The following is a 288,358-nucleotide window of genomic DNA, read 5'->3' on the forward strand; positions in this document are numbered from 1 at the left end:
CCGTGGTGCGACAAAAATGATCAAATTATGGTTTTCTAGAGTAATTACGTAAATTGGTAGACCATTGCTTTCAGCCAGTGCCGTCTTAACGCATGGGCACACCCAGACACGGCCCGGGGGCTTCAAGAGAAGAGGGGCCACACGAAAATGAGATCTGGTTGAAATTTTCTAGAATTCGCCAGGTGGGGAATCAGAAAAATTACTTGGTTCGGAAGCCCATGATGCTCTTAAGACGGCCCTGCTTTCAGCTAAAGTAAAATTCGTGTGAGGTATGTCTGAAAAGTTATGGAATGAGCATATATAGAGCCGCTCTTAGGAGTGTGCGGCAGGCACAGTTACTATGCGTTTGGGGCTATGCGTTTTGGGGGTACATTTTCCGAAACAATAGTTTCTATCATAAATTTTGAATTTTCATCAATTCTATAAATCTGCATTTTCATCTAGAAAGAAATCTGGAAATTTTTCTGCATTTTCCATCTAAAAAAAGAAATAATTTTGGAATTATTTCTTTCATGAATTCTGAATTTACATGTCTAGAATTGTTTTTATAATACATTCTGAATTTTCATCAGCTCTAAAAGTATTTCTTTTATTATGAACTTTGATCAATACTGGAATTATTTCTTTTATTCAGGATTTTTTTACCAATTCTGTGATTTCTTTCATTTATTCTGAACTTTCAACGGTGATGGAACTATTTTTTGCATTCGTTCTGAATGTTCAAGATTTCCCATTTTCTGAATATTTTCAATTTCCCTTTCCCACAGAAGAAGAAAAATCGGGGATAAGGGGCCCCGCGCACGCTATTATTTTAGCACCGGGCATCTGATAAGGGCGACCCGCGGTAGATATCTCGGGGCAACATGAGCTTGCTAAGTTGTAAACCTTTCAGGCCTCAAGTAGATTCTGGTCTGGGCTTTTTTCTCACTGGAACTTTTGTACCTCTAGATATACACGCACGAGGGGGTGCACTTCATATCCTTAGAAATGTGTTCCATGACCATATGTGTGCAGCTAGATATGCATTGGAAGGAGGACTGCTAATGCTGCTCATAGGCAGAGATCCAAAAAGGTCTATCCTCTCCTCTCTCTCCTCGTTCACCAAAAACGAGTATTAGTGGCACAGGTAGAAGGGCGGGGGTTGAATATCTCCTCCCCACCAAACACTACTCACCCTCGATGATTCGTTACCCCCATTTGAAAAATTTATGGGCATTCGTCTAAGTCAGTGGTTCTCAACTGGTGCTCCGTGTGCACTTCCCAGGGGTTCCGCAGCCGCTCGAGGAAACTAAAATAAATCAGTCAATTTGCTAATTTTAAAAAAAAACGAGGCATAAAGCGTTCCGCCATATAAATTATATACTAAAAAGGGCTGCTCGAACCAAACAGGGCTCAGCCACAGTAATTAGACGTTGAAAAGGGCTCCGCAACGGTTGGTCTGAGTGTTTTGGGATCGGGCATGATGCCGCAAAATATTTCACGAGCGCTACGAACTTAGAACATTTGGGAATCTATGACCCCCCCCCTCCGCCTTCCAGAGTCGGATCCTCTGTGGATGTCCCCCTTCTGAAGTGGCCCACCACATCAGTATGAATTTCTTATAAAATAACCTGGCATGAATACTTAGTCAGCCTTGACCCTGTATTTTAGCATTCCCTTGTAATGGTTATAGGTGCTTTACCATTCCCTTGTAATGGTTATAGGTGCTTTACCATTCCCTTGTAATGGTTATAGGTGCTTTACCATTCCCTTGTAATGGTTATAGGTGCTTTACCATTCCCTTGTAATGGTTATAGGTGCTTTACCATTCCCTTGTAATGGTTATAGGTGCTTTACCATTCCCTTATAATGGTGAAGCAGGAGGTCTTCAACATTTCGGACACCACTGGCCAAATTTAAATTGGCCACGAAAGCCCGCGGGCCACCAACTCATGCTGACGTATTTATAATTGTAAGAAGAATCCAGATTTTTTTTTTTACAAGGCCGGCTTATATGTAATTTTACAGTGAAATCCTAATAGAAGGAGGGGGTGGGAGGGGGGGACAATGGTGCCCCTGGTTGTATTGGGACAAAAATAATTGAAGACTCCTGCTGAAATTCTGAAATTATTTATTGTTATTTTATTACTTATCAATTTTGTTTAGTTCTGAAATAATTTTTCTCCCCAGTTCTGGAAAATTTTCTGATCAATTACTTTCTTTCAAACCGAGCACAACTCAGGTCTATCACCATCTATGGGCGATTTACTACCTAGTGAGTTGTGCCGGAAGTGTAACCGTGTGTGTGCGCCTAACAGTCTGAATGTGTATGTAGTGTTGTGTTTGATTTTTCAGTGCTGCCATCTATATCTCAGAAGTGGAGCGAGTGATGTGTTATGATTGAATTACATTTGTAGGTCTGTTTCTCTCTGTGACGAGACTTTTTAAAGGGGAGATCGGCTCGCATTCGCGCCTTGAAGCTGGGAACCACAGAAAACCAACTTCAGCTGACCACCACTGTGGCAACGGTGGGGGGGGGGGGTTCGAACCCGGGACCGAGTACGTCACCATGACCACTCGACCACTCTGATCAATTACTGATTTGTTTAATTGATTATGACTAATTTTAATCTGAAATCACTAAAAAATGATTCTTTAATTATAAATTTCAATAATTCGGAATTTCTATTTGCTTAATATATCTTGAAATCATTTCTTTCATTAATTATGCAATTATTCATTTATTAATTGTGAAATAATTTCTTTCTCTTGCTGATTCATGTAAGTTTGTTTTTCTTTCACCAAGTCTGAAATTACTTCTTCCGAAAATTCTAAATTTTCATCAATTTATTCCGAAATTATTTTTCATTAATTCTAGAATTGTTTCTCTTATCAATTCTGTAATTATTTCACTAATTCCGAAATTATTTCTTTCATTAATTCCAAAAAAAAAAATTTCATTAATTCCGAAAAAAAAATATTTCATTAATTCAGAAACTATTTCATCAATTCTAGAACTATTTCTTTCATTAATTCCGAAATTATTTTTCATTAATTCTAAAATTATTTCTCTCATCGATTCTAGAGTTTTTCTTTCATTAATTCTAGAATCACTTTTGTCAAAATTCTGGAATTCTTTCATTAATTCTAAAATTTTTCTTTAATTCTAAAATTATTTTTTCTTTAGTTCTAAAATTATTTTTTCTTTAGTTCTAAAATTATTTTTTCTTTAGTTCTAAAATTATTTTTTTTTTAGTTCTAAAATTATTTTTTCATTAATTCTAGAATTATATTCGTATTTCAATGTTTTCAACCATTTTCTAAAAATTGTCTCAGCGAGTCAAGAAAAAACATCTCGAAGGGGCAAATGTGACCCTCGGGCAGCGCGTTGAAGACCCCTTTGTTAAAGGATTGTATTGCGTGCCTCCCTTCTCACTGGTCAAGGGCATTAGACTTGCCTGCTCCGGCCCTGCTAAAAAATGCACCCGACTAGCTATCATTAAAAAAAAATTTGCTTGAAATTCAAGTTCCGTTCCTACTGACAGAAAATCGACTTTTGCAACATTCTTAACCGACAGAGTCCCGATTGTTACGTTTCTCCACACTGTTTGTTCATCGTGTATTGTTGACGAGAATGTATCGCGTTCATTGGCAGCGTGAACGCACAACTACACTGTCGTCTCACCGGATTCCTCGAAGTCGAAGGGTTTTGAGCAACACACACGACGCGCGCCCACTCGATCGAAGATTAATTGTCATCATCATCAGGAGTATCGGGTAAAGGAGACCAGACGAGGAATGGCCGACCCACAGATTGAGGTGGAAGTCCTGCAAGGAATATGCAGGTTCTGCAAGGCGCAGTCCGACGTCCAGAAGCTGCGACAGCCCTGCAAGTGCGTCGTCGATGACACAAAGTACGCGCACCGCACTTGCATCATGCACTACATACTGACGTTCAAGGAACGCAAGTGCGGCACCTGCCGGAAGAGGTTCTACTTCCCCTTCAGGAAAGGTAAGCCCAAGAAGTACAGGTTTGGAGAACAGGTCCAAATTTGAGAACTGTGGGACCAACCGCTCCCATAGAAGATGGACGAGGACGAGCACCCTTCCAAGGAAATTTTTCTTCGAACTTGAACGAGAGTAAAAAAAAAAATCTCAATGATTTGATGCTGGAACTGATGAGGGACGTTCGGACATTTTTCGCACCAGAGATTAATTTTTGGCTGTTGATACATCGTTTGGATTGTTATTTGGATTGAAATTAAATATCGTATTCAAATTCAGACATCTTGGACTGTTTCTAATAGCTCGATTGGCAAGATATCGCCAATGTTGGCAATCTCGTTTGAAATTAGGAAATCTCTAAAAAATAAGATACATATTGTTGGAGAATTGTATAGGGTTACTGCCACGCCGTTTTGGCCGAAATTGGTTTTCGTCGCCAAGTACCTTTGTCTTAGCGTAACCAGTGAATTTTATACGACGCCAAAATATCGTAATAGTGCCAAAAGAGGGGGAGATTTGATGTGTGTACAGCATAGTTTCCCAACCTTTTTTTGTCCCACACACACACATCGCCCCCTTCTTCAGAAATTTTTTTCTCCCAGCTCCCCCAACGCAATCTAACTCATAGAATCCTATGCTATCCTCGTAGCTTCTACCGCCCCCCTGGAACATATATTCCATCGCCCCCCAGGGGGCGTTAACGCCCACGCTGGGAATCACTGGTGTACAGCAGTGGTTCTCAACCTTATTTTGTCCATGGCCCCCTTTCAACCATTTCTTATTCCTATGGCCCCCCCCCCTCTTGCGAACATGAATAATTTTCTACCACCCCCCCCCCCACCCGTTTTTCCATTAGAAGATAGTTATTCAAAAATTGTCTAAAATATATAAATATGTTTGAATTTAATTTGATTAATTTTTAATTTATGAAAATTACGAAAGAGCAAAATAAACGTAATAGAATACAGTAAAAAAATTAGAATAAATTATTTTCAATCAATGTAAATTCTGCGCTTGAAGACGACACAATGTCATCAAGTTACTGTAAATACAGATACAACGCCACAACAGGCAAAATGCCCAACGAGGTGGCTGAGAAAAAGATGCCCATAAAAATATGGATGTCATATATTTCAAAAGTACAGCAACCCAATTAAAAATGCAATTAACGAAAATTATAAACAATATACTTATGCATGATAGAATATTATACAATGCCCATAAAGAATACTTATGGTTGTCTTAATCTAGGAATGGATAGAGCTTCTCGATTTACCCCAACATGTTTATCGTATTTCTTTTTAAACGTGTCAATTGTGTTACAATTTATTACCTCCGGGGGTAAGCTATTCCATTTATTAACAACCCTATTAGAGAAAAATTCCCTGCGACACCATAACCTTGCATTGTCCCTCACCAATCGATATTGGTGTCCCCTTGTAAAAAGCAGTCGATTGGCGGTGTACTAAAAGTTCATGGTCCATCCTATCCATCCCATTGAAAATTTTGAATACATCGATCATATCTCCTCGACACCTGTGTTCATCCAATGTAAACATATTCAAAAAATGAAGTCTCTCTTCATAACTCAAGCCCCGTGTGCCAATAAGGACACGCGTAGCTCTTCTCTGCACCCCTTCAACCAAGTCTATGTCCCTCTGTAGGTATGGTCCCCAAAACCTTACAGTATACTCAAGTCCATGACGAACTAAGCCTCGAAAAAGCGGAAGAATGACTAGGAGAACGCGAAGAGACCTTTTTGAAAGCGAAACCGAGCATTCTATTCTATTTTTTCACCACCGCTGAACAATGTTTAGAAAACCTATGCCGCTCGTCAATGAGAATTCCTTCTGGAAATCAAGGTAAACAACATCTACATTTTTGTTCTTACCCAAAGCCTTAGTCACGTGATCATAGAAGCAAAGGAGGTTAGTTACACATGACTTCCCCTTCCTGAACCCATGCTGATTATCCGACAATACATTATTCTCATCTATCCACTTCACAAACTGCCTTTTGATGATAATTTCCAAAATTTTAGAGATGGAGCTCGTCAAACTCACTGGACGATAATCGGACACCGCTTCTCTACTATCCTTCTTAAATATCGGAACAACTTTAGCAAGTTTCCAATCCCTTGGGACGATACCCTCAGCAACACTGCTCCTATATATCTGTGCGACTGGCCCCAACAATTTATTAGCACATTCCCTGAGGCCTCTGGGATAGATATCTCCTGGTGCTTTGCTTGCACATAACATTTCTTAGAAGATTTAGGACTTCCACGTCTTCTACTTGAATATCGTTGAGGGTTTTATTACCTCATGCAACACCCGTATATCGAATATCATTATCTCCATTAAAAACAGACGCGAAAAAGTCATTGAAAGCACTACACATGCCTACATTGCTCTCTAACCTAGAGCCTCCTATTAGGAGGGGGCCAACCGTCCCCTTACATCCATTATTGACGTATCGAAAAAATGATTTTGGGTCAGACATAATGTTATCTACCAACCTAGATTCAACTTCCTTTTTACTATCCCTTATCACTCTCTTCAACACTCTTCTTTTATCAGTAAACAATGATAGGTCACGTCGTTCACTTTTATACTCTCTGAATGCTCTTTTATTTTCAAGATAAAGGTTACGCTCGCTATCCGTGAACCATAGAGGGGTGCGATGTACAAATACGCTTTTTTCGAACAAAGGCTATGACGTCGTGCACAACAGAGGACAGCTTCGTACTAAATTCTTCCCATTGACTTACCACCCCTGCAGATTCCAACCGGTCTTTGAAAACTTCCGCTAACCTTCCTCTCAAAACATCAAAATTAGTTCTTCGAAAACAAGGAACCAGTCTTTTGTTATCGCCCTTACCCGAGGAAAAGTTACAGTGAAATCTGACGATACGATGATTACTGGAAGAAAACTCTATCCCTACCGAAACATGTTCAACAAGATCCTCAGAACTAGTAAGAACTAAATCCAAAATAGCAGTAGCCCTAGTGGCTTCTGATACATGCTGATACGAAACATTTTCGAACACCAACTTAAGAAAGTCTCTTTCATACTGATCTCTAGATGAAAGGTTCACCCAATCAATACCTGAGTAATTGAAATCCCCTAGTATGAGAACCCTCTTACGCTTACACATGTAGGAAATTTCATCATGGATGAAATTTGTATTATTTCAAATTAGTTTATTTTTGAGTAAATGATTATGGTTTCGTTGAGAAAATGTCAGTTGTAGCTTCCAAAATACGCGTTCTTGTAGTCATAAAAATCGCAAAAAGTGGTAACAAGCAGTTTTATTAATTTTATTCTCTTCGTGCGGATAAAAGTAGTAATGAGGGAGTAGCCACACAAATTAATCACAATTGAAAAGTTCAACGTTTCACATCGTTTTCAACAATAATACATGTATCAAGGATATAGGTTCATGTTGCAGCCCTACTATAAACTTAAAAAAAATGAACTAAAATACGTGTGAAAAATATTTAAATATTTGTTTGAAACATTCATTCCAGAAAAATCATGTGCGCAGTCACAGGGCCGGATTAACCATTAAGCAAAATAAGCACGTGCTTAGGGCATCAGTACTAAAGGGGCACCACCAAAAAGATATCATATGGTATTTTTTTTAACGCACGATTTTTTTTTGCAACATCGATCATCCGATAGATTCTAAAGCCGAGTTTTCCTAGGAGCAGGTTTCCTGTGCCACGCGCAAAGTGATTCACCCAGCGCGACACGCCGTCCACTCACCAGTAAGAAAAGCAGCATGACTGTTTTCCTACAGAGCGCAATACGCCTGACGACAGCGCTTTACGTCCGGCGTGATTGGCCGACTGCTTCTGGAGGAGTCAAATGCGTCGTGCGCCGCGGTTTTGCCGATACTCTCTTCACTCTTCTGTGTTTTCTTTCCCTTCCCTTCAAACCGGAGCATGCAGACTACAGAGTAGCTGATGCCAAAGCCATATACTTTATATAGCTGCCCTGATCTGATGCGTCTCGCTAGGAAAACACAAACGCGTGGCGTGATTATGTAACACGTTTCTGTCGGCGCGAAATAGTCTAATTCGGTTCACGCTGCGCAACAAACCTATTCCTAGGAAAACGTGGCTTGAAATTTTAAGAACACTTGATTGCAATAGTTGAAGATCATTATCACGAGGATGGCACAAAAGATGAGAAACTAATAATATTGCAAACTAGACCACATTATTTTGCTGAGTTTTTTGATTAGCTTTTCACAATTTTCATAAAGTACGCCCAGGGCTGTCTCTTAACATTATCACACGCCCACATACAAAGCGATTTTTCTGAGAGAGGCACTACTACCTAGCTAAAAATTCCTACCTACCTATTTGCACAACGGTGAATCATCAGAAATAATATACTTACTCGCAGGGCCACAACTGGATACTTAGTTAGCCGGGGCAACCACTCATTTAGGCACCCCCCCCCCCGTAATGCTGAAGGATAGGTTAAATGGTTAAATCTGCGCCCCCTTTTTAATACGCCGGGGGCACCAGATTCGCCTGCTCCCCCCAACTACTTGCGGCCCTGCCTATTGGTAATATTATGGCCATTCTAAGATTCAAAGGTTTCTCCTTGGAGTGTTGTTACAGTCTTTATCTCATCAACCGTTCGTCGTAGTGCTATGGCTCTAATTTTAAAAATTCTAAAAATGTGACCAGAAATTACCCTGTACGAGTTTTGAGGATGAAAATACAGTGTACACAAAATAAAAAATGAAATTTTTATACGATCCTTCCCCTCCTTCCGTCCTCTAACTTCCAATTAGACAGTTGTTGCTCTTTCTCTTCTGAGTCCAACAAACAAATCACATGTTTTTAACTCCATTATTCCCTGAGATATTAAAATTCAAAAATCGGAGACCAGTCCACGCTGAGGAGAATTTCACGGCCCAATGCAAAAAAAAAAAAAAAAAAAAAAAAATTGCGGCCCTCTCTAAATTTTTTTTATGTAGTTGCTCCCCGACTTACAAACTTTTCGAGTTACGAACATAAATCTTGAAATTTTGTTTTCACGAAAAGAACGAATTCTATCACACTCATTTTTTTTTCATTATTTCAGGAACGTGTTGATAGTCTGGATCGTAATCAAACACGATCCATTGAGAGGGAATGACATTTAAATTAATTTTACAAAATTCATACATTATTAATAATAATTGGCGCGTGGTCCACCTGGTGACACTTCATCGTGGCTCGAACCATATTGAACAGACATAAATTTTTTTCATACTTTCAAAGCGCTTCATCATCCCTTTATCAAATATACGTTGCGATTCGATAACTTTGATCATTTTTCGAATTTTTTATTGATGTTTTTGTTTAATTAATGTAAATTAATAGAAGTAAAAGAATCAAGTACTGAAATTCCATGACCCCCACAAAAGTGGGGCTGACAGGCAGGATCGTCGTAATAGCATCATAGGCCCCGAGATAAGGGATTTTTCGGAGGCCCTACCTGAAAAATTCAACTACGTCTCGTTTTTCTGAGGCACCTCTTCTCTTGAGGCTCTTCGGGCACGGCCCGGGGTGGGGAAGCATGCGTTAAGACGACACTGCCTAAGGTTCGCACCAGGCATCCTTCTTTTTCAGTTTTGAATCTGGTAACCCTATCTGAAGACCACATAATCCGTATTTTCACTTATTTGTTTGATCATCCATATTGTCCGAATGTTTTTGTGGAAAGAAATAATTATTTTTTCTACATAAAATCGATTCTTGCAAATGCACGAATTTTGTTGCCGAAATTTTCGTCTCATAAAAGAGTTTCATGCCAAAAAATGACAAAGAACTCTTCCTATCCCTCTTTCATCATCTCATGAGTTGCCTGAAATTTCGAGATTAAATGGCAGCACCAACAGTATATAAATCAAGCCTTTGGAGAGAGTAGGTGGTCTCCGCCTTGGCAGTGCTGAGAACTGTGTCCCCCAATATCTTTCGTCGGAACATCACGTGACTCGTGTGGAAACAAACACGACCCCCCCCCCCCGTTATTTTCTTATGGCATAAATAAGAATTTAAAACAATAAATAAAAGAATAATTTCACAGCATGGACGAGATAATTCCAAAATTAATGAAAGTTATAATTTCAGCATTAATGGAAGAATATATTCTATAATTAATGTAAGAGATAATTGCAGCATTGATAAAAGTGATAATTCCAAAATTAGTGAAAGAATTAATGAAAGAGATAATAATAAAATTAATGAAAGATAATTCCAAAATTAACGAAAGATAATTCCAAAATTAGTGAAAGAATTAATGAAAGAGATAATAATAAAATTAATGAAAGATAATTCCAAAATTAGTGAAAGAATTAATGAAAGAGATAATAAAATTAATGAAAGATAATTCCAAAATTAGTGAAAGAATTAATGAAAGAGATAATAAAATTAATGAAAGAGATAATAAAATTAATGAAAGAGATAACAAAATTAATGAAAGATAATTCCAAAATTAGTGAAAGAATTAATGAAAGAGATAATAATAAAATTAGTGAAAGATAATTCCAAAATTAGTGAAAGAATTAATGAAAGAGATAATAATAAAATTAATGAAAGATAATTCCAAAATTAGTGAAAGAATTAATGAAAGAGATAATAATAAAATTAATGAAAGATAATTCCAAAATTAATGAAAGATAATTCCAAAATTAATGAAAGATAATTCCAAAATTAATGAAAGAGATAATTCCAGAATTAATGAATTTATGAGATATAATTTGAGAATCAATGACAGAAATAATTCCAGCATTAATAAAAGAAATAATTTCAGCATTAATGAAATAAACAAATCCAGAATTGATGAAAGCAATTATTTCAGAAGTAATGAAAGAAATAAAATAGTTAATAAAGGAAATAATTCCAGAATTAATGAAAGAATATTCAAAAAATAATGAAGGAAAATTCAAGAAATGATGAAAGAAATGATTCCGGAATTAAATAAAAATAATTTAACCTCTCTCTTTAGATGAGTTCTTCTCTCTATCCATTTTTTAAATCTTTAAAACCCAATATTTAGAGACCGAACTGTACATTTCTATGGAAAAATTGCCAGGCGGGAAGTTTGTTTTCACCGAGTCCCGTAATTTCCTTGCATTTGATGTCGCTGCAGTCAATGGTGTTACGCGGTGGATGCTCCCGCCAGTAATATAATCTCTGTCGTCTGCTTCTCTCCAGGTTACTTGTTTTGGACGTCTCCTTGTGTCCTGAAAGAATTACTGAACTGGTAGTTCAAACTTCCAGTTCTGTTTGTGAGCATTAGCTTGTAGGGAACCGACTTCTTCTCTGTCGTCTGCTCATTAAGAGGCTCTTTGTTTTGGACGTCTCCTTATGCTCAAATAAAATAACCGAACTTATAGTTTAAATTTCCAGTTCAGTTCACGAGCTTTGTTTATAAGGAGCTCAGCGGAATAAAGAATATAGTTTTTTTTTCACTTTGAACTTCATCATCACCACATGAGTCACTTTTGAATTTGACATTAGATGGCAGCACATTACTATAAAGTGCAGTGTGAAAAAATTCACTTTTTACGATCTTACCTGTCGTCGAACGTGGAGGTCCTATGTTTTGGATGTCTCCTTGGGTCTTGAAAAAATTACTGAACTGGAATTTCGATCTTTCAGGTCAGTTTATAAGCTTTGTTTATAAGATGAGCCGTTAAAACCCAAAACGGCTCCGTGATATGATTGGCTGCCGATGATGTAACAAAAATGAATGGGTTACCGGCTGCGAGGGATTTGGTGAAGAAAGTGGCAGTACATGGGTTGGCGTCGAAATTTCATTTTGTTTATGCTTTCCTTCTTCGCTGATCGTACCGCCATTTTTCCCCTCCCCCGAAATGTGAGAAAATGACCGAAAAAATGGGAAAAGATGGCCAAATCCATTGTTCTGTCACTTTGGTTTCCCCCCCCCCCCTCCGAACGAAATTTCTGGCTACGCCCCTGGCTCAACATTCTTCATCTGATTGAAAGCTATTGACATGAAATTGAATGCGAGGAGCATGTATTCTCATCGATCCTGGGTGAGTTGATTCGTTTGTTAAAATTATTCGTAATAAAGTGTCGAACCTCGATTTAACGAATTGTGTAAAACCGGCATTTCCATACCTTAAATTGAGAAAATTGTTTTATCGGGAGGGGAGGGGGCGACATTAATGCAGATATATGCACAGAAACAAAAATAAAATTACTGGGCAGGGGCGTTCTAAGAGCATCACGGGCCCCAGAGGCGTACGCAGCGCTGGGGGGGGGGGGGGTAACGTTGAAGAATTGGGTAGTGATAAGAACGTGGTCGTTATAACGTTTGTTCACTGTATTTCCATTAATTCATTTAATCTACGTAAACAAATATCTTTAGTATCTGACACGTTTCTTAAATTAAATGTTTGCTGTGTGGAAAGCAAACACAAAGCTAAAACATTTTTTTTTTTGTTCACCCCACCATGAAATCGCCGGTGGCAACAACTTTAAAATTAACAACAACTGAAAAGGGAAATTATGCCAGAACCTGAACCCTTTAAGCAGTTTTTAAAGTTTTCCTGATGTGCATCGCAATTGCCACTTATGTTTATAAAAGTGTGCTAAAAGAACCCGAGATATTTCGGGGTGACCAAAATAAAGTAGATCAAGTTTAACGAGATATCTCAAGATTGCGGCTGTAAGGGTTTACTGTGATTTTTGTGGGGCCAAGTGTGATTTTGCTGCTCCCACCACTAGAATTTTATTAATGATTTTGTAACTGTGTTTTTTTCCCATGTAAAATTAGCGGCCCTTCTGAATTTTGTTGCCCCCCCCCCCCAGTTCTGGTCCGAGTTGTGTTTTTGAAATACGTGATTTTCTTTTTTTGTAGATCTTGATCTTTGGAAGGGCAGTCAAAATATTTCTATCAAAAGCAGCATCAGAATGATACAAAATGAACGTGGGAGACCTTTGTCTGTCATAGGTCAGGAAATTTCACCAGAAGATGCACTAGCCATAGAGGTTGCAAAAGTCAGGGTAGCGGAAAGATGAATGTCTAGTGTCCTGCTGAAATAATATTATTTGAAAGTTCAGGAATCAAAGTACAGCACTGGCAAAGTCACTTTGGGCAAACCTTTGGCTCTTACCAAAGCAGAGAGGTAAGAAATTGTGATTCTTCCCCCTTCCTTAATGTATCTTTTCTAGTTATTGAGCTTATACCTAATATTTAATGACATGTTGGTAGCAATGAAGTCATTAGCACGCTAACCTACATTTTTCTATATTCAATTGTGCCTTCTTTTTTTTTCAAAAATGTTATAGCCATGAAAAATACAGAAACAATTTAAAAATCAATGTTATATTAGAAATAGTACCATGGGCCCCCTCCACCAGGGGCAGCTCGAGCTTAACTGCGGCCTGGGCGCAAAGCCTTGTGTGCTGCCCCTAAAGAAAACTCTTGCGAGAGAGGCTGACATTAGGGTTTCTAAATTCCTGACATTTTTGAGCCTCCGGGAACAGGATATTGTATTTCCAGACAATTTGGGAAATCACTTATTTACAGTGGAACCCTGTTTATATAACTAATTTATAATACTTTCTCATTTATATTACGTTTAGGTTTAGCCTCAATTATTCTCTATACTTTTTTTAAAAAAGTTATATTTCATTTATGCATCATATAACTTCAACTACACTATGTTTTCACTCCGATTTGAATCCCAAATTTTGGCAAAAGTATCATTTCACTCAATTGATGTACATGGGAATTTTTTGAAATCTCACTTAACATACCGTGTATGTAAAACACTGCAATTAGACAAATACTTAGATTTTTATACACCTTAGGTTTTGGTTTATGACACTTAACAATAAATGGCAAAATATAATAAAATTTTGCAATGATACAGTCAATAGATTTTTAGAAATTGTGTTTTAAACCAAAGTAAAATGTCAGAAATAACATTCTTCATAAAACGCCATTAAAATTTTCATTCACAGATTACTTGATGTAAGAACCAGGGTTGGGTTTTTGGCATAAGTGTCAAAAACTGATTTGAACCGTCAAAATCATAAATGAATGCTTTTGGATAATGTTTTGAACACAATAAGTATATAACATTATGAAAAACACTTTCATATGTTTCATTTTATCTATACTACTGATTACCTGTGTTCAATTTACTTAGCAAAGTGGAGCTGTTTATTCAAAATATGTGTGATAGGAGATCAGGGATAGGTTTCTTACCTCAGAAATTAGCTCGGTATTAAAACAGTGAAAAACTTACTGATGTCAAATAGTTTTTGTTAACCTGATAGATAGGTTGAATAACAAAACACTTTTATGTAGATTAACATGTTTTTATATTTTGAATTATAATTACTGAGCACAAAATATCTATTTTGATATTTTAAATTTTCTGATCTACCCACAAAATTTTATTCCATATAAAAATTCTCGTATAGCATCTGTTAATACACTAATTGTGCTCATTTATTCTCACCTAAAAATTTCATATAAATCCAGAGTTTTAACAAGTATTTTTAATCAAAGAACTGGCAGGACATGATACCCATTGCATATTTAGATACAGCTTCAGTCAAAAAAACCATTGCATTATAAATGCTAGTAAATATACCATATCATAGTAAAAAAAAACTTATCCTTACTCATGCACTAAGCTACAAGAGTTTCTTAAGCATCATATACAAGCAAGCACTGCCAAATCAGAGAAAATTTTAGTCCTACAATTTATTATTTTGATTGCTAGATATATTCTAATGTTATGCACAATAAGGGTTTCGCTTTGAGTATCAGTGATTATTTAGATAATTTAATAACAGAAAACAACATTACATATATGATGTAAAAGAACTTTTTTAAATACCTCTCTGTTATGAAAAGAGTACAGCAGATGATTTATATCAATACACATATATAAGCAGTTAAAGAAATTTTGGAGGATCAAGAAGATCATCTTGGATTGAAGAATATTAAATCATTCCGTAGTTTTTTGTTCAGCATTTATGCTATGCTTTATTAAAAAGTGTATATTTATTAAAAGTGTATTTGCAAGAAAGAAAACATATATTGTCCAAAATAATTCTTTAGAGTAAAAAGTTATTTTACAATCATATTAAGTATTTATTCTTTGTATAACAGTCACTTTGAACATTACATGTAATTAACATGTGCATTTCCAATGAGAATTTTTATATTGAAAAGCAATATTTGAGGTTTTTGATGTGAATGTGTTTAAACCGTCAAAAACTTGCTAATCCTGGTAAAAATGCAACTCTAAAGTGGGCATAGCTTCGGTTCTAAGCGTCAAAGGCCTGGTTTGGAATCACAAAAAATGGGGTTTTCATAAAAAATGAAGAAAAAAACAAACCAATATTTTTTCTTCCAAAATGAGGACACTTATAGTTTCTGATAACAATAACCAATTGATAATTACAGCCGAAAGAAACCCAGAAGCCAAATGATGATCTTGAGTCCTACTTGGTCAAACAGGATACATGAAAACAGGGCAACTCCATTTTACATATAGCTCAGGGCTTGACAAATCTCAGTCGACGTGGTGATTATAAAATAGGTAAAATGGTCGCCTGAAATTCATGTGATTGTTAAAATGGAGCCTAAGGGTGGCACAGAATTTTCTGATTTTATTGCAGTGTGCCTTTCAACATCAGGAGGAGTCATTAAGTCTCTGAAAAGTCTAAAAACATTATTTAGGACTGTTTTGAGGAAAAATCATGCTGGGTTTTTCCCCTTTAAGCTAAAATCTTTTTTTTTTAATTCAGTCATGTGTTTAATTTATGTACTGTATGTGTTCCATAGATCCCTCGAGACAGTCTTTCAAGCAAAAACTGGATTTGGATAATTGACTGAGAATTTGAAGTTTTATGATCTTACCTTTTGTGTGCCTGCATTGCCGGAAGTTCATTACAAAAGCAGCTTCACACGTCCGTGGATTATAGCAGCTAATAATATTCAGATAGCCTATTGATGTCATGTGCAAGCAAAAATCATCATCCAGAATACAGAAATGTTTGTCAATGGGGGTGGGGGGTGTTACATTTTTTAATCTCCTACAAAAGTATGGTTAAACCTCAGCTTCTAAATGGAAAAAAAAAATAACAAAAGCCGTAAGTCCTGATAACTATCAATGAACTTTTGCCTATGTTACAATATTGGTCCATTCTATATTTTATATTAGTGATTGATAGCAATATCGAAATGATAGCATTATGCATGATTTCAATAAACCGCGTCTACTGTATTGTGTAAGAAGAATTTTGGCCTCCTCCGATATCGTCCACCTCCCTTGTCAGCAAAATTTTAAATATATTATAATAATGATTTCAAATATTTTACGAAAAAAATATTACAAAAGAAAACACCTTTTACGTGCTATTGTAATCATTTTCAATTAATTTAAATAATTTTTTTAAAGGTTGGTAACTCTTAAAGTTTTTCTGTAGGAAATTCCTTTCTCCCCCCCCCCAGAAGTCAATTCTGCTCAAGTATATTATAGCACGTTATTTGTTCCATGCATGATGCTTAGGTGAAAATGAGGTTTCATCTGTTCTGCCATCTTTTTAAAACTATCCCATCTCTTTCGGAACACCATCTGTTTGCTCACTGTCCTTGCTTGGGTTAAAAACCTATTCCCAGCATCAGTCCTCGCTTAGGAAATTTCCCTGTTGTGGTCTTTCAGTTTGTATTTGTATTATTAATTATTGCTAAATGAATGTTTTTTCATCATAACTGCTTGGCTAGTATTTTACAATTGTTTTCATTCTTTTTTCAGATAAAATGAAAGCTGGGGTCTTTCTCCACAAAACACTAGATGATATCAGAGATTCATTAGTTTCAGTTCTGGAAAGGAAACATTTAATCACCAAAAAGACAACATTCAAAAGGAGTTTGACACTTTTATGCTAAGAAAGTAGAAATGATCAAAAGTTTAGAAAGTCCTTTGCATGTGCATAGTGGTTGCAATCATACGTATTGTAAATGAACATTAGTTGATATTTTTTCATCAATAAATACTTCAATTTCAATTTATTTTGTGATTTATTTATAAAAATGATGTGAAATTTCCATTGAACTCTCAAGACTTGCTAGGATTTGGAGCGAAGGTGCTTTTGAACTTTTTCTAAACAAGTCTGATTCCTATCCTTTGTTACTGTATTAATTTATATTCACTAGCTTATGAATTTTGATATTCGAGAAGTGGAAAGATATTTTGAATAACATTGAATTTTGAAAATATAAAGGTATTTGGGTATTGCTTTTTTGGCAATAATGGTAGCCTATACAAAAAAAATGTTATTACCCTTTCAGACCTTGAATTCAATGATAACACACCTACAATCCTTGAAGTCAGGGCTGAACTCACTAAGTTAAAAAAAAAAAACTCTACAGTGAGAAAAAGTTTACCACATTTGTGCTTTCTGGGATCCAAGTCAATTAGCTCAAGAAAAACGCCAGTGACACAATATTTCTTGCACTGTCTTTACAGCAGGGGGCCACTAACTCTTTTCCCATAATATTTAGTGCAAAGCAATGTAAAAACAATAGGTTGCTTGCTTTCCCATCCAAGCCATCATTCCTCTAGTGATTAAAGCACAAAACTTGGGTGAAACCTGATAGTGTGAGCGCATACAAACAAACGAAATTTTGAATGGCTCAATTCATTTGTGCAATATTTACAATACTTCAAGTGTAAAACCAAAGCATAGAAAGACTGGCACCGAAGAATTTAATTTGATAGTTTGTTGTTCGAACAACATTTCATTTTGTGTCAACGTCTGTTTTCCAGCAATCAAAAAAATCTGCCAAATTACTGATCTCCCCGTTGGTCTCTGCTCAGTAGCGTACGCAGGATTTTCTTAAGGAGAGGTGCTCATTGTTTTTCACCGCAAAAAAAAAAAACCACTGATAGCTTGGGGAGGGCATATAGGTTCCCTGAGCAACCCCCCCCCCCCTTGCGTAGGCTTCTGCTTGGGGGTTTTGAACCCCATCTTGCGTACGTCAGCGGTTCTGCACTTCTTTTTTCAATATGTTGCACATTAGTACAGCATACTCAGTATATATATAATGATGAAAACTAATTAAAAATATGAACATATAATAAATAAAAAATTATGAAAACTTAGAATTGTAAGAGATACATTATTAAAATCTAATGTGAGAGTTAATTATAACCCCATTGTTGAAAATTTAGAATGAATGACAGAAATACGCAATTGAAAATTTATGACAAGTAGTTATAAAATTGTATTTTTGAAAAAATTTTGAGAATCGGTAAAAGCCTTCAATTGTCCATCAGTGCCGGGAGGGGGGTCCATCCCCTCAAAACCTAAGAAAATGACAGAGATATATGTTATAACATGGTATATTCGTTTGCTCTCTATTACTCTGTCCCCTCCCCTCAAAAATAAATTTCTGGACGGGGCCGCAACTATATAGATGCTTAGTTAGCCGATGCAAGCACGCATTTTGGTGCCTCGTCCTTCTAATATTGAAGGTGGGGTTAATAGATTATATTTGCGCCCCTCTGGTCCGGGGCACCAAATCTGTTTGCTGCCCTGGTCCTGGGGTCCATTTGATCTAGTGGCTCTCTTATTGTTAAAACACTATACTGATAAGAATCATGACGAAACTTTTTTCGCTTATAAGCTCGGAAGTGAAAAAAGTTTAGTCCGTGTGATTACACGGACCAACCGGAATCTTGCCATTGATCCTTCGCTTCAACATTACTTTAATGCAAGGATACTCAATCTTTAGGAGAGCGCGGGCCACTTCCTCGTTGATTTGAAAATGTGTCACGGGCCACTTAGTTCATGTGGAGATGTGCCGTGGACCACTTGAGTGATCTGGGGCTGGACCACGGGTAACGAGTGATATGTGGAACTGCACCGCAGGCCGCTTACGTGCTCTGGAACTGTGCCGCGCATCACTTAAGTGATCTGTAAATATGTCGTGGGTCACTTGACTGATTTGTAAATGTATCGCGGGCCACTTGAGCGATGTGAACTGTTCCAAAGGCCCCTTAAGTGATCTAAAATGTGCCGCGAATCACTAAAATGATCTGGAAATGTGTCGGGTTCGCTCAAGTGTTCTAGACCATGCCGCAGGTAAGTAATCTGTGTATATGTTGCGGGTCACTTGAGTGATGTTAAACTGTTCCAAGAGCCATTCAAGTTCTCTGTAAATGTGCCACGGACCGTTTAAGTGTGCTCTGGAACTGTGCGGCGGTCACTCAAGTGATCTGAAAATTTTTACAAAATTAAGTTTGAGGTCGCAGGAGACATCAGATAAGTCCGAGGACCACAGTTGGCCATGGTTTGAGCATGGTATGAAACAACAGCACAGTAGTATTCAATGCAACCAATATCTCGAAACGAGAAATTTCATGGATGGGAAATTTTCATTAGAATTTAAAAATTCACGGTTTGAAAAAAACTTTTTTCTCTCGAAGACGAAAATCCACAAAATGAGTATTTTTACTAGAAATGACGTGATAACGGGGGAAATTTTGCAATCTTCTGAGTTCTATGTAACTTTGTCCCGTAAAATACAGATTACATGGTCATAAGATTTCCAGATACAGTTCTGTTGTGAAAGATAGCAACATAAGGTCATCTTGGCGACTTGTTTCTAAGATGGAAAAGTATAATTTCTTGCCAAATATGATAAACTAATGAAACCACGTTAGTACGTTTATACTGACGTCACTCCTTCATCAGCCAATCATATCACTGAGCCGTTTTGGGTTTTAACGGCTCGTGTTTATAAGGAGCATAGCGGAATGAAGAATTTAGTTTTTTATACCTGAGCTTCTCGTCATCACCACATAAGGCACTTCTGATTTTGAAAGTAGGTAGCAGCACCAACAATATTTTTAAAAATAAATTTCTTAAAGTATTCTAGAGTATTAAATTAATTTTAATTCCCTTAAAATTGTTAGTGCCATTGTGAATTCGCTGCAAATGCTACAAGGCAAAAAAAAAAAAACTGCTTTGGCGGACGACGTAACATTTCGAGTCACCCGGTATATACGGATTTTGCCATTGCGTAACGCAGTGACAAAACTGTTCATGTGAACATAATAATGATTCATTATCAGGATTTCAAATCCATCGGAAAATATAAATAAGGGGCCATTCAAATATTACGTAAGCAGATTTTCAGCCATTTTTTTTTACCCCCCCCCCCCGTCAGCAGCTTAGAATATTTCATATCTTCAAAAAGGGGTGGTTGATGACGTAAGCCACCTTCAACCCCCCCCCCCCCCCGTCATCAAAAGTCAGCAAATCCGAAACCCCCTCTTATCAGTCAGTTTGTTGACTTTAATTTCGATACGGTGAAAATCTGATATTTCGTTGGATGACAAGCTACCTTCAAGTGGCTTTTTGGTTCATAATGTGGCCGCTCTCTCGAGGGCGAACGAAGCAACCAGCAAGTTGGCTTAAACACAACACAATATTTCACATAATAGTCTTTACTATATTTAATATACAAGGCGCATAGGTAACGGGGCATATGGCATTTTACTGGTGAACCATTGGTCTTAGAGGCATACTTCCAATTGGAAAAAGTACCCTAATAATGTGTAGTACTCAGATATTTGATTCATGTTGCCAGGGGTTATACAGTTATTAAAATAAAAATGTTAAGTTTTTATGTGGACACCCTGTGCCTCAAAACACAATGTGAAAGTTGTTTCCCGGTCTCCAACAAAAACATTCATCGTTTCTAAGTGCAATATTCACTGAGATATTCGAAGAAGGTTAGAAAAAAACATCATTAAATGCGAGGAAACCATTTTACCCGCATTTAATGCTGTTTTTTTTTCCCCCAAATTTCCTCAATTTTTCGAATTTGCATATCTCGGTGAATATTGCATTTAGAACGGAAAAAATAGCGTTTTAACGAAAACTTTTCCAATCCCCCCCGGATAAGTTTACATAGGAACAATATAAAAATCTGAAATTTAACGAAATTTCTTTATTATTCCGGTCTCTTGGAGTTCATTATAACGGGGTTGACTGTATTCCCACCAAAAAAATCTGATATTTTTGCAATTTTTGATGTGAAAGCAGCCCTTTTTATAATGATTATGTCATTTTACTTTTATAAATTTAAGAAGGAAACAAAAGAAAGAAAGGGTGGGGAGAAAAAAAGAAAAATGGCCAAGGGGGCTCGGTTGTGCGTAAATGCCTTGAAATTCCACTTGTGCGCAAGGGGATTCGGGCCTCACTTTCAGTTTTATGACAAAATTTCACATTTATGACACGTTTGACTACGGTCACGATTAACCTCTTTATATAGCTCTTTCAATATTAAAATATTTCATTTATACGAAGCACAATTTCAGTTATTTGACATTTTCATTTTGACTCGAACTCCAAATCTTTGGCATTTAGACATCATTTCCAACTATCAAATAAAACGAGGTTTTTGTAGATTGTGGAAAATGCGTCGCCAAATTGGTTTTGCATGCGTGTTATCAACACTAAAAACCACAAATTTTAGGTTGAGTTATACAAAGATACGCATTGAGCCGGTCGGTTGTGGACATTTCAAAGTGAAGACTTACGTGAGAATTTATCACACGTTTCTGAAAAATCAGCAGATGCCCTGACTGTCAAATAAACGGATTTAAATTGCTTTAAATGTGGTCATACGCCATTTTAGAATTTTCTTTTCTAATGTCCACAACATTGTTCTTGCAGTACAGGAAAGTTGCATTGAAATAATTTGGGATGTTGCAGGCCAGCAGCAGGCTTACGTAGTAGGGCAGTTAATAGGAAGCATTACAGTATAGATTAAAAAAAACTTTAAAGATGTGGTGTCAATCTTAGTCCTACTAAGTCCCAATACATTATCTGCTTGGATTGCATATAGAAACCAATCAGCAAATCAAATGACGTTAAGATAGTCTTAAATATGTTTAAAATCACGTTTTTCCTGTTAAATTGAAATGAATGGCACATGAACACTTGCGATTTTGAAACAACAGCAAATTTATGCAGTTACAGTTTCTTAAGTTATACAGCTATGTAGTTTTAAAAAATTGTAATTTCGTGGGTATTTTTCCTCATGTATGATTTGGTCTCTTGGAGTTCGTTATAACTGAATTCGACTTTATTTTTTTTCAGTGGAGGCAATGGGTGTTGGCCACCCCTCCCCAAAAATTCATTAAAAAAATACCCCAGAGCAATCGTTCTTTATTCAATTTTTATAAATATATTCCCCATCAGACCACTCAGGTTTAGAGGTGCCGCGAGTTCGATACCCGGTTCGTCCTTGTCAGAAAACTTTCCTGACATAGGGGTACAACAAAAAATGACGACTTGACCGCAGCACAAAATTGCTGAGTCCCCCATCGAGGGGTTAGCGCACCAACCTCTCGATGAGTATAAGAAACAAGCCTGCCGTTCGGAATCGGCCATAAATTGTAGATCCCGGTCTAATTAGCCCTTGTGTGCAGAAAATGACCGTGGTGCGACAAAAATGATCAATGATCAGACCACTCAGTGCCGGTTGAAGATAGCTTTGTGATAAACTAGATGGCTATCCGTCTGTAATTGCATGAAAACGATGGGGGTTTTTTAAAAGCTTTCACTTTTCACCCATTTACTTCTTCGATTGCATTTACTACCAGCACTCAAAAGAATGTCAACAATGAATAGTCAACAAATCTTTGTCTGATTTCTTTATGGCAGCCCTCTTTGAATGAAAATTTTTCGAACACGAACAACTTTCTGTCTTTACAGTTACTCCATTTTGCTTTAAACCTCTTCTATAGTTTGTGTCAGGGCCTACTGTCACCCCCAAGTCGTAAACCCACCGAGATTACATGCAACGCTTTTTTTATTTCCTTCCTCATGTTAATGTTACTTGAATAGCGGAAAAATTGCGAAAAATATATTCCATGCATTTTTTGTTTGAAATTAAATTTTTTTTAGTCAGAGTGGAGTGGCTAAAAAAATTTAATTCCACAAACTTCTTCGTGGCCCCCGTATCAGTAGCCGTGGCTCCCCTTTTGCCAGATTTTCATCCGTGGCCCCCCTGGAATATCCTAGGGCCCCCCCTGAGGCCATATGGCCCCCGGTTGAGAACCACTAGTGTACAGTATACTTTTTGTTAAGACCGTTTTAACCGGATAGGATAGAAAAAATTTCAAACGTCTATATCATGTGACGAGTTCAAGTCCATCTCGTCTTTGGGAAGGGTTGAAAGGGTCTGATCATAGAAAGGTCGTAGTCAAGAAGATCGTAAAGCAGAGGGGTTCTTAACCTTTTTCAACCGCGACCCAAAATTTACAGCAAGATCGGCTTCGCGACCCATGGATCTGTATGGTTTTTTGAAATTGGTGAAACCAGAGTGACGCAAAAAGTGCATTTATAACGGGATTGTAAATGGATTTTTATGACTCATCTAGGAAGTCCCTGAAAATCAAGTTTGGGTTGCGGTCCACATCTCTAGAATACCTAGCTGTAAGTGGATTTGTACGACCCTTCTCGGAAAAGCGAAGCAAGTTTGAGTCGTGACCCCATGGCTCAAAAACTTTTGGCTGTAAGTGAATTCATACGACCCATCGTGGAAGCCTCTTGCGACCGAAGTTTGGGTCGTGACCCATGGTTTAAGAATCCCTGTCGTAAAGCTTCCGCTAATATTCAAAGTTTTTCGAATGTCAATCTTTTGTCTTACTCCATACCAGAGCCACACCTTGGTCAGCCAGTTCACTGGCGTCGAAGCCGGGAAAGGAGGCTGCAGCCTGAAAGTGGGGCCGTCTCAAGAGCACCGTGAGCCCCCGCCCATAAGCCCCTCTTAGGCAAATTTACATGCATACTACTCGAAAATTTCAACTGTATCTCATTTTTGTGTGGGCATCCCCTTCTCTTGATCGTGCCTGGGTCGGCCCATGCGTTAAGACTGCACTGGATGCGGGCAGGGCCGTCTTAAGAGCATCATGGGCCCCCGGGCCAAATGATTTTTCTGAGGCCCTACCAGGCAAATTTTTGAAAAGCTCAACCAGATCCCATTTTTGTGAAGCCTTCTTTTCTCGTGAGGCCCCCGGGCCGTGCCCGGGTGGGCCCATGCCTTAAGATGACACTGGATGCGGGTGCTCGAGCTCCAACAGAAATTTGTGGTACTGATCGTAGCACCTCCAGAATTGATTCAAAAATTAAGATTTCTATATGAAACTCAAGATGAGTGCCCACGGAAGTGGGCCAGGGAAAGCGCGCATTTTGTTGCCCCTGCGAATAATGTTGAAGAAACGACAAAGGTGTGGATTTGGTACCCCCTTCCCCACCCGGTCCATCGTCTGGGGGCAGCCAGATCGGCCTTCTGCTCTCAGTTGTGGCCCTGCCTCACACAACTCGTCTATTAAAGATCACAAACAGTATCAGGTCCATCTTAACGAACGGGCTCACCAATGAATGAAAGCCCCCACGAGAGTACGCCTACCACGTTGTTTTAATAAACACAGACAATAATATTCACGACCACTTATAGCATATGAATTAATTTTTTAATCTCGGGCGGGAGAATGGGGGTTCAAATCTCGTGTAGACAGTGCCGTCTTAACGCATGGGCCTACCTGGGGTGGGGGCTTTCAAGACAAGGGTGGGGACTTCACCAAAATGAGATCTGGTTTAAATTTTTGAGAGTAAGCATGTAAATTTTCCAGTTTTCCAGGTAGGGCCTCAGGAAAATTATTTGGCCCGTGGGGGGGGGGGGGGTAGCATGATACTCTTAAGACGTTTCTGTGTGTAGATGGCGTAATGACCAGCTACTACGAGCGAAAAAAAGCGTGTATGCGCAAGACCGCTATAATAGTCTTGTGCATACACGCGACTTGTTTTCGCTCGTAGTAGCTTCCAGTACATGGCCGGCCTAACTGTTGTGAATAACGATTTAAAATCGTGTGAGGCAGGATCTGTTCCGCATAAATTCAAGCCCGAGGCAAATATGAATTTTTGAGGGGCCCCTTGTACATAGTGTTAAGGCAGAGACGTACGTGGGGGACATGTGAGCTGCACCTAAAATACAAAAGGCAACTAACTTAGGGGCTCTGAAAATTTTTAGTCCCTTGGCACTTGCCCCGTTTGCCTATGCGAGAAACAGGCTGGTGTGAGGTGCTCTATGACCGGACAGGAGGTACCGTGAGATCATCAACACAGCCACAAAATATCAAGTGAAAAACAGTGGCGTCTTAACAGGTTTCTCGATGGAACTCCAAGTTCAAACTGGAACCCCTTCTCCTTAAATTTTTGACGATTTTTATTATCAGAGTCTTAAAATCTCAAAAAATTAACTCGAGGGCAAGGTCGTCTCGCACGGGGATCATCCTACACTAGCGGAGGCCAGGGGCGTCTTAATAGCATCATGGGGCTCCTCGGACAAAGGGATTTTCTGAGGTCTTCATACCTGACTGGTAATACCTGCCTACTATACTTTACCATGGGCGCAAATGGACTTGAAGCTCTGGGGCCATGGCCGTCTTAAGAGCATCATGCCCCCCCCCGCCCTCGCTCAAAGTGGTTTTTCTGAGGTCCCTCTCACCAGGTTAGAAAAATATCCGCCTGCCAATTTATAAACTTACTCTTGAAAATTGTGATCTTATTATCAAGAGGCCACTTCTGTACTACTAAACCACATATGTACCCCGTCTATATTCTTCTGCGGAACTTCTAACGAATTGGTGAATATTGGAATGCGCGTGTATGTGTTGTGAACCCCTGTGAAGTTTATTTCTGTGTAATGATTGTTATATGTAGTGTGCTGCCCTCTGCCATCAAATTTTCGAACTATTAGTGAAGTGCAATGATTGAATAATTGTATCGTTGTAGGCCTCTTGGTTCTGTGTCGAGACATTTTAACGGAGAGATCGGCTCGCATTTGCGCCTTGAAGCTTTGAACCACAGAAAAGTAACTTCAACCGACCTCCACTGTGGTGACAGTGGGGTTCTAACCCGGGTTCTCGCAATTCGAGTCCCTCACTATGATCAATCGATCACCACAGTGGCGGACACTTCAGTACTTGAGCCCCTCCCCCCCGGGCTGAGCTGGGGGAGAGGCATGCAGAAGATGCCAATGCATATATGTACATATATACAGGGTGATTCAGAAAAAGATCGGAAAAACTTTAAGAGGTGATAGTGCACACCAATACAAACAATTGTCATAAAAAAATGCATGGGTCTAACATGAAACGCAAACGCGCTTGTGCGTTTCGAAACGGCCGCTCCGCAAACGTTAAAACGGCATTCCTGTTGAAATTTATAGGGAGAAAAAAAACACCATGCATGCAAATGTAACCTGGGGAAGAAACCGTATGAAAATCTGCGTCACAGCGAGTAGTTAGGCGCAGACTCAGTATCACTAAAGTGTGCCATTATACCGTACGTTACAACTGTTAGAACGGTTGCACGCTAGAATAACTTCACAGGGCTGGTGACGTTATATATTCAATATTCACTGTGACGCCCAAGACAAGAGCATTTATCACTGGCAATCGCTTTAAAGCAATGCAAGATTGCCGGGGAAAGGCCCATGACTGGTGACAAATATGAGCTCTTTCGACCAGCCCCTGCTCCTAGTAGGTCTATGCACCTTCTTTAGAACTTCATGAGTTCATCTTCCTGACGGCATATCCCAATTTGCTATCATGTCCCTCCAGAGGAGTGATTTGGCGTAAGAGGCTGGGTATGAGTTTATCGTAAGACTCCGCTATGTGTCGCTTCTTTGGCAGCCGCATCCACTAGCTCGTTTCTCCACTGGCCGTTGCGAGCTTTAACCCAGGAGATGCGTATTGATGGGATATGCATACTCCTGATCCCTCTTGCCATCGGGTTTTCAGAGAGTTGGATTTAGAATGGCGATCTTATTACAGTCTGCGTCATTTTTGTGGCTGCATCCAAAATTGCTGTAAATATAGGAAGCATCTCAGCGCTTGATATACTGAATTATTTTCTCTTAGTTGAGCAGTCCATTTATCTACGACCTCCGCTCCCACCGTTTTTGTACACGCAGCTTCGGTACCTGACTCCAGTTTAGAGCCATCAGTGTAGTACCAGCACCTCCTAGAGATAGAAGGCCTCCGCACGCCGCTTGTGACGTCAGTAAGTAGTCCGTTTTCCCTCCGAATATTCGGGGAAAAAAATTCCCTGCTTGTGCCAGTATAATCGTCGTGCGGAAAAGAAATGATCGGGCTCAGAATTGGCGATTTCTATGTCTCACATCCAATCACTATGCGGTATTTGTGAGCTAACCAGGAAGATTCTACACCAAAATAAGAAGAAACGAAATAGGATGCTGTTTCAAAATTTGGCAAATTTGCTAGGTAGTCTGAATGACGTTTATAGCACCCGTGCTGAGGCCTATCTCTAGGAGGTGCTGGTAGTATACGACGGTTTTCTCATCAGGTGAATGTAATCCTCTGGAGAGTATTTGAGAGAGAGATTCACCTTTTCTTTTTTCCAAACCGAGCACAACTCAAGTCTATCGCATAGGCAATTTACTACCTAGTGCCGGAATTGTAAGTGTGTGTACCCAACAGTCTGAGTGCGCATCTAGTGTTGCGTATGATTTTTCAGTGCTGCCATCTATATCTCAGAAGTGAAGTGAGTGATGTGTAGAATTTGATTCCCCTGTAGATTCTGAAGGATGTGAGGTCCAGCCAAGGGCGTAGCGAGGGTCTGGTCCCCCCCCCCCAAAAAAAGGGAAAAAGATGGCCAAATTCATTGTTCTGTCACTTTGGTCCCCCCCCAGAACGAAATTTCTGGCTACGCCCCTGGGTCTAGACTAGTTTCCTGCTCGAAGGCGTCCGGGACTGATGGACATGGCTTGTGAAGCTTTAGAAGACGACGTGACTTGCCAGGAATTCTATCTTGAGGGCATAACAACGGAAGCCCCAGGATTACCCAAAGACCATTCGTAGGTGTAATTTTGTGTACGCTTCAGAGTATATTGAAATTCATATTTAATGAAATCATTTCAGAATTAATGAGAATTCATTTAATGAAAGGAATAATTTTTGAAAATTCAAATTTAATTAAATAATTTGAGAATTCATGAAAAAACTCATATTTAATAAAATAATTTGAGAATTTATAAAAATTCAAATTTTTATAAATTTACTGGTAAATGAGCTTGTTTTCAGACTGCCTTACTCATATTATTCTGGAGTAAGCTGTGCCACTGTTAAAATAGCATCTGCTTTGCTTGGAGGCAACTTGGGTTCTTGTATTCTGGGAATTTTGACAGCTGCAAAAGAAGCTAATCTTCAGTTGCAAAAGGAGCAGAGCAGCATGGGCGGAGCACGGGAGGTGGGGGGCTTATCTTCCCCCCCCCCCCCCCAGCATCAAAGGTCGAGTCGACTGATCTAATGTATATATGCATATATGAATCGACATCATCATTGTGCTCCCCGACAATAATGACAGTGACCCCCCAGACTTCCAAGTCTATCTCTGCCTATGCAGAGCAGACATGTTCAGCTGTTAATGAAGTCGAAGCATGCATCTTTAGTTGAGAATAGAGCAAAGGCAGACATCTTCATATTCAAATGGAGTAAAAGAAGATATCTTCAGCTACAAATGAAGTGGAGCAGGTGGATAAAGGGCGTGTGTGTGTTGAGAAGTGTTGAAGTGACTTATTGTGTATGTGCGTTGGATCATCCTGCATTTTTTATATAAGGAACAGAAAAATTACTCCCATATTATCTGGCTCTTGGGAGGGGTGATCTCTCCCCTCCTCTAGCTCCGTATACACCTCTGTGTCAAAGAATGCTGTACATAAAAAGCTCTGAAAAATTGTATTTGCTCAGGGCCTGAACTTACGAGGAACCGGCTCCGTGAATACGTACATTGATTTTCATTATTCACATATTTATCAATAATCTCGAATCATAAAAATCAAACAAAATAGATTCGACAGAACACTTTATTATTATATATGAGATAAAGGAGAAGAAAGACACGAACATATATAAGTTAATGAACCAGAGAAGCATGTTCGTACAATACAATACACATCTACAGATGGAGATAAATCCTCTTTACACATAATGTCTCGGTTTAGATCTTACACAACATATTCTCATACAGATGAAAGTCCTTATCATCGAAATACATTTTTAAAGCAATATTGACACGATCAAATGAATGCACCATCTTAAGTAAAAGAGAAATAATGTGTTCATGCGATTCATAATATTATTATTAGAGTATTAATACTTACATTTATCAAAATGCATTGTGAAATGTACCGTAAAAAATAAATACATTTATATATATTGTACATAATGTATATAATTTAATAAATTCTGATTAACTATAAGCTCTTTTTTTAGTCACGATAGATGTCGCAGGTACATATGGAATATTTAGACTTTTTTGAGCAAAAAACGGTATTTACATACTTATTTACATCGATAATTGGCTGAGAAAAATTTTGAGTGTTTAACACAGTAGAAGTCCATCACAACGAAGAGAACTGCCACAGTAACAGACTTCTCCTTGAATGTTATCTCGGACAGTGCATTGGAAATCACTCGTTTCAGCGAGATACTCGTTATATCTTTTAGTCTAATTAGATTCAAGATTCGGTCCATGTCAAGTCGCTGACAATGTCATTTATCTATCATCAACGTGATGATTATGTCCTTTCAACAATAAAGCTGCGAATAAAATTGTTTGACAAATGAAATCGGGATACATCAATGATTCAACCATACCTGCATTGGGAAATGCTTAAGTTTTAAGTTAAAATTTGCGAGATAAGCAGTAGCTATCATCATTGGGCTTTCGTCTCACACATAATGTTCAATGTGTATTGATTTTTTACAAAGGAAAACTTTATTAATAGTAGAATAAGAATTTTTGTGAAAATGATGAATGACAAGGCCAAAGAGAGTTGAGCAGAATTTTTAATAGAGTGAAAATTGTAATAAAATTAAAATTCCCCATCTCATAGGCATAAACTTGTATTAAGCCCATGGACTCCAAATCCCAACTGCAATATATTTTCAACAATTCATCTCTGATGGCATTCCATAGCTGCCAACTTTGGAGAGTGAGTGAGAATTAGGGAGGTTTGCACGCGGCATCTGCCAAAATCTGCACAGAAATATATATAAAAGGGATTTTTGAAAAACAATGTACAGATTTTTCATTGATAAAAGTAAAATTTTAGGGATTTTTCCACTTAACAAAATTGTAGCATAATGCAAGCTATCATAGATTAATGCTAAGTCATCAATTATAGCCAACCCAGTAGGTTAAATCAAATCTCACCAAAAAAAAAAATCCCCCTCGGGCCCGAAATGGGACATACAGGCAAATGATTGAAGCATATACATGTCATCTCACCAATTGTTGAAAAGCCGAATTGACACTGTCTATTTGGCGAATCTTGTCTTTTCCTCCCCAAAAATAAAGTGTGTACTGTATTTTGTTGTGATTTGACGCAATGGCAACAATTTATATTATGCTGCGACTTCATTTTGGGGATTAAGAATGAAAGTAACAGTCTTTTTTTTTTGGGTTAATTCGTTAGGATTAATTTTTTTACCCTAAACATAGGGATTTTTTCGATCGAGGTCGAAATTCTAGAGATGTAAGAATTTTTTGGGAGTCCGGGAGATGGAATAGAAATTCGTGAGACTTGGCAGCTATGGTTAAAATGGCAAAATATTCAGACAACAGAAAGATGAAATTATGAGCCCCCCCCCAACTTCGATGAGCATAGAAAATGTGTAAGCTTTCCATCAAATTCGAACTAACATTAGAATCCGCTCAAAGAAGCATCATCGTTTTAAAAGTCTCCTCTAATTGGTCCCTCAGGCAAAAAAAAAATTAACATATATATGCGAAAAAACTACTAATATTCACCGAAACAAAAAAAAAAACAAAAACATGTAATATATTTACAACATGCAAAAAATGGACGGATGGTGGATGAAAATAAAAACTCTCATGGCTGCGATACTAGTACAAAACTGGTGGTTAAACAATAAAAACACAAAGATTGGTAAATCCCTGGTTTCATTCAGGAATCCTCGGCTTGTGGATGCTCTCTGAAGTAAAATCCATTGTTTACAGGTAAATCTAGCGCTTACTACAGAGAAAAGTTGGAAGTGTCAGAAAAATGCTGTTCATATCAGGTGCTTAAGATAAATGTCCCTATTCATACATCAATTATGATTATTTAATCATAGCATGCAACTAAACATAAAAAAAATTCAGCATTTACCAATCTTTGGTTTTACACACAAAGTTCTAGCGAGTGAAAAAAAAAATGTTTGGAGAATTCGTTGATTTCACAGAAATGTCAACATAAAATTTTAGTAGTGCAAACAGCAGTTTCCAGACTACGGTTAAGAATATGGGCTTATTTCCCTATGATTTTGGTACCAAATCAAGATCATTTGCTTAACAAGCCTGTTACTACAGACCATTGGTACAGCAGCCTGATGAAATACAATGTTCTCCTACTTTACAGAATGGTAAAAAAATACAGCATTTCTTGGCACTAAACACATGGAATGTGTAGCGGCGAATGGAATTTTCTGGTACTTCTCATCAAAAATATATATATAGCTCGCCATGCCCACTCTCACCTCAGATCATGAGAGAGCAGAAGCAAACCTTTATAACTAGACAAAGGCCATGATCAGAAAGTGGATGGGCAGCTAACTTCTTAGGGAATGAAGAGTTGGGCGCAAAGGCAATGATCCATCGACCCACATGTTCGGCCGTTCGAGCATAGCTTGCCACAGTGATGTTTCATCTCTCGATGAATCCATCCATTCCACGGGCACACCATGGTAGAGGCCTAAATAAATATAACACAAACATGATAGTAAATCTGATGTTAAAGAAAATACTATAACGTTTTCAATGGTTAATATATGTGGTGAAACATCAAGGAATAAATTCATCCCTCACAAATCAGTATCATCGCCATGTACCCAATCACTCAGGACCACCTTTACTAGACGTGGGGAGACCTGGTGCAAAAACAATTGTGGGGGCTAGAGGATTCTTAATAATTCTGCGGGCCACTTAGCCCCAATTTTATATATTTTATGGTAGAGAGGGTTCGGCATCCAAAAATTCATACACTATTACAAAATATACAAGAAATACTGATAAATATCCTTACAAAAAAGATGCAGACACAATTAAATGGAGAAAAAAATTAATGAAAATTTTAAATTTAAGAAAATTTAAATCGATGAAAGAAATAATTTTATAACAAATTAAAATTAGGACCTAATGATAGAAATTGCCTGAGAACTAATGAAAATTCAGAATCCATGGATTGAAAATAAGAAAAATAATTTACAGATAATTCAATCACCCATGAAAACTCAGAATAAATGAAAGAAGTAGTTTCACAATTGCAAAATTGATGAAAGTTTAGAATTTATGAAAGAATTAATTCTAGATGAAAATGCAGAATTCCAGAATTGATGAAAATGCAGAATTCCAGAATTGATGAAAATTCAGAATTACAGAATTGATGAAAATTCAGAATTACAGAATTGATGAAAATTCAGAATTGATAAAAATGCAGAATTAAAGAATTGACGAAAACTCAGAACATATGAAAGAAAAAATTCTAGATGAAAATGCAAAAAATTCCAGAATTATTTCTTTCTGGAGGAAAATGTAGAATCCTAGAACTGATGAAAATTCAGAATTCCAGAATTTGGATGGAAAATTCAGAACTTATAAAAGAAATAATTCCACAACTGATAACTCAGAATTCATTAAATTATTATCGCTGCACCTGCTGGGTCCAGTGTGATTACATCTGTCACACACCCCCTAAGGGTGGACTTGCAATAGCTATTACCTATCCTGTAGTTTTTAAAGGATCAGACATCACTTAGAGTGGCAGAACCAGTTTTTTTGTTCAAAGATGGAGGATGATTTTGCTTTCTTTTTTACAGGCACAAATCTATCTTTGCTTAAGCTCATAGGATAGTGGGTTTTTCAATTAGCACTGGACACCGGACCCCTTGATCGAGCACATAGCGAGCCACAGACAGTCTCAAGCTAAGTTTACATTATAGCAGAAATATAGAGAGCAGCTATGTCACAAAAAACATTTCTCGGAGCCCTTAGCAATCTCTTTTGAGCCCCCACATTTTAAAAACCCACTGTCGTAGGAGAATATGAAATGAATATTTTTCATTCACCTGAACCATTAATTTCTTGAAGACTATAGATTATTAACATATAAAGCGCAGTCAGTGATGATCACAAACAAAAACCAACCTGTCCCAATATTCAGCCTGATCCCGCCGATGAATTCATTGCTCGTAATGCGGTCATGGTCCCACAAAGTTAGCTCGAGGCTCCTTTCTTTGAGTTCTTCGATGCTGAGATCCTCGTAGATCATTGTGTAGTACCACTTGGGATGTTGGCTGCGTTTAACTATTGGAGTCTTCTGTTTACTGCTTTTACTTTTGTCTGGCAAAAGATAGCTGAAACAATATTAAAACATTAATATATGCCATAAATAATTGTGCATCAGTTGGCTTCAGACATTACTATCCCCCCCCCCCCCCCAATACCATGACCCAGTGTCATTACAAGCTGGTTTAGCTGTACAAATTGTGAATTCAAATTTACAAATTTGGTTTTTACCATTGGCGTAAAACAAAGATGTTCAACTTCTAGAAAAGAGTGAGGGCCACTTCATTAATTCGAAAATGTGCAGTGGGCAACTTAATTAAGTGATCTGGAACAGCAACGCAGGTTACTTGAGTGATTTGTAAATATGCCAATGGCCCTTTAAGTGATCTGTGAATGTGCAGTGGGTCGTTTATGCCATGGTCACTTAAGCGATTTAGGAATGTGCAGCGTCGATCTGTAAATATATACAGCAGCTCACTTTGTTCTGAAAATGTGCAAGGAACACTTAAATAATCTACAGCAGTGCTACGGGTCACTTAAGTTATCTAGAAATGTGCTGCTTTGTTCATTATTACAAAGTTAGGTTTGAGGTTGTGGGTCACATTAGATAACTCAGAGGGCCACATATGGCCCGCAGGTCATGAGTTGAGCTTGTATGGCATAAAATATGCCAATGTAAAAGAATCACACAATAAATGATTTCAATACCTTTTACAGAATGTATCAAATGCTCCACTATTTTTTCCCACTGCTATGTTCCTTGCTTCTTTGACAAGGACATGAAGCGCTCCTTTCAGAGATATCACAGGAGCAGGTCTGAATCTGGGCTCCAAACTCAGGTCTTTTGGAACGTACCTAAGCGCAAGGAAGAGCTCTCCTTTGTATGTTAGAGGAGCAGAGAGAGATTCTGCCTGCAAAACACCAGTTAAATATCGAATCAGTACAAACTACTAGAAAAATTTCAAGAGCAAACCTTTACTCTAATTAATAAATATTAGTCATAAGAAATCACAAAGCGTTATTATCATATTGTGTAAAAGCACTGCTATAACATATTTCCAGTTGTGCCAAATAATTAGTCAGTAGGATCTTGATAATCCAAGGTGAACAGGACCAAAACCACTTTGGATTACTTAAATTCTGAACTGATTTTTAGACCTAATTGTCTAACTTTAAGGAGTGACAGAACACATCTAAACAAGCAATTTTGTAATACAAGTACAATGCACGGTTGTAATGCTAGACGGCGCTGCCATTGAGAGAACATAAAGTGCTGGTTTTGCCATTTATTGTCATTTCTGGATTACAGAAGGCAGGCCATTTTATGATAAATTCAAACTAGAGGTTTACTTTGGAGAAAGGGCATTTAACAATGTTGTGGGTCATAATCCTTGACAGTAAAGGTCCTAGCCCATGTCTTCCCTCCACATCTTGGAGCAGTGTCCCCAGGCTGGGATATTTAGCGGGCCCCCTATAAAGTCAAACTTTCGACTAGCCTTTTTATAGTGAGTTTATAGCATGGAAAAAACAAAAAAATATAATTATCCCAGGCTTCAGCCCCACCCTTGCGGGGACCATAGGTGAACATTTTTTCTCTTTCCTGGTAGGCCAAAAAACTAAACCAATTAACATTTCTAAAAAAGGCTTAACAAAAGGGATGGCTGGCTTCATGAATTAGGAAAATTTCATGTATGGTGCTGAAGATGGGAGTGCTCTGGATGCCCAAAGACTGTGCTGGGAGTGTTTTTCGACAAGACACACATAACAGATTGAAGGCAGTAGCATTTGAGAATATTCATGACAAAAAAGAAAAGTAAATTACTCTTTCTTGAAGAGGATACCACCGAAGGGTTGGAGAATCCAGCAACCTTTGCCCCAAAGACAGCATGACTTCACCCAAGAAATCATTCCTTCCAAACAAATCACTGTTCCAGACAGAAAGCCATAAGGTCCTCGATTCCAGTTCATGCTTTTGGACAGGAAACTACAAGGAATTTTTTAAAAAAAGTGTTTCAATTAAAGTATACAATACATATTGACAAAAAAAACAACAAAAAACAATCTCATTAATCAGCGCTGAAATCATACGCAAATAAATTCAAATAGCATTAATTTATCCGCAACCATTCAGCATACCATATTCATCGTCCATTCACTATGAGAGTATTTTAAGAGTTAATTTATGGCCCATCTTTTAGGTTCAAATGCATGCAGAAACATCACATCCCGTTTTTAATTATAACTAAATGGGGCTAAGTCTTTATTCTGAAAAGAGTATACAGGACTTATTATAACCAAGATTTAAATGGGATGTAATTGTGATGTGTTCTCACAGGCTGATTAAACATCAAAATTACATCAAAACAATGTAATACTGAGAAGTGAAAATTATTCAACATAAACTTACTCGTAGAAGTTCATTAAAAACTGGGTTGAGAGTATTTTTCTTTGTTTTTGTCTTCCTCTTGCCGCTCTTCGATTTGTCTGGCATCAAATAAACTTTGACATACCTTCAACGGGTAAAAAATATATAAATTTTTTCAATTAATAATTCAGGACTGATGAATCATAAAGTGAAAATTAGGCATTGCATTATGGAAGAACCAAGGCAAAAAACTTTTTCTGTTTTGATTGTTGCTTTGGCTCTTTTTTATACAACATAAGAAGAGGAGAACATTTTTCCAAATTCTGAAACAAGAATATTGATAATTTTTTTCTTTAATTGTCCTGTTTGCACAGCAGTATTGGACCGCATTAGTTAGTCCAGTTACAGTATATGTTTTGTTTTGAAATGGTTCCCGTAAACTGCTACGTACTTAGTAAAGAATGTCTATCATTCTTGGAAGATATACTACTATCACCACACACCAACTCTGACCATATCTCTATATGCAATTTACCAATGTTAACCCGTTTGGTTAAAAATAAAGGAGCCATCTATCAGTGGTCGCCCCAAGCTTGTTAGGGAAAATATCTATATTCTTCCCTTCGATCAAACCTGGGACCTGACAGCAACCTTCATGGTGGTAGAATCTTACCACCATGCCACTTGGGTGCTTGGAAGACATACTGGAACCTGTTTTTTGAAATTGTTTTAAAAATTGTTTCCTTTATCATTTTAAGACTTCTTTCAAACTTTTGTTGATGAGCAAAATTATAGCACGACTTCACATTGTCATTGTTGTAGTGATGAATGAATGAACGCCAGGATGATGAATGAATGTCTGCCACAAGACTTATCCCTTTTTTGTGATCTCTTCCAGCTCAACTTCGTGGCAGAGTCTGGAACAAAGTGTGTGTGCCTAACAGTCTGAGTGAGTATCTAGTGTTGCGCCTGATTTTTCAGTGCTGCCATCCATCTGTATTGTGAATGAAGTGTAATGTAACAATTGAGTATTTATACCATTGTAGGCCTGTTGCTCTCTGTGGCGAGACTTTTCAATAGGGAAATCAGCTTGCATTTGCGCCTTGAAATAGGGAACCACAAAAAACAAACTTCAGCTGACCATCACTGTGTCGCTGGTGGAGTTCGAATCTAGGTCCTTGCGACGTGAGTCTGTCACTATGACCACTTGAACACCACAGTGGCTTCATTGTAGTACAAAATTTGATAATAAACAGAAGCATTTGTACTGTTCCTGTGATACATACTTGATCAAGCTCTGTGTAATTTATGTTATTCTGTTGATTTAATCAAAGCTGCTTGGTCAGTGATTGCACTCATCATTGCCAATTTTGAAGGATCAGGTATTTTAAGGGATTATGTTAAAAGGTGGGTTCCAGATCTTTTGCTCATGAATCAAGGCTACTGCTAATGATTTCACTCATCATCATCAAGGGTTTTGAATAAGTCTGAGGACAATGCTGAAAGACTGGATCTAACCCAGCTTTCTATAATGGCAGAACTGCATGCAAGTTGATGGGGACTATTTCAAAAAATACCATAAGTATGTCAGAATCCAATCATACTAGAGTAGCAAGAATTTTGGTATCCAGGCGCTCTAAGAGCTCTACTAAGAACGACAGTCCGATCATACCTCGGTCGTCTGCCAATGATTCTGCGCCTGCACGGTACACCTTCGAGGTTCCGATCGCATGGTCTAAGCGACTCCGCCAAAGCTGCCTCCGCTCCTGCGGCTTCGTCACCGAAACGGGTTCGGTTATCGCTGCCTTCCGATGGAAACGGTTGCACAAAAGTATCATTGCAGTGACTAGGCGGGATTCCGGCTTAGAGGCAGTACTCATGTGTGAGGAGGACCTTACAAGGTCTATATGGATAAATTTCATCACGCAACTAAAAGAATACAGCCCAGATATATTATTTAGTAATTGATACTATTTATTGAAGAGCTCTTACGGATCGGATCTGTTCTTTTTCATGTCAACAGCTGTCAGGTTCCTGCACTGTTTGATAAAAACTTCCATGGACTGTGATTTCTGGTTGTAGTTGAGGCCAAACAAAACATCTCCACTCACAGATACGCTACAGTAGTACCTGCCTCCTGCTGAACTGTAAACACTCACTGTACTTGCACTGTGAGCCTAGAATTATATTTCAGAAAAAAAACCCAGGTATGAACATTTACTAATACTCAAACTACTAATTTCAAAAAAGAGATTTGATGCAAACCATGCAAGAACTTGAAGGTATTTCTTAATAATTTTTTTTTCAACCACCTTATAAAAATACAGTGGGGCAGTGTTATCCAAAAAAAGTTAATTGAAAAGTAATTTCACTCCTGTCCAAAATTTTAAGTCAGAATTTTGTACAAAGTGGGGTATTTTTCCTGTGAAAAATAGATAAATAACTAATAAAAAAAAGAAAACCCAAAATTTGAGAAAGTATTCCCACTTTTCAATAAAATTTGGAGTAAAACTGAATTTTGATACATGAATGTAGTTTTCAACTACATATCATACTATTTTGATCTAACATACATTTTCTGGATTTTATGCAGAGGTGAACTCGGAAAGAAAAGTCATTTGATCTTTGGAGGGATTGGAACCCAGGCCCGCTTGCATTCTACCATCTACACCACTGGAAACATGACCTTGCCCTCCTTATTTCATGCACTGTGGAATGAGGCGCAGCAGTAAAGTCATTAGTAACCTCTTTTAACTTCAGCAAATAGCTCCTAAGTGGGACAGAGAAAGTCATTGAATGGATGAATGGCTTTTTTTTCTCAACCTTAATATATCAAGGGAACATATTTTCTGATTTTTATGTAAAGGTAACCTCAGCATAATTCCAGATAATAACTATCTTTACCATCCCACTTGAAGTTAAGAGAAGTTTTGCTGAAGTTAAGAGAGGCTACTAATGGCTATACTTCAGCGCCCCACAGTGCATGAGATAAGGAAGGCAGGGTCGTGTCTCCAATGGTGTAGGTTGTAGCATGCTTGCCCGGAATGCAAGAGGGCCTGGGTTCGAGTCCTGGAGGAGACCAGATGACTTTTCTTTATAAGTTCATCTTGGCATAAAATCTAGAAGATATTTTAGCTGGGCTCAAGTGGTAAGAATTTAATAAAGTGGTAAAGTTTTTCATAATATACACTTTCTTTCAATGACTCGATTTCGTCCATTTCTCTGATACAACAAACAGAATTATGGAAATGCATTAAAAAACCACATACCCCTAATGACAGAGCACTGTGATTACAGCTGAAATACGAATTCTTTCCATCATCGTCACCAGCAAGTGAACTTTCTCTATCGCAGTCGAAAATTGCTCCACTCGCAGAATACGACTGAAAAAAAAAAATTTATGCATTGAAAGATAATTTCATAAAGCTTTATTGGCAGTAAACAGCATAAAACATTGATTCCCATGAAAATAAAATTTGTTTAAATTGAAGTTGCCGAAGAAAAAACAAAAACATCAATATATAACATTCAATATATTTTCCCTGCATGTAATTTTCAATCAGACACATTTTTAGTAATGTTTGAGAGGGCATAGGAGTCTGTGCCTTTCCCCCCCCCCCCAAGATATAAAAGTTTAAATATTTTGTAAAAAAAATTAAAATATCGAAAGAAAATCCTTTATACGATAATTCAAAGCTTCTAATATATATTAATTGAGCTAATTTAATATGCTTAATAAATTTAAAACATATTTTGTAGGTGAGTAACACAAAATTTGCAAGGAAGAGATTCTTTTTGAACCAGTTGTGCTCGATATAAATTTTGATCCTGTGTACATCCCCGTGTAGTGTCAGATACAGGTTCAGTATGTTACTGCATCATTTTCAGGCACCTGTACAATTTGTTCCGCTGTCATAACAGCCATGCTTTTTCTCCTAACCCTAGTACAGGGTGTTTCACGAAGAACCCCCTAACTTTGAAAATAAATAACTCGGAAATGGTGATAGATAGAAGCATGAAACCAGTGGTATTTTTATTAAAAAAACCGTAAGAATCTGATACAGAAACCTCAAAATTTTTGTTACAAATTGAGCCGATAAATGGCGCCACAGGGGACATTACCATAAGTAGGCTGTACACAGGGGGTAATGCAAGCAGACCTCATTGCATTCACATCAAAAACGATTCAAAATGTGCATCTTTCACACAACAAACATGTCGCAAATGAAGAATGAAATTGTCAGTGACTCTTTATAGTGTGTCACCGGAAATCGACACACAAGCTTGACAAATAGCCTCCTCCAGCTTGTCGAGTGTTAAAGGATTGTTGCGGTAAACAATGACGTTCAGTGTGCCCCACAGAAAGTAGTCGCAGGGTGTGAGGTCGGGTGAATACGGAGGCCAGTCCATGCCTTTTCCCTTAACTGTGGAATAGTTCAACGCAATAACTTCATCATAGAAGTTTTCGTCCAGAAAGTCAAAAACGGCTTGTGTACAGTGTGGGTGAGCCCCATCTTGCATGAACCCCGCCGTGCATGGTTGATCGTCCAACACTTGTTGAGTGGCGACAAATTGTTTCAAAAGCACAATCGTCACCGTTTCTCACAAGAAAAGGGCCCAATAATGCCTTTGCGGGAGATTGCAGAGCAAGAGCTGCAAGTTTTGGGCAATGGAGTGGTCGTGCGTGAGGCAAATGTGGATTTTCGGTACCCCAAAATCGCCAATTATGTCTGTTAACGACACCATCCAGATGAAAATGCACCTCGTCGTTCGAGCGACATCAAAACCAGAACCATCAATCATGTTGAGCATCTCGTTAGCGAAATCCTCTCATTGTCGTTCACTTCAAGCTGGTATGGCGTGCTGTAATTGAATCTTGTATGGAAACATGTGTAATGTTTTCCGCACGTACTGGATGGTGTGATTTCGGATTCAGCTGCAAGTCTGCGGACAGATTTATTCGGATGACACTCAATAACTGCAGCAAGTACCGTTGCATTTTCAGGTGTAACGACGGAATGAGTGGGACCCACATTTTCGACTAACGCATCGGCCACGTTGCCTGTCTGTTGAAATTTTTTGAATAGCTCACAAATTGTTTTCCCATCTGGGCAGGGCTACAACTAGGGGGGTGCAGGCAGGTCTGGTGCCCCGAGCAATGTACTAGAGGGGGCGCAAATTTCACTCTTTAATCTCTCCTTAAACATTATGACCGGACGCCAAAATGCATGATTGCCCCGGCTGACAAGCATCTAGTTGCAGCCCTGCATCTGGGCCTTTTGCGACTTGAAATCACGTGTGAAAACTTCTCCTTGTGGCAGTAGGGCTGTGATTTAATCGATGGTACTCCAACACAATAAAAACACGTTCTTCCATAGAATACATCATTTCCGGAATTTATTTCACTATACGCTAATAGCGGTCACGTTTCAACGCGAAATCTTCACTCTCGGCGTCTGAGCCCTTTTTATAGGAATCTGCAATGCCGCCAGTGGCACCATCTATTGCCGCACAATTTGTAACTAAAATTTTGTGGTTTCTGCATCAGATTCTTACAGTTTTTTTAATAAACCATACCACTGGTTTCATGCTTCTATCTATCACCGTTTCCGAGTTGTTTATTTTCAAAGTTAGGGATCCTTCATGAAACACACTGTATAAAGTATGACAATTAACATAACAGAAACCAGAGAGCTGAACCTTGTGCTTAAATGACTTTCATCTGTAACCCATTCTGCTTCTCGCACAACTGCTGTCGGAGGTTAGGCCTCAGACTGATTGTGATTGGTTACATGATAGATGATTGCAGCCTATCAGTAACATTGTTTGTATTAAATATGTCTGAAATGTTAATATAAATACATTGTTTCGATAGCAGCAGGCCCAGGAATTCCTCACCTGGTGATGATATGCTGTTGTTGATACACTGATCATCATGCTATGGGCCTTGTTGATGTATTTCGGGGAAACCTGCCTAGTTTCTCTGGTATTGTTTTGTTTCATGTTGAAAGTGCAAAATATTGATATTTGATAATTCATTAATGTGTATGACTATGCAAATTAGATGTGAGTGACATAGTTTTTCCCATCTCTTGACAGAAGATGTGTGCAGTCTGGTTGGGTTGAAATCAAACCCATTCTTGTTGTGTATAAATACTGATCGTAAGAGGAGCATGATCACATTTCTTCACTTTAAGCTGTTCAGTACTGACATCATGCCACTGTGGTGGTCGAGTGGCCATACATAAGGACTCTTGTCGCAAGGTCCCGGGTTCGAACCCAACCATCACCACAGTGGTAGTCGGCTGAAGCTGGTTTTCTGTGGTTCCCAGCTTAAAGGTGCAAATGCGAGTTGATCTCCCCTGTAAAAAGTCTTGCCACAGAGAGCAACAGACCTACAAACAGTACAAATGTAATTACATCATAACACATCACTCACTTCACTTCTGAAATAAGTAATTCAGTTACGATAAATAATTGTTTTAGTGAATACACAAATATAAAAAAAAGGAGTTCCTCCGGGCTCTATTTTAGGTCCGATTCTTTTCATCATTTTCTTTAATGATTTTTGTACGTTGAAACTCTTCGGTAAAATAATAACATACTCGGATGATTCCGTGATTCTCTATTCCTGTACTGATGTACATTCACTTAAAAGACAGGTTGAACACGATCTTCTAATAATCAATGATTGGTTCAATAATAACGATATGAAATGGAATCTCCGAAAAACTAAATTTATTTATTATAGCTTGATTGGGGATAGCAATTCAGACATAGTATTCAAATCACATCTTACAGATCGCTCAAGAAATGATTGCAACTGTCCTAATGTAGAGTTTTTTCTTGGAAATATCTTGGAATCCAGTTAGACTCAAATTTGAAATGGAAATCTCATGTTGCTATACTAACCAAAAAACTTAGATATTTTCCCTACAGGTTCTATCATCTTCATAAAATTGTCCATCCTTCCTTTTTACGAACATTATACTATGCATGGATACAATCTTCATTACAATATGGAATAACAACCTGGGGATGTGATTACAAAACCAACCTACTTCCAATCATAACCTCTCAAAATAGATTTTTTAAAGTTGAAAATTATTCGGTTTTGACTTCTGGTGCTACCGTCAAAGACATCTTGGATTTACGACACTTAGTTGTCTACAAATCGATATTGACACTTCACAAAAATAAGCATATATGTTTTCCTAAAAAATTCATTTCTTTGGTAAAATATTTGAAATCTCTTTACATAGAAAAGAGAGAGAGAGAGAGAGAGATATTTAAAAACACTTCGTCTATTTAGCTCCCAAAATTTACAAAGCCTTGCCATTCGAATTAACAAATATAGCTTCGTATTCTAAATTTAAAAAGGAATTATTTAATTACATTGTTGCTATCACTAAGATTGAATACTATTTTTAAATGTATATCACGGGACTATGCGAATACGGTACTTGAATTAAAATTGATGCTTTATGTTTATGACTATTATTAACATGTACATTATATATGACTGTGAAAATTGTTTTGACTATGGTCATTAATTTTGTTGATTGGTTGTCAGTACGGGCATAATTACTCCTCAACAACTCATATATATCGATTCACTTGCATATGTTTAGATATATCACATTTTACATCATATTGTATTGTGTTTTTGAATGAATTTGATTGAATAAAGTTTGGTTCCTAAAAAAAAGGTTTGCATTCTCAAAAATGTAGATGGCCGCACTGAAAAATCAAACACAACACTATATACGCACTCAAAAGACTGTCAGGTACGCACACACACACAGTTACACTTCCAGCACAGCTCACTAGGTAGTAAATTGTCCATAGATGGTGATAGACCTGAGTTGTGCTCGGTTGAAAGTAAGTACTAACATCATGCTTACTAGTACGCACTGTTTTGTCACTGGTAAGAAGTTCTAACTTTTAATCTCTTCTGTGATTGTGCCGTACTCAAATGATCTAGTGCACAGTTTCCCAAGCTTTTCATTCTGTCATCTCCATCTGCTTTTTCCCAAAATTTTTCATTTCATCACTCCCAACTCAAATGAACCCATAGGATTCTATGTTAAATCCATAGCTTCTATCTCCTCCCCTTCCCCGGACCATTCCATCACCCACAAGGGGGCAATGTTGCCCACTTTGGGAAACACTGGCCTAGCCATTCGAACTTGAATGGTAAGGTGATTTCAACTAAAGACATGGACTACCCGACAGATTAGCGAGATCTTTAACTGAGGTTTGCTACAGATACCCCCTCCCCCATGGTTTATCATTTCCAAATCCTTTCGCTTTTAATGATTAAAATTGGTGATTATGAAGCTGCCATTTGGAAAATATTCATTTCGACAGACCTGGATTCAAATTATGTGAATTACTCATATGGGAGCATAGCTTTTGAAAATTGGTTTAAAACAGTCCAATCAGTTATCATATAAATGAAGAAGCTTTTCTAAATAGTTTGTGTCTCTAGAACCCAGGTTGCTTGTTTGATAAGCCTGGGTCATTACAGAGTAAAACTGTACCACGGGATAAGTGGGTTAAATTTCCATGTATTTTTTTCAATAATTTCAGGGTTTTTTTTACACATATGAGCATGAAAATGAAACAATGAACACAAACTTGAGGAAAAAAAATTTTCATACTTACATCACCTCGTACTAAATTCAGGTGTGGCATAGAGGCTGCCCCACACATACTCTCGTTTTCAAATGTCGATGACCTCCCATATTTTTTCAGGTATTTGGCAGGATATGAAATCTCAGAACTTGGGCTTCCTGTGTCTTCAAAATACAAAAAAAAAAAAGTGTCATAAGCTTGCATATGAAACTTGGAAACACATTCACGATTAAAAATGGAAAGAAAAGTATGAACAGTATATAAGCTAATGCATATTATCACAGTGCAATGGTATTATCTGAAAAAAAAAATAGTTTCATTTTCACCAGAAATACATATCATTAGCCGGTAATTTGAATGCTGGAATTTTTTACTGACTTCCTATGAAATCAACATGCCAATTCAATATGTTCAAGAAAGTATATTGTGTAGGTATAATGATTTAACCCTTAAATGCGTAGCTTTGCATATGTGCAAAGGGTTCTTTAAACATTCGTTAATACAGCCAGTTTGAAGATAAAAATTCAGAATTGACCTTGCACATAAGTTGGGGCAATTTTCTTTCCATTTTATATCTTGAATTTGCTGATAGATGTCCCAATCACGACGGTAACTCTTTGTTTGTTGCAAAGCATGCGTCTGTGATTTGTTTAAAAAAAATTCAAATAAAACATTTTATATCGAAGTTTGCAATCCACATTTTTTTCCTCACTATAGTTTGAATTTTAAAGAAGGTAGTTATGCATGAATGTAATATTACTTCAATACATTTATTTTATGGGTGATTTTGAAGGCTATATATGGTCTCTTAAAGGTTCTATTTGAGCAATACAATTCAAGATAGATATTTTAAAATGATTTTTCAGGCTTTCTATATAGCCTATAGGCCTACGTGACATTACAGGGGTGCAAGCGCCCCTCATCTATTTCGGAGCAGCAAATTTCATTTTTTGGAGCAGAAATTTGAAAATGGAGCAGAACTAAAAACGAACTATATCTGCAATATAAGGATTAATTTTTCTGTGAAATGCCAAAAGTTTTGCCAAAAATGGTTGAAACAAATAATTCTAAATAAATTTCCTTCACAAATTAAAATCCATTTAAATTTTTTCTGAATTATCTTATCTGTCACTACTAAAACATGCATTACTGAAATGACGAATAAAAATCATGAGACTCTTTTCAAATTAAGCAACATGCATACCAGGGGCGTAGCCAGAAATTTCGTTCGTGGGGGTGGGGGGACCAAATTGACAGAACAATGGATTTGGCCATCTTTTTCCCTTTTCTCGGTCATTTTCTCACATTTCGGGGGGGGGGAATGATTTTTTCCGTGTCTCGGAAAGAACGCGTCCAGTGAACAAAATTTTCATGCTTCTTTTTCCTAAATTCCTGGTATTTGACGCACTACAGTGCATTAGCGGTATCGCCGCGAACCAGAAACAAGAATTGGCGCAAATGCGCAGGGATTCCGCGCCTTGGCGCACCATGTAGCAAGAGAACCGTTTCGGCGCAGTTTGGCGCAGCTCTTGCACCCCTGCATTAACTATGATAAAAATTATCAACTTGAAAAAAAAAAGAGCATTTAAGGGGTAAGTCATGAGAGCCTACATAAAAGCTACGGTGAAAAATCCTATGGAACAATAAATCCTTTATAAAAATATATTTCTATGGTCCATTGAGTACCGTTATACAGGAGCTTCACTGCATTATGAATAGCAGTGGTTCTCAAAAAAGTGCCTGTCTTCTAGGGGGTGACAAGTTGGCGATATTGATGCATGCTTGTTCTGTGTTTTGAAGTGGGCACATTCTTCCTATTGATAAGTCCTCCATAAAACCACTTTACTGATCTCTACAAATGTCCCACTGATCCTTCAAGTGATCTGGAAATGTGTCTGGGCCGCTCAAATGTTCTAGAAATGTGCAGCAGGCCACTTAAGCGCTTTGGAACTGAGTCATGTGTCACTCAAATGATCTGAAAGTACGCTGTGGATCACTTAAATAATCTAGGAATGTCCTGTGGGTAACTTGAGTCATGTAGAACTGCAATGCGGTCCACTTAAGCGTTCCAAAACTGTGCCACATGCCACATATGGGATCTCAATGTGCAACAGACTGCTTACTAAATGTTCTGGAACTGTGCTGTGGGTCACTCAAGTGATCTATAAATGTGTGTCTCTCTCTCTCACGAGTCACTTAAGTCATCTGTAAATGTGCCACAGGCCTACTTGAGTGATCTGAAAATATACCATGGTCCTACTTGAGTGATCTGAAAACATGCCACAGGCCTACTTGAGTGATCTGAAAACGTGCCACGAGCCACTTAAGCGATCTGTAAATGTGGTGCTTAGTTCATTTTTATAAAATTAGATTTGAATTTTTTGCAGATTTTTTCTTATTTATGGTATTTCGAACATATTGGCAACCACACGTAAATGTACGGCCTAAAATAAAATTTTTTGCAGAAAAAGTAAAGAGAAATGTAATCATTGATTGTGTTACCTTAAATAGCAACAATGAGCAATTATTCAACAAATTGAATTTATTCACGAAAAAAAAAAGAGGCAAATGCTTTTATTAAATGTCTTTCTCCCAGTTACTTTTTTTTTAACAACATGTGATTGAAAATTATTTTCACTTCACATATTTCAGTTCAAAGGCTTCTATTATTTCTGAAAATCCCATGTTTTCAACATGCATAGTTTTTTTTATGAGTGTTGCAAAACGTTTAAAAACACGTCTTTCTCTTGGCATTAGGTAACCAGAAGGAAGGTTTAATCATAGGTTGTGGGGGATGGGAATTTAAAAAAAAAAAATCCAGATTTTTGGGTAGCGACATCAAGCTGCTTTAATCTATGAATGTTTCATTTAAGAAGCTTTGCTTTGTAAATGTCTCTTGTGCTCTAGCAAAACAAAGAACAAGTAGAAGTTTGTTGTCCCTATAAAATTGATGAAAAAAGGAACAAGAAACAAAAGAAAAAATTGAATTGACATATATAAAAAAAAAATTGTTCAGAGTATCAGTGTTTGTCCAAATGAAAATGAGCAACAAAAATAGACGGAACATGTTGCGTGTGTCAAGCATAAATATCAAGTTAGTGCTGAAATAGGCAAAATGCCACATCAGATTTGCCTAAATCTTAACATGGTCAAATCAATTTTTTTCGCTATGGATTTTTAACGAACTTTACTCTGCTGACTATATTTTATTTATCAGCATCTAAAGTGTCCCCAAGAATTTTTGTGATTTTTTTGGTTGATATATAATTTTGATAATTTTTTGGAGAATTACCCATCTATATGCCTGTTATCAGGGTTGGCAAGGTTTTACCGCAGTGGAAAAAACCATGGTGGAAAACTGCCCTGGCAAAAATTCATAGAGTTAAAAATATTAATTTAGGATTTATTAGAATTTATAATTATTTATTTATAGAATTGAAACAGATAAAGTCTTATAATTATAATTTTTGATAACAAATCTAGATACACTGTTGCTGTCCACTGCAATTTTTTCAAACTTGTTGGGAAATGAAAACATTAGTGTCTATGGACCAAAGCAACATTTCGCCGTTGTGGTGGTCAAGTGGTCATCATGGGCAGAGATAAGGCGTGGGAGGGGGCATTCCCCCCCAGCGTCACAGGTGGAGTCGACTGATCTAATGTATATATGAGCTGACATCATCATCATCGTACCCCCCCCCAGCAATAATGACCTTGCCCCCCCCCCCAGATTTCCAAGTCAATCTCCGCCTATGGTGGTCATAATGACGGACTCGCATCGCGAGGATCCGGGTTCGAACTCCACAGTCGCCATAGTGGTGGTCGGCTGAAATTGGTTTCCTGTGGTTCCAACTTCGAGGCGCAAATGCGAGCCGATCTCCTCATTAAAAAGTCTCTACACAGAGAGCAACAGGCCTACAACGATTAATTATTCAATCATTACACTTCACTCATAGTTAGAAAAACTGGTGGCAGATGGCAGCACTACACATAACAAGAATTACATGGAAACAAACTTAACGTCAGGTTTCACTACACATACATGCATATTCCCGCATGTACCAATTTGTTAAGAGATTCCACAGAGGAATATGGACGAGGTACGTGTGTGGTTTAGTAGTGCAAGATTTCCCTACAGGCTGCAGCCAAGGATCCCGAGGTCTGTGCAGTGAGCCTCAAAAATCTCTCAACTGTTTACTTACTTCTTTTTGAGAAATTGCTCAAAAATCAAATTTTAACATATTAAAGTAAGAAGTTTAGAATTTTATTATCTCACATTACAAATGTTTAAAATGTTTTAGGTAATTTTAAACATGTTTCCTATTAAGTACATAAAATACCATATAATTACCTATCAAAAAACAGTGACAACTCGAGTTAGACATATAACGGCCCCATTACCTTCAATAGCATAGGGCCTCATCAAACCTAAATCCAGCCCTACTTTAAATTTATGTGTCTCAACGTAATTAGTTAGTCAGAAATATAGCTTTGTGATAAAAAAAAACTTGTCTTTCTTAATTTCATTTCACAGCACTTTACAGTTAACCTTTGAGTGTTTTAAAACTTATGTCCAGTGTTTAATATTTCCTGTGATTATCTAAGTGAATTTTCAAGCATACCAAAATCGGCAAGTGATGTGGCAGGTACAAGCTGCAAAAAGAAATATTATGCTTTGAAGTCCTTCTACTGCGAGAAACAGATTGCCTACATCACAAAGGGCGATTCCATTATTTACCTTTGGGTAAAGTGACTGCGCATCAAGAATAGCACATTAGCAACTGTGTTTTCTTGTTCGGTGTCTTCAGAACTATTTAGGCCTCCTGAAAGCACTGTTACGGCACACTCAATGACATCGTCTCATAACAGAGTTTCTGTTACATAAACCATGGCCCTTGAAAAAAGTGGGGCTGACATGGCTCCTACCAGGTAAATTTTTTTTCACACAATAAATCCACTAAATAGCGGCCCATGAAAAATCTGGAGAGGGGCTCACTAAAGTTCCTGGCCTAGGGCCCGTGCTGCAAAATGTAGAAGCAGTGACATAAATATTGGGTGCTCAAGCAACCACAGTATTCTGCAGAAGGGATCGAGCACTCCAGAATTTATTCATGCATCAAGCTATAGCCAAAAATGCACAGGTATAAAACATTTCTGACAGCCTCAACTGGGAAGTATACTGTGATTCTGCAGGGTCTCAAGGCAGAATATAAATCTTTCGCCATGAAATTAAATTTGTTGCGCAAACTCAAATCCTTAATTTTCGCATTAATTTCAGTAATTTCAAGACATTTCATGAAATTACAAAAAATAAAAATTGTTGCCAAAGAAACACGAGTGTGTTCTCCGTGCTTAAAGAAAAGGTATCAAAAGTGCACTGCTTCCGCTACTTTCTGACAAACCTTCGTGATATTGTCTATGGTCTTCCTTTCCGAAGGATGAGGAGTCTGTCCTCTTGAAAAATTGTCTTGAAGTGTCATCAAAATGACAAATTTAAAAATGCATACAGAATTTTCCACACAATGAACTCAAGGTTCAAAGCACATGTTTGTTATTGATGAGACAGCGAAAATGACTACCAAACCACACCTTGTCTATATTCCTCTGTGGAACCTCTAATGAATTGGTGCATGTTCATGTTGGAATGACCATGTACATGTAGTGAATCTGACATGAAGTTTGTTTCTGTGTAATGCTTGCTACGTGTAGTGCTGCCATCTGATTTTCCTAACTATGAGTGAAGTGTAATGATTGTATCATTGTAGGCTTGTTGCTCTCTGTGGCGAGACTTTTAAACGGGGAGATCGGGCAGCATTTGCACCTCGAAGTTAGGAACCAACAGCAGAAATGACTTAGTGATGAGAAACTGATTTGCACCAGGACATCATACCAGCAACTCGGGAGAAAGTATTCTTTCCCCCCCCCCCCAATTGAAATGGACCCTCTTCAAAGGGGCGGGGGGCATTCCAAAACTCTTTTTGTGGTAGTACCATTATATATGTGACAATTTTTTACCAGTGTCAAGTTAAGGAGAAAAAATATTTTACTTTGTTCTATTTTTATCAGAAAAGAAATATATTTGGCTAGTCCCCAATTTTATTTTGATTTGTCAAGACCAGGACAACTTTCTTGAAAGCGAAGCGGTTTATCTACTTTTTTCAAAGATATTAAACATTTGGTAGACATATGACAAATCTATACTCACTTTTCTGTAATCTGAACTTTTTGAAAACGGTAGAGGGAGATAGGAAAGATGATATGTGCCGTGATTCTGGTACAGCATGATGAGGATTCATAGACACCTTAGACATCTGAGGCTTTGGCTGTAGGCTGCTGAATTTCAATCCTGGGTCCATTCCACTGGACAAGTTAGTTATGCTCTGAGACAAAGCTGTGGCTGATAACGTACTTCTGATTGAACTGCATCTTGAACTTGACTGGGAACCGCTGAAACCATTCGCCGGACGCAATTCCAACTCAAAACTCCGACTACCAAAATCTTCTGTTTCAGGTTGATCAATATGATCGCTATTGAATGAATGATGGTCTGATGTATTAGGCTCGTTAATGTGCTGCGAAAGCTTAGTCAAATCGTCGACTAGAGTCGGCTCGCTGATAGCTCTTGTCACTTTGTTTGGCACGTTGAACACAACTTCAGAATCTTTCTTTACAGTTACAGAATCTTTGACACTATTACATGTTTCTGGAACTACGTTATCACCATCGCTGACCCACAGGTGCACAGAAGAGCGATGTGAAGTCTCAGGAGATGAACTTTTATTTACATTCGAACGCTGTCGTTCTTTAACGCTGGTGGACTTATCATTTATTTCTATGTCAACATACAAAGAGAATTGGGAGGAAGAATCTTCTAAATTACTACTTGTTGGATTTATATCACAGATTTCTCTAGATGGACTGCCTTGCATACTATCCACGCTGTATGTATCTTCCATCGTTTCGTGGTTGGACGGCACGAAAGAAATGTTTGAAGAGAGCTGTCTATGGCTTGGGGTCTCGTTTGTCAAACCGCAACTGGGTTCAACATTTGGATCACACATGTAAAGGTTATCACAGTCCGAAGCTAAATTTTCTGTGCTTTCCACAGAGATTCCTTCATCAACAGGTAGGGTGTAAGTCTCGTTCATTAATGTAGGACTACTGTCACACTCATTATTATGACTTGAATCATTTGCCAGCTTCTCATTGTAATTTATGTTGATTTTCTCTAAACACAACATAACAGCTTGCACACTATTGGTACTATCGTATTCCATGAACGCTGCCAAACCTTGACCATTCATGATGCTTTTGAAGAGTGCTAGCACATGTTCCTTGGCATTTTGAGACAAATTACTGGATGACATGGCATCAAGAAGATCGGTCATGCCTTCTTTGTTGAGGTATTGGAGAAACCTTTTTATAACATCTATGTTTTCTTCTTTGTTAGACTGAAGATTCTTGACAACTTTGTCATGGGATACAGATTGACTAGCGTTTTTTCTGTTCTTTGATTCAACACAATTTTCATCTTCATCTGCAGTCAGGCAATCACCGGCATCAACAGTGTCACTGCCGTAGTCACTGTGACTGCTTCCATAAGTGCTACCGTTATTACTGTTGTTCCCATTGTTATCCACCTGAGTCGCTGATGGCATGTTCTTCATCAGTTGCTGCAGTTCGTTTTCTAAAATCTGCCATGCAGCGATGTAATTAATTTCGCTTTCCATATTATTTTTCTCCGCATCTAACGAAACTTCAGAAACTTCAGGAGCGTTCGTGTCAAGTGGAATGGATTTGGCGATTTCCGCGGGGGCAGATATATTACATTGATGTTCCTCGGCAGAATTCGAAATATTTGATTCTGCAGTCTTATTTTCATTGGAAAAGTCGAGATGATTGGATGAAGCCAAATCGTTCTTTAATTCTTTGCGGGCATCACTTTCATCAAGATTATCAGAATTCTCAGTGACTTGCGCACATCCAGCATCAGTTCTTTCCAGCAAAGGACTAGGTGCAACATCTATAGAGCTCAATAACGCAGCCCTACTGATTTTATGATATTTATCATCTTCATCAAAGTCACTGATTGATGTGTTGTCATACTGATCAACATCATCCGGATATCGAGACGGATCATTTCCAATAAGTCCTGAAGTGAAGTATTTTTCCAGACACGATGACTGCAACGGTGACGGCTCGATATTATCTCCCCCAAGTGAACCAGATGCTTCGGATAACGAATCACTATACAAAGTACTTTCATCATCATCATCGTCCACACCATCACGATCTTTCCCCTTCTTGAGATTTTTACTATTGTTCACGATATCCCAGCTGAAATATTTTTCTAGCTTTGATGCGGGACCCCGATTTGTTGGAGTAGCAGTCCTAGACTCTCTCTCACTCTCCTCACAGCTCTCTTCAATGATAGTATGCAATGCATATGGTTGAGCCAAACCATTATTAACAGGTGACCTCCGGCATTTCATTTCTTCATCCGACGAACCATCACTCAAAGCTGCATCTTCATCATCTAGATCATCGAAATACATCTCTTCATTATCACATCCATAGATATTACCATTCCCGAGATAATCGTTCAGTGTCAATAATTCGGGGCACGAATCTAAACCAACATCCGCACCATCCCTCGGATCATTACCACTACCACCGTTACGATACATCGATTCAGAACTTGAAAACTTATGTCTTGACGGCTGGCTATTTTCGAAAGCACTCTCAAAGTAAAATTCCAAATTGGACTTCTCAGGTCTATCATAACTTTCAGATGACTTGGAAAGTTCGGCTTTAGATGCCGCTATGAGACTGTTAAGCTCTTCTGTGGACACCGTCGGAGACTTGAAATCACTGAACGCATCTACACCATCCGAATCAACTAAAGTCACATCACGCATGTGCCACAGACCATCTTCCACATGATTCATGTTCAACTGGGCTTTCGGTTTAGATTTCACCACTGGTATATCCACTGCACCACTGGTATCACCATTCACTTTTACACCACTGGCCACATTATCACCGCACATCGATGACGACGGCGACGCCATCGAAACACTTTCACCACTGCTGTCACTTTTGTTGGCATCCATCCCATCCAAGGCACTGTTTACGCCACGGCTGTCACTGTCACCAGTGGCGTCACCAGCACCAGCAGCACCGGAATCGAAGAACTTCTTCAGCTTCGCAATCTTACCGCGATTATTGGATCTAGCGCCATCATCCAAAGACATTTCACCACCTCGGAGAAATAAATCTAATCCTCCATTACCTCCGGAAACGAAATCGCAACTCGCAGTCGTAAACAAAAGACCGAGACGGCTGTGACCGCTGCGAGAAGTTACGAGCGCCGACGGGGAGAAAAGGAGGAGGAAGTCGCCTCGAGAGCCGTAATAACCATCAAACAAATCCAAAAAAATCCGATAATTAGTCCGATTAACTGGTCTCGTTGATCCACCAGTAAGAAGCAGACCCGCGATCGAGGACCGATGATCAGAGCACCGCAACAGTCCGTGCTCGACTGAGCGTTGAACAGCTGCTGCAGCCCCGACGCTACCAGCAGCGTAGGAAAGGCGGGGAAGGCCGCATCTTTCTACGAATAACGCCGCTTCCCCGCAACCAGTTTTCGACGTAACGCATGCAGATTGTGTGTCAATAACTTCAGTTTCCGGAGCAGAGTCGGGAGCGTGGCGTTTTGTAAGGCCGAAGAACGCGCCCGACTTCGGCGGCGGTGGTGGTAAAAGCGATTGTAGTAGGTTTCCCCTCTTTCCTCTCAGAGCGTTATTAATTGTGTCAGAGGTTTCCTCTCTTCTCTCCTCCTCCTCCTTCCCCCGTGACATTGCAGTAGTGATAATGCGGTTCGGAATTCCATCGCTATTGTGCGATCCTTCGAAGGCTGGAGCGTAACTGGAGGAAGAGGCTCGGTTGAAGGTGAAACGTGCTGCCCGACACTTTCCTTTCGGTGTAGACGGGCCCTTGCTGATGATCTTCCTTCCGCTTAATTTTAGGTGTGAATCAACAGTCGATGACGTTGAACGGTTGGGATGAAACAAGCTGTTCGTGAAGTCACCGACGTCAATTTCCTCAGGGACTTGAGCGTATTTAGTAACCAGAGCGTTGTTGGAGTTAGTAATTCTCAGCAATGACGAAGAGCGTCGCTTCAAACGCTTCAGCCTTTTTTTAGACATTAACCGTATTGCAGATCCTCCTTCACCAATCATTGGGAATGCCCCGCTTACAAAATTACATCCAGCACCATGATCTATCATGTAAGATTCATTATCATTCCGACAGCCAATTTTTGAACTACATACAATGTCGGTTATTTTCATTTTCCCAACAAGAAATGTAGGCTCGTCAGACTCGCAAGAGGATTGGGATTCACCACTACTTTGGTCCATCACGTAAGATTCGTCATTCCGACAGCCCATCGTAGGAGAACCGCATACATTGTTGGTTACTTTCTTTCTCCCAACGAGATATGCAGACCCACAAGGGGATTGGGATTCACAACACCTAGCACCTTGGTCTATCACATAAGGTTCGTCATTCCGACTGGCTATGTTAGGAAAATCAGATATACCGTTGGTTACTTTCGTTTTCCCAACGAGAAATGCAGACTTGTCAGACTCACGAGTGGATTGGGATTCCCCACTTACGCCAGATTCGATAAGGATGTTATAATTACCGATTAACGATTCGAAACAAGGTCCATTTCCACGGTTATGAGTGAAATGTTCCGAGGAATCCCAATTTTCGCGTAAACTAGGCGATCCGATCGGATTACCAGAAGCAAAAACAAATGGATAAGGTACTTCAAACATCGAAGATGTTGTTTGCGGTAGGAAACCATTTCGAGATGGGACGTTGAATACGATTGTAGGCCCGAGGGTGTTCCCAGAATATGATGGGAATATTTTTATTTCCATATCAATGAGGCTGAAGTAAGGGAATCGTATACATTTCCTTTCGAGACTCTGATGCTCGGCTGAGCTGAACGGATTCCCAGGATTATTACTACTACTACTATCATTGTAATTAGATCGTTCTTCCGTTAATCCGAGCTCATCTCCAGGATCTTCAATGGAAACCGAACATTGGTCGTGTTTTCTGTTTGTTCTACCATTTGCATTTAATGCTTTAAAGCTCTTTGAGAGAGAATGTTTTCGACGACAAAAAAAATTGTCGATCACTGGGCCAGAAGAATGCAAAGTGCCGTCTTGCTCTAGTTGCTGACTCAAATTAAAAAATACACTACTACCACCACCACCACGTGCAGTGGATTCCTTTCGTGTGACGACGACGGGCTCCATTGTAACATGTTTCTGTTTTTCCTGAATGGTCGTATTTAGAATCATCGCTTTGGTGAGCGTTTCATCGTGCGGATCATTACCAGCGATCGTATTCTGGAAATGGAGCTCATTGCTGCTACTGCGACTCTGCTGAATACCAAATGCTTTCTCACGAGCTTTCGAAGCCGCCGATTCTTTATCTGGCGGTTCGATCGTTTTCGGGCATTCATAGAGTTTGGTGAACTCGTTTCTTTCCACAAAGCTCGATTGACCCGCCACTATACTACTAGATGAGTTTTCGGGCACTTTCCCCAACGCCGTTGTCCGTTTCCAATGACCGTCTCCAAATACCCCAGGCTCAAATGACAATAAAGATCGGCAATCTCCATAACGCTCGAGAAACCGATTTCCATTTGAGTAGTAGAAAATATGGGTTAATGCCCTCAGAGCCTCGACGAATTTGTCTAGTAAGCAGCCGCGATGAAATGTCATACCGGGAGGAATGGAGCAAACTAGTTTCGTATTTTTCAACGGTCCGGCATTCGTAATAAGGCTACCGACCTTGCTCAGTAGTAATGAATCAGACGTCGTCGTACTCGGATAATGATCTTCGTACAAGTCCTCGAAATAGCCAGATTCCGTATTGAAATTCGATTCTTCGACTCCGCTTATTTCTGGCAGCTGTCCAACGCAGGACGATTCGCTTTCTGTGCTTGTCTGGGAGAAATTCCATTTCCCGCTGTCCACCGAGATGTCTCGGGATTTCAACTGCTTCACTAGAGACTTATAATCCAATGATGTCGAAGAACTATCTAGACCTTGACAAGAATTCTCTAGACTGTCTATGTAAGAGTTTTCCGAACTGTGGGAACTGCTTAAGTAGACGAGCCTGTAATCATTTTTATCAGGGACTTTGATCTCGAGATCTAATGCACAAAGACTGTGAAGATCTATGTCTTCGTAGTAGAACCAACGATCCCTCATCATGTCTCTAGCTAGATCTTCCTCCAGTTTCCGGACCCGAAACTCTACGAAATCTCTGTGGAATCTATCCGGATCAGGATCGGAATCCAGGAGGATTTCGGGAAGGGAAACGCTTCGTGAACCGAAAGGAGCAAAGTCTCCAGTGTCTGCCAGAAACACATTCCTCTTAATATTCAAATGTAACCCTCTATCCTTGGCTACGCAACCGTCTCTTGTGGAGAACCTACTATGAGGGTCGTTGCGATGAAATCGCCAGTATTCATATTTTCTCAATGGACTTGTTCGTTGTTGTTGCACTGTAGATTCGGTGTTTTCGGTATTGGCATTCGGTGACATTTTGATCGATGGGGGTGGTTCATGTCCGTTTTCTTCGCGTTCGGATCTTTCTCGATGGTGCTCGGAGTAGTCTTTGGGATGCTCTCTTTTCTTCGATAAACTATCTCCTGAGACATCGTCTTCTATAAGTAAAAAATGATTTCTCGAAATACTGTTGGTAGATGAGTGTCTAAGGATGGTGTCATTATCATCTTCATGTTCTTCTTTGATCTGAGCCTTTGCCCGTCTCCAACTTCGTCTGTAAGTTCCTGCAATGGAAATGTTTTATCGTGAATTTATATCACTTTGAAGAGACAGTAATAAGTTTTTATATTTTCATTGAACATAACCATGATTCAACCCGCTAGTGAACATAGTGGTACAGTCCTGCAAGAACAAGATGAGACTTGGATTCGTCACGTCAGACGATCCTATTCACTTCTAGGAGAAACCAAATATGAAAGCTCAGATGCTGACGAGCGATTCTCGATGCACAACCGCTTCATCTAAAAGAAAAAAGAATAGAACTGTCCGACGCGACGCGTAGCCAAATCTCATCTAGAGGTTGGAGCACTATACTACCTCAAACACTGATGTTTGTGTCCGATTTCGTGTTAACGGGTTTCGATCTCCCTCAAATACCTCAGCTAAACCTCCCATTCAAGCTGTATTTAAGAATTTACATTACACCAGTCTGAGAATGAGCATATGTGATAGTTGCCAAGTGCGTGTTCATATTTTCATACTGGGCAGATGGTCCTCTACAAGATTAGTAAAAATAGCTTACGTTAGTGCTTCCCAAAGTGTGCTGCGTGGCTTTTAGAGCCCTCACCAACCTTTGTCAGCGTCGTCACGAGAAGCTGGCGGCATTGATTTGTGTCTGTTTATAAACTAGCTCTTTGTTAGACTATTCTGGGGAGCCGCGGATACACGTTGACTAGGGCAAGGGAGCCACGAGACACAAAAGATTGAGAATCACCGGTTTTTGTATTTAACTTTATATGAATTGTCTTAACTTTATATTTTCTTTGACTTTATATGAATGACACCCGCTTCTCATACATGGGAAGCGGCGTACATGGAGTTCGGAAAACTCCCAGTTTCTTTCAGTATGTTGTACGTACTCTCAAGCGGTTGGGTAGAGAAAAACATTCGCACAATCTTAAACTGAGTAAAAATTGGTGTCTCCATACCAAACAGGGCTGGGGCAACCGGCTTTGTAACTTTTTGTCAGAATTTTTGCCCAGCGAATTGCGTAACTGGGAACTGAATGGTACACTTTCTTCTTCTGGACTGCTTTCGGAATCCCTAATTGATATTTATGTGGAAAATTTTACCCAAAAAATTTCCGTTATCAACTCCGATCGTTTCTACAATTATATATATATATCTCGGTTCCTCTTTCTACCCTGAGCCTTATCTTACCAATGCTAATAACACGACTTACATATCAGCCCTTTTGCAGGCTAGTTGTAATTTTACACCTGGTTGCAGCCGTTTCAACCATTACTGCCCCCTCTGTGACGGGCAATGTCCCACAGATTTTTTACATTTCTTTTGCACCTGTCCTGTGTTAATTTCTTGCGCGATCACCTTTTCGTTATTTCTCACCTTTCCCTTTCCGATTTAATCGGTTTCTTGAATACCCAGCCAGGTCGGGTTTGCGATTTTATCAATTCTGTAAAAATACTCATTGGAGACTCACATGTAAATTATGTTTGTTTTATTATTCTAATTGTATATATTTGATGTTTTTTTGTCACCAATGTCTTTAACGTGTGTATATCTCACCTCTCCCCCCCCCCCCCCCGTTTCTGTTGTTTAATGTAGCTTTGTGTTGGTTTGCTCACGGGCTTCGGCTTAAAGCAGAAATAAAATACTACTACTAATATGAATGACACACTCCGCGGGGGCATCTTTCGCATCTAGGATTTAGACCAATATCTACATTTAAGAGAAATTACGAGCAGCTAAACAACGACATCAATACCTCGGCTTGGAAAAGGAAACCTTAAATTACAGTACCTGGCTTGGGTGTGCTGATGATTCCTGTACCGGGTGACCCCCATACATATGGGTACTAACCATTAAAATACAGTATCAAAGAATTACGAGCGGCTTTGTCATATCGAAATTTTTTCCAGAACATAAATTTTATTGCTAAAATTGCTATTTGACCTACGTCACAACATCGGTGAAAAACTAGGTACGTCGATGAACACCAGATCGTAAATATGCTTAGCAGGGTACTCGCGTGTTTGACGCACCACTATTTTTGGCCAAGCTCTGGGCCCGTTTTCAACATGAAGTGGCCCTGGGCAAAGCAGAAATTAGGAGGCCCTCACAAAAAGAGTCGAAGATATTTGGTTGGACAGTGGATATACTGTATGTTTAGAGAGATATAGATGGCTTCTTTCTCAGCCAGGGATATCAAAGAAACAGTTATTTTCCGGATATTATGCTGAGGTGAGCTCGGAAAGAAAAGTCATCACGTCTCCACCGGGACATGAACCCAGGCCCTCTTGCATACCGGGCAAGCATGCTACCATCTACACCACTGGAGACACATGACTCTGCCTTCCTAATTTCACGCACTGTGTCGTGAGGCGCTGAAGTAGAGGCAGAGAGAAGGCAGAGTCATGTGTCTCCAGTGGTGCAGATAATAGCATGCTTGCCCGGTATGCAAGAGGGCCTGGGTTCGTGTCCCGGTGGAGACGTGATGATTTTTCTTTCCGAGCTCACCTCAGCATAATATCCGGAAAATAACAGTTTCCTTGATACTGTACGTTGTTTGAATTTTGGGGGCCCCCCAAAGTAATAGGGCCTTGGGCAAATATCCCACTTGCTGGTGCAGATATAAATCCCCTGAGATCATACGATTATGTTTTCGATTCCCGATAGGAATGCACACAAATTGTCTAGTCGTAAAGAAATTGATTCTGAATATCGAGACATCGTAGTAACATTCATTAGTCATTTAGTCATTGAATGTACAGACCCTTCTGGCAAAGATGGGGATCTCAGCAACGTGTAGATATTTACATTGGTTGGTTTAGTGCGGTCTCGAGAACTTTTTGTTTTGAAGCTTTGAGGAACATAGTATGTAGTACGAAAGCCCCAAAGCGAGGAAAATAATAATATTGTTTTGTTTTTTGGTTGACCGAGCAGAGATATACGTCCATTAGAAGAGAGCAAAAAAACACTCAACCACAGATGTTCTTCGTACCAGCCACGCATGACTCGAACCAAGGGGGAAAAAGTAACTTTAAATATTATAATAATTCACGTACAAAATATCCCCCCCCCCTAATAGTAACTAATACGAAACTTAAGACATTTAAGATACAATATATTTTCAATTTCATGAAATATTAATTTTTTCTTCCACAGCCAAATTTCTCATGATGATGAAAACGTTTGTTTCTAACACTAGAAAGTTTTTCGACGTCTGCTGCTATTTTCTTTAGGGATCATTCAAGTATTACATCAGCATCGATGGGGCGGGGGTTCGGGTTTGCTGACTTGATGACGGCGGGGGGGGGGGGGGCTGTTGAATGTTGAATGACGTCATCAACCACCCTTTATAAAAAATATGAGATATTCTTAATGGCATCTCTAGCGAGTTTGAAAAAAACTTTTCCCTAGTTTGTTTGTGGGCACCTGAACTAATATTCCCTCCATCTTCATAAGTCCTCTATAGAGCCACTTTAGTGATCTCTAAATGTTCCGCGGATCCCTAAGTGACCTGAAAATGTGTCCGGGCTGTCAAATCCAAAGATACCCAGGCCACATCGCAATATGGCAATATCGGCTCATTGTCCTCACGGACTGGATACATCTGGCAATTTATTCATAAAAAGCATACATTACAAAATATGCATTACAATCGCAACAGCTATAAAATCATAATCTAAGTATAAAATCAGTTGCGAGATCACAATCTACGTATACAATCGGAAATCAAGCATATAATCCAATATATTCCATATTAAATCTTAATTCGAATATAAAATCCTAAATAGCATATTGAAATCAATAATAAATCAGATGAAATTCATAATCGATTTCATCCTCAATTTAAATCGTTCGATTTCCACGTCATTATACAGTTCTTGTGCCATCAGTCAGTCTTCTTTGTAGTTGATCAGTTTGTTTTTTCTTTGTGAACGGGTGAGGTGGTGCAGTTTGTACTTGTGCTATTGGCTTATATGGCGTCTGTGGGATCACTTGGTCTTTATTGTCCTCAATCCATCTAATTATTTTCTTGATTTTATTTTCTTTATTTAAGGCCGCTTAAGTGCTCTAAAACTGTGCCACATGTCACTTAAGGGATCTCTCAGCGTGCCACGGACCGCTCATGTGTTCTGGAACTTCGCGAGTCACTCAAGGGATCTGTAAATATGCCGCGGGTCACTTAAGTGATCTGTGAATGTACCACGGGACTACTTGATACTTGAGTGACATGGAAATGTGCCACGGGCCGCTTAAATGCTCCGAAATTGTGTCATGGGTGGTCACATAAGCGGTCGTAAATATGGTGCTTAGTTCATTTTTTACAAAATTATGTTTGATGTGGCTGGCTGGCCATATCAGATAACCCCCGAGAGGGGTCACATGCGGGCCATGGGTTGAGCATATATGGCTTAGGGGGCGTGTCACATTGAATTCCTTGAAGATAAATTTTGAGTTCTTAGCCTTCAAATAGCATTGAAATTGAAGAAATTTATTGTAATCAGGGCCGCAACTAGATGCTTGATCACCCGGGGCAAGCGCGCATTTTGACGCCCCCTTGTAATGTTTAAGGAGAGGTTTCAAAATGAAATTTGCGCCCCCTCGGGTCTAGCGTCCGGGGCACGAGACCCACCTGCAACCCCCCTAGTTCGGCCCCGATTGTAATAACATGTATAAAAGGCAATTCTCCGATATTTCAATTTTTTTTAAATATTTCTTGCATAAAAAAACAAATTCTTGATCGTCTGGGAGGGGGGGGGCATAGGGGGAGCTTAGTGTCCCTCCCTCCCTCGCGTATGTCTCTGATCTCAATGTGAGTTAGGAGGTAGGGCGACAGAGCTGAGAAATTTTGCTGGTAAGGGGGGGGGGCGTCAAAAATTGCTAAAAAATCTGCTGACGTAATATTTGGACGGTCCCTTATTTCCTTTAGAAAATCCAACTGATTCACATCCATTCGGAAACATAATCACAAACTTTTCCTCAAATCTCATATTCCGTGATAAATTATGGCGACTATACATGCACGTGACCATCAAATATGGCGGAAGAAGAATAGTATTACTCTTGCCTGTGTGTGTAGGAGATTCGTTTTTCCCCCCTTTTCCAGTCCATAAATTTGTCATTCTGAAATTATCTTATTTGTTACCTGTCAGCTTATGAATAACAAACGTTGAACGGGATGCTACTCTTCAGTTCTATTCGGTCTATATGTTGCTATTATTCCATGATATACAGGGTTCAACAGGAAGATATCTGTAAACAATAACCCTTGCAGACATGACCACGGCATCGATGGATGTAAGTACTTATGTAATGGATCGCGAAACACAATCCACGGCTCTACAAGTCTAGTCCTACTCCCGAGTTCCAGCTGTCCTGAATTTGGTAAGACAGTAATGTGATACAGAATCTTGGTTCCGCTGGCTCTAAATGGGAGCTGGCAGCGATATATGACCATGGTGCGGTCAGTTACAGAAGTGACGATCAGGACCGCCCTTACCAGACGCGGGGGCCCTTTGCGAAAATAATATCGGGCCTCTTAGCCCCGACATTTTTTTTCTGTGTGAGAGGGAGAAAATGGAAATTATGAAAATTTATAATAAATGAAAGAAATACTTTTTAAGAATTCATGAATTCTAGATGAAAATGCAGAAAAGTTGCAGAATTATTTCTTTCTATAAGTTAATCAAAAAAAATTACTCGATTAATCGAATTTCAATCGAATATCTTAAAATGTTATTCATTCAGAGCAAAACGTAATGTTGGTAATGTAATATTTATTTTGATGCTATAAAAACATATTCTATTTATTTTACGCATCTATCCACTCAATGGATGTAAATAAATGTAGAAACAGACTAACAAATAAAGGCTTGAAGCTATATAATATAGTTCCCCTTTGCCAGAAACGTGAATGTGCAAATTTCTAGTACTTGGAAAACGACTTATGAATGTTTACTACTACCCACGTTACTCTATGGAAGTTGTTATATTAAATTGTTTTGTAAAATGTGTTTCAATAGGGGGATACACATTTGCGCGTTTCTGACAAAACTTAGCAAAATAAGCGATCCAACCAGCTGAGAAACCCAAAAGTAAAAATTTGCATATTCAATGTTTTTGGCATAAGGGGGGGGGGGACAATATGGTTGTCATATCCAAAAATTTCTTAACTTGGATCGCGTCTTTTTTTTTTAATCAATAATTTTAGAAATCATTACTAGTTTTCGCTGAATCGATTTGTGTTTCCTCATGTCGAAACATTTGATCAAAACATTGATTCAAATATTTTTAAATACGGTCAATTATATGAAATGCTATCTATGTATAGGAATATAATTTAAGACATTTAATCAGTTTAGTCAAATAAATCAAGTAAAATTACAAACTGCTAATAAAAGTTTTAATTGAATATCGATCGGATTTGTGGAGTCGATTAACTCAACTAAAATTTTTAACTGCGATTAGCAAATGATCGATTAACCGACCCAATTAATTGGACCAGCCCTAATGAAAATGCAGCTTTACAAAATTATCAATAATTAGTATTGATGAAAATGAAGATTTGCAGGAGAGAATTTATGAAAAAATTCAGAGTTTATGAAAGAAGTTATTATTACCACAAATGCGGCGCTCGGTGCGACCTCACCTGTCGCACACCTTAAGAGCGGCTCTGGTCGCTTCTTTTGTTTAGTATAACGTAACCAAGGCCGTATCATGGTCTGTACTGCCACTACTTAACCATGAACCTTGTAAACATCCTCTGCGGAATTTCTATCGAATTGATACATGCCGGAACACGTGTGGTGTGTGGCCCTAACATATTTATTTATGTTAAAAAATTTCTGGCAAAATTGAAGTTAGTTAATGGTCAGAGGTCTTTCATGCACCAAGTGGATTCCCCCCCCCCTCCCGGATCGTACTTGGGTCAGCCTAAGCATTAAAAGAAGACGGTTCTGCTCTTCCATTCCTTGCAGGGGTTTCGGAAGTGTTTTACACTTGTGGTTGCTCGGCTTGAACTTTATGTAAGAATTTTTATTTCCGGATAAATTCTGTGGGTACTCAAATCCCAGCTACTAAATACTGAAGGTGCTTGAGCACCTACAGCACCCACGGCTCCGACGCCACTGATTCCTTGGATAATCACCTTTGTAAATGTACAATGAAGCAGACTTGCGGCAGATGCACACGGACTTGGCGTCCAAGATCCCCGTATTTCAAAACCAGGGTCTTGCTCAGCTAGGCCAAAGTTGCCGGTTGCCGATGAGGATTCCAGAAGTAACAGTACACACCTGCTGTATACCTTTTGTCTGCGTTCGATTTCTACTTGGTCAAGAGGGGCTCAGAACCCCCAAATTTAAACAATTAGTGTTTGCTAACCGACCAAACAACATTAACCCCAGTCGAGGGGGGTCTATAATGCTTTCTCTGCCTAGGGCCCCAAAATATAAACAGTCCATGTTTGCTAACCAACCAAACATCATTAACCCAAGTCATGGGGCTCAGGGCGCCCCTCAAGTCACAGTTGTTGTTTTGACGATCAAATATGGCAAGAACGTTTTTGGGGTTACTTCATGAAAACACTAGAGGACGGACGAATATAAAAATATCCTAGCATTAATAATACTTCCTTATTCTCTTATAAATCTCATTACTTCCATCAAATTCATTAAATTTCTCGACGAAACAATTGCAAGCGGTCGTAATAACGAAAAGAAATCGCGTGTAATGGGAAAAAACAACGCCTAAAGAAAAAAAGCACTTCGTTATAACGGAAGTCTCTCGGCGTGTAGGCATTTTTCCACAGGGTGGGTTCGAAACCGGTCTCTCTCTTTTACCACTGTTTCATTTTACATTTGCATCTCTCCGAGGATAGAAAATTAATGAAGGCAACAAGGACGAGAAGGTTATCTGATGATGATGATGACGCTCTTCCGCCATTATAATCCCGATAACTACATTAATGTCTCAATGTATGTGTATAATTGGGAAACTACAATGGTCTCTGTTCTCACCTGGTTTCGATCCCCTGGGAAGATACGCGATGATTCTTGCCGAGTAGAGCGAGTAGTGCCGGTCGTTCTCGTCCATCGAGTGCATTATCCTGCTCGTAGTGACCGATGACCAAGTCTTGCTGCTGGTGTACCTGCAATGGCCAAAAAACAATGATGTTATGATAGCTATCTTGTGACCCTCCGTATTGTGATAATTTGGTTTCAAATTGTCAATTTTAATATGGCTCGTAATGCATTTAAATTTTTGCTCATATGTTTCAAGCAGCGGTGTTTTAACGGGTGGGGCCAACTGGCTCCGAATAAAATAGGGACCCACAAAAGTCCAGCAGGTCCACGCACTTGACGTAACCGGTGACGTACATCAGAGTCTAGTAACTGACTTTATTCTTGAGGGTCTCGGACCAATTCTGCAAACTAATGTGGGTGCTCGAGCACGTATAGCACTTCTGGCTCCAAGGCCACTGCCTGAAATTTTTGTTTTTTTCTTCATTTTTGAATTTTCATCAGTTCTGAAAAGGGGACGTTACATGCGTGCTCGAGCACACCCACACATTTATTTAAAGAAGATCCAGGAGTAATATTCTGAATTTTCTTTAATTATAAAATTACTCCTGTCATTAGTTATGAATTTATATCAATTCGGGAAATATTTCATTAAAATTTGCAATTTTTTTTGTTTAATTTATTCAGCAATTACTCCTTTCATCAATGCTGAAATTATTTCTCCCGTTAATTCTGAAATAAATTGTTGTATTAATTTGAAACGTACTTCTTTCGAGTTCTAAATTTTCATCAATTTCGAAATTACTTCTTTTCCAATTCTGAAACGAAATCACTTCATTTTCAATTCTGAAATTACTTCTTTTCTAATTCTGAATTTTCCTTAATTCTGAAATTACTTATTTTTCAATTAAGAAATTACTTATTTTTCAATTAAGGAATTACTTATTTTTCAATTAAGGAATTAATTATTTTTCAATTAAGAAATTACTTATAGAAATTACTTATTTTTCAATTAAGAAGTTACTTATTTTTCAATTAAGGAATTACTTATTTTTCAATTAAGGAATTACTTATTTTTCAATTAAGGAATTACTTATTTTTCAATTAAGGAATTACTTATTTTTCAATTAAGAAGTTACTTATTTTTCAATTAAGGAATTACTTATTTTTCAATTAAGAAGTTACTTATTTTTCAATTAAGGAATTAATTATTTTTCAATTAAGGAATTAATTATTTTTCAATTAAGAAATTACTTATAGAAATTACTTATTTTTCAATTAAGAAGTTACTTATTTTTCAATTAAGGAATTAATTATTTTTCAATTAAGAAATTACTTATAGAAATTACTTATTTTTCAATTAAGAAGTTACTTATTTTTCAATTAAGGAATTAATTATTTTTCAATTAAGAAATTACTTATAGAAATTACTTATAGAAATTACTTATAGAAATTACTTATTTTTCAATTAAGGAATTAATTATTTTTCAATTAAGAAGTTACTTATTTTTCAATTAAGAAGTTACTTATTTTTCAATTAAGGAATTAATTATTTTTCAATTAAGGAATTAATTATTTTTCAATTAAGAAATTACTTATAGAAATTACTTATTTTTCAATTAAGAAGTTACTTATTTTTCAATTAAGAAGTTACTTATTTTTCAATTAAGAAGTTACTTATTTTTCAATTAAGAAGTTACTTATTTTTCAATTAAGGAATTAATTATTTTTCAATTAAGAAGTTACTTATTTTTCAATTAAGGAATTAATTATTTTTCAATTAAGGAATTACTTATTTTTAAATTAAGAAGTTACTTATTTTTCAATTAAGGAATTAATTATTTTTCAATTAAGAAATTACTTATAGAAATTACTTATTTTTCAATTAAGAAGTTACTTATAGAAATTACTTATTTTTCAATTAAGAAGTTACTTATAGAAATTACTTATTTTTCAATTAAGAAGTTACTTATTTTTCAATTAAGAAATTACTTATTTTTCAATTAAGAAATTACTTATTTTTCAATTAAGAAGTTACTTATTTTTCAATTAAGAAATTACTTCTTTTTTTTCAATTCTGAATTTATGAATTTTTATCATTTTTTTGGAATGGTGTGCGGTTCATGTATGCACATATGGATTTTCCCTATATTCTAAAATTACTTCTTTCATTAATTCTGAAATTATTTGAAACGTAAATTTTCAAAATACCCATTAGTTCTGAATTTTTATTCGTTTAGGTTCAAATTTCCTCATACTTTGGTACTATATAATATTTTTTTAGCGTTTCTATACATCCAACAATGTATTTCTATACTCTAACCATGTGGTTTTTGGATGGTAACCCCCTATTTTTTTTTTCAATGGGCACCAAAAAACGTTTTGGCCTCGGGATCCCAAACTCGCACAGGCGGCCCTGGTTCCGAGCACATTCGTATCTGAATATATCTTACTTATTTTTCTTTTTTTGCTAATGCATTTCTTCTCAATCGTTCCTACTGTTACTGGTTTTCAGTCCCGTCTTACCTACTCACCAAAATTAAAACCGATCAATAATGTTCCCTTTATTTATTTCGGTCGTGCCTATAGCTAGTGTTACATAAGAACCAAAAACTCGCACACACCGTGACAAGTCACCACTATTATGTGTCTTCACGTGCGTCAGGGTCGCAATGTCCTAGTTTCAACAGCCCACATCGCATTCTGCAGGTGTGCGTGCGCGTGTGTGTGGGGTTTGTTGACTTTCACGGGTTGACTCATCACCAGCAGTCCCATCGCTTGACTTTTATACATCACATTATACGAAAACGAATAAAATGGATTACTCGCTTGCGAGAAACTTGGATATTCGATCCTTTCAATTTTAGTGCAATTGCATCAACAGACCGTGAACGATGACTAGCGAGCACCCGTTCATTACCCAAGATTTTATTTATATATAACAACAGCATAAAAATCATGGTACTCTGTTATTATGTTTCTAATCGATACGAGTGCGGAATGAGTGAGGGGGGGGGGGAAGTGAAACTCAATCTATGAGATCCTCCTATGTACTTTGGGGTGGGGGGGGCGTTCACGGGTTCCCCCTTGCGTTAAGGCGTTAAGACGACACTAGCGAGGACTTGTATTGACTGAGCTCTTTGGAAACGCAACAACCGTAAACAATCGGGTCTTGTTGCGTGACATTGCAACGTCCGCATCGTGCCAAAGAACCGACATCCCATAACGTCGATTGCAGAAAGGGTTAAGTCCGCCCCCCACATGCCTCAGTTGTAACCGCTTCTCGAAAATTTTTACGGTGCTGGAACATCCATCCTAGTCTAGACCAGGCATCTTCAATGAGTGGTTGCTCACCGTTGTTGCTCGCGAGCACCCCGTTACTCTCTGGTGTACCCAGAGTGCTCGATGCTCGTACCGGATTTCGTGCTCACGAGCACTTGATCAATTTTCCAATTAAACACCATGTAGGAATTGCATTCAAGAACTGAAATCATCGAGATTTTTTTCATGCATTCGTATGGTAAACCTGCCGTAAGGGTGCTCTTCTTTTGATGATAGATACAGGCAGTGCTCGCGACAGGAAAAAGGCTGAGGACCTCTGGTCTAGACAAACCGACTTGTAAGAGGTACTTGCGGACCACTTTTTCTGCTCTAGGCCACTCTTTTCGTCACTCGCTGACCTACTTCACCACACACCGACCCTCGCTATATCGTAATACTGCAATTTACTGCCGTTAACGAGTTTGGTTGGAACTCTATAGGTCACTTTTTTGTCATTCACATATTTGCACTCGGTTTTGGTGTCAATCACATGCTCACGAACTGTCTAAGAGAGGTCGCTGCTATTTATTACATTTATTTACTTCCCTCGGCTCGCAACGCATTCAGAACAGAAGTTTATCTTTTGTGTTTCGTGGACCCTTTGCGTCAATAAGACGAAGGCCAGGGACCCGGCCAAGAAAGGCCACGGACTTCTTTACAGAAAAATATTCAGCAAAAATAATAACGAAAAAAACAATAAGTTAATTGTTTTCTCACCCGAACTCGCGGATCCGCTGAAACTCTGCAACGACCTTCAAGGGGGTCTGTCGACCCGATTAAGAACCACTGATCTAGAAGGACGGGGACACAGCTTTGAATGCTGAGGTGAGGGCAGAGCCACAAATAAGGGAGGGCGGGGAGGTCCAGTGCCCCGGGCGCTGACTTACCCTTTTTCCACTAAAAATTACGGTGGGGGGGGGGGAGGGAAGGGGGAGGTGCCAAAATCGGTATTGGTCCTTCTCCCATTCTATAGCTTAACTTTCTTGACCAATAATTCCACCTACTCTCCGTTGACCTCGCTTAATCCGTTTAGTCCCCCCAACCAATGTACTTCATTGTGATGTTGACGATGGTGGATAAAGCACTATTGGTGAAGTTAATTTACCTCAGCCACGAGTAACCGGTTGAAGTTTTACCATTCGTTACGAACAGTGGCGTATTTACAGTGGGGAGGCGAAGCGGGCTATATATAGCCCAGGGCGGTAAGTTCGGGGAGGGGCTGCGAATTTGGAAATGAGTGGCCAAGGAAATTAGTAAAATGAGAGAAGGGCGACGAAATTTATATAATCCCCAAAAAATCCACCTCCGTCCAGACAGCAAGGGACTGGGTCAGTGAGTGAGCAAAAGAGTGGCAACTGGAGAGTTTGCAAGCACGTGATTGAGCAAAAGAATGACACCTGGAGAGTTTGCAAGCACGTGAGTGACCTAGAGAGTTTGCAAGCACGTGAGTGAGCAAAAGAGCGATTTGGAGCGAGAGCAAGCATGTGAATAACCAAACGCGTGATCTACAGATCGAGGGACCAAGTCAGTGAGTAACCTTAGAGCCTGTGCAAGTGTGACAGTGATAAAAACAGTTTGCAAGCATGTGAACGACTAAAAGATTTACTTCAGAGGCGTATTGTTGTTATTGCGGGGGGGGGGGGGGGGGGTTGGAAGTGGGTTATAGCACAGGGTGGCGAATTCGAGGAAAGAGTAGTCAAGAAAATTAGGCTAGAATGTGGGAGAAGGGCGGCAAAGCCATAAATACGGATAGTTTTGAGAGAAAGAAAGAGAGAGGTTGGAGAAAGAAATAATTCTGTTATTTGTTTTAGTATACAATGCCCTTTATCGACAAATAATTTGTACTACATTTTTTTCTGCATCGAGAGAGAGAGAGAATATACCACAATTTTTGTGATATTTTTTCCTCAGTTTGGAATATCGTACTATCAGAATCGGAATCTATGAAAATACACACTGCAAAAAAAGAGAAGTCATTTGAGGAAAACAAATGTATATTATGTAAATCCCACTCGTGCCAGGAAATTGGCAATTTTCCTACTTCTTTTGAGGAAATTGCACGCGTGAGCAAGATAGAATTTTTCTTTTTTTTTTTTTGAGAAACGCGTTTATTGAAACTTATCCTCTAAAATGCATGTGTTTTAGAATTTTTTTACTGGAATGATTAAATTTTCTAATCTCGTTATATACATGTTAATTAATTAATCCAGCATGGAATGAGTTGTAAATCTACAATTGCAGATCAGTATAATAAGGATATTTGGTCTTTATATATTTTCTACTTATCAGTTAATGAATTCGAGAAGAGTTTTGAAATATTAGTGATATTTACACTCATGTCCATAAATTAAGAATAATTCAAAATCACACGGAAATCGAAATCTAAAGTAAAAATTTCACCTGTAGAATTATCACACACATCTGCCAGAATGATATGCAAATTTCAGGAAGCCACCAGATGATGCCGATAGTACGTCACAATGACGAGAGTGTAAGAGGGGGTATATAAGAAATGGTGGCAAAGAAATGAAATTGTTCACAAGAGTTATGTAAGGCGCTCAGTGCCATAAGCGAATAGTTATGACACAGAGGACGCATGTGGATGATTTTTTACGTGGTAGAATTATCGGCCGCCTGGAATGTGGGCGTACTCAGATGGAAGTATCCGAGGTTTAGCTTGCAGTCTGATTCACGTCGGACTTTCGTATGGAGAACGCCAGGTACCCGTTACCACCAAGACAACATCATTGAACGACACCGTTACGGTGGTGCAGCATTGCTCGTTTGGGGTGGAATTATACTGGGTTCCAGAACAGATGTGCATGTTCAAACCGGAACCATGGAAGCCCAAATTTATCGGGACATCATTCTGGAACAACATGTACGTTTGTTTAGGGGTGCCATGGGCGCAGAATTTGTGTTTATGGATGACAACGCCCGTCCTCACCGAGCAAACATCGTAAACGAATGCCTTGATTCTGAGGATATAACCCGTATGGAATGGCCAGCATTCTCACCTGACTTGAATCCGATAGAGCATGTGTGGGACATGCTTGGCCGACGAGTTGCAGCCCGTCAACCACCTGTTACACGTGTACCGGAACTTCGGAGAGCATTGCTTGCTGAGTGGAGTGATCTTCCCCAAGATCAGATCGATAATTTGATACTCAGCATGCCTAGGCGTTGTACGGACTGTATTTCATCGCATGGGAGACATACAATGTATTAACCATCATACCAACCATGTAATAGTAAGTTTTTGTAAAGGAGATATTTTTTACAATTGCTCCAGGGAGCAAAAATCGTAGTTTTTAGGAATGGTATCATGCATACACCATCGTTTTTGTTCTTTATCTTTTGTTTAATAAATGGGCTTTATGAATAAGTAACGTTTGTTTTGTTTCTGAACCTTTATTTGCCAGAGCTGGCATTATCCTCAATTTATGGATATGAGTGTAATTTTCGTATTTTACGAAATAGATGTGATGAAAGCGAAATTTTTGCAATTTTCGATGAAATAAATGCGAAAATTTTGATTTTTACCACTTTTCTGCGAAATCTTGATAATTTACACATTTTTGAAGCGAAAATAGGTATGTAGTAATTTTGTTGACTCATATAAGATAGAATTTCTAGAATTAAGTAGGGTACTTCAATATTTAAGTAATTAATTACTCGTAATTAACTACAAAAAAAATTGTATCGTTGATTTACTTCGTTTCTTGCGAATGAATGCAAAATTTTTGATAAGAAATGTTTTTTGGAAAACTTGGATTTTTTTTTACTGGCGAAATTTACGCGTCTCTAGTAATAACAGATTGGTTTTTGTGAGAAAGAATTGGGTCGGAAAAAAATTGCTTTATTTTGTCAATGGCGTTAGTGATTACTGTAAAGTACTACTATTACGAAGACCATTGGTGGGTAAAATTGTCACTAATAGTTATGATTCAAAATTGTAATTGAAAAAACGCTGAAACAAAAAGTTCGCCCCGCGAAAGGGTTTTTGGTAGAAAAGTACATAAAGTAGATAGTTTATATTTATAATATGGTAAATATTTTGTTCATATCAAATGCGGGAAATCTGAATTCATGCGGTGAGTTAAGTTGGCAACTATCGCTAAGATTGAAAATTGAATTAAAATATCTCCTAATAATATTAAAACACCCCAAAAGATGGGGGTGACATTAAGAGTGGTATGTGAGGATTTATAACGGGGCTGTGGGTGAGCTCGAGCCGCCCCTACCTGCACTTCAACATCTAGAGCAGCGTTTCCCAACCTTTTGAAGTTCGCAGCACCCTTTAGAAATAACATTAAAAACTTGAGGCACCCTTCTCTGAATACAGAATGCAGTTTACTGTAACAAAAATCACTGAGTAAAAAAAATAATACATCAGTAGAGTTTTGTTCGATTAATCATTAAAGTGAAACAATTTGTGATTTTATTCTTAGATAGCAAATACTTGAAATGAGGCCTTACAGTTGGCAACGAAACATGTAAATTGTCCTCGAGGTCTTGCAGTCTATTTCTTGAGAGATGACAGCACTACACATAATAAGCGTTACACAAAAACAAACATCACGTTAGGTTTACAAATTATACACTCACATTCCGGCATGTACCGATTCGTTAGAAATTCCATAGAGGAATGTGTACGAGGTGCATGTACGGTTGAGTAGTAGTCTATTTTTTTGCTTTGTATTTTATTGAAGCCATAGCAGAGAAGAAGGCTTGCTCGCATATATGATGTTGAAATGGGCAAAAGTGCATTAATTGCTTTCTTCCTTAAATTAGGGTACTCCTCTCTCAGTGAAGCCAACTTTCAACAGCAAGCTTTCACTGTTGTCACCAACACCTCACTCTTGGTGAACTCTCTGCGCAAAGATGAATGAATTCATCTCGTTCACAAGCAGTGAAATCTATTTCCTGCGCACTTTCTGTGAAATCAAGTTGTGAGACAACCCAGTAGAAATTCTCAGTGGAAAAAGATGGAAAGTACAGATCTATTGCATCTTGCAATCTTGATAAGTGTTGACAAATGAGATCTTTCGGGTTATCCGAAGGTGTGTGTGATATCACTCCCCGTTATTACTTTGAAGGTTTTGGCAGCAGGCTGATGCAAAGATAAAACCAAGAAAGAAAATTGGCCTTGCGGGGAATCGAACCCACGTTCTCTAACTTGCCGGGTGAGCAGCCTAGACCATTAAACTAGAAAGTCAACAAATCCTCTTTCCTCGCAGATCGTGTGCGCTGAACAGGTCCGTACATGGACAGCCATACCTAACTCAGGCCAAAGCTCACATTGCTGACACTGACACCAGATGGCGACTTATCCGATAAGTCTGTCGCGCATGAGAGTGATTAATTTGACTAAATTTATTTTAAAACCTAAAGTGGACCGTAATATTTTTTTGACACATGTCCATAATATATCGCGGCACCCCTTAGCTAATATCGCGGCACCCTCGCGTGCTGGGGCACACCGGTTGGGAAACACTGATCTAGAGCATAGTGTTCTGGATAATGTCTCACAAGTCCTTGAAATGGTCAGAGGATGAAGCAGTTTTCAGGACGTCACAGATTTATTCACAGAAAAAACAGCTATTTTATACGTATTTACAAGCAGACAGAACGCGATCAACGAATAAGAATTTCGCACTAAGCTTCAAGTCCAACAACACTGACTCTCCCCTTTTCTGTCTGTGCATCGTTTTTATAGACTCGTCGAACCTTCGAGAGACAGTATGGGGCCATTCAAGTATTACGTAAGCTGATTTTCAGCCATTTTTTTACCCCTACCCCCCTTGTCAGCAAAAGTCAGCAAAACACTGTCCCCCCCCCCCCCGTCAGCAAAATTTCGTCAGCAGCTTAGAATATTTCATATCTTCAAAAGGGGGGGGGGGTTGATGACGTAAGCAACCTTCAAATCCCCCCCCCCTGTCATCAAAAGTCAGCAAATCCGAAACCCCCCCGATGCTGACGTTATACTTGAATGACCCCTATCCAGAGAATTCTATTTCGTAGTACTAAGTTGGTGATGCCACTTCCCAAAGGTTAAAAGAGATTCTCTGTACAAAACTAGAAACTTCGAGCATATCTTGACATTTCCGGTGTGGCAACAGGAGATTATTGTCCCGAGGGTTTCTTCAAAAACTGCGGAAAGACCTAATTTTCATAACAATAGTTTCCTAAACTTTTGATTCCATCGCCCCTTCTTCAGAAATTTTTTTCTCTCATCGCCCCCTAACTCAAGCGAACAGATAGGATCCTACATTGAATCCGGAGCTTCTATGCCCCCCCCCCCCCGGGACCATTCCATCATCCACCAGGGACCGATATTGCCCACTTCGGAAAACACTGATCTAGAGCAAGGGATTCTTAACTTATGGGTACCCAGGGGCTTCCGAGATGGGTCGTCCAAATCCACTTACAGTGGATTAATAAATGCACTTACTGCGTCACTGGTTTCTCTAATTTCTATAAAAAAAAACAAACAGACCCATGAGTCACGAAGCTGACATTGTTGCTGATTGTAAATCGCGGCTGAAAAAGTTTAAGAACCTCTGATCTAGAGTAACATTTTGTCTGAATATCCAATGCATAATTCACCGAGTTCACGACGCGAATAGCTTCACCAACTGTTACATAGCATTTGGGTTCGAAACACTGATTGGCTAGACAGACTCCATACAGAATGGATTCCTTCAGAAAGAATACACGGATTTCTTTCCACAATGGAGATCGTACAAATGGTGAATTCCCCTTTTTTTCCTCGCAACTACATACGCTGCCCAGTAAAAATAAACATACGGCCTTCGAAATACTATGTACGTACATTCTTGTCCGTTCTGCTCAGACGCAGATATTCAATGACTCGCTCTCCCTCCAGATGTATTATACGGACTTTATTTATGGGTGGAAAAAGAAACAGAGTCATTGTCTTACCCTCGGCGCGCGAAAAATAGAAATTACTATTATCACCCATCATGGGAAACATAAGAAAAAATGAAAAGATGGCGATGACCCTCACGGAAAAAACAAAATAAAAACCATCTTTACGTCTTGAGAGTTTTTATACTCCTTGGAAGTTAACGATTGGTGACGCTGGAGCGTGAAGTTATTCCAATCTTTATACATACGCTTGCGTATATATGATGTATTTCTTTTCTCTCCCCCTTATTTCTCATTTTTCTGGAATGTTTTTGGCACTTCCGGGCTGGAATGGAATTAATAATACAAAGCTGAAGGGAGGGAAAAAAAAAATTATCACGTGACGTTCACTTCCGGTTTAGTGACAGTAGCGTATGGTCAGTTTGACGTACGGCGTAGAAAAATGTGGTCACTGCAATGTTGGAAGACTGCCGAAGACAAAATTTGCACTGTCACCCCAGGGAATTCATGGAAGAACTGCTTTTTTAATAAAGGGTTTTTTTTGTTGTTGTGAAAAACTGCTATAATAAAGATCATTATTGGAAAAAATTGCTTTAATAAAGAGCATTATTGGAAAAAATTGCTTTAATAAAGAGCATTATTGGAAAAAATTGCTTTAAAGGAGAGCATCATTAGAGAAATTTAACTAAGAGTATTGTTGGAAAATGGAAAAACTGCTTAACAAAGAGTATTATTGGAAAAAAAACTGTTCTAAGGGAGACCATGATTAGAGAAACTCCTTTAAAGGAGAGCATTATTGTGTGCGGAAAAAACTTTTGTCTGAAAAACTGCTCTAAACGCTGGAAACACTGCTTCAAAATGTTGGATGAACTGCTTCAAAATGTTGGATGAACTGCTTCAAAATGTTGGATGAACTGCTTCAAAATGTTGGATGAACTGCTTCAAAATGTTGGATGAACTGCTTCAAAATGTTGGATGAACTGCTTCAAAATGTTGGATGAACTGCTTCAAAATGTTGGATGAACTGCTTCAAAATGTTGGATGAACTGCTTGAACAGAAAGCATTGTTGGAGCAACTGGGTTGCCATACATGCTCATCTCGCTTGCCAAATGTGGCGGTCGAAGTCATCTGGTGTGGTGCGATGCTGAACCTAGTTTTGTAAAAAATGAACTAAGTGGCATATTTTCAGATCATTCAAGTGGTCCGTGGATCATTCACAGATTACTCAAGAAATCCGCGTCACATTTCCAGACCACTTAAGTGGGGCGCCGGACCGAGGGCACTCAGTTCTCTCCAGCGTGGTCTAACCCCTCGGGATAATGCGCTTATATCCTCCGCGGGACAGAGCCTGGGCCATGTCTGCACTACAGATCACTTAAGTGATCCACGGTGCAGTTCCACGTCACTTTTCTAGATCACTTGAGTGACCTGGGGCACAGTTCCAAAACAGGTCAGTGAGCGACTTAAAGAGTGATCTTAAGACTAAGCCTGTGTTTGAATGCATATTGTTTAAGGATCCTTGATACCCTAAAATAGGGGGCCCCCGAACTCATTGTATAATCTGGTTCTCTTCGTTGTATGTTTGACGCCCCCACACTTTTTTTTTTAATTGTATATGAAAGCACATATACATGACTAGGAGTCCTTATAGGGGGACCCAACTATGTATATATTTTTCTCCTCCTCAGAATTTTCTCCGACACGACCGCGCCCTTCGAGGCAATGAGCTTGCTTAAGGCAATGAGCAATATCGCGTAAGCGACAGAGCCTGGTCGTGGACAGTCCGTTATGTTATGTGTAAGCAAGAGAGTGTGTAAGAGTGTGGGTGTCACCATAAGAGTGACTTAGACAGCGTAGGACCGGGTCAGTGAACGGTAAAAGAATTACCGAGAAAGTGTGTAAGTGTATGAGGGACCAAAAAGGATCAACTTAAAAACAGCGATGTATTTACAGATGTGGACGTTCAGGGCGGCAAATTTGAGAAATGAGTACTCAGAAGAGTTAGACTAGAATAGAGGAACGGCGGCAAAATCTGCGCTGCTCACAAGCGGCAAAACCATAAATCCGCCTCTGGGGGTTCAACGCCATCTATTAAAGATCTAATAATTCACCAGGGCTCGACTAATCCCAGGTTGCCATGGCGATTATACAATCGGTACTGGTGCTTAAAAATTTCTGTATCTGATTGCTAAAATAGTCTATGACGAACGCAAAAGTTTCTAATTTCATGACAAAATCAACGCAAAAATTTTCTGATTTCATGACAAAATGCAAATTGTTCTGATTTTATGATAAAATTAACGCAAAAGTTTCTGATTTCACGACAAAATGCACGCAAAATTTTCTGATTTTGACAAAATTAACGCAAAATTTTCTGATTTTATGACAAAATTAACGCAAAATTTTCTGATTTTATGACAAAATGCAAAAGTTTCTAATTTCATGACAAAATGCAAAAGTTTCTAATTTCATGACAGAATTAACACAAAATTTTCTGATTTTATGACAAAATTAACGAAAAATTTTCTGATTTCATGACGAAATGCAAAATTTTCTGGACACCTTTTTTAATATAGGGTTACGGAAAAGTTGGAAAAAAAACATTATTTGGGACCGTTTTTCTTGAGATTAAAATCACTCTTGGGGCTCCTAAGAAATTTGGCCGGCGCCCGAGATTTCTTTCGATTCAAAACAGGGTTATAATGTATTATAAGGCCTTGCCAAGCCCTGTAATACATTGCATACAGCTCACGAATGGGTCAGTGATTCAAACCAATGTCTTCTACAAAGTTCTCAACCCTTTATTCAAACATTAAATGACCTTTTTTGAAGTCTGAAACCTCTTTCCCGAGTTGACACTCGTGATTGTTCGGAAATGATCTCTCTGAATCGACACTGTTGGACAATGGACCGGTAGATTATATGCAAATGTCCAAAACGCTTAACTAATCATTCATCTCTTTTCATTATTTGCTTGTTCAAATTCACACTGAGACCTTTTTGGCCTAGTAGTGTAAAAAAAAAAAAAAAAGCCTAGACATGATAAGACGGAAAAGATCAAGGAAATGGTACAATTTTCTGTTTTTTGGTCTCAGAGGGAACAAGGAAGGTTTCTAACAGGGAAAAAGAAATTTATGAAAATGGGTAGAAAAATTCATGAGAAATAACTTGATACAATAACAATCACTAGCAGGATAACTAGTAACGTTATATGGTAGGGAGGGAGAGAGAGATCGCGCGGGGCCAAGAATGAAAAATCCATCAGTCATGGGAAATGGCGATCTTTTTTACCACGAGAAATTGTCGATTCCCTTGTTATTTCGATGCCCGAATGGACAGCTATAATTCTTTACTTTATGAGAAAGAAATGCCTACTGCACAACATGATCATGTTATGATGTCGCTATCTTTTTTTTTTTTATGTATTTTAATTGTATCCTTTTCCGTTTTGGAATATGTCGATTTTCAGCGAGAATTTCTCACGAGATGCCTATAACGAAGTGAACGGAATATATTCGGTTTAGAGCGTTGGGTATTTATAAGTCGGTTCGCGGAAAATTGACGGAGAATGGTTTGTTATAAAGTGAATTCTTGATGGAGTGAGTGACCGACTAAGTGAGTGAGTGAGCAAGTGACCGGAGGAGGAAGAGGAGTGCGAGCGAGCAGGAGAGTGAGTGTGTTACAAAGCAAGTAAGTAATTAAGTGAGCGAGTGATCAACAAAGGGAATGGGTAAGCAAGCGAGTGAGCGAGGAAGCGAGCATGTGATAAATTTAGTGAGTGAGTGAGCAAATTACCAAAGGAGGAAAAGAGTAATGAGTAGAGTAGATATAAGGATATAGAGTGTGAGTATAAGAAGAGAGAATGTGAGTGAGTGATATCAAATGAGCGTTTTTTTTGAGAGAGTAATTGTCTCGGTTACTCACTCTCTCCATCATTCGCTGAGAAATGACCAAGGAAAGGGGAGAGCGAGTGTGAGAAAGCAAGTGTAAGCGAGGTGAGGTCCGAATTAAGTGAGTAAGCAAGAGAGTGAGAGTGAGTGGCCGAATAAGTGAGTGAACAATTTTCTCACTAGATGAGTAATTGACCGAATAATTGAGAAATGATCAAAAGGCAGAGGAAAAGAGCGACTGGGCAAGATAGCGAGTGAGGAGTGAGAGAATGAGTGATTGAAAGAGTGAGTGACCGAACGACAAAGTAGGTGAGCAAATGATCTAGCGCGGAAGAGGAAAGATCACCGCGCTCGGTCACAGTTGCTGAAAGAGCGAGAGAATGATCAAGTGAGTTCATGAGAGAATGACTGATTGAGAGAGTGAGTGATCGAAACAACGAGCGACCAAGTAAGTGAGGCAGTTGAACAGTGAGTGAGAGCAAATTACCGACCAAGTGAATGAGTGAGCAAATGAACAAGGTAGGAAGACTGGCTAAGCAAAAGCGCGAGTGAGCATAGGCGTACGCTGAATTTTCTCGGGGGAGGGGGGGGGTTACGTTTTTTCCTACATAATAACACTATAATCTCGGCTAGGGGGGGTGGTGGTTAGAACCCCCCCCCCCTTCCTTTGCGTACGCCAATGATAGTGAGTGAGAGAATAAGAGGTTGAAAGAGTGAGTGATCGAGACATGAAGTGAGTGAGCAACATAGTTGGTGAGCAAATGACCAAAAGAGACCAAGACCAATCGGAACGAGATCTCGAGATTCACACAAAGATACACCCACTTGTTACAGATGGGAAAATAAAATTCCACAAACTACCCACGGGTGCTGTAAAAATATTACACGTGAAAGACGAAACGGGCATTGATTGGCTTAAGGGCTGCAAAACAGAATCCATTACGCCTCGAGGTGTTTGACCTTCTCCCTGAATCACGAAGTCTGATTGATCAGCTTCGGAACGAACGAATATTACCATTTTTCCCTGTATACAGCAGGCGTTTTTTAAACCTACTGCTACCGTAGTTAGAGGTGGATTTATGATTTTGTTGCCTGGAGGGTGGAGTGGGGGGGACTCACAAATTTTTCCGTTCTTCTCCCTTTCTATAGTCCAATTTTCGTGACCACCACTTCTTCAAATTTTCCGCCTTAGGGTGCGAACATAGTGCACGCTGGTTTCCGATTCCGAGAGTCAGTGCCTTTACGGATTGGTTAAGAAACCTGAAATTCCGGTTTTTAACCAATCAGCAACGGTGCCGACTTGCAGAATCGGAAAAAAAAACCAGCGTGCACTATGTTCGTACCCGTACCCTATAGCCCGTCAGCCCCAGTCTCTATAAATACAGTATATCCCAGTCTCTCAGAGCCACTATTTTGGTTATTCCCATGCTTAAACACTTTCTCGGTCATTTTTATGGTCACTCTTTTGGTCGCTCACTGATCTGGTAGTACTCCAAGTCCCTCTTTTGATTACTCACATGCTTGCACTCTGTTTTGGTCAGTCACATGCTCGCAAACGCTCTAGAAACCACTTTCAGACATTTAAATGCTTGCACACTATGTTGGTCGTTTACAGAAGGCGTTTTTGTTGAATACATTGCTTTGGGAATCATTGTCGCTCAATATATTGCTTCAGTGAGCATAGTTGTTTATTTCATCGTTACTTTCAGAAAGTGTTGTCTTCAATAACATTACTCAAAAAGCTTTGTTGTCGAATAAATTGCCACAGAAATCATTTTTCATTACATAGTTACTTTACAAAATGTTGTTGACAAAAGTAATTGCTACTTTAAAGAATATTGATGTCAATAACATTGTTTCAAGAACTGTTGTTGTTGTATTTTCGAATATATTTATCAAGGAATCATTGTTGTTCATTACATTGTTACTTTCAGACAGCATTCTTGTCAGGTACATTGCGTCAGAATGTATATTTATGTGAACTAAATTGTTGCTTTCAGAATCATTGCTGTCGAATTCTTCTTTCAGGAAGCGTTATTGTTCATTACATTGTTGCGCTTGACATCGTGTTGTCAATCAGAGGGGCCGACATGAAGAAACCGTTGAGAAGGCTGAAATTTGTCATTTGTTCCGGAAATACAAGATTCGAGTATGCAGGAGGCGAAATGGTGCTTTTCATTGTATGCTCATTAATTTTTGTGGGAGGCACAAAATAAATTTATTGGGAGGACTCAAATAGCCTCAGCCTCCAGGTTCTGGCGCCAGTTACACTGAAATTAAGTTGACAATTACACTACTTGACACTAATTCAGAAAGCATTGTTGAACATTATTGTAAAACGCATTACTAGACAACAAAAACAACAGTCATTTCCCAGAGAACTTTTTATTTGTTCAGACCAAATAAATGTCGTCTCTGTTTATAAAACAACACATTGTCACATTACTCTTCAATTCACTAATATGGATACCTACATTTTCACAAAAAAATCTGGTTTTCACTTTCGATTCCGATCGCTGAGAAAAGCATTGTTGTCAATAACATTGTTACTTTTAGAAAGCTTTGTTGTCAATAACATTGTTTCAACAAGCATTGTTGTCTTGTCGAATACGTTGCTGCAGAAAGCATTGTAGTCTTGTCGAATAGGTTGCTGCAGAAAGCATTGTTGTCTTGTCGAATAGGTTGCTGCAGAAAGCATTGTTGTCTTGTCGAATAGGTTGCTGCAGAAAGCATTGTTGTCTTGTCGAATAGGTTGCTGCAGAAAGCATTGTTGTATTATCGAATACATTTCTTTCCAGTATATTGTTGTACTTTGTTCCTACAGTATATTGATGTAATTGCTGCTTTCATGAAGCATTGCTGTCAATTACACTGCTTCAGGAAGCATTGTTGATCATTTTTGTAGTAAGCTTTGTTGTCAGTCATGCTGTTTCAAGAAGCATCGTCAACAGTCATGCTGCTCCAAGAAGCATCGTTGAACATTTTTGTGCAAAACGTTGTCAGATATGCTGCTTCAAGAGAGAGAGAAAAAGATAAGCATTGCTAAAAACGTTTGTAGAAAGCATTCTAGTCAATTACAACACTTCAAGAAGCATTGCTGATCATTTTTGTAGAAAGCGTTGTTGTCAGTTATGCTGACTTCAAGAAGCATTTTTGTCAGTCCCGCTGCTTCAGAAAGAATCGAACACTTTTAAATACAGCAATGTTGTCAGTTATGCTGCTTTACGAAGCATTCCTGCCAATCAACAAATATGGAAACCCATTTCGAAAAAACCATTTTTCGACCGACGTAACTGACGTCACACATTACATCACGTGACCCCCCCTCACCAGCAGAATCTGATACATAAAAGAAGCGGAATAAATTGTACAAGGCCGTCAAAAAATCAGGTTTTCGCTTTCGATTCCGATCTCTGGGAAAAAGTTGTTTCTTCTTTCTCCGTTGGCTACCGTGGAGGATAAGAAAATAAAATGTAGGCTTTATTATGATTGCATTTATTTATTTATTGTATTGATTTTTGATCGTCCAAAGGGCGAAAGAGAGAGTTTCTCAAGTAATCATAGCCATAATAAGAGAGAGAAAACGCCCATCATCCTTTTTTTCGATACGTGACCACAGCAGGCTTTCGACCTTGTTTTTGTTTATCCAGAATATATATATATAAGAAAAGGGTTTATTGTCGACAACAACAACATGCTATTATTGTTATTACTCTTAACAATCTCTGGTGAGAACAATTTTGAAACAATTGAAAACTTTTCCTCGTCCCTCAGCACCTCTTTTATCTCTTTTTCTGGTGGCAAAAATGAAAAATTGAATTGGCCGCCATTTTTTTTTCCCTTTGTTAATCTGAGTGAGTCGGTTTTCTTTGGTTTCTTTCGATAATGGCGTATTACTCCTTTATCTTTTGTTCGGTAACGATGTCTAATTGCGATTGGACAAGGAATGGCCGTTGAAATGGTTGAATATTGCCAATTAATTTTGGTACGGTGCTTTATAATATCACACTAATCGGTTTTTGTCGCTGATAGTTTAAACTAGGATTAGTTGGACTATCGCTCCCATTGTCTCTACCTTGGTCTTTTTTCCTATTGTTGTGAGCAACAGTATAGCGCGTGGTTTGGTTCCAACATGGCAAGGCAACTGCAATTCCAACTTGGTTGACAGAAATTCTTGAATGAATATGTTTTTGAGTGGCTGAAAATTTCTTAAACGTGTTGGTTTTCGAGTTACTGAATACATTCTCACACACAGAGCGTTAACTGAATAATTTTTGAACTCTGATTGACTTCTGTTTATCAAAAGATTGGGGAATTATTCAGCTGTCAAAGAACCAAACGAGTTGGTTTCTGAGTGGCTGAATATATTATCAAAACGTTGGGTTTTCGGTAGCTGAAAAATTTCCTAAATGGGTTGATTTCTCGAAGGGTTGGTTCATTAAAAGCAGAATAATTTCTTAAATTTTAAGTAAATGAATGGGAATGTGTTTTTGGCTACTTAATAATCTCTTGAATCTGTTTGGTTCTAAGACAGCGCGATAATTTGTTAGATACTGTATCTGGTTACATTGACAGAAGCTCAATGATTTCTTACGCAGTTGGGTCCGCTGGACACTTGATAATCTCTCGTTGGTTTCATTCTCGGCCAGCTAAATAACTCTTCAAATGGATGGATTTTCAGCAGAGCAATAATTCTGGGGGCAGCTTAATAATTTCTTATAGGATCGAGTTTTTTTTTGGCAGCTGAATAATTTCCTGAACGGGCTGGTTCTTGGGAAGCTTGATAGTTTCCTGGTGAACATTGTCTCTATCAAAATTTGTTTGATTTTTTTTCCACATCATAAATGGAAACGAATTAAGTTGATTTGATCTGATTTGGATTCACTTGATTTTAGTGCAAGGGTTTAAATGCCAATATCGGTATTCAATCGATCATTTTATTTGTTTTAGGAAAAATGGATCCAGGAAATAAAACGATTAGAATCCTTTTCCAGGGGGGAAAAAAGTATAATTCTGTGGTGTTTGGTCAGAACATAACTGTAAAATCACATTTTTGAGACATAAGCATTTTCATTGTCATTTAAAAATAAAAAATAAAGCATACAAACAAATACAGTCAAACCTCGTTAATGAGTCACTCTTGGGAGAGCAAAAATATGACTTAGTAGGCGGAGTGACTCGTTAAACGGAGTAAGTCATAGCTGTGACAATTCCTGCCTGAGGACAATTGGGACTTCCAAAAAGTGACCCGGTAAGAGGAGTGACGTGTTAACCGGTTGACGCACTAACGAGGTTTGACTGTATCATACATCAGCATGTTGTTTAGCCGTGCGCAGGTATTTGTGCATTTATCTCACTTCTAATTAATTATAATTAGCAAAACTTGCTTTTAGATAAAAAAACCATTTTTGGAGACATCATGTTCTGACCAAAACATCACAGAATTTCAAACAAATATCCATCATCGTACTATTTCTGTCTTGTTTCAAGCATTTGTAGATCATTGGACTTCGTTTTATGCATTCAATCTATAATCCCTTTTTTGGAATTTTTACACTGTTTTTGTATTTCTTTGTTGTTTCTGAATTTTTTTTCCTTTTTTTCTGTGCTACATATTTCGTGTGTATGAAATTCTATGCATGTAAATTTAATAGCGTTTAATAAAGTTTTTTTCCGATACGGTCCCACCCCTTGACAAGGGCAATGGCTAAAATTTGCTAAAGCCGACAGAGCCTGGACCGAGTTCGATTTGAAAGAAAGATCATAGTCTGCGAAAATGAAAAATTTTCTCGCAAAAGAAATAGTTAAATTCAATGAATATCGAAAGCAACTGCGCCAAAAAGATCTTAGAGACCCTTCACCAAAAAGTCTTTGGCGCTTTTAATATTCTTCCAAATACAAATTGAGAATTTTTGCAATCTCTGTACCAAATAACCTTAAATTCTTTACATATTTATGATAATTTTAAAATAACTAATCGATACAATTTCTCAGTTTGCAACAACGGTTCATTCAACTATAACACACTTATATTAAGACACTATAATCCCGTATTTCGTATGGTAAGGTAAGTAACACGAAAACTCTTTAGGACACGAAAGTTCTGTCCTTGAACGAAAATAATGGAGATGGAATAGGTACGGGCTACACGCGAGGGCGTAATTTCAAACAAGCCGAGCATGACCGACCAGTTTCTAACAAGCGGGTTATTTCTCTTTCTTATTCGTGACTCTGAAGTAGAATCGCCGTAGAAAGTTGTGGAAAGCGATTAGAGGGAGAATTTCATTAGTTAAAATCAGTCAGAATTATTTAAAATGTTTCCAGAAAAATATTTCTATATCTGTTAGACATGGCTCCCCACATCCTGGAACTGGGATTTTGTCGGAGCTCCCAAGCCAGACTTTTGACGGGGCCTTATAGCATTAAAAAGCAAAAAAATGGTGATTGTCACAGGCCCTGTCAGAAATTCTATGGGGGTGGGGGGGGGGGAGAGGCCATGCTCTTAAGACTGGGCCAGAGGTCTCAAACTCAAATATAGCAAAGGGCCAGTGAAGCAGATGTATATAATATAAAACGTGGATCGTATTCGGCGAGCCAAAACATAAACTGGAAAAGAGGCTCTAAAGAACCCCTTAACCCCTTTTCTTATATATATATATATATATATAGGTCTACACGTAAACCATGGTCTCCCGCAATAATACGTAAACCAGTCTCAAACGCAATAATACGTAAACCAGTCTCAAACGCAATAATACGTAAACCAGTCTCAAACGCAATAATACGTAAACCAGTCTCAAACGCAATAATACGTAAACCAGTCTCAAACGCAATAATACGTAAACCAGTCTCAAACGCAATAATACGTAAACCAGTCTCAAACGCAATAATACGTAAACCAGTCTCAAACGCAATAATACGTAAACCAGTCTCAAACGCAATAATACGTAAACCAGTCTCAAACGCAATAATACGTAAACCAGTCTCAAACGCAATAATGAATCAACCTACCAGATAATGTGTATAATGTATATTCCAGACGTAACCGAACTGTGTTGCCAAAGCAAAACTGGAGAAGAAAGACTCCTGCTTGGTTTTATCTAAAACGGGGAAGGGGGAGAACCTCAAACGCAACAAAGGAATAGTCAACCAGATATGTCTTAACTATAATTAGACTTTAATATATATATCACAGACGCAACTTTACTACCAGAAGCCAGCTCCTCATATGAACACGAATTACAGACGAAACTTCAGTTTGTGAACCAAAACACACACGAGACTAGAAACAGATACCTATTTGATCTTATATTAAGCAAAAGTGGAGGTCTCAAGTGCAACAAAGGGCAGGGCTAGTAAGCTAAATGTAATCGCAGTAATTATCTAGATGTACTTATTGAACCAAAAAAACTGGGAAAAGAAAGATCCTTGAAGAGTCAGTGTATAAATAAGGCCGTAACTAAGGGAAGGCAAGGGGCTCTGGTGCTGACCGAGGAACATAGGCGGAGCTAGACTTGGGAGTCTGGGGGGGGGCACGATGATGATGTCAATTATATATACATATATACATTTGGGGGGGGCATGCCCTCCCGCCTCTCCCCCCCCCTGTATCTCCACCGATGCCGAGGAAGGATGCGGAGTTTCCTTTTTTCCCGTTAAAAATTACTGGGATGAAGGGGGTACCAAAATTGATGCTGGTTCCCGGGCGACAGAGTAAATTTTGTTTCTAGTTTAGTTGAAATTTCACGAGCTCACCATTAGTGGGTTATGCCCGGGGTTGGAAATGCACGGACTTGACATCAACGGCTACAATTGCACAGGGTAAATTGTGCCAAGGCACACACGCTTGTCATCAACGGCTACTTAAGCGTAGGATTGGAGTTGCACGTTGTTGGCATCAACGGCTACATATGCTTAGAATCGCACGTGCACGGCATCATTAGCTATTTACTGTTGCGGCCTACTTTCATCAGCTACTTTCTAGTAGCATGCCCTGTATGTAAAAAAATGGCCCCGTCTGGAAGTTAGACGCAGCAAATTACTGGTCAGCCAGATGTAATTATACCAGACGACGTTGGAAGCATTCGTGAACCAAACATAAACAATAAAAAGAAGTCCCCCATGTGGTCTTTTATATGTAAAGTAAAGGGTGGGGGGGGGGGGGGGTTCAAAATTAAACGCAGCAAAAGCAGCCAGTTGTATATCTGTATATCGATGGGGAGAGGACGCATTATAATGCACCAAAACATGGAACTGGAATTCAGAGCCCTTCTTAGATTTTTTGTGCAAAAGTGGGGGATCTCAAACTCAAACGCAGCCAAGTGCTAGTCAGCCAGATGTATATCAGACACGAGTGGCATTCGTGAACAGAAACAAAGGCTCCAATCAGGGCCGGGGCCAGGCATGAAGTGACGAGGCAACCGCCTAGGGTGGCATGTTTACAGGGGGGGGGCGGCATTTTTTATGACAGATTAGTTATGACAGTGTTTTCACTCTCGCAGATCGTTACACATCGAAATCATTTTGAGGGGAAACCACGAGTGGGTAAATAACGGCCAGTAAACATAATACTTTTGGAAAGCCATTCAACTCTTTGCTATTCAATGCTTAATTCATTTCAATACACGTCCTTTCCTGCACTTCCGAAAAAGTGCCGCCGGTCTCTACAAATATGCTGGACAGCCAAACTATATCTTTTCCAGTTACATCCATCCTTCGGGAAGGTTCGAAATCACATAAGTGATGGGAACCTGGGTGCATCTGTGGTTCTTTCGGTTCACGTCTCTACTGGTTTTTGAAATTAGGTTCCTTTTCTTCTTTGCAGAAGATCCTTTCACTCTTTATCAACATTTTTCAAGCTGACTTTCCTTTTGGCCGAATACCTCAGCAAGTTTGGATTCGTTGTTCATCTTCCGACAAATAGCCCTTGTGGCCAACACCATACTAAGAGATAGTCCTATCTGTAGCATGGTGCTGTTTCGGGTCAGGAATGTTTTGACTGCTCGTTTTTGTATACCAGTGCACCTCTAAGGGGCGCATTGCGGCTCCTAGCCAACCTTTGTCAGGAGGCGTCGTGGTGAGACAGCAATATTCATATGTTTCTGTTCATTGCTTCGAAGTCAGTCCTTGTTAGGCTGCTCTGGGGACCCGCGGATGAACATGGAGTAGGGAAGCCGTGGGTGAGGGACGTTTGAGATCCACAGCGGTATACCTATATCTGTTCTCCTTCAGTCTGTTATCTGAATCGTCTGACACACAGACTCCTCTTGTAAACAAGCGCCATAAAAAGCCGCTAGCTTTATGCCATTTTTCTGCAGCGGTCTTCATGATGCTTCAAAAATAATGTTATAATTTGCTTGTTTTGACTTGACTTATTCCCCTATTGCAATTTGACAGCCCAAAATATCGCCAACCCAACATTAGTGCCAAGTTTGTCTCCGACAAAGAACACCTTAAATTTTTGGGTTATTTATTGTCTGTGTCTTTCCTAAGGAAACATGTTTCCTATGGATTAGACCAGTGTTTCTCGAAGTGTGCAGCGCGGCTCCCAGGGGTGTCGCCAACCTTTGTCAAGGACATCGCAGCGAGCTGGTGACTTTCACGATTGTGATTCATTCACCTGTTAGTGTTTTGAAGTGGTTTGGTGATTTTTTTTATAGACTAATCTGGGGGGTCGCGGATAAACGTTGTCATGGCAAGGGAGCCACAGGAAGTGGTGTGAAGCCAAAGTGAAGCCACAGTGAAGCCAAAAGTTTCAGAATTACTGCTCTAAATCATGAGTGTGATCCGCCCCTCTCTCTAGCGGTCGTGGGCCCCTACTTTAGGAACCACTGTATTAGGGTTACGAACGTGAAAAAAAGATAACTCTTTTCAGATAGTCATTTGTCCAATTGGCGGCAACAAAATTTCTAGGACCAGCCCTGACTCCAACGAAAACCGTTCGTCTTTACGTAAAAACGGTCAGAGACTTGGATTAAGTTCGAATTTCAATATTGGAGTATATGGGGGGGGGGGGTTTCCGAATGTTCTCTCAATTAAGGCTAATATTGATAGTTATCCCGTTGGGTGAATCTCCTGAATGTGTTCTCGAAGCAGCACCACCACCAACACGCACGTGCCTTCATCCTCATTAATACGCGACATTTCATTTACCACTAATGACCCGAATGCTTGGTCATGCGTTAGTTAGTTGGCGAGACTTAAAAAGTGAGAAAGGAGTTAAAAAGAAAAAACGATTCTTTTCTATGGTGATGATGACGGTGAATGATCCTGTAGACCGTATACGATATTTTTTCTTTCAGTCCCTCACAATTTCTGTAGTCGCGTGGTATATCGTCAAAAGAACTAGGCAGTGATAGATATACAGTACAACTAGAACATGACCAACACCATCCGAACAACACAAGAAAGCAAACACACGATGTCCTTATTTCCCATAATGAACTCCGTAGCTACAACAACCTCGTTAAGAATCCAACTGAGTAGTGTTAGTGACGATGAGGTAATTGGTTTCGGGGGGGGGGGGAAAGGAAACAAACAAAGAACAGCATGAGAGACGTTATTAGTACGTACGTAACTCGGAATCGCTTGATCGAGATTAATCAACGAGCTCCAATTAGTCCAACTATTCTGGTGTATTTTTTGTTATAGCCCTATTTTGGACATCCCCGATTTTGTTTTCTTGTTTTAAATGGATGAATTTTTTGAATGCACTTTATTTGGGTAGAATAGCCATTGTTTGATGTAGTGTAGACCAGTGATGAGCAAACATTTCTAGAAGCGGGCTGGACATATTTGAGCACTGATTCATTCCGTGTGTGTCCCCCCCCCCTTCTCCCGCAAGAGTTACCACGCCGTAAAATTCAAGGGAACATCAGCTTTTTGAATGTTAGGGTCTACTTCACCGCACACACCAACTCCGGCCATATATAGCCATACGGCAATTCCCAACCAGTGGAGTTTAGTGGGAAATGAAGGCGTCATCTATCGGTGGTCGCCCCAGGCTCGGTAGGTAAATTTTGGGGTATGGTCCGTTCTCGGTATGCCGGGGAAAAGAGAGGTTTAACAAGGATCACAATATGTACAGCGGTGGGCAAAAAGTCCGTAGGAACTTCAGAAATGGAATTTTTTTTGCGACAGGAAAATAAAAATAACTAAACAAACAGCCGATAGGTGGCACTGGCGTACACAAGTCAAAGAAAAGATACGCAAATAACGAATAGAATGCCGTTTTAAGCCAATTAAAACGACCAATTTAATACATTTTAATGCCAATTTTAAGACGGGAAAAAAAAGAAATCTCTCAAAAACAGCCGATAGGTGGCGCTGGTACGAGTGACTTCGGTGGAAATATGCAAATGAGACGGCTATAAGAACTTGCGCTCGTAATCCACAATCAGTTCACCGTTTATAACAGCAGTATGTGTTCCACATGGGATAACACATTGCAGGCGAGTCACAAATCCAGCAACGACAGAGTACAGGTCCACATACACGGTTTACAACGGTGAACTGATTCTGGATTAGGAGCGCAAGTTCTTATAACCGTCTCGTTTGCATATTTCCACCTAAGTCAAGGCATCAACGGCTACTTATGACCAGGATTGGAATTGCGCTTGTCTCTCTCTCTCTCTCATCCACTGCTACGCATACCCATTACCCAGTTTTGGATTTTCACGTGCCCTGCATCAATATCGCCTTATGCCCGGAGGGGCGGGGGAATATCGGTTGAAATCACTCGGGCTAAAAAATAAACAAATATTCATTTCCTGGGGTATCACTGCACAACTTTCGTTTTAGGACTTGCGTATTTACATATCTATACCCAGGGCCGTCTTAAGAGCATCATGGGCCCTCGGGAGGCCCTACCAGGCAAATTCTCGGAAATTTCAACCTGATCTCATTTTTGTGAGGCCCCTTTTCTCTTGAGCCTTAAGACGCCCCTTCCCCTGTCTTAAGACGGCACTGTCTATACCTAGTTTGGATTTTTCAGCTTACATTGAGATCTACACGAATAAATCGTCGAAAACTAGCGGAATTCATATGCGTTCATTCAACAGACAGTTACATTCAATCAAAATGACTAAACGGTGAATAATGGCGAGCGATATTGACCTAATGAACTGACTTCCGAACGACCTTCGATCGTCGTCTCAACCTGTAATGTTCGATTCTGACTAGACACTCCTGTCTGACAGCTATTACCTCTGTCTGGTAACACTATAATCAGCCGGTTACAAAAATTTACACGCCCCTTGTTATTACATAATTGGGGGAAAAAAAAAAACAGTTCAAGGATCTGCTATAGCAGTCGGTACGAAGGAATGTTGTTCACAAACGAAACTGAATGCACCAAAGTGTTTGCTGATAAGTTAAATGTACGTAATTGGCTTGATGCTGCACGCAGATGTATTTGGCATAAGAAAAGTTGGTGCTAAATTTACAGCCTGTAATCATTTTGTCGTCACCAGCGAACACACAGATTCTTTTGCCAAGAATAAACTAATTCAAATGGAACTGCGAACAACGGGGGGAAGGTCCAAGGTCTGCTCCCGTTCTGTACTCCGATTATACGTTCATACAGAACATTATAATCGGAGGACATCTGAAGAACAAGGTACCGTCTCTGAAAATGAGTTTTTTAGTGTCGGACATGTTAGAGCAAGCATGCACTTAACCGCACATGCATCTCATACATATTCCTCTAAGGAATTTACGTTGAATTATGTTTTAAGTACTCCTGGAAATGCGAAAAGGGCGGGGGGGGGGGGGGTACCCCGTAGAAATTATCAGCGGGGGGGGGGGGTTCGTAGCCTTAGAAATACGTGGGAGATGTGCAGACTCCTAGAAATGTTGTTACCCCGTAATTTTAATTGCTGGCGTACCTATTGAAATGCAAATGGATGATGTCATGACTCTCAGGGGAACGCATACACCCAATGCGTAGAAAGCTTTTTTACTCCTCGAAATGCATAGGAGGTAATTTTTGCCATTAAAATACGCAGCAGGCTTGCTACCCATGGAAATGTGAATTTCCCCAAGACGATATGCCCCCCCCCCCGCCCTAGAAATGCGTAGGATTCTTGCGTGCGCTTTAGAAATGCGTATAATTCGTATAATTCTTTTATACGCCTGGAAACGCATTACTCCTTAGAATGTGTAGTAGAAGGCTTGTGTATCTCACGAAACTCGTAGGAGGCTTCCGTACCTCCAGAAACGCGTAGGATGTGTGTGGTTATATCCCTAGAAATACTGAGAGGTACGCACTCCTAGAAAAATGCACAGAAAGAAAGCACTCTCAGCAATAAGTAAAAGGATGCGTACCCTTGAAAAGTATGCTTGCGTATCATTGGAATGAACAGGAGGCGCTTCCATAACCCCCCCCCCCCCCACCCGCCGATTTTGCGGAAAAAAGCTTGCGCATCCATTGAAATGCGTACTCAACTACAGTATCCTCTAGAAATGTGTAGGAGGAGTTCATTATAAATGCGTGGGACACATTCAAGAAATATGTATAAGGACTGTTTACCACAGAAATGCGTAGTGTTTTCAGGAATGCGTAAGAATCTCGCGTACCTTCCTCGTATAAACTGTGCCATAACTAACGTTGTACATTTTTGTGTATTGCTTTATTCATTTTTCCTGCCATCGATGATCATTATTCACTCACATTTACTCATTATTAACTCACTGGACATTTAGTCCCTTGGGGGTTACAGAGTATCTCAAACATAATCATGTTTGTCATTTTAGTGTTTACTGTGTTTTGGTCTTTTGTCTTTCATTTTTGTGTTTATCTCGATTGTTTTGAATGAATGTTCTATGTGTTGTGTACTCTTAAATAGAGAGGGAGTAAAAAAACATGCTTTCAAACCTTCTAGGTCACTCTTCTGATCGCTCACGTGCTTTCGGACTCGACCTTTACCATGCTTACACACTCTCTAGGACATTCTTTTGGTCGCTCACTGATCGGGTCCTTTGCTGTATAGCTCACTCTTTTGATCATTCCCATGCTCACACTCTCTGCGCCACTCGGGAGCTACTCTCAAGGTCACTCGCCTGCTTGCACACGTTCTAGGTCTTCAACCTGTTACTCGTGAGTACCCTGCTCAATGGTCGTGTCCGATTTCATACTCCCAAGCACTTGAGTGCTCCCGCGACTCCCGAAACTCTCCCGATACTCTAGGTCACTCACATGCTGGTACACGCTCTACATCAGTCTTTTGATCAGTCACTGACCTTGTACCTTGCTCTCTACGTCGCTCTTTTGGTCAGTCACATGCGCATACACTCTTTAGGTCCCTTTTTTTGGTCACTCACCCTTGTCCTATAGGCCACTCTTTTGGTCAGTCTTATGTTTGAAAACTATCTAGGTCACTCGCTTAGTCACTCATTGACCTAGTCCGTCGTTCTCTGGGAGAGGAGCCAGGGTTGGATTCCTAGTGAATACGAATTTTCCGCCAACTGAGCCCCCCCCCCCCACCCCGTAAATACGCCTCACACTCCCATTCCTCTTCAGTCTAACCTCCTAAAACACGTGACTACCATCAACCATTTGTTGCAAACGGGAACGACGACAAGATAACCATATTCCAAATCGATATTCAGTTCCGGTATCTGTAACCGTGTCACCGGCGACATTTTTTCGTGTGTCGCCCGCTCACTGTACCTACGATTGTCCTCCGACATGGACGTGACACCAAGCTCCCGTATCGGATCTCGGATCGGAATCCCCCCCCCCCATTAAATCCAAACAATAAGCACGCATTAACTCGGTCCCAATCTGCGTGATTAATCCTAATAAGCATCCCGGAAAAAAGTGGTCTTATTTATGAGCGTTATCTAGCTATTCCAGCCGCTAATCACTCGATCTGCTCCAATTAGATAACTGATTACATTTTTATACGTTGAATAATTAATTGAGGTTAATTAATATCATTGGTGTCGACGTTAATTGTCGTCCTAGCGGCGTGTCTCGGAACTGCTTTAGGGGTTATAATAATCGTGATGATAATGTTATCACGCATTGCCCCTTTGAGGCGTCGGGTTTATGACGTATTGTAGTTTTTATCTTCATTTTTTCTGAACATTTAATTTCTATTATTTTCATTCAAGAATAAATGTGCAAATATCTCGTTTATTTTCACTATTAGTTGAATAATCTTTTCGCTTTGGAGCTTTGATATCTAATGCAATAAGATAAGAGCGCAAGTCACACGGGACTTTGCTTGAATTTAGAGCTTGACATGGTCCCGTTTTGAAGCTTAAAGAAAGAACTTTGATTATGACATGAACGATTATACAAAAGAAGTAAAATTTGAATGTACAGGGTTGCCGTTGTAACAGTTGGGTGCGAAGTAAAGAGCATTTGAGAGCTCGTTTTAGTTTCTCTAATATCACTGAACAACAAATTTTGAACAACAAAGTTTATGCGTCCGAAACAAAAATACAGTCGAATCCCGTTATAACGAACTCCAAGAGAGACCGGAGAAATCACTTCGTTACAACGAAATTTCGTTATAAAGGAATTCCACGTTGTTTCATTGTACGTAGGTAAACTTATCTGGATATTAGAAAAAAAAAAGTATTCGTTAAAACGAGATTTTCGCTGTAACGGTATTCGTTAAAACGGGATTCGACTGTAGTAATTTCTTATGTAAATTTGGTGTGTGCTGAACACGAATTCGACCATAAAAGAAAACTGGATTTGCTAAGGTTTTCTCTGAAACTGCACATTTAATACACATATAATAACATAATACAAAATGCATTGACCATAACAATATAAGTAGGTACAGTACATAGGAAACTGTTTAAATATACAGAAAAAAAATACACAAATAAAAATAGAAACTTTACCTATACAGACGAATACCGTTATAGCGAAAATCTCGTTTTATAACAAACACTTTCCTAATCCTCCAAATAAGTTCACATAGGAAAAATGCAAACATCCTGGAATTCCTTTACAACGAAATTTCATTATAACGAAGTGATTTCTCCGGTCTCTTGGTGTTCGTTATAACGGGATTCGACTGTATATAAAGGCACAGCATCAATATACATAAAAACAGAACACAAATACATAGTAAAGCAAATGTATAATAGCACAATAGTTCATTTACCGGTGCTTGCGACACGTTACTTCGTTTTGCATTGCGCTTGTACTGGACCTAAGGAGCAGCATCTCCCGCAATTGTTCAACAGTTGTCAGCCAGCATCGAGGTTGAGTTGAACAGTTTCCGTCAACTGACCAGTAACGTTATTTTATGGTCCTTAGCAATTTTTCACCATACAATAACGTTCGTAGCAGTCCCGTCTTAAGGCATGGGTCCACCACGGCCCGGGGCCTCAAGAGAAAAGGGGGGCCTCACAAAAATGAGATCTGGTTGAGATTTTCGAAAATTTTCTTGGTAGGGCCTCAGAAAAATCATTTGGCCCGGGGGCCCGTGATGGTCTTAAGACGGCCCTGGTTCGTAAAGCACTTTCTAATCGTTGGCAGGGTAAATATCTCAAAAATAAGAACCAATGAAACTTTTCCACGGAAATATTCGCGTTCATGGCATGTCGGACGCAATTTCTCGTTGTTGTGATTCCAGTGATTATTAGATTTACAAGGAGTGATAATAATTAAAGCTGTGAAATGATAGCCACTGGTCAGAATGATTTGAAAATTTGCACGATTATTCCTGAAGCTGCAGAATTTCATTTGGCAAAGGAATTGGTTCTCACTTTAAAGTGCTTCGAAACCGCAATTTTAATTATAATCACTAGAGCCCGGATTATATGCACTAAAAAAATAGCAAAAATATGGTCTAAAAATATGCAAATATGCACTTAAAATACAAAAATTTGCGCTTATAAATGCAAAAATATGCGCTTATAAATGCAAAAATATGCACTCCTAAATGCAAGATGTGCACTTAAAAGGCCAAAATATGCATTAGACACCTCAGAAAATATGCATATATGCATTTGCATATAATCCGGGCCTTAATAATCACCTTAAAAATATGCAAATATGCACTTAAAAATACAAAAATATGCAAATATGCACTTAAAAATACAAAAATATGCAAATATGCACTTAAAAATACAAAAATATGCAAATATGCACTTAAAAATACAAAAATATGCAAATATGCACTTAAAAATACAAAAATATGCAAATATGCACTTAAAAATACAAAAATATGCAAATATGCACTTAAAAATACAAAAATATGCGCTTATAAATGCAAAAATATGCACTTATAAATGCAAAAGGTGCACTTAAAAGGCCAAAATGTGCACTTAAAAGGCCAAAATGTGCACTTAAAAGGACAAAATATGCACTTAAAAGGCAAAAATATGCACTGAAAATTCCAAAATATGCATTAGACACCTCAGAAAATATGCACATATGCATTTGCATATAATCCGGGTCTTAATAATCACCTTATATGCACTGGACAGCAATAAAATTGTCTCCGACATGAAAATATTCAATGCCGAATGATTTTGACCTGCTGAATACGAATATAACCATGAAAGAGTTTTATTGGCTCTTGTTTTTGAGAGTTTAAAAAAGTCAAGAAACAGTCAAAAAGCTTAACAGTCAAGAAATGCTTTACAAGCGTTATTGTCCAGTGAAAAGGTAGTAAAAAACCACAGAACACAACGTTATCAGGGGAAAATGGTCAACCTCGATGCTGGCTAACTATTGTTGGTTGGACAATTGCAAGAGATCAAGAGATGATCCTTATGTCCAGTACAAGCGCAATGCAAAACGAAGTAAACTGTCAAGCACCGGTAAATGAACTATTGTGCTACAAATAGTACGTTTTGCTCTTTCTATGTGTATTTGTGTTGTGTTTTTACGTACATTAATGTTGGTGAAGTTTCTATTCACGTGTGTTGTTTTTTCTACATATTTCAATTGTTTTCTGTAAACCTACTTATGTTGTGTTTCGATGTTTTGTGTATTGTGTTTGCATTCTGTATATATGGGGGCCGTTCAAGTATTACGTAAGCAAATTTTTAGACATTTTTCACCCCCTCCCCCCCCCCCTTGTCAGCAAAAGTCAGTAAAACGCTGACCCCCTTCCACCCCCCTTGTCAGCAAAATTTCGTCATCAGCTCTGCCCCTCTGAATCCTAACTTATATTTTCATAAGGGATGGTTGATTACGTAAGCATTATCCAACCCCCCCCCCCTTCGATGATGACGTAATACTTGAACGGCCCCCATGCACTAAATATACAATTTCAGAGAAAGCCGTTGCCAATCCAGCTTCTTTTATGTTCGAACTCGTTCTTAGCACACCGAATTTACATAAGAAATGACTATTATCGTTTTAAACGCAGAAACTTTGTCAAAATTTGTTGTGCAGTGTCGTGTAACATAGCTCCCAACTTCGAGGTGAGAATGCGACCCGATCACCCGTTTAAAAAGTCTCCCCTCAGAGAGCAACAGGCCTACAAACGGTACAAATATTGAATCATTACGCTTCTGAATTACAGATGGCAGCACTGAAAAATCAAACACAAAACACTAGATACGCACTCAGACGGTTAGGTACACACACGCTTACACTTCCGGCACAACTCATCAGATAGTAAATTACCCACGGCGATAGACCCGAAGCTGTGCCCGGTGTGCAAGAAAGAAGTGTCGTGTAACAAATTTGTAAGATAGTCACTTATTCTACGAGACGGAGCAATTTTGCCCATATTACATAATCCTGCTGTGGGGAGGAGCAATCACAGCTCCCTCTGGATCTGCGCCTATCGTATATTAAAAGGATAAAATAACCTAATTAAAGCGAAATTCTCGGAATTCTTTTTTAAAACGAAGACCTGAATAAATTTCCATATTGTCTGACTGAGGAAACTGGTCCATGGAGTTCATGTTTTATGACGGACGCACACACACACACAAAAAGAGTGAATTTCAACCATAAAAAGAAAATGAAATCAGGGCGTTATACTTTTATTATTCACTCGGTGGTAAAAGTGATAAAATGAAATAAAGAGAGATTGACGTGTTATACATTACAATCAACAGGCGTGTTACGGTAATGACGCCCTCGCGTGACGAAACGCTCCTCCCACGTGACGTCATCACTTCCGTGAAAGAATAAAAAGTGTTTCGCGAATTATAACGGGAGAGACCGTGAATTCTCTATTCAGTTTCACGTGCAATCGATAATCCGCAGCCGTTTTCGTTTTCCCAGAAATAACGGACTCTCGAGGCTGATTCTGAACAGTCTGGAGGACCGTTTACACGTGTTAAGAGAGCCTTTCAAAAGTATTACGTCAGCAAAACTCTGACCGCCCCCCCCCCCTTGTCAGAAAAATTTCGTCATTAGCTCTGCCTCCTAACGCATATTGGTGGAATCAGAGACGTATGCAGTGGGGGGGGGGTCCCATAGTGGGGGATCGCGCCCCCTCCCCCCTCCCTGTCGACGTATTATTATGTATTATTGTAATAAATTTCAATGCTATTTGAACTACTCAAAATTTCTTTTTAGGAAATTCAATGCGACCCACTTTCTAAGCCATATAAGATAATTCGTTGACCCGCGCACCAAATGGGGCGCTAGGGGTCATCTGGTGTGCCTTGTACTCCTCAAACCTAATTTTGTGAAAATGAACTAAGCAGCACATTTAAAGATCGCTTAAATGACCCGTAGCACAATTCCAGAGCATTTAAGCGGCCCGTGGCACATTTAGAGATTCCTTGAGTGACGTGTGGCACAGTTTTAGATCACTTGAAGGATCCGCGGAACGTTTAGAGATCACTCAATTGGCTCTGTAGAGGACATCAATAGGGGGAATGCTAGTTCAGGTGCCCACAAACTACCGAAAGGTTTTTCTCGTTTTTTGCGCATTGCCCGCACCTGGATAAGTCTTTTACAGCAGTGTTTATCAACCGCCTGGCCCTGACATAATTCATGCCGGGCCGCGAAAGATCAGCCGTTTCATTTTTCCTCATTCATTTTCCGTTATTCTTGTTTTTGACTGGGCCTTCCACTGATAAAAATTAATGAAACCGGGCCGCGGGCTTGCCAAGGTTGAGAATCACTGCTCTACAGAGCCACTTGAGTGATCTCTCTAAACGTTCCGTTGGTGATTCCCTAAACGTTGATGACATGAGCATCAGCCAACCCCCCCCCCCCCACCACACCGTCCTCAAAAGTCAGCAAATCGGCCCCCCATCGATGCTGACGTTATACTTGAATGACCCCCTAAGTGATTTAGCAGTTGGCTGAATTTTTAATTTATGCATTAGTTACCGAAGAACGTCTGCGTCACGATGCAAATTCAAGTTGCCAAATGCTCAAAAAAGGCGTCTACGTGAATTTCGTAAACTCCGATTGGATGGCTTTCAGCCTACTGGAGCATGCGCATAGGTCTACTTAATCTAAAAAAATGTAGGATCGGGTTTATTTACTTACTAAATCACTTACCAAATGACATGTAAACGGTCCTTATCTATCGTCTGCATACATTTTAAAGTACTTGACAACTTAAGATTTAGTTAACTCCTAATCAACGCATGTAAACGAGCCTTTAGGCACAGTGGTGTATTTACGGAAGTGGGGGGGGGGGCTATGGATGGCGGTGAGTTCAGAAGAGCGGCAAATTGAGAAACGAGTGGCCAAGAAAATTAGTAGAATGGAGAAGCGGCACCTTAACCTGTATAAACCACAGTCGGTAAAACCATAAATCCGCCTCTACCTAGGAAGCGAGAGATCAGTGAATGACCAAACGAGTAACCTAGAGAGAGAGAGAGTGTGTGAGCAAAAGAGTGACTATAGAGAATGGGCAAGCGTGTGAATGACACACATGACCTGGCGAGCTACCAGGTCACTGAGTGGACTAAAGTGACCAAGAGTGTGTACAAGCGCATGCGAGAAACAAAAATACAGTCGAATCCCGTTACAACGAACTCCAAGAGACCGGAGAAATCACTTCGTTATAACGAAATTTCGTTATAAAGGAATTTAAGGTTGTCTTCATTGTTCCTATGTAAACTTATTTGAGAGTTTAGAAAAGTGTTCGTTAAAACGGGATTCGACTGTAGTGCCATGTAACGGTTCTTGTTCACTAGGGCAAGGAACACAAAAGTTTGAGAACCACTCAGGGCCGTCTTGAGGGGGGCCCCTCCCCCGGGCCAAGTGATTTTTCCGAGACCCCCACCTGGCAAATTCTCGAAAATTTTAACTGGTTTTAATTTTTGTGAGGCCCGCATTCTCTTGAGGCCCCCGAGCCGTGCCCGGGTGGTTCCATGCGTTAAGACGCCACTGGAACCACTGGCCAAGCGAGGCACCAGGTCTGTGAGTGATCAGAACAGTGGATTAGAGACAGGTGTATTTGTGCGGGGGGGGGGGACAGGGCTAAGTGTATAGCCCGCAAAACTATAAATCAACCTTGTCAGCCGAATGACACAGGTGATTCCAATATGGCTGCGTTAATCCAAGATGGCGTCTTTTTTTTTTTTTTTCCTTCACAAAATGAAATCGCGAGTGACTAGTCGAAATAGGGCAACTCACTGATATATACCAGTTTATTGTACAACACGTGGGGGAAAAAGGAAAATATGGACATGAATTTTTTCGCCTACCTGAACAGGTTTTCTTTTATTTTCGCTTTCATCTCCTGCCTCGAGGCAGTCGGCCATCTTTAATGCCATCGTTGCTCTTTTTTTTGTTGTCCTTCCATTGCATGATTTGCGACGATAATGAGCGTTTATCTTCATATTCGGCGTTTTGTAGAAGGTCGGAACTAATGACACTGAGTAATCAGTGTCAAACGTGGCTCACGGGATGTTCGTGGCCCGTGGACGGACGTGATGAGTATTTCGATTACCTCGGTTGACGATTTATTTCCCATCTGAGGGGCCGGGGAATTCCGAGGGGGCTACCAAATATCTCTGGAACATTTGGTCGTCTCAAATAGTCTTAAATCCGCGACTGAATGGGTGGCCTTCGCACTACTAAAAGTCATGCAACCGCTGTGACATGGGCCCACAGTAGCCCTCTTTATAATTCGCCGTTGGCGACAGAGGGACTGTATGGTCCCTTTATAACCCTGGCTCATCCAGCGGGAATGCGGGGGGGGGGGGGTTGCCCTTGCACCGAAAGCTCCATCTTCGGCTCTCTTGGAGGGAGACCCACGAGAGGGAGAGAGTGGTCTTGAGTGTGCTCTCCGGCACCCTCCAGATCCCTCTCGGCTCTCGAATGCCCCTTCCCCCCACAAGGGTGCTAGGCCTGGGGCCAGGGACGATTTGCATCATTTTTTTTTGTTTTTGTTTTTTCACGCTATAAATTAACTATGAAGGGGGCCCGTGAAAGGTCTGGTATGGGGAGGGGGTCCCCACAGTTACCCGTGGGGGCCATGCATTTACCCGTGGCTTCGTAATCCCAGTGTTTATTTTTTCCCACGGATTTCAATCGTGGAGAAAGCAATAGAAAAACATCAATATATTTCCTCTGCTTTTCCTTTCCTCAGCAATTATTTTCACCCATACAGCAAAACAGTGTACAATCATATGAGTGACCAAAACAGTGTGCAATCGTGAGTGACCAAAACAGTGTGTAATCGTGAGTGACCAAAACAGTATGCAAGCATGCGAGTGATCAAACTTGCCGGGGGGACCATGGCCCCCACAAGGGTGGGGCTGACAGCCAGCTCTGGGGCCCGGGACGATTCTCATTATTTCTTATTTTTTCACGCTATAATAAAGGGGCCCCGCAAAAATCACAGCCTAGGGGCCCTACTCCAGGATGTGGGGGGGGGGGAAACAGGCAAGCGGGTTATAGCACAGGGTGGTGAATTCGAGGGCCTAGGGTCCAAAAAATCTGAACATTTATGCAATGACTGACCAAACATCAGTGGTAGACACGAAAATTAGACTAGAATGGGAGAAGGGCGGGAAAAACCATAAATGGCGCCTCTGATGGCCACCCCACCCATGTTACACATGATACGATATTTTGCCGATAAATAAATCAGAACTGGTGGTACACGACGTGAAAAGTTTCCCGCCCAGTGGTCACCGGCCGAGGTTTCAGCTTGGATCCAAACCGACAAGATAATTGTCGTGATATTTACGATATTTTGATTCATAACAAGTTCCATACCAAACATAATTAGCGGTTAAGGTTCCAAAATATCCAAAGAATGTAATGAATCGTACATAAAGCAATGCGACATGGCAACAAAATATTGTGGTCGGGAACCCGTTGATGAGTCAAAAAGCTGGTTCCCCCTTTTTTTTCCTATCCAGAATCACGAGTCGATTCCGAATTAGTGCATCGAGATGGTAGTGGTGGTGCCTCTCTGGCCAGACCGGTGGCCAGTTAGTTTATTGTTGGCAGTCGCTTCGGCCCACGTACCGTCTCCATCGAATCTGTTCTCTTTCGGGTGGGGTGGAGCACCGACCTCCAAGGTGTCAGAGGTCCCGCACCCACGTAAAGCTACTTTATATGCGTGGACACGCTTTCCCACGAGCGGCTGGCGTACAATGTATCGCTCTTTTTATTTGGAGGGAACAAATTACAATGGGACCTCTCTGTAAGGACACCTTCAGATAGGGCAAATGTTTCTGGTCCGTAAATATATTATTCAATAAAGCGCATAGGCACCGAAACCTGGGGATGAGGCTAGTTGGGACCCCCTAACAAATTTTTTTTTTGGGGGGGGGGGGACTGAGATCCTCAAAAATTGAATATACAATGCAACGCACCATTCCGCCATATGTACGGGACGAAGGGTGAGATTTTCAGCCCCCCTCCCCCAATATTTTCTTCATGTCGGCGCCTCTGATGAAGGGACCACATCTCAAAAGGGCCTGTTTTAAGAAGTTTATCCTGCAGCGTCATCTATTAAAGATCGATGTCATCAGGGCCTAATTTCCGCATGAAAGAGCGGGACATTTGCCCCAGGATCCCAAAATCGGAACAACTTTTATTCAAGGACTGACCAAACAATCTTTCATGGCGGATAGTGTCGGGCCCTATTTCCATAAATATTTTTTTTCACACGAGCAGACAGAGACTGTGGTGCCGTAGGACTCCGGTCAGGATCCTGATTAATTTTAAACTATATTTAAATTTATTTAAAAAAAAAATTTCTTACCCCAATGTCAAAATATTTTACGTATTATTGGCAATGCAGTTCATCACTAAAAGACACTTATGAGAAGTAAGAAAGGGTCCCCACTCCCACAAACGTTTTTGCACTCTGCCCCCCCCCCCCCGCCTAACCATTGTAGGAACCATGCTCTGCTTTCTCGTGTGGCTAAACGTTCAAAGTGACTGAGCCAAACATTCCAAATTTGCACTAAATATCTCTTCCTTCAAAGAGCCCATCTTTCATTATCCCTCAGACTCATCTCATCCATCAAAGTCATCAGATAATGCATCAACGAGGCCATTTCTAATGTTCCCCCAAGCAGCTTTGTCTCAACTCACTATATCTACCTAGGTAGGACCCAGAAGCGGATTTTTAGTCAGTTGAGGACCCCGGGCGCAAGAGAAAATATTGGGCCCCTTAAATTAGAAAAAAGTGTAAAGTTTGGGGTTTTTCGGGGCTCTTCAGAAATTGGGACCCCCCGGGCACATGCCCGGTGCGCCCGCCGTTAAATCTGCCTCTGGCAGGACCTAAGAAAGAAATCCAGACTGTCAGTGTGTTGGGACGTGCGACCCGTGCGGCCGCCGATCTAGGAAGAGCATCAAATAGTATTATTATTAATTATTAGTATAGTATTATAGAAGTAGTATTATCATACTACTTCTATACATTGTGTGTTTGCAATTTTATACTGTAATGTCCGTCAAAAAAAAAAACCGTTTCTAAAATGTCCCGGTTTTTATTAATGGATTCCCCGTTTCGTTCCCGGTCCTTGATTAGGAATTCCGGGAATTTGGCCTTGTTTTTCTCAGGTACCGCATCTGGTCACCCTACTCGCAGGAGACAGAAAAATTATTTCAGACTAAGACCATTAATATGATAGATTTTTTTTTTTCCTGGGACGACTAAAAAAGTTTCTTTTGACACAGGCAGTGGCGTCGGAGCCGGGGGAGCTGTGGGTGCTCGAGCACCCACGGTAATTTGCGGCACGGGTCTGAGCACCCCCAGAATTGATAGAGAATTCGTAATTTCCAATATAAAGCTCAAGACGAGCAACCCACAGGTTCGAAACATTTCCGACGCCCCTGGACACAGGGACAAGTCTTTCAAACATGGACATCTGGCGACCGAAGTTTGGATAAAAATGACGATCGTTATAACGAAAAAAAGGCTTATTTTTGAATCAAATATTACGCTTTCTTTCTTCAAAAAGATAAGAAAACCCGTTTCTGATTGTTCTGTTCAACGTCTCAGCATGTCTTCAGTTGGAGATATATAACGCAGTGTCATCACCACTGATGGAAGAAAAGAAAGTAAATGAATGGGTTCCCACAACCACAAAGACCAACATTTTTCATTTTTATTATATTTATCTCTCGTACGAAAAAGACTTTTCGCCCACTTGAAAGAAGGAGAAGATCCGAATCTTTTACCAACCCTTCATGTCCTATTTCATTTGTGATTCTTCTTCTTCTTCGTCTCTGAGAAAACCCTTTTTCCCACTCGTGAAACCCCCGCAGAGATGGCGTGATACCTGTCCAACCTTAACTTTGCTTTGTCTCTAGTGTGTGTGATTTACAAAAGACTAGGTATAGATATCTCAAGATATAAAACTTTGAATATGTACAAAACGTAGAAGTTATAAAAGCTCGCCTATTGCTAACGACCACCGCGGGTGCTCATTGAAACTTAGAAGCAGTGCCGTCTTAAGGCATGGGCCCACCCGGGCACGGCCCGCGGGGGCCTCAAGCGAAAAGGGGCCTCACAAAAATGAGATCTGGTTGAAATTTTCGAGAATTTGTTTGGTAGGGCCTCTGAAAAATCAATTGGCCCGGGGGCCCATGAAGACGGCCCTGCTTAGAAGATGCGTAATTGCGCACCCATAATTGATCAACTCGCTCCTCAATGCAACGTCCCATTCAATAATTAGCATTATTTTTTTTAACAACTGTCTGTTGCGGAGATGAGTTTTTGGAAAGGGGCCGTTCAAGTATTACGGCAGCAAATTTTAAGCCATTTTTGATCCCCTCCCCTCGTCGGCAAAATTTCGTCAGCACTGCCCCCTACCTCCTAACGCATATTTTTGGGATCAGAAACGTACGCGGGAGGGGGCATAAGGGGCTCACATGTGGCCTTCCCCCCCCCCCAAACGAAAAAAAAATAATTTTTTAATGTAAAAAAATTAAATTTTCATATAGAAAATACCTTTATATGTTATTATAATCGATTTCTGTTAATTTCAATGCTATTTGAAGGGTAAGAACTCGAAATTTCTCTTTAAGAAATTCATTGTGACCCACAATTTAAGCCGTATATGGTAAACCCATGATTTGCGGACCAAATGTGGCCCTAAAGGTTATCTGATGTGACTTGCCCCTTCAAACCCAATTTTGTAAAAATGAACTAAGCGGCACTTTTATAGATCGCTGAAATGACCCGTGGCGTAATTCCAGAGCATTTAAGCGGCCCGTGGCACATTTTCAGATCACTGAAGTAGGCCCGTGGCACATTCAAAGATCACTTAAGTAACCCGCGATACAATTCCAGAACACTTAAACGATCCGTGGCACATTTAGAGATCCCTTGAGTGACATGTGACACAATTTTAGAGCACTTAAGCCCGCCCCCCCCCCCTAGTGCGGTTCTACATCACTCAAGTTACCCGCGAAACATTTCCAAATTACTTAAGTGATTCGTGGCATAATTACAGATCACTTGAGTGAGTCACAGTTCCAGAGCACTTAAGTGGTCCGGAAACATTTCCTGAGCATTTGAAGGATCCGTGAAACATTTAGAGATCGCTGAAGAGGCTCTGTAAAGGATTCGTAATTAGGGAGAATGTTAGTTCACGTGCCCACAAACTAGCGAAAGATTTTTCTCGTTTTTGGTGCACCGAGTAAGAATATTTCATATCTTCATAAAGGGTGGTTGATGACGTAAGCATCATCCAAACTCCTTCCCCCTTGTCATCAAAAGTCAGCAAATCGGAAACCCTCTCTCCCCCACCGATGCTGACGTAATACTTGAGTTTTCTCTCTTTGGGGTCATTCAACTGCCTTTGCGGGGAATCGAACCCACGTCTTTTCACTTTCGTGGTGAACGCCCGGAATCTTTTTTCTTGGAGCCCGTGTACTCTGAAAGGGACCGTACATGGATGGCCGGACCTGTTGCGAAGATGAGTTTTTGGAAAGAGCTCATCTTCGCGGCAAGTAGTTGTTAAAAAAACCTTCGTATGGTAGTGTAGAGTGACGTCATCCTTGCTTGAATTAGCATTGTGCTGATTTGTGTTCAAGCACGCGTCTGAATTTTCACATTGGTATTTGTTCATGTCTCCTCGAAACGAAGTGATCCATAACCAGCTAGAAACGCAACGACAATACAATTCCATTTCCCATTTTTTCAAGTCATCTGGAAATTCAAGCAAAGACACAACGTGGGGTCAAGTCAGTACCCATTCCCATCTTCAAACAATCCTTCAAAATCATCTCAAAATACACATCAATGCTTTTATTTTCAACCGGTCTCAAAACCATCTCGAAACGCAGCCAGTTTCTCCGCAGAGAGCAGGCAGATCTACAGCACGATACTGACATAACATGAAAAAATTCAAGTATTTCCATCTTTACTTCAGAAAATACAAGACAGATGGCGGCACGAACACGAAACAAGCGCCACTCGACAACATAAATACGTTAGGGCCACACGTACACTCGGAGCACACATTCCGGCATGCGCCGATTCTTAGAAATTCCGCAAGAGGAATGTGCACGAGATGCATGTACGACTAAGTAAGCCAGCGAATTAATCTTTGACATCTTTCGCTGCCATATTCGACATCGCTCGAAGACACTTCAATGACATCTTGAACATCCCTCAAAATGATCTTCAAAATGCAGCAATTTTGTCGATAATCTCTCAAAGACATCTGAAAATATAGCCATTGATGTAAAGTATAACACCCATGCAACGACACCCAATCACAGGCACCTCTATTCCATCTACAATTAAAATATATTATTATGTTTTATATTGGAGATTGCATTAAAAAAACTAAGTTCATTTTCAAAATTGCTATCTTCAACAGGTCTGAAAGCAATCTATTAACGCAGCTGACGATCTGGTGTCGTATTCAACAGGCTTCCAAGCCATCACGAAACGCAACTGAAAGTCACATGCCGTCTTCAAACATGTCTCAAAGTAATATCCAGTGCCGTCTTAAGGCATGGGCCCACCCGGGCACGGCCCGGGAGGCCTCAAGAGAAAAGGGGGCCTCACAAAAATGAGATCTGGTTGAAATTTCCAGAATTTGCCTGGTACGACCTAAGAAAAATCACTTGGCCCGAGGGCCCATGATGCTCTTAAGACGGCCCTGGTAATATCTAAACTCAGCTAACGATCTCATGTCATCTTCAACAGCTCTGAAAGCAGCTGAGGATTTCATGTCATTTTAAACATGTCTCAAAGTAATATTTAAACGCAGCTAACGATATCATCTCCTAATCACCAGGTCACACACATGGCCCGCCGCTTTGTCCCAATGAAGAGATATAAGAAGGTGGTCGAAGATGATCTGGGCCATGCTGGAAAAATGTGCTTTTATGTGTTATGAACCTGTCGTGAAGTTTGTTTCTGTGTAATGATTGCTATATATGATGCTGACATCTATTTTTCGAACTATGAGTGAAGTGTTATGATTGAATATTTGTATCGTTGTAGGCCTATTGCTCTCTGTGGCGATAAGTTTTCAACGGAGAGATTGACTTGCATTCGGATCGTGGACGGAGATACGGGGAGCGTGGGGAGGCATTGCCCCCCTCCCAGCGTCAAAGGTGGAGTCGACTGATCTAATGTGTAAATGTATATATGAATTGACATCATCATCATCGTGCCGCCCCCCCCCCCCAGCAATTCAAGACTTCCAAGTCTATCTCCGCTTATGATTCGCACCTCAAAGTTGTTAACCACAGAAAAGCCACCTTTAGCGCCGGTGGGGTTCGAACCCCTCACTATGACCACTCGACCACCACAGCGGCCATGTCATCTCCAATAAGTCTCAAAGTCATCCCTAAACGAAGAGTTAAAGATCTCCGGTCATCTTCAACAGATCTCGAAGGCATTTCGAAATACAGCTGACGATCTCACGCCATCTTCAGCATAGTCAAAGTGATCTGGAAAACGCAGCCGAGACGATTTTATATCTTTAACATCTTTCAAAGTCACCTCAAGGCTATCACAACGACACGCGGAAAACGTCAAATTCTTAAAACACTTCTCCACGGTCACGGGGTTTTCTCAATTCGAATCGATAACATTACTATCATGACAGCACCGACCTTCGAACCGCCATATTTGTTTTGTTTTTTTTCTCAGAAAAACGGAAGCTATCAAAACACACATACATAAAAAGGTACAGTACAACTTCCTTCGGGATAAACAGCAACTGAAAAACGCAGCTGCCATTCCTGAACAAGCAAATACAGTAATATAGCTATATATTATTATTATATCACGGTCGTGCGACATCTGTTGCAGACAAAGCGCGGGAATGGAGCCATTTTCTTTTTTTTACTTCTCGATTCGTGTATGTAGAGATTACACCGGTGCATATATAAATCAAGTGGGTAACCACGGAAAACATATTGTGTCTGTCCTTTACCTCTACCACCGCAGACGAAACTCTTCCCACAATGGCTGATGATGACTTGATCCCGACGCCAACCGAAAACAATGGCAGGCACCGTAATAATGATACAATAGAGAGAAAAAGTCAAATCCCGCATTCGATTGTTATTCCGGCAAAAAGGACAGAAAGTCAACCCTTTGTCTAAGCCGATATAACTTTCACTTTTTACGCGTTTAAATTACCGAGAATACCTGAACATGATCACGGTAATGTCTAAATGTTGAACAAAATATTAAGATATAGGGGGGAGATTGGAAAATAATGTCCCCGAGGTATAACAAACTTTTCTTTTCTCAGTCTTTCAATTTTTACCGTGAAACTTCACTAAATTCATTATTAGTAACTGTATATTGTACTAGCCAGGGGCAGTGCCGTCTTAACGACGCATGGGCCTACCCGGGGCGGGGGGTCTCAAGAGGAGAAGGGCCTCGCAAAAATTATAACTGCTTGAAATTTTCGAGAGTTTACTAGGTAGGGACTCAGAAAAATCAGTTGGCCCTGGGGCCTATGATGTTCTTAAGACGGCCCTGGACAGGGGAGCAGCCAGAAATTTGGTTCTGGAGAACCACTTTCATTTCGGGAAAGGGAGGGAGGACCAAAGTGGTAGAATAGATTTGGCCACCATCTTTCTCCCTTTTTTCGGTCATTTTGTCACATTTTGGGGGGGGGGGGGACCAAACCTCCCAAGTCCCCCCTCGCTACGCCCTTGGGGTACTAGTCGTACCCGCGGCTTTCCTGGCGTGGATTTGGTTATATGAAAATTGCTCGGCGATGATACCCCCCCCCCCCATAAAAAATTTGAACACCCCCTTATGAACACCCGTCCCCCTTCAAGGGTGTAACTTTGAGAAATCCCGTCTTAGTGTGTCCGTATTATAAAATATAATACTGACCAATGTGTATGGCTTTAGTGGTTTGCGCTCAGCGATGATTGCCCCAATAACCTTTGAACCACCCCACCCCATGACCCTCCTAGAGAAGTCGAAATTCAAAACACCCCTTTTTAGTGAGTCTTTACAAGTAAAACTACTGACTAAATTTCATATTTATAGCTTCAGCAGTTCTCCATATAACATTTGAAATCCCCCTTGTAAGTCTTGGAATAGAACCATGGGCGGAGATACAGGGAGGGGGGCACCAAGTATCTAGTTGGCGCCCTGCGGGAGGGGGCGTGGGGGCCCCCCAGTGTCAAAGGTGAAGTCGACTGATCTAATGTACATATGAATTGACATAATCTTGCCCCTCCTCCAAGACTTCCAAGTCTATCACCGCCTATGGATATAACTGTCCGAATTGCACATTTATAGCTTTAACGGTCTCGGCTCGGCGATGATGAATCAGTGAATCAGTCAGGGCATGTTATTTCATATACAGGGTGTCCTGTAAATGCTAATGTGGCCTCTATCTCATCAACCGTCCGTCTTAGATGTATAGTTTCAATTTGAAAAATTTTGGCGAATCAATTCAGTCTACATTTTAAAAGCATTAATTGTAATAATTCCGATCACACTAACGATGACGAATATAAAAGTTATTTAGGCTCAACCCTGAATTCTTTTCCTTTGTATGCTTTCCTTTAGTGCTGTAGTGGTGGGTTGGTAAGATACAGAGTTAGAGAAGGGAAGAGTTCAGGGTACATGGACATGGGTTCAAATCCACCCACCTCCAGATAATTAAACTTTGCCGCTGTGGTGGTCGAGTGGTTATAGTGACGGACTCGACGCGAGGATCCGGGTTCGAACCCCCACAGTGGTGGTCGGCTGAAGTTGGTTTTCTGTGGTTCCCAACTTCAAGGCGCAAATGCGAGCCGATCTCCCCGTTAAAAAGTCTCGCCACAGAGAGCAACAGTCCTACAACGATAAATCATTCAATCATAACACTTCACTCATAGTTAGAAAAACCAGTGGCATATGACAGCACTACACATAACAAGCATTACAGAGAAACATTAAAAAAACTTCACGTCAGGTTTCACTACACGTACACGCACATTCCCGCATGTACCGATTCGTTGGAGCCCAACAGAAAAAAAAATCCATGTTTTTAAGTATAATATTTGCCAAGACATTTTTGAATTCAAAAATTGGAGAAATTTATGAAAGAACAGCAAAAACTAAACGACACACAACGCTCCTTTCCTCCTCCTTTATGCTGTCTTTTTCCAAAGTTTCTCCACTTTTTGAATTCGAATATCTCAGCGGATATTGCATTTAGAAAGATGGATTTTTTTCTGTTGGCCTCAGGAGATACAGGACAAAACTTTCTAACTGGAAGTCGGGGAGGAGTTTTTGCTGGAGAGAAATATAGAACTAAAATTTAAAATATAAATTGTATGTAAAAACGAAAGAAGAAGAGTTAAAAATTGGTGTAAGTTGAGTACTCCAAGGTGAACTACGCAAATGTCAAGTTATATACTGTTTCAGGGTACACGATCATTTTTTTTTGTTTTGTTTCAAGGTATACGATATTCCACCCATAACCCCCCCCCCCTCCCCACGTCCTGGAGCAGGGTCCCTAGGCTGAGATCTTTGATCGGCCCCAAAAGCCAGCCTTTTCACGGGCCCTTCTAAAGTGAATTTATAGCGTGGGAAACAAGAACTGGTGGTAATTTTCCCAGGCCATGTCAGCTCCACACTTAGAGGGGGGGGGGGGCGCACGATTCCACCATTTGAGGAAAAACATTAATACCTTTATCCACAGTGCTTGGCATGATTGAGCACTTGGTATGGTGCATCAGTTGATTGCATAGATTATAGTTACTAAATATAGTTCACTAAACTTGCAATGTTGAGAAGAAACACGGCAACGGCACAATTTTTTTACTAAAACGTGCCTACTTGCTAAATCTCTTGTCAAGGTCACACACAAAGAGCTGAAATAACATTCAGTTGTGTGGTTATGCATTTCTAATCGCTTGTACTCCAAAAAACATCAGTTAGGACACTCAGTACTATTAAAACTATTTCACAAGGACAAGGCTTATTGCGTTCAACATCAGAGCCGCCCGAGGTGTGCGGCAAGTGCGGTCGCACCGGGCCCCGCGTTTTGGGGGCCCGGTGCGACCGCATTAAAAAATGAATGAAACCGGGCCGCGGGCTTCCAAAGGTTGAGAACCATTTTGGGCGTATAATTTCTATGGCGGAGCCCCGTAGACCTATTTTTTTACTTATTCAGCAAAACATTACTGATTTATTTTTATTATTCCAAAGTAATTATAATTATTTTTTTCAAATGACTGTTTTTTATTTTATTTTACTCGAGCGGCCGCGGAGCACCGGTTGCGAACCGCTGGTTTAGAGCGACACTAGCACGTCTTCTGAGAGAGTAAACCCCCCCCCCCTCCCCCCTTGGGTCCACGCATGATTCTTCGAAGGGCCTTCGATTTCCTGAAGCAGCTGCAAAGATTCAGCCCCTCTACCAGGATGTCACCCATCTGCTGTTTTCAAGAATTACATCTCAAGAAGCGTTTTCCACGACCCGGGTCTTGAGGTGCGGCACACGAACCATTGTACTCAACAAAGAAATGTACGTGTACGATCTTCCCTCCTTTGAGTCTTTGTGCAAGACTCTTTACGACACCAGCTATAGCAGATGCTATAGCTGGTGTTGCCCTTTCCTCCCCAACGGCAGGTGATAGACTCGTGCCTTGGAGAAAGCCTCAAAACGGCACGTGCACAACGTTCTGAAAAATCCGTGACTTGCTAGGCAATTTAAGCCAATATAGCCCATGCGTTTTTTTCTTATTTTCATCGTATGGCTGTTGAACCCAACCAATGAGAGGACACCCCCCCCCCCCCCACTGTTTGTGAGGTGCAGTACAGGAAATGGCTCCCATCCGATGCTATATATTAACAAATTCACTGCTGTATGCCCCGAGTGTGAGGGGAAATCCCTACTTTGACGTGAGGCCTCCAGGAAAACATGTATACAGGGCTCCTTTAGGGGGGAATCATTTCCAATTTAGCAATCCGTGAGCTTCAAATTCGAACTGAATTTATTGACTGATGATATCCACAGGCATACTGTTTAATGCATGCATGCTCTGAAGGCCCCCCCCCCCCACCCACGTGAACGTTGGTCTCTGTTACCATACGTTCCTCAGAGTCCAAAGGTAGTTCCTGGAACCTCAAGTGCATGAGGAGCCTCCTTATAATGACATTTCGCACGAGATTTTGGAGAGCAGATATGCAAATTGATTGATTTCCTGTTGGGCAGGAGCCCCAGAATGTAACTTTCCCGCGGGCTCAAATACCCCCCTCCTCTAGGCACATAATGGGGGGGGGGGGATACCCCCACTGCGGGGATAACCCACTCTTGCCGTATAGTGATACGGGACAATTCGGTCCCGTATTTCAAGGAAATACCCCCGACACAGGGGCGTCGGAAATGTTTCGAACCTGTGGGTGCTCATCTTGAGCTTTATATTGGAAATTACGATTTCTCAATCAATTCTGGGGGTGCCCAGACCCGAGCCACAAATTACCGTGGGTGCTCGAGCACCCACAGCACCCCTGGCTCCGACGCCACTGCCCCGACACTTAACTGATAGGTCTCTCAAAGCGACGCAGCTTACCTACCCCCTTCGGGGATAAAACGGATAGCCTAATTATGATCGGTAAAATGCAAAGTTTATGCATTACCGGTTAAATGGCCATTTTCTAGACTTGCCAAACTATAGATTAGTGCGTTAATAAATTGGCAAAACATTCCCCCCGAAGAACTTCTATTGATCTGTATGCGTGCATATCTGGAACCGCGTACGCGCTCATGAGTTCATTTCTGCCATCTATATTTCAAATCAGAAATTGCAGTATCACATGGCGCAGCTGTGGGTCGGCATCGAGCTGGACTCTCGAATGAATCCGTTTGATGGCCCACTGTTGGCTGAAGTTTCCAACTTTGTTAAGCGAATGCCTTATATTGAAGAAATGGAAAAATATTTCCGCAGAAAGCAGGCAGATCGACAGCAACACGATACTTACATGACGCAGAAATTCAAGTACTTTCACTTCAAAATATGAAAGGAAGATGGCGGCACCACACCCACAAAGCACTATTCCAACGCAACTCACCCCCTTCCCCCTGGGATAAAACGGTAGTAAAACGTCTCTTTGGCGATGGACATGGCCCCCGCAGACGTCTCCCTCAACACTAAACTACCCATAAAAATTCCTCTAAGGCACTTCTATCGAGCTATTCAGCGTGCGTGCCAAATGCATACGTGTATGTTTGGGTAGCATGAAATACATGCAGTTTGTGCGTTCAGTGCTGCCACCTATATTTTAAATCACATATTGGAAAGGCCGATGGAAGAATTTTTTTTTTGTCATGCTATTTTTGTGTTGTGTGTGTGATCCGCCATTTCTTTAAGGAAAGTTTTATCAAGCCATCTCGTCAGGCCCGTACATAGGCGGAGATACGGGGGGGGGGGCTCAGCTCGGGATCAGTAAGCCCACCTCCTCAAAACCCGGCACCAACTGGCACAGTGACTAGAAAAATACTAGCCCGTGATACCATTGCCACGACGATGTTGAAGTGTAAGTGGCTGAGCAACTGACCTCCAATGATGCGAGAGATATTCGAGAACACAAAGGGCTCTCGACTCAACCAGCCAGGAGATCAAGATACTCGGCACCTCGCTGATCCAGAGCTGACACCCCCATCTAACCGGGATGACAACAAACAACAAAGAAAACATCAAACTAAAGCACTGGGTTATCCCCCCAAAGCTGCCTAACCATGTCAATGCCCAAAACCGAACCCTAATAACTGTTATACTTACCCGAGTCTGAGTTAAGCCTCAAAGAAAGACCTTTCCTTTGGAGCAAGACGCAAACGCGTCTGGCCCGAACGAAATCTGCACCATGAATGAGAACTTCACACAACAAGTGTTTCAATACTTCCAAAGCGTATTGTTGAAGATCTATTTGGCGAATATTTGGTCAACAAATAAAGAAGTCGTCGCATGACATTGTTGCTGATGCTGCTTTAATATTATAGCAAGGCTGCCCTTACGAGAAGCTGGGTCCGATACGTGAGAAATAGCGGAATCAAGGCCCTTCTTTGATGGGGACGACGACATCTTTTCATAATCTCGGATGGAGAAGAGGGGGAATTTGACCCACGGGCATCAAAGCATGGGCGGAGATACGGGGGGGAGGGGTAGTGGGGGCATTGCCCTCCCCCCCAGTGTCAAAGGTGGAGTCGACTGATTTAATGTATATATGTATGTGAATTGACATCATCATCATCGTGTCCCCCAGCAATAATGACCTTGCCCCCCCCCCCCAGACTTCCAAGTCTATCTCCACCTATGAGCCCGTATAGTTGCTGGGCAACCGGCTCAATGCCCCAGGGTCCCCTAGACGTATCGGGGGGGGGGGGGATGGGCACAGAAAGAGTGCATACTTATTTTGCACGAGTCTCAGAAATTTTACGCGTTTCTTGCTTGAAATAATCTGACAAATAAGAGGAAAAGAAGGGGGGGGGGATAAACTGTTCCTTTTTGTGACTAAGCATCTAATTGAGACCCCCCCCCCCCTAACATTTAAAATATCATTTGGCTTTTCGGAAAAAATCAGAGTTTTCACTAACCCAAGAAGGTCCCGGACCGGTTCACCTTTCAAAGGGGGCCCCAAGATAATGTCTGCTCCGGGCCCCCCCCGAGAAGGCACGCTACTGCAATGCTACTCATACTCATGAATCGAAATGGGAAAACCACAGAAAGCCAACAAAGGAGTAGAAATCACGAGTTAGCAAGAAGCCAAATCAATGTTAAACCCGTAGCATGAAACGCAAAATAAAAAAAAAACCAATTCTCACATGCCATCATTTTCTTGCTCATACACAGGGGCGTCGGAAGTGTTTCGAACTTGTGGGTGCTCGTCTTGAGTCCCATGTAGGAAATTTCGATTTCTGAATCAATTCTGTGGGTGTTCGGACCCGTTTTACAAACTTCCGTGGGTGCTCGAGCACCCACAGCACCCCCGGCTCCGACGCCACTACACACACATACTGTGTTAGGGTAATTATTTCAGACCAAAGTGATAGCACAGTAGATTTTGCCATCTTTTTGCCTTTTTCGGTCATTTTCTCACTTTTCGGGGGTCTACAGCCCCCCCCCCCTACGCCCTTGTTGTGAATGAATAGTTAATTCAGCGATTTGATTGAGAATAGCGATTCCTCCACAAAACAGCTGTTCCTGTCTCTCCACCAATTACTGAACAGCAAAGAAAACACAAGAGAAGCTGTCGCCATCTATTGCCAGAGAAATAAAGCCTAAATAATTTTTTTTATTACTATTTGAAACTTACATCATCCATATCAGAGTATTTACAGATTTACAGGGAAATAGGTGTTGAAATTTACAATTGCACGTGTTGCACGTTAGACAGGGCTGCCCCCACCCCAAAAAAAGAATTCCAGGCATGCACCCATGCCCTACTTCCGGGGTTCCCAAACTGTGCTACACGGAGAACCAAGTGCTCCCCAAGGATTTCTTGGTGCTTCGCGAAGAGATCGGTGATTATATAAATTCAAAAATGAATGGGGTTTTTTTTTAAACCTCCATACGATTGAACGGAGCACAGGGTAAATGCAAAACGGCGAATGCGACCACGGGAATCATTATCTATCGCGGAGATGCACAGAGGGACCGCGAGAACCCCCCTCTCTATCGCGAGATGTAGCCTACATTGAGTGGGTTCGATTCCCATTTCCCAACACAGTCGATTCCCATTTTAAAAAATACCGTTGTGGTTCTTCTGCTGTCACGAGAGGTACATAGCAGAAGGGCGAGCACTACTACTACTACTTAACCGTACATGCACCTCGTACCAGAGGTGGATTTAACAGCGCCCGCCCGGGGGCCTCGAGTTCTGAAGGGGGCCCTGAAAAACCCGAACTTTACACTTTTTTCTAATTTAACGGGCAAAAATGTCTGCTCTTGCGCCCGGGGCCTCAACCGACTGAAATGAGGCTTCAGCTTCGTACACGAGCGAATTGGTACATGCCGGAATGTGTGTGTGAGCCTAATCATGAAGTTTGCTTCTGTGTAATGCTTGTTATGTGCAGCGCTGTCATCAATTTTTCCAACTATGAGTGAAGTGTAATGATTGAATATCTACGTTGTAGGCCTGTCGCTCTACAGCAGAAGAACCACACTATAGGGGCCGTTCAAGTATTACGTAAGCAAATCTTTAGCCATTTTTGACCCCCCCCCCTGTCAGCAAAATTTCGTCATCAGCTCTGCTCCTCTGAATCCAACTCGTATTTTCATAAAGGGTGGTTGATGACGTAAGCATTATCCAAACTCCCCTCCCCCCTTGTCATCGAAAATCAGCAAATCGGAAACCCCCTTCTCTCCCCCCATCGACGATGACGTAATACTTCAACTGACCCATATCGCGAAATGTACACAACAAAAGGACCACGGGAACCATACTCTGTCTATTACGAGATTTACACAGTCGATTCCCATTTTAACAAATACCGTTATAGCGAAAATTTCGTTTTAACGCGAAAAAAAGAACTTTTCTAATCCTCCGGATAAGTTTACATGGGAACAATGTAAAAATCTGGAATTCCTTTATAACGAAATTTTGTTATGATGAAGCGATTTCTACGGTCTCTTCGATTTCCAGTATCCAGTTCGTTACGGGATTCACACCTGTATATAACAGAAGAATGACGGGAAAAACCATACTCTAATTAAGTACACATCGTAGAAGGACCACGAGAAAGATTGCTACCGCAGGGAATCCCACACCAAGGCATACCCACATACCCCCCTCCCCCCGACTCGGTGAGTATAAAAAAAATGAAAAAATATCGAGCACTGCTGTTCGGAATTGGCAATAAATTGTGTCCCGGTCCAATTAGCCCTCTTGTGCTGAATGTAACCGTTGGCGCCACAAAAGTAATCAAATAATCGACCACGAAGAACAAACTATCACAAGATATACTTAGCAAAAGGACCACGGAAACCATGTTATATATACATGTCACTGCCAAAGCCCCGAAAATGGCCAATTCCGTTAAATATTGGCCGAATTGACTGGCCAATTCGCGGAATGGCCGGTGATCTCCTGATACAAGTCCGATAAAAAAAAACATGACGCGAGATCATCGTCAAGTAGGCGTATTTTTTCGTGGTACTTATGTCCACGTTAGTCAAGTAAGCCAATATAGATAGTGAGCCCAGACGTCTTTTTCCTATTTTCATCGTATGGCTGTCGAACCCAACCACAATGAGGCTCCCATCCGATGCTATAATGACAAATCCACTGCTGTACATTCCGAGTGGGGGGGGGGGGAGCCCTACTTTGACGTGATGCCTGTAATGTGTTTATATGTAATTATTTCTGTAGTTTTTCTCTCGTGACATGGAGCTAATCCAATATAGCTGCTATATATAGACATGGATGGATCACACGTTGGCGATTTAAAAAAAAATGGATTTGGCTCCTACCAGGCTTTCTTACATCAGCACATCGAGCTTTGGCTAGGGATCTCCGGCCACGTCGCGAAATGGCCGGCCAACATCTGAATCATTTCGGACTTGCAAAAACTCTTGGCCAATTTGCAAAGTGGCTGGCCCAGTCGCGAATTAACCGCAGTTCGGGCTTTGGCAGTAACATATATATATATATATATATATATATATATATATTTATATATATATATATATATATATATATATATATATATATATATATATATATATATATATATATATATATATACACTAGCTGTTACCCGCGGCTTCGCTCACGTGGATTTGTTCATCTCAAAACTACTTGGCGATGATTCTCCCCGGGCGCGGTAGCTCAGGACGATAAGATACTCCCCTAAAGTATCAAAGGAACCGTGGTGTGACAAAAATGATTATTCCTTTCCCATGTGAACCCCTCATGACCCCTTGGGGGTTGAATTTCGAAAAAAAAAACCCCCTTCTTAGATAGTCTTTAGGTCATGAAATAAAACTACTGACCCAAATTTCATAGTTAGTTCATCGGCAATGATGGACATGTTATTTGTACTGGGTGGGCAAAAAGTCCGTAGAAACTTTAACAATGAATAAAAACCGGAAAAATAACCGAAATAAAAACGATTTGCAGGTCACGGGAATTTTTTTGACGGAAAAAAAAATAACTGAAAAAACCAGCCGATAGGTGGTGCTGTGGTAAGAGAGACTTCGGTGGAAATATGCAAATATTATAAGAACTTGCGCTCCTAAAGGTCTGGACACACATATCCGCACCGTGCCCGACACGTGCGTCGGCCGAGTGTAGGTCATCACACGGTCAAAGAATAATTCTTTGCTAAGCAATGCAGCCGTTCACACACATCCGCACCGTCACCGCACCGCGTCCGCACCGTCACCAACTAGTTTATTTTATATTTTTACGGTGACGGTGCGGTCTCGGAAGAGAGAGAGAGAGCTCATTTATTTTATGTCGCTTCTCAATTTTCATCAATTGCTGAATTATTAATTCCATTTATTTCTTGATTTCAATCAATTTCTGCATTATTACTTTTATTAATTCTGAATTTTCAATAGTTCTGGAATTATTTCTTTCAATTATTTTTAATCCATCGATTCTAAAGTTTTCCTTAATTTCGGAAACGGTTTCTCACATTAGTTTAAAATTACCTCCATTAATTTTCGTGTTAATTCACATTTGTGTAGTTATTATTTTTTTTCGTACGGGGGTATTTCTTAGCGTTCGTGTATATTCAGTATGCCGATTCCCTCTTCCCACAAAATATATGAAATCTTGTTAAAGAGAGGGGGGTGTCCTAAACATTTTTCGTGCCCCGAAATTGTTTGGACGCACCTGGCCCCGCTTCTGTGGTACTAGCGTAATATGTAGAAAACATATGGATAAACATTTTTTTCACAACTTTGATGGGAAAACAAAGTTTAAAATTATGTTTCACATAGCATATAACGAAATTTTGCCGGGGAGATTTTTGTTAAAATAATAATGTAAACTTGGAAAACTAACTGGGTTTAATTTCCGATGCTCTATAAATGAATCATTTTTTTGGTTAATATTAACCAAATAAATTATATATATAAATAGAAAACGGTTCGAAAATTTTTGGGTTTTTTCTTATGGGAAAATATATGAGACATTTTAAATTTGGTACTCACATCAGATGCAACATGTTAAGCCATAAACGCTTAACCCATGTCCTGTGCTCCAAATGCGGCCCTCGGAAGCATTTGATGTGGCTCGTGACAACAAAAAACAAAACAAGGCTCTCGAGTGGTCTCAAGCACATTTCAAAATCACTTGAGCGACTAATGGCACACCTCCAGTTCACTTAAGTGGATCGTGATACATTTGCAGATTATCCTATTTGAGTGGTTAGTGGCACATTTCCAGATATCTCGAGTGGCCCGCGGCACGCTTGCAGATCACTTAAGCGGCACGTGCCACTTCTTTTTAGGTAATTTTGGAGGATCGAGACTCATTCATTTCTGGATAACTTAAGAAGCCCGCGAAATATTTCAAAACAATGAAGTGGCCCACACCTTTCAAAAAGTCGAGCACCTTTGTGCTAAATATCTGACAAAGGTGTTTCAGCGACTGGGACTTTGGCAATGAGTGCTTTAAATTACTATCGAATATTGGTGAGGCTTTATCATTGAATCAAGCCCCGGCAAACTAAACACCCCAATCGTTATTGATTTTAATATCCATTTGCCATCTGCAGAGGAGCCAATTTTCAGTTTAGAAGATTCCGCGAACACACACACACACACAGAGTAAAAGATATGCTCGCTCTTTCGTACAATATGCTCCTACTGAGCTGAGATACACTTCTCCGAGGTGTCATCGGAATTTGACACCACCTGCCCCTACAGATGATTATATTTATGATGGCCGTTGACTCTGAATGAAAAAAAAACGAGTGTGTAGGTGAGGAAGAGAGAGTACCCCTCTCCCCCACAGATTGTTTTAATTTCTACATGACTTTTTTTTCTCTCTCCCCTTTTATCACTCCGTAAATAATCTCCTCTCTCCAAACTATAAACAAGAATGTATGCAGTCAAACTAAGCAAATGGCCGTCTTTTTATTTTCAGCTGCATTAAATAGATCCTATCCTTTTTTTGCGGGTTTGTCACATACAAAAAATCTATCGGAGATCAATCCAAAATAAAAAATTTAAATACATGTGTAGATTATTTACAGAAATGTTTAGAACAATTGATTATTGTTAATTTACGCTAGGGTTATTATACCCAAATCACTCTTGTTAATTAATTTACTGAACATTTTGATTACACCAAACCGTCTGCGTTAAAGACTTGAAGCAATCGACACAGCTTCGTAGTCAGCATACGGCAGCGACACGGGCAACACACGGAAAGGTGTGGTCTGAAGAGGAACGAGCCGAGCCACGGCCAACTGACGCCCGAGCTGCGGTCCTGGCACGGTGCGGTTGTGTCCAGACCTTTGTCTGGACACCTCCATCTCTTTATCTATATGTTTTCTACATATTACGCTAGTACCACAGAAGCGAGGCCAGGTGCGTCTAAACAATTTCGGGGAACGAAAAATGTTTAGGACACCCCCTCTCTTTAACAAGATTTCATATATTTTGTGGGAAGAGGTAATCGGCATACTGAATATACACGAACGCTAAGAAATACCCCCATACAAAAAATAATAATAACTACAGAAATGTGAATTAACACAAAAATTAAGGAAAACTTTAGAATCGATGGATTAAAAATAATTGAAAGAAATTATTTCAGTACCAATGAAAATTCAGAATTAATGAAAGAAATAATTTCGGAATGGATTAAAATTTAGAATTAACGGAAGAAATAATTCCAGAACTATTGAAAATTCATAATTAATAAAAGTAATAATGCAGAAATTGATTAAAATCAAGAAATAAATGGAATTAATAATTCAGCAATTGATGAAAATTGAGAAGCGACATAAAATAAATGAGCGCTCTCCTCTTTTATAAAAAAAATCTGCGCTCTCTCTCTCTCCCGAGACCGCACCGTCACCGTAAAAATATAAAATAAACTAGTTGGTGACGGTGCGGACGCGGTGCGGTGACGGTGCTCGGCTACGGTGCGGATGTGTGTGAACGGCTGCATTGCTTAGCAAAGAATTATTCTTTGACCGTGTGATGACCTACACTCGGCCGACGCACGTGTCAGGCACGGTGCGGATATGTGTGTCCAAACCTTCAAGGTCTGGACACACATATCCGCACCGTGCCAGGACCGCAGCTCGGGCGTCAGTTGGCCGTGGCTCGGCTCGTTCCTCTTCAGACCACACCTTTCCGTGTGTTGTCCGTGTCGCTGCCGTATGCTGACTACGAAGCTGTGTCGATTGCTTCAAGTCTTTAACGCAGCCGGTTCGGTGTAATCAAAATGTTCAGTAAATTAATTAACAAGAGTGGTTTGGATATAATAACCCTAGCGTAAATTAACAATAATTAATTGTTCTAAACATTTCTGTAAATAATCTATACATGTATATAAATTTTTTATTTTGGATTGATCTCCGATAGATTTTTTGTATGTGACAAACCCGCAAAAAAGGATAGGATCTATTTAATGCAGCTGAAAATAAAAAGACGGCCATTTGCTTAGTTTGACTGCATACATTCTTGTTTATAGTTTGGAGAGAGGAGATTATTTACGGAGTGATAAAAGGGGAGAGAGAAAAAAAAGTCATATAGAAATTAAAACAATGTGTGGGGGAGAGGGGTACTCTCTTCCTCACCTACACACTCGGTTTTTTTTTATTCAGAGTCAACGGCCATCATAAATATAATCATCTGTAGGGGCAGGTGGTGTCAAATTCCGATAACACCTCGGAGAAGTGCATCTCAGCTCAGTAGGAGCATATTGTACGAAAGAGCGAGCATATCTTTTACTCTGTGTGTGTGTGTGTGTGTGTGTGTGTGTGTGTTCGTGGAATCTTCTAAACTGAAAATTGGCTCCTCTGCAGATCGCAAATGGATATTAAAATCAATAACAATTGGGATGTTTAGTCTGCTGCGGCTTGATTCAATGATAAAGCCTCACCAGTATTCGATAGTAATTGAAAGCACTCATTGCCAAAGTCCCAGTCGCTGAAACACCTTTGTCAGATATTTAGCACAAAGGTGCTCGACTTTTTGGAAGGTGTGGGCCACTTCATTGTTTTGAAATATTTCGCGAGCTTCTTAAGTTATCCAGAAATGAGTCTCGATCTTCCAAAATTATCTAAAAAGAAGTGGCACGTGCCACTTAAGTGATCTGCAAGCGTGCTGCGGGCCACTCGAGAGATATGGAAATGTGCCACTAACCACTCAAATAGGATAATCTGCAAATGTATCACGATCCACTTAAGTGAACTGGAGGTGTGCCATTAGTCGCTCAAGTGATTTTGAAATGTGCTTGAGACCACTCGAGAGCCTTGTTTTGTTTTTTGTTGTCACGGGCCACATCAAATGCTTCCGAGGGCCGCATTTGGAGCACAGGACATAGGTTAAGCATTTATGGCTTAACATGTTGCATCTGATGTGAGTACCAAATTTAAAATGTCTCCTATATTTTCCCATAAGAAAAACCCCAAAAATTTTCGAACCGTTTTCTATTTATATATATAATTTATGTTAAAACCAAAACAATGATTTATTTATAGAGCATCGGAAATTAAACCCAGTTAGTTTTCCAAGTTTACATTATTATTTTAACAAAAATCTCCCCGGCAAAATTTCGTTATATGCTATGTGAAACATAATTTTAAACTTTGTTTTTCCATCAAAGTTGTGAAAATGTTTATCTATATGTTTTCTACATATTACGCTAGTACCACAGAAGCGAGGCCAGGTGCGTCTAAACAATTTCGGGGAACGAAAAATGTTTAGGACACCCCCTCTCTTTAACAAGATTTCATATATTTTGTGGGAAGAGGGAATCGGCATACTGAATATACACGAACGCTAAGAAATACCCCCATACAAAAAAATAATAATAACTACACAAATGTGAATTAAACACAAAAATTAAGGAAAACTTTAGAATCGATGGATTAAAAATAATTGAAAGAAATTATTTCAGTACCAATGAAAATTCAGAATTAATGAAAGAAATAATTTCGGAATAGATTAAAATTTAGAATTAACGGAAGAAATAATTCCAGAACTATTGAAAATTCATAATTAATAAAAGTAATAATGCAGAAATTGATTAAAATCAAGAAATAAATGGAATTAATAATTCAGCATTTGATGAAAATTGAGAAGCGACATAAAATAAATGAGCTCTCTCCTCTTTTATAAAAAAAAATCTGCGCTCTCTCTCTCTCCCCCGAGACCGCACCGTCACCGTAAAAATATAAAATAAACTAGTTGGTGACGGTGCGGACGCGGTGCGGTGACGGTGCTCGGCTACGGTGCGGATGTGTGTGAACGGCTGCATTGCTTAGCAAAGAATTATTCTTTGACCGTGTGATGACCTACACTCGGCCGACGCACGTGTCGGGCACGGTGCGGATATGTGCGTCCAGACCTTTATGCGCACTCAGTTCACCGTAGTAAACCGTGTATGTGGACCTGCTGCACTCTACCGTTGCTGGATTTTGGGTCATTCAAGTATTACGTCAGTATCGGGGAGGAGGAGGGGTGGGGGTTGCTTACGTCATCAACCAACCCTTTTTGAAGATATGAAATATTCTAAGCTGCTGACGGGGGAGGGGGTCAATGTTTTGCTGACACGGGGGGAGGGGGGGTTTATAATGGCTGAAAATCTGCTTACGTAATACTTGAATGGCCCCTTTTCACCCTAACCCTACCTCTGTTCTTTCTTTCATTCTCCTAAGATACATAAATGGGGGAAAAAACAAAAGAAGAAAAGATTGTACGGTTAAATCAAAGCCTAGCGATGGCAAGTTGAGGGGAAAGAAAACAGAGTGAACTTATTTGAATTTATCCCACTGGCGTTTGGACGCAATATTACGTCCTTGATCATAGAGTGGTTAACGTAAATTGACGAGCACAAACTTACTGACGTAGGAACATTCCCTCAGTGCGTACTGCACCTTTAATTTTTCTCATCACTGCCCAGCCCGAATGGGCTGCCCTTGCTAAAAAAAATTCGTAATATATATATATATATATTTTTACCGTAAATGCTGGTCACCGGTGCGACTGCACCTGTCCCACACGCTTGAAAGGGTAGCTCTGAATTAGGATTAACGAGATTTTTTTCTGTAGATATCCAATATTGTTTTTTTAAGAAATGCTTTTAAACTGGATTTTTGGCGTGAACTGGGCGCTTTTTGATCCTTTTGTCAGTAGGATCCGTGTTTGGCTAAGAAGCCCATGGAGAACCACGTGTTTTTTATCCAGAACAGGTTTTCTGCTCGGAAATCCTGAAAAAAAAAGTGGGATAAGTAACAGCGATACGCGATTCCCCAGTTAACTATTCCATATTGGGGGGGGGGCATAACTGACCATTAACGGAAGTTCTGCTTCATGCATTACACGTATGAGGGGCATAAGGTGTTTTGTTTGCTTTAGTGAGTCATATTAGTTACCTTACATATTATTGTCATACTAAAAAAAAAGAAAAAGTATGTAGAATAAGTATAATCTCAAATATTTGATGACTAGCTGTCACCGCGGCTTCGCTAACGTGGATTTGGTCCTGATCTAAATCAGGACCTGATCTAAATCAGGACCTGATCCTAATCTGAAAAAACTACTCAATGATTCCCCCCATATAATATTTGAACCCCCTCATGACCCCCCTGGGAATGAATTTTAACAAATCCCGTTTTAGTGGATTATCTACATTATGAAAAAGAGTGACCTAGAGAGAGTTCGAGCATGGGAGTAAAAAAATTACCTTCGGCTATTTATTTTCATAGTGTGTGAGCATGAAACTGACCTAAAGTATGATCTAGAGTACGTGCAGGCATATGAATGACCAAAAGAGTGATCTAGATTGCATGACCATAAGAGTGATCTAGATTGCATGACCATAAGAGTGACAGAAAGGGTGTGTGGGCATGGGAGTGGCCAAAAAAAAGCGACTCTGATACACAGGCGCATTTATAGGGGTGGGGGCAAGTGAGTTATATAACACAGAACGATGAATTCGAAGAATGAGCAGTCAAGAAAACTAGACTAGGATGGGATGGGAGAGGGGGCGACAAAATCTGTGTCTGACCCTAGAGAATCGCTTTTGCCCGGACGCCCATGGTGCTATCAAGACCGCATGTCCTGCTCATCAAACGTGCTTTGTCTGGCGAGTGTGTGAAGCCATGTCACGCGTTAACCCGATCATGATTACGGCACCATCAGAAGGCAGAACGAAACAGAGTCATCGTCCCACGCCCTTCAAGCGACCTTCAAATCATCCATTAAAAGAGATTCTTGGATAAGCAAAGAATAGAGACCGTTATTATTATTATACAAGTTAGGCCCACCCCAAATTAAACCAAGCATGTCCCACGCTAACGATGACGATGCATGGTTAAGATGCCATCGCCACCTATAATGTTTGTTGTCGGAAACTGTTACGCACGCCGCTGGAACACAAAGGGCTTGTTGGACGCTGGCACATTATGTCGAGAATACGTGACGTAACTTCCAAATGGGTAAGACATTATTGACTAAACAATGATTTGGGACATTTGAAGAAACTTGGCCAAGGGCCCATCGTTTGTGACACAGAAAAAAAAGCTGTCTTTTAAGGCGTGTGTAGGCCCATGTTGGAGAATCTTTTTGCGTGTATTTAATTAGTTATGCATGATTTTGAGGTCACTGAAATGTTAATGTTTGAATATCGAACATGATTAATTAAGGAGCGATGGTGAATTGAGGATTCATAGCCGAATTCCATGCCCACGAGTCGAAAAATGCCTAATGTGCCAAGTCTTAAGTGGAAAATGAATTCAACTAATGGGAAAATCCCAGTTTTCAACTAAGAATTCTGCTGCCACCTGTTAGATGAAATCAAAACTATCTGTCTTAAATACTTAAATAAAATTGATTTTCAAGTTAAATCGGTATGCAGCACAAAGAGTGTCGTACCATAGTATGACATCGAAAAAAAACTATTTTTATACTGCGCATGGGTGTAAATTTTATGCTCCATAGTACCGGTTACTATGTTTTCAAGTTTTCTGCAGAATTTCATCAATTACTTTTTCTAGAGATTTTAACTTTAACAAACGGGCGGGCGCGCACACACACACTAGCATATTATGCGGTAGACAACCACTCTACGATGAGCAGTTTTTCTACATTTCTTCTGTATGACAACAGAAGTTCGTTCTATAGTGTAACAATATTATGTTTTTTACACAAGAGAAAAAAAGCTTCGCGCTGGGGCCCCTGTAGATAGTATCTGCAGAATAAAAACAAAACTATATCAGGTATCTCAGCGATGCACTCCTGTCCTACCCCTAAGGGTATGCAGGTGAACTTCGTAAATCGGACGCCACCATCCTGCTCAGTACTAACTATATATCAGGTATAACTCCTCAAATAAAATTAGTTGTCGGTTTTAAACCGATGTGCATCATGAAATGAGCAATATGTGGGTACTAGCTATAATACCCGACAAACCAGTCACGGCCCAGGCCTTTTACCCTTGCGGGTTGGGTCGCGCTGGGGAGAAACAGTAGCTATAATACCCGGCACTGCCCGGGTTTTTTTCAATGAGGCTTTTTTTTGATCACGTGATTTCCCCCTTTTTTCTTTGAGGGACATACAAACCATGTGTAAGTTAACCAATATGGCGACTTCCTGCGCGACTCATGAAATAAACAAATCTAGATTTAAAGAAACATAGAAACGAATATATTCTCCCCTTTTTTTAACGGGCGCTAGGTATTTCGATTCCCCCCTTGAACTTATCCATCTGCCTGTTTCTGCTTCAAAAAATGCTTAATTAAAGCTGTGGAATTTTTCGATGTGCTTTTTACGGGGCCCATAACTAATTTTAAAACATCCTAAACTATATGAATTGATGCAATTGAGAGGATATAAATAAGAAGTTAAAATCAATGTTATTCCACATGGATATCCAACTCAAAAGTATAGGTTTGGCTAATTACTTCATATTTAATCTCCTGGGCTTCGTATATCTCTAAGCGAACTCAATATTTCAAAAATCGAGAATTCAATTCAATTTTTAAAATTACTGATGTGACAGAAAACCCCACCAAATTTCAGCATTTCTACAGTAAAATCGGCAATTTTAACACTGATTTCTTTGGGGATCACCCCTTTCCTGACCCTCAAAGCAATGCTGATGATGGTGTCTATTCAAAAAGCTCTCATTACTGGGAGGATTGAAAAAAGTGGCAAACTATTGTACGTAAACTGGCAGCGTTAAAGAAGTCTCAAACCATTGTAAAGGCATACACACGTCTGAAACGCATTGCTAGGGAAACAACGGTAACCAAAGTAAACGTTCGGAAAGTGATTGGTAAGGCCCTAAAACCATTGTTGCCCGACAGCTTTTTGCCCATTTGGGCCATTTGCCCTGCTCTGACGAAATTTTAAAGTAGACTATCGTTCAAGTCGGGTCCCATTTGGTATATACGCAAAATTTGGCGACGATCGATCTAAAATTGTGGATTTGTATAGAGAACACACACAGAGAAAATCAGTTTCATATACAGTATATAGGTAGATAATACTACTGTATATATATTGTTAGTTTTCATGCTGCATACTGGTGTAAATTCTATGCGCCATAATAGCGGATACTGCGTTTTTTCATTTCTGAAATTACTTTCTCCCCCTGTTTTGTGTTTTCTCTACGCTTAAACATCTTAGGCCAGATGTTTCAAGCATGTAATCCATTTATCATGTTTTTGTATTTTTGCATTGTTTTTGTATTTTTGCATTGTTTTTGTATTTTTGCATTGTTTTTGTATTTTCGCATTTCTTTATTGTTTCTGTACTTTTGCATTCTTTTTTGTATTTTTAACCCGCCCCTTAACAGGAGTAATGACTGAACTTGGCTAAAGCCGATAGAGAATGGTTCGTGTTCGGTTTGAAACAAAAGGAAAGGTAGGGTTCTGATGTAACAATAATATGCTCTATTATTATACACAAGAGAAAAAGCTTTCACGCTGGGACACTTGTTGCCATCTATCGAATAGAAACGAAACTATTTATTATTCTTCAAGTAAAATTGGTTTTTGGTTTTAAATGGGTGTATAGCGTGAAAATTAATAATATATGGTATAATACCAAGAATTATTTATTTTTATGTTGTACTGAGGTGTGAATTATTTAATGCGTGATGATACCTCCTCTTCCTAACCAGATCAAGGCCCACCGCTCTGTCTCAAAGAAGAGATTTGACGGGACCCATGCTCAAAAATATGCGCGTATGCGTTGTGAACCTGACAAGGTTTGTTTCTGGGCATATATATATAAGCGGAGATAGACTTGGAAGTCTGGGGGGGGGGGCACGATGATGATGTCAATTCATACATACATATATGCATTAGATCAGTCGACTCCACCTTTGACGCTGGGGGGTCATCGCCCCCCCCCGTATCTCCGCCCATGTTTCTGTGTTACAGTGCTACTACTACTAAATCAGACATGCACCTCGTCCATATTCCTCATATTCCATATTGGTACATGTTGGAATGTGTGTGTGTGTGTGTATGTATACGTATAGCGAACCTTCAGTGAAGTTTGTTTCTGTGTAAAGCTTGTTATGTGTAGTGCTGCCATCTGCAATCAATTTTTTTAAGCTATGAGTTTTTTCTCAACTCATAGTGATTGAAGTGTAATGAATGAATAATTATGCCGTTGTGTGTGTAGGGCTGTTGCTCTCTGCAGCGAGACTTTTAATGGGAAGATCGTGTGTTATAGTGCTGCCATCTGCAATCAATTTTTTTTTTACCGCGAGTGAAATTTAATGATTGAATATTTGTATCGCTTTTTAATTGTGCTCGATGTTTCAGGTTTGCCGCAGAATTTCAGCAATTAATTTTTTGGTGTGCCAAATTTAGTTGAAATTTGTACCAACGAGCAAAATAATATTTTGCGGCAGACAGTCAATGCACTACGATGTGTATTTTTTTTATTTTTTGTAGATGACAGTAACAGTTCTACTGTAACATAATATACTCTTTTTCAATGTGAACAAAAACAACTTTTCACTGAGACCCCCTGCTGCCACCTATCGAATAAAAATAAAACTATTTGTTGAAATTCCTCCAGTAAAATTGGTTGTTGGCCTATAGTATGATATCATACATAATTTATTTTCATGCTTCAAACTGGTGTAAATTTCTTGCGCGATGATAGGATTTGTAGATACCTGCAGGGATTTTGGCGTAGCAATGATACACTTTTATAAATACATGAGAAAACAACTTTTCATAGGGACACTTGCTGCCACCTATCGAATAAAAATAAAGCTATTTTTTTATAATTCCTCTTGCAAAATAAAATTTGTTGTCAGTTTTGAACCGGCCTGCAGTAAGAAAATCAAAAAATATATTTTACGATATCATGTATTGTTTGTTTTTATGCTGCATACCAGCGTAAATTCTACGCACTATATAATAACAGTTACTATACTTTTGTGTTTGCTGCACACAATTTTGGAAATTACAGAAAGCACTAAAGGATGTTTAGAGGTGTCGTGAATTCGATACCCTGTTCGTCCTTGTCAGAAAAATTTCCTGACACAGGGGTACTACAAAAAAAAGGCGACATGACAGCAGGAAAAAGTTGCTACCGCAGGGAGTCCCCTATCGAGGGGTTGGTGTGCTAACCCGTCGATGAGTATAAAAAAACAAGCCTGCCGTTCGGAATCGGCAATAAATTATAGGTCCCTGTCTAATTAGCCCTCGTGTGCAGAAAATGACCGTGGTGCGACAAAAATTATCATGATCAGTGAGAAATAATTTGCGGACCGTCAAAAAATAAAGAAACTGGAGAAATAATTTACGGACAGGCATAAAATAAACATAAAACATTCGCATGTCTGAAGCCGGCTAAGACAGAAAGAAAAACCAATATGTGGAGACGGTACAATATTTAAAATAAATCTATAATTATGTATGTAACGACTATATAGATTAGTCGAAATGTTTTGCGGACCGGCCGCGTTTGAAGAACACTAGTATAGGATATTTTGCTGCAGACAACCCTCTAGGATGTGTAATTTTTTATTTATTTCTTCTACGTGACAGCAGCGTTTCCAGTGCCCGAGTGGCATGGTGGTAAGATGTTCGTCTACCATCGTGAAGGTTGTTGTCAGGGTCCCGGGTCCGAACCCAAGGGAGGATATAGGTAAGATATTTTCCCTAACGAACTCGAGGCGACCACCGATAGACAGCGCTTTCACTTCCAACCCATCTCACTAATGGCAGCAAATTGCAATATAGCGATATGGCCAGAGTTGGTGTTTGGTGAAGTAGCAGTGTTTCTAGCGTAACAATAATCTGCTCTCTATTATTATGCACAAGAGAAAAAGATTTCGCACTGGAATACTCGCGGCCATCTCCATCTATCGAATAAAAAAAAGCTAAACTATTTGTTATAATTCCTCAAGTAAAATTAATTGTTGGTTTCAACGCGGTGCGTAACATGATACCAGTTAATATGTTTTTATGTTTTGCCGCACAACTTCGAAAATGGTTTTTCCTTGACGACGAATATGCATATCGCTTAAATGGCCGCTGGTCCTGTTTTAGATCACTTAAGTATGCAGCGGCACATTTCAAGATCTTTTAAGTGACCTGTGGCACATTTAAAAACCCCTAAATAACTGCTGGTGTTATTTTAGTCTGGGGGGGGGGGTCTTTCACCTTTCAGACAACGCGGGCGAAATTAAAATTGCCCACGAACCCCGCGGGCCACTAACTCATACTTTAAATTATTTCATTCTGGAATTATTTCTTTCATTTATGTTGGAATTATATCTTTTATTAGTTCTGGAATTTTCTTCCATTTTTGAATAGATTGAAATGATTGAAAACATTTCAATCATTTTTTGAAACTGATCGGCGGGCCATGCGTTGGAAATTCCTGACTTGATTAAATATAGCGCGGCACATTTCCAGATCTTTTAAGTGACCTGAAGCACATTCCTAGATTACTTGAGTTAATCAATCGCGGCACAGTTCGAAAGCACTTGAATGACCCGTGTCACAGTTCCAGATCACATATCTGACCCGGTGTTCTGAATGACTCAATTAAGTGGCCCGCGACATGCTTCCAAATCAATAAAGTGGCCCGCACTGTCTTAAAGTTGAACAGCCTCACATTACTTCATGCCCTCCCCCACCACCATCAAACCCATCAAACCTCAGGGTTTTAACTGAATTGTAATTATAAACTTTTACTAAAATATCAATATCGGGGCCCACTAAAAATCAAAAATATTAGCATAGGGTCCCACTTAAAATATGGGGGTACCACGGACAGATTATAAATATAAATTAGAAAATCCTACCTGTTGACAGTAATCCTCAATAATCCGATATGAATCCTAATGGACTACTTTCAGTCCTTGACCCACACCGGCAATGGCGTATGTGACACGCATTGACCACAGCTTTTTGCCGTTATAAAAAAAAGGCTTACACGAAACGAGACCCCTCTTTTAATGAAGATATTATTTCTTGGAACGGGTTTGGCAACGGGGGGCTCCCCATCTATCAATGGTGCTATCGAGAAGTAGAAAAGAATGAGTGATGATATATTCTTTCATTCTGCTTCACTGCACGCGCGGGAGTGACGCCATCTCGTTTTTCTTTGTTATTCACTTAATGGAGGAGCATCACGTGATTTCATATTTTATTCTTGGCAATTTCGATTCAATTTTGACCCTTTTTTGGTGTGAATTTATTGGAAAAAAAGGTAGTAGGAAGTGTGAACGGAAAATGCGTGAAGACATTAACGCCATACTGGATGCCATTAACGCGTATGTAATCTTTCGGTTCAAGCTTGCATGAAGCTGTTGATGGATTTTTTTCGAGGGGGAAAAATTTCTGATTGATCACACGGAAGGGGATCGATAATTGATTCGTTGCCATCTTCAGTTTCTTTTTTCTTTTTTTAATATCGTATATGTGGAGTCTTGGAAAGTGTTATTAACCCTTTCGCTGTCAACGATCCTCTGCAGATGGCGAGAATGCAGCTTAAATAGTTAGAGCAGCGAGCAGCCATTGATTGAACGATACATATTTTTGGATCTCTGTGTTTGGCGACGGTTTTGCTATGATATCAGGGTCTTGGCGACATTAACCGCTTCATGTGCAAGCTTTTATCAAAAAATTTGGATTATCTATATTTAATGAATCGGCGATAAATCTGGTAACCCTGTCCTAACCGTAATCTTAGATCTAAAAAGAGCTTTTGATTACTAAATATCTTAACTGAGAAACTGTACTCCGCTGGCATGCGGGGCAATCTATTGAAATGGTTTGAAGCATATTATTATAATAGACAACAAGCAGTTAAAATAAATGAAAAAATTAGTACATTTTTGGAAGTAAAAAAGTGTGTACCACAGGGATCAGTTCTAGGACCTGTACTTTTCCTCATATACATAAACGAATTTTGGAAACTTAAACTAAATGGAAACTTAATATCTTCTGCTGACGATACAGTTCTGTATGTAGAAGAAATGGAAATGGAAAGTTTATTTAAAAAAAGTAGAAGAGAAGACCTTTTCATAATAAACATTTGGCTAGGTAAAAACAAACTGCAAATAAATATTCAGAAAACTAAATATATTTGTTTAAAGGGCAAGGAACATAAATAATTTTGATATTATACATATAAAAATTCATTCCCCTAGTCAGAGCATATCACACTGTAACTGCCAAGAAGTAAACAGAGTTTTCGACTATAACTATCTGGGCATAATAATACAGGACGACCTTGAATGGAATTTGCAGCAGTTTTATACAGACTCAAAAATACAATAGATGAAGATTTTTTTTAATGATATATTTTATACCGGGTGTTTTTCACGAAGGACCCCCTAACTTTGAAAATAAATAACTCGCAAACGGTGATAGATACAAGAATGAAACCAGTAGTATGTATATTAAAAAAACCGCAAGAATCTGATACAGAAACCTCTAAACTCTGGTTACAAATTACGCCGATAGACGGCACCGCATTCGGCATTACCATAAGTAAGCTATACATAGCGGGTAATGCAAGCAGCCCTCGTTGCATTTACATCAAAAGCTATTCAAAATGTGCAGCTTTCACACAACACACATGTCACAAACGAAGAATGAAATTGTCAGTGACTCTCTGTGGTCACCAGAAATCGACACACAAGCTTGACAAATAGTCTCCTCCAGCTCGTCGAGTGTGAAAGGATTGTTGCGGTAAACAATGTCTTTTAGTGTGCCCCACAGAAAGTAGTCGCAGGGTGTGAGGTCGGGTGAATACGGATGCTATATAGTTACGGTAATGCCGCCTGCGGCACTATCTATCGGCACAATTTGTAATTAAATTTGGAGGTTTCTGAATCAGATTCTTACGGTTCTTTTAATAAACATACCACTGGTTTCATGCTATTTCTATCTATCCGTTTCCGAGTTATTCATTTTCAAAGTTAGGGGGTTTATTCGTGAAAAGCCCAGTACATGGATATACTCAATTGTAACATGGAATCTATGCTTGGGGGGGGGGGGGAGTGCATACTATATTAACATAAATAAATTAGATAATATATATTATATAATTATATAATACATATTGTAATCAGATCAGCAATAAAAAATAACCCAACTAATCAAAACAAAACTGAGCGCCACGCTTTATCTCTAAGACAAAACTATATATACAATAACGAGATTTGTAATAACAAATGAAGAATGGTTGCTAAAGAATCGAAATAGGTCATCAACTAGATTAAGAATTGAATATCAAGTACTAAAAACGAATAAAACATTATTCATAAAAAGTGTTTTAGTTACACTGCTCCAGAAATATTGAATCAATATCAAGCTACTATTCATACTAATACGAGATTAAATTACGATATTTTTTGTTTCGCGAAGAGTATTGTTTCGATACACTAATACAGTGTTTCCCAAAGTGGGCGATGGAATGGTCCAAGGGGGCGATAGAACCTACTGATTTAACATTGGATCCTATGGGTTTACTTGAGTTGGGGGCGATGAGAGGAAAAAATTTCTGATGGAGGGGGCGATGGAACAAAAAGTTTGGGAGACTACGCACTAATACAATAAATATATTTTGCATTTAAATTTTTTTTTTTCTCTTTTATGATGCGCATGTTTCATTTTTGAAGATAGTGATATTTTTTTTCACAAAAATGTGTATTATTTTCAGAAATTTGTGTGATCAGAGATCACTAATCATCAGAGTTTGAAGAGATTATACTTAGAACCGAATATATAATTATTTTAATTTTCAATTTTTATGATAGGTTTTTGGGCGAGAGAGACATATAAAAATATTAAATTACTGTGCTTGTACACGCGTGCAAATCAATACAGTACATGATAATAGTATAGCATGACGGCTGCTTTGGCATTAATAGAAATTTAATATTATAAATTATTTTTGACCTTCTGGAAGGACAAGTAGTCCCTTGAAGGGGCATCGTGGCTGGACTCTCATCCTGAGGATCCAGGTTCGAACCCCGTTGACGGCACAATGGTGATTGGCTGAAGCTGGTTTTTCTGCGGTTTTCCAGCTTCGATGCACTAATGCGCGAGCGCGCGAGCCAGTCTCCCATTTGAAAAAGCCTCTCTCTGCAGAGAGCAGGCAGACCCACAACACGATATACAAATACAAATACAAATACAACGCCACAACAGGCAAAATGCCCAACGAGGTGGCTGATAAAAAGATGCCCATAAAAATATGGTTGTCATATGTTTCAAAAATACAGCAACCCAATTAAAAATGCAATTAACACAAATTACAAACAATATATACACATGATAAAATATTATACGATGCCCATAAAGATTACTTATGGTTGTCTTATTCTAAGAATGGATAGCTTCTCGATTTACCCCAACATGTTTATCGTATTTCTTTTTAAACGTGTCAATTGTGTTACAATTTACTACCTCCGGGGGTAAGCTATTCCATTTATTAACAACCCTATTGGAGAAAAATTCCCTGCGACACCATAACCTTGCATTGTCCCTCACCAATCGATACTGGTGTCCCCTTGTAAAAGCAGTCGATTGGCGGTGTACTAAAAGTTCATGGTCCATCCTATCCATCCCATTGAAAATTTTGAACACTTCGATCATATCTCCTCGACACCTGCGTTCATCCAATGTAAACATATTCAAAAAATGAAGTCTTTCTTCATAACTCAAGCCCTGTGTGCCAATAAGGACACGCGTAGCTCTTCTCTGCACCCCTTCAACCAAGTCTATGTCCCTCTGTAGGTATGGTCTCCAAAACCTTACAGCATACTCCAGTCCAGGACGAACTAAGCCTCGAAAAAGAGGAAGAATGACTTTAGGAGAACGCGAAGAGACCTTTTTGAAAATGAGACCAAGCATTCTATTCGATTTTTTGACAACCGCTGAACAATGTTCAGAAACGATACTGACATTACATTAAAAAAAAATTCTAGCATTTCCATCTTTACTTCAGAAAATGAAAGACAGATGGCAGCATGAACACAAAACAAGCGCAACTCTACAACATACATACGTTAGGGATACACTTTCACTCAGAACACATATTCCGACATGTGTCGATTCGTTAGAAATACCGAAGAGGAATGTGTACGAGGGGCGTGTACGGTAAAGTAGTAGTAGTCCCTTGAAGGTCACAAAGTGGTTGTTATGTATATGTCCATTTTTGTTTAGTTTTGTTTATTTATTGAGTATTTTTGTTTTGTCATCTGTCTTTCTTTTGTATTTTGTCCAAAAAAAACTTAACGGTTTCCAGTGTTAGCATCGCTAGGTCACGGAAATTGTTTTAAGATAGGAAAACAAATAACTTAAAAACAGCCGATAGGTGGCGCTGGTACGAGCGACTTCGGTGGAAATATGCAAATGAGACGGTTATAAGAACTTGCGCTCCTAATCCACAATCAATCCACCGTTGTTAACCATGTATGTGGACCTGCTGGTGGATTTGCGACTCGCTTGCAATGTGTTATCCCGTGGTGGTGGTGAGCACATACTGCTGTAATAAACGATTTGGAAACATTCTGTTCGTCGTTTGCCCTTCTTTTCTTTGACTTGTGTACGTCAGCGCCGCATATCGGCTGTATTTTTGTTATTTTTTTCCTGTCTTGAAAAAATTCCCGTGCCCTAGCGATGCTAACCCTGCAAACCGTTTTTTATTTAGGTTTTTTTTCCGGTTTTTATTCATTTTTAAAGTTTCTACGGACTTTTGCCCACCTTGCACAAATTCAAACAAAAAGGCCACAACCGGCAAATTGCCCAACGAGGTGGCTGAAAAAAAATGCCCATAACAAATATAGATGCCAAATATGTATAACTAAAATACAGCAACCCAATATAAGAGCATATCTCTCGAAAATAATTAATAACATAATACACTGCCCATGAAAAAAATTATGGTTGGCTTAATCTAAATATGGATATAGCTGCTCGATTTATCCCACTATGTATCGTACTTCTTTTTAAACGTATCAATTGTGTTAGAATTCACGAGCCCCCCCCCTCCCCCCCGGAGGTAAACTATTCCATTTATTAACAACCCTATTGGAGAAAAATTCCCTGCGACACCACAACCTGGAGTCAGTGCCGTCTTAAGGCATGGGCCCACCCGGGCACGGCCGGGGGGCCTTACAAAAATGAGATCTGGTTGAGATTTTCGAGAATTTGCCTGGTAGGGCCTAAGAAAAATCATTTGGCCCGGGGGGGGGGCCCATGATGCTCTTAAAACGACCCTGCCTTGAGTTGTCCGTTATTGAACGATACTAGTGTTCTTTTGTCGAAGTAGTTGATTGACGATGTATTAATAACTCATGGTCCATCCTATCCATCCTGTTGAAAATTTTAAACACTTCGATCATATCCCCCGACATTTGCGTTCGTCCAATTTAATCATATTCAAGATATAAAGTGTCTCTTCATAGATCAAATCTTGTGTACAAACAAAAGCAGGCTTAGCTTTTCTTTGTAAACCCTCCTCCACACCAAGTCTATGTCACTGTGTAGGTATGGTCTAAGATAAGCTAAGCCTCGGAAAAGCGAAAGAATGACTTCAGCAGAAGAGATCTTGTTGAGAATGAAACTGAGCATTCTATTAGAATAGTAATACCATTCGACTCGTAAACGAAACGTGGGTTGTTTGAACTAAAGTGAGCTACCATGCACTCATCAACACTGGAGGTCATATTCCATTAATTAATTAGCCCATGCTGCAATCATATTCAAGTTCATCTGAAGCATCTTCCTATATATCTTAGATTCCCTTCTATCTCCATTATCTCTTCACGTCACCCGCGAGTTTATTTTCTATCCCGTCGATACCCTGATCGAGTTTATCGATAAAAAGTGAGAAAAGTGTGAGCCCAAGGACACTTCCGTCAGGGACTCCACTTTTCACACCTGTTCAATCAGAAAATTCTCCGTTCACCATAACCCGTTGTGAACAATCTGTCAAACGCGATTCTATCCAATTCACCAAGTTGCCCCTTCCCCCAATCCCTGTCTGGTGTAAACGTTTCGAGAGTATACCATGTTGGACCCAATCGAATGGCTTCTGGAAATCAAGGTAAACAACAACATCGATGTTTTCGCCGTCATTTAAATGCTTTGACTTGGGGGGGGGGGACCAGTTTCGTTTAGTTAGGAATAATTCCAGGTTGTGTTCTGTCGCAGAGAGTTTTTTTTCCTTACAGGGTTGTAAATGCATGGAATAACTTATCTTCTGACGTGAATTCCCCCGTGATGGACACCTTCAATGGGAAATATTTAAATGTATGACAACCATACTTCTATGGGCAGAGAATTTTTAGTTTTGCTTACTTTTTTCTGACTTATTAATACCGGGTAGCCGTATTCAGGCTATAACAACCATATTTTTATCTAGGACTGTAATAAGGGCATGGCCCCCACAAGGGGTGGGCTGGCAAGGCTCCAGCCCTGGGGCCCGGAACGATTTTCATTATTCTTTGTTTTTTCACGCTGTAAATACATCATAAGAGGGCCCGTGAAAGTCTGGTCCGGGGGCCCGCAAAAGATCCCAGCCTAGGGCCCTACTCCATGATGTGGGAGCCATGAATAAGGGCTGATTCATGAAGCGCCAAAGTCGGTACCAGCTAACAGAACTGCGATGTTTGTCATGTTCTTTCCTGACAATTTCCACTTGATGTTAAGCACTTGCTGTCATTTCCGTTCAGTGCTTCCGTGTGCCAATATACATGTTTTCTTTCAGGTGGCAAAGGAGCTGAAGCGAGTGATTGGCAACCGAGATCCCACGGGTCCATCTGCGGATGGATTGGTAGGGATGGAGTGCGGTGTTGGCATGGACGGGCGCGGGCTGCCGGAGGGGGACGGACGTTTGGTTCCGTTCTGCTGCTCCTTTGAGCGATGAGTGGCGGACGGGGGTGTTCTCTCGTGGACTAGGGGAGCCGAGTGCCTCGGAATGTTTTTGCTGGGTCGGAGATCTGGCGGGCGGTCCACCTGTACTCCTTCTTGACCATCGGAGGAGCTTCCCGGAGTGTGGCTGCTTGGAATGGAGTGGGGTCTCGGCGGGACGGACCCGGTGGCTTGCGAGTCGGGGGATGTTCGCCGGGCCCGGATGTCAGGAGAGTTCTTCCAGCATGGCCCAGCCGCTAGGTAATCCGCTTATATCCCGCAAGGGACAGAGCGGGGGCCATGTTTGGTGTTATGGTACCAGCTAACGCCATTGCCCTGACAGAACTGATTTATAGCTATTGGCTGCGGTGGTATTTCGAAGTTTTAGTTAAAAAGTATCGGAGCAGTGACGACACGTGCCTGATCCGGGACCACGCCATTGAGCCAAGGCGGAAAAAGCAACTTCAAAGGGATGAGACAGCATTTACAAGAAAGAGAAAGATAGTAAGATAGTATTGTAAATCCTTTTTATACAATACTGCTATTTTACATTACTATTTGCTGGTAGGCGTCCCAATTTACGACAACAATTCTTTGTTCTGAAGATGATACTAACCTCGTAGCCACTCTCATCCGTTATAGTCACACGAAGGTTCTAACAACTGACTGATACGAAGATGAATTGAAAAAAGAAAATTCGACTGCGTCTGCGGGGAATCGAACCCACGTCCTCTCATATGCTGGGTGAGCACGCTAGACCACTACGCTGCAAAAGTAACCAATCTCTCTCCCCCTTTAGGGCAGATGCGTACGCAGGGGGAAGGGTGCTCAGGGGACCTGTGCCCCCCCCCAAGCCGACCAAAAATGAGAAAAAAATACAATAATTGCAGGGGGAGGGGGAAATTGAAATATCGAAAGAAAATACTCTTTATATTACTCTAAATACTTTGAATACTCTATATTAACCAATTTCTGTTAATTTTAATGCTTTTTGGAGGATGGTAACTCAAAATTTCTCTGGAAGAAAATTTTTGTGTCCCCTTCTTAAGCCGTTTGTGCTCCCTCCTATTGCCATGGACAGTTTACTACCGAATGCCGGAAGTGTGCAAGTGTACCTCAGGCCGGGATTACACTGTAAAAGTTTTGTAAAAGCTCTTTGATAAAACTCGAAAAATTCAACCAATAAGATCACCGGTTGCATTTGCGCGAATGTAACCGATGCGCTTATTGGTTGAATTTTTCCAGTTTTATAAAAGATCTTTTATCAAAATTTTATAGTGTAATCCCGGATTAACAATCTAAGTGAGTATCTAATTTTGTGATTTTTGCGCCAGAATTTTTTCGTGTTGCCATCTACTTTCCAAGCTATGAGTAAAGTGAAATGATTGAATATTTGTAACGTTGTAGGACTGATGCTCTCCGTGGCGAGACTTCTTAACAGGAAGAACGGCTCGCATTCGCTCTTCGAAGTTGAGAATCACGGGAAACCATCTTCAGTCGACCACTAACTGGGCCATCGTGGGGGTTCGAACCTGGATCCTCGTGACGAAAGTCCAGCAGGATCCCCACACGACCGCACGGTGGCAGGGGGATCAAGAATTTTCACCTCCGACATTTCGCCCTTGGTATGTTTCACCCTCGGTACATTTCGTCTCCGGAAATTTCGCCGCTGGCTGCATGAGTGACCTAGTGAGTGATCGATCGATGAGTAAGTGTGAGTGACTGTATGGTTGAGTAAATGATCATATGAATGATCAAGTGAGTGACTATGAGGGGGACCAAGTGCCTGATCGTATGAGTAATGGTATTAGTGATTAAGTCGGTGACCACATGAGTTACCAAGTGCGCGACCGTATGAGTGACTGAATAAATGATCAAGTTGATGACCGTATGAGTGACCACATTCACTTGGTCTACGGTCATATACTATCATTCACTCATACGGTCATATACTATCATTCACTCATACGGTCACTCACCCACTCACTTGTTGACTCATACGGTCAATCACCCACTCACTTGGTCAGAAGCCTACAGTTATTCAATCACTCATACGGTCACTCAGCTCTCACTTGGTGACTCATACAGTCACTTACTTAGTCCCTCACCCATTCACTTCATCACTCATCTCGGTCAAGGCATGTGAATGACGAAACGTGACAGGGGCGGAAAGTCGGAGGCGAAATTTCCGTAAACCCAGTGGCAGCGCCATCTACTGGGTGACTGTAATTACGTGTGATAATGTACAGGGGGCCATTCAAGTATTACGTAAGCAGATTTTCAGCCATTTTTGACCCCTTGTCAGCAAAAGTCAGCAAAACACTGACACCCACTTCCCCCTTGTCAGCAAAATTTCGTCAGCAGCTTAGAATATTTCATATCTTCAAAAAGGGGTGGTTGATGACGTAAGCAACCTTCAAACCCCCCTCCCCCCCCCCTGTCATCAAAAGTCAGCAAATCCGAACCTCCCCCCACCCCCTCGATGCTGACGTAATACTTGAATGACCCCCACAGTAATTATAGGACTGTTCTAAATCCGGTGAATGATCAACCACTTCAACGAAGATGTCTTCCACGAAGAAGAAGAGGTCTTCGCGACATTTTTTTTTTTTGTTATTCATAATCATCGTTCACGGACAGACACAAAAGAGGCCGTTTAATCACTTCAAGGAAAGACGTGCCTGCAATTGCTGATTTCCAACGAACGGCTTCGATTCCCAGCGAGAGAGAGAGAAGATGTGACCGTGAAAAAATAAATGATGGTCAGCGCTAGTTTTCTTTTTCTCCATTCTTTCCATTGTGTGGATTCATAATGGCGGACATTTATTTCAAACAAGGTTCGATTATGTAAACGATTCGAAAATAAAATTATTTCACAGACCTATTTTTGCAGCATCCGAGGCACATCCACTTGGTTGGGTCGCCCGCGCAGAGTCCGACCCTGCAGGACTTGCATACTTTCCTCTTGCACTCGGGACACTTCCTACCCCTGTTGGTGAAGCGCCCGAACTTGAGCCAACAGCCATTGCACTGTTTTGTCAGGTCGAAAGCGTATCCGTTCGGCAGGCTGCTGCGTTTCAGGCTCCTCAGCTCGACCTTTAGGTGGCTGTTAGGAAAGTAAACACCGAGTTAGTTAGGAACTGATTGAAACAAAAACGTTGTACACATACAATGAGTTATTACACAGGTGTTTATGCATTTGTACGACCCATCTCGGAAGTCCCCTGTGAATCAAGTTTGGGTAGTGACACACATGGCCGTCTTAAAGCATCATGGGCTCCCGAGCCAAGAGATTTTTCTGAGACCCTTACCCGGATATTTCTCGAAAATTTCAACCAGTTCTCATTTTTGTGAGGCCCCTTTTCTCTTGAGGTGCCCGGGTGGGCCATATGCGTTAAGACAGCAATGGTGACACATAGCTCAAGAATCACTGTACGACCTATCTCGGAAGTTCCTGTGAATCAAGTTTAGGTCGTGACCCATTGTATCAGAACTTTGGTTCGTCAGTAAATATGCAGTATGCCAGGGGTGGCCAACAGCTGGCCCACGTGAAGTGATTTTGTGCGGCCAGGCGACAAGGTAAAAGTACCGTGAAAAAGTCAAGTTTGTGATCATCATTTTGAACTATCGGTTCCAACAACAGATTTCTTGATTAACAAACTGCTTACAAACTTCTTATTTCTAGTGACGAAATTAATTTAGTAACTAACTAATTAATTAATTCAATTAATAATGGAGTGTATTATACACCGAAGTTGCACCACTGATGCGGCCCGCGACGCTATAGCTGACCATTATGTTGACCACCCCTATAGTATACCATACTGGCATAATTTTGAAGCCATTTGTAAATGCTTTCGGAAATTAATTCCTGAGGCATCTACCACCAAAAATGGGAAAAATATAACTGCGATAAAAAGTGCCACTTTTTCATCTGGTGGTCAAAAATTGAACTATTTATTTTTATTAAATCTTTCTTTTCCCCCCATGATCCGCATATACCATACATACCAAGTTTCGTCAAAATATCTCCATCAGAAAATGGGCGTTACTTATGTCTAAGGCTGGTATTACACTATAAAACTTTGATAAAAATTATTTTATAAAACTTGAAAAATGTCATCAATAAACACATCTGTTACATTCGAGCGAACTTAATTGATCCGCCTATTGGTTGCATTTTTCAAGTTTTATAAACGAACTTTTATCAAACTTTTATAGTGTAATACCGGCCTAAGTAGTGTCATTTTATTTGTGTAAACACTCTGTATAGCATTTATTTCTCAAAGATTCATGGCAGCGGTTCTCAACCGGTGCTTCGTGTACACTTCCCAGGGACTCCGCGACCGTTCGAGAAAAATAAGACAAATTAGAGAATAAAAATAAGGCCTACGGGGCTCCGCCATAGAAATTATACACTAAAAAGGGTCAATAAAGGTTGAGAGCCGCTGCTGTTTTGGTTATTCACATGCTTGCACACTTTTTTGGTCGCTCACCGAACTAGTTCCTCACTCTCTGGGTCACTCTTTTAATCAGCCACGTGCTTACACATTGTTTTCGTCACTCAAATGTTTGCAAACTCTCTAGGTCAGGGGTTCTCAACCCGTGGTCTGTGGGCTTTTCCGCGAGGGGGGGGGGGCTCCGCGGCAGCTCCAGGACAATAAAATAAATCAGTAGATCCGATAAATGAATTTAAAAAGATGCCAACGGAATTGGGTTCCATCATACAACTTATTGAGTAAAAAGGGCTCTCCGCGAGTTAAAAAAAAACGTTGAGAACCACTGATTTTTCATGGCAAAAACATAACTAAGAATTTACCGTACAATCAACGACATTTCTATAAAATTTTAGCGGTTCGAAATAAACAACACGGGAATAAAAACAAATGGTTAATGATAAGCACTCACCTCATGCTGGTTCCACAAGCAGGGCCACCATCGGGCACAAAAGATATTTGCTCATAGGGAGAGAGAGAGAGAGAGATTCCGTGTGTTTACGATATACTTGACACAGTAAAGACTAAAAAAATAAACTAACAATAGAAAAAAAAAACTTTCTCCTAATGAAGGCAAAAACAATAAACGCGAAACGACCAGGGGCGTAACTGTACTTTTCCTCGTCGGTGTATGTAACCTACGCGCGCACACGCGAAACGAGTAGTAACGTTATTTACTCCATTGAGGAAACACCTATATTATTCTCTTTCTCTTAAGGGTTCGTAATTTTTCCACTTGACTCATCCTTATGGGCGAGCAGTAAGTAATACTTGGTAGTAGTAGTGGTGGTGGTGGTAGCGCCGGCCATCTTTAATGAGGATTTCTATTCAAACTGAATGTATGTATTGCAAAAAAATTTTCAGTAAAATTTCTGTCACGAACGGCAAAGAGCTCCTCGCCATTTCCTTGTCCCGTCAGTCAATATTTAAGAAAGTTATTTAAAAAAAAAAAGTGCGGGAGAGAGAAAAATTTAATGTAAGTGCGCGTTGTGGGCAGGTGCGTAAACGGTATTATCATCCGCCGTGAAGTGTTTTGACGGCGAGGCGCACCACTGAGAATGGTGGGAGGTCGTGTGTGCTTTTAGATTTCAGTACGAGAGAATTTGAAATTTTACGAATTGTTATAACTTTTAATTTGGTAACTTGTAGCCAGGGCGTTGGAAGTATTTCGAACTTGTGGGTGCCCGTGCTTTAAGTAGGAAATTTCTATTTCTGCATCTATTTAGAGGGTTGCTTGGACCCATGTCACAAATTACAGTGGGTGCCGAACACCCCACACACTCCCGGCTCCGATACCACTGCTTGTAGCCGCTGTGCGAGCGGTCGTGTCCTCGTAGTGACGGACTCGCATCGCCGAAACCGGCCATGACCCCCGCTCTGTCCCCCATAGGGGATGGTCACCCAGAGGGTTTGGGCATGGTGGAAGAGCGATGCAAACGTCCGGAGCACTAAGCACCTGAAAAACCAGACACACTCCCACGTTACTATTCCTATGGAAACTCTAACGTATAAAGAAAGAGCACCAGCGGGTAAGAAGACAAAAAGTTGAGGTTACATGGGCAGGTGCATACGCACGTCGCCAGCAGGCCACGAAGGCAAAAATTTGGACGATCTGTATCTAAAGTATGAGCATTAAATCTCAAGAACTGGCTTTCTTGTTCGCATGTTAGAAATAGACGGGGGGGGGGGCGCACGAGTGCAGTAGATTTCTCTTTCGTGATCAACCTTCATATTCTTCACCTTCACTTATTTTTCAAAATCGAAAGACACATTATAGGGGAGGAACAGGAGTATAGAAAAATAGAAGAAAAAAAAACTTCCTTTCATTGGGTTACAATGAAGCTTCGCAATGATGAGAAAAGAGGTAAAGAAAACAGGGAGAGCGGGAATGTATTTCTTCCGTTTCGTTGGGCCGAGATATCTCGTCCCTGATAGCCAAGTAAATTCTCTAATTGTGCGTGTTTTTTTTTTTTGAGAATTCCGATTTTCCCACCAGAACAGGGGGGGGGGTGCTTATGTGGAAGTCTGCAGACCTTTCGAGACGCCATGGAGATAGTGGGGCTGTGAGCATGAATCAGAAAATAATTGTTCATTGTTTTTATATTGCTATGTACTGAATGTTATTTTATGGAGAGGTCCTTTCTTTCAAACCGAGCACGACTCCAGTCTATCTACGGCAGCACCCGAGTGGCGTGTTGTTAGAGATGCTCATCTGCCACATTGAAGGTTGCTGTCACAGTGCCGGGTTTGAATCCGAGGAAGGATGTAGTTAAGGTATTTTCCCTAGCGAGCTTGACGCGACCACCAATAGGCAACTCCTTCATTTCCAACCATCTCAATAATAGCAGTACATTGCAATATAGCGGTATGACCAGAGTTGGTGTTTGGTAAAGTAAGTAGGTCTATCTCTATCACCATGGGCAATTTACTACCAATTCAATTGTGCGGGAAGTGTAAGTGTGTATATCTAACAGTCTGAGAGTGCATATGTAGTGTTGTCTGTGAATATTTTTTGTGTGCTGCCATCTATATTTCAAACTTTGAACGAAGTGTAGTGATTGAATATTTGCACCGTTGTGTAGTCCTGTTGTTCTATGTGGCGAGACTTTTTAAAGGGGAGATCGGCTCGCATTCGCACCTCGAAGTTGGGAATCACAGAAAACCAACTTCAGTCAACCACCACTGGTCCCTGTGGGATTTTAACCCGGGTTCTCGCGTTGCGAGTCGGTCACTCTGTTCATTTCACCACCACCGCGGCCATAATTATAGGAACAAAGGGTTCGTGGAACCCTTGATGTTAAGACCTCCCCCCCCCCTCCCACTCCATAAATGTGTATTAAATCAAGGGCTGGAAAGGGAAAATGGTGGCCCTTCACATCCTGCAGCAGGGATCCTAGGGTTGGAATCTTTGACGGCTCCCCAGTTTTTTACGGGCCTCTTCACAATGAATTTACAATATCAAAAAACAAAAAACGATAAGAATCATGTCGGGCCGAAGGTCTTGGGCCCTGTCAGATCCACTATTATTGGTGCCATGGGAAAAAATCTACTCTACTAATTTTTTTTTCCTATTTATTTCCTAAATGCTTACAGAGATATCAGTTCCTGAGACGTATATACTGACACTGGTACTTCAACTATGCGTGGTTCAAATTTGTTGCCAAAAGTCTGTACGTAAAAGGGGTTAATAAAAATAATTCAGGAGAGTGAATTCAGCTGTGTTCGGTTTGAGAGAAAAAAAACAAGGAACGGTTCCCCATTCTAGAATCTTCGGCTAGCCCCCAGACCATTTTTTTCACGGGGGGGGGGGGGCGCCTTAATGAATCGACTAATTTACTGTAAAAGACGAAAATTTGGTAAAAAAATCCTCCCAGGCTTGGCCAGTCAGCTTCCCCCCCCCCCCTCCGCGCATTGCGATTTCGGGATAAACAATACTGTAACGGAAGTGAATTGAACATTACATAAAGCAATGCTTCTCAAAGTGTAGTCGCGGCTCCTAGAAGTGTCACTAACCTTTATCATGGTCGTCGCTGGAAGCTGGTGGTATCGATTTGTGCCTGTTTGGTCTATGAAGCGGCTCCTTGTTAGTTTATTCTGGGCAGGCACAGGTATATGTTAAGGAAGAGCAAGGAAGTCGCGGGAGACGAGAGTTTGAGAACCACTGCCATAAAACATGGTCGCCACCTTGGCTTTTCGCTTGGGCAAACGTGGTACGTGTCCGTTGCCCCGAAATTGGCTGCTTTTTGTACAATAGACGTGGGATCCTCTTCCCTTCCCCCCTTCACCTCAGAAAAGCGAGCCCCTAAGTAAGAAAAATTCATATTTGCCCAGGGCTTGAACTTATGAGAAACAAGCCCTAATCCCCTCAAGGGTGGGTTTCAGTCATTAAGACTTTACGGCACACCAACCCCAGTCGTATCGCAATACAGAAATTTACTGTTACTGAACCAGTCATGCACCTCGTCCATATTCCTCTGCGGAACTTCTAACAAATTGCCCCCCCCCCCCGTCAGCAAAAGTCAACAAAACTCTGACCCCCTTGTCAGCAACATTTCGTTATCTCTGCCCCCCCCCACCTCCTATCACATATTGGCGGGATCAGAGACTGTACGTGGGGAGGGGACATAGGGGGAGGGGGGGGGGGCAACGATCAAAAATTCATTTTTTTTAATGCAAAAAAAATATTTAAAAAAAATCAAAATTTTGAAAGAAAATACCTTTATATGTTATTATAATAAATTTCTGTTAGTTCCAATGCTATTTGAAGGGTAAGAACTCATTTCTATTTAAGAAATTCATTGCGATCAAGCCATATAATGATAATAAAGCCTCTGCCCCTACATCAAATGTGGCCCGGGGATTATCTGATGTGGCCTGCCCCCTCAAATCTAATTTTGTAAAAATGAACTAAGCGGCACATTTACAGATCGCTTAGGTGACACAATTCCAGAGCATTTAGGCGGAACGTGGCACATTTTCAGAAAACTCAAGTAGGCCCGAGGCACATTTTGCAGATCACACAAGTAGGCCTGTTGCACATTCACAATCACTCAAGTTGCCCGCGACACAGTTCTAGAACAATTAAGCGATATTTGGCACATTTAGAGAGCACCCTTGAGTGACACCATTGCGGCTCTACATCACTGGGAATGTGCCAACCCCCCCCCCGGCACATTCCCAGATTACTTAAGTGATAAGCGGCATAATTACGGATCACTTGAATGATGCGTGGCACAGTTCGAGAGTACTTAAGTGTCCCAAACACATTTCTACATCACTTGAAGTATCCACAAAACATTTAGAGATCACTAAAGCGGCTCTCTTGGACTACGTCTACTTCTACCCACTACTTCTCTTTAAAATTTTTTGAGTGAAAGCCCTACGCATATCGATATATTATTATCTTACATAATCTCTAGGAAACTCTTTTGGTCTCTCTCGTGCTCACACACTACCTAGTTCACTCTTTTGGTCACTCACTGATCTAGTCGTACTCTATCGTTCTTTTGATGATTCACATGCTTACACTCTTTCTTGGTAAATCTTTTGGTTTTTCATTGACTTGGTCCCTCCTATGCTTACACACTCTTTAAGTCACACATTTGATCACTCACTGATCTTGTCCCTCACTCCCCATGTCACTCACGTGCTTGCACACTGTTTCGATCGCTTACACGCTAGCTCACTTTTTTTGATCGCTCACATGGCAGAACACTTATTTTTATCGCTTTCGGTCACTAATTGGCCTGGTCTTTCGTTCTCTAGGTCAATCTGAAAGTCAAAAATTTGACTAGCCATCCATGGGGATGGTTTCTTTCATCCGACTCACTGCTGGTAAACTGTTTTGTCATGCACGTACTTGCACAAATTCTAAGTCACTCTCCCCGTCACTCACATGATTGCAAACTTTCTTGTCCAATCTCTTTAGGCAAAGGCAAGTTTATGGTTTTACCACCTTTGACTTATATAAACATTTTGCTGCGTTTTCTCTCATTCTACTGATTTTCTTTACCTCTCATTCCTTAAATTTTCCACCCCTCCGTACTTGACGTCCTGGGCTATAGCCCGCTAAGTCCCCCCCCCCCCCGTAAATACGCTTTCGGGGGGGGGGACATGCTATGAAATATTAATTAATATACTATATAAGCGTCCCTCGCTTTACGCGATTAATTGCTTCCACAAAATGATCGCGTAAGACGAAATCGTGTAAAGTGAGTTGAATTTAACATGAGAAGGCTGGAGGGGATTATAAAAAATGGACCCAACTTTCAGCAGCAAAAGAGGTTTTTTTACTGAATTATTCAAACTCATGAATAAACTTCGTTAGTTCAGGCTATGCAGTATGAATAAAAATGCAATTGAATAAATTCAATTTATAATTTCAGCTTCTTTCATCACTACTTCTGATTGATTCCAGTGTGAATGTGGATGGTATCTTTTTTTTTGAAGAGCCTGATATGAATAGGCCGATAACAAGAACGTAGCGGGGGACTTTGAAGTCTGGTCCGAAATGTGAGGAAATTACCGAAAAAAGGGGGAAAGATGGCCAAATTTATTGTTCCATCGCTTTGGTCCCCCCCCCCCCCACGAACGAAATTTCTGGCTACGGCCTGGACGATAACTTTTTTATGAAAGTAGTCGAGATTCAGCTGACAAGCAGCATTCTTCGTCTGAACTTTAGAAATTCAGGAACAAAGTTAGAGAGAATTCTTAATATTTATCGCAGATATGACAATTCTAGATTCACTAGCATCGTTCTCTTCGATTGAAATTCTGATAGAATTTTTGATGTGTTACCAAAAAAGATGCTCATTAATGAGATTTGGTTAGATGGGCTTGAGCGTTTCTTTCCATATTTGTCTTATCTAATCCAACAGATTTTGTCATTACAATTATGTCATACCTCTAGTTTGCAATCACATTTTCAGGACTAAAATCAAAGTACAGACCAAATTTTGCGGGTCGCAATTTCTAATATCATCTTTTCAGAGCAGTGTTATAGCGAAATAGTGTAAAGCGAGGGATACCTATTTCACAACGGTTAAGTTCATAATCCCGGCAGACGAAATCCTGACAAGCCACAATCCCGACAGGGTCGAAATCCTGACAGGTCAGAATCCCGACAAGTCAAAATCCCGACACGGTCATATTGAACATTTTAATTTCTACGTATAAGCCGCACTTCGCGTTTTCTGTTGGTATTTGCATTTTTTGAAGCGCGACTTGTCGGGATTTCGACCCTGACGGTATTTCGTCTGTCGGGATTATGACCCAGACCAGCACCTCCTAGAGGAAGGCTTCTGCACTCTGCTTGTGACGTCAGTAAGTAGTCCGTTTTCCCTCAGAATATTCAGGGAAAAAAAATTCCCTGCTCACGCTAGTATCATCGTTGTGAGGTAAAGGAATGATCTGGCTCAGAATTGGCGATTTCTATGCCCCACATCCAATCACTATGCGGTATTTGTGAGCCAATCAGGAAGATTCTACGCCAAAATTAGAAGCAACGAAATAGAATGCTGTGTTTCAAAATGGGGCAAACTTGCTAGGTAGTCTGAATGACGTTTATGGCAAACAGTGCAGAGGCCTTCTATCTCTAGGAGGTGCTGCTCAGATCCCCAAATGCCAACTGAAAAGAATTTCACACTCATTCAAAACATTCTAACTATATTCACTAGATGTCGCAACCTATTTCCTGCGACTGGGGAATAATGGCACAATCTAGCCACGATGTTTTACCAGAAATTTTTACTCACATGTAAACAATGTGAACGTGAGCTGGCTCGAGCGCTTGTAACATATAGTTTTATCGCGAAAGATTAGCCATTACTTAAACTAATATATTTATTTAATGTGGTTTTGCGATGACTGATTACAATGAAGAACAAAGAAACGAGATCGAGGCATTAGAATCGATCTATCCGGATGAGTTAACAAGTATATATTCAAATGAAATAATATTCAAAGATTATATATCCTCTTGTACTTGCAATTAATATTCGTATAATGACAATTATCGAATTTCTAGGCTAATTATAAATTATCAATGACGTCTCGTTGATTAGTTTTTGTTCATAGATTGAGTACACCTATTTCGTACCATGTGTTGTTTTGATCTCTCCCATTATATAAATGTAACGAGATTAAATTTAGATATAAGTAATTATAATAAAGATTATTATAAGATAATTGTCACGTTTTGAAGGGAATTATTATCTCTATTTGTGTGATGATTACCATGTTTTATTCGGGAATGGTATTCTTTTCTTGGCTCATTCATCAGTGTGAAATCATATAGAAACAAACAAACTTGAGATTCACTAATTGCATATTTCTGGTATCCTGTGACCACCATGTCAATGCATGTTTGAATACTCCCTCAATGGACACACAGGAGTGACGCTTCTTGTTTTGCCTGAATAAACGTTTGGCTCTGTATACGTAACCACAACATTAAAAAAAAAAGTTGAGGGAGTATTTAAAGCTAAATAATCGATTTCCTTGCATTAAATGAAAGCGTGTTATTTGACGTGCTTCAGTACAGAGAAACAGTACTATAATGATAAAATCTTCAATCATTACAATTCATTCATGGTTGGTTAGAAAAGTTGTTGGCAGATGGCAGCACCACACATAACAAGCATTACACAGAAACAAACTTTATGTTCGGTTGACAACACACACGCTCCAACATGTCCAAATTTGATAGATGTTTTGCAGAGGAATATGGACAAGGTGCATGTATGGTTTAGTAGTAAGTACAGGGAACTAAATTGTTGTGTAGAGACCCATGTAGAATACTTGCAGGATAGCTATAGATATAAACTTTAGATCAATAATTTGTTTTTTTTTTACCAACGTCATTCTTGCTAACTGCAATCTTTGGCGATGTAGTTAACCAGCAGTTTTACCAATGGAAATGGGTGTGATAGACGAGCCCAAGTTGAACATAAACACCCTACAACTCTGTCCCATCTCCAACCATTTTTGAGTTATGAGGATAATGGATGGGAAATGCATCAAGTCTGAAAAAAAACCCCAATTTATATAAAGTTTCTGGAAGACCTACAAGCAACTAAACAAACATTTGGAAAGAGCGGGAAAGGGTCCTATAAGGTGACACTAGTTTCATGGAAATATCTGGATTTATTGGCAAGCTACAAGTGCTGATAGATTGGCGAAATTAAGAACCAAATTGTCACCAAGATTTGTAATTGCTTATTTTGCAAAACACCATTCTAGCTACAAATTTACCAAAAACTTTTCCATTGCACTGGCTTTCGAAAAAGCCTACAACAAGCCATATGTAAGCTGTGTTATATTTCAGGAGAAATTCAGCCTTTTGTTTGAAATACACCACTGAAATCAGTGTCGTAGTAGACATTTTAGTAGATTTTAGTGACAATTTGATTTCCCACTTCACCAATCTTTTAGCACTTGTAGCTTGCCATTAATTTTTTTCTCCAACTGTCACAAAAATCTGTAACTACCAATTTCAAATTTCCGTCGAAGAGCCTGCTCATGTTAATTTTCTTTCCCACATTGTCTACATTTATATTACCTTTTACGTTGTATTTGTGATTTTTCTCTAACGGGAATGTTTATTTATTTTCTTTTTATTACAGTTTTAAGCGATGACCCTTACTATAGCTTTATAGTTGATGTCAATGTCGATGTGACCGACGGTGATGATCCAACATCAGGTAATTTTTCTTACGTCAAAATTGATATTCTCTAAAGCATATCAGGCTTCTGCGTCCATTCTTTGTACTATAATCATTTTAGGCTGGTTCATTGTCACAATCAATAAAACCTGATGTTTTGCTTGTCACTGGTGTGTGTGAACAACATTTCCCATTCATGTAAGTGAACGTCACTTAATGTGATCATTGGGCACACTGGGTTCCTGATAACAATGACCATACATCCTGTTTAGTCGAACAGGATGTATGCAAACTGTTTTTCTGCCCACATAACTAGTTGCAAACTGTCCGATTGTGTCTGTTTTTTTTAGTTTTTTCCATATTTTTCTAAAACAGGATTCTCTCCAAGCTAAACATAAGCAAATTATTGATAACATAAATCAAAGTTCTGATAACTAAACAAACTTTCCCCTGATGTCATGGTATTGGTATTTTCCGTATGTTGTGAAAGTATAACAATGCTTGAATGACAACATTATCCTTGATTCTAATAAGCGCTGTTGATTGCTTTATCTTTTTTTCTCTCTTCTTATTCAGTGTCTGTGTCAATAAAGTTTGATTATGTGCCTTCTTATCCTGATGAAGTACCGTCGATTGAAGTGGAGAAATATGAAAATCTTGAAGATGAGGATTTGAATGATTTAATCCAGTTTCTGAGAGATAAAGTAAGGGTTCAAATTGCTTATTAATCTTAGTTTTTAAAAAAAATAGTGATTGGGTACAGTAGAACCTCATTATAATCATTATAACAGACCAATAGGGGCTGAAGGTTGTCTGCCATAATGAGTTGTTCATTATAAGTCTGGTTTATAACAACTAATTCTTGTAGGGGTGAATGCTAAAGTTTATGGAAATTTAGCCTTTGTCATTTCACCCCAGACGTTTTGTCCCCAGAAATTTCACCCTGGCCATTTACACTTGTTCTAACCATATGAGTAACAAAGTGAATGTATGTGTGACCATATGAGTGACTGTATGAGTGAACAAGTGGTGGGTGACCTTATGAGTGAGTAACAGTATGTGACCGTATGACAGACCAAGTGTGTATTGTCACTGATGCGATCAATAACTTGATGTCAAAATGGCCACTCATACAGTCACTTATTTGATTGCTAAAACAGCAAATCACTTGGTCACTCATATGGTCAGGAATTTGGGCACTCATTAAGTCATTCACTCGATCATTCAACCATACAGTCATTCATACTTACTCATAGTTACTCACTTGATCACTCACATGGTCACTCAACCACTTATATGGTCACTCACCCAAAATTTGTCATTCACACAGTCAGTCACTTGCTTGGTCATGCATACGGTCAAAGCAGGCAAAATGTAACGGGAAAAACGTTGGAATGAAATGGAGGCAAAATTTCTGGATCCCGAATGCTAAAGGGTGTGCATCAATGAAAGTACAGTAGTTAGCTATGAAAAGTGTTTATTATATGTAAAACAAAAAATGTTCTTCAACATAGATCGAATTGAAAAAGATGTGTAAGTATCTACCACAGGTCTTCAACTTTTTTCTAGTTACGAGCACTGCCTGTACCCATAATCAAGAGAAGAGCACCCTTACGGCAATTTTGACATACGAATGCGTGAAATCAAAATGATTTAAATTTTTGAATGCAATTTATGCAAGGTTGGAATGTCTATGAAGGGCTTGCGAGCATGAGATCGGATAGGGGCATCGAACACTCTGGGTGCTTCAGAAAGAACATCATGGTGCGCACGAGTAACAGGTTGAAGATGCCTGGTATATACAGTCGTCCCTCGACTGTATATTCGCAGGGTTTAAATTCTGGGAGTGACGGCGAATATGGGAAATCTGAGAGAATAACTTAAACCATAACCTTTTTTTAGGCATCTCATTTATACGGTGTCTGCTTTGCATGGAAGAAGTGGGGCGGGGGGGGGGAGGGAACTCCAGTGGTTCCAAGCAATATTTTTCTGAAAGAACTATTCAGGGCTATAATAGTGTCCTGTAAGTGCTAATGCGGCCTTTATCTCATCAACCGTCCATTGTAGAGGCATGATTCCAATTTCAAAAAATGCTCAAAGTGCTTTCAAAAGTTACCCTGTACCAGTTTTCACAGTAAGATTACAGTGAGTCGTCAATGCTTAATCGCTTGTTTGGAAATGCTTTTTAAATGTGTTAATACTTTTTTAAATACTTAAACAAGTTTTAAACTCGTCACATAAAACTCAACAGCTAAAAAACTATTTTTTTTTAGCTGTCCATTATAAGTGGATGGAGGCAAGTCTGTTATAGCGAGGTTCTACTGTATATGTATGTTTATGTATACATAGCCATGTCTAGGAAATTTTGGAGGAGGGAATAAAGTAGTAAGACACTCTGTAAGCTGTCATTATCTTCCCTCACTTACACAGCATTTGAACGCCTGTTAATGTTTTTCATTGAGCAATTTAAACCTAATATTATACATATTTACAGGCTCAAGAGAATCTTGGTATGGTCATGGTTTTTACCCTTGTGTCTGAAGCATCGGAATGGTTGAATAATAGGCTCCAAAATCATGTCACAAAGAAGAAAGAAGATGAAGAGCTGAAAAGGAAAGAGCAAGAGGAAGAAGAAAGAGTAAGTCAGAACATTATACTCTGAGCTTTGAGGAATAGAATTATGGTCCATATTTTCAGGATATGCTGATTTGTGTGTACACAAATTTATGTCAGTATGTTGGTGCCTGTATCACAGTGAAATCGATACAAATGGCCCCCTAGGTGGCGATGATGAACATCTCACTCTTGCCACCTAGGAGCCATTTGCTGAAGTTAAAGGTGGGGGGCTACTATGCCTCTACTTCAGCGTCTTATGCCACAGTGCTTGAATAAGAAAGGATTGTTCGTGTCTCCAGTGGTGTGTATGGATAGCACTCTTGTGTGGTTTGCAAGAGGACTGGGTTCTGTAACATCTGCTGTTACATAACCCAGGATATCTTCCAGAGAATTGGTGCCGGACCAAAGTGAGAGAGACACAAATAAAACAGAGTTTCCATGAATAACAATTATTTTATAAATTCAAATTCAACAAAGTTCTGTAACCTATTAAAATTTTTAGTAACAAAGAAACAAAATTATTGTAACTATCATACCACATGAAGTCTAGATGTTACAACATCAGCATACTTGGAATATCCCATAGCTACTATTACAGGTGCAGATCAGTGGAAAGCACGCTTACACACAATGTCAATCGAGCGAATCAACCTCTGAGTGTGTAGGTCACTCTACAGCAACATCACTAGTACACCGTCAGATGGTCAGGAAGAAATCAATGGGCTGCTGTAGAGGATCAGGATGATGATGATGAAGGTCCGGCCAAGCTGGTATTGTTCCACTGCACAAGTGAGATTCAACAAGGATTAGTCGTATGGCATCACAGATGATTAGATACCGATCGGGCAAATGAGAAACTCCCCAATGAGTTTTTGTTGAACTACATTGTTTGAATGAATGAGGCAATCAGAGAGACGATTATTGGCGGGTTGTATTTATATATAAAAAAACATTGGCAACACTGCCCTACTTCGGGGACCAACCACCTCAGAAAAAGTACTCAAACAACAACCAATAAAAAAATGGACAGATCTGATTTACATAGCCATTCATAAGAACTGATAACTTGAAATTGAAAAGTTATTGTGACAACTACGATTAAAACTGTGATTTGATCAAGATCGCGTGTCTCTCAGGCTATGGCGAATGAAATAGTAAATGCAACAGTGAGACCATGCACAATCTAATGAGGCAAAATTAAGTATTTTTTTTTGTAATAATATCTACTACAAATGCATACAAATTCAAGTCTATAAACGTGTACAAAAATAACATAGAAGTAAGATATGCCTATTCCACAGGAGTCCAAGGTATGTCACAGTTTGACTCCTGGCGAAGACAAATTGACTTTTCTTTCAGAGTTCACCTCAGCATAATCTCCAGAAAAAAAAAATTGTCTTTCCTTCAACTATTGGTCTACTACTTCACCAAACACCAACTCTGGCCATATCGCTATTTTTAAAAAAAAATTTTTGGACTGACACAACACATAAAACATACAATCAAACTGAGAAAAACACAAAACAATAAACTCCACAAAAAGTAACATTGCCATGATACAGACACTCTGTGACCCCAAGGGACTGATAGTCCTTCCATTGGATCAATATAAATTAAATTAAAGAATTAATTGAAATATGCAACAGCCTTGTTACAGTACTAATTGGTTAATATTTTATAATGTCATATATATATATTTTTAGATATTTTAATCTGAGCAAAGAAAATATACATATATATATTTAGATTCAAACATATAAAATCAATTAGTTGACGAACACAGAATTCAGGTACAATATGCATTCACATGTATTTTTAAATTGATTACAGGAATGGTTACATTATTGATGTTTTTAGAATGAATTATCTTAATTGTGTTGTTTTATGATCCATTATTGTTGTAGTATGGATTCTAAACTATTGTTTATTGAGAATATAAATATATTGTGATTGGATCTTGTTATTTATGCGATTAGTTGCATGGTATTGGTTCATTATTTTCGGGACTGTATATCTATAACTCTTTTAGAATAGTGTTTTATTTGTTTTTGGCACTTGATGTAAGTTGTTCAATCTAGATGAGGTTCTATTTTGTTTCATTTCTAACCATTTATTGTTTAAGAATGTGAATTTTATTAATCTATAAATATAGTTTTGTCTTATAGTTAGTTTGGGACATTCTGTTGTATAATTGTTTTCATTAATGTTTGTTATTTAGGGTCTTATTCTATTATATATATTATCTAGTTTTTGTATATTTGTTTGATAAGCTCCTCCCCAAGCAGTGATTCCGTATGTTACTATTGAGTATATCCAAGCATAAATATATATTGCAATTATATTATTATTTATTAGTATGTTATTTATTACGCTATATTGCAATTTACTGCCTTTAATGAGATGGGTTGGAAATGAAGGCGCTGGCTATCGGTGGTCACCTCAATCTTGTTAGGGAAAATATCTTGTCTATATCCTCTCTCGGTTTGAACCCGGGACCGTAACAGCAACCTAGACGGTGGAAGACGAGCATCTTACCACCATGCCACTCGGCGCTAAACTAAAGCCACGTTCACATGTACAATAAAACATCCCGGTAACGGGGATTTTCTCTACAAACCGTTCACATGTCGTTAAGTTTATGCTGGTAATCCCCCTCTTCTTTCCGGAAGTCATCACTGGTTACGTAGGTTGAACGGAAGTGATTGATTGGGAGAGAAGGTCGATGTCGACCTCCAATCCACCCCAAGAAAGATGGGCTTTTTTTGATGAGCTTCTCTCCCACCTTTTTCTTCCCTACGAGGGGAAAAAAGTTGTCATGCCGGTAATTACCACCAAAGCGACCCCCAATCTTGCACATGTGAACAGGGCTTATATGTCTGTGAGAAACATCATCTCCAAACCTTACTATTGTTGTTTAAATTATTTTATGTTTGAAATAATTTTTTTTTTCTGTGGTTTAGTGAAATTGTAGACATACACGTGAATTGTATTTATATTTTCTTCTTGTCAGAAAAAATTTGAAGGAACGCGGGTGACAGTAGAGGCATTTCTCACTTGGAAGACACAGTTTGAGAGAGAGATGGCTGAATTGAAGAAACAGATCAAAGATACTGGCATCAAAAAATTAACAGGTTGGTCCAGTCACATTATTGTCAGCTTCATATTATTTTCAATCACACTTTGGAAACTTTATTCTTGGTTCAAAAATTTCCATGTGCAGTCAAGCTGGTTTTTAACAATACCTCAGTATTAATATCAATAATTGGCAGTCCGAGCTGGTTCTTATGGAGAATAATGTTAATGATAAATGAACCTTGCCTATAATGTCAAAACACAATGACCTCAGATGTAAAGACACATTTTTCCATGCTTTTGCTTTATGGTGTTTTCCCAAGAAATTCTTAGAATTAAAACTTATCACACTGAGACAATTTTTGTATATTCTATTGATACCCATCATTAAAAAAGAAAGATTTACTTCATATTTGACACTTTGACTCGCCCATTGACATAACAGATATAATGGACTTTTCCAGTATTATCCTTTATGACCGCTATTATTTGAAAGTGCACACCACACATTTCTTTCCACTTCATAAAGTGTATGGGGATTTTCTGAACAAAAATTCTGTAATTGTAACTTTTGAACACTTGAATTGATCTCGTCTGAAAGAAAAACTTTGTTTGCTTGCAACAATGGCAGCAAACGAGATGACGCTTCCCGAAAAATTGTAGCCAAATTCTTGGAGTTGAGCAGCCAATTTTTTTTTAACCTTCTATATGACATTATTGATTTTTAGTCGCAGTTTGAAATTGGGGCCATTAGATCCGGACATTGTGTATTATTTGTATGAAAACTTTTTTAAAAATTTATTTCAGGGAGGGAACTCTTCGAGAAAGACAGATCGCTTATTGATTCTGACTTGCAGTTCTTCCAAGAGGGTAAGGCTATCTCTTTTTTTTTTTTTTTTTATGCTAAAAAAAATATCAAGATATTTCTCTATCATGCATAAAAACTCATTCATTTGAGTTCTCATCATTCCACAAATATTTTTAACAATCCCTGCTTTAACACGAGAAACTCACTTCTTTTGATAAACTAAAGTGTTATCAAATATTGGGCTACACATGATGCTCATTTGCACATAATTTTGAAGTAATTTAAAAATTATGATGATAATTTTTGTAATTATATGTTGGATAACCTGAATTTTTTTATTGCAATTTTTTTCGAAAAGAGTAGTCTTTCTTTGAAACTATTTGACATTTCATAATCATTACCTATTTTATTTTTATAAATTTTATTTGATGTTGCAAATTAAAATTTTCTGATCTGCCCAAAATTTTATTCCCTATTAAAAATTACCACACATCTGTTAACACACTCATTAAATTTATTTATTCTCACCTAAAAATTTCCTAGCTCAGGTTGTGTAAATCCTGAGTTCTAAAGAGTATTTTCAATCAAATCATAGATAAGCAAGACTCGATACCCATTGTTTTGCACTTTTAGATACTGCTTCAACTGGAAGAGCATTGCATTATAAATGTTAGTAAATATATCATTATCAAATTTTAGTTACTCTTACTTTTGCACAAAGAATAAGCTAAGTTACAGGAGTTTCTTGAAGAATATCAAATCATTCCACCGTTTTTCCTTTAGCTTTTATGCTATACTCTATAAAAGTTTCTCAAACTTTCTGAACCCAAGGACCAGTAAAATGTCTGAAACAATTCGATGGATCACTTGCATCCCGTATTACGGAATATTCTCTGTATTTTTAGTGGTTCTGAATTTCTCTTTATACATGTGTCTCGTTTTTTCAATGATGTTTATTTAAATTTACAATGTTCACTAAAATCATTAATGAACAGCGTTTTTATGTTATGATAATTTTGGGTATAAATACAAATATTCACATCTCATTGTCAAGTTAAACTGTTTATCAATTTTAACTACAACTGGGGATTTTGCTGACTTAAGTGAAATGTTCTTAAAGACAATTGGCAATGTCCTGTATTTTACAGGAATGGGGTAATTTGAATGTTTTTTCCCATCAAATTTTTTTTTACTGCGATTTTGAGCAACCTTTTATTTTCCCCCACCCTTCACCTCTTTTTGCAGTAATTAGCAAATTCTTCGTAAATTACATTTTTGGTCATTTGATCATTTTTGTCGCACCACTGTCATTTTCTGCACACGAGGGCTAATTAGACCGGGACCTACAATTTATTGCCGATTCCGAACGGCAGGCTTGTTTTTCATACTCTACGAGAGGTTGGTGCGCTAACACCTCGATGGGGGCCTCCCTGCGGTAGCAATTTTCGCTGCGGTCAAGTCGCCTTTTTTGTTGTACCCCTGTGTCAGGAAAGTTTTCTAACTAGGACGAACTGGGTATCGAACTCGCGACACCTCTAAACATCCTTTGGTACTTTAGGCGAGCATCTTATCGACCGGGCTACCGCGCCCTTACATTTTTGGACTGCAAATTAGTTATATTCCTTATTCATGATTGCAATCTCCCGCTTTTTCCTTGATGGGGTATAATGAACCTAAATATAAAGGTACAATTTATATTTGTGAATCCATATGGATATTACAACAATTGATCAATTTTCTATCCAGTTAGAATTAAATTATCGAGTCTGCTGGGGCGCTGTAGCCCAGGTCGATAAGATACTCGCATAAAGTACCATTAGAGATGTCGCGAGTTCGATACCTAGTTCGTATCGAGGGGGTTATCACACCAACATCTCGATGAGTATAATAACAGTCCTGCCATTCGGAATCGGCAATAAATTGTAGGTCCCGGGGTCTAATTAGCCCTCGTGTGCAGAAAATGACCGTGGTGCAACAAAAATGATCAATGATCAAGTCTGCCTGTGGACCACCTAGGCCATCATCATAGACCATAGGTTGAGAAATGCTGCTCTATTGAAATTGTAAATTTTACAAGAAAAAATACATGTATATTGTTCACAATAATTCTGAAGAGAGCAGATCACAATTTTACAATCATATTAAATATTTATTCTTTGTATAACATAGTGACTTTAAACATTATATGCCATCAATGTGTGTATTTTCAACAGGAATTTTTACAGTAAAAAGCAATATTTGAGATTTTTGACAGTGGATTCTTGATATCATAGTTTAAATGGTCAAAACCCTGGTTTAAACAAAGCTCAAGTAAAATGATTTTGCTATGTTATCCAGTTTTCTGTTTATTGCGGTTTTATTACTGTACTTTGGAAACACACTGTATATGTGTTATTCACAAATGAAATACACAAAATTTTTTGATTGGATGGAATAGAGGGTAATCATAAAATAACTGCAGATATATGAGCCCCTAGCCTCGTCACAGATCAATGAATGTGAATGAAATTCAAGATATAGGTGTTTCAAAGTATGCACTTAAGAATGAAGAGAAAAACAAAACCCAAGCTCTCGCTGTTGCTATCACATCGGAAAAAAAAGAATTCGAAAAATTCAAATAGTAACACTAACTTTTGTGTATTGTGAAGGATCGGCGTAGTGAAAAACCACGAATTGTGTTAAAACTGTACCTGTAGCACCATAAATGCTGTATTAGGATGCAGATAAAGAAAGATGTTACTAAGGTGTTAATGTGCTATCTCCTCGGCAGGGGACTTCCTGCTCCATTAATGCTATCTGCATTGGTTTCCACATGTTGCTTTGTCTGTGTGTAACATCTATGTTTATCATGCTGTAGGTATCGTTCTGACACTATTCATGGTTTTTACTGTGCCAATTACTTTGCAATGCATAAAAGTGTGTGTTTCCGTTTGAATTTTCTCGAAATATTGTTGCTGTAACTGCAACCATGAGAGAGAGCTATGTTTCTGTTTCTTTTCTTATTTCAGGGTGCACTCTCTGAAACACCCATATCTTGAATTTCATTCGTATTCATTGATTTTGCTGTCGCCACAGGCTTTTATATCGGCAAAGTTATTTCATGACCACCCTGTACTTAGTGGAGAGGAAGCGCCTTGAAGCATCATTTCTACAATTTGAAATCTGAATATTTATTTTTTTTACATTGATGTGAGAAACTGGCATATGAACTTATTTTATTTGAATTCCCCCAGGTGATGAAGAAGTCAAAGTTGACGAATCCCTGTTTCAAGAATTGGATGATCTCGAGCTTTTAGAAGACGATGGAGTTGATGATGACAGTTCATGACCTTCTGTTCGAGAGTTGATAGCCTTTGAAAAATAAAAATTTAAGAAGCAAACAGACTCCATTGGAAAGTGACACATTATTATATTGTATTTGGTTGCAGATTTAAAAATACAATTCATATTCCCATTCAGTGTATTTTGCATTGTCAAATACCTTTCATTCTATTCTAAGAATTTGTGAAATTGAAATTTTCTGGATCACTTTAGATGTGAATGCATAAAGTTACATAACATTATCTCCAATTTTTGAAGCACAGTGGTGATCATCAACTGATTAATTTTCTTGAGTTCTTTTGAGCGGAACCCTTTATGCGTTGTGATCAATTTTTTTGCCAAAATAATATTTGTTCCTTTTTTCCCTTTCCAAACAGAATGCATTTTTCTGTAAAGGGATTCTGCAGTACCATACAGCTTTGCCAAGTTCTCACTGCGATGTGTTTGCTCCAAGAAACATGCAAACCTTGTTTCACCCTTTTTATGTATACATTTGCCTGTCCTAATGTCATCAAATTTGAAATGATGGACAGTTAAATATTTTCAATGTTAGCATAATGATAAGTTTGGGATATCAACAGATTGATTGGTGTACATGTTGCTAGTTCATCGTTAATTTTAATAACAAAAACTTTGCTCAATCAAAATAATAGATATTTGAATGAACAAGATTAAATTTTCTTGGCTTTCGTCAACTAAGGTGCTTCAAAAAATATCATCAAGTATTATAATAAAGAGGTTGGTTAGGATGAAAAAGGCCTTTGGCAAGGACGTCTGAGCAGAACTATGAGCCCCAGACCTGCTTATCAATTTACATACTTTCAAAAATCATAATAAGCGTACAAAATCTCATTATTATTTGCCCCCCCATGCACCTGATTCTCCAGAAGCTGTGTCCAGGTGGAACCATGCGTTATGACAACCCTCACTTTTAAAGTGTATTGTTGGAGTAATTCAGTATTTGTGTGAAACTTGTTTACTCAGCTGTCAAGACTGCTTGAGTCGATCCAGATACTAATGAATGGTTCCCTCAATTACACAAAGAAGTTCTTGTCAAATTCTGATAGGGTAATTTTTGCATGGTAACCACCATTAACAGTGAATGAAGCCATTTTCCTTTAATTCTTAAACATATTTAAAAAAAAAAATTCTTTATGGCTTATGTACAGTTCTTGCTATTCATTACACTATTGATTCCGAGTACAATACACTTTCAGCATCTCTGTATAGTTATGCCAAATGTGGGTTAATTAAAGCAAACACAATTGAATGATTGATTGAGTTTTGTGAATATTTTTTTATTCTGTGTTTGCAAATGCACAAATGAAAATTCAGTCAAACTTCTCCTAACTCATTAATGCCTAACAAGCCAAGCCAATGTCAGGAAATATTGTATTTTGTTTCCCGATAATATTTGTTACTTCAGCGATATCATGACAATACTGTAGAACCTCATTTATCCAAACATCATTGTTGATGTCAGTCTCTGCGTGGTTCTGTCATCATTAGACATGTACTGCATTGTACTACAAGAAATAGTTCTCAGCTAACACATTCAACCAATATACCGGGTGTCTTGTTAGTCCTAATGCAGCCTTTATCTTGTCAACCGTTTATTGTAGAAGTATGGTTCCAGTTGAAAAAATACTCAAAATGTGTTCAGAAATTATCCTGTACCACTTTTAAAAGTGAAAATACAGTGTGTACAAAATTAAAAAAATCTAAATTTTTATACGGGCACCCTGTGCTCAAAAACTCAATTAGAGAGTTGTTGCCCTGTCTCTTCTGAGCCTAACAAAACAAGGTCCCTGTTTCTAAGTGCAATATTCGCTGAGATATTTGAATTAAAAAAATTGAAGGAAAGTTGAGAAAGAACAGTGTGCGAATGAGGAAAAGGAGCATTCTCCATTAGGTTATGCTGTTCTTTCCCAACTCTTCTGTTTCTGAATTCAAATATCTCGGCTAATATTGCATTTAGAAACATGGATTTTTTCGGCCTCAGGAGAGACAGGGCAACAACTTTCTAATTGTTTTTTGAGCACAGGGTGTTCGTATAAAAATTTGGATTTTTTATTTTGTGACACACTTTTATTATTATTATTTTTTTTACTTTCAAAACCGGTGGAGGGTGATTTCTGAACACATTTTGAGCATTTTTTAAATTGGAACCATACCTCTACAACAAATGATTGATTAGATAAAGGCTGCATTAGGACTTACCGGACACCCTGTATGATGAATACTTAATTTAGGCCCATTTAAAACAATTTTTATGTTTTTTAAAGCTTTCATAGTTACTCAAATTATTAAAAAAAACAATCCGATAGGTCCTAATTTTTATACAGTACTATCATGTATGCAAGAGGTGATATGCATGGTGTCCCATCAAGACCACCCAAACTCTGCACAGCCAGATTTCTCGCTTGGAATACATAAAAAATGCCCAAAGAACTGTACCTGTACGACCCATATTTTTTGAGAAAAATGCTAAAGAAAAGTATGGCGTCATATCCAGTGCAGGGAAAACTTTCCAAATCATTCCATGGCATGCGCAGTGGACATTTTGAACATCTTCCTATGTAAACATATACAAATACTGATGTTCATGTTTCCAATAAAGTTTTCTTTTCTTACACCGGATATGACATCATACTATTCTTTTGCATCTTTCTCGAAAACTATGGGTCGTATAGGTACAGTTCTCTGGGCATTTTTTATTTATTCCAAACGAGGAATCTGGCTGTGCAGAGTTTGGGTGGGTCTTGATGGGACACCCTGTATATGCTGTTGTCAAAACCTACACACAAATGTTTATCAAAACTTATAAGACAGCTTAGACTTATGAATTATAAAAATCCATTATACTTATTTTTCTTCGACAAGTGAAATTTGAATTAAGCTTCCCCCGCCCTTCGTTTTTGATGTCACACCAAATTGAAACTGAAATCAAAATGCGAAAAAAGAATATCCTACGAGGAAACAGATATCAGTGGTATCTCAACAGAATGGCTATCTCTTTCACACTTTATGTTATCAATTAATTGTTTTATTAGCAATCACTACAGTTTTATATATATTTTTTTGTTCATACATTTAAGAATCTTGTCTAAAAACGAGGAAAATTGAATATTGTCACTTTTGCGATGGAAACCATTTTTATTGTTATTCTTGGAAATACCTTGTATATAATAATAGGCGATAATAATAAAGAGAAGTCATTGTTATATATGCTAGCATTGTGTTTCTTTCATACTTCTTTCTGTTCATGTGTTTGAATTACTGCGTGACCACCTTAAATATCAGCGCTTATTATCAGGGCTCCAGCCTGACGGCCCAGGATGAATCTTGTTTTTTTTTTAATGCTACAGTTATGCATGGAAGAGCCCGTAAAAAATTCTTGTCTTGTAGCCCAACTTCAGGATGGAGGGGGAGCATGCTTATTATAATAGGTGGGTTCTTTACCTACTGGTCGCGAACCAAATTTGGATAGCAGCGGCTTCGAGATGGGCTGTGTAAACCCATTCATAGCAGAGTGTTCTTGAGCGGTGGGAGACACGACCCAAAATTGATTCGTGGGGGCTTCCAAAATGGGTCATAAAAATCTTATGCAAGGGATTTTGATGTATGGGTCACTACCCAAACTTCATTCGCAGGGGTATCCGAGATGGGTCTTATAAACCAAACCCCGCAGTGGCGGATTACCGCACAGGCGCATGAGGCGCGCGCGTGGGGCCTCGGCTGAGCGGGGGGGCCTCCAAATAGTTGTGTGCTTCATCGTACATATGAATTTACATGCTCATCAACAAATCTCTTGAACTAAGTACAGTATCTGCTCTCCCTTTTTTTTTTTTATGTATACTGTACGTATAATGGTTATGGAAGAAAAACGGGAACTGAAAGAAAAGAACAATTTACAAGACGCAGTTCTCAAGGGCCAGTTCTTCCCCGACAAAGAAAGAAGATACATTGTAAAGCGATCATTCAGGGAGGGTCATTTTCAAACAGTATTTCCCTAAGGGCACAAGCAGGAGGGGGGGTGAGAACAGCAGGTCCTAAATTTAAATGAAAATTGGAGTGAAGGCATAAAGAGATGTCTCATTCCACAGTATTAAATGCTTTTATGGGCGCCGATAATACGACAGCTTTGGTGTAAGCTTTTGTATACAGTATAATGGATGGCAAGATGGCTATCGGCAAGCAGAGACATCCACAGGAAGAGACACTCGTACTAATTAAAATGAATGTAGTAGAGCTCTTATTGTGATTTTGTCTCCCACTTGTTTGAATGAAATACTATAAGCTGGTTCAAACAACATATACATTTGCAATCTATGACTGGAATCATACGACCATATGACAAAAAAAAAGTGGGGTTTGAAATGAATGCTGAATGACATGCATTCTGAATCACGTGATTTTTCTGTTTCTCTTTTAACACTCCCTCCCCGGCTGAAAAAAATCAAGGGGGTTTCTTTTCCTTCTTTCTAAAAAAAAGAGCTACATTTTTGGATTGATCAAGGAGGCTTGGGTAGACAACATCTTTGTGTCAGACCGAAAAGTGTTTATTGTTAATGTAATTGTAATGTGTGTTATTGTAATGAAAAAAAATTTCATGCCGATCCTCAAGATTTCCTTTAGGATTTAGATTGCAGAATCTCCAAAAATAACGGTAAGCAAAACTAAAAATATATAAATTATCTGATAAATTTTTATTTGAGCATTTCAATTCAACTACAGTAGTCTCTCGAGAATTCGGTCGTGCTCTAATCCAGCACGTCCAGTAGTCCAGGATAGGTGGTGTGGTGTCACTTTTCTCCTGATGCCCTAACCCCTTAACACGTTCTAATATTTCTTAATTGCTGATCAAGTCCTGACTATGTCTTTGCACGAAATTTCATATATTATTTCAATGGGTTTCTTCAAAGTTAATCCAGCAATTTCGGTAAAATCTGGCACACCGTGGTCTAATACGTACCGGATTAGCGAGAGTCTACTGCAGTGGTCTTCAACCTTTGAGGCATAGCAGGCCATATTGAAACATTTTATAAAGTACGCGGGCCACAATGTTATACTGTGGCATTTTTCGTTATTAAACGAAACGGGGGGGGGGGCATAATATAGAAGATTTTTATTCACTCTGAATACAAATAATACAAAGGCAAAGGCCACAACAGGCAGAGTGCCCAACGAGGTGGCTGAAAGAAAAAAAAATAATAATTCATATAATAATCGTAAAAATAAAATAGAATAAACAAATAAAAAATAATAATTTCTAAAAAAAATTTTTTAAATAATTTCTTTCATTGACAATAATTTTAATTCATTATGAAATAATTTCTTTCATTAAATTTTATTCATTCTGACCTAATTTCTTCCATTAAAAATATAATTCTTATATTTACTCTGATATAATTTCTTCCCTCTATTCCCTCTATTGAAGAAATGTTTTTCTATTAAATATTATCAGTATCTTTATATCAAATCAAATATATTATATTTGAGATATTATCAAATCTTTATTAATCAGTAATATTAAATTACTAAAACTATGACGGATCTCCATTTTTGCCGTGTGGCTGAAGGCACCAGGACGGACATCTTAGATTACTAAAAATATGATGTAGAATTTTACTGTGATTTTTTTTTTTTTTTTAATGGGAGTGTGATTATTTTTCATCTAGTACCAGAGAATATCATTATATTTCCTTATCTTATTTTTGTGTTTATGGTTTTGGTGATGCAAAAATAAAAAAAAAGTTATGATTTTCATAATACTGTTCATTTTAGTGAACCATCTCGTTCTTATTAGGGCCAAAAGGGTGCAGTGGTGGATAAACGCAAATTTGTGGGTGGGGGCGGTGGTTGTGACAATGTGTTCAATTTTTCAGGACGGTTCTGATTTTTTTTGGAAAAACTTTCCCCATTTTTTAAGCAAATTTATTTTCTTGGTTTGTTATTCAGTCAAAAACGTAGAAAATATTTTTTTTTTCCATTTAATTTTTCTGCTCTCGGGGGGGGGGGGGGGTGACAGCCCCTACCTTTAATCCGCCCCTGATAGGGGGGGCCTCCAGATCAGGTTGCGCCTGGGGCCTCCCAAAATCATGATCCGCCACTGTTCGTGGGGGCTTCCAAAATGGGTCATAAAAATCTTATGCAAGGGATTTTGATGTATGGGTCACTACCCAAACTTCATTCGCAGGGGTATCCGAGATGGGTCTTATAAACCCCCCTACAGCCAAGTATTCTTGAGCTGTGGTCGCAAACCAAACTTGATTCACAGAGACTTCGTAGATGAGTCCTACAAATCCACTAACAGTCCTGTAATGAATATACTTATTGCACCACTGGTTTCACTGATTTCGAAAAACAAACGGTCCTATCTCGTGGGTCTCAAAGCTGATCTTGATGATTTTTGATCGCTGCTGAAAAAGGTTTGGGCACCACATCTTTAATTGGAACAGGCCTTTTCATCCCTTTTCGAATATTAAACTTTTATGTGCCATTCAGGGCCCTAACTAGGATTTTTGTCGGAGGGGGCAAACATTATTTGGCCATCTCCAGCACCTTTAAAATATTATATAATTTTATAACGGTGTTCTTTGTTCCCACCCTTCCTAAATTTTGCCAAGCGGGGCAGTTGCCCCCCACCCCATCCCCGCTAGTTACGACCTCTGGTGCCACTAAAGGATTTGTAGTGAGCATCAGACTGGTAGAGGTCTAGGCAAGACGCGAGTTGTATGACGGTTTCTTGAACGATGAAGCCCATAAGGTAAAGCATACACACCTTGTGGCTCCGTGCCCTTAAACCTATAATTTTTAAAGAATTAAATAAACCATTGTGTTCACAAAGTATTATTTCATTAAACAGTGGTCATAATACATAGCGTCCAGTGCCATCTTAAGAGCATCAAAGCCCCCCTCCTCCACGGGCATAGTGATTTTTCTGAGGCTCTCTACCCAGCTAACTATCAGTTTACGTACTTACTCTTGAAAATTGTAACCGGATATTATCATGAGCTTCCCCCTCCCCGCACTTGGGTGGGCTCATGCATTAAGACGACACTGATAGTGCCCTTTCACTGTTAATGCCAAATTGCCAGTGATCAGGGCCGCAACTAGATGTTTAGTCACCCGGGGCAAGCGTGCATTTTGACGCCCCCTTGTAATGTTGAAGGATAGGTTTCAGATTGAAATTGGTGCGCTCTCGGGTCTAGCGCCCGGGGCACGAGATCTGCCTGCTCCCCCCCCCCCCCCCGCCAGTTGCGGCCCTGTCTGTGATTAAAATAGTATCAGCTTCCAACGTAGATAGTTCTCGTGTAAAAAGATAAGCCTACCTTTTTGTTTTAAAATTTCCCATGTTGCTGTATAAAAATATAAGAAATTGAAAATCACATGAAACATTTTGCAGTATTCGATTGTGGCCCGCGACCGATTGCAAACCACTCAAGGGGCTCATGAAAGGTTACCAAATTATTTGAACGGCTGAATGAGGGGCAAATTTGTCTGTCCCGTAAAAGTACGGGATGATCTAACGCAACTACACAATACAGTTAGTAACTTCTCCGACAACATCACTCTAGATCCACCTGCCTCCGCTCTATTCGCAGCTGAAGATGTCATGTCAGTATTCGCTAGATTTGAAGCTGAAGATGTCTGCCTCGGCTTCCTTCGCAACTGAAGATATGTCTCAATTCATTCGCAACTATAGGTGGCTGCTTCCACTCTATTCGCAAATGTGAAGATTTTTACCTCTATCTTCTCTCTATTCGAATTTGAATATGTCTGCCTCGGCTTCATTCGCAGCTAAAGATGCCTGCCTTCGTAAAATACGGGATGATTCGCTGTGCCTGTACAATAAGTCACTTGAACGATACATCACCCCGGATCCGCCTGCCTCCACTCTATTCGCAGCTAAAGATGTCTACCTTCGCTCCATTCGTAGCTTAAAATGTCTACCCCCCCCCCCGGCTTTATTGGCAGCTGAAGATATCTGCCTCGGCTCACTCACACTGCAGATGCCTGCCTCCGCTCCATTAGCAGCTGAAGATATCTGCCTTGGCTATATTCGCAGCTGAAGATGCCTGCTTATGCTCCATTCGTAGCTGAAGATGCCTGCCCTCGCTCAGTTTCTTGTGATTCCGTTAAAGACAGGTTTTACTGTATTTTTTACTTTCAATATAACGACCCCCCCCCCCCAATATAACGTCCGTTTTCGATGAGACGAGGGGGGGGGTCGTTATATCGAGCGCCGACAGTAGTTTGATAGTCGTTTTCCGGTGCTAGTGTAAATCTGGCGGGCACCAGGGTTGAGGAGGATACTGGATGATCTGGGGAAACCATTTTAGAGGGCCTCACGCACCGGGCCGCACAATATTTAAGCTCGCCACTGGTTATAGCCGAGTTTAACTGTATTTGGTATTAAAAAATTCAAATCTTCTGCATGACCGGTTACACGTTGCAGGGAAAAAAACCCAACAAACAAGTCGGTTGAAACAGTTCCAACAAGTAAAAAATGGTGGATGGACTTGCATCCTCAATGTACGCTGATGGTGCATTTAGCGAGCAGTATCGAATATATTGTGAACAGGACAACATACGCGTTTTATGGAGCTTTGCCGAGAATTCTTCAGGTTGTGTCTCAGCGGTTGCTGTTACAAGGAGGAAGAAAAAGCTGATGAACCACGAGATGCAGCGGAAGATACTGGTCAGTATTGTATGCAGGGCCGCAACTGGGGGGGGGGGGGGGAAGGAGCAGTCGGGTCTGATGCCCCGGGCGCTGAACCAGAAGGGGGCACCGAATTCCCCCTTTAACTGCATCTTCTACATTACAAGGTGTGCCAAAGTGTCGGCTTGCCTAGAACAAAGTATCTAGTTGCGGCCCTGATTGTATGTATAGCCTGTCTTGTTTAACCAATTGCGGTCCAGAGGTTTTTCTTTCGTCACCTCCTTGGTAGAGATCGTTTGTTTTTTACAATGATTCCCCCCCCCCCCGCAATGAGAAAGGCCCTTGAATGTTTGTCCCTTTGCGGTTCTTGTATAGCTTATGTGTGAGTTTTGCTAAAAAGCCGAATTCACAGGCAAAAAGGGGGGGGGGCTTCCTATTTTCGCAAACCATACATGCTCAACCCATGGCCCGCTGGCCAGATGTGGCCCTCGAAGTCATTTGATATGGTCTGTGACCTCAAACTTAATTTTGTAAAAATGAACTAAGCGGCCTGAACAAGTTACCAGCGACACACAATGCAGTTTCACATCACTTAAGCGACCCGTGACATATTACCATATCATTTGTCACTCGTGTCACATTAACAGATCACTTAAGTGACCCGTGGCACAACTTGAGAACGCTTAAGCAGCCCGCGACACCGGGAAAAATGCAATAGGGCTTATTCACCACCTCTAATAAAACATATTTATTGTCATAAATCATTGCGCCAGATCTTATCGTGGAAGCCCCTATGCAACTAAGGTTCCCCACATGGCCCTCAGGGTAGAAGGGAGGGGGGTTGGCAGGGCTCCCGCCCGGAGGCACGAGATGATTCTCTTTATCTTTCATCTTTTTTGTTTGTTTTTTACGCTACAAATTCATAATAGATAGGCCCGTTAACAGTCTGACCTAGAGGCCCACCAAAGATCCCAGCCTAGGGTCCCTACTGCAGGATGTGGAGGCCATAGGTCCCCGTTCTGTGGGACATACGTAAATTCTGCAATCTAAGAATCCGCACTTCTAGTGGATAAAAAATTTCCAAAAAACGAATCTTTTTTTACCATCTTTGTCGCACCACGGCCATTTTCTGCACACGAGGGCTAATTAGACGGGACCTACAATTTATTACCGATTCCGAACGGCAGCCTTTTTTTATACTCACCTAGAGGTTGGTGCGCTAACCCCTCGGTGCGAGTACAAATCTTTTTATGTGGCCACATGCCACTGTTTCTATTGTACCCCCTGCCCCCTGTGTCAGGAAAGCTTCTGACAAGGGTGAAAAAACGAATCGAGAGATTTGATTATAACTATCAATAGAAGAAAAGCTCCCGTGCAAGAACTCCGACATATTCTTGAACAGAAATATCCATGATGCTAATCATTGAATGATGTGTTGTTCCCCTGAGATGTCGGTAAATATCTTCTGTGAACGAAATCAAGCATCTATCCTCAATGGTTTAAATGACCCCCCCTCCCCTCCCCTCCCCCAAGGGTAGGCCAGGCAGGGCTCTAGCACGGTGTGACCCGGGACAAATCTTATTATTTTCAATTTGTTTTCTTAAACCCAAAACCCCTCCCCCAAATATCTCAGTCCAGGGAGATCAGCACCGAGATTCTCGCGAGAAAAGGAAAAACCTTATTCTCCTGCATTAAAAATGTGTCCTTTAACTTTTTTTTCATATAGTAGGCGCATTCTCTTTTATTTCACCTTCACAGACCTGTTGGTTCTTTGCGCACAGAATTATGATGTCCCGATAACTGTGCGAAATGACAAAATAAAATTCTACCTTATACAATAAAGGGAATTTTTCACTGCTCAGCAAAAAGTCTGTATGGCGGAAGGCATTCTCAGACTCTAAACGTCCACACTTTGTAAACTTATTCACCATGAAAAAATGGTGTCTTTCTTTGTTACTTTTGTCCATAACTAATAAACGGGTAAAAATAAAATTTCATCTGTAAAAATGTGCCTTCTAGAAAATATTGAAAATAAGCGCACAGTATAGTATATATACTGTGCGTATTACATTTATATTACGTATATATATAGTACATTTAAAAATCATTGAACTTGAACCACTGATATCATCTATCAAATAAAAAATACAACTTTTGTGTGCTTCTTCGATTGAAATTGATGACTGAAATTGAAATTTTCTAGAATTTGCCAGTAGGGCCTCGAGAAACCACTTGGCCCGGGGGACCATGATGCCGGGGGTGGATGCAGTTAAGACGGCCCTGATCACAACCTTCTCTGCCCGCGAGACAGATATGTTGTATTTCTCCTCTGGCCAGAAACTGGATTTCATTGGATGACTGCATGACCCACATTTTACGAGACATCTCCGTCTTGCGCAGCTTACTAAGAGCGCGCGCACGCACACACACACACAACAACAACAACTTGAAAAATAACATTAAACATTTCCAAGCAAACTTGACAATGCACCTGATACTATTGCTCAAACACAATATTTCTCAATATCATATTAAATTGACTTTTCCTATCCGGTGCATTAATCGAAAACCTGTCGTCAATTTCGATCGAAGAATCACAACAGTTTTATTTTTCATTTGATAGGTGACAGCAGTTGTTACATTTCAGTGATATTTCTTGCATATATGCAAGTGTATATATGTAGTGTATTGCTGTATATGTATTATATATAATACATATACAGGGTGATTACTTAAATTCCCTTGTCGTATTTTACTGGCGCATATTCTAGAAGCATATTTCAAGTAGAAAAAGTATCCAAATAACGTTTAGAACTCAGATATAAGTCATTCATGTTGCAAGGGATTGTGGATTTATCAAAATAAAATAAAATAACTTTTTACATGGACACCTTATCCTGAAAAACCTAATTATAAAGGTGTTGCGCTGTCTCTTCTGGTGCCAATAAAAAATTCCGCGTTTTTAAGTGAATGATTCGCAGATATATTTGAATTCAAAAATCGGGTAAAAGTTGGGAAAAAACAGCATAAAAAACTAACGGACAATGATTCTTTCCCTGATTTAAGCTGTTCTTTCAATCTTTTTTTTCCTTTTTAGAGATATAATTTCGTTAAAATCGAAATAAAGAACAGCTTTGCAAGTATTATTAACAAGAAAGTTTTCTTCTTTGAAAGCTCCCCGGGTTCCGGAGATGTCTCACTGGGTTCCGTGGCGTTTGATCATGCGGAATCCCCAAAAAGCTGTCACGAAACCCAAAAATTTCAAGGAATGCCAGTTGGGAACTCATGACCTTGAGAGTGTGTGAGAATGAGACTTGTCAAAAGAGTGACATAGAAAGCAAGGGCCAGATCAGTGAGTGACTAAATAAGAAGTGACTGAGTACCAAAATAATTACTCAGACCGTGTGCAAGCATGTGAACGACCAAAACGGTGTGCAAGTATTTGAGTGTCCAAAAGAGTGACTTAGAGACACAGGCATATTTTCAGGAGGGGTGGAAGGGCAAGCGAGAAATGAGCGGTCAAGAAAATTCGACCAGAATTGAGGAAGGGCAGCGAAATTCGTGTAGTCAACTGGTGGCGAAACCATAAATCTGCCTCTGGTTTTACTGTATCAATTATTTCTATTGCAGAGAACGACGACGACGAGTATTACGACTTATTAGACGAAGAAGATCCGCCAGATTGTGTGAGGTCATTGGTCATTAAGACCGGAGCAGCGGTTGACGAAGAGGACCAATCCGGCGGGAAGCGTCGGTTGTCGGATTCGGCGTCTGAGATCCTACTTCTAACGGAATTCCGGAAAGGTAATAATATTTTCTCAGTTTGGCTTACGAATGTTCTGAATCAGTCACCATGACATCTACCCAATCCTCTGACAACAAATTACTCCCCCTCCCCCTTCCCACTCGTAGATGACGGAACCGAGTATTCAGATCAGCCAGTTTGGATCACCTACACAGAAAAGTCTGATGGTGAGTACCAGCAAATTTCAAATACAGTCGTCCTCAAAATGATCCCCATCTGCATAGGCGCTGGAACCTGTGACAGTGCCGTCTTAACGCATGGACGCACCCGGGCACGGCCTGGGGCGTCGAGAGAGAAAGGGCCTCACAAAAATGAAATCTGGTAAAAATTTTCTAGAATTTACCAGGTAGGGCCTCAGAAAAACCACTTGGCTAGGGGGCCCATGATGCTCTTAAGACGGTCCTGACCTGTGACTGAGGCTAGCCTCAATATTGCTAAGCGAACAATAATCGAAACAATACTTCGAATTGAAGCGAATCGAAAAAGAAAATCTGGCCAAAACGGGAGTAACAGACCTTACATTTAAATTGCACCTCATGAAATATTGCTAGTTTCGTCTATAGAATATAGATGGCAGTTAATGCACAGATAGTTGCCATGATAATAATTCCGACACAGGCACCTCTTTCAGAGGAAAACCGGTAATAAAGTGCCTTTTTAGAGACAGACCAGGACTGTGTTAGGTTCGTTAGAATGACCATATGGCCCGTATTTTATGCGGCATTTGAAGTTGAAAAGAATGTCCCACTTTTCACGAAGTTTACTTGAATATGTAATCTTTACCAAAATCTCGATAGAAATAATTTACATAATTATTAAAACGAGATTATCGATTATAAACATAACTTGTTCAATAATTGTATCATGTTCACAACATTTTCCTTATAAAATATATTTAAATTCACTGCAGATTCCTGTAGCCAAATATAACCCTACTTTAGGGACAGCTTTTGAGAAATTTCAGCTCCATTTGGCGATTTTATTGACAATTGGTGACTTTTTTGATGGCAATGGGTGATACCCGTATTTTTATCGACGAAAAAAGGTGATCAGATTAGGCTAACGAGGAAAGGGTCCAAAGGTGACGTCTTCAAAAGGTTTTGAAAAATTACCACTGATTCTGCGCATTTTTAAATATGCACAAAAATACAAAAAAATCCGGTGGAATTATTATGGGCCAATCAAAAAAAAAAAAAAATGTGAATACAGTATTAATATTTTGAACGCCAATAGATGCCAAGAATGAATTTAAAATCCCGCAACCCAAGAGTGACGTCATTCGAACACGTGATCAAGTACAGCACAGACAATGAAAGAGGGAATAACTAGTTTTTAGAAACAGAGAAGCTGGAGAGAGAAAAGAAAGTAAACGAAAATGAAAGTGAAAGCTTTTACAGATATCGCCAAGAAGCGCGAGAGGCGATGAGTAGCCAACGGTTATCATTTTTATTTCTTTTTTTGCGGCTTTAATAATTGTATTCCGCCGCTAATTTTTTGTTTTATGATTCTACGTGATTCACGGGTTCACGTGATTCTGGGTGAGATGAAATGTCCTTAAATTTCTTCATAATTCTTTTGAGGATGACACATTGGGATGATTTCCTTGTAAGCTGACATCATAACTGCTGGAACGATCAATTTTTTTTTCTTTTCCAGATTCTTTAGGGAGTTGGACCGTGTCCACTAGAATAGACCGCCCGCGATCCGGTGAGTTTCTATGTTACCATATACTGTAGGGGTCACAACCTTTTCTGCCCGCGAGACAGATATGTTGTATTTCTCCGCAGGCCAGGAAACAGGATTTCATTGGATGACTACACGACCCGCATTTTACGGGACATCTCCGTAATTTTGGCCGTCCCGACTTTACTGTAAAATGTATGATTTTCAACAAATTATCACATTTTTGCTGAAATCAGGACCGAGATGATAAATTATATGATGATAATTGCGATTCGAATTATCACAATTAATTATAGTCGTACAATAATTATATTCATTTTCATATATTGGCAAAAATCTTTCTAGTACATTTTTTTCGTTGTTGATGAATTACATTTCAATCAATTGTGAGTAGCAGTAGCCCCTGCATTTTCTGCCGGTGCCGATTTTCCAGCAACTTTAGAGAGGTAGCTGGAAACTTTACTTCCTTTTAACCATTTCTTGGCCGTAATTGGCAACTTCACTTACCTTTTGCATTTTTTTGAGATGATTCACGATGTGTGTGTGTGTTGTGTGTATGTTACCTGTATGGTTTTCGATTTCCCTTATTTTAGGAAAGAATTATGGCCAGCTTTTTTGCTATTGATAATTTTCTACCGAAACGCTTTCGAAGGTCAGATGGAATCCCCCCCCCCTTTGGTGGGCTGATATACGGGGTTGCCCCCCCCACCCTGGAGCGGGGCCCTCAGGCTGGAATCTTTTGTGGGCTCTCGGTCAGATTTTTCACGGGCCCCTTCTGTAGTTAATTTATAGCGTGAAAAAAAGCAAAAAATGATGAGAACTGTCCCGGGCCCTTGAGCTAGAGCCCTATCAGCTCCCCCCCCCCCTTTGTGGGGGGCTGTGGGTTTCGAATTTGCTGACTTTTGATGACAAGGGAGAGAGAGGGTTTGAATGACGCTTATATCATCACCCGTTTGTGGGCATCCCGAACATTCCCTCCTATTGATAAGTCCTCTGTAGCAGTGCTTCTCAAACACCCGGCAGCTGCCCGGTACCGGGCCCTGACCTCATTTAAACCGGGCCACGAGTGATTAGCGTTTAATTTTTGCTTATTAATTTTCCGTTGGTCATGTATTTGACTGGGCCTTCGACTCACAATAAAGAATGGAACCGGGCCGCGAAAAGGTTGAGAACCACTGCTCTATAGAACCACTTTAGTGACTTCTAAATGTTCCATGGATCCTTCAGGTGAACTGAAAATGAGTCCGGGTCACTTAAGTGCTCTGGAACTGTGATGAAGATCACTTAAGTGATATAGGCACGTGCCGCGGGTAACTTAAGTGATGTAGAACTGCGCCGCTTAAGCACGCTAAAACTTAGAGAGGGGTCAGAGATTTGTTGACTTCTGTTGAAGGGGGGGGGGGGAGAATCAAAAGTGGCTGAAAATGTGCTGACGTAATACTTGAATGGCCCTTAACCAAATAAAGTAAGCCATTTACTATTCATACAGTGTAATTGTCCCCCCGGTGGCGTCCATTCGAAATTACTATTTTTCTTTTTGGCAACAACGAGTCTCTAAAAATTGCTCTAAAATATCAAGTGGTGGGTGGATCAATTAAAAAAAAAGAACTTTAGTCATTGATTTGAAGTCACTCATTTCCAGATTCTCACTTCTGAGTTGAAAGTAGATGGCAGCACCTACTGAATGACCGATTCTCTAGGTGCATAAGACACATGGAGTTGGCGATTTTCTCTTATTTCAATACGTCTTTGATGTCCCGTATTTTCATTTTTATAGACAATATATTTTTTTTAGAACACCTCAAACAAGCGACTCACCTATTGCAGATAAGATCATAATCGACAGTGCGCTCAACTACAGTCACTCCCCCAAGTTACGTACGTTCGACACTTACGAGCTTTTCGAGATGCTCATGGAAATTTATTTCTGAAAAAAAGAAAAAGCTTTTTACAGACTGCTTTATCCTGCTGTTTTTGATCGCGAATTAACACTAAATTGGCGTATTTCGTCTCACGGACTTTTTGGGGTTACGAATAGAAAGATTTGGCACTCTTGGAAAAATACACTGCTGGCCACCCAAATTGCAACACCAAGAAAGACAAGAGATATCGCAACAATATTTATTTTGTAGATAACATGTTGACCAAGCATCAAATGATTAAATTTATAGACTTCTGTGAAGTGTGCCAAAATCAGTAGCCAGAGTAGCCGCCATTGTTGGAGATCACCGCTGCCACACGCCTCGGCATTGATTCAAAGAGACTTTGGATGTGTTCTTGGGGTACAGCAGACCAAGCAGCTTCCACGCGTTGCCAAAGTTGATCTGGTGTGGCAGCTGGGGATGTAATCTGGGTCAATCGTTGAGCAACCATGGACCACATGTTTTCTATCGGCGAAACATCCGGAGAGCGAGCTGGCCAGGGAAGCAATTCAATCTGGCGATTGACGAAGAACCTTTGGACAATGCGTGCCACGTGTGGTCGCGCATTATCCTGTTGAAATATGACTGTGGGCAAGCCCTGAAGGTAAGGAAGGACAACTGGCTCCAACACCTCGGAGATGTAGCGCTGGCTTTTTAAAGTACCGGCAATGCGTACTAGAGGAGTGCGAGAGTGATATCCAATACCACCCCATACCATAATACCCGGTGCAGGACCAGTGTGGCGGTGCATAACGCAGCTGTTCAGCATCCTCTCTCCACGGTGTCTCCAGACTCGAATCCGACCATCGTGGTGTTGCAGACAGAAGCGTGACTCGTCAGTAAAGACAATTTCATTCCATTGTGCCGTCCACATCCTTCTTTCATCGCACCATTGGCGGTGGAGACGTCTGTGGTTCTGCGTCAAGGGTAGACGTAGCAATCGACGTTTTGCGGACAGACCCACTCTGCTGTAAACGGCGTCGAATAGTACGCGCAGACACTGGATGATGCGGTACAGACTGAATGTGCTGTGCTATGGTTCGTGATGTGGCTGAGCGATCCGTCACTGCCATACGCACAATACGCCTGTCATCACGTGAAGTGGTGCACTGAGGTGGATGCGATCGAACACGTCGGTCCGTCGTACCCTCCTGCATCCAACGATCACATATCCGCATTACAGTTGTTTGGTTTCGTCCAACACGACTACCGATTTCCCTGAAAGATAATCCACACTCTCGGTAGGCCACTATCCTTCCTCTGTCGAACTCGGATACTTGATCAAAAGATGATCGCTGTTTTCTACGAGGCATAATTGATCGTTTTTTTGAAAAAACCACGAGAAAAACACAATTGCCGTACTTCAAATCGTCGAAATCTCCAAATCGTCTATCCTTAAATAGCGCTTTGAAGTGGCGCCACAGGCGCGCGTGATGTGCGTCTGTGCTGAAATTCTAATCATTTGCATATCTCACCTCCGCTAATGCATGTTGTAAATTTCATATTATTTGCATGCTTCCTTCAGGGTGTTGCATTTACGGTGGCCAGCAGTGTAGATTGACCTTGGTAGCCCTGTATTTTCCACCACTGTGCTGCTATCCCAACAATTTTAGGGATAGCTGGCTATTTTATTTCCCCTTAACAATTTTTTGGCCATAATTGGCAAATTCACTTGCCTGTGACAATTTTTTTGAGATAATTGATGATGACCCGTATGGTTTCAATTTCCCATATTTTTATGAAGGAGTTATGTGTGGTCAGCTATTTTTCTGCGTCTCCTTCCTGCTTTTTTTTTTAAAAACACAAATTAGCGCCGAATTGGCATGATTTCGACTTACGGACTTTTCGAGTTATGAACGTGAATATTTAGTATTCTTGGCAATAGTTGTCGTAAAAATTTTTGAACCGGACCCGCCTCTTTTCCTCTATTTTTGATCTAAAAAAATTACCACCAAATCGACGTGATTTTGACTTGCGGACTTTCGAGTTACGAACAGAAATATTTGGTGCTTTTACAGAATTATAGATTGACCTTGGCGATATTTGCCAGAAAAATGTTTTAACTAGACTCAAAAATGGATTTGTTTAACCCAAGTTTCCTCCTATTGATTTTGATGGTCGGAACGGATTCTGTTCGTAAGTCGGGAAGAGGTTGAATAGGGTTTCGACCATTTAAGATCTATTCTTGACAGATAGCATAGGGCGGCACTAGAATTAACCGAAATTCACATTTTCGCACTATAAATTCATCAGAAATCCAGGACCCTTGGGGGGGTGGGGAAACCCTGATGAGGAAACCCTGATCAAGGATAAGAGAAACATAGTGTAGTCTCAGTGTATCTTCTCTCGAGAAACAATGAAAATCCTTCAATTTTTCAGGCAGCGAAAGCGTCGTCCGTCTCGAAATCCAAAAGGACCAGGTGAGGTCGGACCTGCGAAAATGCCGTTCAGAGAACGATATGACTCGGGTCGTTGCCACTGGTATGTATGTGTCTTGGTATTGGCTCACTATAACGATTCTTTACAATTTATTGACCGAGGCCATTAATAAACCCACCTAAACTTACCAATAGACGTACGGAGATTTTAAACGAGTTCAAAACCCGGTCAGTCCTCATCAGAACTTTTCCTGTGTTACTTCCTTTCATGGAAGATAGATGGCGTCAGGGGCGTCGGAAGTGTTTCGAACCTGTGGGTGCCCGTCTTGATATTCATGTAGGAAATTTCGATTTTTTAATCAATTCTGTGGGTGCTCGAACCCGTTCTACAAACTTCCTTGGGTGCTCGAGCACCCACAGCACCCCCGGCTCCGACGCCACTGGATGGCGTTAAGGTAACCGAACGATAGGCGAATTGTGTAATAAGTTCGTTGGCTCACCCGGTATTTTAGGGGTCACACAAATTTTCCCACATTATTCTGCTCTTGGGTGAGGTGATTGTTCCTATTTCCTCTTGATCCCCTGGATCCGCGCCTGAGCGAAGGCAGACATCTTCAGCTGTGAATGAAGCTGAGAAAATATTTTCGGCTGCAAATATAGCGGTGGCAGGCATCTTCAGATTCAAATAGAACGAAGGCAGGCATCTTGAGATTCAAATAGAACGAAGGCAGAAATCATCAGCAGTGAATAAAGTAGAGGTAGGCATCTTCAGATTCAAATGAAGAGGAGGCAGGCATCATCAGCAGTGAATAAAGTAGAGGCAGGCACCTTCATATTCAAATATAGCGGTGGCAAGCATCTTCAGATTCAAATGGAGCGGTGGCAAGCATCTTCAGATTCAAATGGAGCGGTGGCAAGCATCTTCAGATTCAAATGGAGCGGTGGCAAGCATCTTCAGATACAAATGGAGCTGATGCAGAAATCATCAGTTGCAAATGAAGTGGAGGTAGGCGGATCCTTGGCGATGTGTCGGAAAAGCGACATTATGTACGTCAGATTGGCTGACAACTTCTCTCTGTTTGAGGACCAACATGATAGTTAACTGCAGTGTCAGCATCAGGAGTGACACTCCGGTACATAAGCCGAACCAGTAAAGTGATCCAGAAAACTCGCAAATTTGTTCCACCATAAGTAATTCAGTGAATTAAGGGCCAACTCGGTCGTAAAAGTTTTATATTGAGCTTTGTATTCCTCCACTTTTTTATTACGGATTTAAAATAATGCAATCCGCATTCTTTGTCTATGTGTGTTCAGTATTTTTACCTTGTCTGGGGGACAAACACAAAACCTTACCTCACGGGCCGCATTCGGCCACCCGATGTAGGTGCGTTGAATCACCCCGTATTTTACGGGGAATTTTACAAATGTTTCCCTTATTATATTATTCATCTCTGGGGGGGGGGGGCCCACCCATGAATCCACTCTTGCTGTTGGCCGTGCAGGCGTATTGGCTCGGATTGCAATAACAAACTGATTCCCATTGTTGTACTGCATTTCATCATTAGATAATCAGTTTCGAGTCCTTCTCGAGGACCTGGTTGATGTCACGGCAGAAGAAGTCCGTTGAACGTTGAAGTCAAGGTCCGTATGTGGCTGGAGACAATCGTATCAGCTGGACGAAGCTCCACTTTTCTGGACGGTAAGTACTAATCTAAACTGCTCGACAAATGCTAAGGAGCACACAGTGTTATTTTTCGTCATACCTAACGATAGACATCTTTCAAAGAAATAAATCTTGCTACATTTTTTTAATAGACATCCTGAAGTATCTTTATAATACAAAATGAAACAGATATCGTCACATGCAATAAAAAGCAAAAAAAGATGCTTCTTACATTCGAAAAACATTAATTTTAATGTTTTAATAACAATAACTTCTTACACAATCACTTTACTTCACTTTCTTCATAAACATTACGAAAAGCTAGATTTTTAGACGGTTTTTTCTCAGCCCAATATATTAAGGAAACAGATGTTTTCCGGATTTTATGTCGAGGTGAACTCGGAAAGAAAAGTCATCTGGTCTCCACCGGGACTCGAACACAGGCCCTCTGACATTCCGAGCAAGAATGCTACCATCTATCTACACCACTATTACACGCCGCTAAATCCTTATTTATTCACTGTGAAGTGAGGCGCTGAAGTAGAGGCATTAGTAGCTTCTCTTAACTTCAGCAAATGGCCCCCAGGTGGAATATCTATTTGTAGGGTCTCCATCGTCCCACCTGGACAAGGGGGCATTTGCTGAAGTTAAGAGAGTCTATTAATGCCTCTACTTCGGCGCGTAAATACCATACTGCGTAAAATAAGGAAGGCAGCTTCGTCTCTAGTGGGGTAGATGGTAGCATGCTCTGTATAGGAAGGCGTCTTAAATGCGAACGCACTCTTAATGATGTCATTTATCTCAATTTTCCCAATTACATGGCGCCATCAATAAAACCGGTCAAAACAATAGTTTTTCCCATCCCTAAAACACAACCGCTAAAAAAAAGCAGAAACGGAAAAAATTCTGGGAATTTCAACGGCTTTTGGTGAATGCGCGTGGGAAAAAGAAATCACGAAAACACTCATATCAATGGAGAAATATATGTATGTTTCAAAGTGAGGGGTAAAAAAAAATTTCCCCAGAAATACAATTCCGGAAACCTGAAAAGGAGAACAAAAGGGCAAATTTTCCGAAACGTAGGAGGACGCTTGAAATGATATCAAAAAGAAGGACGGTTGGTAACACTACATAAGCATGAGAATGCATGTCAGGAGCTGCCATCTCTTTTAAAAAAAAATGACGAACACTTTATTCTTCATTCCAGAACGATCATCGCACGTGGCTCATGATCCCTTGCCGATCGTTTTTATAAACGAGAGAGAAGACTCATCGTTCTGTATATATACAAATTATCATCATCATCAAGATTGTCTTGACAGCAAAGAGCTAAGAATCCGGATCCACATAGAACGTTCTAGAATTTCCGTCCTCATAGGAAATAAATGTTTTTCCTTATTGGTATCACTCCATTGTTCATTTTCATGTGGAAAACCGGCTTAAAACCAGAATCCAATTTTACTTAAATAAATTACAAATAACATTGTTTATATTCGATAGGCGGCAGAAGGGGTTCCATCTGTTTCTTGCATGTAATTAAGGGATCAGGCATTAAGTAATGTTTCCACAAATTCCGTTCACTTCTAAATGGATAGGTAACCCCCAGGGCAGTCTTGACGCATGGTCCCATCTCGGCATTTTGGGTGGACAGGGAAACTCCATAACAATATATGTACGCCCGTGTGTGTGCACTTCATTACGACATGGAACCAAAAGTCAATGCGTTAGATTTAACTAGCTTTCGACATGCGTCAATGCAGGTACATATTTTAAAAACCAATTGTTCCAGAAAACGAAAAATTCATTTATTTTCCACACAAAAAAATTTATGAGAAGCGATAACATGAATATGTACATGATTACATAATGTATTATTTTACACATGGTCAAACGCGAACACAAAAAAATGCATGTTAACAGCAAAATGTACATGAAATCAAATTTTTCCTTTGCATAATTTTGGCACAAATGTCAGACACGATATTTGCAAAAATTTCATTCATGTAATATTAACTTTAACATGTCAAAAACCAATGTTCGAAGTATGGCCAAGATACAACCTGGCCAGATTTCGAGCAATTATATGTGTATAACACTAGTTTTTGTGCTTATACAGCAAGACATTTTTGAGCGATCATCTTCAACAGTCTTAATATACTGTACATTTGTTTCATTTGATTTCTAACATGTTCCAAAATAGACTAGCGTGTACCAGTATGTGTTAAAAAATATCTCTCATCTTGCGATACAATGAAAACTATACATTAAAATAACTGTCAAAGTCAAGAATATCAAGAGATACAGTAAAACCTCTATTTTTCGTTCACAGATGGAACAAAAAAAGTTGTCCATAAAAGAGGGGGTGACCATTTATCAGGAGTTTGAAAAATTCGTGCTTTTTATCATATGAGGGGAAACTATTATTTGGCTGTAAAAAATAGGGGAAACTACATCTGAGGGTTTTGTCTGTTAAGAGGGGTTTTGCTGTGTATTGCAGTTCAGTAGTTTTCGAAAACAGTGGTTCTTGCATGGTGCATCATGGCTATCCCCTGCCAGGACACGATTTTTCATGGGCCCCAACATGCAAAATTTATAGTGTAAAAAATGATTTTGACTGAGGCTACCATGCTGGAGCCCTGTCAGCCCTTCCCATGTAGGAGGACATGCTCAGGTATTGTCAAATTTTGTTTCTAATGGAAGGTGCAGTTTTAATGGGTGAGCCAACAGGGCATAAGTCAAAAGTATCAAGCCAAATGAGAACCCCAGAATGTTTGAAAACTTGTTAATTGTGAAATTATTTTTATCGTTAACTGAAATTATTTCTAATTATATTTTAAATTTGATGCATTTTTCAACTTGGACCATCACCACTCCAGAAATTTTATTCACATACAATAAGAATAACATTGAAGTAAGGGGTAAACGAAAGTGAATGTATGGCGATGGTTATCAAACTTTGACACCGCTTTAGCTTCCTAAAGCCTCCGTCCCCCACCCCAATCATATACAGTCAAACCTCTCTTTCCCAAAAACTCTATATCTTGAAGAAGAAAAGTCCAATTAATTGTACTAAATCAATGCATTTTTTTCCCCTCTCTGTCGCGAAGTAATTTTCAAAAATTCTATCTCGAAGGCCAAACCCAATAAAAAGAAATACTTTGATTGACGGGAGGGGAGAACGCCATGGCATATTCAGCATGGCAAAAAGTAAGCCAACAGACAATTCAAAATTGCTTTGAGAAAGCTGGGGGGGGGGGGGTTGAAGCCAGTCATCTCAGTGATGAAAGATCAAATCTAGTAGTTCACTCGAATTTTCAACAATTCTCAGAAAAATGTTGAAGATAAAATTTCAGAACACTAGGTCATTAATAAAAAACACTTGAAGTTAGAAATTTCATTTTCCGATTGTGGAAATGGACAGTAAAAATATGGTATGGTATTTTTTAGTTTTTATCAAATTCTTTCTTGAAAGCTTTCTATCTCAACCTCAAAATTTTTTTCAGTCCCATCAGTTTTGAGATAGAGAGGTCTGACTACATCATCAAAAAAAGTTGTAATTGCATAACAAATGAACTGGTTTCTACGAACTACTGGATAAACGTGTGTGAATATCTTGGGCATGACGAGAGACCCTTGAGAATGTTTGGCAATGCCCCTTGAAATAGGAATGTGCAAATTTCGAGAACCACTTCTTTCTGCCTAACACCGACATACACCCCCCTTCATAATGACATGGGCACACTTTTAACGTACACTTTTGTTCCAAAAATAAGTTTAATATGTTTTCCATATATAAGACATGTACAATATATTAATTAACCCTTCATATATGCATTGCCCTCCCCCTTTAGGGTAAGAAAAATGTGTAAATGAGGGCTATTATAAGGAAGCCTCTGGTAAATCATGGCTAGTGTGAAAATCTCTGGTAAATGATGACTGGGTGAGAGGGAACTGCGGGTAAATGATGGCTGGGTGAGAGAACAATAGGAAAATTGTGGCTGGGGGAGAGAAACCAAACTGCAGGTAAATGATGGCTAACGAAAAAATGCTGCAGGTAAATGATGGCAGAGTGACACAACTGAAAACAAATGATGGTAAAAGTGAGGCTGCTGTGGGTAAATAATGGCTAAGGAAAGAGTTGTCTGTAAATTATGGCTTCGGAGAGAGAGAGAGAGGAAGCGGGTAAATGATGGCAGAGTGACACAGCTAGAGGTAAATGATGGCAAAAAAGGTGAGGTAGCTGTAAGAAAATGATGGCGAAGGAGAGAAATGCAGGTAATCGATTGCTAATAAGATGCAGCTGCAGGTAAATGATAAAAAAGAGTAAGCTTCATAATTGCTATGGCTAATGAGTCATGAGTCAACGATGACTGGGCGAGGGAGCTACAGTTAAATAATTGCTAGAGCAATGGAGCTACAGCAGGGCTGGACAAATCTTCAAAAATTTACATACCTGACTTATAGCAATGCACGCTGGAATTAATATGTATATATTTCATGTACTAAAGTTGAACATATGGCAAAAAAAAAAAAAAATACATGCCTGATCAAAATCTTTGCATGCTCTAGTTACATCGGGCAATAGATTTGTCGAGCCCTGCTCCACATGTAAATGATGACTAGGGTTAGGGAAGCAACGAGTTCCAAAAGGTTGAAAATTATTCATTCATGTCATCTGATCAGGTTAGTATTGCAAATTTAACTAACAAAAATTTAAATGCCCTTAAATATATCTATAAACCCCCAATTATATATGCAAGTAACAGGAACAGTGCGCATTGCATGTTAAACAAGACATATGTCAGTACAAAATCATACCATAAGCTGGTATCGTCAACAAATAAAAATATATATACTGAGCAGTGAATAAACTTCTTCAAACCTCTAGATTAATGTTCGGTATTATCAACAACATTACAACTGACTCGATGAACAAAAATTAACAAGTTATATATATATTTGTGAATATGATACATGAACACAGTTGAACAACATATAATTATTATTTATGAAAAAATATCCAGCAGTTAATGTATTTTGATCGTTTTCAGCTGAGATAAAACAATGTTTTTTTTTACAAGATATACAAGGTATTTGCAAAAATAAACTCGTATAATACACTAATATGGCATGCTACGTGTGGCAGTTTACGCTTCCACCATCGTCCGAGATATGATGACAGCGAATAGTGGTGATATGTGAGTTTTATGGCACTTAAATTCATAGGGAAAAATAATAATTTTCTATTCTCCCACAAGGATTCCTTGAATCGGTGAGTTCATACAGAAACGAAGGAATGTCAAAAAAACCTGAAGCATGTATATCACTTGGGACATGCAGAGTTTTTAATTATTTGTGATGTCTTAATCCATCAAAGTTCACTGACTTAAAAAAAAACTTCCTTGCATTCCTCACCATTCCCGAAGGAATAAACAAAATAATCGTTATCACAGATTTTTTTGTACAATAGCACTTCATCAAATGTAAAATCGAACGTCTCAGGATGAATCAGAACATCTGGTCAGACTGTATTTGAGCACGGAAGTTACAATTCCTTTTAATCGTGGCTTCTCGTAGAGGTATCTTCTGACTGCTCCCCTTGCTGCTCGGAGAATAATTGTTTTTCCACTCACTGCCATCCACATACGTGTTGGATTTGACTGGAATCAGCTGTGTGGCGACAGCAGTTTGGCCTGCATGCTTCTTCTTCATGTAAAAGTACAGGCCGCAAGCAGAGCAGAGGCCCCCAATTATGAGTCCACAGATGAAAGCTGCCACGACGTGTTCTGTGTGGATGCCGTCTTCTGTAGAACTTGTTTTCGGTATGCTGGGCAACAGTAAACCTAAGAAAGAAGAAAAAAAACTTGCATTAATTCATGTATGCAAATTACATAAGAACCCTACTCAATCTCAGAAGCTGAAAAAAAAAAGTGACAAAAGAATGGAATGACTCCCCACCCTATACATAGGACTATCATAACAACATCGTGGGCTAATGTATAAAGCAATGCACTGTGGCTGCAAAAACCCTGCAATAATTAATGTGCCACTGCAATGAAAAATCACCATTGGGGGTTCCTCATGCATGAAGAGTCCCTGCCATTCCCATAATTTTAAGATGATCTTGTTTGTGTCTGTTTTTACTAGAGTTAATTTGATTCATGTAGCCTACTACAACTAATTGTGCATGTGCTACACCTTAAAAATGATAAGACTTGTTCCGGGCCCCAATGCTGGAACTCGGCAGCCCCACATTTGGGGGTGGGGCAGGTTTTGCCTAACTTTACATAACATGTAGAGAAACATTCTCAAAAATAATAAGGGTTCAACAGACTATGCTGATAAGGTATCAGCAAAATATATCTCAGGATATTTCAAGGTTTTACAAATTCAAACCTCTGTTTAGTCCTTATTTAAATCTTCCCTCAAAGATATAGGTACTACTTCTTCACATAAAAAATATAAAAGTACATAAGTTTGATCACGATAACAAGAATTTACTAAATATTTTTCTAGAGAAAACTAGATTCATCCTGTACATATCTTCCTCATCCTGATGAAATAGACACAATTCAATTACAGAATGAAAAAAATTGATATGGGTATAATATTTTCTTACCTGCTTGACCTGGAATGCACATCCGAGTTTCTTTTGTAGGACCCTTGCAGTAACTAGCAGCAGGCCCAGTAAACCTACATTTCCGTCTCCTATGTTGTTCGAGATTTTCGTCACACAAGGACCACACCGACCATTCCTCCCATGACTTGTCATCTGAAAATAAATAACAGAATGTATTTAAAACATTGAATTTCACGGGTAACAATGAGCATGCCACTTGAAATTCATGCTGAATTAATAGTATAACTCATATGGTGGGGTTACCATATTTATCTTAAGAAGACACCAATGAATAAGGCAAATACACGAAAATAAAAAGTCCTAATTCAATAATGCAATTCTTAAAAAGTTTAATCTAACAACCATAGATGTACCCACTAAAAACTTTGGTTTCACGCCCCCTAAAGATGCTATACCGCAGAATAAACAATGGGGCATTTATTACATTCCATGTGGTGATTGCTCTCTTGGTATATAGGACAGACATGGAGACCCATAAAAGCAAGATTAAATGAACACGCTAGCTGTGTTAAGAATCAGGAATGTGAAAAATCGACCATCGCCGATCACTGTTGGAAAGAAGACCATAGATTAAAATTTCAAGAAGCAAGAGTTTTTCACAAAGTCAAGTCCACAGTTGATTTAGATTTCTACGAAGGCACATATATTTGGGCCTTCAAAATACACTAGTTAACAATAATAAATCTACACCCTCGATGGCAACACCATGGCCTAAATTCATTTTGAGCGGGAATTATAAGAAAATTCGAATAGACCAATCGGACAGCACTATTCCACAAGTGTCTAATCAGGACGCTGCATTAGTATCTCACGCAGGCGCACAGCTTCATTCTGACCATGACGTTTGAAGTGAACAGACGTACTTCTTCCGCTGAGCAACCAAGCGTTAAGATTTGGTATTCAACCCAAGTGGAAAACTCTGTCAGCATGACTAGTGGTTGAATTTTCCTCTGAAGATGGCACCCATTGGTGTTGAAATGCATTAGGACTTTTTATTTTTGTGTATTTGCCTTATTCATTGGCGTCTTCTTAATATTCTTGGGCAAAGTTGATCAACTCTTCTACCATATTTATTGTTCAAAAAAGTATGTGGGCATAGAAACCCACAGCTGATCATATTTCTTTGCAGCAAAAGCGGGACATTCGGCTAATCATCACCAGTCGGTCTCTGAAAAACTGGTTAAATTACCCATCATTGACAACCAAAGCTGAATTGCACCAAACAAAAATGTCCTCAATTTCGAGTTATTCACAAATACCAAAACTGGGATGCATGACCAGTGCAACTGATATCATAGCTTCTAATTGTTTAGATTGAGGCGACCACATTTCAATATGACATTTAAGTCAAATCCTGTCAACTATCGCCAATATTTACCAATTTTATTTGCATATATGCACAACCAAAAAAAATGACATGTTCTCTTGGAGGGAAAAATTGAATATCGGTTGGACAACAGGATTGTCAGGGTCAAATCAAGGCATCAGGTCACCATATTTTCATTAGTGACCCACAGCACAATTTAAATTCCAAATCAGGATTTCTCCTTGGAATCATCGACACATGCGATGCTTTGAAAAATTTGGACATTTTGCTTGATTTAAGAAAGTAGGGTATAGATTGTACCCCACTACATGCATCTCACAAGCATACCTCTGAGGAATTTTTAATAGAATGGTGCATGCTGGTATAAATGCTGTATATGTATATTCCTATGTCATTTTATGTTCGAATGATGTTCAGATACATTTAATGTTTGAAGTGTTGCCATCTACCTTCCACAATAGAAGTTAAAGTGGTAAATGGCTGCATTTTCTTCCCCCATTTTGCGAGTTGTTTACTCTCTGTGGGGAGACAATTTTAAAATGTCAGCTTGTATTTGCATAGTAAAGTTTGGAAATGACATCAAAATATTGACCATTCATACAATAAAAAAATGGAAGTCTTATGACCCTACTAGCAGGTTGCAACTAACCATAGACTGGGATTACAGTATAAAAGTTTGATAAAATTTCTTTCATAAAACTTGAAAAATGCCACCAATAAGATTATTGGTTACATTCCAGAAAATGCAGCCAATGATCTTATTGGTGACATTTTTCAAGTTTTATAAGAGAAATTTTATCAAACTTTTATAGTGTACTCCTGGCCATATAGTCAGATGCCCCCCCCCCCCACTACACACAACCTGTGATTCCTCCACCCGTTTGAAGAGCCTGTATTCGCTTATGAATAGCTGCAGGATAAAATTTGTGCTATTCATGCCAGTCACAAAAATTAGCTCCTAATACTTGATCACTATCTGCCGATCTTTGACTTAAGTTGTGCTTTATCATCAAAATTAAAACACACACATGTATATAGATGTTGATGAGATGACAACTAAAATCAAATGTAACACTAAGTTTTCGATGGAAGTTGTAGTGTGCATAAGAAAACTTCATCAATTTGTCATTTTTGACAGTATACATGAAATAAACAGGGGAAAAAACATGTAAAACAAGAGATAAATGTACCGTAGCATAGATCAGTATTGCATATCCTATCCATTCGTGACAATCCAATGCATTCAGATCCACTGCCAACTGGTTTGGGGCTATCACATGCTCTCTCACGATACTGTATTCCTCCACCACATGATGAGCTGCATTCCGACCATGATGACCAAGCAGACCATTCACCATCTGTATTCACGAAAGCTGTAAACAAGATACACAAGCAATTATGATCATGTAAAAAGCTTCACTATGGAAAAAACTTTGCTTGCAGGGAGAAATAGAAGCACAAAAAGTAATTTGAACAGATGAATAAACTATAGGAAAACAATATAATTTACCTGCATCCAAGCAATTGTTCCTCCCTTCGATACAGAATCGTTCCTCTTTCTTCATATGACCGATTCTGAGCATGCTCTCATCCGGAACATTTGCTCTGCAGGTGAACCTGAACCTCTGCTCGAAATAACCATCTCTGGTTTTGTTGACTTTTAAGAACGGAGTCCAGCTCGTTGACTTCCTGGATTCCGGACAGGAATGTGCATTGCATATTCTGTATTCTTGGTTGCAGCCGATGCACTCCTGGCCTCCATTCTGTGGAGGAGGGCTATTGCACTTACGTCTTCGAGATTGTATTCCACCACCACATGGGACACTGCACTCATCCCAAGTGCTCCATTCTGACCACTGGCCATCTACGGGTTTGGCAGTCGAGACTGGAAAAAAAAAAGATGAGATCAAGATTAAACATTGCCACGGTTTTAAACAAAATTAGATACAAAACTGAAAATTTTGCAACTTCAAGTTGTTAGAAAGAATGTTTCAACATTCTCCAAACTTTTTCATGTTCTTGAGAAAAAAAAAACACAAGTACCTGGACAAGGTGGATTTGATGTACAGTAAATTTCATCTTTCTCCGGACCGATACAAACTCTGCCACCAAACGCAGGTGCTGGGTTACCACACGTCCTTCGACGAGTCTTGACAGCCAACCCACATGACTGTGAGCATACAGACCATGAAGACCATTCAGTCCACTGACCATTTCCTACAAAAAAAAAGAGAAAAAAAAGCATCTTATAGAGTGTTGATTTAACAAGAATGAATGAATGATACAATAAATATACAGGGTGTCCGTCCTGTAACTCTTATAATGTGGCCTTTATCTCATCAACCATTTGTCATAGAGGAAGTACGGTTTCGGTTTGAAAAAATCTTAAAATGTGTTCAGAAATCATCCTGCACCAGTTTTGAGAGTGAAAATAGAGTGTCATAAAATAAAACATGTAAAGTTTTATATGGCCCCCATCCTCTAACTTCCACTTAGAAGAAAGTTGTTGCCATGTATTTCCTGAGGCGAAAAAAAAAAAAATTCAAATACTATATTCACTGAGATATTGGACTTCAAAATCAGAGAAAAGTTGGCGAAAAAATAGCATAAAAGAGGGGAAAGGAGCATTGTCCATTAATTTATGCTGTTCTTTCCTAACTTTTCTCCGATTTTTGAATTCAAATATCTCAGTGGGTATTGGACTTAGAATCATGGAATTTTTTAGCCTCAGGAGAGAGCATGAAAATTTAGATTTTTTTATTTCATGACAAATTGTGTTTTCACTGTCCAAACTGATACAGAGTGATGTCTAAACACATTTTGAGCATTTTCAAATTAGAAACATGCTTCTACAACGAACGTTTGATGAGGTAAAAAAATGAATTAAAGGACTTACAGGATTACCCCCCCCCCCCCTTCACATATCACATAAGAAACAAAAATTCATATTGAAGGAAAATATCAGCTTACTCGTGCAATTCGAAACATGATAAGAAGGTCCTCTGCAATCCTGGCCTCCATTATGCGGTGCAGGGTTGTTGCAGTGCCGCTGCTGACACAAGCATCTGTCGCCTTCAGCCTTTTCACCAATATGCAAACATTCAAACCAAGAGCTCCATGAACTCCACCCTCCATCGACTGTTGAATAATGAGGAATCATTGATAAATTAACTGTTATGAACCATAGATTTTTCATCCCAACTTAGAATATTGACAAGAGCGACAGCAAATTAAAAATACCAAATGAAAATGCATTAAAAATCAATGTTTCTTAAAACCCAAAATTTTAAACATTCTTTCTGAGGAAGCAATACACAATTGAGAATATCAATTATGAATATTGAATACATTTTTTGAACTATAGGGCTGCCTTAATGCATGCAGACCTGACAATCTTCAGAAAGTAAAAATCCTGTAGTCTTATGAAAATCAGGCAATTTACTCAAAAATCCTGCAAACATACGGTAGCATGCAAAATTGTTTAATGGCCATAATAAGAACCAATATAAGTAAATAATGCACAGGGTGACCAAATTACCTATATTTTATGGGACATTCCAGTATTCTTGTTATCGTTTGCTGTCCAACTATTCCAAAGAAATGTCCATTTTTTTCCTATGCTTCTCTTGAATGATACTCACTGGGCATTTTTTGTTATGTTAAAAAATTTTTTTGTGGAATCATTCTAATTAACTGATTTATAAAAAGACAATGTTTTTCCTCGTCAGTAATTAGAAACTTTTTACACATAAAGAGATTTTCATATTTTTTTTATGTAGATCATGATTTCCAGAATTTTTTCTATGAAATAATGGCCAGCATAGTAATACTATCTACCAGCTGTCACATGATTAAATACATATAAAAGAACACTTTCAACGTGAACGGGTCACCATGTTTGTTTACAATCATAGATTTGGACAGCTTTGGCCAACATTTATACAGGTTGCTGTTTAGGTGCTGCGATGTCACTAGAGCTTTCCCAAGTAAATGGGGATGGGGGTCGCTTACTAAAGAGAAGAAAGTGACTGCGGAAAACAGCAAACTCAATGTTTCTATTCTTTATTTTTCAAGTTTGCATTTTTTTATGTTGATGACACTAACTGAAACCCAGCAATATAAACTCATAATCTGGAAGCCCTATAAACATTGCTGAATTCGGCATTGCCGGGCCAAAGCCAGAAAGTTAGCAAGTCTGTGCATGGGCTTTTCTGGACATGGCCCATAGCCTCTTGATAAGCCGCTGTTGTGGTTGAGTGGACATAGCGACAGACATGCATTGCAAGGATCCGGTTCAAACCTCACCAGAACCACAACGGTGGTCAGCTGAAGTTGATTTTCTGTGATTCCCAACTTCAAGATGCAAATGGAAGCTGATCTCCCCATTACAAAGTCTGGCCATAGAGAGCAACAGGCCTCTACAATGGTACAATTATTCATTCATTACACTTCACTCACAATTTAAAAAATTGATGGTAGATGGTGGCATTACACATAACAAGCATTACACAGAAACAAACTTCTCGTCAAATTCACAACATGTACATGCAGATTCTAACATGTAGCAATTCATTAGATATTCTGCAGAGGAATTTGGACAAAGTGCATCTGTGGTTTAGTAGTAGTAGCTTCTTGATTCCCTTGATGTCAATAAGATGGCCCTGCGTGTGAGTTAAGCTCTTTTTATTAATTTGAACTAGTACAAATGTATGTAAAAATTATTTCTAGGATGATCATGGAGGATAGAACACTGGAAAAATTACCAAATTAACTTCGTTTATTAGAGGAACCATTCACTCTTTTCATAAATACTGAGACAATAGAAGCAATACGAAGGTTTTTTTTAACAGCTGGATGATGCAAAGATATGTTTAGGAAAGAGAAAATTCAACTGCCTTTGCAGGGAATCAAACCTACATCCTCTCATTTGCTGGGTGAGTGCAATAGAACATATAAAGGTGTAAGGAGTGGGTCTGATGTCTGATTCCCCGCAAAGACATTTGAGTTTTCTCTCTTTCCTAAATATATTTTTAAATCAGCCAGCTGTTAAAAAACCTTCATATGGATAGCAGAGTGGCATCATCATCGGATAAGTCGCCATCTGGTGGTGGTGTCAGCAATTGTGAGATTTGGCTTGAATTAGGTCTGATCATCTATGTACACTGTCCCATGCAGTGCACATGAGATCTAAGGAAAGATTGAGATATCCATTGCCTTTGTAGTCTAGTGGTCTAGGATGCTCACCCGGCAAGTGAGAGAGCATGGTTCGATTCCCTGCAAAGGCACAGTTGAATTTTCTCTTTCCTAAATATATTTTTGCATCAGGCAGTTGTTAAAAAACTTCGTATGGATAGCGGAGAGTGTCATCCTTGAATAGAAGCAATGACTGATTTGCAGGTTTGGCAGTATGTTAAAAAAAATCCTCCTTTCATAGCTGTCAACCTGAGAATAGGAAGATATCTATGTGACCAAAATTCCATACAAAACTGTACACTAACAGGAGTAAAAGGAATTTTCAAAAAACAAAGTAACTGGCCATCTTTTTTGTCACCAAAATGAAATATCTCTACATGATTTGATGCAATGGTGACAATTTAAATTATACAATGTGATGTAATTTTGGGTGAAAAGCACCACAAGCAATGGACTTTCCTGTGGGAAAATTCTTTGAGAATAATTCCTCCCCCAAAAGTCAGGATATTTTGTATCATGTGTGTGGTCGAAATTCAGAAATATGGTAGTAGTAGAAACATAGGTGGAGATGAACTTAAAAGTGGGGGGCATGAGGGTTATTGCTGGGAGAAGGGGCATGATGATGACAATGTCACATCATATACATACACACCTTGGATCAGTCGTTTCGCCTTTTTGCAGGAGGAAGGGCAATGCCTCTTCATGTCCCCCCCCCCCCCCACTCTACCCATGTAGATATTTGAAAGCCTCCCAGAAAATTCAGGAGACCTGGCAGCTATGCCATTTCAATGAACTTATTATACAAGTGATAATGGCAGAACTGTAACGAGAGAAAATATATCCATACCCAATTACTAAAGATATTGCTTAGAAACACAATTTTAGTACAATGATTTACCAGGTCTATTGTTGTCTGGACACCCGGTCTTCCCTTGCAACCACCATTTACTGGAAGGGTTCCTGCTAGGAGCTGTAGTACATGCCAACTGATGTTCGTCCCATCCACAGTATGGATCTCTTGCTCCAAGGCATTCCCTGTAGGTAAAGAAATATACATGCATGAATGCAAAAGTAACATAAGTGATGTGCGACAATCGATTCAAAATGAAGTGCACTGGCATTGCTTACACACCTAGTTTGTGTAATTATGAGGTGTTTAGTATATAATAATAATAACTCTTAAAAAATTAATGTAAATGGAAAAGTTGTAATGAATAGCATTAGGAAAAAGCAAAGAAATTTCAAAGACTTACATTTTTGTTTTCAATCTCCCACATCTGTGAACTGGAATTCTCATAACTGAATCTTCCGTTCCAATATACAAAGAACTCTAAAAAAGAGATATACATTAATTTATTGAATATCTAAAAAGTGAAAACTGTCCCACAATAGTATACAGACAGTCAATATTCGACACTGTTTCATTGAAAAGACTTCAAATAAATGTTCTTAAAAGCCCATACCAAGCTTCTTAGATCACCACATATTATAAGTAGGACAGAGTGAATGACAAGGTCCTTCATCACCAAAAGTGGAACAGCTCTATTATACAGATAGTAAAAACTTGAATTCTATCAATGTGAAGATATAAAACGCATAATTTTGCCACTTTTGAAAAATCATGCTTTTTAGAAGGATGTTGCAAAATAGTTTAGGCAGTACTTAGGGTTGTTTTCCCAACGTCAGAGCACAAATGAGAGTAGATTTTCCCAGAAGATGGGAAAAGTCTGAAGTTTCAGAGGTCTTTTGCCATCATAAAAAACAAAAGAAAAGAAAAGACAGACCAAGAGAACCCTTACAATTTATGTCGAGACCTGCATAATGATTAATTTCTCTTTTTTTTTTTTGAGCTAGTTATAACCCAATCGCGAGTAAAAGATTTTTAATCACAATTTTACTTTATCACAACAAAGGGTGTCGGTTTATCAATAGGAGTTTAACAGGTTTAACATCAGAACTATATGCAATTCTAAACAGGATTTGAAAAACCATCAATGTAAAGAGATTTATAATAATATTAAGTACTAATAAAACAAACAAGGCTTTTGTGTTTTGTGGCCTTTATGTAATGCAAAATTCATGTTTTGGGTTTTAGGTCAACGTTATTCAAGAGCGTGCCATTTATTTGTATATAGAATTTTTTTTAAAGCTCTAGGACGGACCAAGTGGGTCCCTAAGAGCTGCATAATGTATGTATTGTTTTGCTATGTTGTCTTTCATTTGTATTGTATTTTTATTTTGTATTTCATGGTACAATGTCTGTGTTGTGTTTTTGAATAAATTAAAAAAAAATGTTTTCTTCTTTCAATGTTTCATTCTCACAGGTGGCCAACATTTCCAAGAAAGTCTCAGGCAATCTGAATAGGATCAGTTTTACGCTGAGATTTGTTCTCAGGACATTACGGCAGCTTAAAGAAGGCCGGGCAGGGTTAAATAGATCAGATCACTACTCAGATCACATATTACTTTATTAGAAAATGTTTGCCACCCATGTGAAAAGATAAAAACATTCTGACACGTCGGCCTAAAAAACCTGAAAACTATGAATTTTACATCGAGTATTGTTGTAGCAAGGTTTTGCTGAGCTTTGCAGTAATTCATGCAAAGTCAGATGACTTTCCAACAAAAATACATAATTTTCGTATTATGTGTTACCAAAATCATGAGTCTAATGAAGGACTGGACAAATTGCAAAAAAATCTAGGCTCCAAAAAATTTTTACTCCAAGGAAAAGGTGCAAAATAATGCTTTCTAACTTTTTTCAGGGCATAGTGACCATCTCACCACAGAGGGCAACAGGCCTACAACGATAAATCATTCAATCATTACACTTCACTCATAGTTAGAAAAACTGGTGGCAGATGGCAGCACTACACATATAACAAGCATTACACAGAAACAAATTTCAGGCCAGGTTTCACTACACGTACACTCCAACATGTACCAATTCATTAGAGGTTCAGCAGAGGAATACGGACGAGTTGCATGTCTGGTGTAGTAGTAGGGCAAAGTGACCCTTTTTTCATGTTGGCAGGTATGCTGCTATAAAGTCCAAACATTTTGGACTTCTCTCAACCTGCAATTTAGTAACTGCACAAAGAAAATTTTAGGTGGCAATAACAATTTTTTTAGTTCCCATGGTGACCAGGGGCTTAGGGTTTGTCCAGCCCTGATCTAATGATAATGTAAATTTTCATAATTAATTGTATGACTCACTATATCCTTGAGCAGCTTCATAGCTTTGATAATTTTCGTGCCATTTCTTGGAAATATGTGAAGCTCCTCAATAAGGCAAGTTTCCATGGATTCTGGAACGACTAGCAACTTCCGTATGATTCCTTCTAGCGTCGTAACAAATATTACATGTATTCCACTTGAATCCTTCGTACGGACGATATCAACGACAATATGCCCAAGTCTGAAACAGAAATTAAAGTTTAGTATTCCTGTACCATGGATAATGAATCAAAAATTTCTGATACTTCTTAAAAATAAATTATTGTGGTAATCTGTCAGCGAATAGACATTAATAAATAAAAAAAACTGATGATACCTTTGATGTTCTTGATGATAAATAGGATGGTGCTTTACAGGCTGAACAGCTTCGTCCATCAACTGGAACTTTTGCGAATCCAACAACTGATCGTCAGTTTGGGGCGATTTGCACTAAGTCAATGGAAAATAAATTCCCTATTTAGATATTTAATTATCATTTATTCTATATGCATTTGTTTTCTTCATTATGAGTTACAGAAATTTGAAAATATGGTGAGATATACAATGAATCATGAACATTAATGTCCATTTTCTTTTATGAAGTATGATCACACAGTCACAGTCTGGTTACAAATGAGCACAGCAGACTGGATACAATGTCAGGAAAGTGACAAAATCTCTTCTGACAAACTGTAAGTCACCATCTTGTAACTGTTGTCCTCATTAACTATCAGCTGAGTTGGAAGGATACCTATCAAGCAGTCCCATTCAGTTTATAAAAGCTTTAACATATCTATGCTCAATCCACGGGCCAAATGTGGCCCATGACATTTAACAAAACTGCACAAATGGCCCATGAAAGAATATCATATCATTTAAATGGAACGAGGCACATTTCCAGATCATTTAAGCTGCCAATGGAGCATATCCAGATTACTTAAGCCACTAAAGCACATTTCTAAATCACTTGAGTGACCTACAGCACAACTCCAGTTTATTCAAGTAGCACATAGTACATTTGCAGAATACTTAAGAGGCTGGCCACACATTTTCAGATCACTCCAGTTGCCCGTGGCATGCTTCAAGATCACTTGAGTAGCTCACAGCACACTTGCCTGTATTTTCTAAGTCGGGTCCAGTGAGCAAGCATCATCTGAGTCAGATTCCAGAGGAAACTAGTACAGATCACTTAAACAGTCCGCTGAATTTTTATAGATCACTTAAGTGACTCTTGGTGCATTTCCAGATCACTTAAATTGCCCATGACGCATTTTTAAATTACTTAAGCGCCCTGAGACACATTTCTAAACCATTGAAGTGACCAGCACTCTCCAAAGTTTGATGTGATTTGAAGTGATCTATATAAATGCTGTGAGCTGCTTAAATGAACTGTAAATGTGTCGAATGCCATTTAAGTAATCTTTAAGGGTGCTGTGAACCCCTCACATTATCTGGAAGCATGTTACAGTAGGGCTGTCATTTCAACTTTTCCGGGGGGAACAAAACAAAAATATGTACTCTATGTATGTGTATACATACACTATTTCTAGTGTATTTTATAAAGTCGGGAGGGGGCAGCCTCCCCTCTAACCCCCCAAATAACGGGCCTGTGCTGCAGGCTACTCTAGTGATTTTGAAATGTGCCACCAGCTACTTAAGCAATCTGCAAATATGCCACAGGCCTCTTAAGTGAACTGGAGGTGTGCCATGAGCCACTCAAGTGAACTAGAGGTGTGCCATGGGTCACTCAAGTGAACTGGAGGTGTGCCATGGGTCACTCAAGTGAACTGGAGGTGTGCCATGGGTCACTCAAGTGAACTGGAGGTGTGCCACAGGTGACTCAAATACTTTGGAAATATGTTTTCATTTAAGTGATCTCGAAATGTGTCACAGGTCACTTAAGTGATATTATAATCTTTCATAGGTCTCTTTATCAGTTTGGTTATTTTTTTTGGGCCACATCAGATGACTTTGAGGGTCATGTGTTAAGCATGTACAACCTAAAGTTTAGGAGTAGTGCTGCTTTGCAGTCGTGTGGACTCGCATCATGTGAACCTGGGTTCGAATCAAACTCCATTGTTGGCGCTGTAATGGCCAGCTGATTTTTTTCTTCTGTGATTCCTAATTAGAGGTGCGAATGCAAGCTGATCTCCCCTTTTTGAAAAGTACTTGGTTTAAAAGAGAGTTTAGAAATAGTCCCCATGTGTATAAAGTAGCAGTGATACATCAAAAAATGACCAAAACAAACCAAAATCTAACAAGTCTTGTCAGAATTAATGGATTATGAATTCAATTCTAATATTTACGATGTTCAAATATATAATAAATGTACATGAAGAAACATAAAAGAATGACTTTGAAGTTGATTAGTGCGTTAAACAGTTAATAACATGACGTGTTGACAGATAGCATGTAAATTAATTGATATTAGAAGTAACTTTGGGAATAAAACAAACATGAACAGCATGTCAACTCAACATGAAATGCCAACAGAAAAATATACACAAAACACAATGTTAAACATGAAAATAGAGCAATTCCAACCTGAAAATGCCTATGTGAATTTGCACGCTTCTCCCATGAAGACCATTGATTTTCCTGATGAGTAAAGGATCCCTGGAATGCTTTATGGATGGCAGATACTTTATAGACACATATTGCTGAACCATATATGCTGTTGCTAAAAAATAAATCATTATTTTTTTAAAAATCTGATTGAGCAAATTTGAAGACATAAAAAAAGGAAAAAACCTGTACACATGAGAAAAATGCTAAATTATTATCATAATTTGGGGAGAATTTTTAAATTTGAACTTTTCGGCCAACACTTGTGCTATGACTCCTAAAGTGCAAGTTGCAGTGCCCTAAACTTTTTCAAGGGCATCACACCAAACTAAAGATATATAAATGCAACAACCCAAATGCTGCAACTGTTGCTGCAATGAGTGCATCACTGATGTATGACAGTCCATACAAAGAAATCATGGGTAAATTATCACAGAAAGGAGGCTGTGAGTAAAATAAATTGCTAGGGTAAAGAGGCCATGGCTGAATGAACACACTTACGGAGCTGTATTGAAAGTAGCATACACCAGCTGCTCTCTCTCGAGGTAATCAACGCTTTGCAACTCGTTCATGTAGAATGGATAGTCACCAGGTAAAGAACAATTCAAGCGAGCTTTCAAAAATGTTGTCCAATTTTTTTTGAGAAAAAGTTTTCCACCCTTGTCATTTTTGCAAACTCTGCCGACTCTTGAGAAAACAACCTGTATTTAAAAGGAGAAAAATGCTATAGATCTTGTAAAATTCAAGTATCTATTCAAGAGGAAAAAAAATTGTTCCACAAAATAATTCCAATGCAGAATATAAACTAATGAAAATTTGAGCTTCCTTGTGAAAACTTCATTGAATGAAGACTACTGTGTGTGTGTGTAGGAATTATTTTTACTCACTTTTCCACAATTTTTCTGCTCGATCGCTTCTTCACGGAAGAAAAAGTAGATGAAGTCGTCAATTTCATAAGATGCAAAAAAGCTAGGTTCTGAAATTAAAAGGGAAACATGTTAATAGTTGCTATATTCACTTAATGTGCGCTGAAAATCTGACACTACAAAACAGCAGACCAAAAGTCTGTTCAATAGATCTGGTATACTCATTTTTATTATTCATGAATACTAGAACGACAGAAGCTGTCATATTTACCACAAAGCTACTTTGATATGTGATTATACCCAAATGATTTATCTCTCAGGCTATTTAAATTTCATGACTTTTCGTATCTTGTTGAGGCTTTTAACACATTCATTGCTAATCACGTGTCAGCTCGTGATGTAGCCATTAACTATAAACACAACCTAACACGACCAGTGGTGAATGCGTTGAAATATTAAAATAGTCGACATCATTTTTAAGAACCCTTACAGACATGAAAGCCATTTCATAAAATTGAAAGTTAATAAATGAGAAACATGTTTGAAGCACTAGTATATTGTTGGGACCAAAAGACTAGTTCATAAAAACATGCAGTTTGTAAATTGAGGTTCGTAAAATCGAGGGTTAACTGCATAAATATGTTCTAGGTTTTTTAGTTTAGTGGTAAAATGAAGTTCTACATAGAATGTGACAGTGGACTGACCACTATAGAAATATTTAACTAAAATAATTATAAAACAGGCTAAAAATGGACAGTGTTCTTATGAGAACATTAATATTGATGGAACAGGTATTCAATATTCTATCATGGTGTTTGTTTTTCTCCAATACCCAATTTGTACCATTCAGAGGTACACTTTAGGAAAAGCTCATTATTCAATTCATTTAGCGTTTTGGTGGATTTTTGCGCTTTTACTGCATTGCATTCGCTGGTACAATATCACAAAAGGAATCTTCATTTTTCATGATTTCACCCATGCACAGGGCTCCAGCTTGAACTCTGAGATGATTCTTATCATTTTTTTTCTGTTTTGTTTCTTCACACTATAAATTCACCACAGGAAGGACCCACCAAAGAACCCAGCCTACGAGCCCTGCTGGATGATGTGGGGAACCATTATTCTACTGCATATCATGCTTTTGATAGAGCAAAAAAATATTTCTACAGCTGATGATCTAGGTCTTGAGTACTGTGCACATGGAAATAAAAATCACGGGCAAAGAACATTTCTGACACCAATTATGAAATTTTATCACTCTACTAATAAGTGTCCTTGTTGTTATTTTCAACAAAATTAATTCATTCAGTGGATAATGGGATCAGCATCAAAAAGCTGTTTTGCATGTATATTTTACATCGCTCAGGATTTTATGTGACTATTCATGTTTTTTTCATTCTGCTTATGTAATATTTTTGCACATTTCTCAAGCATATTGTACTTCAAACCTTGTCATTGGACTGCCAGGTGAAAATGAAGCCACAAACTAGGAGCTCAAAAAATCAGTCAAACCTCTTTTTAAAGTAAGAAAACACAGGATCAGTTCTTATGATAACAAGCCATTTTGTCTAAAATACCAAAAAATTAGTACATGAACAAAGGTTTATTGCAAAAATAAGTCAATGAGACTCAATGAGTAGTGTTTAAAAAAGTTTCAGTAAAGAAATATAATTTATGTTGATTTTTTCCTATTGTGGTCAAAATGACAGCATCCGTTGTTCTATGTAGTTTGAAATTCTCATCACTCTAGTTGTTAATGAATATTCAGAATGTTCATTGTATGGCGCAATATTCAAGTTGGCACAATTTTTAATTCAAAATTTGGCTATTCATCTTTGTGCATACTACATGAATATTCAGAATATTCATTAACACTAGAATTCACAATGAGTATTCAGCAAACAAATTTCAAGAATGAATTAATCCATAAGCTGAAGCATCAATGGGCAATATAACTATAATGCAAATAGAAACAAATTTACATGCACAACAGCAAAAGTATACTTACGATTCAGCCATTTCAGGTCATACTGGACAGTCCTCAAAATTGATTGGTTGCCCATGGGCCGATAAATAGACGAATCTTGGCCAGCAAACTCAAATAAGGAAGCCACATAATAGTTGCCTTGTGATGTTATGAATGCTGTGGTGTTCGCATCTGGCCTGTGAGGGCATTTTGCCGTACCTTCAACCCATTCTGCAACTGTATTGAGCGAAGTTATCTAGAAAGTAGAAATAATAAATTCCTCAAGCATTGATTTATGAAGATAACATTAGGAAAATGCAATGCAAACTGTCTAAAGCAAGGCTGTAACTAGGAATGTTTTTCTTTGAGATAAGAGAATAAGCTGGTAATTTTATACCACACTGATAAGACAGTAAGCGTAATCATGAATCACTTCATCTATTGCAGTCATTTATGTCTCTGGGAATGTGGAAAGGTTCTTAACCCATTCACACCATATTTAAATTTCATCTCAGTTGCAACCTCGCACAAGTATAGTTCATCATAATGATAAAAATGGGTTAAGATCCCTTTTCCTTGGCTAAGGCCTTGCATCCAACTACTACATCAAATATCGATCTTCAACAGCATCAAGCAATTGCAATGGGAAATAGAATAGCATGCAAATTTGAGAGAAGCACTGTTTCAAACATTAACATTTGAAAACTCAGAAGCAGTGATAAATACAAATATCAGGATCTTAAATACAGTCAAATTCTGTTATAATGAACTCCAAGAGACCAGAGAAATCACTTTGTTATAACGAAATTTCATTATAAAGGAATTCCATGTATTTGCATTGTACCTATGTAAATTTATCTCGAAGATTAGAAACATGTTTGTTAAAATAGGATTTTTTGCTATAACGGTACTAGACTGTATACTCATAAAAGACTTTTCCCTCTAGGGTTTATCTTAATTTATTTTGAACGATCAGATGAAAATTTTTATTCTAGTTGTAATAGTTCCCTACAAGCAATTTATTATAAAAACTCAGTAATGCCTTGCCAGTAAGAGACCTTTAAAACCATCCTTGCAAATGACTGCTACAGATAGATGATATCAAAGGATTACTAACCCACCCACAAAAAAAAATCCAGCTGCTGTATTAGATTATAATAAGAGACGAAACTCAAAACTCATTAAAAAAAACAGTTATAAAAACTTTACGTAATGAAAACTGCAATTAAACTCCAATATCTTATCAGAATACAAGTTAGTAAGAGTCATATACTTACATTTCTCCACGAACATTCTGGGTTGAAAGCATTGGTTCCGCAGGTGAATATTCTCCCATTATGACTCAGAAGAACCTTTATATAATTTCTACAATCATTCTGCAAAATGAACAAATGAATGATTCAGATAATCTGGGCAAGAACAAGAATTTTATTTATATTTGGGAGGGGGAGGGGCTGCAGACAATTAAAATGAATTATTCAATAAGAACATTCATTGAAAATTATTTCACACTTCAGTTTTCACAAACTCCAACAAGAAAGACATTCACAATTTCTTTTGGTAGTACTATTGTTAAATTTTAAATGCAATGAATAAACAATTGCCAATGTGAGCATGTCGATTTTCTCTCAGAAATTAAATGAAATGCTTTCCTCGGCTTCTTCAGGCTAATATATGCCATACCCTGGATTTAGCGCCCCTCCTACCAGTAACATTGCACCCAGTGCGGCTGAATATCCCAAAAGCCGACTTTATGTCATGGCAACAATTTTTCAAAAGGGATAGCCAACACAAAGTTGGAAAACATCAGAAAATCCCATTTAGTCGACCACCATCACGCATAATGGATCGATCACATAACGGCTAGATGACAAAACTGTGGATATTCAAGGTTTAAACTGTGGAAAAAAACGGTAGATATTATGAATCTGCAAAGATTCAATTTTTTTTGACGATTTCAGAAAATTGTTTACAATTTGAACAGGTGTGATCCAATCCAATACTATTTTTCAAAAACCCAATTTAACATCACCATTTTTTCCACAGAATTCTGGTGCTATAACGAGTTTGGAGTTACACTGAATCAAAATGAACCTGTAATCCCTATATATATGGAAGCTTTGTTGACAGAAAATTTCTGGTGCTAAATGGGCTTGGTTTGACATTGGGTGGGGGGGGGCACTATAAAAAGGTTTGACTTTACAAAGTAAAATTGAACAGGAATAAGCTTTGAGTACCTCACTTTTCCCTTTAAGCAAACATGGCTGCACAGACTCTTCATCCGGTGGCCAATGGGCTTCCTCAACTTTCTTCAATCCTTCGAGACTAAGACGGAATAAGTAATCCCTACCAAAAAGTAAATAAAAACAACATATTTTTAGTGTGTTACCATAGTTTTAATTATGGTAATGCACACACACAATTAGTTTATCATAATTAACATTTAAAAAAAAGAAGTTGGCACAATTTTTAATTCAAAATTTGGCTATTCACCTTTGTGCATACTTCATTTGTTTGTATTCACAAATAACACTTCAATTTGACTGTAAAATATTACTCACCTAATGGCATTGGAGTTAGTGTTTCATAAGCACAGGGTCGAGCACTTCCAGAATTACTACAGTAGAACCTTGATTATCTGGGCTGATGGTGGGGAAAATGAACACGGATTACCCCAAAAACACGGTTATCCTTTTCCTGTTAGTCATTCTGCACAATTTATAAAATGTACTGCGAGAATGATACAAACAAGGAATAACACTGGTCCAGTCGATGAGCCATGTGGTCATGTGAATGTATCCGAAGTTTCACCATTCTTGTGTCTCATTTTTCAATTGCAATAAAAACAAGCAATGCATTTCGACTAACTACTTGGCATTTCCTGTGATTGGTTGTAAATCCTTCATGTGCGCATATGGGGGTGGGGGGTTGCCGTTTCAACGCATTGCCATGGGAGTTCCTGAGAAGGAGGGAGGGGTTCTGTAAACGAATGAAGAAATTCAGTTCTACTAAATGGAAATGTTTGTTTTCATCACAAACCGTCACAAAATCTAACATAACCAATGAAAAAAAAAACAAAACAACACGGATAGAGAAGAGCTGAACGTGAAATTGAAATTTTCATAGCACAGTTAATTTGATTTCCACTTAATCTGCTCACAGATAATCAAGGTTCTACTGTATATATAAGAAATCAAATTCTCCTAAGAAAAGCTCAAGTCAGCAGAGACAGGTTTAGAACCCTTTCAATCAGGCCTGTAGCCAGAAATTTTGTTTGGAGGGGGATCCCTTGAATTTTGGGGGAAGAACCAAAGTGGTCCAACAATAGATTTGGCCATCTTTTCTCCCTTTTCAGTCATTTTCTTACATTTCGGAAAGGGGGAAGAGAACCATGACCCCCCCCCCCAAGTTCCCCCCTCACTACGACCTTACTTTCAATGCCCTTGTGTTCATTCAAATATGCACGATGCAAAATGCACAGAAATATTTCATCTATTGTCTATTCATTGACACCATCAATTGTGGTACATCATAAAAATCTGTATAAAATTTTCTCCAAACAAATCTATGATCTTATTTCCATGACATTATAGTTTTTTGTGCACTGACTTTTAAACATGAAAAGCTACTTTATCATATAAGCACCTCGTACTTATGCACCTCATACGTATTCTTCATCGGAATTTCCTACAAATCAGTATATGGTGGAACATGTGCATATATATGTGTGGCCCTAACACCCAAAAACAGAATGTTTTGCATTGCTTGGCAACAAGTCCTTGGCTGACTACTACTACTACACCAGACATGCACCTCGTCCATATTCCTCTGCAGAACCTCTAACGAATTGATACATGTTGGAATGTGTGTGTATGTATGTATAGTGATCTTCTGTGAAGTTTGTTTCCAGTGTAATGCTTGTTATGTGTAGTGCTGCCATCTACAACCAATTTTTTTAAACTATGAGTTTTTTTCCTCAACTCATAAAGCGTGAAGTGTAATGAATGAATAATTATAGCGTTGTAGGCCTGTCCTTGGCTGACTGGAAATGTTCTGTTGTAACCCCCCCCCCCCCACTCCTAATCATAGTGTTTTCTACACTTTTCTTGAAAATATTCCAGATTGTTCTGCAGTAGCACTGATTGTTCTTCGATGTGCATCACAGATTTCAGCATATTCTGCTTTGGAGCCCTAACGTATTTATGTTGTCAGAGTTGTGCTTGTATCATGTTATTGCTGGTGCTGCCACCTGACTACACGTATCAATTACACCATTTACATAAAACCTACAAATAAATGATAATGCCAAAATTCAGTGACTCATAAAAATAGAAAAACACTTTCATAGCTACATACCTTGATCCCACAATTAATTGATACCTTGTGATATCAAACAACAATTGCTCATAAGATTTGACCCCTTTCTGATGAAATATGTCTATATTCGGTAGTAAATCTGAAAATTGGGAAGAAACAATTTCAGCAAGTTATTTATGCAGATGCAGTACATACACGAACACGTGTTGCAAAGTTTATAGTATACATACAGGATGCATAACAAACGGGGAGGGGGGGATGCCATTTTACTGGCGAACCGTTGATCCTAGAGGAATACTTTCAAATGGAAAAAGTATTCAAATAGCGTGTAGTACTCAGATATGTTATTCATGTTTCAAAGGGTAGTATAGTTATTAAAATAAAAAGTTAACTTTTTATACAGTCCCAGCATGCCCCAAAACCCAATTAAAAAGTAGTTGCCCCATCTCTCTCCTGGTGCCAACAAAAAAATTCCATGTTTATAAGGGCAATATTCACCAAGATATTCAAATTTGCAAAAAACAGAGGAAATTCAGTTGGGGGATTAAATGCGGGAAAAACGGTTTTTCCGCATTTAAAGCTGTTTTTTTCCTAACTTTCCTATGTTTTCCAATTTGAGTATCTCAGTGAATATTGCACTTGGAAATGTGGAATTTTTTTTTTTGTTGGCATCAGGAGAGACAGGGCAATAACATTCTAATTGGGTTTTGGGGCACACTGGGACTGTATAAAAAGTTAATTTTGTAGTTAATTGTTTTGTTGTTAGCAGTTAATTTTTAGTTAATATTTGCAAAGGGACCCGGGTTCAATTCCTAGAGGAGACAAATCACTTTTCTTTCGAAATATTAGTTTCGGCATAACATCCAGAAAATTCAATTTCTCAGTATATTTCGGGCCGAAAACATACCATCTGTTAATTTTTTATTTTAATAGCTATACAACATGTGTTTGAGGTACTGGAGTGAGTGCTAATTGACAGACACATTCCAGGGCAAAGTTTGTTTGCATAGATCAGTTTTTTTTAATTAGCACATTTACCCAAAGACCCTTTGAGTTAAGGGCCTTGTGACCAAACACTAAAAATAAAGGACTGTCTGCGAGAGATATGCCTACATGGGAGAGATAAGCCAATATCCCTTATTTTTATTGAATAACGAAACTTTGTTGTCAGAATAGTTACGCTTATTGCCAATAGAACGTGCTAAAGTTGAAAAAATATTTTTATGGCCTCGATGACAGCAGTAACTATTTTGTCACTGAAATTTTAAGTTGAAAAAATTCATGGTTTTTTGTGAGAAAACGTCACGGTACGCGCATACAATGAATGTTATACACAAATATGTCTCTTTTAGACCAAGTTTTTTGGAAGAAAATAACCAAATTATTTTCTTTTGGTTTACTTAATTGGTTTGGTTAAGCTAAGGATGGGGGTAACTACGGCCCGCGGGACAGATGCGGCCGCTTAGAGGTTCTATCCGGCCTGCCGCAGATTCAAAAATAATAGTGTACGAGTTTTCAATTTCAGTGTTTTCAAAAAATTCATTCAAAAAGGTGTTGTTCCATTTAAATACAAATTGATTTAAAAACCTTTGCATTATGCAAAAATAATTCAACACAATATGCAATTCAGCCAGGTTCTGAACAGACGTATTGAAAATAAAAATTCAGTACACTAATTATCTAATTAATTACAATAAAGAAATTACAAAAATTATTTGCTGATATCTTGGAATGAAATTTTATTTTAGCGCCCTCCCCAGAACATTCGACCACGAGCCGCCGCCACTGCTAGTTCCCCGCTTTCTGGACAGAGACGGGATTTTTGGCGGGATATACATATCCTCCCACCCTCCTCGCATTTTAGTAATTTTCTTGGCGACTAATTCCTTAAATTTTTCGCCCCTCCGAACATTCCGCCCTAGGCTATATCCCACTGAGTCTTCCCACCCCTCTCCCCGTAAAAATACGCCACTGGTTCCGTTCCACCCGAACATGTTATAAGACGGCCCCGCATTTCCGAATTAAACGTGACCGATAAATACCAGGACTGTAGGTCCCAATCGTTAATGGAATTAATTAAGGATACCAAGTAACCATCCATCACGAGGACATCTCTACATGAACACGATCAGAACCTCACCGCTATAAAAATTCTGGAACGCGTATAAATACGCACGTGGAAAAGCTGGAAGTGGGATTATAACGAGCCGTCGAAACATCAGAATAAAATTTATTACTCATTTATAAATCAGACTTAATAAATCTAATGGCTTAATTCGATTTCTAACGACCATTAAAACTCATTTCTGGAAACATGTGGCGGCGGCCGCCAGATTCCCGAAGAGGCGTCGTCATTCCATTGGGGCGTGGTGTGCACAAACCTTCTCCGAATGCGTCTCGAGTTGTTTTCGTGGAAAGAAAAATAAAAGGGCCATCTCAGAGGCCTCTTTTTTACTTCTCTAGCCCATAGATAAGAGAGAGAGAGAGAAAGAGGCCTACAAAACAGAATTCCCAACACGTCCATGCAGTGGAGAATGATTAACGTCAATGACATGCCCCAGAGCTAAGAAAAAAAAAAACACGTCGAATTTGTAGCGCCCTCTGTCAGCGCTTCAGTGAACTGATTATGATAACACTTGCGATTCCTCTTTTTATTAAGAAGTGAAAACAGGTTTCGACATAAATTGCGGGCTTTAATCGTTCGGGGGCCTTCGGCGAAAGAAACGCTCTCCTATCGGGAATAAATTAAGGCCGTAAATTAAAAGATCAGAACGGGCTTCGGACAAGGAAGGTGACAATTGACGTTTCCAAAAATCTTCAAAAAAAAACGCGGGGTTCAGCGAGGCTGCAGACAGTCACAAGAACACCGGGAACCGGCTTTATCCCGTTACTAGGATCAATTCCGGGCCAGTTAAAAAAAGCCTCACCTGTGAAAGCCGGTCCTGGTATCTGTGAAGCCCTGAATACCTCTTATAGATCAGGCCCTGACATCAGCTAAACCGGACCGCGGGCTTCCGAAGGTTAAGAACATGAGAACTGCTGTTATAGTACATAGGTATTGCCTGGATCCGCTCCTTGCTCTCTCTGGAGCATCACCTTTACTATTGAGAACCCCGACACGCCATACACCATGGACAGAGCCGCAACTAGAAGCTTGGTCAGCAGGGGCAAGCAAGCATTTTGGCGCCCCCTTGTAATGTTGAAAGAGAGGTAAAAGTGTGGAATTTGCGCCCCTTCTGGTCCAGCGCCAGGGGCAGCAGACCCGTCTGCTCTCCCCCCCCCCCCAATTGCGGCCCTGCCCATGGAATCTTAAGCTTTTGGCCATGGATCCTTTGTGAAAATCGGTTGAAGGATGCCCTTTGGCAATACAATTAATGCACGGGCCCCTTAACAGTAGCATAGAATTATATTAAAACCATAAGTTAATTTTTTTCCCCATCCAAACTCACGGACCCTCCCTGGAATCTGTTCAAGGACCACTGGTTAAAAACCAAACGCGATCCTGACGGTCACCGGTAACCATTTTCAGCCTTTACCACAATAGAAAATCTAGGAGAGAGATGTGGCACAATGCATACAAAAGTCCGTACCAATGCTAGTGATCTAAACCAGTTTTTCCTCAACCACCGGGCCGTGATCCGGTACCAAAACAAAACCAAAAAAAACTAACCATGGCCCGGTATCGAGCCATGACCGACATCACTGATACCGAGCCGCGAGTGATCGGTCGTTTCCATTCTTCCCGTTCATTTTCCGTTATTCGTGTGTCTGACACCGGGCCTTCTACTTACAAAAATAAATGAAATCGGGCCATGGGCTTCCAAAGGTTGAGAACCACTGGTTTAAGCCAATCTGTACGTGGAGCCCCCTTGTGGTCTTGGAATTTTTTTTTTTTGCAAGGGCCATACTAAAATACTAAAGGGGCCGGGGAGAGCTGTGAAAACATTCAGAAGTGAAGCTTCAAAGTGAAATATGATGTTAAAAAAATGTGATAACTTCCAGTATCCAGCAAAGCAAGGGCCTTCTTAACATATGGGCAAGGCACCGGGGGCCTCATATCCATAACAGGCCTAAATGTTGATATTTGGTACTAACATTTTCGAAAGGTAAGCAGTTGCTTCCAGCTACGTAGAACGGGGGGGGGGGGGGGCATGAACATCGAAATACCCGGGGGTCCATTATGTTGAGATTATTCTGAATCCAACCAGGATAAAAGAGGAGCTCACTAAACTCTAGCCAGGGATAGTGCGCCGTAGTGGTGGTTGGCTGAAGTTGGTTTTCGGCGGTTCCCAACTTCGGGTACCAAATGCAAGTCGACATCTCTGTTAAAAAGCTCACCAAAGAGAGCAACGAACCTACGACGGTACAAATATTCCTTCACACTTCACTCACAATTTGAAATATAGATGGCAGCACTGAAAAATCAGACAACACTAGACACGCACTCACACGCTTCCGGTATAACTTAATCGGTAGTAAATTGCCCATGGCGATAGACCAGAGTTGTGCTCCGTTTGAAACAAAGCCAGGGGTAGTAATAAGTGTTAACCCATTCGGGGGGTTCAGAAATTTTATGTTCATTTCAAATTTACCGGAAAAACTGATAAGTAAAGAGCAGGGCCATCCCAAGATTATCATGGGCTATCGGGCAAAGTGAATTTTCTGAGGGCCCTTTTTACGTGGCAAATTCTCGAAAATTTCAACCAGATCTCATTTGTGTGATGCCCATGCATAAAGACGGCACTGATGGACATCCTAGATGGGATTGGGGGGGGGGGGGGTTCATGGGCAAAAAAAGGACAATGAATGCAACATTCAGGGCCGTATTCACGGACATGGTTTAAACTGTAGTCACAATTTTTGGATAAGAGATCAACATAGATTGGTTGAAAACCCGAATTTAACCAATCCGTGTCGATCTCTTATCAAAAAATTGTGACTATACTTTAAAACATGTCGGTGAATACCGCCCTCAGGAGACCACGGACAAAAGCAAGGGTCTGTCCAGACTTTTTATAGGGCCCTGTTTTTTTTGAAAATTTTCACTACTTTTATGAAAAGGGTCAGTAATTTTGTGGGAAAGCAAAATTATATAATCTAGTTAATTCATCACAAAAGAAATGAAATGCGAGATGTATGGTTTTATTCATTCGTATTTTGTGAACGGTCCGTTTTTCAGATCCAAATTGTTATGAAGTGTAAGGTTTTTTTAGATCCAGAATTTTGTGAAGGTTCCAGAAAATAGACCCAAATTTCGGCTGGGCAGACCCCCCCCCCCCGCTCCCCCCGGAAAGGATGTGACTGCACGAAACCATGGATGACTAAACGACGTCTCATCAGCAGGATGAAGTTCACTTTCAAGTCACTTCGCGTGAGATTCGCACAAACATCGAATGTCGGGCCAGAGGCATTCTCGGAACAGCCATGAAATATGAACAGAGAGAGAGAGAGAGAGAGAAATGTCTCTAAGGTGTGCCCTCCCACGGGATTATACGATGACCTTGTCATGATCCGAACTCAGACATCACATGCACAAAAGGCGCATATCTCGATGCCCACAAATAGGCGACAGCAGGCACAATCGCCCATCTTTTATTATTAAAAAAAAAACCCCTACATACAACTAATTCGTAAGAGGAGAGGAAAAACTTCTGAGAAGTCACAAAAAAAAAAAAGCTTTAATCTACGCACACAACCCTCAAACTGCGGGAGGTCCCTGCCGATTGTACAGTCAAATACACAGCGATAGACGTACGTATTTTAAAAATGTGATGCGGCAACAACGGAATATTCAAATAAGCCACCCAGCGCGTACATGTCGAAATGCCATAGAAAAAAAATAGACGGAGACGGAAATCTCATAAGCTAGGCAAGGCCTTGTAAAATAGGCTGTGTGACGAGAGACTTGGCGGGCTCCTGAAGAGAAAAAAAATTCGTGCGTTGAGGTGCTAGTACTTCGAATCCTCTTATCTAGAGTACACACGAGTACAGCAATTAGGCAGGAATTATACTATAAAAGATTGATAAAACATCTTTTGCAAAACTTGAGGAAAATAACAACAACCAATCAGCGCATCGGCTACATTCGAGCGAATTTAACCAATAGGCTTATTGGTTGTTTTTTTCAAGTTTCATAAAATATCTTTTATCAAACTTTTATAGTGTAATCCCAGCTTTAGGTAAGAAGAATACCGAAGAATTTGGGAATCGCTGTCCAAATCTGTGATCCTCAAACCAACGCCGTAGCTTGGGTCTCTACGCCCACCCCCGCAATCACCGAAATTTCAGAAAATCAGAGATATATACTAATCCGTATAATTAACGTAGTCTGCTCCCCCCCCCCCCATAAAATACTGGCTACGTCGTTCTTGTCTCCAACCAGTGGCGTACTTACGGGGGGTAGGGGAACCTCAACGCCAAGAAAATTAGCAGAATGGGAGAAGAACGGCAAAATTTGTGTAATCTACTAGATCCACCTCTGCCCAGAGGCCGAGGGACTAGGTCAGTGAGTGACTTAGAGGGTTCGCGATGCCTGTGAATGACAAAAAGAGTGACCTAGAACATGTGCTAGCATGTGAGTGAGCAACAGAGTGACTTCGAGCGTGAGGAACCATGCGAATGACCAAAAGTCGCCAATAGCAAGTGAGTCAATGATCAAAAGAGTGACCTATAAAGCAAGGGATCATGTCAGTAAGAGCGTGAGCAAGCATGTGAATGACTAAAAGAGTGGCACAGAGCGGTGTTTCTGCTCTGTCTCAACCGCCGGGCCCCGATATCAGAACAACCGGACTGTTAATTGTGATCATCTTGGTAAGGGTTCAGAAAATAACTTTGCCCGTGGAAGCCGATGGTGCTATTGATTCCTTTACGATCACGGACGAAATATTGCATCCAGTGAAATAAATTCGATCCAGTTCTCTGAGTTTCTCCCCCCCCCCCTCATCTCACCAAACTTTATTGTAACCCTATAATCCAAAGTTGTTCCCCCCCCCCTCCGTTCTTAATGTACTCCCCCATTCAGCAAATATTATATCTTTCTTCTACTATTTACATTTGAGCTATATACTCTACCATAACACGTGAAAGAGGGAAAGAAAACACGTAGGGTGTGAATGAAAAGAGAAATCTACTGTATACTCTCTTATATACTCATTATACTGTTCTTTCCTTTTCTTCTATTTTGTTTCTTTCCCCTTCTTCTAACATGCGGTTAGGTTAGGACAAAGTTACCAAATTTATCGCCGATTCGACAAATAGAGATCATCCGACTTCGTCAACGAAAGCTTGCACGTGAAGGATTTAAGACGGTAACTGACCCCTTCGCTTACATGCTATTGACAAGAAATTCGGATGACATTGATTTGACCAATCAGCGATAAATATAGTAACATTGTCCTAACCTAACCACACGTTAGAAAAAGAAGGAAAAAAGTAGAAGAAAAAAATCCAAATGAAAGGAAAACAGCACAAATAGATTAAGTTGACAAGAGAGTACGTACGAAGAAAGATTTCTCTTTTCACTCTCACCCTACTTATTCTATTTCGCTCTTATATGTATACAGTAGAAGGATACATCACATGTGGGAGGAAAGAAATCACTGTATAGGAATAAACGAAGGCAAAAAGAAAAACTTTTTTTTCATGGGGTTACAACAAAGCTTCGCGATGATGAGGAGAGAGGAAACAAAACAGAACTTTTTGAATTCAATCACTGGCGTTTAGACGCAAAATTACATCCTCAATCGTAAAGTGGTTAAGTGATCAAAACACCACCGAGTTTGGCCATACAAGCCATAGAGTAAGCGTGTAGTCGCATATTTTTAAAAAAAAACTGGAAAAAAAAAAGAACCTACAATCTGGATATTCAATTTACCTTCCCTACTAACGATCCGGAAGTCTTGTCCTTTCGCTCCAAACATCTGAAGAAATAACAACACAGCGGCGGCGACAGCCACGCTCGAGCCACGACAAGTCCAACGCAGCGGCGGCGAAGACGACACATAGCGGAAACATTCCATGTCTGGTCCAGTCCGGAGAGAGAGAGAACACAAAAATATTTTAAAGTTCTTCACGCACAACACGCTATTCTTCTTCAGGATGAAGAACGGACGCTGTAATTACCCCGCTCACACTGAACAAAAAGCATTCGCAGGACGCACACTATTCAATGAGCAGTTCAGGTTGAAGGCCGCGGGCACAGATAACAGGGTGTCCATAAGATACTGCGGCAATAGTCGGAATGAACATGGCCTCCTCCTCCTCCCCTCATGTCGATGGTCAGTAAGTGGGGTGGCTACTCACACAGACATTCAGAGATAATCCTGGGTGAGGAGGAACCGGCAAACACTGTTATCTTCGTTTTTCCTCTGGTGCTTAGATACCCTTTATATCCTACGGAGAGAAGCAAAAAAAAATCATTTAGAATATTTCCATAGAAAACACTGTATATACTGACACAAAAGTTCCGACCTTATTGAGTCGGAGGCACCTGTCATGTGTTCAACATAAAAAGAGCAATCCTAGAGGCATCGGCATAGCCTCCTACAGCAGGGCCGTCTTAAGAGAGTCATAGCCCTCCAGGCCAATTGATTTTTTTGAGGCCCTACCTGGAAAATTCTCGAGAATTTCAATTAGTTTTCATTTTTGTGAGGACCCTCTTCTCTTAAGATCCCCGGGCCGTGCCCGGGTGCGCCCATGCGTTAAGACCATAGGCTTGGACCTACGGTGGACTTCTCTATAGTGAATTTATGGCGTGAAAAACAAAAAATGACGAAAATCGTCAGCGCCCCCGGACTGGAGACCTGTTAGCCCCCACCCTTGCGAGTGGGAGGAATGGGTGTCGGAAGTGTTTTAGACTTGGAGGCGCTCGGACTTTATCTTTACATTGGAGATTTTGATTACTGAATTAATACTGTGAGATCGAGCACCCACTTAACCCCCGGCTTTTGAAAATACACTACAAATGATATATACACAAATATATATATATATATATGCGTACCTTTAGTACATGCTGTTTGCGCCCCCCCCCCCCCGGAAGAAGTTGAAATGACGGCCCTGTGTTCAGAGAGGAAGATTCCACTGATAAAGTTCTTGTCAAAATGGGAGGGAAGGGAGATCGATAAAATTCTTATCAAAAGTGCGGGGGGGGGGGGGGTCTCCGATAAAATTCTTATTCAACGGGGATCGCACTTTAAAATAGTTTGGATCCAGGGGGTATGGTCCCACACATCCTGCAACAGAGGCTCGCAGGATAGGATCTTTGGCGGGCTCCTCTACAATGAATTTGTAGTATAGAAAGCAAAGAAAAAATGATGAGAATCGTCCTGGCGCCCTATCAGTTCCACCACATGATCCACCATAACAAGGGCAGGGCTAACGGGGGCTCTAGCTCTGGTGCCTGGAACGATTCTTATCACTTTTTGATTTCTCATCACTCTTTGATAGAGGGGCAAATGAATAGCTGGTTTGGTGGGGAGGGGCTGCCACCAATTCCAGCTTAGGGGCTCTACTGCAGGATGCTGTATGAGTGGGTCATTGTGGGGCCCCTGGGCAGGAGGGAGATGTTCTGGTTGGGGGGGGGGGCAAGAAAAGAAAAAATCCATATTTTTCTACAAAAAAAAGTGACCGACAACCTCTACCATTCCGAGATAGTGAATGAAATTCGCATTTGATGACCATACTCCGCCGCGGAAATTACGGAAATAAAACTGTCAAAGAATAATCAAGAAAGAAATTCGATCCCGATTGATACAGATCCCATATTAATAAGAGATACGTGAATTTCGCAAAAAGAATCACTGAAATTTTGCATTCATTCGCAAAAGCAAACGGCAATAGAAATCCCGTATTTTCACATACTTTTGACCGCCCCGGCTTTTGTGTAAAAATGTCTCGTTATATTCAACGAAGACAACTTGAATTTGTTGTTCTTCTTTGTCATTCTTTATTGCAATCAAGGATGAAACACTATTTTCTCAACTTATAAATTATAACTATTATAGTCATAGTATATTCACATTTAATGTGAATATTACTATACTAAATTATATGAATATTCATCTCACAAAGTTGTTTCAATAAAAAAATTTATTTTCTTATAATTCATTTTAACCCGCAGCAATTTGCAGCTAAGCCGGGTTTTCCTAGGAATAGGTTTGTTGTTGCGCAGCGTCAACCGGATTAGACTATTCCGCGCCGACAGAAACGTGTCACATAATCACGCTACGCGTTTGTTTTCCTAGCGAGGCGCATCAGATCAGGGCGGCTATGTAACGTATACGGCTTTGGCATCAGCTACTCTGTCGTCTGCATGCTCCGGTTTGAAGGGAGGGAAAAGAAAACACACAAGAGTGAAGAGAATATCGGCAAAACCGCGGCGCACGACGCATTTGACTCCTCCAGAAGCAGTCGGCCAATCACGCCCGGCGAAAAGCGCTGTCGTCAGGCGTATTGCGCTCTGTAGGAAAACGGTCACGCTGATTTCTTAATGGTGAGTGAACGGCGTGTCGCGCTGGGCGAATCACGTTGCGCGCGGCACAGGAAACCTGCTCCTAGGAAAACCCGTCTTAAAGCTTCATTTCCGACTATTGACTATTTTGCGGTGGTTTTAGCAATAATTAGTATTTACTAAGCTGACCATATTTCCTCGAGAGAAATATGGGACATCGGGATTCCAAATACAGGACATTGTTTAATTTTGGCGATAATTGGCAAAGTTTCCAAATATTGCTGTAATTACGGAAAAATCACAATGGCGGGAAATGATGCATTACTGCAAATTGCAGTGGATTAAAATGTATTCCACGAAAAAAAAAACCGTTTACCAAGGCAAATGTGGGAGATTAATGTTCCCATATATAGTTGTAATTATCTTAAAATAATTTATGAGTTGAAAAATAGTTTCAATCTTTTACTTCAATAAAGAATAAAAATTCAAGTAGGCTTCGTGTGAAATACGGGAAAAACCGGGACACTTTTACCAAGAAGTCGGGACGGCCAAAAAAAACAGAAAATACGGGACGTATGGTCACCTTAGTATTTACCCACGCTGGCACTCTGTGTTTTCCTCGACGAAATATGGTCAGTTTAGTAATAACGAAGCAAAAACTCGCAAAAAAAAAAAAAAGCAAGCCTCATGTGTTCGAGAACAAAAATAATCACTACGCAACTGCTTCTAATACTATCCACGAGATGTCGCGCCATCCACACTTTCTCATATTCCGAAATCAGCGAAGCAGACGACTCAACGCATCGCTTAACGATGTTTACAAAACACGAACACGGCGCGGTTATTTAACGAGATGGCTTCCCAGAGACTTGTCGCGACGCTCGACCTCCATCCGAAAATAAAGGAAGCCGCCCGCAAGGTCGACCTCGCTGCCACCGCGGACATTCTCAAACTGTCCCAGCCGGAACTGGTCAGGAAGACCGGCATGTCCGAAAACTACGCAGATCTGCTCATCCGGGCCGCGTCCCTGGCCACCCTCAGCTCTGAATTCGTGACGGCGGCGAGGCTCAAACGCCGAGGTTTAACAGATCGAGGGTGTCTATCGGTTGCCCCATCATCGACGGCGTCTTCGAGGGTGGCATACTGACCGGGACCATCACCGAGGTAACCGGCGAGAGCTCCAGCGGCAAGACCCAGCTGTGCCTCCAACTGTCCATCAGGGCACAGCTCCCCGAAGAGGACGGCGGACTGGGCAGCGAGGTGGCGTTCATCAGCACCGAGGAGAAATTCCCTTACAAGAGGTTTGAACAGTTATACAACAACCTCACCGAGAAACACCTGCAGTACAAGAGCATAAAATTCACCGATAACGTGCACGTGAGCCACATAAAGAGTATCCGGCAGTTGCTGCTGTGCTTCAAAGTCGCAGTGTCAGAGTTGCTCGAGAGGAACATCAAGCTGTTTGTCATAGACTCCATTGCCAACCTGTTGCGAAGCGAATACGAACCCTGCGAGACAATGAGACGCATCAACGACATGCAGTGCCTGGGTAGAGAGATATGGAAGCTGGCGAACGAGCACAACATATCTGTTGTTTGCGTCAACCAAGTTACAGCAGCATTTGGTAAAGATGGGTACAGCTCTTCAAAGGGCACAGTATTGCCAACTCTTGGGCTGCTGTGGGCGAACGTTCTGACTACTCGTGTGATGGTGGCAAGAACTAATCGCAGGGAGAATAACGCTCCGCAGAGTACTCCTGCTACAGTCCGCTCGATGAAGATTCTGTTTTCATCATATCTACCAAATTCCCAGTGCTTTTACATTGTTACAGAGAATGGGGTTGCTGGTGTAGATTTATCATCTACATGTTGATATTTCCATTTGTATTATTCAAGCCGAATTTTCACAAAGTTTATATTAAGAAATTTATTTTATTTTATCCATGCAGAATTGTATGAACAAGAGATAGAACCTCGATTATCGTGCGCAGATTAATCATGCTATGAAAATATTTCATGTTCAGCTCTTCCATTTTTATGTTGTTGCTGGTTTTTTTTTTTCTCACTTTGTGTAAAATTTAACATTCTTTTTGTAGAGCTGAATTTCTTCATTCTTTTACGGAACCCCCTGCCCCATTCTCAGAGCTGAACTCTTATGTTAACAATCTTGCCTATAGCCATTGAATGTAACCGGTCAACGCATATGCCATCTTTAACGAACTCCATGAGACTGGAGAAATCACTTCGTAATAACTAAATTTCGTTATAAAGGAATTACAGGTTTTTATGTAAACTACCTATTTGGGGGATTAGAAAAGTGTTAGTTAAAGCGAGATTTTCGTTATAACAGTATTTGTTAAAATGGAATTCGACTATATATCCAATGGTTATAGATGAGATGACCATCTTTGGTGATGGCACGAGCTTCACGCTAAGACCTTCTGCTATAAATGGTGTTGGCTGACAGCTGTGTGTATTTTACCATTATAGGAAATTCACTGAAAAAATCACGGTTGGGAAAATTCACCAAATAAGTGAGTGAACAAATGAGTTGGTGAATGAGCAAGTGATGTATGAATGATTATAGAATTGATCGAGTGATTGGGCTAGTAAGTGAATAACTGTATTAGTGATTGTGGGAGTGGGTGAGTTAGAGAGTGCACAATTGAATGACTATGAGTGAACCGGTGAACAACCAGGTGAGTTGCAATTGAGTAAACCAGTGAGTGGCAGTATAAATGACAGAGTACTCACCTGCTCGGTTAATTCCCAATATATATTGCATACCTTTTTGTTGGCAAGTTTTTGACATTCCCAAAACAGTGATATGTTGTCAACACCATCCTCCATGGCAAGTTTTTAAGCATTACTGGGTGTTCCTATCATTCCACTGATAACTGTTGCAAATGACGCTAAATTGGGCCTGATGATTTAAAAAAAATAGTCGCCAATCAGAGGTATACTGCATATCAAGAATTAACCAACTGCTCACTCACTCGATCGATGAATTGTTAGTCTGCAAATTTTCCTAGTGGTGAATTCAATGTCAGTTTTCCGATGATGTATTTTACACGTATGTGTCTAAATTTTACTCTGGTCATGGCCGATACCAAAGTTTGGCCAATTTGTGAATTGGGAGAGGACATTTGCTCGAAGTTTGGCTCATACAGGAAGCAAAACAGCTCTGGTCTTTGGTTGGCACATTCATGAATTGGCCAGACTTTAGACATTAAAAAGTAATATATGTACAAGTATATATGTATTATTATTTGAAGAGTTCTAAAGCTTTGAATCTCAGGATTCGCCAGTTGAGTTGATTTTTTCCTTTTTTTGCCAGTGAATGAAAAATGTATTCGTAAATCACTTAAAACTGTTTTCAAGCTGAAATTAGCTTTATTGTATTCTTTAATGGTGTTCTTATCTATTGAAAAGAGGGGGGGGGGGATATGAAAGAATTTTCATATTCACCAGGCTTCTGCAACCATTATCAGTATCATGATAAAAGGAGTTTTCCAGCTGCTTAATTTGTATGTTTACAAATTTTTAACTGCTCGAGTAAAAGCAGAAAGTTTGTGGGGGGGGGGGGAAGTGGAGTCCGTTTTCCACTTCAATTAAGTGGTCCATGGTACATTGCCAGATCAATTAAGTGGGTCTGTGACACGTTCTCAAGCCAATGAAGTGGCCCGCACTCTCCAGAAGGTTGTACACACTCTAAACCAGGCATCTTTCAACCCGTTGCTCGCGAGCACCGTGCTCAATACTCGTGCCCGATTTCCAGATTTAGTGCTCCCGAGCACTTAGTCAACGTTCCAATTAAACGCCTTGCACAAATTGCAATCAAGGATTGAAATCATCCTAAATTTATGCATTTGTATGTCAAGCATGTCGTAAGGGTGCTCTTCTTTTATTTGATGGGTAAAGACAGTGCTCGCGACTAGAAAAAGGTTGAAGACCTCTACTCTAAACATTAACATTTTTTTAATTACCTAATTCATTTCGAATGCCCCCCCCCCCCCCAGGACCGTATCTAGGATTTTTTCCGCATCCACTGCTTTGAAATTTGACAATTTTATGATGGGTTTTCTTTGTTTCCACCTGAAATTGCCGCCCGAAGCCCTGTAGTTCCGGCCCTGGTACCAGATATCGATATCATTGGGGGCACCAGACCGTGCCCGAAGGAACCTACGCGTAAAGACAGCCCTGCCGCATATCCGTCCATGGCTCTCGATATTAATCACAGTCGCGGATCTCAGTCTCATTAGATAGATCTCGGCATATGTAATAAATCGCACTTTCTCCTAGAAACCGTCTGAACCCCCTCCCTCCCCCCCGAAAGTTAAACTTTAAGTGGTGCCCTCTGATGAAAGTCCCCAAAGTTCATATTCACCATATTTCTGACTTAAAACTTACACAATCCTTCAAGACCGGACTTCCTGAGATTGGGGAAGGGGGGGGGGTGAGAAAAAGCAACCACCACATTTGTGCATACACGGTCTGAAAGGGTTAACTGACCCGCGGGGCGCATTCACAGATCATATAGGTGACCAGCGACACATACCTAGATCACAATGTATGTTGCTGCAAATTTCTAGATCATTTAAGTGGCCCGCGGCATATTTACAGATTACTCGAGTGACCCGCGGCGCATTTCCAGATCACTCAAGTGGTCCTATAAAATTCCACGGATCGTGTCCCTCGACACGTTTTCAAAATAATGAAGTTGCCCGCATTATAATTGCCCGTTCATCAACCCTATGGGGCCATTCAAGTATTACGTAAGCAGATTTTCAACCATTTTTGACCCCCCCCCCCCCGTCAGAAGCTTAGACTATTTCATATCTTCAAAAAGGGGTGGTTGATGACGTAAGCAACCTTCAAACCCCCCCCCCTCTCTCCCCTTGTCATCAAAAGTCAGCAAATCCTAAACCCCCCCCCCCTCGATGCTGACGTAATACTTTAATGACCCCTATCTACTAGATTCATTTAGATCAGTGATTCCCAACGTGGACGATGGAATGTTCCAGGGAGGCGGTAGAAGGGTATACAGGTACAACACATAGGATCCTATGGGTTAGATTGCGTTGGGGGGCGATGGGACAAAAAAAATTTCTGAAGGAGGGGGCGATGGGACAAAAAAAGGTTGCGAAACCTTTATGATAATAGGCCTACTGCCCTTAGCAAAATAACAGTTGCAGTAACATTTAGTTTCAACCAGGGTCTGTTCCTCAGTCCTGGGCAAATATGAATTTTTGCCCCCCCCCCCCATATATATATAGCGTTTGAGGCAGTGGCGAACGCAGGAGGCATATATGAGCATTACAAAAATCTGTCAATTTTGGGGCCCCCGGGCCGCCTTAACGCATGGGGGGGGGGGGCACTCACGAAATTGAAGTCAAGTTGAAATTTTCGAGACTAAATGCCTCGTTGGGGCCTCAGAAAAAATCTATTGTCCCGGATGCTCTTAAGAAGACATGTGCCCCGTTTGCCCCAGCGAGATACAGACCCTTGTCCCAACACGTCATTTTATGAACTCAATAATTTGTCCTAAAGCGCCCCGAGCTTCGAACAGCGCAAACCCACGGCTGACAGAACGGAAGGGGCTTCAAATACCGGATTCTCCCGCAACGAATAGGCCACGTATGCCGAATATTGCAAAGAAAAAAAGATTCACAGCAAATATAATCTGAATTCCACTTACGCCACTGAAACGGCAATTAACTTGGCAGTCATCACCTTTTGTTTTTGAAATGATCGTTATTAGTGGCGTGGACGGAAGAGGGTGCGGGGACCATCCGTACTCTAACTACATAATTAATTTAGTTTTTTCAATTAATATAGAAACTGGCGGAGGGTTCTTTTAATTTTATTTCGAAGAGAAAAATCAATTTCCCACTCAATGATAAAAATAATAATAATATTCAACTGTATTATTTCATGATGGCAGCCTGAGACCCGATAGGGGGAGGGGCTCCATCAGCCCCCGCCCCCCTCCCGCGAAAGATGTTCCGGTAGGAAAGTATTGATACACGCAATACTATAAATGCATATCTAGGCTGACCATATCTTCTTGGTACAACAAAAAAAATACGGAAAGTTGCCAATTTTATAGCCAAGGACTTTACGAAGGCAAAAAAAAAAAAAAAAGTTAAGCCGATTACAATTTAAAATATTGCCAATGGCAAATAAAGCTGCCAATTACAGCCGGGAAAAATTATCAAAGGTAATTGAAGTTGCCAATTAGAGCGACCTAAACATGTATTTGATAATTTTTGTCGCACAACGGCCATTTTCTGCACGCGAGGGCTAAATTAAACCTGGAACTACAATTTATTGCTCATTACGAACGGCAGCGTTCGATATTTTGCCCTTTCTATTATATCCACCGGGGGGGGGGGGGTGAGTCCACTTCAGTGACTTGGAACAGCACCGCAGGTCTCTCAAATGATCTGTGAATGTGCAGCGGGCCACTTGAGAGACCTGGAACTTTATCGCGGATCACTAGTTACCCGGAAATGTGCCGTGGGTTGCTTCAGTGGTCTGGAAATGTGCCACACGTTATTGAAGTGACGTAAATGTGATGCTGGTCACTCAAGTGATGTGGAACTACACAGTGGGCCACCGAAGAGATCTGTTCATGTGCCACTTAGTTCAGTCTCACAAATTTAAGTTCCAAGTCACGGGCGACATCATATGACTCCGATGAAACATTTGACCCCCCGGGCCATAGGTTGAATATATATGTACTAACCCCTTGCGGTGCGGGACTCCCTGCGGTAGCAATCTGTTTTCTGTGGTCATGTTGTCACCGTACCTGTTATAAGTCCACGACAGGAAAGTTTTTGAAAGAGCGAACTAGGTCTCGAACTCGCGACACCTCTAAACATCCTTTTGTAGGCGAGTATCTTATCCTCGTAGACTACCGCGCCTGCTAAAGACCTAGACCCGGAAGCAGTCTTTAATTCAAGAGCACCCTCACAAGGCATCGGGTGCCCTTTAGTTCATGAGAAACTCTTCGACAACATATAATACTAAATCAACATCAATAGTGGCAAGTTTTTAGACGGGCGCGTCGTCTCACAAGAGTGGGTCTGACAACAAGATTGGCTCGAGAAAAAATCTCTACCCGTGCGGAACCTATTTTTGGTGACCCCCGAGAGATAATTTCTACCGCGCGGCACCCCGACCACGTTTTCTTTTGGTAGAGAAAGCTTTTTATGGCCTTTAATCTGCCCGTGGCCCCCCAACTGCTCCTGACTGATCTGGGGGCTCCAATCCGAGACAAACTTTTTTTTTTCATACTACAGGAAGGGGGTCCTGATGAAAACACACACGATGACTTCATGCATGTGGGGCGCGAGGGTACTCTCTTCAACCCGTCGTTCGCGAGCTACGCGCGCACCCAGAATGCGCAATACTTGTGCCTGATTTGGTGCTCGCGAGCACTTGGTCAACGTTCCAATTAAATGCCTTGTACAGATTGCATTCAAGGATTGAAATCATCCTAAATTTATGCATTTGTAAGTCAAGCATGTCGTAAGGGTGCTCTTCTTTATATGATGGGTACACAGGCAGTGCTCGCACAGTTTTTGGGATTAAGGTGGGGGGGGGGGGGGTCCGGAGAAACAATTCAAAGCAAGACTTGGATGGAATCCCATTAAAATTTGTATTACCCGTCGTGGATTCGTCCAGGGAGCACGTGTTCTAATAACCCCATCAATCTTCATCCGGGCGCTGATGTCTTGTACAATTAATTCAAACACTTGATTACATGAATTATTTAACATGAAATGTGGAGGGGGGGGGCGAATCTTAAATGGGGGTTCATTGACATCGAATACAACGAGGCTAGTGATTGGCATACATATATAAGCCCCAGACTCTTCTTCGCGGAGGCACCAGCTCCGAGTCTTGTCAGCACTTCGACATTGACACCACATAATTCGCGAAGCATGTTATTATTGCCATAAGAACTTTAAGCATAGGGTTCCGATCCAGACGTTGTCAGACTGCTATCGAATTCAGCCGATTTTTCTGTTTTTTTGGCCACATCTCGGATGGGTTATCTTAGATCGGACACTCCCTCCTTAACAATGCCCGACGTTGACTTGGCGGAAGGGGGTAGGTCTGGGCAAAGCAGGGCTAATTATGGTCCCCTTCCGCGAAAATAACGTTTGCTTTGTCAGCGTGTTGTTTGATGGCCAGTCCTAAAAATCCACCGCTTGCCTACGAAGAAATTAGGCCCACGATTCACGAACAGAGTCTGATCCTTTAGCATCAGATCAAAACCTAGCAGCGGCCATTTAAACCGAACTTCAGTTTCAGGGCCTTGGATGGAGTCCCGCGAGCTGGTCCATCATCCATTGTGGAGGCGAAGGTTTCCCTAGAACACAGCAATCTGTGATACGTGTACTCATCAAGAATACGCAGGACCATCTGCAGGACCCATTTAAGAGCATCATAGGGGGCCCCTCCGGGCCAAATGATTTTTCCTGAGGCTTTACCCCTGGTGAATTCTCGAACATTTCGACCAGTTCTCATTTTTGTGAGGCCACCGGGCTGTGCCCGGTTGGGCTCACGCGTTAAGACGGCACTAGGGGTGAGTCACCAACGCATTCTCAAGAAGCGCATGAATTACCAAACATGAGAGAGAAGCAAGGAACTACTGCCCAAGTACGTTCTTTCAAGGGTTCCCTGGAACACGTTACTTTTAAATCGTAAACCACCCAGGCTGTGTCCCTGGAACAGTTAATACGCGTAAGCCTACCCACCAGGGTACGCGGATCAGAGGACGCATTTTCTCAGGGAGTGCATTACCAAACGCGTAAGAAGCTAGGAACCACTGTCCTAGCACATTATTACAAGGGTTCCCTGGAGCAGAGATTATTTCAAGGCCCCGAAACACAGAAAAAATTTCGAGAATTTCACATGGAACACTGAAATTATTTCAAACGTTCCCCCCCCCCCCCCACACGGAACAATGAAATTATTTCAAGGATTCCCTTGAACACCGGAATTGTTTCGAGGCTCTGGAACACTTTCGTTCCCCTAAAAAAACGGAAATTATTTCAAGACTTTTCCGGAACACTGAAATTATTTCAAAGTACTTGCACACTGAAGTATTGTCTGAGGCTTTTCATGGCCGGCACTGAATGACTTACAAGAGGTTTCCGGGATATTAGGCCATGGTTTAAGGCATTTTCTTCCTGACGTTTCGCCCACATGTGGCAGGCATCTTCTGAGGTTCAACGTAAGCAGGTTGCTGCTACTAGCGAAGCCTTTCTCGCTTGTCGCAGGTACGTCCGTTTAACCTCAGAAGATGCATGGCGCAGATGTGGGCGAAACATCAGGAAGAAAATGCCTTAAACCATGGCCCCCACATCCTGGAGCGGGGCCCCTAGGCTGGGATCTTTTACGGGCCGTTTCTGTAATTAATTTATAATTAAAACGTTATTATTATAGTGGGAAAAAGCAAAAAATGATGAGAAATGTCCCGGGCCCCAGGGCTAGAGCCCTGTCAGCCCCCCCCCCTTTGTGGGTGCCATGCTAATAGCCCGGAAACCGCTTTCAACTGACTGGAACTGGGGCCTTCTGGAAGAAACGAATATCACGGAGGCCCCGTTGGAACACTAATTGTTTCAAGGCCCTGGAACTGGAATTATTTCAAGGGTTCCCTGGGAAAAACAAATTTGTTCGAGGGCCTTGAAGTAATTTCAGTGTTTTTAGGAATTAGTGAAATGATTTCGGTTTTCATGAGATCCGAAATAATATCAGTGTTCCAGGGAGCCCTTAAAATAATTTCCGTTTTTCTAGGGAACCCTTGAAATAATTTCTGTTCCAGGGCCTCGAAATAATTATTTCAAGGGTTTCCTAGGAAAACGGAAATTATCTCAATTCGTGGAAATTACATCATTTCCACGAATTCCCTGAGACTCCCGATATTATTTCAAGGCACCCCAAGAGAAATTATTTCAAGGGTTCCCTAGAAGAGCTGAAAATCATTTCATGGGCACGAAAGAAAAGGCATTTATTTTTTGCAGAGTTGTTATTGCAAGAGAGGGGGGAAACTCTTCACTGCTGCTGCATCAGCAAATATAACAGCGACGATCATAGCCGAACCTTTTCCACGCCAACTAGATTTATGCATGACCCCCCAGGTGTTGTCGTCACCCTGTTCCGATGGCACCACTGGCATTCTCTTTTCCTCTTCTCTCATATAGAATGCATTGACCTCTAAACTACAAGTTAACCTCCTCCTGGGTTGGGGAGAGAATGGTACTCTCCTCTCTCTCTCTGTTTCTGGGTGTGGATCAACCAGATGCAAGAGTTCTTCTTTACCTGGTGAACTCCCCAAGCGAACTTGTGCTTCGCTTCTTTTTTTTTTTTTTGGGCGTGCGGGGGGTACCTGATCTGGCCGCCCCTTGACTAATTGCTGCTTTCATACCAAGGGTGAAGTTCACCGATTATCAGGAGGGTTTCCTTCTTTTAACCCAATGGTGGGTGGGTACCGACCTACCTATCTTTTGTATGCTCGGTGTATGTTTTTTTTTTTTTGCTAACTTATTTTTGCGGAGTTGTTATTGCAAGAGAAGGGAACTCTTCGTGGTGTTTTTGGGCTGATGAAGTTGTAAAAAATTGCAGTTTTTTTTTTTTTTTTTTCTATCCACTTCCCATTGGTTGTTATAATTCACGAAAAACAACTATTACCCACACACTGAGACATCCCGGATTACGGTGGTATACGGCTTTATGCTGCCATCTATGGTCCAGATCAAAGTGATAGAAATAGCATGGGTATTCAAACTATGTGGTCATTTTATGTCCGAGTGGGCTTCGAAAAATCGTCTTCCAAGCAAAACAGAAACTAGACCATACATGCTCAAAACATATTTGGCGAGTCAAATGTGACCCGTGGTTCGCGGCACGTCTTCAGATCACTTAAGGAACCCGCGGCACAGCTCCAATTACTTCAGCACATTTACAGAATCACTCAAGTGGCCAGCAGCACAGTGCCGTCTTTAGGCATGGGCCTACCGGGCACGGCCCGGGGGCATAAAAAAATGAGACTTGGTTCAAATTTTCAAGAATTTGCCAGGTAGGGCCTCAGAAATATCACTCGGCCCGGGGGCCCACGATGTTCTTAAGACGACCCTGCCGCAGTACATTCCCAGATCGCTAAAGTGGCCCGCAACACATTCCCAGATCGCTAAAGTGGCCCGCAACACATTCCCAGATCGCTAAAGTGGCCCGCAACACATTCTCAGATCGCTAAAGTGGCCCGCAACACATTCCCAGATCGCCAAAGTGGCCCGCAACATATTCCCAGATCGCTAAAGGGACCCGCGCAGTTCCGGCATGGAGCCCGGGGGGCCTTACAAAATGAGAACCCGTTGAAATTTCAGAAATTCTTCGGTAGGGCCTCAGAAAAATCACACGGGGGGACCATTATGCTCATAAGTCGGCCTTGCACACGCGGCATATTTAGAGATCACTTGAGTAACCCACGACACACAGTTCCAGACAGGGCCGGATCTTGAATCCTGCGAACTACGCGGTAGCAGAAGGTGCCAACTGAAGGGGGACCGATATTTTTAAAGCACCAACTGAAAAAGGGTTATTTTTTTAGGGTGACATTTGGAGGGGAGGGAGCGATTGTTTATCACCAAAATCATTTGAGTAACACGTGACAAAGATCTGAATCACTTTAGGGACCAGCACCACATTCCCAGATCGCTTCAGCAAGGGATGACTGGAGACCAAGTTTTTTTTCTGACCAATCAGAAAAAAAAAAAAACTTGGGCGCTATTCAAATTTCGTAGGAGCCAACCATGGTTTTTCGCAAGAGAAAAAGCCTTTTTTTAATGTTTTTAAGACTTCTCTAGGACATGATGACCCCTTTCCATGTTGGAAGGCAGTTTATTCTGCCGCTGTGTGGTCGAGAGGCCATAGTGACGGACCGTGTCGCTGGTCACTTGAGTGCTGTAGCGCTGTGCCGCGGGTCACTCAAGTGATCTGATAATGCTGCTTGGTTCATTTATACAAAATTAGGTTTGAGGTCGGAGGCCGAATTTATCCCGCGGGCTATGGGTTGAAATTAACAATTTATTGTCGATAGAGCCAGAGCGGTGCACGGTATGAAATGAAATGGGATACGAGTTGAGCGTGTGTGTGAAATAAACCATCCACAGACTTTTCAAAAGCCAAATTTTCAGGAAGTACGTCCCATCCAACAGCCAACACCCACGTCCGAGTTCCGCACGGTCCATCCAAACAGCATTTATATACCCACGAGCATAGTCCAACAACACGAGATTCGTAGTAAATACTCGTCTTCAACACTTAAATGCTGCATACTTCGGCAAGTATCTACCGTCCCCCCCCCCCCTCTGTCTGCAACATGGGTGTTGAATATAAATGAAACAGCCCGATCGGTCGAAATACGGTAGTAAATACGTAATTACCATAACATTTTATAGAGGTCAGGGCTATAAAACAAGTACCACACACGGAAGAAGACGCAACTTACGAGACATGGCCTCGCCTACAAATAAACACAAGCGTTGATTTAATGGTTACCAAATACTCCACGAAACCCACAAAAACTATCGTTCCGAAAGAAAAAAAACAATTATTATTATAAGTAGCTGTAACCATGTCAGAGATCGTTATCATCCGAGGTTATGTGCACTTCATGAGCATATCCATTATGTATAGCCTACACATACACATGCTAAATATCCGGTTATGTCGAGAGAGAGAAGCGAGACAATTCTCATTAGTCCTTCTATATTTTCTTTCAATCTATATGTAAAGAGCACGGGCGGATTTATGGTTTTGCCGCCCCTTCTCCCATACTAGTTACTAGTTCAGTTTTCTTGACCACTCATTCCTCTAATTTTTCCGCTACGCAGAGCCGAGCAATATTTCTGAATTTCCATCGATTCTAGGACTTTTTCTCTCCTTAATTCTGAATATCCATCGATTCTGGGAACTTCTCTCTCGTTATTTCTGAATATCCATCGATTCTGGGAATTTCTCTCTCGTTAATTATGAATTTCAGTCAATACTGGGAATTTTTTGTTAATTCTGAATATCCATCGATTGTGGGAATTTCATCTCATTAATGCCGAATTTCCATCCATATTGTGGGAATTTTTCTCTCGTTATTTTCGAAATTTACACCAATTTCCCGGGAACTTCTCTCTCGTTAATTATGAATTTCCATCAATACTGGGAATTTTTCTCTCGTTAATTCTGAATATCCATCGATTCTGGGAATTTTTTGTCTCATTAATACATTTCCATCCATTGTGGGAATTTTTTTATCGATTCTGGGAATTTCTCTCTCGTTAATTCTGAATTTTCGTGAATTCTGGGATTTTCTCGCTGAATAATTCCTGAATTTTCAATGGCGAGTGGATATTTTTCATACATTTTTCATTCCTGCATATTCTGTTATAATACATGTCTCTTCGGATGACAGATTCCCCTCCCCACAAAATATGTAAAATCGGAGCTAAGGAGCCTCGAAATAATTTTCGCACCACCTCGTGTCTGATAAGGGCGGCCATTCCGTCCGAATGCGTTATAACTCGCTAGACCATCGCGCCTGCAAATGCGCCTCTGTCTCTAACGGCCGTATTCACCAACAGAGATTAACTGATTGGCACGGATTGGTTAAAATCCAATACATTTCAATTTCTAATTCTTTTCCCTGCTCTTTTCTCACTAATAACACTCTCTAGGTCACTCTCATGCTTGCACTCTGTTTGGTCACTCTCTATTAATAAAGATTCAAGTCAGGTTCCTAAAATGCGCGCCCCGAATCGGGGCCCCCGACTCCTACCTATAACTATTGCCTAAACTTTTCCAGGATATCGCATTGTGCCAAAATATATTGAGAGATGCATATCTCGTTTTGTGGGTGACCATTGTTTTATCACTTACATGTTTGTACACCCTTTAAGTCACTCACTGACCTTCACTCTCTTGGTAACTCTTTTAGTCATTCACATGCTTTGCACACTCTAGGTCACTTTTTTTGTCGATCACGAGTATAGTCTTTCGCTCTATCAGTCGCTCATCGATTTGGTACCTTTGCTCACTAGGTCACCCAGATGCTTGCACTTGCTATAGTTCACTCTTTTTGGTTGCTCACCGACCTGGTCTCTCGCTCTCTTGGTCACTCACCTGCTTGCATACACTCTAGCATAGGCCGATACGGGCGGGGGTGGTCACCCCCCTGGTCTTGTTCAGCGAAAAATTGTATTATTAGAAAGGGCGGAGGTGGGCATTTGCTCTCCCGTTCACTATGTATACTGTCGGTGATTTACCGCATCCCCCTTCGAGGAGCCTGTATCCGCTTATGCATTGTAGGTCACTTTTGGTCTATCCCATTCAGACACGCTCCAGGTCACTCTTTTGTCATCTCACCGGCCAGTCTTTCGCTTTTTTGGTAATATATCTTTTGGCCACTCACTACCTGGTCCCTTGCTCTCTCGGTCACTCACGTGCTTGCGAACTCTTCAGCTCACTCGTTTGGTCGCTCACTGAACTGGTCTCTTGCTCTCTAGATCACTTCTGTTAACTCACATGCTTGCACACTGTCTAAGTCATTCATTTGGTCACTCATTGACGCCACTTCCTAGGCAAAGTCAGATTTACGGTTTTTACCACCTGTGGCGCGTGAATAGATTTTCCCATTCTTCTTTCATTCCACTAATTTTCTTCAACTACCACCACTCGTTCCTCAAATTTTCCGCCCCTTCGAACTTGCCGCCCTTGGCTATTGCCTGCTAAGCAGCCCCCCCCCCCCAGACATTCCCTAACGCCTCTGTAGCAGATGACGACACACGAAGAAAAAGAGATTTCTGTCACGCCTGTCTCAAGAGACTGAATAAATTCCGCAATTCTCGAAAAACATCGCGAGATAATATCGGTTACACGGGTATTGCGTAGGTAATATTCTCACTGTGCATTCCATTACATAAGAATAAAATGGATTTTCCTCCCCTAAAGAGAGATAGAAAGAGAGAAGATGGAAGAATGACCTTGCCAAGCGGAACTGTCCATAAAATTAAAAAAACAAGATGGAAGACAATCTGGTGGTCTGACATTTTTTTTTTCTTCCAATACAGAGAAGTCTTTGGAGGCGGTAGAAAAAAGAAATTATTATTATTATTATTTCTGATACTAGTTGACTTGTTATCCCACGGACAGACGAATGGCAACACGCGGCCCACTCCGAAATACCATGCCGCGAATATCGAGGGACCCCGATTTAGATGCTAATAAAAAGGTTCTCGATCTTTCAGCTAGGCCATTTTTAAATATTTATGGGGGATTTTTTTTTTTCCGTTCCACCCAGCAACGTTTTATTGATAGAGTGATGTTTACGATGTTCACATGGGATGTTATCACGCAAAAATGTTTGTTGGAAGCCATACGACGACAATGTTTGTCAAAGGTTTTTTCCAGCAAGAACTTTTTCTTGAAACAACATTGACTGAATATTCTCCTGTCCCAACTTTTTTTTATGGAAGTTAAGCAATAAGATTTGTCAAAAGATATCCCGAACTGCGTTTTTTTTTCCTCAAAGGTTACCCCACAACAATGGTTATCAAAATTTTGCAACAAAGAGAATTGTCCGACAACAATGTTAGCTATATATATATTTACCCGTCAAAAATTTGGTTGAAAGCTGTACCACAACAAGACTGTCAAAGGTTTACTCGTAACAAGGTTTGTCAAAGGTTATCCCGCATGTGTTCTTGTCAATGGTTATCCCGCAAGTGTTCTTGTCAATGGTTATCCCGCAAGTGTTCTTGTCAATGGTTATCCCGCAACTGCTCTCGGCAAAAACTATCCCGCAACAGTGCTCTTGGCAAAAATCATCTCGCAACAGTGCTCTTGGCAAAAATTATCTCGCAACTGTGCTCTTGGCAAAAATTATCACGCGACAATGTTTGTCAAATGCTATCTCGCAACAGTGCTCTTTCCAAAAATTATCCCGCGACAATGTTCGTCAAATGTTATCTCGCAACAATGTTTGTCAAAGGTTACCTCCGCAACAGTCTCTTGTCAAAAATTATCCCGCAACAAGGTTTGTCAAAGGTTATCCCACAACAAATTGTGTCAAAAGTTATCCTGCAAAAAATGTTTGTCAAAGGTTATCCCACAACAAATTGTGTCAAAAGTTATCCTGCAAAAAATGTTTGTCAAAGATTATCTTGCAGGAAAATTATCCCACAACTACTTTCACTTAATTTTTTACCCGTCAAAAATTTGGTTGGAAGCCGTACCTCAAAGATGTTTTTGTCAAAGGTTGCAATGCCCGCAAAAATGTTTGTCAAAAGGCTTCACCCCCCCCCCTCCCCAAGGAAATTGCCCCACAACAACATCTACTAAATATTCACTCGTCAAGAATTTGATATCCTGCGAATATTCAACATAATCCTGCAGTATATAACGTTCAAAATGTTTACTAAACGTTCTTCAGTAACAATGTCCACGATATTCGTGAAGTCTCTGAATGTCCCAAAAACTTTAAATTTGAAAAAAAAAATAAAAATTTTTCGACATTTTTGTAGAAAAACTTCGAGCACTTGAAGCATGATGCCGTGCCACTGGGTGACCACGTCTGATATAGCACATACTGGCGCATTCTTGAGCTTCGAGAAATTTCCTCAGAATTCGACTCGATCCAGGGATAATTAAGACTTTTATATATAACGAGATTTCCCGATATTATAAAATCAATACAGTATAAAATTTAAGTAATTTTATGACCGACATATCAAAACGTAGAACATCACCGACACGGAAGTGTGCGGCCGATCAAAACAAATTTTTTATCGACCACAAGGGGGGAAAAAAAACACAATCTCGAATTCCTGTCAACGAACCAATCAACACCCGTGATGCAATTGATTGCTCTCCTCGAAGAATGATTAGAATGAATAACATTAGCGAAAAATAAAAATAATAAACTAATTTCCTTCTCCTTTGAACGCCCTAACTAACCTAAAAATGACCAACGGCCATTTTTTTTGCCTACATTTTTTTTTTAAATAAATTCATTTCGGGCGTCCCCACTCCCCATATTTGGGCCGAGGCTCGTCGATTATGAGGACCCGAAGCGCGAAAATGAGGACCATTTTCTCTGGTAATGAAAAATAATAATAATAATAACTGGTTACGTTTTTTTCTTTTTCTACCGACTGAGAGGACAGACATGGGCCGGCTTGTTTTCCATTATTCTTTTGATCCGACATTTATTAATAACGAGCTGCCACTTTCTTTATAGCCGAAGCGAAGTGAAGGAGAAAGGCAATTTGCCAAAGTATATCCACGGAATGAATGCTCAACAACAAACGTCGACGTTGTGCTTCGAGGATTTTCTTCATATTATTATTATTGTTATGAAGAGAGCCAAAAAATCCCACTGAAAAGTTTTTCCAGAAGCGTTTTTTTTTTTTTTTGCAAGTGGAGGTCATCAGTGGTTTTGCCATTTCTTTAGTAGCTAATCGTCGTTTGATATCAGAGCTATGAGATTATGAATCCCACATGGCGTCCCGCGTGCCATAAGGTTCAATTGAAGCCTACCACGAGTCACTCAGATGACCTGGAAATGCGCTTCGAGTCATTGAAATGATGTGGAAATGCGCTCCGATTCACTTGAATTGATCAGGAAATGCAATTCTAGTCACTTGAAGTGATCAGGAAATGCAATTCTAGTCACTTGAATGATATAAAAATGTACCGTGAGCCACTTGAGTGAACTGGAAGTATGCTGCGGGTCACTCAAGAGATTACACGTGGTTCGGGTCGCTTAAGTGATATGGAAACGTGTTTTGGGTCGCCTTAAGCGATCTCGAAATGTAACTTGGAAATCTTTCGCGGGCCATTTAAATGGTTTCGTTGCTTGTTGCGGGCCACGTGACTCTGAGGGCCTGATTTTGGCCCTCGGGCCATGGTTCAAGCATGCATTTAACACAATAACAACCTCTCGATTGTTTTTGTGCAGGATTAGTTATAGGTGGTGTAATGGAATATTTCAACATGATTTTGGTGATCACCATCAATTACATGATTTTAGGTAGCTACTGGGTAAAGACACTGATCATTATAATGATCATAAAGTGATAGTTAAACCGTGATACAGTATCAACTCCATTTCAACAGATTTCAGGAGACGTTGCGTGTGACAATTTTTCTCTTGCCGCACGGGATAAATCGTGGACGTAATGCAAAACGTCACGGGATTTTGACACCCTTCACCATCTCCTATCAGGAATTTTCAGTTTAGGTATTCAAATCACCATTTGTGGGTTGGTGAACAAGTCATTTAAACACCATCTTGAACAGCTAGTGCGGGTTTAGGGAAGCTCAGAATTTTCCACCGAAGCTAGGCCGCAAAAGAATTTTCAAGACTTACGCCACTGGGTCGATGAAAATAATAAAATGTTTTCAAACAATCCTCTATGCCTAATCCTACTTCTAAGATGAATAAAAGAAACAACGATCACTTGAGCACTTTTTCAGCCAGAGCAAGTAAGAATTTTAACACTTTTCACCCTGTAATACTGAACTCGCGTTCAAAGAAATGGGTAAAAAGCAAGGGTTATCAAACTTTGAGAGTGGGGGCTACTTCACTGGTTTGAAAACAAACGTGTCGCGGGCCACTTAAATTATCCGGAAATGCATCGCAGGCCGCTCAAGTGATCTGAAACTGTCCAGCAAATGATTTAGTGAGAAAACTTCCAGCAAAAAAAGCAGAGTTTGTCCCGAAAATGTGTTTGTTCAAAATCTTCCCGCAAATGCATTTGTCAAAGCCCGTCCCGCAAATGCATTTGTCAAAACCCGTCCCGCAAATGTATCGTTCGATAATAATGTCACCAAAATTAATAGCGCAAATGTTTTTTTTCAAATTTCATCCCGCATTGTGTTAATCAAAATCATCTCGCAAATTTATGTTTGCCAAAAGTTCTCCCACAAATGAGTTTGTGAAAAAATCCGGCAATTGTGTTCGCCGAATTTATCCCGAAAATGTGTTTGTCAAAAGCCATCCCCTACAATGTTTGTCGAAAGTGTTCCCGGAAATGTGTTTGTAAAAAGTATCGTTCCACAATAACGTCACCAAAATTTATCGCGCAAATGTTTTTGTCAAAATCCATCCCACCATACAATGTTCGTCCCGCAATTGTTTTGTGAAATGTATCGTTCCACAAATAGCCAAAAAATTGGTTCCGTAAAATGTTTTTGTCAAAACTGATTCCCAAAAACCGGTCGCAACAAAATCTTCAAGACTTACGCCACTGATGAATGTAATGCAATTGTTTTCAAAAGAAATCCTATTCCAAGACATGACGGAGAAGGAAAAAAAAAAAAATAGATCACTCAAGCAAGATACTTGAAGTTTTAAGAGAACCTAGAAACCACCGGAATCTCTGATTTCTCGGGTTTTGGGGTGCTTCTCTTCCCCATAAGCACCTCCATCCAAAATTGAAGTGTTTCCGCTGAGGCTCGCGGACAAGTAATATAAATAAATACGGGCTTTTCCCGAGTGAGTGCCTTGAAGTAAAGTGGAGTAGACGGCATTAGTATACGCGCAACAATGAACCACTGTAGCCAAATCCTTTTAGACCGTAAGTATGTGCTACTTGGTAGTACTCTCGAAGTAGTTCCGAAGGGGAAAAAACAATGAAGACAATGGGTGACCTTCAATGTCCAAGAGATCTCTCTCAATGAGTGCCACCAGATCCCAATGAGGGAAGTCACGTAGACAATTTTGTTCTGAAGTTCAGAGAAAACGGGAACCCGAAGGGGATTCACAAAAGTTCTCATCGCTTCTTGCATTTTCACGGAATCCAAAAAATGCGATCAATTCCCGCAACAACCCGATTTCTTCCGATTCGTCATAGACCTAAAGACAACCACTAGGCCCTGGGCAGCAACTAAGTACTTGGACTAGGTGCTTAACAATTACACGCCCCTCCCCCCTACTTTTGCTTAAATATGGCGGACGAGTCAGCTTGGCGAGGGGGTCCAATAAAATGGAGGGGACCCTTTCACAAAACAATATTCATTGTATAGCAATGTGAAAACAACGAATTAGTAATTGTTCTCTCATTCAAGCTCACAAGTCTCCTGAAATCTCTCCAAGGACTTCCAAGGGATCCGTAAACCCCCGGACCACTGTTCTAGACTATTGTAGGGATTCGAGGATAAACGATGACAAGGGGAAAATCAGCCGTGTGACAAAAAAGTCAGTAATCAGGAGATATTACTCGAAATCGAACAGGAATGTCATAAAATACAAATCTGAAATTATAATCTCGTTCTAACACGTACCGCCGCAAACTACATGGGCTACGCCACTGGATTTATGGCAAATTCATCGTCGTGCAATTAACCGATGGGAAAATTCACCGCTCGAAAAATTCAACGGAAACAGTCACCAGTGAGGGAGTGACCGAGTGAATGATCGAATGAGTTCGTAAATGAGTCAGCGAATTAGCTAGTGAGTGGCTACATGACTCACTCGCTCACCTATTCACTAACTTGTTTATTCATCCATTTACTTACTCAGTCACCAACTTCCTCACTCAGTCGCTCATTCACTCTTTTCTCACCAACTCCTGAACTCCCTGACTCATTTGTTCAATCACTCATTTGCTTATTTACCCGCTTACCTGCTCTCTAAATCCCCGACTCACTTGATCAATAACTCAGTTACTTATCCACTCAATTGCTCATCTATATTCAGTCACTCACTCATTTGCTCACTCACATTCTTATTCGGCCATTCATTTGCTCAGTCACTAACTCTCTCACTCACTCACCTGCTCAGAAACGAACTCCGACTCACTTGATCAATCACTCACTTGCTCACACACCTGCTCATCAACTCACTCACTATGTCAATGAATCGCTTGTCGGTAAATTTTTCCAGAGGTAAATATATCCATTTCGGTGAATTTTCGGAACACGGCGCCACACCGGGGTTAGACGTCACTTGGACGTGCCACTAGTAAGCCACGGATACTGCGGGGATATTTGAAATTCCAATCACGTTCCAAGGGGGGTGACCAGCGAAAACTTTTTTTTTAACGTGTTAGGAGTTCCATAAAACAGACAAAAGAAATCAAAATTCCGAACTTCAAAAAACATACGCATACATATTCAGTCAATGGCCATTGTCGACACACACACACACAAGCCATGTTATTACACTAAAAACCGGAAGTATCTTCGGGCACCAATTTCGAGAATAGCCATACATAACCCAAGTATGTAGTATGATCGGGGGAAGCAGACAATGGAAGAAACCGTTATTATAATAATGGAGTTTAATATAATTGGCCCTCTTTCTATACGAGCTCGAACTCTCGTCTTCCCCGTAAAAACACAAAAAAGATCTAGTAAAAGAAGCCCTACGTAGGACCCATTAAAGAGAAGGCCCGGATTTTTTTTTTCTTCTCCCTCAAGAAACAATAACCATTTTACGATCTGCTTATAGTTGGCGGCCATTTATTTGGAATAGAAAAAAAGAAAAAACTGCCCATCATTCCGCAGTCGTTGTTACTATTTCTAACATAGTAGTAATAGTAGTCAACAACTTAAACGTGGAAATGGGCGAGTTTTTAAGCTTTTATTGGGTATGGCTGGCACCAGGAAGTCACGGCCGTAATTTAAAGAAAAAGAAATTGGGAGAGAGCCTTTTTTCCAAGGATGTTTCCCTATATTATAATTTTGTATCGAGGGCGAAACCAGTTTCCGCCAAGGGTTGGCTAACATTCGTTCCCCCCCCCCTCCCCGATCACTGACCAAATACATTTTTTTTTTGGATTTGGTCAATAATTCGAATTTGGTTCGAAATTCGTGCATATAAACTGTTTTTTCGCAATTTTTGTAATTATTTTTCTCCTTCACCTCTGATTCAGTGGCCATAGGCAGCCTAGAGGCATTCTTTGGTGGTTTAATCTAGAGCCCCATAGAATATGGGTATAAAGATGCCTTCATTCCGATCCTCACAAGTAGTCGATGGAAGAAAATGCCTTCAAATATTTTCAAAATATTTTGAAAAAAAAAAATCCGTCTTTTCGAAAAAATATGGAAGAAAAATTCCAAAAACATCCAATGTTCGAAAAATCAAATCCAAAAACATCCAAAACTTTCGATGTTCCAAAAAAAAGAAAAAAAAATTCAGGAGATATCAAAGAATTTGCAAGTAGTAAAAAAGGGGAGGGGTGGAGACTTCCAAAATGCCTGTGCTTAGAAATATTCACATCACAATTCTGTCTTAGGCCGGGATTACACTATAAAAGTTCGTTTATAAAACTTGAAAAATGCAACCAATAGGCGGATCAGTTAAGTTCTCTCGAATGTAACAGATGTGTTTATTGGTTACATTTTTCAAGTTTTATAAAATAACTTTCATAAACCTTTTAGAGTGAAATCCCATCCTTAGATTAGTCACTTCTGAAATATAAAATTTCATTTTTTTAAGTTTACAGATTAAATATTGAGTAAAATAAACTTGTAGGTATCGGGGGAACCACGAAAAATATTCAAGTGCAAGGGTCTTCAAACGTCTTAATCCGGCCCTGAGTGAACACCGTACGTGGATAACGTTGTTTAATAAAAGTATTTTTTTTTAAGTTTAAAAAAATTAACAGTTAAAAAATTTTAAAAAATAACAAATATTTAAAATAATATTTCAGATATTTATATTTTTAAATAATTTTAAAAATTTAAAAAGAAAAAAATTAAAATTTTTTAATTAAATTTAAAAGTTATTAAAGTATGTAGTCAATTAAATATTCGTAATGAACAGAACGGCTTATAATTTTGGTCCCGTCAGTGGCCGTTGTTGACAGGTTTTATTGTATAAAATTGTGAAATATGGACAAAAGGCAGTTAAAGTTGCTATATCTCCATCTCAGAAGGAAACGGAGGGATACACGTATGTAGGTACATTATATTAATGAGCAGGGACCATCATATGGTGTTTTTAAGGGTATTTATGGCAAATAATTAAAAAAATTCCGTGAAAAATCACCTTCAAAAAGTAGCCAAAGATGCGGACGAATTCGCTCCGCATCCGCATCGTGTGAATAGCTCCGAATAAATCTATTGTCAAAACTTCTATGTGCGGATGCGGAGCCCGCACTTAGGTTTTGACACATGCGGACGACGTCCGGACCCGCATGAACATTTCCTAGGTGCGGAGATTTTTCGGCTCGTCTGAAAGGCGCAGTATATTCCAATTGTTAAAACTTCTTCCGGACCCGCATCCGCTCCGTGTGAAAGGGCCCTAATGTGTTTGTCAAAAACATCGTTTCAAAACAATGTGTGTTTTTTTTATCGTTTGACAAAAAAACATCGTTTCGCAGCAGTGTTTGCCAGAAGTCACCCTGCAAATATATTTGTCGAAAGCCATCTCACCACAATGTTTATCTGAGAAGTTAACAAAGAGGTCTCCTTCAGCTTTTTTTTTTAGTCGCGAGCACTGCCTGTAACCCCCGTACGAAAGAGGAGCACCCTTACTGTAAGTTTGACATACGAATTCATGAAATCAGGATAGCTTCAATGCAATTCGTACAAGGTGTTTAATTGGAAAGTTGATCAAGTGCTCGCGAGCACGACATCGGACATGAGCACTCTGAATGTTTCAGAGAGCAGCACTGTGGTGCTCGCGAGCAACGGTTGAAGATGCCCGGGTTAACCCATATCGATTCTCTAGCGAACTTGGTAGCGTGGAGAGAGAGAATAATGAGTTGATCCCCCTTTGTCCCCCCAGGCTGTGCTCCCTGTTGGGGTCCATGCAAGGGACTGATGATGGTACGGCAATTCATATCCCATGGAAAATATCCATTTCCCCCTTCCCCCCACAACCATCAATAACGCAAATTATGGTAGAATTAGAGTACTCACGAGAAATATAATTATGACAGAAGGGTAAAAATCACATTAGGTATCAATAAATAATGATAATGTTGCCTCCCAATTTCCAGATTGTCCACGATGACACTTACAGCATGGTGAGGGGGGGGGGGGGGTAAGTAACATAATGGCGGTGTTCGTGGAGCGAAAATGAAAGGGTAAATGGTGTTTCCAAACGTTTAATGGCAACGACTAATCACAAAGCTGTCATCGGTCATCGTACTGCATATATATATATTCCGTCCATCGATTAACTAACCGGTGTCTTTAATTGGGGATCCCCGTTGCAGACCGAATTGCAATACGTTATAAATACGCTTATTTGTGGTCGAAATAGAGGAATGGATAAAACAAATACGCACCTGGATCACACAGTACGTGTGATGCAACCAATATCGTGAGTGAAGAAACCGCCATTTTTGCGCCAGTGGCATTAAGGGGGGGGGGATATTGAACATTATTTGATTAGTCGATGCCTCGAGATGTGCAACCATAATGACAATTCGTCGCAAGTTAATGGAAGTCGCATACAAAGTGAGCATTGAAGTTGCCAATTCACCTACAGTGGCGTAAAAGCTTGCAAACAGTGCAAGCAACCGTGTGTCAGTGGCGAAGGGAACGCTGGAAGGCCTGTGTAAGTGTGGATGATTCCGCGAGAGAAACGTAAAGTCAATGTACCGAAAACTGATGGAATGGCGACTGTCGTGGCAGCAAAATTTAACCCCATCCCCCGTCGTGTACACCAAATTATGTCCGGATATTTTTGATCAAACCGCTTCTCTGGGGGCACCAAGTGCCAATGGCGAAGAGAGCGGCTACTTTGCGCATTGCCCAGATTTCAGACACTGGCCAACCCACATTGCCCAGACTTCAGGCAGTGGCCAACCCACATTGCCCAGACTTCAGGCAGTGGCCAATTTCCACATTGCCCAGATTTCAGACACCTGCCAATTCCCACAGTGCCCAGATTTCAGACACCTACCAATTCCTACATTGCCCAGATTTCAGACACCTGCCAATTCCGACACTGCCCAGACTTCAGGCACTGGCCAATTCCGACATTGCCCAGATTTCAGACACTGGCCAACCCACATTGCCCAGACTTCAGGCAGTGGCCAACCCACATTGCCCAGACTTCAGGCAGTGGCCAATTTCCACATTGCCCAGATTTCAGACACCTGCCAATTCCCATAGTGCCCAGATTTCAGACACCTACCAATTCCCACATTGCCCAGATTTCAGACACCTGCCAATTCCCACATTGCCCAGACTTCGGACACCGGCCACCTCGAGAAGACACTTGACTTCAAGAGATGGGAAGCATCAAATAAAGAAACATTGATTTTCAGACATGGACCCAGAACTTCACGATAATCCGTATGAAAATTTCGTTCAGGGCTTATTAGTGGCCGCATGCTATTCGGCGTTCCACGACAGGAACGCTAAAACCATGCAACCAGACTAAATCCCTAATTGATGAGATCTCTTCCAGCCCGCCTTTGTACCACAGAACGGCCATGTGGTGCGTTTTAAGTGGTTTTAGAATTGTGGGCACTCGAATGGAGTTTTATGTAGAAAATTTTGATTTCTAAATTAATTCTGGGGGTGCTCGGGGCCTATGCAGTGCCGTCTAAACGCATGGGCCCACCCGGGCCTCAAGAGAAGAGGGGCCTCACAAAAATCAGAACCCATTGAAATTTTCGAGAATTTGCCATGTAAGGGCCTCAGAAAAATCACTTGGCCCGGGGACCCATGATGCTCTTAAGACGACCGTGGGCCTATGCTACAAAATCGAACACCCACGGCTCCGAAGCCACAGCCCATATAAGAAGCTCAAACAGTTCAATAAAATTCAGAAACGAGACAGATTTTAGTCATCACGAAATTATCTTGAACTGGTACAATTTCAAAAATTGAACTATTTCTTCACAACAAAAAAATGCAATTAAAATCAAGCCGAGAGAGGGCGCTATTTTTGACCAATATTTTCCAAGGCGAAGGGAAAGCACAAACATAATCAAATCGGTGTCCGGGTCGTCTCGATCTCTTCACAGACCAGTAGTAGTAGTAATGATAATAATGATGAAACTAGTAATATTTCCCAGGGTGTATATGTGGAAACGACTAGAGGCGAGCAATAGTCAAGGTCAATCCATCAAGACATATAGGAACGGAGTAAAATACACGTATATGATGCCTTATAACCTGCTCACACACACGGCAACACACAACCATTTTCTTTTTTTCTTATTGTTCCTTCATTATTATTATTATTATTGAGAAAAATCCAAGGACCGGTCCTCTTCTTCGAGGATAAGGCGTTACTGGTTTTTCCCTTTCCCAAAGCGTTTTACAACTATTATTTCGAAAAATAATGGTTAGAGACATTCATTTAGCCAAGATGGCGAGATGCAATCCTTCTCATTAGGAGAGCGAGTGGTATCGCCCGAAACAACATCAGACGTCGAGAGATTATGCAAATAACCCTCGGTTAGGATTCGAATATCACGCTGCAGGCTATCAGGGTTCGGGGAGGCTTTCGGGGCAACCTCGGCTTAGGAATATCGCGTACCCGGTTTCATTGAAAATGTTTTTTTTTGTTGTTGCAACACTAATTGTGCACACAGATGGGATTTGTTTCCCAAAATGGGTGATGTCGTGAGACATCAGACCCCATAACTAAGCTACGACGAACATACACGAAAAGCCGCCGCCACCACATGAAGTTGTAATATAGGCATCCTATGGGCTGACCAGAAAACACTGGGAACTTTTTTTTAAGAGCGAAGTGGAAGCTGGGCCATTTTCTTCTGCCAAGGTCTCCAAATCTGAACAACATATCTACAACAAAAAATTTAGCCCACTTTAATTAAGAAGCCCATATTTATGGCTGCCATACCGAGAGCCTCATCGAGTAGCGTCAAAACTCGCAGCACGGAGCACCACGCAAGCCCAACGGGCTCACCCGAGCCAACCAGTGAGAAACGGCAAACGAAAAGAAGTGGCCTAGCACCTGGGCTGGCTATGCGGGACCAACGAGCTCACTCGAGCCAACCAGCTAGAAACAGCGAGCAAAATGAAGTGGCCGTTCAGACAGCGCTGACGCAGACTTGACTTTAGACTGAAAATGAACTTGATAAACGTCGAAGACGCACTAAGTCAACCGCACCCCCGAGGTGGGAAATTGTCGCGAGGCGGAATGGCCTGTATATATGGAAGCCGCGCCCGACAGGTGCACATGTCGCGTTTGCGGTCACGAAATTACTTCTTTCAAGTGTTGTAAATAAATTATTGCAAATAAAGCTACCTGGTGAATTCTGGGTGTGTTTCTGAGGGCTTCTTTGGCCGCCGCTCGGGTTTGTGGGTTCCTCCTCCTGGGTTTCCTTGAGGGGCGGCAACAACCTAAAGACCAGGCTCCGCGCTTGCAGCTAGGACTAAGACAGAGGGTCGGAGTGCCGGGAGGGGGGCGCTTGCTGGTGGTTTCCTCAGAGGGCGCTCTGGACCGGCAGCCCTGCATTGCACTTAGAAACATGAAATATTTTTTTGGTCCTCCCAAGCACGACCCAACCCACACAGGTAAATGGCTTATATCCAAGAAGGGACAGAGCCCGGGTCGTGCCTGGTCTGACAGGACTTGGAGCAATCTAATCTTGAGAGAAGAAAATTATAGGGGGGAGGGGGAATCATCGACAGTGAAGTGGGCTGCAATTTTACGTTTGTCCCAACTGACAAAATTGACCATGACTCTCCTAATTATGATCCTGACCATGGCCCCTCACAAGAGTTGGGATGACAGGCTCCAGCCCGGTGGACCTAGGACGATTGTAATTTTTTGTTTGCTCACACTACAAATTCATTATGGGGAAGGGCGCCAAAGATACTAGCCGTTTTTGCAGGATGTCGGGAGGCCATGGCCCTGCCCTGTTTTAAAGTCAAAATCGGGCCTGGCTGGGAAAACGGTCTCAAACTTAACACAACTCCAAACGTTGTATATGAGCATGCGTATAAAAATCTTCAATTTAAGGGATTGATTTAATACTGTTTTTTGAAGGAGCCCTAAAAACCGAATGCAATTCCGACCCGATATGGACTTACACAGCTTTTGGGAGGCTCTTCTACGCATAAGCGGATACAGATCCTCTCCGAATGGGGGTGTGTGTGACCGAAAGTATGCATAGTCAACGGAGGGAGAGAATGCCTAGCCTACCTTCGGTTCATGCCAATAATAAATTTTTTCCAAAAACGGAAGGGGACGTTTGTACGAACCTAGAAATGCTTGAGATATTGGAGTAAACCTAGAAATGCTCAGGACATTCGAATATACCTAGAAATGCGTGGGATTAACGAGTAAACCTAGGAATGCTTAAGACGTTCGTACCTATAAGTGCTCAACGTGTTCGTGTAAACATAGAAATGCGTCGGATATTTACGTAAACCCCATAGATGCTCAACCTGTGGCCTTCGGACTCATCTGATATGGCCCGTGACCTCAAACCTAATTTTGTGAAAAATTAACTGAGCGGCACATTTACAGGTAAGTGCAGTTCTACAGACCTTATAAGTGGCCCGCAGCACAATTCCGGATCACTTAAGGGACAGCCTATGCTTCTAATCCACGTATGTTTCTATGAGGTGTGGGAAGCGGGGGGGGGGGGAGGTGTCACCGAAACACTCAATGGCAAATAAAAATTCACAAACCACGATTTAAAGAAACGAGCCCAAAACCTATAGAAAGAATAGCATAAGGCGCCGAAGCGTACCAGAAAAGAAAAGACGGCCGCCAGGGTTAACCCTTATAAATATTTATTCGCTCGCCATATAATGAAATTAAGGAGGAGGCGCGAGAGAAAGACGGAAGAGATACTATACTGCATAAGAATAAATTCAATGGGGGGAATGTTATTTATTCACCGCAAAGAGCGACGCGATAACGTTACGGGGGTATTCGAGCGGAATTTACGATGAAGGATGTTCTGGAATAATGCATGAGCCCCCCTCCCCCCCAAAAAAAAAAGAAGAAAACCGACACCTCTGCGCCTCCTTGTGGCGCGCATGGGAAGTTTTGTTGACAATGGCTGTTGCACTAACACGATCCGCACCAATGCATTCACGTCATGGTGACCACGCGTGCCCCCCGCCCCCCATTGTGGAGAAAAACAAATACAGTACATGGTATGTATTCGATGAGCATCCGCAATGGGAATGACAATTACGGAATACAGCATTCTAGCCAGTGACGGACTAATCAATCAATCAACACCACACGCGACTGGGGGAAACTAATCGAAGATAATTATATTTAATGGCAATAAATAATCAATTATGTCCTTCAATAATGTCTTTTCCGTGACAATTGGTTGTTGACGGATTACGACGGATTCCTGTCATTTATTCGTGTAAAGATGGCTATCTTGATCGTAATGGAAGCATCACTCACTGAGACGGAACTTGGACCGCTGTTGACAGACTACTCAACCAGTTACTCAACCTTTCCGACTATTGCCGTGTTTTAGAGAAGTGGTTCTCCCAATTTTTTTTTTTTTTTTTCAAGAATCTCATCGAAATGCGTAGGACTGTGCGCAAGTATATTTGACTGAAGTTTGTCAGGGGTGCCTGACAAAGAGGTGATTCTTTTACTTGTTGCACCGCCCTGGGGAGCCGCGAAAAAGCGTTGATAAAGGAAAGGGGCGCCGCGGGTGGAAAACGTTTTGAGAGTCCCTGGCGTAGGATATTCTTAGAAATGCGTTGAAATGTGTAGGGCACTTTTACGGCGAGTTACGGATGCATGAAATGACCATTTCAATCCCTGAATGCAATTCCTACAAGGTTTAATAGGAATGTTGATTAATACGTGCTCGCGAGCACGAAATTGGACACGAGCATAGAGAAGTCTGGGTACTTCAGGGACGTTCTTAACCATGGTGCTCGCGAACAACGGGTTAAAGATGCCTGGTGTAGGGTATCCCTGTAAACCGAGAAATATTTAGGATATTTGTGTAAACCTATATAGAAATGCGCAGGATATTCGCATGAGCATAGAAATGCAGGGAATATTCCGTGTGAACCTAGAAATGCCAAGAATATTTATGTAAACCCAGAAAGGCGTAGGATACTTGTGTGTGTGAACCTAGAAATGCGTGGATATTTGTGAGAACTTGGAGATGCATAGGATATTCGCGTGAACCTAGAAATGCGCAGAATATTTCGTGTGAGCAGAGAAATGCGTATTTATATTTGTTTAACCAGGGCGTCCCGTCGGCGAGGCGAATAAAAAATTGACACTGGAGTGTCATTTTTTAATTTTTTTCATGTATGATAACTGAATTGAAGCCTGAGGACTTGCATTCCCATAGTAGGATACGGCGGGGGAGCGGATCGGTGAACCCCCCTTCAGTGTAAAAAATTGTGTTATGGGTGGAGGAGGACATTTACCCCCTCCCCACCCACTCGAGGAGCCAGTATCCGTTTATGCTAAGGGCAGCGCAAAATCATCGGAAATTATTTCAGCGTGTCTGCCAGCATGGAAACAGTCCTTCAGAGGCGTGTATGCAAATATGTAAGCTGTTACTTCCAGCTAAATAGTATGTGAATCAGAGCCGGAACTGGAGGGGGCGCAACTGCCCCGGGTGGGAAAATTTAGGGGGGGGGGCGGCAATTTTAGGTGGGAACAAAGAACACCGTTATAAAATTATCGAATTTTAAATTTGTGAGGGCGGCAAAATAATGTTTCTCCCCGGGCAGCAAAAATCCTAGTTACGACCCTACCCAGAACATCATATCTTCTGAGGGCCCATGCTATTGAAACAGACCTGCATAGAGTTCCCCCACCCCCCAAGAGGGAACCTCATCTGACTCAAAGCTCAAGAGCCCAGTTGTGGCATCAGTCACGGCATTGTGGCAACGCACACTCCACAAACGTTGCGATTTAATCTAAAAAAATGGCGACATGACCGCCCGAAAAAATTGCTACTTCAGGGAGTCCCCCACCGAGGAGTTAGCGCACCACCCTCTCGATGAGTATAAAAAACAAGCCTGCCTTTCGGAATCGGCAATAAATTGTAGGTCCCTAATTAGCAATCATGTGCAGAAAATGACCGTGGTGCGACAAAAAATGGCGTCTGAAAGGAAATTCCAGAGACACTGCGGCACGTGCAAAATCACAAGCGCACACATTTTAAAAACTTAATCAACCACATAGGCCTATCGTGTAAGGCCGGGGCACACATTCTCTCAGACCAAGCGTGAGAAAATGAAAATACCGACATCATTTTCCTCAGAAATTAATAACACAAAAGGCCATTTTGTGTGTGTCTCTTCTCACAATTCAATGGATAGGCTGCTCCTTCATTAATGCCTATTCGGTAGAAATCGAGGCATCCAAGTTGAAATAATAACGATGATAATAATTATCGTGGCGCGTACAATCGTTAACTACCTTTAATGCACCTCCGAAATAACGATCTCCCCCCCCCCGCCATTACCCACCCGTAATAGGCCTAGTCTCCGAAAGCCACCGTCATTTCTGTTATTAATGAAGGGCCCCGTGAGAACCCAACTTAGAGGTGGTGGAGGGGATAACTGACTAGCTAGGCATATTAGGCCTATATATCAGGGAGAGAGGGGATGGAAAAAAAATTGGTTTCTGAAAGAAAATGAAAAGACATATGTACTAAGGCGTGTCTAGGCAGTGCAATAAATCTTACATAGGCCGTCGCGGGATAGGTGCGTGATATCAAAAAACGGCCGTTCTCATAATTTTCTTTTGTCCTTGATATCACCGCCATATTGTAGAAACAACCCTATCGCAATGTGGGGGCCCCTCTCTCTATTTTTCTGACGTTAAGCAAGAACCGCCTAAAAGGCGCCTCTATATGTAATAATCTATTACCTTACGAGACTTCCACAAGTTTCAAGAGAGTTGCCAATTTTCCACGAATTTATGATCTGTATGCGTTCACGTGTATGATAAGTTTTTTGTGATGGCTATCCAGAAAGATTTACATTCACTAGTCCGATTTTAATTTGCCCCGCTTCCCAGCAGCCAATGGCACGGCTTTGTCTATAGGCCGATTGTTTCTCTGGTTGAAGTGTTTCCAGACTGCGGCCGATTCGAACTACGGGAAGTTTGTGGAGGGTTAGGGCGTCTTGTGAATTTTCTCATTGAATATGAATTTTCATTAATATCCCGAAATTATTTTTTCATTACTTCAGCGTTTCGAATGCAGAGAAATTTCGCACATTGATAAAGCCTGAGGCCGCCAGATGCCATCGTTACTTCAGCCTAGACCACGGGTCTTCAACCTTTCGGACATTGCGGGACAAAAAAAAAAATTCCATGAGGCCTGAGGGCCAACAAATATCTAGATTCACACAGATGCGTCTTGAAGGGTAGGCCAACTGGGTGACATTTATTATTGGAGGATTTTAATTCATTCTCAGATTATTTTTCCATCAAAAATAAATTTCTCGTAAACTGATTTTTAGATTGAATATTAATTCTGATTTTCATTCATTTTGAAATTTTATTTTCGTTGAATAAGAATTTCATTAATTCTGAAATTATTTTTTTCATTGAATTGTCATTAATTCTGAAATTATTTTTTCATTGAATTTTCATTAATTCTGAAATTTTATTTTCGTTGAATTTTCATTAATCCTGAAATTATTTTATTTTCGTTGAATTTTCATTAATTCTGAAATAATTTTTTCATTGAATTTCCATTAATTCTGAAATTAATTGTTCATTGAATTTCCATTAATTCTGAAATTATTTCTTCATTGAATTTCCATTAATTCTGAAATTATATTTTCACTGAATATGAAATTCTGAAGTCATTTTTTTTTTCATTGAATATGAATTTTTATTTCTTTTGAAACTACTTTTTCATTGAATAGAAATTTTCATTAATTTGGAAAATATTTCTTTCAGTAATAATTTCCCTTAATTATGAATTTTCACGAATTGCGAAATTCCAATCCAATCTCAATTTGATTTCCGTACATGAAAAAACTAGAGACCTTATGATTGTAGATACAAATAGGAGCACTAAACAGTATAAAATAAATTTCACATGTACAGGAGAACCCCGGTGAAAAGGGGGGCATATGGGGGGAATGCGCGGACGAGCTCCGATAAGGAGGGTTCGCAAAACAACCAGGAAAATGAAAAATAGTCGGGGGAAGAAAAACACGTCCACGTCGCTTACTGTGATCGTTTCGGGGTTTCTGATTACTAGCCGAATGATAGCTATATCCGGAAAAGTCCCGTTTGCAAGTACGGTGACCACACATCCCATTTAGTTGAACGCGTAAATGGATACTGGTTGCAAAATGTTCAATCTTTACATTTTTTTTAAATTCAAAACAATGGTCTTCTTTGAGGGTCACCTTTTTTCTTCCTTTAAAAACTAAAATCCAGCATTTTTTTTATTCGGCTATTGTGATGTACAGTGTCTCTAATGTGCAGTGAAACCTGTCTAAAGGCCGAAACACACTACACTGACGTGACGCGATTATCATGTCTCGTCAGAGACATTGTGAATTCTGATTCGTTGAAATTCTGTGACGTTGAAATTACCTGACGTGAAATTCCCGCGTCACAGAATTTCCACGAATCAGAATTTACGACGTCTCTGACACGACGTGAAAACACATCACGTCAGTGCAGTATGTTTCAGCCTTAAGACGGACACTGTATGAGACGGAAATCTTTTATACAGGTTTCACTGTATATCACGAAGTGCGATATTTTTTTAATATACATTTCATTCAAGAGAAAATGAATTTCCTTTGACATTTTCCTATGACATTTCCCCTAGAGAAAATGTCTCTCGGGGAAAAAGAAATTTGAATCTGGTCAACTGAAAGAAACTGATCAAAAACTGAAGGAAGGGGGTTTTTTCCCCCGTCATACACTTGCCTTCCCTAGGGCAATTGCAAGAGCAGCTCCACGCGTACCTGGACCACAGCGAATATAATACGTCCTGATTATTTCATGTTCAATGGCATTTAGCACGGAAATGTTTGTCATCAAGGGTAGGGGCGGAGTCATCCGATGTGGCCTGCGACAAACCACTGAAGAGGCTGACGAAAGATTGCCAAGTCACGTAAGTGGTCCAAGGCACATTTCCAGATTACTTCAATAACTCATTTCCAGAACATTTAAGAGACTCCTGAAGCGTTTTTCGTCGAGGGGGGGGGGGGACAAAGTCCCCCGAAATGTAAGAAAATGCTTAAAAAGGGGGAAAGATGGCCAAATCTATTGTTATATCACTTTGGTCACCCCCCCCCCCAAAATGCAAGTAGTCCTCCTCCAAACGAAATTTCTGGCTACGGGCCTGCGAAGTGCATATTTCCAGATTTTATCACTTAAGTTACCAGCAGCATATTTCCAAGCCGATGAAGTGGTGCAGCCCACAGTAGGCATAGGGCAGTGGTTCTCAACCTTTGGAAACCCGCGGGCCGGTCGATTTCTTTTTGTGAGTGGAAGGCCCGGTCACTCACAAGACTAATGGGAAACGAATGGGTAAAAAATGAAACGGTGAATCACTTACTGCCCGCTTTAACTTATATCAGGGCCCAGCGGTTGAGAAGCACTGGCGTAGAGGACGGTTACCTATATCTGTATCCGCACCCTCCAAAAGGTTGAGTGAGCACCCTTGGCGTACAGGCGTTTTCGCCCCAAGTCCCGAAACAATTATCGCTGGTTATAATAATGAGAGCCCCCCAACAACCGACTAACTAGCAATATATGCGAACCCATCACAACCCATGGCTGAAATTTTCCCACACGGATGATGAGGACGCAACAGAAGAAAGAAGAAAAGTCTCGAAACACACGATTTCGAGGCTCGGTCTGGCCTGGCCTGTGGTAAATTGGCGCTGTGGGACGTTTCAACCATTAAAAGATAGCATTTGGCGCTGGCACAAATTGCCTCTGCGTGGGAGCTCGTTATAATACTCGCAAGCGGATATTGAAATGTATCTTTCTGAGATCGTATCTGGTACATTTTTATCGACGAGCAGCCCCCCCCCCCGTCCACCGCAGCCTCCCGAGACCCTTGGGGGGAGGAAATATGATGGCCGAAATGTGTGTTCTGAAATGGTGCATTCAATGTTGAGGTTCAGGTTATCGCGGGGGAGGAATAACCACGCGGAATAAATAATTATTCGATGAGCATCAATATGTTGTACGAGTACAAACGTTTTCCTTCCCTCCAACCTAAAATGGGGGCCCCCCAAGAATCTTTGAAGGGTTTATAAATCAGGATATTTTTACGGACCCGCTTCCTGGTAAATTTACACAGTAAAAAAATATGGCCCTCAAGCTTGCCGTTCTGTCCTCCCCAGTGACACTGTCAAGAACAGAGCCGGGGTCAACAGTGGCGTAAGCAATATTTTCTCTGGTGGAGTCTGTTTTTTTCACTGCCGAGATGGGGGATCGGTTCGTTTCTTACCATAATAAACTATAATCTCGGCTGGGAGGGGGGTGAACCCTTAACCCCCCTCCCCCCTGCACACGCCAGTGTGGAGGAATTCATCTTTGCCCCAGGGTCGTCTTAATGAAAGGACTCACCTGGTCCATTACCTCCTAGTTACTTCTGCATCTAGGAGGTAATGCCTGGGCACGGCCTGCCTGATTTGCAAAAAAGCTCATCCCATGCAATGTCGAGTCCCCAGCTGAAATTGTTACATTGTTGTAACGTTCTGGACATAGTTTGGTGCAACCCCCCCCCCCCTACCATGATAATCTCGATACGATCTGCACGGTACAATGGCGCTGTAATTTACGTACATTCGATGGTCTTCAAATTTCATAATTATGTGCTGGAAGAGCAAGTAAATTTCTGTCCCCGGGTCATCTCAAAAGCACCATAGCAACCCTCCCCCTTTCCCTCTCCTACGGTAGGGCAACACACCGGGAACCAACCAGGGCCATTAAAACCTCATTATTACTAAACCCCAAAGCCACGCCTGGTTGTGGCCGAATGTTAAGACGATGCTACCGGGAGCCCATTACCGTTATCGCTATGCAAGGTTATCGTGAAGGGACCCCCCCCCCTTCCTTATGCATCAAATGACCCTACGAGTAATGGGTCACTTTTTGTTGTCCACAGACAAGAAATCACGGGACCCCTTTGCAAAATGATATTCAATACGAAATAATGAAAAACGTCAATTGTTCTAATATCCCAGCTCATAGATCCCCCTGAAACCTCCCCAAGTGGTCTGTGAACCTCTGGTTGAGAACCCTCTGCTCCAAGTCGTGACGGGCGTCTTTTTTTTTTCGGAACCCCTTATTAAATGTGTGTGCTGGGATCGAAATTATTTTTTACGTTGTTCATTCAGTAAAAAGAAGTCCAGGAAAAGTCTTGGGAAACCTGCAACGATCCCCGCTTCAGTGGCGGAGAAAAATGGGTCTGGGATTGAAATAAATTTTTGCGTAATAAACTCAATAAAAAAGTGGCCCAGGAGAAGCCTAGGGGCCCCCAACGATCCCAATCGAAATAATCGTGAATCTGGGATCAAATTATTTTTTTTACGTTGTAAATTCTATAGGGAGCAGTCTAGGGAAAGTCTCGAGGCCCTATAAGGATCCCTGCTCCAATCCAGGGGCAGATCTATGGATGGGGGTGATCATAACCCCCCCCCCCCCACAAGCGAAATGTGATAATTCATGAAATTTTCGGAACTCCTATATAATATATCGCAACAACAAATTCAGGAAAACTTCGACTAAAAAACGAGTAAACCCGTGACATTTCTCAAAAAAGTCAAACGGACTGACATGGAAATTACGGGACAAAATGTGGGATGTATGGTCACCTAATACTGATTGTTTTGTTGGGTTTGCTTCCCCCCCCCCCCCTTTACTTTATGGGGTATCTTTGGTATGCCCCTTGATCAGATTTTTTACACGCCCCACTCGTGAATTTACAGTAAAACAAAAATATGATAAGAATCATCACGAGGCCCTACGGGCAGGAGCTCTGCCAGCCCACCCTTGAGAAGGCCATGGGCTGGGATCACAATTTTAAGTTATAAATTCAATAGGAAGACGCCCATGGGGTGTCTTCCCAGTAGTGTGTCTTCTATGAGGCCCTTTGGAAGGGTTGTTATTAATATGCAAAACAAGTGTACATTTTTGTGGGGGGGGGGGGCCTCCATTTGGCTCGGGCCCGGTTGTCCAGCCTAATTACGGGCCTGTCTTGGGGCTCTTTAATGTCCTCGCTCCAACGAGGTAAGGATCGAATAATTTTTTAACAAAAAAAATTCAGTAGGAAGAGATGCCCAAAAAGTATTGAGACCCTCCAACAATCCCCATTCCAGTGGGAAAGAGCCATGGGTCTGGGAGCCTTAATTGTTTTTACACGTATTAAATTCAATAGGAAGAATCCAGGGAAAAGCATTGCAGCCATAAAATTCAACAAGAAGCGGCTTAGAAAAAAACTTAGAGGGTCCATCGATCCCCGCTCCAGTCTGGCAGGGCCATAGATCTGGGATGGTGGGCTGGGATCAATTTTATTTTTTTTAATTTCATTCAATAGGAAGTGGCCTAGGAGAAAAAAATATTGAGGCTCTATAACGATCCCTGCTCCAGTCGGATTGGACCATGGATCTGGAATGGTGGGCTTCGAAAAATAATTTTTTTACATTATAAATTCAATATGACGAGGGTGTAACATATCTCTTAAGGGGCCTCTGACGATCTCCGCTTCGGTGTGGTAGGACCATGGGTCTGGGATTGACGACTTGGTTCTCGAATATTCCGTATTATTAGCAAGGTGACCATCTGTAACATGCTTCGAAACGTTAATTCTTATGCATTATTCTAAGCAACACCATGGTGGTCATCATGTGCAACATGTCAGACCCCATAATGATCCGATTCTAGAACATGTGCACCAAAAAACAAAGTTTGTAAACAAGTCAAAAGAGCCAAGGACTCACCTCGAATACGCCAAATAGCTCTTCTCCAACATCATCATCAGGTGAATCGTATATGCAAATCCATAGCGTTTGATAGTTTTAAATTTCACTTTCCGGATGCCATAATGTCACACACACACACACTTGAGGAAAAAAGATGTCACAAGCCCGCAGGGCCGTAAAATACGCGATCCCGATAATATTGCGGCCCGCTAAATTTAGGACGGATTGATAACCTTTCCGTGCGAGCGACACCTTGCTTTATGAGACGCTAAAGAAATCAAACGACTTTCTTCTCTGTTAGTTTTTTTTTCTTGGACCCTTAAAAGTTTTGGTGACGTTTTCGCTGTTTTGGCGAGATGTTAACAGGTGTTTGGCGGCGGGTGAAAATCATCGCTGGAGAAAGTTTACGCTGTTACGATTGTAAATGGCACGGGCGCGACCCAAAATTCAGCAGCCTTATCAACTAACTCTTCGCGACCCTCCGATCTATTTTTAATAACAAAATGTTAAAATAATGGCGTCTTAACAGGGGGGTCAGCAGGGGTCTGTGGGTCTGAGCTCGAAGCCTCTAATCAAACGGGGGGGGGGGGCAAATTTTCAAAAGCTTTTGCTATTCTGACAAGTTATCTCTTTTATAAAAATGCTGGATTTTCGTTAATTCTGGAATTATTTTTTTCATTTTAATTCTCAATTATTTTTTTTTATTGATTTTAGAATAATTTTTCATTAATTATGTAATTGTACTTCATTGGTTCTGGAATCATTTTCAAATCTATTTTTGTTCATTAATTTTAGAATTATTTTTCATTTATGTTAGAATTATTTTTCATTTATGTTAGAATTATTTTTCATTTATGTTAGAATTATTTTTCATTTATGTTAGAATTATTTTATATTATTTCTCTGGAACCATTTTATATGAATTTTGGAAATGTTTTTCATAAATTTAGAATTATTTTTAAGAAATTTTTTATAATTATTTCCATTAAACTGTGTTCCTTATTATTCATTATAAATTTGCAATCATCCAGTATGGGTCTCTAGACCCCTTGGCTGATTTTTGGTTTCATCTTGTGTTCATGTAAAAAATTAAAACAATAACAATAATTTTATAATTTTCATTAATTTTATAATTATTTTCCATTAATTTTAGAATTATTCTTCATTATTTTTTATTGATTTTAGAATTATTTTTTACTATTTCCGGAATCATTTTATACTAATTTTGGAAATGTTTTTCATTAATTTTAGAATTATTCTTCATTAATTTTAGAATTATTCTTCATTAATTTTAGAATTATTCTTCATTATTTTTTATTAATTTTAGAATTATTTTTCATTAGTTTTAGAATTATTCTTCATTAATTTCAAAATTATTCTTCACTATTTTTTATTAATTTTAGAATTATTTTTCATTAGTTTTAGAATTATTCTTCATTAATTTCAGAATTATTCTTCATTATTTTTTATTAATTTTAGAATTATTTTTCATTAGTTTTAGAATTATTCTTCATTAATTTCAGAATTATTCTTCACTATTTTTTATTAATTTTAGAATTATTTTTTACCATTTCCGGAATCATTTTATATTGATTTTGGAATGTTTTTCATTAATTTTGGAATGTTTTTCATTAATTTTAGAATTATTCTTCATTAATTTTCCAATTATTCTTCATTAATTTTCGAATTATTCTTCATTAATTTTAGAATTATTTTTTATTATTTCTGGAACCATTTTATATGAATTTTGGAAACGTTTTTCACACACACATAAATTTAGAATTGTTTTTCATTAATTTTAGAATTATTCTTCATTAATTTCAGAATTATTCTTCATTATTTTTTATTAATTTTAGAATTATTTTTTACCATTTCCGGAATCATTTTATATTGATTTTGGAATGTTTTTCATTAATTTTAGAATTATTTTTTATTATTTCTGGAACGATTTTCTATTAATTTTGGAAATGTTTTTGAAAAGTTGAAAAAAATCAATTGTTGGTTCCACGGTTGTTTGAAAGACTGAAGTCTACATTCATGTTGTTGCGACTGACTATTGCTCGGAAAAACTAATTGTTTGGTTCACGTTCGTTTAAAAAAAATGTTACTTTTGGCTTCACGATTATTCCAAATGCTCATTGTTGGCTTCATAATTGTTCGTTGGCTACACGATTGTTGGTAAAAAAAATCGTTTTTGTTCAGATAGGATAAAGTTCATTTTGGCTTCGCACATTGTTTGAACATATTACTTACATGAAATCACATTGTCTGGAAATGTTAATAATGAAACCACATTGTTTTTTTTTGTGGAAAAGATATTTATCGATTCATGATCGTTTAAAAGACTCGTTGTCGTTTTCACTATTGTTAGAAAGTCTTTCTCCCGATATTTCATGGTTGTTTATGAAAAAAAAGTCATTCTTGGGTTTTCACGGTTGTTTAGAAAAGTTACTTTCGGCTTCACTGTTGTTAACGAATTGTTCCTAAGAGTTCTTTTTAGCTTTAACACCATTTAAAAAAGTTATTTTTTAGCTTCACTATTGTTTGTAAGAGTTATTGCTGGCATAAATATTATGGGTTTTACTACTATTTCCACGACTGAAAGTCGGCTTTAAGAAGTGTGAAGTATACTCATCATTTTAAATGAGAGCCATTAAGCCCTACCTTGTACGGGGTGTCCCATAAGTTCGTAAATAGTTAAAAAATTCATTAAAAAAAATCGCGTAGGAATCGGTATATTTGAATGCGGTTTCCGAAAAAGTTAAATACTTACACAAAGAGAGATTTTTTTTTTTCGGTACATAAAAAAATGGTTCAAATTTTTGTCTATAGAGGACGCTGCATGAAATCAAATCACAGAAATCTGGACCTGAACCTTCCTTTAATCTCTCCTGTGTACGAAACGTTCGTAAAGTGTCAGCCGGTGGTTCGTGGCTGAGATGGAACTACTTTTCCTCAAGCAATGTATTACTTTATCCATCAATGGTCAACATCACAATGAAAACCTTATGTAAGCGCCAGTAATAGGAAAATTCAGAAATGAGCTGTTAATCGCACATGCTGCATTTTAGAGAACACTGATTTCCATATTTCGAGTGATTCGCTTCCGTGCACAGAGCCCTCTATCGAAACTTTTTCTGCACCAAAAAATCCCTGTTCGTGAGAATAACTTTTTCGCAAACCACATTCAAATATACCGATTCCTACGATTTTTATGAATTTTTTTTTTAAACTATTTACAAATTCATGATACACCCTGTTTTTGTAAAATTAACAAGAAATAATAACTCATTAAATAAACTTATCGGGACCTGCGTAAGGTTTTCTGCAGTTCAGTAAGTCTCTGCCAAATGTTTCCCAACGCCATCTAGCCTTATGAAAAAACGGTTATCGTTGTTATATACCTTTCTCTTCGTACAATCTGCATCGTAGCACATAACATTTAGTTTTCGCTGAGTAATCCTCAAATAAAATTCCACCTGATCTGCATAAAACATCATCAAAAGCGTAACAAGAAAAAAAAAATGTTGAAACGGCGTACGTGCGGAACGACACGAGAAACGAATATAATAAAAACCGCTTACACACACACACATATACGCCGTGGAAAAGGGGAAAAAAGGCAACGCCACTGGTTTCTTTACGCAGCTGTTGTGTATAATAATCAACACGTATACAATGTAAATACCGACGCGGAAGAATTTGTGATTGAAAACTATTTCACGATTAAATGAGCTCGTTCTCTGCTACATCACGATTCACAGGAAAAAATAAACGAAACGCATTCAAAAACATTCGGTTTTTGATTCATCATTTATTTAACTTATTTACATCTGTGTTGACGAAAATTGAATAACACGTGTAAATAAAAATTATCTTGTGATAATGATTACATTTCAATCAGAGATAAAGCCAAAATGCATTAAAACTATGTATTGAGAGCTTGATGAGGACTTCTAAATGCTTAACAGTGACTTCCGAAAAATCTGTTAAAGCCAACAGCAATGTTTTCTAAGAATTTTTTTTAAAGTTAAGAGAATCACTTTTAAACACTCGTGCAGCCAAGAGAACTGAGGTAGAAAAAAAAATTTGAAGCTAAGGCCGGTATTACAGTATAAAAGTCCTTTTATAAAACTTGAAAAATTCAACCAATAAGTACATTCGAGCAAATGCAACCGATAATCAGGGCCGTCTTAAGAGCATCATGGGCCAAATGATTCTTCTGAGGCCCTGGTGAATTCTCGGAAATTCCAACCACATTTCATTTTGGTGAGGCCCCTTTTCTCTAGAGTCCCCCGGGCCGTGCCCGGGTGGGCCCATACGTTAAGACGGCACTGCCGATAATATCTATGAGCTTCATTGGTTGGATTTTTTAAGTTTTATAAAAGGGATTTTATCCAACTTTTATAGTGTAATACCGGCCTGAGAGTAATTCTTTTCGTATGATCTGGTCTGAAGCCAACAGCAACTCTTCTAAACAATCGTGAAACCAACAGAGACCCTTCCAAACCAACAGAGAATCATTTTATGAAATCATAAAGCCAAAGGAAACTCTCTCAAAAATAATCGTGAAAATTAACAGAAACTCTTTCAAGCAATCTTGGCACCAATAGAAGTTTTTCTTTCCAATAGCCGCTGTGATGGTCGAGTGGTCATAGTGACGGACTGGCGTCGCGAGGTTGCCGGGTACGAACCCCACAGTGGTGATCAGCTGAAGTTGGTTTTCTATGGTTCCCGACTTCAAGGAGCGAATGCGAGCCGATCTCCCCTTTAAAAAGTTTCGTCACAGACAGCAACAGACCTACATACAGTGCAAATGTAATTCAATCATAACACATCATTCACTTCACTCCTGAAATATAGACGGCAACACTGAAAAATCCCCAACTTCGCGGTGCGAATGCAAGCCGATCTCCCAATTAAAGAGTCTCGCCGCAGAGAGCAACGGGCCTACAACTGTAAAATCATCGAACATTACACTCCACTCATAGTTCGAAAAAAATGTGGTAGATAACAGCACTATATATACTATATAACAAGCAGTACACAGAAACAAGCTTCACGTTAGGTTCACAATACGGACACGGACATGTACCAATTCGTACCAAGTTCCGCACAGGAATATGGACGAGGTTTAGTAGTAGTATCACTGAAAAATCAAACACTACATTACATACGCACTTAGACTGTTAGGAACACACACAGTTACACTTTCGGCACAACTCACTAGGTAGTAAATTGCCCTTATAAGGTGATAGATCTGAGTTGTGCTCGGTTTGAAAGAAAGGAAAGAAAAGCCGTCAGGTTAACAGAGGCTCTTCTAAACAATTGCAAAGGAAGCAGAAACTCTTCTGAACAATTTTGAAGTTGACAGAGATCCTTCCAAACAGTCGTAACACCAACAGACTCTTTCCGAAAATTCATGCATTCAACGTCAACAGAGACTCTTCAAAACAATCATTAAGTCAATCGAGACTTTTCCAAACAGCCTTGAAGTCAACATGGACTCTTCTATACTAGCGATTCCCAAATACTCCTATCGAGTGATGTCACTACGAGTAAAATTTTTGTCAAATCATAACAATATTACTACTGCAGTCTATCAACGTAGCAGCGGTGCTTTTGCACGTTAATTTAACGTTTTCCTTTTTAAGTAATTCAATTATGTATTTAAATTAGCATTAAACTTTTTTTATTGTTCGACAATTGGGCCCTTGAGGGTCCAGGCACTTCCAATTGGGAACCACTGTTCTAAACAACCACGAAGCCGATCAATTTTGTACACTGTTTTGCCACTCACATGCTTGCACACTGTTTTGCTATTCACATGCTTGCACACTGTTTTGCCATTCACATGCTTGCACACTGTTTTGCCATTCACATGCTTGCACACTGTTTTGCCATTCACATGCTTGCACACTGTTTTGCCACTCACATGCTTGCACACTGTTTTGCCATTCACATGCTTGCACACTGTTTTGCCATTCACATGCTTGCACACTGTTTTGCCATTCACATGCTTGCACACTGTTTTGGTCACTCACATACCTGCACACGCTCTAACGTCACTCACTGACCTGGTCCCCTAGCTCTGTAGGTCACTTGTTTGGTCATTCACATGATTGCTCACACTCTTTTGCTCACTCGCATGTTTGCCCACTGTTTTGGTGACTCACATACTTGCACACTGTTTTGGCCACTCACCTATTTGCACACGATCAGTGACCTGATCTCTAGCTCTCTAGGTCACTCACTGACCAGTGCCGTCTTAACGCATGGGCCTATCAGGGCACGGCCCAGGGGAAGAGAAGAGACGTCTCAGAAAATTGAGTAGTTAATTTTTCGAAAATTTTCCAGGTAGGGCCTCAGAAAGATCACTTAGCCCGGGGGCCCCTACGATGCTCTTAAGCAGGGCCGTCTTAAGAGCATCGTAGGGGCCCCCGGGCTAAGTGATCTTTCTGAGGCCCTACCTGGAAAATTTTCGAAAAATTAACTACTTCTCAATTTTCTGAGAAGGGCGGGCCCCCGGACCAAATGGTTTTTCTGAGGCCCTACCCGGTAAATTCTAGTAAATTTTAATCAGATCTCATTTTTATGAGACCCCCCCCCCCCTACTAGTGAGGCCTCCGAGTCGTGCCCGGGTGAGCCCATGCGTTACAGCCGGGTTTTCCTCGGAATAGAATTTCTGTGCCGTGTGCACCGTGAAAACGCTGATTGGCTGAAAAAACTTGAAATTGTTTTTTTTACCAGAGTTTTCACGCTGCACGCGCTGTAGAAACCTGCTTCTAGGAAAACCTGGCTAAAGACAGCACTGCTCTTAAGATGGCCCTGTCACTAACCAGTCCCCACCAGCTATCTGGGCAGAGGCGGAGTTATTCAGTGATACAAATTTCACCGCCCTTTTCCCACCCTGCTAATTTTCTTGGCCACCAACTCCTCAAATTAACCGCATTTCTGAACTTGCCGCCCTGGGCTATAGCCCATTATATATATATATATATATATAAGCCCCCCCCCACCCCTGTAAATACGCCACTGGTCTCGAGTATCCAACATGCAAAGATCTAATAGAGCAGCGGTTCTCAACTTTTTTAGACTCGCGGAGCTCTTGTAAGTAAATAAATTCTATGGCGGAGCCCTGTAGGCCAATTTTTTAATTATTCATCAAAGTTACTGATTTATTTTTACTATATTTATAATTATTATTTTTTTAATTTTACTGTTGTTTTTATTTTCCTCGAGTGACCGCGGAGCCCCTGGAGAGTGCACAAGGAGCCCCAAGGGATCCGCGGACCACCGGTTGAGAACCGCTGTAATAGAGGAACGTACGTACGCAGTACCTGAGAATTTTTTTTAAAATACGAAAATCTAAATTTAAAACCCAGTTGCATAAAATAAATTTATTTACATCTTCAAATAAACACTATTTGGTAACCGTGTGGGTGGGAAAAATTTCAAAGCAAATCCATAAAAAATGAAACGCTTTCGGAGCACACAATACATGACAGGACGCGATTCGTCCTTGCCAAGGGCGTGATTTGGCCTACATAAGGTCACTCTCTCGAATTCTTGGCGTCGGTTTGGCGACTGAGATACTCTCAAAGGAACGGCAACCCCACTTGAGAGCGTGTAATTATGAAGCCAAAGTTTTCTTTACCCACGTCCGATGAGGCCGTGGACGGCTTTCGAGGTAATTTTCTGAGAATTTATTTCTCATTTTCTCTTTTATATGGACATTTGTTTCAAAGAAAAGATTCTTACACAAAATGTTCACGGAATCGGGCCGCCCTTTACCAGACGCCGGGGGACCAGGGGTGCGTTGACATTTCAGGGGGGAGGAATCTCAATTATTTAGATTTCATATGTTTTGTTGGAAAAAGAATCGTCATCCACGTAAAAATTCATATATATTTTTACGGAATATACGAGAATGATGAAAATATCCGTACAAAAAAAAATGTAAAAGCCCAATAAAATTTAAATTAACACAAGATTTAATGCAAATTTATAATTGAAAGAGAATTTCGGATCGATGAGAGAGAAGTAATTCCAGTATAGGGTAGTTATGAAAATTCAGAATTAACGAAAGAATCCCAGCATCGATGGAAGTTCAAAATTAATCTGAGAAGTAATTTCAGAACTGATGAAAATTCCCTACTGATGAAAAAAATAATTTCAGAATTTATGAGAAAAAAACAATTTTTCGAAATTTATGGGGAAAAAAATTTCACACTTTATCAAAGAAATAATTTTTCAGAATTTATGAAAATTTTTTTTCGAAATTTATGAAAATTGTTTTTCGAAATTTATGAAATTTTTTTTTTGAAATTTATGAAATTTTTTTTTTTGAAATTTATGAAATTTTTTTTTTGAAATTTATGAAATTTTTTTTTTTGAAATTTATGGAAAATCTTTTTCACAATTTATGGAAGAAATAGCTTTCAAAATTTATCAAAGAAATAATTTTTCAGAATTTATGAAAGAAATAATTTCAGAATTTATGAAAGAAATAATTTCAGAATTTATGAAAGAAATAATTTCAGAATTTATGAAAGAAATAATTTCAGAATTTATGAAAGAAATAATTTCAGAATTTATGAAAGAAATAATTCTAGAATTGTTGATGGAAATTCAAAACTAAGGAAAGAAATTATTCCAAAATTGGTGAAAATTCCGAGCTGATGAAAGAAATAATTGCAGAATTTATGTGAGAAATAATTCCCGAAATGATGAAAATTCCAAACTAACAAAAGAAATAATTCCAAAATTTAACTAAAATTTCGAATCAAAGATAATTTCAGAATTGATGATAATTCAGAATTAATGAATAATAATAATTCCAGAATTAATGAATAATAATAATTCCAGAATTAATGAATAATAATAATTCCAGAATTAATGAATAATAATAATTCCAGAATTAATGAATAATAATAATTCCAGAATTAATGAATAATAATAATTCCAGAATTTACGAGACAAATAATTCCAGAATTGATCGAAATTCCAAATTAACGGAAGAAATAATCAATGAATTGATACAAAAAGCGTTAATAGAGTTTTGAGGCCCGTCTATCGTATTAGAGGCTTCATAGATACATGGCTCACAAAAGCAGAGGCGGCCTCATGTGAACAGGGCCGCAACTAGATGCTTGATCACCCGGGGTAAGTGCACATTTTGGCACCCCCTTGTAATGTTGAAGGTAAGGTTTGAGAATGAAATTTGTCCTCCCCCCTCGGCTCTAGCCCCGGGGCACGATACCCACCTGCTCACCCCCCCCCCCCCTCCTAGTTGCGGCCCTGGGTAAATGTGATAAATGCGATTATTATACACAATCACCAAGCATTTTGGTATATTGATAAATTTCCCTTTTAAATTTTCACTTCTATTGGCGATTATGCATAGTTACCCAAGCGTCGTTGGTAAGTGACAGATTTCCCTAAATTAATCACTTTTCACCCGGTGATTACGCATAATAACTAAGCACCGCGTCGTTAATACATGATAAAACATGATATATCGCACTATATGATCATTCATACATGCATTGTATAATTATATCGGGGATACGATCATAAAATTTGTTATCGTTATATCGGGGCACGATCGTAAAATTTGTTGTCATTTTATCGGGGTCCGACTATATTTATCACACATACGATATCATAGACTCATTCGGAATGTTTTTCATATTTATCAAATTCACCAATTTAACTAGGGTATTATGCATAATCGCAGATAAAGGTAATGAATTTTAAGTGTTTATCAAATTTACCAACGACGTTCGGGTATTATGCATATCCGCCGGTAAAAGTGAAAAATTTATCAAACCTACCAAGATGATTGGCGAGTATGCATAATTGCCGGTTATTATGTATGATAACGGATTTATCATATTTACCTTGACAGATATATGCCCCCCCCCACCACCCAAAGCACGGGGCCCTTAAGGGCGGCTCTGTGGGAAACGATGGGGACAGCAAGACCTGAAGGAGAAGGTTATTTTTATCTAAATGTCTCGCCAAAGCAAAGTTCAAATTTATCAGAGACTAGTTTTGTGTGTGTCCAGGTAAAAGATAAACAAAGTAGGCAAGAGATGGAACTTTACGGTGTCTGTAGGCCGGCCCACCCTCGAGTTTTGAGATCCATTGATATGAATCACACTACAAACATTTCAGGTTTATCGTTTTCCCAGCCTTGTTATCCGAAGAATGTCACTATAAGCTATTTGCAAAAGCGGCATTGGCCCTACAAGGAGAAGGCTGCTGATAGGGCTCCAACTTGGAGGGGAGGCCGCAATCAAGCTTCTAATTTTTTTTACACTGTTTGTTAGATAGGTTCCCGTGGAAAATTATGTCCTGGGGTGAGGTAGGGGGCGTTGGAAGATATGGAGACCCTGCAAGCGGTGGTCATTTATGCATTCGAAATAAGGACCGACAGAATCGGCGGTGTCTTAACGGGTGAGACAAACAGGGGCCCTAGATTATTAATTACATTTATTAATTTTAAAGTGTTGTCAATTCTGAAATTATTTCTTTTTTTGATTCTGAAATTATTTATTTTTGATTCTGAAATTATTTATTTTTGATTCTGAAATTATTTTTTTTGATTCTGAAATTATTATTTTTTTTATTCTGAAATTATTTTTTTTATTAATTCTGAAATTATTTCTTTTATTAATTCTGAAATTATTTCTTTTATTAATTCTGAAATTATTTCTTTTATTAATTCTGAAATTATTTCTTTTATTAATTCTGAAATTATTTCTTTTATTAATTCTGAAATTATTTCTTTTATTAATTCTGAAATTATTTCTTTTATTAATTCTGAAATTATTTCTTTTATTAATTCTGAAATTATTTCTTTTATTAATTCTGAAATTATTTCTTTTATTAATTCTGAAATTATTTCTTTTATTAATTCTGAAATTATTTCTCGCATTCTGGGTTTTTAATCTGAAATTGTTTCTTATATATATTAATTCTGAAATTACAAAAATACTCCTCTTAACGGACACCCCTCGGATGCGGTCTTCCCCCCCCCCCTTTTAAGCCAAATAATAATTTTCCCCTTGCATAATAAAAGCATGCATTTCAAACAGCTGATTAACGGTCAACCTTCTTTTACGGACGAATTTCTTTGTCCCGCTGGTGACCGCAAAAGAGCGGTTCTGTATTTCTTTCATTCTGGGTTTTTAATTCTGAAATTAATTCTTTTATTGATTCGGAAATTATTTCTTTAATAATTATTATAGTATTAGTCTTATTCAATAATTCTGAGAGAGAGAAATTCCTTTTAGTAATTCTCAATTCTTTTTTTTCTGTTGTGGAGCTATTCAAATCATTGAATAATTTTAATTAATTCTGAGTTTTCACCAATTCTGAAATTATTTTTTTCAGTGATTCTGTATTATTTTCTTTGATAATTCTTAATTTTTTTTATTTTGAGCCAATGGGGGGGGGGGGCTGATTGCATAAACAATTGAAATTTCAAAAATTAAAAAATTATTTGGAAATTTAAAAAAAAAAGTTTCTATAGTAAACTATTAAAAAGTTATTTAAACTTGATACACACACACTGCAAATTTTTATTTTCACAACTATAATAACAAAAAAAATTAAATATTTTTCGAACAACATTTAAACGGATAAATCATTTGGAAAAGTTTGGATAAGTATCGAAAACCTTTACGAAAATGTGAAAACAAATGTATTGATAAAAAACAGATTCCGAAAAATTAAAAATTAATTTATTGATAAAAAAATGTAAACTTTAAAATATTAAAAATTAATTTATTGTTATAAATTCAAATTTAAAAATATATATAAACTAATTTATTGACTAGAAAAAGAAATTTGGAGAAATTCAAGATTATTGATTTAAATTAAAAATTTGAAAAACTAAAAATAAATTTTAAAATTTGAGAAAGAAATTAAAAAAAATTAGAAATAAAATTTAAAAAAAATTAGAAATAAAATTTAAAAAAAAATTAGAAATAAAATTTTTAAATGTGGGAAACTAATTAAAAATTTAAAAAAATTGAAAATTTAAAAAAATATTAAATTTGAGAAAGAAATTAATAAATAAAATTAAAAAACATTTAAAATCTGAAAAAGAAATTGAAAATTTAAAAAAAAAATTTAATTTGAGAAAGAAATTATTTCAAAAACCTCTTTTTTCGTAAAATATTTGTTATTCTAATATTTTACGAAAATTTCTCAATTTCAATAAAAATAATCAAAAAAAAAAAACCCCAAAACATTATTTTTTCAAATATCAGAAGCATAAAAAAAAATGCATTAACATAATTTGAAACAAATTCCAACCCAAAAAATAAAATAAAAAATCCAAAACCATAAAATTTATAAACAACAAAAATATAACAATACATTTTAAGAGAAAATGGTATTCATTCATTTACAAATTGTATTAAAATCAAAATACAAAAAGTATTTTAATTTAAAACGATATTTATCCATTTAAAAATTCCTTTGAAGGTCAAATTCCAATCAAATATCACATATAATACCTTATTTGACTATCAACATATAACAAACAAAGAAGCACATATGTTTCTCACAATCCATTAAATTTCAATTAACTCTAAGAAAACAAAAGGTATTATTATTATTATTATAAATATTATTATTTATTTTATTTTCTTGTCTAGGAAATGGTCTCCACACCACAGAGAAAAGAGAGAGGCCATTGAATGGTCAGTTCAAACAGACTCTCGTAAATCGTGTCAAGGCTCCAACTCGTTCTTCCTTAATTCTTCTCAAAACAAAACCCGAAGAAACCGATATCTCGATGGGAAAAAGGAAACATATAATATAATAATACATCATGGATACCCTCTCGGTGTCTTGTCGAAGGACGTCGTTCCTTTTCAACACAATAAAAAGACTTGACAAATGATCCAAACATCCTCGGAAGAAGTTGGAAATGCATATTGGGCAGGGTTGATTGACATCAATGAATCGTTATTATTACCAATTTATGTCTGGAAGCATTGATTGAGCGAAGAAAAAACTCGAATTCCACAGACGTTGTCTACGATTCCATTTCAAGGACTGGAAATTTCTGAAATTGAATCGATTTTTTTAATTAAAATGAGTTCAATTGGGGAGAAGAAAAAAAAATGGGCTTGGGAAAATGAAAGGTCAAGTTGTGTTTAATTTAAATTTATGTCTTGTTGGTGAACGCTTTTTGATGGAACGAAGATTGGATGGGGGTTATTTTGAGGAAGGTCTTGTGCGTTTAGTCGGTCCAGTCGAGTCGGTTCGCTTCTACAACACGGCAACGGCTGGGATTGGTGATCGAGCCTTGGCCGTGCTTGACTATGAAGTGTAACGTATCTACAGATCAGGGCCGGAACTAGAGGTGGGCAAAAGCCCCGGGCTGCAAAATTTAGGAGGGGGTGGCAATTTCAGGTGGGAACAAAAACTAACGAATTTTAAAGTTGTTGGGGTGGCAAAATGTTTTCCCCGGGAGGCGAAAATCCTAGTTATGCAGGGACGGGCTTAAGTATTTTGCGGCCCGGTGCAAAAAAAAAATTATGGCCCCTCTGAATAGGGGTTTTCCAATACTCCATGGTGTCCGTAATTTTAAGGAGCATTTCCACACTTTTAAATGAAATTTGGAGGAGTATTTTGATGCGAAATCGATGCTCGAATTTTGATGCGTCAATTACGCATCTAGATGGCGTATTGGCGAACACTGCCGCACTCTCTGTATAGTTATTTTCGATATTTTCTAGAAGGCATATTTTTTGCCGATGAAATTTTATTTTTACCTGTTCATCGGTTATGAACAAAAGTAACCGTGAAAGGCATTATTTTTTTATCATGGTGAAAAAAGTTTACAAAATATGGACGTTTTGGAGTCTGAGAATGCTTCTGGGTACGCAGAATTTCTTGCTGAGCAGAAAGAATTCCCTATATTGAATATGGTAGCATGTTATTTGTCATTCCGCACAGATATTGAAATCATGTGCGCAGAAAAACAACAGGTCTGTGCAGGTGAAATAAAAGAGAATACCTTATCTGATGAGGAGGGATCCCTGGTACCACAGTGCTCATCAATACGCATCTAGATGCGTGAGTCAAGCATCGAAATTCATATTTACTTTCTCAAATTTCGTAGAGTTAGTTTATTTCTCTATGATATACAGTTGAAGAATCCCGTTATGACGAACTCCAAGAGACCGGAGAAATCATTTCGTAGTAACGAAATTCCGTTACAAAGTAATCGCAGATTTTTACATTGTTCCTACGTAAACTTATCTGGGGGGGATTAGAAAAGTTTTCATTAAAACGAGATTTTTACGCTATAATGGTATTCGTTGAAACGGGAATCGACTGTATTATACTTTCGGATAACTGCTACCGGGATGTCGTGCATTCTACACAGGGCCGTCTTAAGAGCATTATGGGCACCCCCCCCCCCCAGGCCAAGTGATTTTTCTGAAGCCCTACTAGGTGAATTCTCGAACGTTTCAACCAGATCTCATTTTTCAGAGATTCCCCCTTTCTCTTAGAGGCCCCGGGCCGTGCTTGGGTGGCCCCATGCCTTAAGATGGCACTGATTCTACCACAATAGATACGTTCAGAAAGAAATATGATATTTATGTTGGGATAAATATATAGAAGTTACCCATGCTTATATATAGATAAGAAAACCATAACTCTTTTTACGTACAGTGCTTTATCATAATTATTGGCTTTTCGTGATAATTGCTCTTTTTTTGGGGTCTTGCTGTATTTTAGTTGCATTTTAGTTGCATCTGGCATCTATGGTTTTTTCAGCCATCTCGTCGGACATTTTGCCTGTTGTGGCCGTTGTATTTGTATGGGGGGGGGGGAGGAATAGTTTCAAAAAACAATTCATATTTGCAGGGTTAAATCAGTGTTTCCCAAAGTAGGACCACCCCCTGGGGGGGATGGACAGGTCCGGAGAGGGGGGGGGGAGTTGGTAGCAGGGCCGCAACTGCTTGGCCAGCCGGGGCAAACACGCATTTTGGCAACCTCCATAATGTTGAAGGAGAAGTTAAACAGTGAAATTTGCGCCCCCTCTAGTCCGGCACCCTGGGCACCAGAACCGACTGCGCCCCCCCCCCCCAGTTGCGGCCCTGGTTCGTAGAGGTTCGAGTTTAGCGTAAGATCCAACGGGTTCACTTGACGAGCACTTGATCAACATTCCAATTAGACATATTATACAAATTGCATTCAAGGATTGAAATCATCCTGATTTGATGCATTCGTATGTCAAACTTCCCTATGAGGGTGCTCTTCTTTTGATGACGGGTACAGGAAGTGCTCGTGACTTGGAAAAGGTTGAAGACGTCTGGCTGTGTGTGCGTCGATACAAGGAAAAGAAAAAGGGTAGAATGTATTTGTAGAGCTTCAGAATGTATTTCTTCTATTCGCGCGTAGCCAACATACTTCGTCCCTGCACGTAAGAAGTTAAAGGTGTCAAGTTCGTTCTCCCATCGAAAACGGACTATATGACTGAAAATATCCTTATATATCTTCTCAACTGATGTTACCCATCAGTTGAGAAGACGAAGATTTTAATACAAATACAAACGAAAATATAAAAGAAATACAAATACAAACGTCTTTGTGCTCGCATGGGAAAACGGACTTGACACCTTTAACTTCTTACGTGCAGGGACGAAATATGTTGGCTCCGAGCAAATGGAGGATATACATCAGTGATTCCCAACGTGGGCATTAACGCCCCCTTGGGGGCGATCGAAAGTTCCAGGGGGGCGGTAGAAGCTACGAGTATAACATAGGATGGGTTAGATCCTGTTAAATGGGTTTAATCCTATGGGTTAGATTGCGTTGGGGGGCGATGGGAAAAAAAAAATTCTGAAGAAGGGGGTGATGGGACAAAAAAGGTTGGGAAACTATGATATACATTCTGAAACTCTACAAATACATTCTGAAACTCTACAAATACATTCTGAAACTACAAATACATTCTGAAACTCTACAAATACATTCTGAAACTCTACAGAAATATATTCTGAAACTCTACACAAAAATACATTCTGAAACTCTACAAATACATTCTGAAACTCTCACACAAATACATTCTGAAACTCTACACAAATACATTCTGAAACTCCACAAATACATTCTGAAACTCTTCACACAAATACATTCTGAAGCTCTACAAATACACTCTGAAACTCTACAAATACATTCTGAAACTCTACAAATACGTTCTGAAACATACATTCTGAAACTCTACAAATACATTCTGAAACTCTACAAATACATTCTGAAACTCTACAAATACGTTCTGAAACTCTACAAATACGTTCTGAAACTCAACAAATACGTTCTGAAACATACATTCTGAAACTCTACACACAAATACATTCTAAAACTCTACAAATACATTCTGAAACTCTACAAATTCATTCTGAAACTCTACAAATTCATTCTGAAACTCTACACACAAATACATTCTGAAGCTCTACACACAAATACATTCTGAAGCTCTACAAATACGTTCTGAAACATACATTCTGAAACTCTATACAAATATATTCTGAAACTCTACAAATACATTCTGAAACTCTACAAATACATTCTGAAACTCTTCAAATACATTCTGAAACTCTACAAATACATTCTGAAACTCTACACAAACACATTCTGAAACTCTACAAATACATTCTGAAACTCTACACAAATACATTCTGAAACTCTACAAATACATTCTGAAACTCTACACAAATACATTCTGAAACTCTACACACAAATACATTCTGAAACTCTACACACAAATACATTCTGAAACTCTACACACAAATACATTCTGAAACTCTACAAATACATTCTGAAGCTCTACAAATACATTCTGAAACTCTACACACAAATACATTCTGAAACTCTACAAATACATTCTGAAACTCTACAAATACATTCTGAAACTCTACAAATACATTCTGAAACTCTACAAATACATTCTGAAACTCTAAAAATACATCCTGAAACTCTACAAATACGTTCTGAAACTCTACAAATACGTTCTGAAACATACATTCTGAAACTCTACAAATACGTTCTGAAACATACATTCTGAAACTCTACAAATACGTTCTGAAACATACATTCTGAAACTCTACAAATACGTTCTGAAACATACATTCTGAAACTCTACAAATACGTTCTGAAACATACATTCTGAAACATACATTCTGAAACTCTACAAATACGTTCTGAAACATACATTCTGAAACTCTACAAATACGTTCTGAAACATACATTCTGAAACTCTACAAATACGTTCTGAAACATACATTCTGAAACTCTACACACAAATACATTCTAAAACTCTACAAATACATTCTGAAACTCTACACACAAATACATTCTAAAACTCTACAAATACATTCTGAAACTCTACACACAAATACATTCTGAAGCTCTACACACAAATACATTCTGAAGCTCTACAAATACGTTCTGAAACATACATTCTGAAACTCTATACAAATATATTCTGAAACTCTACAAATACATTCTGAAACTCTACAAATACATTCTGAAACTCTTCAAATACATTCTGAAACTCTACAAATACATTCTGAAACTCTACACAAACACATTCTGAAACTCTACAAATACATTCTGAAACTCTACACAAATACATTCTGAAACTCTACACACAAATACATTCTGAAACTCTACAAATACATTCTGAAACTCTTCAAATACATTCTGAAACTCTACAAATACATTCTGAAACTCTACACACAAATACATTCTGGAACTCTACAAATACATTTTGAAACTCTACAAATACATTCTGAAACTCTACAAATACATTCTGAAACTCTACAAATACATTCTGAAACTCTACAAATACGTTCTGAAACTCTACAAATACGTTCTGAAACATACATTCTGAAACTCTACAAATACGTTCTGAAACATACATTCTGAAACTCTACAAATACGTTCTGAAACATACATTCTGAAACTCTACACACAAATACATTCTAAAACTCTACAAATACATTCTGAAACTCTACACACAAATACATTCTAAAACTCTACAAATACATTCTGAAACTCTACACACAAATACATTCTGAAGCTCTACACACAAATACATTCTGAAGCTCTACAAATACGTTCTGAAACATACATTCTGAAACTCTATACAAATATATTCTGAAACTCTACAAATACATTCTGAAACTCTACAAATACATTCTGAAACTCTTCAAATACATTCTGAAACTCTACAAATACATTCTGAAACTCTACACAAACACATTCTGAAACTCTACAAATACATTCTGAAACTCTACACAAATACATTCTGAAACTCTACACACAAATACATTCTGAAACTCTACAAATACATTCTGAAACTCTTCAAATACATTCTGAAACTCTACAAATACATTCTGAAACTCTACACACAAATACATTCTGGAACTCTACAAATACATTCTGAAACTCTACAAATACATTCTGAAACTCTACAAATACATTCTGAAACTCTACAAATACATTCTGAAACTCTAAAAATACATCCTGAAACTCTACAAATACGTTCTGAAACTCTACAAATACGTTCTGAAACATACATTCTGAAACTCTACAAATACGTTCTGAAACATACATTCTGAAACTCTACAAATACGTTCTGAAACATACATTCTGAAACTCTACAAATACGTTCTGAAACATACATTCTGAAACTCTACACACAAATACATTCTAAAACTCTACAAATACATTCTGAAACTCTACACACAAATACATTCTAAAACTCTACAAATACATTCTGAAACTCTACAAATTCATTCTGAAACTCTACAAATTCATTCTGAAACTCTACAAATTCATTCTGAAACTCTACACACAAATACATTCTGAAGCTCTACACACAAATACATTCTGAAGCTCTACACACAAATACATTCTGAAGCTCTACAAATACGTTCTGAAACATACATTCTGAAAGTCTATACAAATATATTCTGAAACTCTACAAATACATTCTGAAACTCTACAAATACATTCTGAAACTCTTCAAATACATTCTGAAACTCTACAAATACATTCTGAAACTCTACACAAACACATTCTGAAACTCTACAAATACATTCTGAAACTCTACACAAATACATTCTGAAACTCTACACACAAATACATTCTGAAACTCTACACACAAATACATTCTGAAACTCTACAAATACATTCTGAAGCTCTACAAATACATTCTGAAACTCTACACACAAATACATTCTGAAACTCTACAAATACATTCTGAAACTCTACAAATACATTCTGAAACTCTACAAATACATTCTGAAACTCTACAAATACATTCTGAAACTCTAAAAATACATCCTGAAACTCTACAAATACGTTCTGAAACTCTACAAATACGTTCTGAAACATACATTCTGAAACTCTACAAATACGTTCTGAAACATACATTCTGAAACTCTACAAATACGTTCTGAAACATACATTCTGAAACTCTACAAATACGTTCTGAAACATACATTCTGAAACTCTACAAATACGTTCTGAAACATACATTCTGAAACATACATTCTGAAACTCTACAAATACGTTCTGAAACATACATTCTGAAACTCTACAAATACGTTCTGAAACATACATTCTGAAACTCTACAAATACGTTCTGAAACATACATTCTGAAACTCTACAAATACGTTCTGAAACATACATTCTGAAACTCTACACACAAATACATTCTAAAACTCTACAAATACATTCTGAAACTCTACACACAAATACATTCTAAAACTCTACAAATACATTCTGAAACTCTACACACAAATACATTCTGAAGCTCTACACACAAATACATTCTGAAGCTCTACAAATACGTTCTGAAACATACATTCTGAAACTCTATACAAATATATTCTGAAACTCTACAAATACATTCTGAAACTCTACAAATACATTCTGAAACTCTTCAAATACATTCTGAAACTCTACAAATACATTCTGAAACTCTACACAAACACATTCTGAAACTCTACAAATACATTCTGAAACTCTACACAAATACATTCTGAAACTCTACACACAAATACATTCTGAAACTCTACAAATACATTCTGAAACTCTTCAAATACATTCTGAAACTCTACAAATACATTCTGAAACTCTACACACAAATACATTCTGGAACTCTACAAATACATTTTGAAACTCTACAAATACATTCTGAAACTCTACAAATACATTCTGAAACTCTACAAATACATTCTGAAACTCTACAAATACGTTCTGAAACTCTACAAATACGTTCTGAAACATACATTCTGAAACTCTACAAATACGTTCTGAAACATACATTCTGAAACTCTACAAATACGTTCTGAAACATACATTCTGAAACTCTACACACAAATACATTCTAAAACTCTACAAATACATTCTGAAACTCTACACACAAATACATTCTAAAACTCTACAAATACATTCTGAAACTCTACACACAAATACATTCTGAAGCTCTACACACAAATACATTCTGAAGCTCTACAAATACGTTCTGAAACATACATTCTGAAACTCTATACAAATATATTCTGAAACTCTACAAATACATTCTGAAACTCTACAAATACATTCTGAAACTCTTCAAATACATTCTGAAACTCTACAAATACATTCTGAAACTCTACACACAAATACATTCTGGAACTCTACAAATACATTCTGAAACTCTACAAATACATTCTGAAACTCTACAAATACATTCTGAAACTCTACAAATACATTCTGAAACTCTAAAAATACATCCTGAAACTCTACAAATACGTTCTGAAACTCTACAAATACGTTCTGAAACATACATTCTGAAACTCTACAAATACGTTCTGAAACATACATTCTGAAACTCTACAAATACGTTCTGAAACATACATTCTGAAACTCTACAAATACGTTCTGAAACATACATTCTGAAACTCTACACACAAATACATTCTAAAACTCTACAAATACATTCTGAAACTCTACACACAAATACATTCTAAAACTCTACAAATACATTCTGAAACTCTACAAATTCATTCTGAAACTCTACAAATTCATTCTGAAACTCTACAAATTCATTCTGAAACTCTACACACAAATACATTCTGAAGCTCTACACACAAATACATTCTGAAGCTCTACAAATACGTTCTGAAACATACATTCTGAAAGTCTATACAAATATATTCTGAAACTCTACAAATACATTCTGAAACTCTACAAATACATTCTGAAACTCTTCAAATACATTCTGAAACTCTACAAATACATTCTGAAACTCTACACAAACACATTCTGAAACTCTACAAATACATTCTGAAACTCTACACAAATACATTCTGAAACTCTACACACAAATACATTCTGAAACTCTACACACAAATACATTCTGAAACTCTACAAATACATTCTGAAACTCTTCAAATACATTCTGAAACTCTACAAATACATTCTGAAGCTCTACAAATACATTCTGAAACTCTACACACAAATACATTCTGAAACTCTACAAATACATTCTGAAACTCTACAAATACATTCTGAAACTCTACAAATACATTCTGAAACTCTACAAATACATTCTGAAACTCTAAAAATACATCCTGAAACTCTACAAATACGTTCTGAAACTCTACAAATACGTTCTGAAACATACATTCTGAAACTCTACAAATACGTTCTGAAACATACATTCTGAAACTCTACAAATACGTTCTGAAACATACATTCTGAAACTCTACAAATACGTTCTGAAACATACATTCTGAAACATACATTCTGAAACTCTACAAATACGTTCTGAAACATACATTCTGAAACTCTACAAATACGTTCTGAAACATACATTCTGAAACTCTACAAATACGTTCTGAAACATACATTCTGAAACTCTACAAATACGTTCTGAAACATACATTCTGAAACTCTACAAATACGTTCTGAAACATACATTCTGAAACTCTACACACAAATACATTCTAAAACTCTACAAATACATTCTGAAACTCTACACACAAATACATTCTAAAACTCTACAAATACATTCTGAAACTCTACACACAAATACATTCTGAAGCTCTACACACAAATACATTCTGAAGCTCTACAAATACGTTCTGAAACATACATTCTGAAACTCTATACAAATATATTCTGAAACTCTACAAATACATTCTGAAACTCTACAAATACATTCTGAAACTCTTCAAATACATTCTGAAACTCTACAAATACATTCTGAAACTCTACACAAACACATTCTGAAACTCTACAAATACATTCTGAAACTCTACACAAATACATTCTGAAACTCTACACACAAATACATTCTGAAACTCTACAAATACATTCTGAAACTCTTCAAATACATTCTGAAACTCTACAAATACATTCTGAAACTCTACACACAAATACATTCTGGAACTCTACAAATACATTTTGAAACTCTACAAATACATTCTGAAACTCTACAAATACATTCTGAAACTCTACAAATACATTCTGAAACTCTACAAATACGTTCTGAAACTCTACAAATACGTTCTGAAACATACATTCTGAAACTCTACAAATACGTTCTGAAACATACATTCTGAAACTCTACAAATACGTTCTGAAACATACATTCTGAAACTCTACACACAAATACATTCTAAAACTCTACAAATACATTCTGAAACTCTACACACAAATACATTCTAAAACTCTACAAATACATTCTGAAACTCTACACACAAATACATTCTGAAGCTCTACACACAAATACATTCTGAAGCTCTACAAATACGTTCTGAAACATACATTCTGAAACTCTATACAAATATATTCTGAAACTCTACAAATACATTCTGAAACTCTACAAATACATTCTGAAACTCTTCAAATACATTCTGAAACTCTACAAATACATTCTGAAACTCTACACAAACACATTCTGAAACTCTACAAATACATTCTGAAACTCTACACAAATACATTCTGAAACTCTACACACAAATACATTCTGAAACTCTACAAATACATTCTGAAACTCTTCAAATACATTCTGAAACTCTACAAATACATTCTGAAACTCTACACACAAATACATTCTGGAACTCTACAAACTCTACAAATACATTCTGAAACTCTAAAAATACATCCTGAAACTCTACAAATACGTTCTGAAACTCTACAAATACGTTCTGAAACATACATTCTGAAACTCTACAAATACGTTCTGAAACATACATTCTGAAACTCTACAAATACGTTCTGAAACATACATTCTGAAACTCTACAAATACGTTCTGAAACATACATTCTGAAACTCTACACACAAATACATTCTAAAACTCTACAAATACATTCTGAAACTCTACACACAAATACATTCTAAAACTCTACAAATACATTCTGAAACTCTACAAATTCATTCTGAAACTCTACAAATTCATTCTGAAACTCTACAAATTCATTCTGAAACTCTACACACAAATACATTCTGAAGCTCTACACACAAATACATTCTGAAGCTCTACAAATACGTTCTGAAACATACATTCTGAAAGTCTATACAAATATATTCTGAAACTCTACAAATACATTCTGAAACTCTACAAATACATTCTGAAACTCTTCAAATACATTCTGAAACTCTACAAATACATTCTGAAACTCTACACAAACACATTCTGAAACTCTACAAATACATTCTGAAACTCTACACAAATACATTCTGAAACTCTACACACAAATACATTCTGAAACTCTACACACAAATACATTCTGAAACTCTACAAATACATTCTGAAACTCTACAAATACATTATGAAGCTCTACAAATACATTCTGAAACTCTACACACAAATACATTCTGGAACTCTACAAATACATTCTGAAACTCTACACACAAATACATTCCGGAACTCTACAAATACATTCTGAAACTCTACAAATACATTCTGAAACTCTACAAATACATTCTGAAGCTCTACAAATACATTCTGAAACTCTACTATAACTGCCTGTTTTCTTTTCCTCGTATCGAGACACAACCAGACGTCTTCAGCAAGCAAGTTTCCCAACGAGATGGATGAATTAAGATGGCCATGATGGATATCATATGATATCCATATGGATGGATGCCATGTGGATATCAAATACAACTACTACTAAACCACCCATCATAGGACTTGGAAGTCTGGGGGGCACGGTCATTATTGCTGGAGGGGGGGGGGAACACGATGATGATGATGTCAATTCATATATACATTATATCAGTCGACTCCGCCTTACGCTGGGAGGCAATGCTCCCCCCCCCCGTATCTCCACCCATGCCACCCATGCACCTCGTCCATATTCATCTGCGGATCTTCTAACGAATTGGTACATGTTGGAATGTGTGTGTATGTATATAGTGAACCTTCCTTGAAGTTTGTTTCTGTGTAAGTCTTGTTATGTGATGCATCTGCAATCGATTTTTTTAAACTATGGGTTTTTTCTCAACTCATAGTGAGTGAAGCGTCATGAATGAATAATTGTACCGTTATAGGGCTGTTGCTGCCCTACAACAGTACAATTATTTCTCGTTAAAAGTCTGCGGCGAGACATTTTAACGGGGAGATCGGCTCGCATTCACGCCTCGACGTTGGGAACCGCAGAAAACCAACTTCAGACGACCTCCACTGTGGGGACAGTGGGGTTTGAACACGGATCCTCGCGATGACAGTCCATCACTATGACCACTCGACCACCACAGTGGCTTTATGTACACTGCCCGTAAAAAAGATTATGGTTATCTTATCTAAGTATGGTTAGCTTCTCGATTTATCCCACTATGTCCATTACACTTCTTTTTAAACGTACTAATTGAGTTAAAATTCACGACCCCTGGGGGTAAGCTATTCCATTGATTAACAACCCTATTAAAGAAAAATTCCCTGCGACACCCCAACCTGGAGTTGTCCCCTCAGTAAACGTTACTGGTGTCTCCTTGTCGAAATTGTTGATTAACGGGGTATTAATAATTCATGGTCAATCCTATCCATCCCGTTGAAAATTTGAAACACTTCGATCATACCTCCCACGTTCTGCGTTCTTTCAAGAAATCAAGTCTCTCTTCATAGCTCAAGTCCCGTGTAACCAGCAAGAACGAGTCCTCTCTGCACTCCCCCCTCAACCAAGTCTATGCAGCACCTTCTAGAGATAGAAGGCCTCAGCACGGGTTGCCGTAAACGTCTTTCAGACTACCTAGCAATTTTGCCACATTTTGAAACACAGCATCCTATTTCGTTTCCTTCTTATTTTGGCGTAGAATATTCCTGACTGGCTCACAAATACCGAATAGTGATTGGATGTGGGGCACAGAAATCGCCAATTCTGAGCCCGTTCATTTCTTTTCCGCACAGCGAGCAGGGAATTTTTTTTCCCTGAATATTCTGAGGGAAAATGGACTACTTACTGACGTCACAAGCATCGTGCGGAGGCAGCACCTCCTAGAGATAGAAGGCCTCTGCACTGTTTGTCATAAATGCCATTCAGACTACCTAGCAAGTGTGCCACATTTTGAAACACAGCATTCTATTTCGTTTTTTCTTATTTTGGCGTAGAATCTTCCTGTTGGCTCACAAATACCGCGTAATGATTGGATGTGCGGCATAGAAATCACCAATTATGAGCCCAATCATTTCTTTTCCGCACGACGATTATACTGGCACGAGCAGGGAATTTTTTTCCCTGAATATTCTGAAGGAAAATGGACTACTTACTGACGTCACAAGCAGAATGCGGAGGCCTTCTATCTCTAGAAGGTGCTGGTGGAGGACTTATATCTCTAGGAGGTTATGGTCTATGCAGCACCTCCTACGGATAGAAGGCGTCCGCAGTCTGCTTGTGACGTTAGTAAATAGTCAATTTCCCCCCTCAGAATATTCAGGGAAAAAAATTCCCTGCTCGTGCCACCAGTATCATGGTTGTGAGGAGAAGAAATGATCGAGATCAGAATTGGCGATTTCTATCCCCCACATCCAATCACTATGAGGTATTTGTGAGCCAATCAGGAATATTCTACGCCAAAATAAGAAGAAACGAAATAGGATACTGTGTTTCAAAATGTGGCAAACTTCCTAGGAAGTCTGAATGGCGTTTATGGCAAACAGTGCAGAGGCCTTCTATCTCTAGGAGGTGCTGGTCTATGTCGCTCTGTATAGGTACGGTCTCTAAAATCTTATGGCATACTACAGTCCAATCTCTCTCTGTATCATGTCATTATCTCTGTGCACTGCAGACTTTAATATAAACAGGCCGGTGCATCAAGAACGACTCGAATGTGAATGTTTTTACCCAAGAGCTATCAACTCGCCGAAGTCTTTGTTGTCCAAGACAATTAAACTCTTTAGACTTTCAACGCACACGCTGTGGCACCCACTTAACGTTTCCCGATATCTCTTCGATATTTCTTTTTCCGAGATTGTCACTCGACAACTTCTGCCAAAGGAACATAAATTTCACGCCAATCAACACGTTTGTGTCTTTATATTTCTGAATGTAACTGCTTGTGTGTCTGTGTCGTCTCTCATTGTGCGTGTCCTTGGGCCCTTATCAATTGAGGAAGAGCCATTTTCTATTCCAACGGTAGCCTTGTGTGCGTGTGTGTGTGTGTGCACTGTTACATCTGAAGACATTATAACGGGGGGGGGGGGATCCGAAGGAGTTGAGTGGGAACCTGCTTTTTGAGAAGAAAAAGGGGATGAGATGAATACTGATGACATATCAGAGTTTGAAGAAAACCAGAGGAATAATGTCTCTGATACGATGAGGCTGATTTATATGCCGGTCGCCCTCCTTTTCCTCCATCTATTCAGCCGCGGAATAACGACACGCGCAAACTGTTATTAACGGGATTCTTTTATTTATTTGACGCATTAACGGGAGGCACCATTGAATATGAGCGTCTTTCTTTTACGTGATGAAGGACGGAACAGCGGGAGTCCCATCACTGTTCCCTATCGCTCTATCGCATGGCCACATTCCGGTTCCGGTCCGGATTTCATAGTTTGTCATATTCAAAAATGCATTGATATCATGCTCGAGATCGAGAATTATCACGGAAAAGGTCACTCGGGGTCTTTCTCGTGACGCGATGAAGGACGGAAATGGATGAATCAGTTGTGAGTCTGCACATCCTACCACTGTATGCAACCGAATAACTTAATCGGACCGGAACCTTTAAGTCTAAAGCCGATCCAGAATGACTGTTCGAATAGGTCCATACTCTAGCTGGAGATTTGAATCATGATTGACTTGCGAATCGACATAATTGGTCTACACTACAGATTTGTCTCTATCAGTTAATTAATTAGAATCAATTAAGAAATTTCCATAATTTAGGAATTACCTGGAACGTGTTCACGATCTAGAAATCACCTGCAATATGTTCATGGTCTAGGAATCAATTCTGAACTATCCATAGTCTAACAATCAATTCTAAAATATCCACGGTCTTTGCTAGGGTTCAGTCTCCCCAGCATGCCCCAACCCAACCCCGGGTAAAGGGCTGAAATCCCGCAAGGAACAGAGCCCGGACCTTTTTGGTCTGGCAGAGGATTGATAAGGATGATTCCCCCCCCCCCACACACACACACCGGATAATATGGAGAAAATTTTTCGGTCCCGTGAAATACTGGCTGCAGTGTTTCAGTCCTACATAATAAGCACCCCTCCCCCCGAGAGGGCTTCTTTCTTTGAAACAGAGCACAACTCCAGTCTATCGCCAAGGGCAATTCACCACCGAGTGAGTTGTGCCGGAAGTGTGTGTGGATACCTAACAGTCTCTGATTTTTCCGATATCTTTCCAATATTCCAATATTCTTTGGTCTTTTATACATATTATTTATAAATCTACGGGGGCCACGAAAAAAGGGGCCCCACGACAAATTCTATTCTGGGGGTTACCCCCCCCCCCCGAAGATCCAAGCTATGGATGGGTTCCACTACTACTACTGCGACTGAACCGTACATGCACCTCGTATACATTCCTCTGTGGATTTTCTAACGAACTAGTACATGCCGGGATGCGTGTTTTGAGTGTATGTGTGGCCATAATGTATTTATGTTGTCAGAATCGTGCTTGTTTCGGTTTTGTGTTCTTACTGGTTCTGTCATCGGTCTTCCATATTTTGAAGTAAAGATGGTAAATGCTTGAATTTTCATGTTACGTAAGTATCGTGTTGTTGTAGGTCGACCTGCTCTCTGCGGAGAAACTCTTTGAAATGGGGTGGGGGGATCGGTTCGCATTCCTCAGCCAGATTCTAACGGGTTCGGCTGCAGGATTCTTATTGAAAGGATGTTAATTTCAGTTCTGGGCGTTCTAGGTCAACATTCCTCTAAAGAGGGAAAGAGGGGGAAGGGGTGTCTAGGTTCCGTGCCGCAAAATACTAATCGGGTGCTCGGGTACCCACAGCAACTCCAGTCCCGATGCAGGGCCGTCTTAAGAGCATCATGGGCCCCCGGGCCATGTGAATTTTCTGAGGCCCTACCTGGTAAAATGTGGAAAATTTCAGGCAGATCTCATTTTTGTGAGGGCCCTTCTTCTCTTGAGGGCCCATGCGTTAAGACGGCACTGTCCCGATGCCTAGGACGAATCGGCAGAAAATCGAAAAATTTTAGCATGTCACGTTCCTGTTGATAAAATTCTTAAAGTAAGAAAAAAAAAAAGGTAGAAGACAACACAGTTGCCGCTTAGCTTCTGGTCCCTGGTTTCTAGAACACGACAGGTGCAGCGTTACCGTGTGCCGAATGCGCCTGAGTATCTTCAGTATGGTACCACTAAGATGCACACCAAGAGTGGCCCCGTCATTTTGACCCATTCCCTCAACATGGATTCAACAGCTATTACTAGTCGTTTCAGTGAAAGTTAGGGTCTTGGTTTTTTTATTTATGGTTTTGCCGCCTGTGGGCAACACGAATTTTGCAGCCCTTCTCCTATTCTATTCTAATTTTCTTGACAACTCTTTCCTCAAATTCACCACCCTGTTTGGCCTCTCCCTTCCCCCTGCAAGCATTGTACTGTGACTCTAAAGTCACTCTTTTAGTCACTCACGTGCTTGCGCACTGATTTGGTCACTCATATATACTTGCACACACTCTAAGGTTGCTCACTGACCTGGTCTCTCACTTCTCTGTAGGTCACGAGTGTGCTCACTTGCTCCGAATCACTCTTTTGCTCACTCACGTGCTTGCACACCGTTTTGGTCCACTCGCATACTTGCATACGCTCTAGGTAACTCACTGACCTGGTCCCTCTAGCTCTGTAAGTCACCCGTTTGGTCATTCACATGCTTGCGCACAGTTGGTCACTCACATGCTTGCACATTGTTTTGGTCACTCACATACTTACACACACACTCTACGTAAACCACTGACCTGGTCCTTCGCTCTGTAGGTCATCATTCGTATGATCATTCACATGCTTGCTCACGATCTACGTCACTATTTTGCTCACTTACATGCTTGCAAAATTAGTAGGTTATTCTTTTGCTCACTCCCTGACCCCCCTTGCCGTCCTCACTCCCTTACTGTCTGGGCAGAGGCGGATCTATTGACGTTTATACAGAATTTCGTCACTCTTTTCCCATTCTACTAATTTTCTTGGCCACTAATTCCTCAAATTTTGCGCCCCTCTGAACTTGTCGCCCTGGGCTATAGCCCGCTAAGCCCCCCCTTTCCCGGCCCCCGTAAATACGCCACGTCTTGAGACTAGCAGCATGGGCGGAGATATGGGGATTGCCCCCCCCCCCACCCCAGCGTCAAAGGTGGAGTCGACTGATCTAATGCATACATGTATATATGAATTGACATCATCATCATCGTGCCCCCCCCAGCAATAATGACCGTACCCCCCCCCCCAGACTTCCAAGTCTATCTCCGCCTGTGTCTAGCAGGAGTCCCGTCAAGGGCCCCTAGCGTTATACGGAAGTGCGACCGAGCTCTCCAAGATCACTTCAAGCCTCACGGCGCCGAATCGAGAAAAAAAAATTCCCGATATAAAAGACTCGAGAACTTGAAAACATTCTCCACCTTATGTAATAATGATAATAACATCATCGTAATAACAATTATTGCCGACAGCAAGGACATCCAATGCATGTAGCAGCCATAGTTATGGAAAAGACAAAAGGAAATCCATGTTTTTTAACAGGAGAAAAAAATTTCCAAATGAAAACCGGTCTATGTTATTCCACCGCAACCTCCTCAAACACATCATTGCCAATTTACCTCCTTTTACAACTTCATCTTCGAACAATGTGTTATTGTTATTATTACGATTTTTCAAGGCCTTTCCACTCATAAGGGATTATCATGGCGCCAATTTTTCTTTCTTCCACCTTCTTGGTTTGTACTAATGACTTATATATATTCCGTAACCACGTTTTTTCGACATTTTTTTGCCCTTGCGGAACCCTTGATATATGAATGTTAACTTATTATTCCGGAGAACCCTTACAACGATACCCAGCGCTCTAGGGGCAGTGGTTCTCAACCTTTGGAAAAGCCCGCGTCCCGGTTTCGTTTATT

The 288,358-nt window shown here is 39.6% G+C and overlaps 4 protein-coding genes and 1 long non-coding RNA gene across 6 annotated transcripts; 3 read left to right on the forward strand and 2 right to left on the reverse strand.

Annotated features, from left to right (window-relative positions):
- The first annotated feature begins 11,699 nt into the window (after window positions 1-11,699).
- Window positions 11,700-17,051, forward strand: LOC149079130 (uncharacterized). Its single transcript, XR_016193663.1, has 3 exons — window positions 11,700-12,049; window positions 12,877-13,144; window positions 16,799-17,051. It is a non-coding gene; the product is annotated as an uncharacterized LOC149079130 (long non-coding RNA).
- Window positions 17,052-28,935: 11,884 nt separating this feature from the next.
- On the reverse strand, window positions 28,936-144,713 carry LOC149079131 (uncharacterized). Of its 2 annotated transcripts, XM_089240011.1 has the most exons (12): window positions 144,647-144,713; window positions 142,620-142,844; window positions 65,297-65,427; window positions 50,645-57,319; window positions 44,470-44,603; window positions 39,072-39,185; window positions 37,795-37,979; window positions 35,845-35,947; window positions 35,260-35,421; window positions 34,146-34,348; window positions 33,297-33,505; window positions 28,936-31,845 (listed from the first exon to the last, which is right to left on the reverse strand). In XM_089240011.1, exons 1-12 carry the CDS (start codon window positions 144,649-144,651, stop codon window positions 31,703-31,705), a joined length of 8,289 nt encoding a protein of 2,762 aa, XP_089096137.1. In that variant the 5' UTR covers window positions 144,652-144,713; the 3' UTR covers window positions 28,936-31,702. The 2 variants fall into 2 exon arrangements, with proteins under 2 accessions (XP_089096137.1, XP_089096138.1); XM_089240012.1 differs by lacking the exons at window positions 142,620-142,844; window positions 144,647-144,713 and adding an exon at window positions 132,673-132,732.
- A 6,751-nt stretch (window positions 144,714-151,464) lies between these two features.
- LOC149079132 (RWD domain-containing protein 1) lies at window positions 151,465-166,448 on the forward strand. The gene is made up of 7 exons (XM_089240013.1): window positions 151,465-151,668; window positions 153,357-153,434; window positions 153,972-154,099; window positions 155,890-156,033; window positions 159,022-159,142; window positions 159,891-159,953; window positions 163,125-166,448. The coding sequence occupies exons 1-7, from the start codon at window positions 151,596-151,598 to the stop codon at window positions 163,217-163,219; spliced, it is 702 nt and encodes a 233-aa protein (XP_089096139.1). The 5' UTR covers window positions 151,465-151,595; the 3' UTR covers window positions 163,220-166,448.
- Window positions 166,449-185,114: 18,666 nt separating this feature from the next.
- Window positions 185,115-258,004, reverse strand: LOC149079133 (semaphorin-5A-like). Its single transcript, XM_089240014.1, has 19 exons — window positions 257,761-258,004; window positions 217,292-217,809; window positions 209,458-209,557; window positions 207,339-207,447; window positions 206,379-206,477; window positions 205,144-205,357; window positions 203,157-203,245; window positions 202,771-202,970; window positions 202,249-202,384; window positions 200,042-200,154; window positions 199,705-199,906; window positions 197,742-197,818; window positions 197,387-197,523; window positions 194,266-194,433; window positions 193,339-193,512; window positions 192,806-193,180; window positions 192,486-192,668; window positions 189,948-190,100; window positions 185,115-189,171 (listed from the first exon to the last, which is right to left on the reverse strand). The coding sequence occupies exons 2-19, from the start codon at window positions 217,434-217,436 to the stop codon at window positions 188,837-188,839; spliced, it is 3,009 nt and encodes a 1,002-aa protein (XP_089096140.1). The 5' UTR covers window positions 217,437-217,809; window positions 257,761-258,004; the 3' UTR covers window positions 185,115-188,836.
- LOC149079134 (DNA repair protein XRCC3-like) lies at window positions 220,722-223,254 on the forward strand. The gene is made up of 2 exons (XM_089240410.1): window positions 220,722-220,963; window positions 221,089-223,254. Exons 1-2 carry the CDS (start codon window positions 220,722-220,724, stop codon window positions 221,738-221,740), a joined length of 894 nt encoding a protein of 297 aa, XP_089096536.1. The 3' UTR covers window positions 221,741-223,254.
- Window positions 258,005-288,358: the final 30,354 nt, after the last annotated feature.

This window comes from Pholcus phalangioides, unplaced genomic scaffold, assembly GCF_987345545.1.
Source record: "Pholcus phalangioides strain wild (caught in Gottingen) unplaced genomic scaffold, Ppha-v1.0 ptg000012l_1, whole genome shotgun sequence".
In the NCBI taxonomy this organism is placed as follows: Eukaryota; Metazoa; Arthropoda; class Arachnida; order Araneae; family Pholcidae; genus Pholcus; species Pholcus phalangioides.

Excerpts from the sequence above, each read along its gene's own strand:
- LOC149079133 (XM_089240014.1), bottom strand. The coding sequence starts at position 217,436 with ATGGAATGTTTCCGCTATGTGTCGTCTTCGCCGCCGCTGCGTTGGACT. Across the intron at positions 206,478-207,338 it reads TGCTTAAAGGGAAAAGTGAG|AATGATTGTAGAAATTATAT; the intron begins GTACTCAAAGCT and ends TTCATTTTGCAG. Across the intron at positions 200,155-202,248 it reads ATTCACATAGGCATTTTCAG|TGCAAATCGCCCCAAACTGA; the intron begins GTTGGAATTGCT and ends CCATTGACTTAG.
- LOC149079134 (XM_089240410.1), top strand. The coding sequence starts at position 220,722 with ATGGCTTCCCAGAGACTTGTCGCGACGCTCGACCTCCATCCGAAAATA. Across the intron at positions 220,964-221,088 it reads CGAGGTTTAACAGATCGAGG|GGCACAGCTCCCCGAAGAGG; the intron begins GTGTCTATCGGT and ends ACTGTCCATCAG.
- LOC149079132 (XM_089240013.1), top strand. The coding sequence starts at position 151,596 with ATGACTGATTACAATGAAGAACAAAGAAACGAGATCGAGGCATTAGAA. Across the intron at positions 151,669-153,356 it reads CTATCCGGATGAGTTAACAA|TTTTAAGCGATGACCCTTAC; the intron begins GTATATATTCAA and ends TTTTTATTACAG. Across the intron at positions 159,143-159,890 it reads TGGCATCAAAAAATTAACAG|GGAGGGAACTCTTCGAGAAA; the intron begins GTTGGTCCAGTC and ends AATTTATTTCAG.
- LOC149079131 (XM_089240011.1), bottom strand. Across the intron at positions 37,980-39,071 it reads ACAGTGCTCTGTCATTAGGG|GCTCACAGTGCAAGTACAGT; the intron begins GTATGTGGTTTT and ends ATATAATTCTAG. Across the intron at positions 31,846-33,296 it reads CAGGCTGAATATTGGGACAG|GCCTCTACCATGGTGTGCCC; the intron begins GTTGGTTTTTGT and ends ATATTTATTTAG.